This window comes from Monodon monoceros, unplaced genomic scaffold, assembly GCF_005190385.1.
Source record: "Monodon monoceros isolate NGI ecotype Baffin Bay Population unplaced genomic scaffold, NGI_Narwhal_1 Super_Scaffold_9, whole genome shotgun sequence".
NCBI lineage: Eukaryota > Metazoa > Chordata > Mammalia > Artiodactyla > Monodontidae > Monodon > Monodon monoceros.
The window spans coordinates 48,319,958-48,599,592 of record NW_021703786.1 but is presented as its reverse complement, the minus strand read 5'-3'; the positions used below and the strand labels follow the sequence as shown (position 1 = coordinate 48,599,592).

At 47.7% G+C, this 279,635-nt stretch overlaps 9 protein-coding genes and 3 pseudogenes across 34 annotated transcripts; 5 read left to right on the top strand and 7 right to left on the bottom strand.

The window, feature by feature from the left end:
• Positions 1 to 9,700: 9,700 nt before the first annotated feature.
• TEKT1 (tektin 1) lies at positions 9,701 to 26,810 on the bottom strand. 2 transcript variants are annotated; one of them, XM_029210678.1, is made up of 8 exons: positions 26,477 to 26,810; positions 24,742 to 24,948; positions 21,345 to 21,510; positions 19,098 to 19,226; positions 18,424 to 18,567; positions 16,069 to 16,291; positions 10,927 to 11,123; positions 9,701 to 10,489 (listed from the first exon to the last, which is right to left on the bottom strand). In XM_029210678.1, exons 2-8 carry the CDS (start codon positions 24,929 to 24,931, stop codon positions 10,282 to 10,284), a joined length of 1,257 nt encoding a protein of 418 aa, XP_029066511.1. In that variant the 5' UTR covers positions 24,932 to 24,948; positions 26,477 to 26,810; the 3' UTR covers positions 9,701 to 10,281. The 2 variants fall into 2 exon arrangements, with proteins under 2 accessions (XP_029066511.1, XP_029066512.1); XM_029210679.1 differs by lacking the exon at positions 26,477 to 26,810 and having other exon boundaries at positions 24,742 to 25,018.
• Positions 26,811 to 49,311: 22,501 nt separating this feature from the next.
• Positions 49,312 to 69,677, bottom strand: SMTNL2 (smoothelin like 2). Of its 2 annotated transcripts, none has more exons than XM_029210758.1 (8): positions 68,607 to 69,077; positions 61,245 to 61,335; positions 60,489 to 60,725; positions 59,744 to 59,819; positions 58,648 to 58,827; positions 57,544 to 57,661; positions 57,084 to 57,235; positions 49,312 to 50,274 (listed from the first exon to the last, which is right to left on the bottom strand). In XM_029210758.1, exons 1-8 carry the CDS (start codon positions 68,994 to 68,996, stop codon positions 50,148 to 50,150), a joined length of 1,371 nt encoding a protein of 456 aa, XP_029066591.1. In that variant the 5' UTR covers positions 68,997 to 69,077; the 3' UTR covers positions 49,312 to 50,147. The 2 variants fall into 2 exon arrangements, with proteins under 2 accessions (XP_029066591.1, XP_029066592.1); XM_029210759.1 differs by lacking the exon at positions 68,607 to 69,077 and adding an exon at positions 69,643 to 69,677 and having other exon boundaries at positions 49,322 to 50,274.
• A 20,486-nt stretch (positions 69,678 to 90,163) lies between these two features.
• On the top strand, positions 90,164 to 90,569 carry LOC114889759 (annotated as a pseudogene).
• Positions 90,570 to 97,283: 6,714 nt separating this feature from the next.
• Positions 97,284 to 106,061, bottom strand: FBXO39 (F-box protein 39). 6 transcript variants are annotated; one of them, XR_003791848.1, is made up of 4 exons: positions 104,956 to 106,023; positions 103,890 to 104,066; positions 103,051 to 103,134; positions 97,284 to 101,933 (listed from the first exon to the last, which is right to left on the bottom strand). XR_003791848.1 is itself a non-coding variant. In XM_029210951.1 (3 exons), exons 1-3 carry the CDS (start codon positions 105,979 to 105,981, stop codon positions 103,507 to 103,509), a joined length of 1,209 nt encoding a protein of 402 aa, XP_029066784.1. In that variant the 5' UTR covers positions 105,982 to 106,023; the 3' UTR covers positions 97,284 to 103,506. The 6 variants fall into 6 exon arrangements, 5 of the variants coding, with proteins under 5 accessions (XP_029066784.1, XP_029066783.1, XP_029066782.1 ...); XM_029210951.1 differs by having other exon boundaries at positions 97,284 to 103,512; XM_029210950.1 differs by having other exon boundaries at positions 97,284 to 103,134.
• Positions 105,856 to 120,813, bottom strand: XAF1 (XIAP associated factor 1). 3 transcript variants are annotated; one of them, XM_029210955.1, is made up of 9 exons: positions 120,514 to 120,813; positions 117,812 to 117,947; positions 117,489 to 117,617; positions 117,216 to 117,272; positions 116,664 to 116,859; positions 115,411 to 115,496; positions 112,204 to 112,545; positions 110,384 to 110,456; positions 109,532 to 110,270 (listed from the first exon to the last, which is right to left on the bottom strand). In XM_029210955.1, exons 1-8 carry the CDS (start codon positions 120,543 to 120,545, stop codon positions 110,400 to 110,402), a joined length of 1,035 nt encoding a protein of 344 aa, XP_029066788.1. In that variant the 5' UTR covers positions 120,546 to 120,813; the 3' UTR covers positions 109,532 to 110,270; positions 110,384 to 110,399. The 3 variants fall into 3 exon arrangements, with proteins under 3 accessions (XP_029066786.1, XP_029066788.1, XP_029066785.1); XM_029210953.1 differs by lacking the exons at positions 109,532 to 110,270; positions 117,489 to 117,617 and adding an exon at positions 105,856 to 106,061; XM_029210952.1 differs by lacking the exon at positions 117,489 to 117,617 and having other exon boundaries at positions 109,537 to 110,270.
• Positions 120,814 to 120,923: 110 nt separating this feature from the next.
• On the bottom strand, positions 120,924 to 190,580 carry CUNH17orf100 (chromosome unknown C17orf100 homolog). 7 transcript variants are annotated; one of them, XM_029210959.1, is made up of 6 exons: positions 189,601 to 190,580; positions 183,346 to 183,509; positions 126,494 to 126,641; positions 126,041 to 126,101; positions 124,895 to 125,029; positions 121,640 to 124,231 (listed from the first exon to the last, which is right to left on the bottom strand). In XM_029210959.1, the coding sequence occupies exon 1, from the start codon at positions 190,296 to 190,298 to the stop codon at positions 189,921 to 189,923; it is 378 nt and encodes a 125-aa protein (XP_029066792.1). In that variant the 5' UTR covers positions 190,299 to 190,580; the 3' UTR covers positions 121,640 to 124,231; positions 124,895 to 125,029; positions 126,041 to 126,101; positions 126,494 to 126,641; positions 183,346 to 183,509; positions 189,601 to 189,920. The 7 variants fall into 7 exon arrangements, with proteins under 7 accessions (XP_029066789.1, XP_029066792.1, XP_029066793.1 ...); XM_029210960.1 differs by lacking the exon at positions 126,041 to 126,101 and having other exon boundaries at positions 126,490 to 126,641; XM_029210958.1 differs by lacking the exon at positions 121,640 to 124,231 and having other exon boundaries at positions 124,419 to 125,029.
• SLC13A5 (solute carrier family 13 member 5) lies at positions 138,189 to 164,330 on the top strand. Of its 3 annotated transcripts, XM_029210946.1 has the most exons (12): positions 138,190 to 138,369; positions 144,422 to 144,550; positions 144,831 to 144,967; positions 147,289 to 147,476; positions 148,454 to 148,619; positions 150,128 to 150,250; positions 153,502 to 153,717; positions 154,545 to 154,645; positions 155,707 to 155,825; positions 157,702 to 157,863; positions 160,837 to 160,974; positions 162,160 to 164,330. In XM_029210946.1, exons 1-12 carry the CDS (start codon positions 138,268 to 138,270, stop codon positions 162,283 to 162,285), a joined length of 1,707 nt encoding a protein of 568 aa, XP_029066779.1. In that variant the 5' UTR covers positions 138,190 to 138,267; the 3' UTR covers positions 162,286 to 164,330. The 3 variants fall into 3 exon arrangements, with proteins under 3 accessions (XP_029066777.1, XP_029066779.1, XP_029066778.1); XM_029210944.1 differs by lacking the exon at positions 162,160 to 164,330 and having other exon boundaries at positions 138,189 to 138,369; positions 160,837 to 161,522; XM_029210945.1 differs by lacking the exons at positions 144,422 to 144,550; positions 162,160 to 164,330 and having other exon boundaries at positions 160,837 to 161,522.
• Positions 190,581 to 190,700: 120 nt separating the features above from the next.
• MED31 (mediator complex subunit 31) lies at positions 190,701 to 197,474 on the top strand. The gene is made up of 4 exons (XM_029213288.1): positions 190,701 to 190,783; positions 191,683 to 191,760; positions 192,231 to 192,327; positions 197,095 to 197,474. Exons 1-4 carry the CDS (start codon positions 190,756 to 190,758, stop codon positions 197,285 to 197,287), a joined length of 396 nt encoding a protein of 131 aa, XP_029069121.1. The 5' UTR covers positions 190,701 to 190,755; the 3' UTR covers positions 197,288 to 197,474.
• Positions 197,475 to 198,607: 1,133 nt separating this feature from the next.
• On the bottom strand, positions 198,608 to 201,315 carry TXNDC17 (thioredoxin domain containing 17). The gene is made up of 4 exons (XM_029213287.1): positions 201,114 to 201,315; positions 200,462 to 200,543; positions 199,959 to 200,034; positions 198,608 to 198,791 (listed from the first exon to the last, which is right to left on the bottom strand). Exons 1-4 carry the CDS (start codon positions 201,313 to 201,315, stop codon positions 198,723 to 198,725), a joined length of 429 nt encoding a protein of 142 aa, XP_029069120.1. The 3' UTR covers positions 198,608 to 198,722.
• A 321-nt stretch (positions 201,316 to 201,636) lies between these two features.
• Positions 201,637 to 262,293, top strand: KIAA0753 (KIAA0753 ortholog). Of its 9 annotated transcripts, XM_029211722.1 has the most exons (18): positions 203,450 to 205,874; positions 206,561 to 206,723; positions 213,881 to 214,505; positions 216,513 to 216,619; positions 218,685 to 218,747; positions 219,152 to 219,367; positions 221,276 to 221,486; positions 230,858 to 231,093; positions 232,329 to 232,495; positions 234,586 to 234,705; positions 239,417 to 239,495; positions 240,549 to 240,632; positions 243,706 to 243,891; positions 245,020 to 245,101; positions 250,236 to 250,356; positions 250,857 to 251,081; positions 260,595 to 260,745; positions 262,182 to 262,293. In XM_029211722.1, exons 2-17 carry the CDS (start codon positions 206,628 to 206,630, stop codon positions 260,710 to 260,712), a joined length of 2,736 nt encoding a protein of 911 aa, XP_029067555.1. In that variant the 5' UTR covers positions 203,450 to 205,874; positions 206,561 to 206,627; the 3' UTR covers positions 260,713 to 260,745; positions 262,182 to 262,293. The 9 variants fall into 9 exon arrangements, 8 of the variants coding, with proteins under 8 accessions (XP_029067553.1, XP_029067554.1, XP_029067552.1 ...); XM_029211720.1 differs by lacking the exons at positions 203,450 to 205,874; positions 262,182 to 262,293 and adding an exon at positions 201,637 to 201,700 and having other exon boundaries at positions 260,595 to 261,750; XM_029211721.1 differs by lacking the exons at positions 203,450 to 205,874; positions 262,182 to 262,293 and adding an exon at positions 201,935 to 202,344 and having other exon boundaries at positions 260,595 to 261,750.
• Positions 209,387 to 210,989, bottom strand: LOC114889008 (annotated as a pseudogene).
• LOC114889007 lies at positions 254,243 to 257,278 on the top strand (annotated as a pseudogene).
• Positions 262,294 to 279,635: the final 17,342 nt, after the last annotated feature.

Sequence of the window (279,635 nt, the reverse complement as noted above, 5' to 3'; positions counted from 1 at the left end):
TGAGCCCTATGATTAAGAGGATTGGGTAGTCATGTGAATAGTGTGTAAGTTAAGCAGGGACTGGTCAAGCAGGGCATGTACAGAGAGCAAGAGAAGCCATCTTGAGTGGCCTGACCACAGAGCCTCAATCTACAATGCTAAGATGATAATGGATAAGCCTCATCCCTGCAACTATACACACACACACGCACAGGTGTCTCTGAGTGTGAGGTGTAGGACTATAGGTTGATTCATGCCTTCATCATTTATTTTTTAATTATTATTTATTTTGGCCACACTATGCGGCTTGCGGGATCTTAGTTCCCCAACTGGGGATTGAACCCGGGCCCTAACCACTGGACTGCCAGGGAATTCCATATTTTTAAAGTTTTTTATTAAAGTATAGATGATTTCCAATATTATACTAGTTTCAGGTGTACAACATAGTGATTCAATATTTTTATAGGTTATACTCCATTTAAAGTTATTACAAAACAATGACTATATTGATGATTTCATTCTCTTAAAAGTTCTCAACTTTATCCTAATGGTTCTGCACATTAGAATCACCTGTAAGCTTTAAACGCTCCTAATACCCAGGCAGACCAATTAAAAAATTAAATCAAACTCTTTAGGTTGGAGATTCATCAGTTTTTAAAAATTAATTAATTTTTTATTTTTGGTTGCCTTGGGGTCTTTCTTGCTGTGCGTGGGCTTTCTCTAGTTGCGGCGAGCACGGGCTACTCTTTGATGTGGTGCGTGGGCTTCTCATTGCGGTGGCTTCTCTTGTTGTGGAGCACAGGTTCTAGGTGCACAGGCTTCAGTAGCTGTGGCATGCGGGCTTCAGTAGTTGTGGCTCACAGACTGTAGAGTGCAGGCTCAGTAGCTGTGGTGCGTGGCCTTAGTTGCTCCGCGGCATGTGGGATCTTCCCGGACCAGGGCTCGAACCCGTGTCCCCTGCATTGGCAAGCGGGTTCTTAACCACTGCGCCACCAGGGAAGGCCCTCATCAGTTTTTTAAAAAGCTTTCCAGGTGTTTTCAACGTGCAGCCAAGGTTGAGAACCACTGCCTTATCTAGCCCGCTAGTTCAGTGATTTCTGCAACTGGAGTCATTTCCAGGGACTTAAAAATAATACCAATGTGCTAATCCCTCCCCCTATCCAGTCTCACACCAATGGAGTCAGTATCTCTGGAAGTGAGCCTCAGTTATCAGGAGAGTTTTTAAAGCTCCTCAGGTGATTCTAATGTGTAGCCAGAATTGAGAATTGCTGCTTCTATTAATACCCTCCTAGGTGCATTTACCAGGCATTCACTGGGTATCTCTTCTGTGCTGGGGGAGGGTGGTGAGGAGCCTGGGAACAGCCAGAGGTTGGTTGTCCTCCAGCAGCCCTGGCCGCTCCTACAAAAAGAGGCAAGGAAGGATATGGGCCCAGCAGTCAGCTTTTCTCCAGTCCCCTCAAGCTGACTTTCCTGCTCATCATCTCTGGCTCAGACCTGCCGGTGCGTGCATGCACATGTGCACATGACTTTATAATTGGACCCTGGGACATGCTGAGATTTGACTCTGATTATAAATTTGGAGGCAGTGAAGTGTGGTAGGGGTGGAAGAATTGGCTTTTCCTTGCAAGGTGATTCTGTGATGTGACCAGAATATTGGTATTAAAAAAAAAATTACGAAAATCAGCACCAGTGATTATAGTTGCAGATATCACCAAAAAGGGTTTCTGAGCAAGCCAGGAACAGCCTCAACAGACAGAGGAGGCAGTGTTAGAGTGGGTGTATTTGCTGAGCCATTTGCTAAGACAATTGTACACTCGGGAAAGACAAATACCTTTATCTTTCAGGGATTATTAGATGCTGGCTCTGAGCTAATAATACCTAAATCGTTATTGCTGTGGTCTACCTGTTAAAATGAGGACTTATGACAGTTAAAGGGAAATTTGACCAAGATAGAGCTGGTGGAATTCTTCACTCATTCTGTAGCTATTTCCACACTTTCTGAGTACACAGTTGGGATAATATACTCTGCAGCTACCATAATCTTTACATTATTTCTCAGATTCATGGAGTAAGAGCCTTTATTGTGGTAAGAGCCAAGTGGAAGCCTCCCTCTTCAATGCTCCCTCTATAAGCAGAATACTCAAATCAATACTGGAAGAATTGCAAAGATGAGTGCTACCATTAAAGACTTGAAAAATGGAGGGGTACGGATTCCTATTTCAACTTAATTTAGTGGTCTGTATAATGCAGAAGACAGATGGGTCTTGGGAAATTATAGTAGGTGTAGTAACAAGAGTTAAGTCAAATTGCAGCTGCTATTCCAGGTATTTCTTTATTGAGGAAAATGAACACAGCCTCTGGCAAATGCTCTATTCTCTACCCCAATAAGCAGAGAATCCAGAAGTCTTTTGTTTTTACCTGGTAGGGATAGCAGTACACCTTCACCTTCTAGCCTCAAAATGATGGCAGCACAGCTTCTAATGTTCAGGGTCAGGGATACAAGCTGGGGCATCTGGTGCCCAGATGAGATGGAAACAGTGGTGCCTTCACCAGACATTTCTGCCCCATGATTTTGAGCATTAGCCTTTGAGGCGGTTCTTGAACAGCTCCCCACGTCACCCAACCACTTTCTGTGCCCACAGAACTTTCATAAATTTATTTTCTATTTAATGCAGGCAGAAGTATGTCTTTTGCTTACAACTAGTAACACTGACTGAGGCACATACCTCTAGAAGTCCCTGGAGGGCAGCAAACATCCTACACGGCTTGAAGTGGGGACCAGGGACGTGTCTCTTGATAGAACCAGGATTCTCATCTCCAAATACTGAAGTCACTCACGCAGATGAACAGACGTGAGGTCAGTTATCTCACTGGCTGAGCTTAGGCCACATGTGTGCCCCTTGCCAGTAGAGGAAGAGTATGTCTTAGAGCCAGACCTAGAACTGGGGAAGTTCAGCTCCAGTAAGAGGTCATTACTTGGTCAATTTCTTTTCTGAATATTTCTCAAGCAAGAAAGCCTGGGGGCTTCCCTGGTGGCGCAGTGGTTGAGAGTCCGCCTGCCGATGCAGCGGACGCGGGTTCATGTCCCGGTCTGGGAAGATCCCACATGCCGCGGAGCGGCTGGGCCCGTGAGCCATGGCCGCTGAGCCTGCGCGTCCGGAGTCTGTGCTCCGCAACGGGAGAGGCCACGTCAGTGAGAGGCCCGCGTACCGCAAAAAAAAAAAAAAAAAAAAAAAAGCCTGAATCAGGAAGCACCTCCGTTGCCCCTTTCCTGGCAGCATCTAGTATTCACTGTTAATCTCTGTCAAAAGTGTTCCAGTTGCCTCTGGGTACCGGTCTTCTCCTGGTGCTGAGAGCCTCCTACATCTTTGACGATACTTCCTGTAGTGGGTCTGTCATGTTTTCGAATGCCTCCTCTCTCCACTCCTTCCTAATAGCATCCAGATTTTCTACTGGGGAATTATTCCTCCCCGCCCCTCATCGCGTGGAGTCCTAGTGAGAAGTGGTGGTAAGTTCAAATATTTGGGACTGATCAAGCAAAACAAAACAAAACAAAAAAAACTCATGACCACTAGATGGTAGTGGCACACAAGGAGCTGTATGAGCGTGGCTCTGGGACAGGACTGCGGTCACGGGAAGTCCCCCATAGCGGGAGATGTTCTAGGGATAGCAGTGCTGGGCCACCCCCTGGAAGGGAAGAGGGCAAGGGACCTCCCGGGGGAGAAGGGACTCCAAGAGGGGGTTTTTGTGTCTAGGTAGGTCTCTGGGTCAGACAGCTCCAAAGCGCAGCAGTGGCTTGGGGTCTTTTATAGCTCTGGGGTTTGTCTTATCTATGGCCAGCAGATGTTGGGTGAAGTTTTGCAGGGTGTGTAAAGCGGGCAGGTGCTGAGGGGCTGAAAATATGCTTATTGGGGCTATATTTAAAGCAACTGGATGTGTACAAATTTGAGTTTGGCCCCCGGAGGGGGGGCTTTTGAGCTAATGGATCCCAGCCTGCTATGAAGTAAACACCATAGGGGTCAACGCACAACACAGGGGTTATCTATAGCCCTTTTATTGATATATGACAGGCTAATAATAACGAGTGCCTGTCTCCTGCCTCTCTCTTCCACTACAGAAGGGGAGGGAGCAGATCTTTCCTCAACCCACCCTGCTGGTATAGACAAGGGGCACTGTTTTCTGGGGCTGACAGTTGAGAGAGACAGAGAGAGATACAGAGAGAGAGAGAGACAGAAACAGAAACTAAAACCCTGTACTAGCTGACAGGTCTCTGGGTCCACACTCTAGCTCTGAGATGGGGTTATCAGTCAGGCTACATTCTGGTCTAAGCGACAGTGCATCCAACAATGGTTTGAACAAATAAGGGCTTATTTTTCTCACTAGTTTAGAGTTAACCGGCTGCTGCTTTTGCTTTGGGGCTCCCCAGCGTTGGGACTAGTTATCTATGTGCCCTTCTTGGTCTTTCCCCATGGTATCCAGGGGCTGTTTGAAACACCTCAGCCATTGCCCTGGCAGGGAGGAGGGGAGGAAGGGACAGCACCAGTGGTGGAATTTCCTGCTGGATGCCCCCGGCCGATTTCTGCTTTTGCCTCTGTGGCCAGAACTGAGTCACACAGCCACCCCCGCCAGCTGCAAGGGAGGCTGGAAACGTAGTTCATGGATCCTCTGTAAGGGAGGAGAGTGAGGGAGAGGCTGGGGGCTGGGCACGGCTGTTGGGTTAGGCAGCCTGTGTGCCCCGCCTCGGGGCACTGTGTGTAGCTGATCATCTTGGAGCACGAAGTCCAGGGGCTGTACAGGGGCCCCAGCCCTTTACTGACAGGATGTATCCCCAAAGTCTAAATCAGGTTCAACAAGTATTCTCAGATGCAGGTGGTTAGGAGATCTAGAAGGCAATGATTGATTTCATGATTTCCCTAGCTCTTCCACATTTGGGAAACTGAGTCCCTGGCTGTGGTTCCTCAACACGGAAGACCACTTTGGGCATTATTCACCTTGGACCTGAGGTCACCAACCCCCTTCCAAACTTAGAGGCAAAGAGTAGAGTTTAGGTCATCACAGGAAACAGACTTCCCAAGATCAATGAAGGTATTGATCTCTCAGGTCTGATTTGGGAAACTTGAGCTCAGTCTCTAAATCTGGGACTGAATCACTCTGAACAAGTTATTAAGTCTGTGCCCAGGTTTTTCCATCTAAAAAATCTCTCCTTGCTACTAAATGATGGGGCATAATTGTTTCAGGAGCGCGTGTGCTAGAGTTAACCTGCTTGGGTGTGAATTCTGTGTGACCGCCTCCAAGCCTCAGTTTCCCCACCTATAAATTGAGGATAGTAACAGTTTGCATAAGTAACTCATTATAAGCACTCAACACGTTAACAGTTGTCATAATTGTTGGCATTACCAATGGTATACCTGTCTTGCAAGGCTATATAATAAGTCCTTTTGGTTTTGCGATCGTAGCATCCTTTATAGAGACCTACACACAATTCCTCGGGAAATATATTCAGCTCTGAGATCCCTTGCGTTTGTGTGTGCTGTGCCACTGCCTGGAATCCACCCCTGCCCCACCTTTCCGCCCAGCAAACATCTATTCCTTCATCAAGATCCCACTCAAGGGTAACTCCCTTAATTACCCAGCCTTCTCCGCCCACTTGTCCAGCTGAGTGGCATGGCCTGTGAGAGTTCCAGCTCTCCTGGGTGGCAGCCACAGAAAAACCACTGGGCATCATTGAGCAGTGTAAGGATGCTTGAGTGTCTCATAGAACCTGAGGGCCTCAGAAATTGCCTGGAGCCCAGAGAAGCAGGGCTGCAGGAAGCACTTTCTTCTCTCTTGGTGCATCAGCTTCTACTTTTTCTCTAGTCGCAAACTGGCTGTTTCCCGTCCACATGATAGACAGCAGCTGTCACCCACCCTCCAAAGCCTACATCTAGAGAGCAGCCGGATGGAACTGAAATCTCCTAGTCCTAAATCCAAATTCCTCAGGAGAGGAGCTCATTGGCCCACCTTCCGTTAGCTGCTCACTGACCCAGCCAACCGGGGCAGGGTGTGGGGAGGAGCAGGGCTAGATGGTGCAAATACGGTGGTTCCTGCTGAATTGAGTTGAGGGGGGCAGTCTCTGAGAAGGGAAATTTGTGCAGGAATTTGAATACAAGCAAGAAGCCACCCTGTTGCCTACTTAGAGCCCTCTGCACATTCAAAAGGTGTGTCGCCTGCATGCTCTGATCCCAGCAGGGCCACTCACGCTTTCCTTCAAGGTATGTATATATATATATATATATATATATATATATATAATTTTTTTTTTTTTTTTTGCGTTACTGTTGTGTGTGGCCTCTCCCGTTGCGGAGCAACAGGCTCCGGATGTGCAGGCTCAGCGGCCATGGCTCACGGGCCCAGCCGCTCCGCAGCATGTGGGATCTTCCCGGACCAGGGCACGAACCCGTGTCCCCTGCATTGGCAGGCGGACTCTCAACCACTGTGCCACCTGGGAAGCCCTCCTTCAAGGAATATTAGTTAAGGTTCTTAACTGAGCAAACTTAGCAAAAAACTTCTGAGAGCTAAAGCCAAGAGTGGGACTATATTGGGGCATCTCATAGAAAGAGTTGGTTGTTCAACTCTTTGCTTGAGAGGACCCAGGGGAGCATCTGGGGATGCGGCCACAGGAGTTAGTGACCCTCCTCTCTAGATCTCTAGATCCTCTAGTTATTTCCTGCCTCTATACGTTTCTGTTTCAAAATCCCGATTCCCAGGAGGCCGAATCTGACCAGCCCTGATGGGTTGCTGAGCAGTTTGGCCGGGGAGGGCAGGGTATATCTATCATATGGACATGGTTGTGGAGCCCTCCCTGTGTATGTTGGCGTGCAGTTCTCAGAGAAGAAGGTTTTGGGAGCTGGGGAGTTAGTTCAGGCCATAGTGAGAAGAGCCCTGAGTTTGGGGCCAGGAGTTCAGCCTTGCCTGAACCTTTACAGGGACCTTGGGCAAGTAGCTTGCTTTCCCCCAGTTCCCTGTGAACCTGTTTCCTCATCTATAAAACTGGGGAGTTGGGCTGAAAGACCACAGGGATCCCATGACATTCTGTCCATTCACACGTTCTCTTTTTCTGGAACTCACCACCCAGTAGCTAAACTTCTGAGACGTCCCCAGAAGCGTCTGAGAAATGTAAGCAGATCCTTAGAGTGATCAACTCCTGCCAAAGACTCAGCCCTCAGGGACCCAGCACATTTCACTCCATGCTGCTCACAGATGACACTTATCCACGAATAGACCTCAAGGGCTCAAATACTAAGGATTTTCCTGTGGTATCAGGAGATTGTGAGAGAACAGGGTGCGTACCAGCTTGAGAAACAGGCGCTCTTTGTTTTGTCTTACTGACAGGTTAATCTCTGTTAACATAAAGGCATCCTTTCCTTAATTTTAACTGTCTCAAATTTGAGGGATGCTAACTCCCCCCATTAAAGAGTCTTCCTACCTAATTGAGATCGTCCACTTAAGTGCCAATTATGACCTAAGGAATGCAATGGGAAATAGTTCATAAAGAAATTGTCTTCTTCCAGGACTTCCAGAACATACCAAGGGCCACAATTCTTCAACGAGGCTCAAACCAAGCCAGCATCTGGTTCTCTGTGATAACTTCATTACGTAATTCATGTGTAAAGGTAAACACAACAATAGGTGTGAATGTCGCAGGACAGCTGAGTCTAGCGCTCTGCTACTTCCTTTCTGGGCTTCAGTTTTCCCAAATGTACAACGATTGAGCTGGACTAGATACTTTCAAAGTCTGCACTCACAGCTTCAATGTTTACGACTTCCAAGACACGCTGATTTTTCAAGGACACAGGCCAAGTTGAGAGAAATTCACATGGCCTCTTACTGCCGGCTCATGTGTGATAAAAAAGGAAATGTTTCCCTATTTTTGCTCCCACCTCTCGGCTTCTTGGTCCTTGGGGCAGAATGCGTACCAGCAGAGAGCAGAGGTTACCAATTTTCTTTCCAAAGACATCCTGAGATAAGATAAGCATCTTTCAAAAATCAGCATTTGCACTTCTTGACTTCCTCCAATACTCTATTGAAATTGCCTTTGGCAAAGTGTCATTGGCGATTGCCCAGCTGCCAGATCTAGAGGATGTTTTCCTTTCTTGGCCTACGGTGCCTCCAAACATTCTCCTACTGTGGCACCTGTGATGCTACGCTTTTCTGGCTTCCTTCAGCCCCTCGGAGGTTCTTTCTTAGCCTGCTTGTTGGTCCGGTTCTTCACTCAACCGGGAAGTACTGGTGTCTTCCGGGGCTCAGGCCCAGACCCCTCCTCTGAGCTCTTCAAACTCTCACGCGTTGCTTGGCTTCTAATGCCGCCTGTCTGCAAATGTCTCCCAGCCCTCTGGCTGCAGCTGGACCTTCCTCCCCATCACAGGGTCCTCGCCCTCAACGTGTGAGCTCATCACCTTCATTCCCCGACCCCCACCGTCACTGCCCAGCCCTCTGCCTCCCAAGTTCCCTCTCAGCAAACAAGACGCCCCGATTCACTCTGATACCCAAGCCAGAAACCAGGGAGCCGTCCTTGGCCCCTCTCCCTCCCTCACCCTGTATATCCGAGCGGTCCCCAAGCCCCGGAACCCCTAGACTGTCTGGACTCTGTCCCTTCTCTGCTTGCTGCCCCCCACCCCCGGATGGGCTCTGTGTGAAGCTGTGAAGCGCTTCTCGTGGGTTATCTCACCCACAGGCGCCCTAGGCGGCGGGTGTGACTGGAGAACTTGAACTAAGCTATGTGTGACTCCAGAACCCACACTCTTAGCCACTGACTTGAATCTGTGGCGAGAACGGGAGGAATTCTTTTTTCTTTTCTGTTACTGTCACTTGAGTATTAAAAACAACCACTACGAATGATTACTAACTGGTCAGAAAACCGACGCCAAATGGTTTACATTCAGCAAAGAAAACAAAAGCCAGAAATCCTTTTCACGCGGTGGTGCAACAGGACGGCCCGCTGGAAAGGCTTACCTACTGAGCCCAGGAACCTCGCCTTCCTCTTTCCCAGGCTGGCAATCCCGAGACTAAGGTCTGAATGGACCTGAATGCCCGCCCCCCCTCAAGCAAGGGCACCTGTGACTTGTTTTCGCTCCCTCAGTGCTGCAGCATGAGGCCCGATAAAGCCTTTGCCTGAATTTCTCGTCTGGCCTTTTATCGACTTCTAGTGATTAAAGAGTCCAGGGCCCCGAGTCAGTAACCATGACCCCAGAAAACAGCAACCTGGCTCACCCGCTCCCCAATCCCTAACTTCCTAAGAGCTGGAGGTCCCTTGGGTCCTATCCCTCCTCTTTCCTTTTGTTACCCACACAGGTTCTTGGACTCTTTAATCAACGGAAATCAAGAAGAAGCCAGATAAGAGATTCAGGCGAGGCTTTACTGGGATTAGCGCTGCAGCGCGAGGGAGTGAAAGCAAGTAACAAGTGCCTTTGCTCTCCCCGAGGGGGCTCAAGCTGCTTCCTTAAATGGGTAACAACGGGGGTGGGACAGACGGCTGGCTTAGGTGGTCTGCCCAGCCCCCTTGGTGGTGCCCTGAGCAGGGATCATGCTCAGTACCCTGTTTTTGTTCCCGGCACCTCAGAAATAGCAGCTGGTTTGTGGCCTTTTTGTGCATAGTTATTTTTAGTCCCTTATAGTTTCTTTGTATTCTGTTGCTCGGGGAGATGTTTGCTCAGGTGCAATCACTCCACTAGAGGGTCTCAGGTCCCAGCCTGTCTCAATTTCACCCGAGAGAAAGAGGCCCAGAGAGACGCCCACAGGTGTTGGGAAGGCTTACGGGGTGGGGGCGGGGGACTCCTGACCCAGGGCTGCTCCTCTCTCATCTAAGCTCCGTATGAACTGAACATGCATCCCGTGGACCAGCCAGGGGTCTAAGTCAGCAACCCCCACATTGTTTTCTAGGGAAAAGGAATCTTGAGGGCCAGGAGAAGCGTTCGCCGGTCCTCTCCTGAGTAAGATGGGCATGGTCTGAGTAGGGGATCCAGCCCAACTTCTGAATTGAAATAAATCTGAACTAAAATGTCTTGGACCCCTCCCCCAGGCCTGAAGTCCTGTGATAAGAATGGCCTGTGCTAACTCATGGAACTTAACCCTTAAACAACCACAGCACCACTAGCAGTAGCAGAATAGAGCTTTGCACCCAAATCTCAGGCCCCGAGCAGGCCTGGAACCCCAGCCAAGACTTTCTGGTGGGCTGACTGGAAGTTCTGCCCACCTGAAATGAGAGCTCTGTTCTACGGTTTTATGACTCTGTTTAATGAGAATGGCTTAATGAGAATCCTACTTTCAGCAGACAGTGTCCGGATGGAGGCCCCTGGCCCACTTCCCGTGGTCATCCCCGCCCCTTGGAGGGATGGACTTCCTCATACGCATACACAGCACTTCATCGATGTAGATGGTATTCTCCTTGACTTGGATCTCCTCCTGCAGGGCGAGCTGCCTGCCATTCAGGCCTTGCAGCTCTACTTGAGCTTGGGCTAATGTTTCCTTTAATCTAGGAGAAGAGGAAGAACACTAGGGAATAACTTATGGCTCTACATCACTATTTCAGGGGGAAAAATGTATTCATATATTCAGCGCAGGATCCAAATTGATGTGTCTTCCTCCTTTCTCCTCCTTAAGACAGAGATTTCAAATTGGCGGCCCTGGGCCATGTTCACAAGGCAGATAAACCCATGAACTGCCAACATTTAAAACTGTAGATTTTACCTAAACATCTGGAGTTGGACTTCAGAAAAATGTAAACATTGGGATGCATTCCCTGCATGGCAGCAACTGGTGGGAGTTAGGAGAGACTGCCCTCTAGAAAAGAACCCCTCAAACGCGAAAGATGCAAAGGTCTTTAGGCCCGCCCGGCATCACCCACGATGACATTGCCTAACCCTGCTCACAGGCCAGGTTTAAATGGAGCCCCAGTAGCCCTGTGCCTACCTTGCGACGTTGTGGGTGATCTCATCGACTTCCTTGATCAGCCTGTACTGTGCACCATCGTGACACAGCTCCACATTAGGCCGATGTGTCCTGGTCTCCAGACGTGTATGAGCCACCTTGGCAGGTCCTTCTTGGTCAAGGATGGCTTTTTCAAGAACTGTGATATTTTTCTCCTGGGAGGCAATCTCTTCCATGACCTTACAAAAAGGATTAGAGGAGGTGAGGCCAGGGTGCGTTCCTCAAAACTCAACAGCAGACGCTCTTAGGAGGTTAGGAAGAGGGGACCTCCGATACCTACCCGAGCAGGACCCCGGAAAGAGTCTGATCCCTCTTCACTACAGCAGTGATTGCTCATGGGCAAGGTAACTCACCCAACCCTAGAACCTCACAGATGGAACGGACACAGGTGGCCACTGTTGCCTCTTCTCCTTCCCAAATATGTGGATTCCCTCAGCAAAGGCTGAAGGCTGCCCATTTACCTCGGTATAAAGTACCTTTGTATCATGAGCGGAATGCTGCCTATTTCCTTACCAATCCACCCACTAGTACTGTAACTGAAGGTGGGGTCCGGCTGCTCGCCGCTCAAAAACCATTAAAGAGGCCGGGTTGGTGGAAAGGAAAGTTTGCTTTATTTTGAATGCCGGCAACCAGGGGGGCGGGCAGGGAGGGCAGACGCCTGTCCAAAGGCCAACTCCCCAGCACAACCGGACAATCAGTGGGCAAGAGCTTTTATAGACGGAGGGAGGGCGCGACAGTCACCTCTGACAGTCACCTTGGTATTGGTCATCAGTGGTCTGACCGGCATCATCTTGACTGTTTTGAGTACAATTCATCTTCAGTTCCGGGGTCGGTTTGCTCCCATTTCCTTGAGACCAATTCTCAGAATTGCGGCAGCTTATGTCATGGCTACAGTCTGGTCATCATGTCGTTAACTTCTTCCATCTGCTGGGGGTTTCAGTACCTACAAGACAGCTCACAGGCTACGGCTCAGAATATTATCTACAGCCCTTGAGGAGGAACTAAAGGTCTTTGACTTTGCTTAATGACTAAACTATTATTATTTGGTCTCCTTTGACTGTTTTCCTTTGTTTCTGTATTTTCTCACTTCTCTGATTAAACTTATTCTTTGGCTGAAGTTTTTCCACAGACAGATGGCAGGCTGAGGACACAGGGGGAGGGGAGCAAGGACCATAGGGTCCTGCTCTGCTTCAGTACCAGTTCTGCCCCCTAGAAGCCTGAAGAAAGGGTGAGCAGTTTAATCCGAGTTTTGTTGGTTTCTTTGATGGTGGCTTTGTGCAAAGAAAAGATTCCTTTGAAGCTACTTGGGTTTTTAGATTAATATTTCACTAGTTTAAAATTTTATTTCTTCCTTGTTTTTCTTTTTAAACTTCTCATCATGGGAATTTCCAAACATACATGAAGGTAGGTAGTATAATGAACCTCATGGACCCAACATCAATTTAAGCAATGATCAATACATGGCCAATCTCGTTTCATCTATAATGCCCTCTATGCACCCCTGCCATCAGCTTATTTATTTTAAAGGAACTCCCAGATATTATATCATTTCAGTCTAAAATACTTGAGTATGTGTTTCTAAGTTATAAGGACTCTTTTTTTTTCTTTTAACATAACGACAATACTTTTTATCACACACAGACGAAAGAAGGATTCTTTATTATTATCTAAAATCTAGTGTTCAAATTTCCCTCAGTGTCCTTTTTTTTTTCCGGTAAGAGTTGGTATGTTTAAATTAGAATTCGAATGAGGTCCACACATTACATCTGGTTTTCTTAATGTTTCTTTTTTCTTTATAAATTTATTTATTTTTCTTTTTGGCTGTGTTGGGTCTTCACTGCTGTGCGCGGGCTTTCTCTAGTTGTGGCGAGTGGGGGCTACTCTTCGTTGCAGTGCGTGGACTTCTCATTGTTGTGACTTCCCTTGTTGCAGAGCACAGGCTCTAGGCGCGTGGGCTTCAGTAGTTGTGGCACGCGGGCTCAGTAGTTGTGGCTCGCGGGATCAGTAGTTGTGGCGCATGGGCTTAGTTGCTCTGCGGCATGTGGGATCTTCCCGGGCCAGGGCTCGAACCCGTGTCCCCTGCATTGGCAGGCGGATTCTTAACCACTGTGCCACCAGGGAAGCCCGTCCCTATCTTTTAATTTGGAGGCTGTCGCCTCCGTTTGCCGAGCCTCTTCATGACCACGGAGGCTTCTGACCAGGTGATACCCAGCTGGAGCCTTTCCTCATAGAGCCTAGGTTGGTATCTCCAGGTGGGGGCAGGGAGTCTCACCTGATTTGTTTCAGTCCATCATTTGAGCCTGTCCAGACCATTTTGGATGCTCATTTTATTTTACTTTTAAAAAACATTTATTTATTTGTTTATTTATTTTTGGCTGTGGCACGTGGGATCTTCGTTGCGGCATGTGGGCTCATAGTTGCGGGATCTTAGTTGCGGCACGCGTGTGGGATCTAGTTCCCCGAGCAGGGATCGAACCCGGGCCTCCTCATCGGGAGTGCGGAGTCGCACCCACTGGACCACCGGGGAAGTCCCTGGATGCTCGTTTTAGATGTTGCTGCCAAGGCCTCAGCCACACAGCTCCCAGCTCCTGCAGGATCTCCTCCGGCAGGACGGGGCTTCTCACAGGCCTCTGCCAAGCCCAGCTTCTTGCCTCTTCTCTTATGGTGGGGACCCTCCTCCCCGCTGCCTTCCTAGCTCAGATCCATCTTTCAAGGCCTGGACTAAGTTCTTACTCCACCAGGAAGCCTCTTGACTAGTCTTTGGCTACGTTTACCATTATTACTATCGTTGTTGTTGTTCCTATTATTAGCTGCTACAGCGGCCAATTCTTATTGATTATCTATTATATTGATTATATGTATAAGCTATGTAAATGTACGTATATATATGTGTGTGTGTATAAAATCGGTATGTGCCAGGCATTGTTCTAAATATTTTATTTGGGTTGTCTAATTTTACCCTAACCAACTCTGGGAGGTGAGTACTGTTGCTGTCCCTATTTTATCAATGAGGAAATCAAGGAACAGGGAGCTTTTTTCTTGTTTTGGCCGCGCAGCGTGGCATGTGCATGCAGGATCTTAGTTCCCCGACCAGGGATGGAACCTGTGCCCCCTGCAGTGGAAGTGTGGAGTCTTAACCACTGGACCACCAGGGAAGTCCCAGGAACAGGCAGCTTAAGTGTATTATAAATGTTTTAAATTTTCTATACATTATGATGTTCTGACATCATAAAAAACCTTTCTGGCTGGGAGAAACTGCCCCTCCCTGGGCTCTTCGATACTTAGAGACGGCGAAGGACCAGCCTGAGCAGGCCTTGCATCTGCAAGCCCAGAGCCCTCCCTCCTCTCTCTGCCCTTTCAGCCCAGGAGGCCATCTTGCTCTGCCTCAGTCATCCCAGGGCCGGGTGCCAGGCACCTGGGGACCATTCCATAGCCCAGAGCCCACTGAGGTTATTCACACTAGCTGATCCTGAAGTGCTACCCTTGCCCTGCCTTGGGGGTCCTGAGGAAACCCCAATAAAGGCCGTGGCCTCCACCTTCCCCTTGCTCCTGTCATCTGCCGCCTGACCACCCTAGTGTGTTCTCCACGTGGCCCTGCGTGGGGAGCCCTGCCTCCTGTCTCTAGGACCTGTGAATACGATATAAACTTTGTTTTTTCCTGAGCCCCCTGTCTCCTTATGGCTACACTTGACTGACCATCTCATAAAAGAACACAAAACATTAAGTAGCCTCCCCAAGATCACACAGCAAGTGTTGAAGCCCCATTTCGAACCCAGGCTGTCTGGCTCCAGGCTCTACACGCTTACCCACAAGGCTCTTCTACCTGTCGTTTTGCGGACTATTGCAGTATAATTTTTGATGACGTTCTGGTTTGCCCTGCTCATCACAGAGATAAATCTTTTCTTACAATTAGACTCTGGGCTCATGGAAGGCAAGGGAGGAATCCAGCAGAAGGACAAGGTTGTGGTAGTTGAGCAGGCCTGGGGCTAGAGCAGTGATGCACCTGCGACCTGGGGTCCCTTCCGCTCTCCATGGCTGCTTCACCATCAGTGAAAAGCAAGGAGTGGGCCAGCAGTGGCCACATCGGGTAGCTGTAGCTGTCCCAGTGTTACAGGTGAGGCGGAAGGCTCAGAGAGCTCGAGGCGTCTGCTTAAGTCACTCAGCTGGTCTGTCGCAGGACTGGAATGTGGGCCCTCAGATCCTCAGTCCAAATTCAGCCCTTGTTCCACTGGACTCTACCCAGTGTCCCTGAGCTTAGCCTGCGGACGGTCCCATATGCTCAGGATCCAGCGGTCCTTGCTGGTGAGGGACATGGGCTACAGCCGGCTTCCTGGGCTCCAATTGTTAAGCATTCAGGAATTCTGCCAGACCTGTGTTAAATGGGTAACTTGAAACTGACCATGGTGGAAGGATTTACACCACAGAAATCTGCAAATTCTATACATCAGGGGCTTTTTTCTCCTCTGGGAGCCGGTTACCAGCAAACGGCTGGATAACCAGACAACAAGCCAGAATCCCAAAGTTGCATCTGGGTTTGGAGAAATCGGTTGCACTCAACTCACGGAACTTCAGAGTCATAAAGGACGTATAAGGGACTTCCCTGGTGGTCCAGGGGGTAAGAATCTGCACTCCCAATGCAGGGGGCCCGGGTTCGATCCCTGGTCGGGGAACTAGATCCCGCATGCCTGCTGCAACCAAGAATCCGCGTGCTGCAACTAAGTCCGCATGCTGCGACTGAAAGATCCTGCACACCGCAACAAAGATCCCGTCTGACGCAACTAAGACCTGGCGCAGCCAAAATAAATAAATAAAAATAAATCTTTTTTTTTTTTTTTTAAAAAGAACGTATAAGAGCATACGGTGCATCTCTATGCTCCACAGAAGGACGAACTAAGGCCCAGAGAGGGGAGACAGCCTGTTCTTTGCAGCAATGAGTACGAGAGGCCCAGAGCGGGGCCAAGGCCCGCTCCAGTCCCCCAAAGCCCAAAGCCTGCTGCTAAGATGGAGAGAGCGGAGTGACCTCTACTCCTTAGTACACAGGATCACAAGCCCTGAAGGCCATTCTAGGTTTACAGGGTAAAACCTTCTGAAGGTGCTCTTCCATGGCCCCCCCAGGGAGCTCACCTTGGCCAGATGAGCAGCCAGCTTGTCCCTGGCGTCCTTGGTCTCCTTCAGCCCATTCTTGAATGCAGTGTCCACCACGTCACATTGCCTGCTTAGGTCGTTGGCCGTCTGGGACAAGGTTCGGTCCACGAGGGCCTTCAGCGTCAGAGAGCTGTTCCTCTGCTTGTCGGCCTTCTCCACGTTGGTGTTGGAGAAGTCCAACCAGTCTTCCAGACTCACAGAGCTGAAACAGGACCCATGCATTCATTCATAGCATGTTTGGGCTGGGTGTGTGGGTATGGCGGTAGGACAAGCTACTGGAAACCCACAGGAAGTTAAGCCTCCCTCCACCATCAGAAGCACCTAGAACGTTTCCCCATCTCTAGGCAGAGCGAACGGTGGTCTGTCAGTGGCAATAACTGTCACTTTGGGGAAACCTACTTACTCTGTGCCAGGCTCTGGGCTGGTACTTTACAGACATCCTCTCATTTAATCCTCACGATGGCCTAGTGAGCTAACTTTCATACCCCCATTTGACAGATGAGGAAAACTGAGGCTCAGAAAGATGGAGTAACTTCGACAAGATCACATAGGTAGAGACAATTTAAGTATAAAAGTAAATTATAATAGTAACAGATTATAACACACTGAATAAAATAGGAGAACATGAGTCCATACTGGAATGCTATAAAGAAATGAATAGATTCCTAGTTTGACAAGGAACTGCTTTATATAACACTTGAGGAATCTCAAAATAATGTTGACTGGAAGGAAAGGGACACACGAGATACATAGTACATGATGCTATTTAATAAATGCAAAGTAGGCACAAGAAACCTATTAGAAATCAGGAATGTGGTTCTCTTTGGGGAGCAGAGAGGAGGTATTCATTAAGAGGGGACAGGGTGGAGGTTTTGGTATTGGTGGTAATGTTTTATTTCTTGGCCTGGTTGGTGGTTACATGGAGACTGTTTGCTGTGTGACTAGAGGCAGCCTCTGAGATGGTCCCCAGTGACCCCCTGTGTCTCCTGGTGTTCACAACTGTGTATAGTCCCCTCCCCTTGAGATGTGTGATGAACTCATTGACTCATCTCTCCTGAATAGACATAATGAGAGGTTATTTCTAGGATTAGGTTGAAAGAAAATTGTGGCTTCTGTCTCGGCTGCCCTCTCTCTCTTGCTTCCTTTTGGATCACTCGCTGTGGGAGAAGCCAGCTGCCACGTCCTGGGACAGCTCCGTGGAGCAGCTCGGGTGGCAAGGCCTGTCATAACCACACGAGCCAGGTCAGAAGTGGGTCCCCCTCACGGTTGTGCCTTTGGATGAGACTGCAGCCCCAGCAGACCCCTTGACTACAACCTCATAAGATGTGAGCCAGAGGCGCCCAGCTGAGCCATGCCTGTGCTCCTGACCCACAGAAGCTGGGAGGTAACACACGTTTATTGTTTTTAAGCTGCTAAGTTTTGGGGTAACTTGTTATACAGCAAAAGAGAACTAAAACCATGATAATTCATTAAACTGTTTACTATTATATGTGCATTTTTCTTTTCTTTCTTTTTTTTTGGCTGCACCGCATGGCTTGTGGGATCTTAGTTCCCCGACCAGGGATTGAACCCGGGCACCGGCAGTGAAAGTGCCAAGTCCTAACCACTGGACCGCCAGGGAACTCTTGTGCAGTTTTCTATATGTATGTTTACTTCAAAAAGAATGTTTTAAAAATTAGAATGAGTTAGGTCTGTGATGTAATGTTACTTGAAAAATGTAAGTTAGATGTTACAGAAAAGGTACATGGTACAATCCCATTTTTGTAAAGAAACAAAATTTATTTGTGTAGGTGAGTGTATACATATGTTTGTAAGAACATACAGATAACACTGGTTATCTCAGGGGGTGTAATGACAGAAAGGAGTAGATATGGGGAAATTATTAACTTGCCCTTTCTACATTTTTAAATTCTTTTACTTGTTAAAAATGCAAATAGGTAAATGAATAAATTTGAAAGGTTTAAAGATTTTATATCAGGGACTTCCCTGGCGGTCCAGTGGTTAAGACTCTGTGCTTCCACCGCAGGGGGTGTGGGTTCAAACTCTGGTCGGGGAACTAAGATCCCGCATGCTGCACCCACCCCCAAACCCCAAAGTTTTCTTTATATCAGACTTTCTTAAAGTGGGGGCAACCCGGAGGACCGAGGCGCCTGTGGGTCCTGTGTCAGGGTACTCACTGCTCAGCGCCCGCCTTTGCCCCAAGCCTGCCTCTTCCCAGCTCTCAGCCTGCATTCAGGATGATGTGCTAGGTCCTGCCTGCCTCTCTGAGAAGCACTATGATGACACACAGCAGGGAGGAGGACAGCAGGGCCAGGCCAGCAGGGACCCACTCACTTTGCTTCAACCCTCACGATGTTCTCAGAATATTTGATGTTTGGCGAGTTGTTGTTGAGTGAGAAGCAGATATCATCAATGGTCAGGGCTGTAAACTTGTCCCTCAAGTCCTTTTCAAGACTGTACTTGGCAGAGCGGTTCAGCCTGAAGGGAGAAGGTAAACTGGGTTTCTCCCTCTGGAATGCCTAGGTGGCACCTATACCAGGTTCTTGGGACACCATGGAAAATGAAGCCAGTCTAGTGCAATATGGTGACACTTCCTCCCACCTTCCCATCCGCTCAACACACACACACACACACACACACACCCCATTAGACACTTGGTGACAAATTAACATATCCAAGCCAGGACTTCAAGATCTTCCCTCCAAATGTGACATTTTCTGATGTCACCACTGTGGCATCTTTGTGAGAGGTCAGCTCCAGTGTCCTCCAGTTTACAATCAGGGGTGAAATCTGGCCGCACCCCAACCCTCCACCAGAGGGTGACTGTCACGCATGAGAGGTTGTCTTGGTCTCATTCTGAGTGTTCCCGGGCCACCTTGGGGCATGGAAAGTGCTTGTAGGGTATTAAATCCCATTCTTTCTGGGCCATGGAGCATGGCCTTGGTGGGCACCACCTTTTCTAGATAGCGCCCAGTGGAGATGTGAGGGCAGGTCCCACATGGCCATACCTGATCTGCTCGGACGTCTCCTCCAGGGTGCGGGTCAGCAGGGCCATCACCCCCCGGATGATCTCCGCCTCCTTGATCAGCTCCTGCTCTACCTCATCGTGGACCAAGTCAATGCCAACTCGCTTCTCCCTGACCGAGAGAGAGGTGGATGGTCACCCCACGCGCGGAGGAAGGCAACTCAAAAGCTGCTGACTTTTAAAACTGTCTGGACAACTGGACCAAATCCATCCGGATGATGTGATGGGGGATGTACATTAGTTGGTGTCTATGCGACTTCAAAATATCCAAAACATAATGAGGAAAAATTAATCGGTGACTGGTTACTTGCTCTGAAATATCCCAGCTGGACTTTGGGCCTCAATTTGGCCATCGGTTCTGAAGCCTTTTACTTTTTACCTGTTTATTGGAAACACTGTCTTCTGACTTAGAATTTTAAAGACATATGTTTCCTTCCTTGATCCTCTGACAAGGATTGAATCCAAAAAGATGCTCTATAGTAACAATAGTAATAGTCATAATGATGCCAAAATTAATAGTACCCCCGCCACTGAGCACTTACTATGAGACAAGCATTGTGCTGAGCTTTTCATGCGGATATTCCTTCTCACGTAACCTCTCAAGTACAGGTGAGGAAACTGAGTTTCAGAGAGATTACGTAACTCACCCCCTGTCACAGAACTAACTGGGCATCACTCATGTTTTTAACCACTTACTCCCAAAATTGATCAGTCACTGTCTGGTAGTTTATTCTTTTCCACCTGCATGATAGTACTAGGGAGGAAGTCTCCACTCACCAGCTGTGTGACCCTCAGGCACACTGTATAACTTATCTGTACTTGGTTTCCTCATCTGTGAAATGGGCATAACTATTAGTACTTCCTAGGGTTGTGGCAAGGGACAAAGGAGATAAGAAAGCAGATGGCACTGTAGCTTCCACAGAGGAGCATGTACTCAATCCATGTATGTCCTCTACATCCTAGTTACCCTTAGGTGTAGACTTGAGCCAACTGGATGTTGGCCTCTTTGATCACCTGCTACTTCCCTGTGCCTCACAAACTCTCTAAATCTGGCTGGGAGGTTGCTGCCTGGTTGCTGCAGAGGGGGTCCTGGCTAAGCTCACTGAGGTAACAGGGTTTTCTGGGAAGGAGGAAGAGTATGGACAGAGTCACAGTGCATTTGGGAAGCTGCAAGCAGCTCAGCACCCCTAAGTACATCCCACTGTTGGGGATGAGATATGGCCCTGGAGGGATCACTGGGGCCCCAACCATGATGGACCTTGTTTTTGAAGCTAAGAAGTTTGAATTTTATTTTGAAGGTACTAGGGAAAAGCATTGTAATGAAAGGATTTTAAGCATGGAGTGACCTGGAAAGATCTGCATTTGGGAGGCTTCGTTCAATAGCTAGTGTGGAGGATGCACTCGATTGGAGGGGGCTGTGCTGGCAGAAGGGTGCCCCACCTAGGGCTGTGACAGGCATCAGGTCTGCAAATCAGCATCACCCCCGAGTAGAAAGGATCGTCCTACTCATAGGACTTACAGGAGGGAAATTATAGTAAAAAGGTATGTTTGCACAGCGCTCTCTGGATTACAAAGTGCTTCCATGTGGCTCTGTGTATAGGAGCAGACTTGCCCTCTAGTAACTGTACCTGCTCTGCCTGCCCAAAATAAAGACCACCATTTCCCAGTTTCTATTGGTGTGGCCATGTGACTAAGCTCTGGTCAACGGGATACAAGTAGAAATGGTGAATGCCAAACCCTTATTATTACTACTTGTTGGCATGTAGATGTAATGGCTGGAGCTCCAGCTGCCATCGTGAGTCACGAGGTAACCTTGGGAGTAAAAGCCACGCACATGGAGCAGCAAGATAGTGGAGCAACATGACAGAAAAGGCCTGGAAGCCTGACACTGTGGCACACCATGCCAACCCTGAACTATCTCCAGACTCCTTAAATGTGAGAGAGAAAGAAATTATCTAAGTTCAATGTTATTTTGCCCTTTTCTGATTACCCACTGCCAAACCTAGTCCTAACTTATATTTAAGTTAGTCAAGAGCAGAGTTTAGACATGAGCCAAGTCCAGTGCTCCTCCCACTGCCCATCACCCTGGGCATGCGAGATAATTTCAGGCTCTAAAAGAACACTTGCTCATTTGTCTCATTCTAACCCATCACCTAGCACAGTCAGCTTTTACCTCTTCGCAATTCATTGCTTACAACAGATGATTCATTAGAGGAACCTTCCCTCCTACCTGTATTCCAGACACTTCTCAGTGATGTGCAAGGGTTCTTTAAAGCTCTCCAGGGCTTTCTCCAATCTGGTCTGATAGATGAGTAGATTTTCGGTCGCGTGCACCAGCTGCTCAAGTTTATCATCTAACTCCTTCTTCCAGAACCTGACTTCCTCAAGCCTCTGCTCTGAAGCACACAGAGAAGTCACACCAGGATTAATCTATTTCCAATGTAGCCAACTCTTAGATTAGAAACTTGAAGACTATTGTAAACCTACCCGAGATACTTTCTTTTCTTCTTAGAGCTGTGCTACTTGGGGCATCTTTACATCTCTGAGTTAGGAAGGAAGGAAGGAAGGAAGGAAGGAGGGAGGGAGGGAGGGAGGGAAATAAGAATATATTTCTTCTTACATTCAACATCAAATTAATCCAAAGACCATTCTACACCCATTGACTCTAATTCTTCAAAGCCCACTGTTTTTAATAATTTTTAGTTTTGTCAAAGACACAAATATATATTGTTTGAAAAGTCAAACAGTTTGACAAGTATTACAATTCTCTGACCCATCCCTACCCACCCCCACTTTCTGGAAGCAACCTCTTTTTAAACACTTTTAGTATTTCTTCTGGCATTTGCTTACATGGCTATTTATTCATTATCCGTTTTAAGATTACCTATTGATTTCCTATGATGAAAGATAAGAGTTTGCTCTTACACGACTTATACAACACACTTCTGACCTTTCAATCTTCCCAATATAGCTGTGTCACCGTGTTGTTAAATAATAATTTAATGTTTGTTTATATTATTGTAGGTATGTAAATATTATTTACACCCAAACCATGATACCATGATACTATGATAAATTTACTTTCTTATACAACTTTTTAAAAATTTTTTATTGGAGTAGAGCTGATTTACAATGTTGTGTTAGTTTCAGGTGTCCAGCAAAGTGAATCAGTTATACATATACATATATCCACTCCTTTTTTAGATTCTTTTCCCATATAGGCCATTACAGAGTACTGAGTAGAGTTCCCTGTGCTACACAGCAGGTTCTTATTAGTTATCTATTTTATGTAAAGTAGTGTGTATATGTCAGTTCCAATCTCCCAATTTATCCCTCCCCCCGCTTATCCTCTGGTAGCCATAAGTTTGTTTTCTACGTCTGTGACTCTACTTCTGTTTTGTAACTAAGTTCATTTGTTAGATTCCACATATAAGTGACATCATATGATAATTTGTCTTTCTGTGTCTGACTTACTTCACTCAATATGACAATCTCTAGGCACCCATGTTGCTGCAAATGGCATTATTTCGCTCTATTTTGTGGCTGAGTAATATTCAATTGTATATATGTACCACATCTTCTTTATCCATTCATCTGTCAATGGACATTTAGGTTGCTTCCATGTCCTGGCTATTGTAAATAGTGCTGCAATGAACATTGGGATGCATATATCCTTTCAGATTATGGTTTTCTCCAGATATGTCCCCAAGAGTGGGATTGCTGGATCATATGGTAGTTCTATTTTTAGTTTTTTGAGGAACTTCCATATTGTTCTCCATAGTGGCTGTACCAATTTACATTCCTGCCAACAGTGTAGGAGGGTTTGGAACGCCTATAGGTATTGAGCCTCCCAGATGGATCCTCTAATTTTGTCTTTTCTCTCTTGTTTTCTATCTAGCTCTTTGTCTTTTTTTTTTAACTTTCTGGAGATACTTCAACTCTATCTTTCAACCCTTCTTTTGACTTAAAAGAATATTCTGCTCTCATATTTTTAATTTCCAAGAACACTTTCTTGTTCTCTGAATGTTCTCTTTTTTAAGAGTCTTCTTGTTCCATAGATGCAATGTCTTTTCTAAATTCCCTGAGGATCTTATAGTGTTATTTTTTCTTTTGCTCTGTGTACTTTCTTTAGTTTTGTTTGTTTCAGTGTTTGCCATTTTAGAACCTTCCCTCACATGTTTGGTGATCTTCATCTGGTCATATTTGAGAATAAAATGCTAAAATACTAACTGGGAGCTCTGTCTGCAGGGACACGGCTTGTCAACCAGAATGCTTTATTGTCTAGTGTGATCAGGCCTACCTATAGGCTGGTATCAGGAGTAAGCATCAACCCATCAGGAGAAGCCTAACATTTAACCCTGCAGGCCTGAATGAAGTTTTGGTTTACTGGAGGTTGAAAACTAGCAGCCCTTAGACCAGGTTTTGTTTATAGATGTGTTTGTTCATCCTGCCCAGTGTTATAAATATATCAAATCAATGGCTAGCATTTAAAAAGTGGGTAAAATTCCAGCTTTCCAGATTTTCTAAAAAAAAAAAATCAGGGAACTCGGCAACACTGGGCCCATATTCTTTCTTGGGAAAAAATGGGTTGAAATTGATGGAGCACATGTTCTCCAGGAACCCTCAGTCCCCACCACTCCCTATTGTCTTAGGGGTCTTATTCAAACCCTTATGTTACCTGCCCAACTCTGATAGACTGTTGAGTTTGTGACCTCTGGTTTATCACTTTTTGGCATTTGGGACTTTTGTTGTTTCATCTTATTTTTATTCTTGTTTTGCTTATTTAAGGGCACCACCTTTTACATTGTGTTCGTAGGAATGGGATTGTCAAGAGAGCATTACTCTTTCTTTAAGATTCAGCTCAGGGCTTCCCTAGTGGCGCAGTGGTTGAGAATCTGCCTGCCAATGCAGGGGACATGGGTTCGAGCCCTGGTCTGGGAAGATCCCACATGCCGCGGAGCAACTAGGCCCGTGAGCCACAACTACTGAGCCTGCGCGTCTGGAGCCTGTGCTCCGCAACAAGAGAGGCCGCGACAGTGAGAGGCCCGCGCGCCGTGATGAAGAGTGGCCCCCACTCGCCGCAACTAGAGAAAGCCCTCGCACAGAAACGAAGACCCAACACAGCCAAAAATAAATAAATAAATTAAAAAAAAAAAAAAAAGACTCAGCTCAAGTGTTCCTCTCTAGGAGGTCTTCCCCAATTCTCCAGGGCAGACTCTGCCCTCACTTCTGTATCCTTTCCCCCAGCTCCTATCTAGTTATATTTTGATTATTCACTTTTCTATCTTTCTCCTCCTCAATCCAGGAGCCCCTCAAAAACGGAGGCTCTGATCATCCTCTGTGATATTCCCAGGGCTTAGTCCATAGATGCTCTTAGACGCTCAACAGATATGTATCGAATCAGTCAAAGAATGGCTGATGAATGGCTGAAAATCAGACTGGGTTACCATGTCTCTACCTTAGGGCAGTGAACTTAAAGACAGAGCCCGGAGAATACACATGTTTCTCCCTAATATTTCAAGATAATACGTTGTCATTCCTGAACATGAACTGCAAATGACAGTATCACCATACCTCAACAGTATCCTCCAAACATGTTCCCAAATATACCAAATATGTTATCTTACCTAGTTTCTTGTTCACATCGCTTTGAGATTTTCTTGTGGTCTTTTCAATTTCATTCACAAGCCTCTGGCTTTCTGCCACCAGGCGTTCGGACCGGGACCTTTGGGCCTCTGCTCTGTGGTATTGGTTCTTGTTAGCAATGTGCCACTCTGAGGGCAAGAACTTGGGTGGATGTTGTAGTAGTTTGGCCATTTGAGGTTTCTAAAGTCCTGATCAAAAGCAGAATTTTTTTTTTTTTTTAGATTCATTGAAAGCAAGTTGTCCTTTTTTTAATGTCAGTTTTTATTAAAGTGTGACATTCATACCAAAAGGTACATAAATCATAATCTGTACACAAAATGAAAACCTCTGTACAGCCAGCACCCAGATCAAGAAATAAGCATTACCAGCACCTCACGTCTCTTTCTGATCACTATTCTTCACCCCCTCCCCGCAACAGTAACCACTATTCCAACTTTTAACACCATAAATTAGTTTTGGTATTTTTGAACTTAATATAAATGGAATCACTATGTACTCTTTCATATCTGACTTCTTTTTGCTCAGCCTTATGCTTGTAAGACTTATCAGTATTGTTCATATACTTGTAGTTTGTTCATTCTCATTCCTGTGTAGTATACCATTGTGTGATTATACCAAAATTTGTCTCTCTTTTCTACTGTTTATGGATATTTGGGTTTCCAGTTTGGTGCTATTATGAGAATGCTATGAATATTCTCATTTAGAGACAATGTGTTTTTTGGTGAACATATGCTCGCATTTTTATAATGCATTAGAATTGCTGGGTCATAAGGCAGTGTTCAGTTTTAGTAGGTATTGCCAAACAGATGAACCCAGACATGTTTTCTTAAAAAAAAAAAAAGAACAACTGTGACATCTGTAAACTGACAACTGGGTATTGAGCCTGTTCAGCAGATGAAAGAAACAAAACCTTCCCAGGACAAAGAAAAGGAGAGAACAAGAAGAGGAACACATGAGGAGGCAGCAGGCAGAGACCAGCAGCAGCAGAAAGACCAACATTTCCCCACCTCATCTGCACACAGCTCTGACTGTGAGAACTGCCGTCCTCAGACAGGGCTGAAAACTGCCCCCACCAACATCTCACCCAAAATATATAGCTGACCGCCTGCTCTTAAAGGCTTCTGGATCTCTGAAGTCCTTCAAACATACAAGGAGCGACCTGGAGACAGATCTTGACCAGGCTGAGCCCCAGGCCACCCGGCTCCCTCTGACAACATGGGGTCTCCTAGTCCAGTCCCTCCTATGGCTTCGGCCAAGTGTGAGTGTGGGGCTCAAAACTTAACCCAAGATTTCTGGATAAGTCTGAGTAGCTCTCAGAGAAATCTAAATTAGGGCTGAGGTCGAAATTAAACCTAAATTCGGGCTGATACCACTGGGCACAAGGCATTGGGTAGGTCTGTGCGCTGCAGTTAAGGGTTGGTGGTGTGGGGCCGGGGCTTACCCTCAGCGCCACAAAAAACTACTACACAACTCCGGGATGGGAGCCTCCTTACGCCAACCGGAGCTCCAGGTTCTTGCAGAACTGGGCTGTAAACAGCGCGGTCTCCATGGCAACCGGAGACGCGTCACCAGGGCAAAAGGGGCGGGGTCTTCCGCGAAGCTGCTGTTTCCCCAGAAGGCTCTGCGCAGGCGCGAGTTGTGTTTTCCCCCAGCGCCGGGGACAAGGGGATGTGGCCTGGGAGCGCTCAGGCCAGATGCTCGGCCATCTCAACCTACCACGAAGACGCGGGACACCAAGCTGGGAGTCAGGAGACCTGCGACTGGCCTTGGTCCTGCTGCGGGCTGGGCCACCTCGGGCCGCACTGCTCTCACTGGGTCTCGGACTCCCCAGGTGTACAGCGATGTTGGGCTGGACGATGGCTTCAGGTCCTCGCAGCCGCAGGCCGTCCCGGGACCACTAAGCCACAAGCCCGGCGCTGCACGGAGTTAGCCACGAGACATTCCTGGGGTTGCCCCGGCCGCGAGGAATTAATAGGAGGAGATAGGAGGAGGGGCCGGGTCTCGCATCCTGGGCCCGCCCCTCAGCTTCCGGCCGGGGGCGGTGGCCGAACCCAGGCTAGGAGTCAGGAGTAATTTCTCCATCTAGAAAATGAGTGGGTTGGAGCTCTCAAACTGAGAGTACAGTGCTCGGAATATGTTCTTTATGGTTGTAGTGCTGGTAAAAAAAAAAAAAAAAGCACTTCCGCACAGCCTGGAACACAGAAAATGGGTATTCAAATCTCCCGCCCTATGCCAAACTTGCAGCTCCACCTTTCACACCCCACAATCGAAGGCAACCTCCAAGAACAACCAATCAGTGGAGGCTTTGCCTCGTGGAGCCCGCCCCCCTAACATCTCTTGATTCTTTTGTTAGCGTCCTGAAGGCCCACGAGGCGTCATGAATATTAAACAGGCCGCCTGTCCAGTGGCGTCTGGAGGAGCTCGTGTTGCATATTCATATTCCCCATCCCTCAGAGAAGGGGCTATTTAAGGAGCGAAGTGGCCTCGCCCGCCACCCGCACACCAGCGTGAGAGTCGCCAGTCTTGACTACCAATGGGTATTCAGGGCGTGGAGCCTGGGTTTCCCACTAAGGGAAGGCGAGCCGGCGGGAATAGGCCAGAGTCCCAGCCCCAGCAATGCATTCCAAGGACACCTGAAGAAGATGGTCTGGCTCCTGAGCGTGCGGGGCAGCTGGGCCTCAGGGGAGGTGCTCGTTGGTGGGCGTCCTCTCCTACTTAGGCGAGAAGAAGGGGCGGCGTCCTGATGGAGCAAGCCAACCCTGAATGACCCCTGTGGTTACCTTTGGAGGCCCCGACCCTGGCGTCCCCGCACCTCAGGTTACAGAAGGGGAAATTTCTTGGACCTGTTGGGAACATGATACAATTGGCCAAAGTACATGAAATTAGCTATATGAATTATGATCATAGGTCACCATTGTATTTTGCATCTGTATACAAATTTAATCCTCTCCCCCTTCCCCACGGCATGGAGAGGGATAGAAAAGCCTTGAGACCCTCACCGAAGAACTAATGCTTGTAGTTGAGTCCAGCCAGCTGGACTCTCTTCTGCTGGTTTTGCTCTCTGAAAGGCCTAAACTTGGATGCTGTTGCATCTCTTGATATACTTAAAAAAAAAAAAGAAAAAAAAAAGCACTCTGCAACTATTTATTCTGGCGTTTAAGTGTAATTGCAAGTATTTGAAAATATTTTCAAAAGTAAAATCTTATCTTGCACCCACACAGGCCAGCAAAGGAATGAATCCAATAGAGGAAGTATCGAACAGCTTATTATCAATAATAACTCAGTGTGTATCTGGCATCAGTATATAGGTAGAGAATAATATTAGAATGTAAAGCAGATATGCAGGGCAAAGCTTAGAATTTGCTAAATTAAGAAGTGTACAACCAAAGCTTATATTCAAAGTAGGAATACTCAGGCAAAGTGCATTGAAGTTTTAAGTGGTTTTGAGATTTTTGGTGGTTGGAACAAAACTATGTTTCCCAAACTGCGTTGTTTCCTGCAGAGGTGGTGTAGGTCTGTTTCCCCAGCCCGCCTCCTACTGGGTGAGAGGCCTGAGTGGGCAACCCTGAGTGCAGGTGTGGGAAAGAGGCCTTCGGCAAAACACTCCAGGTCACTGTGTCCACTGGGAGATGGAAAATACAGGAGGAAAATTAAGCCCGAGAGGATAGACTCAGGAGATTTAATATTTGTCAAGTGGAACTTCCGGAGGGGGAAAAATAGAGAATAGAAGATGAAGGAAAGAGAGAGAGAGAAAATGTCCTTGAGTTAAAGACTCAAGTCTTTATTTATTTACCTTAATTAATTAAAAATTTACACAATTTTGATGGGCTTCCCTGGTGGCGCAGTGGTTGAGAGTCCGCCTGCTGATGCAGGGGACAAGGGTTCGTGCCCCGGTCCGGGAAGATCCCACATGCCGAGGAGCGGCTGGGCCCGTGAGCCATGGACGCTGAGCCTGCGCGTCCGGAGCCGCAAAAAAAAAAAAAAAAAAAAAAAAATTTACACAATTTTGAAAGGTTACCTTCCATTTACATTTTGTTGTTACAAAATATTGGCTATATTGCCTCTGTTGTGCAATACATCCTTGAGCCCATTTTACACCGAATAGTTTGTGCCTTCCACTCCTCCACCCCTATATTGCACCCCCCTCCCCACTGGTAACCACTAGTTAGTTCTCTGTATCTGTGAGTCTGTTTCCTTTTTGCTATATTCACTAGTTTGTTGTATTATTTTAGATTCTACATGTAAGTGATGCCATACAGAATTTAAGACTCAAGTCTTTAGATTGAAAGACTCACCTGAAATAATTATTTCTCTCTCACACACACATACAAACACATTATATGTGCGTCTATCCTGTATGTATATACATTCTATTCTGGTGAAATTTCTTTATTCAAAGAGTAAGGAAGAAAGGAATGAATAAGTATACAGCTTTTTGTCTATAACACGGGTTGCTAGAAACGATGCTAGAATAACGTCTTCAGAATTCTAGAGGAAATGATTTTAAATCTGAAATTCTATAACCAGTCAAAACACCTCATGTATGAGAGCAAACTAAAGATATATTTGGACAGCTCTAAGAGTTGAATTTACACTCTTTTGGAAAAAAAAAATGATGAGAGCAAAAGTGAAAAATCCAGAAAGAGGAAGATACTGACCATAACAAATAGAGGAACCATAAAGAAAAGAAACCTCAGTATAATGGCTGTGTAACTGGAAAGCGATCCGTTCAAACTATACCTTAAAGTCAGAAGAGTGCTTGAAGAACTAAGAAGAATCACACAAAGTGTGTGATTCATAATCCAGAAGTATGATTGCGTGCTCTTGATGAGTTGAAATTATATGTCTCTTCTAATCGAGAAAGACAAATAGAAATTCTGAGAAAATTGAAAAGTTGTATGAGAAAGTTGTAACTATGAAGAAACTTAAAATTTGATGTGCTTTTTTTCCGAGTAATATATGAAATGTAAGAGACGGTTACAAGTGTCATTACCCACTTCATGAAGGCATGACTGATCCCCGCAGCTGAACTCATTCACTTTCTGATCCAATAGAGATTTATTGATCATTCTCTGATCTCATTCCTGAATTCACTAACTCACTGATTTGTTCAAATATTTACTGAACATCTACTAAGTACTGGGCCTGTGCTAGGCACTGAGGATAAAAGATGACGAGAGGGCTTCCCTGGTGGCGCAGTGGTTGAGGGTCCGCCTGCCGATGCAGGGGACACGGGTTCGTGCCCCGGTCCGGGAAGATCCCACATGCTGCGGAGCGGCTGGGCCCGTGAGCCATGGCCGCTGAGCCTGCGCGTCCGGAGCCTGTGCTCTGCAACGGGAGAGGCCACAGCAGTGAGAGGCCCGCGTACCGCAAAAAAAAAAAAAAAAACATCAGATATTATTAACTTCTTGTTTAACTTTCCTACAGTGCTACCATGACCCTTGAACTGACCCATGACCCTAGCTGGAGGACTAGGACTAAATCTTACTCTGCCCAGAGTGCCTAGCCTCACTGCACATATAGTGTGTGCCCAATAAATGCATACTGAATGAATATGCTCTAGTAAGTTGAGCTGTCCAGCCATTATGAGAGTGAGCAGCATTGACATAAGAATGCAGCTCTCCTAAGTGGAAGGGAGATGTCTGAGAACACCCTGTTGCCGAAATTAATATCAGGAAACAAGCTACTCAGTAAAAGAACTCAATGTGCTAGCTCTGATTTATGTTACCCAATCACTGCTTGCTTACTTCTTATTAAGTACCATTTTATTCTATATAGGAAAAGCTATGGAAAACAGATTCTCTTTTTATGCTTGCTTTTGTTCTCCTACCAAGAGTCAATTTAATTATAAAGATTTGAAAAAGATTATTATACATTTATGGATCCCAATAATCAAAAAGCTAAAATACTTCAAGACCTTAGAAAGCATACAATTTGAGTGTAATTTAAAGAAATTGCCCCTCATGATTACCTATCTGGGGCTTGTGAAAATCAGCAAAGGATGCTATTGCATTGTTCTTTGTCCCATACTCCTGTTATTTTGATGTACGTTTCAGATAGCTTAGATACATCTTAAGAGTTCTATTCCTTCAAACTTTTAAAGTATTCAGTGTATACAGTACTAGAGTTTCTACTCACCTTGATTCCATTTTGCATGAAAGAACTTTGGAAAGCAACTTTGGTAGTTTTTAAGCCTATAGGTTTACTTTTGAATTTTTGAGTTATCCTTTAAGAGAATCTGATTCTTGGAATTGCAAGGAACTTGAACAATTATCTGGTCCAATCTGATGCTGAAATATCCTATATAGCAGATATAGAGGATGCCAAATCGTTGTCCAGTGCTTGAACTCTCCCAGTGATGGGGAACTCATCACCTTTCAAGGCAGTCCTTCTTTGGATGCAGCTGTTCAATTTTCCCAACACCATTTATTGAAGAGACTGCTCTTTCCCCATTGTATATTCTTGGCTCCTTTGTCATATGTGCGAGTTTACTTCTTGGCTCTCTTCTTTCCACTGATCCATGTCTCTGTTTTTATTCCAATACCACATACTGTTTGATTACTATAGCTTTGTAATATAGTTTGAAATCAGGGAATGTGATACCTCCAGCTTTATTCTTCTTTCTCAAGATTGCTTTAGCTATTTAGGAGCTTTTATGGTTCCATAAAAGTTTTTGGATTGTTTGTTGTATTTCTGTGAAAAAATGCCTTTGGAATTTTGATAGGGATTGCACTGAATCTGTATATTGCTTTGGGTAGCACAGACATTTTAACAATATTAATTCTTCCAACCCATGAGCATGGAATATCTTTCCATTTATTTGTGTCTTCTTCAATTTCTTTCATTAATGTCTTGTAGTTTTCAATATACACATCTTTCACCTCCTTGGTTAAATTTATTTCTAGGTATTTTATTCTTTTTGATGCAATTGTAAATGGGACTATTTTCTTAATTTCTCTTTCTGATAGTTCATTATTAGTGTATAATAATATAAGGAACACAACAGGTTTTTGTGTATTGATTTTGTATACTACAACTTAATAATGTTCTGTAATGACTATTTCTTTTTTCAGTTTTAATATCTTTTATCAAAGTATAGTTGATTTATAGTGTGTTAATTTCTGCTGTACAGCAAAGTGACTCAGTTATACATATATATATACATTCTTTTCTAATATTCTTTTCCATTATGGTTTGTCATAGAATATTGAATATAGTTCTCTGTGCTGTACAGTAGGACCTCGTTGTTCATTCTATATATAAAAGCTTCCATCTGCTAACCCCAAACTCCCCCTCCATCCCTCCCTCAAACCCTTCCTCCTTGGCAACCACCAGTCTGTTCTCTATGTATAATGACTATTTCCTAATGTTCTATTTAAAAGTACAGTTCAGGACGTGAAACATATGTTTATTGTTTATAAATACCTATCTACTAGCATTTATGTGGGCCAAGCAAAATCTGATTGAGCCAAACCCTGGAAAATGTAATTATACTTATCCTTTTACTATATTGTCATGGCTTCATGCTCCTGATAATTTTAATGGTATCTGCTATTGAATCTTGGCAGACACCATTGAGTATTTCTCAGAATGTGGGCAACTCTCCAATAATCTGCATCAGAACCCCCCAGGAATGCTTGTTAAAGTATGGATTCTCAGTCCCCAGCACAGACCTGCTAGATCAGAACTTAAGTTTAAGAAATGCTGCACCTTTGTGGGGCCTGCTGTGTCCTACCAGTGGTCTTCCCTTGGGTTTCACTTTTCCACAGGAAACAGAACATAAACCTCAAATTGTCTTTGCACTTGGACCAGTTCCCTCTGTTGATCTGATACAAGAATAGCTTTCTGTGCTGCAACAGTGAGCTTGTTGAATAGATCCCTTGTATTTTAGGAGAGGAAATTTAGTGCTTCATTGCTCACCATCTCTACTGGCCCGGGTAACTCTAAGGATAAACTAGCTTGGGTTTCACCCTGGAGGATTAACATTTCATAGAGCACACAAAGCCCCATGAAAGTCAAGATGAGGCAGAGCAAAGTGTGCGCTGGGTTCTTTGTGTGGTTGGTTTCTTGTCTTTAGCCATTTGTCAGGCACAGCAGCTGAAGGTGCTGAATTGGATGAGGTAGTAAATTCAAGAGTCAAACCAGCTGCCAGATGCTCCCTGGAGGCTTCCTGGAGGGTGCAGCAAAGGCTGCTAACCCACCTCCTGCCCTTTTCGCAATTATCTCCACACCTGGGATTGCAGGAAAGAAAAAAATGTTTCCCCTACTCTCTTATATTCCGTATCTGGGTACGTGCAAACTAAACTGACAAAGTTTAGCAGAAGAAAAGGCATACGATTTTTTATTGATGTTAATATTTTTGTGTGCACAGGAGCTTCACAATAAAAGAAGTGAAAGCTCAAAGAAGCAGCTAGACTTGAGGCTTATACCATTTTAACAAAGGGCAATAAATTGTGAAGAAGTGACTAGACAAAAGTAAGGAAATGTGAGCTTCTAAGGGTGATAAATTCTGGGAAAGTGACTAGGGAACATATGGGGAAACTAACGGAAAATAAGGGTTATTTAAGTAAGGTCTGTTTATGCGGGTTCATCTCGGTGTGACCCCAGTCTTTGGTGAAAAGAGTTAGTTTCTTCTTCCTGGTACAGAGGGACACCTTCCTCCAAGGAAAATTTATGCCCTACTTTTAGGCAGATAAAGGGAGGGCAGAGAACTTTTCCTGCATCTGTTGTTTCTCAGTTACCTCCAGCTCCGAATAACCCTTATGCCAATGTGGCATATTTTAGGGTGGCATATTCTGATCCCCTTCAAGATCATCAGCACATCCAGCTGGGGAGAAGTCGGACAGAAACTGGCACAAAAGGATGATTTCAGGCAGTTTCTTTGAGCTCTAACTGCATCCCCTGTGCAGAACAATTGGCCTGGGCCCTGTGAGGCCTGCTCTCCCTGCTCCATCAGAATTGCTGTGGACTAATTTGAGAGCAGCCCTCTGAACCCAGAGGAACCATAAGAGCGAGATTGATGTGCCCACCAGTAGAACAGCTCTGCAGGAAGGTAGAATCTTAGATGGAGAAAACCAAGCCTCCTAGTTCAAAGGATTGAGAATTAAATCATAAGTAATTTTTTTTAAAGTTTTGTAAAATATGTGGATAAGCCATATCTTCAAATGAGCCTAATACTATTAATAATAAATAATAAATGGGATATACACTACTGTATATAAAATAGATAAACAACAGGACCTACTGTATAGCACAGGCAACTATATTCAATATCTTGTAATAACCTATAGTGGAAAAAAACCTTAAAAAGAATACATATATATGTGTGTGTATATATATATATATATATATATATATATATATATAAAACTGAATCACTTTGCTGTGCACCTGAAACATTGTAAATCAACTATATTTCAACAAAAAAAAAAGAAAAAAAAATCTGCAACCTAAGACAAGGAAATCATCATGTTCCACTAGAGGGCAGTGTGGCAACAATCTAGAAACGTTTATAAAATAGGCTCGTGCGAACAGAGGGAGCTTGTTCGTTTATAAATTTATGATGAGCACAAAAATCAAATACCGCCTTCAGCACAGGGTTTTGTCTAGATGACACGAAACCTACTCAAGTAGTTTTTTTTTAAAAGTCAGAATGACATTAAAAAAAACGCAAGTTGACTGACTTGAGCAAAACGGGATTGCTTTCATTAGTTGCTATGTTGTTCTGTTGCTGTGTGGTTTAGTAGAAGCTATAAACAAAATCAAGGAGATCACATTTCCTCTGCCTCAGCCATTTGAAAAGCTTCAAACCCCTAAGAGTCCTCATCTCCAGTTGTGCTTGAAGTAACAAAGTTTGCCCGAGGGTTTAAATTGGGCATGATAATAAGAGTTATATCTAGCTTTTATTGAACGCTGAGTTCAGGCTGGGAGATCCACATGGATTATGGCTTTAATCCCCAGAGCAGTTCTATGAGTTTATTACCATCTCCACTGGAGAGATGAGGAGACTAAGCCCATGGAAGATTGAGTGCTTGCCCATGGGACACTGGCATCTAGATTCAACCTGCCTAAGTTTGAAGCCCAGCTCTGGGCTTCAAACTTAGGCAGGTTGAATCTAGATGCCTTGTTTGAGCTACTTCTAAGCCATTAATGGCAAAGACAGAACTAGAACCCAGGTCTCTTTGTTACAAATTAAAGGCTGACTTTCATGTTGAAAAAGATGTATATGAGCAGGAATAGGAAGAAGAAAACTTTAAAAGAGGGCTGAGAAGAAAGACAAAGTGTCTGTGTTTGCAAAGAGATGGGTTCATGCCAAAAAACAAGACCATTTTGGGCTGAGCTGGGATGCCCCATATATGCCGATTACGCACAGCCAGAGTGGCCAAGACCAGAGGGATTTCCCCACTGCCTCCTCAAAATCCAGAGCCCCGAGACCCATGGGCTGGTGGATCTCCCAGGAGAAGCTCACAGAAGAACGCTCTTGCTTCAGGGCACAGAAGAGGAGAGTTGGAAGTTCACCTAAATCCTCAGAGCCCTTAGTCAAGTACATTCCAAATTATAAGAATAATTATACTTTAGTACTCAAATGCCAGGCACTGTACATTTTACTTGTCTTAGTTCACTGAACCTTCATAACCGCTCTAGAAGGTGAGTCCACCACCTGGGAATTTGATGAGTTGGCCCCTCGTGGAAGGCACGTGTGGATTATGAGCGAGAATGCACATCCCGCACATAAATTGAGTATTTCAACCGCCCTCTCTTATCTTTGAGCAATACAGCCAATTCTGTTATTAGAATGCAACCCGCTTCTTAGGAAGCATGGCAGATGGCTTACTTCCCACTTCCCAAACCTCCCTAAAATGGCAGCAAAGGAATAAAAATATATACACATAAGCCTGTAAGGGAGAAAATGGGAGAAGAGACAACATGGATAAGACAGTTCCACAAACAGTTGGAAAGATGGGGAGGATGGTAGCTGATTTGGTGGAACTGGGGATCACTACCTGGGCCTCTGCAGAGAAGGAGACCAACAAGCAGAAGGGGTTGGCCTTGTGCAACTCTACGTTCTGGGGACTTGGAGGCACAGGATCTACAGAAGGTAGGAACGAGGAATGGCACTAAAATCTGGGGGGCTAAAGGGCCTGTATAGGGGGTGGTTAGACCTCCTTCCCCCTTCTGCTTTTGAAAATAAGCAGGCATCACAGGCAGGCTTACCCCAGCCCTCTCCACACCCCCATCGTGCCCCCCTCACCCTCACTGCTAGAAGATTTGATGAAAGTTCTCTCTGGATAACTCAATGGCTCCAGAGAAAAGAACTCTCTTGTCTGACATTTTAGAGTCCCGCCCCCATTAAAAAGCCAGTTTGAGGCCCAATCACCTTGTAGTAAGTCTTTCCCATTGACAAGCCCACCCACTCCCTCACAGCCTCTGTTCATCTTTTTAGCGAATCAGGCTTAGACAGAATGAGCAGTCCAGGACCACCCAATATTTAAGGAAAGCTTCCAACTTGAAAGATAGAGACACAAACAAACAGGAAGAAGGAATCTGGAGGAAAGAAAGCTGATGGGAGCAGGAAAAAAATGTGAAAATAAAAGTCCTTTCAATAATTCTTTCAGAGAAGTAAAATAAGATGTTATAGACATTAAATGAGTTGGATGTTATTTTTAAAAGGATTAATGAGAAAACAAGAATGAGATTTTGGGGAATTCCCTGGCAGTCCAGTGGTTAGGACTCCATGCTCTCACTGCTGAGGGCCCAGGTTCAATCCCTGGTCACGGAACTAAGATACCATAAGCTGTGCAACAAGGCCAAAAAAAAAAAAAAGAGAGAGATTTTGGGAATATTTTAAAAGGAGAGTAAGAATAAAATACTTAAAAGAGGGACTTCCCTGGTGGTGCAGTGGTTAAGAATCCACCTGCCATTGCAGAGGATACAGGTTCGAGCCCTCGCCTGGGAAGATCCCACATGCCCCAGGGCACCTAAGCCCATGCACCACAACTACTGAGCCTGCGTGCCACAACGGCTGAAGCCCGCGTGCCTAGAGCTCGTGCTCCTCAACAAGAGAAGCCACCGCAATGAGAATACGGTGCACCACAACGAAGAGTAGCCCCCACTCGCCGCAACTAGAGAAAGCCCGCACGCAGCAACGAAGACCCCATGCAGCCAAAAATAAATAAATAAATAAATTTATTTTAAAAAATACTTAAAAGAAAGTTCAGGAGATAAAGTAGAACAAAAAGACAAAGAGATTTAAGAATAATAATAATAACTGAGGAAAGATAAGAATGAGGACCATTCCATGAAGTCCAGTTTCCAACTAACAGGAAGGAATTCAAGAGAGAACAGGGGAAAAGAGAAATGGAAGGAAGGAAATTCTAGCAAAAGCAATACAATTTCCCAGAACTGAAGGACATGAGTCTGCAGATTGAAAGGCCCCACTAAGTGTCTGACACAATGAATACAGACGCACCAAGATTCATCAGCACAAATTTCAGCAGACCCTGAACAGAGAAAAGATTTTCAAAGCTTCCAGAAAGGAAAAGGAAAAACATACAGAAGATCCAGAAGGGCATTAGACTTCTAAATAGCCAAAAGAAGTTAGAAAATAATGGAGCAAAGCCTTCGAACTTCTGCATGAGAATCAACTTCAGCCTCGAATACTTGTAACCAGATGATCAGTGAAATATGAAAGTGGAATAAAACATTTCAAACATGAAAGGACTTAACTTTTACCTCACATGTATATCTTCTCTGAAACAGCTACTGCAGGATATACACCAACAAAATGAGAACGGAAACTAAGAAAGAAGATGTGGAACTAGGATTCGTGGGATTCAATACAGGGGGACAGTGAAAGGAGATGCCAGGATGACAGTGGCTAGAGAGCAGCCAGTCCAGCGGGGACCAGGAGGGAGGCACTCAAGGAATAAAAGAAAATGACATGTTTGAGGACATAGGAAATAATATCCAGAAATACTGAAGCGCTTGGGGGAAAAATAAGCAATTGGTATAGAGAATGCTAAGCAAATAGAAAACAAAAAGTAACTACTAGTTCCAGGAAATAAATGAAAAGAATGACTTGTGTAAAGGGCCTAAGGTAGAAGTGAGCATTTGAAGACTAGCGAAAAGAATGGGGCCGGGGCTTCCCTGGTGGCGCAGTGGCTGAGAGTCTGCCTGCCGATGCAGGGGACATGGGTTCGTGTCCCGGTCTGGGAAGTTCCCACATGCCACGGAGCAGCTAGGCCTGTGAGCCATGGCCGCTGAGCCTGTGCATCCGGAGCCTGTGCTCCACAACGGGAGAGGCCACAACAGTGAGAGGCCCGCATATCGCAAAAAAAAAAAAAAAAAAAAAAAAGAATAAACTGTAGCAGGCAGAAAGGTAGAAGCAAGATGCTACTGCAGTTAGAAGGCTATTGCCATGATCCAGGTAAAAGACAACCACGATGACCCAAGAGGATGATGGTGGCTTGGACCAGGGTGTCAGCATTGGAGGTGGTAAGAAGTGAGTGGACTCTGGGTTGACTTTGAAGGCAGAGCCAGAATATTTCTTGACATAATAGATGTGAGGGGTGAAAGAAAGAGAGAAGTCAAAAGTGCCTCCAAGATTTTTGGTCTGAGCAACTGGAAAGATGAAGTTGCAGTCAAATGAGACGGGGAGACTGAAGTTGGAACAATGATCCTGTTATCCATTGCCGAACCAACCCAGACTTAGTGGCATAAAACAACAACCATCATTTATTATCATTAGCTGGGCTCAGCTGGGCATGTCTCACTTGCTGGTTGGGGCTAGGGTTACTAGAAGATTAGAGTAGCTGGAAGATGGACCAATTGGGGCTCCTCAGACATCCATCTCTCTCTCTCTGTCTCTCTCTCCATGGTCTCTCCATATAATCTCTCCAGCATGGTGGCCTCAGAAGAGCCAGACTTCTTACACGGTCGCCCAGAGCTCCACAGGGTATGTCCCAAGACAGAGAGGGAAGCCACATCACCTTTAATGACCCAGCATCAGAGGCAACACAGCATCCCTTCAGCCACCTGCTATTCCTTAGAATCAAGTCACATATCAAGTAGGCAGGGGATCCGTTTCCCCTCTTGGTAGAAGGAAAGTCAAAGGGTTTGTGAACATGTTTTAAAACCACCACAGCAGGTTTGGGGAAGAAGATAATTCAGTTAGGGGACATTCTGAGATGAACACTATTTGCATAGTTGTGACAAAATAAACACCGACCATCGCTTTAGCCAAAAATTATGATGTGATCACACTGGGGGGGGATTGATGGGGAGAAAGTGATGGGGTCGCAGTGTGGGAGGGGCACCTTACCATCCCCCGTTGTGGGAAGTCAATGGATGTATACAAAGGGAAAATCGAGAGAGAGGAGTGAAACAATGTCCATTAGAAATACAGGGACAGGGGAGTTCCCTGGTGGCCTTGTGATTAGCATTCTGGACTTTCACTGCCACGGCCTGGATTTGATCCCTGGTCAGGGAACTTAGATCGTGCAAGCTGCGTGGCATGGCAAAAAAAAACAAACAAAAAAAAAACCAGGGATAAATACAAAGGGAAATATATAGAAGAAGGAACCCCAAGAGGGGGTGAGGCTGTGGGAAGGGAAGGGGGTTAGTGTTTTTCAGTATGTCTTTTAGTACCATTTGACTTTTTAACCTATGAACACGTACTACTTTGATAAAACAGTTTTTTAAAGGATGTAAATTTTGTTTCACTAAAATTGATTTTTTTTTTTTTTGGCCGCTCTGCACATGCAGAACTTCCCCGACCAGGGATCGAACCCATGCCCCCTTCAGTGGGAGCACAGAGGCTTAACCACTGGACCACCAGGGAAGTCCTAAAATTGATTTTTTATTTTATTTTTTTGATTTTTTAAATGTATAGGAAAAATACCCAATCCATAATGCAAGGGCAGTTTTAGAAACTATCCCAACCCAGCCACCTTTTCACTCTGCCTTCTCCTTCACGTCTCTGGCCTGAAAGAGCGCTGAGACCAACCCGGGGCTCCATTCCTGTCCACACTGCCCCAACAAGGACCACCGCAGCTTCCCAGGTCTTAGATCATCTCACTAATCCCCCTCCCCACCCCTTCCATGCCAGTAGGGCAGGGCTGATGCCCATTTGAAAGAAGAGAAAAGTATGGCTTGGTGAGTTCACCTAGTCATTAAAAGACAGAGCAGAGACTTGAAGCCAGGTCTTCTGGTGTTACTGTCCTTCAGGTGTTATGGTCTCTCCACGCTAAACATGGTGGTTGCCATCACCGAGGGTTCTCCTGGCAGCGTGAGATGGGGGTAAGGGAGAGAGAGAGGGAGCGTTCTTGGAAGGAAAGTGCATTATTTTTCCGGAATAAAAACACACCTGTCATGAAATCCACCTCTCCAAGAGATATTTGATACAGTGGCTGTGATGGCCCCTGACTGAAAATACTCCATTTCCCCTTAGTCACGCTCCTTGGGTCAGCGTAAGCCTGCTGGATAAAGTAACAGAAAGAAACAAACAGATCTCCTTTGGGATGAAATTCCTATGCCCAGAGGAAGACTGTGGCGAGGGTGCAGGGGACACAGTTCGGGGCAGAACCTTGGGTTTTCCTCTGTGGAATTGGTCCCTCTCGGGGGGCGGGCCTGGTGTGCTGGAGCCCATCCCTGGCCTGGGGAGCAGAGGGAAAGTCACCAGTGGGAGGCAAGACCGTTGTAAATCAGTTACTCCTTTAAAGACTGAGGACTGCCAGCAGGGCTGACTAATTAACCCCTGATCTGTGGTTAGTTCTGCACAGAACCTGCTCTAGTTACGTCAAAGCCTTTACTAGCGGGATAAAGTGGCCTGGCGTCCCCCAAACTTGCCAATGTGCAATGCGATGGTAACCATGACAGTGGAGTGGTGTCAATAGTGGGCAGGTGACCTGTCCCAGTCAGGTCAACAGAGCCTGCTGAGCACCTACTATGTGCAAACTCTGTCTGAGGCCAGGATGGCAGTGGGAACGGATGGGCACACAGCTCTGCCTCTGTCCCCGGGGGCTCAGTGGACCAATTGAGTGGCTCAGGATACTTCAGTGTCATCGGTAGGAGTTTGCTCTGTGATTCTGCCATGTGCCATGTGGTTAATGCCATTTGCTTAACTACGCTAGGACAGATCTGATTCTGCACTCTGTTGTGGGCGGCGTTTTAGTCATTGGAAGGACCCTTTAGTCATTGGAAGGACCCTGTGGGTCCTTCTGGGGGTCCCAGAGCCAGGGGAGGGGCTGTGGTCTGCTTTCCCCTCCCCGGCTTTGCTTTCTCATCGAGCACAGCAGATACCCCGAAGTGTTCTCAACCCTTCTCTGTTCTAACCAAACTGGATTTTCTTTCTTTCCAGTCTCGTGATAACGACTGAAGGGAAGGTGGCCTTCGTAGTGGAAAACCCGTGACACTAATCACCATCCCTCATCCAAGGCAGTGACGCTGAACTCTGGGGGCCGAAATCTGAACCTCTGAACCGATGGTGGTTCCAGTCAAGCTTGGAGAAGCTCAGTTACAGCTTGTTACCTTCGGCTTCACGTATCAGTATCAGCTCAATAAACAAATGCCTAACTCTGCTCCTCCCGTGGGCGCTTGAGAGTCTCTGGCGATTGGAACTGAAGCAACATTGGATTAGAATGTCCCACTGGAAGGAGAGGCAGCGGCACCAGATTCATTCTGAAAGGAGGCACTTAACCTTCAGAAACTTGGGCGGGGTCCCGGGGGCCCAGAACAACTGATTCATTTGGCCTGTTACTCCTGTGCTCGCCCAGCTCAGAATAACCTGCCCACCTGGCAGCACTGCCCATCCGTTCAGAAAGTACTCGTGGAGCACCTACTGTGTGTCAGGCTCTTGTTAGACCATGCGCACCCAGTAGGGAGCCGGGCCCACTCTCTGCCCTCCTGGCACTTACGGTCTAGTGATAAAACAAGAGTGGTGGGTGATAGGACAAAGTGAGTTTATGGTGCTCTGGGGACAGAGGTGGCGGAGGGCTGTCAATGAAGGCCTCCCGAAGGAAGTGATATTTAGACTGAGCTCTGAGCATGAAGTAGGAGAGATTCAGGTGAACAGGGCAGAGGGAACGGTGAGGGACAAAGATAAAGGTGAGAGTTGGAGCCAGGTTGGTGGTCTTCAATGCCCTGTTAAGGAATTGCTTATCCTAGGGATGACGGGAATCCATTCAATGGAGGTGGTGATGCAATCAGATTTGCATTGGAAGATCACTCTGGTGGCTGAGGGTAGAGAATGGGTTAGAGAAGGCCAAGAATGGAGGCCTGGAGGCCAGTTCTAGGAGGTAATTGTTCTAATCCAAGTGAGAAGTGATATGCATTACATAAGGTTACCAGGCAGAGTGGATGGAGGAAACTGGGATCAAGAGATAAGAACCCCAATGTTCACAGCACCACTATTTACAATAGCCAAGATATGGAAGCAACCTAAAGGTCCATCGACAGATGAATGGATCAAGCAGATGTGGTATCGGGCTTCCCTGGTGGCACAGTGGTTAAGAATCTGCCTGCCAATGCAGGGGACACATGTTCGAGCCCTGGTCTGGGAAGATCCCACATGCCTTGGAGCAACTAAGCCCGTACGCCACAACTACTGAGCCTGCGCTCTAGAGCCCACAAGCCACAACTACTGAGCCCATGTGCCACAACTACTGAAGCCCGCGCACCTAGAGCCTGTGCTCTGCAACAAGAGAAGGCACCGCGATGAGAAGCCCACGTACCGCAATGAAGAGTAGCCCCTGCTCACTGCAACTAGAGAAAGCCCACGTACAGCAATGAAGACCCAATGCAGCCAAAAATAAATAAAATTTTAAAAATTAAAAAAAAAGAAAAAAGAATCTGCCTGCCAATGCAGGGGACACAGGTTCGAGCCCTGGTCCGGGAAGATCCCGCACGCCCTGGAGCAACTAAGCCCGTGTGCCACAACTACTGAGCCTGCACTCTAGAGCCCACAAGCCACAACTACTGAAGCCCGTGCGCCTAGAGCCCGTGCTCTGCAACAAGAGAAGCCACCGCAATGAGAAGCCGCGCACTGCAACCGAGAGTAGCCGCCACTCACCACAACTAGAGAAAGCCTGCGCACAGCAATGAAGACCCAACGCAGCCATAAGCAAGTAAATAAATAAATAAATTTTAAAACATGAAAAGAAGATGTGGTATCTATATATAAGGGAATACTGCTCAGCTGTAAAAAGAACGAAATTTTGCCATCTGCTATAACATGGATGGACTTGGAGGGCGTTATGTTAAGTGAAATAAGTCAGAGAAAGACAAATACTGTTCAATATCACTTATATGTGGAATCTAAAACATACAACAAACTAGTGAATATAACAAAAAAGAAGCAGACTCACAGACGTAGAGAACAAACTAGTGGTTACCAGTGGGGAGAGGGAAGGGGGGAGGGGCCATTTAGGGGTAGGGGGTTAAGAGGTACAAACTATTAGATGTACAACAAGCTGCAAGGGCATATTACATCATATGGGGAATAGAGCCAATATTTTGTAATACCTGTAAATGGAAAGTAACCTTTCAAAATTGTATTAAAAATATAACATTTTAAAACATTTTTTTTCAAACTTTTTTTTTTTTTTTTTTTTTTTTTGCGATACGCGGGCCTCTCACTGTTGTGGCCTCTCCGGTTGCGGAGCACAGGCTCCAGACGCACAGGCTCAGCGGCCGTGGCTCACGGGCCCAGCCGCTCCCCGGCATGGTGGGATCTTCCCGGACCAGGGCACGAACCCGTGTCCCCTGCATCGGCAGGTGGACTCTCAACCACTGCGCCACCAGGGAAGCCCTAAAAACATTTTTAATAAAATAAAAATTTAAAGAAAGAGATACAGAAATCTTCCTCATATAAAGAGTTCTTAAAAAATCAAGGGGGGGAAAAGAAAAGGGACAAAAGACACGAACAGAGAGTTCATGGAAAAAGATATACAAATAGCCTATAAGTATAAAAATATTCTCATCTTCACTCTTAAGCGAAATACAAATTGAAATTATACTGATACCATCCGTCACCCGTGAGACTGACAGAAGTTCCAAAGTCTGAGAGCACTCACTTGGGGAAAAAGTGAGCTGGGGAAGAAGCAGGTACTCGTGGTGGGAGTGCAAAATCCACCCATAGGGAGGGGAATTTGACAATATCTAACAAAGTAGGCATTTACCCGTTAACCCAGCAACCTCATTTCTGGGATTTAACCCTGAAGACACACCGCCACAAATATAAAGCAGCACATACACAAGGCTGCTCACTGCTCATAACAGCTAAACATCAGAAGGACCTAGATGCCCTTACACAGGAGACTGGCTAAAGAAACTGCCCACTACCCACACAGTAGAGGACCATGCAGCCACCTTTTAAAGATGAGGACGAGCTCTATGAAACGATTTCACTTGCTAATGAAAATAAAAAAGCAAGGTACATAGCAAGTATTGGCTACGCTATCCTTTATGTAAGGAAGAAAGGAAAATAAAAACATAGCTATGTATTTGCTTATTATTGTGGATGGAAGGGAGGGAGGGAAGGGGAAAAAAAGGAGAGAAAGACACAAAGGGAGGATGAACCAGAGTGTAAAGGAGTGAACAGGAATGGATGGGGGAACGTGAATGGGAGGATACCTTTTCATACAGTTTTAATTTTTAAACTAGGGAAAGAATTTGCACATTTAAAAAATAAACTAAACTCATGGAAACAAACCCTCAATTGAATGCAAACAGAAACAGATGAACCTAACTATATATCAAATTCATAACATGACTTCAAAGAGAAAACAAATACTGCAAGCAGCTTTTGAGGGAAGGATCTGTGCACCCTAAGAGGATTTATTCGGGGGGGAGGGGGGGAGAGCTGCCAAGAAATCCTGAACGTTACTTAGCGGATTCGTTATTGGCCTTGGCATCAGTTTTTAAATTCTGGAATTCTTGTCTGTGTATTACAGTATAGAAGACAGTTGTAATACATCGCAATTGTCGGGAATCAGGATTGTTGGAGAAAAAGAAATGTAAGTATGGAATAGAGGAGGGTACAGATGAATCCTGTGGTCTCGGATTTGCTGGTATGCTTGGAGGCATTTATACATAAAATTTCTTAGCTCTGTTCACTGAAAGGGCTTAGAAGCAAGACACCCAGTAGCAATGAACATACCTAGTTCCCGGATCCTGACTGATAAATACGACTCCCCACTAAAAGAGACCAGGATCCCTTGCTGCTGATTCCAGGATTACGGCAAAGAAAATAAAAGGTCAGCCTGGAACACCTTGTGCCACAAGGCAAGGAAGTGCTCAGAGGCTGATGGGGACACATCAAAAGGACACAAGAGCTGTCTTCTCCCCCTGGACAAACTGGACAGTTTGAGTATCAAAAATAATAATGACAGGGATTTCAACACATTGCATTTTTAAAAAAGAATCGTAAGTCCATAGTAATACTCAAAAAAATGAGATATGAAGAGAGAATGGCCTTCTTTACGGAGGAGTGTCAGTTACTAAATATAGAAGAGATGATGGAACTTAAAAATCACCCCTTTCAAGAAACTTACGGTTACCAAAGGGGAAAGCAGGGTGGCGGGGCTGGGCAGGATAAATTAGGAGTTTGTGATTAACAGAGACACACTGCTATATATAAAATAGACAACCTACAAGGACAGGGAACTATATTTAATATCTTATAATAACCTATAATGGAAAAGAATCTGAAAAATATGTATGCATAACTGAATCACTTTGGTGTACACCTGAAACTAGCACAACATTGTAAATCAACTATACTTCAGTTAAAAAAAAAATCACCCTTTTCAACGCCCAGTCTAATCACAGACTCAGGCAAAAATCCTCAGCTGATAATTCTAAAGGTGCTGGGGAGAAGGATACTCACATGGTCTCAAGAGCATCACCCACAGATTTCTAACTAGTTACAGGCGGAGAGAGTGCAATGGAGAGGTCTGGTGGACACCCTTCCCCACACCATCAACCCTCCCAGGGCCAAAAGGGGGCTAACCCGCACCACGTGCTCCTCATGTGATGCTATGGAAACATCCATCACCTGGGCTGTGTTCGTGCCAAACACGTTTCACGTGAATCTACTCAGGAGGAAACAAACGACAGCAGAGTGGGGAACAGTCTACAAGGCAACCGGTCTGGGCTCTTCAAAAGAGTTAAGTGAAAAATACGCAGTAAAAAGTGGAGGGACTGTTTTAGATTAAAAGCAATTAAAGAGACACAACCACCATGTGCAGTGTGTGAACTCTGATTGGATCCTGGATTGTTAACAATTTTTAACAGCCTAACAGGCATGTGGAAACAATTAGGGAAATTTGAATGTACACTGTATACAAGTAAATGTTCTGTTTCTTAGGTGTGCTGGTATATCGTGCTCATGTAGGAGAATGTTCTTATTCTCAGGAGACATCTGCTAAAAAAGTATTCAGGGCCGAGGGTCATAATGCACCTTACCTCCAAATGGCTCAGAAAAATGGAGACAGGACACAAACGTGGCAGAAGGTTATCAAGACAAAAGAATACACGATGTTCACTGAACTCTTCTTTCAACATTTCTGTAAATTTGAGGATTATCAGAATAAAACCTTGGGGTTTTATTGCGTCAGGACACTCAGTAGAAATCATGAGGCTCTGCTAGCAAGAGTTTTGCAAATGCCTGAAAGGAAACAGGTGAACTGCTTTGGCAGCCGGTCCATGATGCCCAGGGACAAGGTGGCTTTCAGGTCTCTGGCATAGACAATGGGTAGTGATCATGCTGCCGTTTTCTGATGCAGTAAACACCGGAGAAGGAGCCAGTTGTGGAGGGAAAAGGAAGGGAAAACATTCTATCTGGACATTCAGGCTCCCAAAGCCCACACCAGTCCTGGGTTATGAACCCCTGATGTAGAAGACAGGGCACAGAGCAGAAGACACAGCACAGGGGAGTGACGGATGGAGGGAGAGGAGGCCATGGTGGAGACTGGGAAGAAACAGCCAGACAGGTGGGGGGAACCTGAGAGTGTGGGTGAGGTCACGGATGCCAGGAAGAGGGGTCTAATAACGCACATATCACCGAGATATCAAACACGCTAAGGACACTTGTAACTGTGAGTGATGAAAAATTTGGTTTGTAAAAAATATAGATTTTTGCCCCTTGCCTATGTGACAGCATTGGATCAACTCAAGGGACCAGGGTGGAGTCAAGATGCACCCAAACACTGGCATGTCTTGGGTGTCACCACCCATATCGTCTTGCCCTACTGATTCGGGGCCTCCATCAGCTCTTTATTACACCCAGTCGGACAGTCTCCCTCCTGCAGAGGCTGCCTGGATACCCCAGAGAGCGCAGCATTCTTGGTTCATCCTCCCCAGGTATTTTTTGGTTTGTTTGGTGCTTTCTAGGGAAGAGGCAGGCCTATGCATTTTTAAGGTGCTCTTTCAAAGGACGATGAGGGCTGTTTGATGTCAAATCAAGTCCAAAAACCAAGAGATAAGAGATCAAAGGCTTTAAAAGCAAGCCCAAACCAAATCTCAAAAGTGAGACAGATAAGACGGATAATAATCCCACCGAGAACATTCGTCATTCAGCAGAAGGGGATGATGGGTGGATGTGAGAGCGTAGCTCAGAGAGGGGAACAAAGGCAAATCAAGTTGGCCGTCTCAACAGGCATAATCGATTCATCAGGATGAGTTGGTCACCTGTCACTAAGTCCGAGAAACCCAATTCAGAGTCGGTTCTTCTGGGTTGCACAGATGTCCCACCTAAAACTGACCAACTTACTCAGCATTTTCAGCGTGCCATCCAATTGCCTGGAGTCACATAGACCTAGGATGGTAGAAAAGAAAATATCCTCTCACACATGTCTCCTCCAGTTACAGAGCACTGACCACTGCAGCAGGGAAAACTGAGAACTTTTCGTCATCGAACACATTTGCGAAATGTGTTGGCCTTCACAGACTGTTCCCCGAACACCTGGCCTGAACGTTCTCCTCTAACCAGCATGTACAAGATCATATTCAGAAAGTGCTTATGAGCTCTCCCTTGGCTAGAAAAATCTCCATCAGCTGTCAGAGAAGCTAAAACCCATCTTGGCTCTGGAGAAACATTCCCTTCAGGGAAAAACACACAAGCCAATCTGGTCACTTAATAAGTTTTAACAAAATCCAGGTGAAGGGATCTGGGAAAGCAGAAGAATCTTATGGAATACAGGCAGCTCTGAGAAATCATTCCTCTCGGGAGGTGTCGTGGGGATGGGAAATAAACATGTGAGGCCATCTGTGCCATGGTAGAAGGCGACTCGACGTCCAATTTCACAAATGGGAACTTTCCGTGCAAGACTGATCTAAAACGATGGCTTCCAAATGTCTTGAGACTGGGCGGCTTGCTCGCGTTCCGCCCACCCCCCTACTTGCCCCACACCTTGGAACCCTCAGGCTTTGTCTTGGAGATAATCAAGTTTCAAACCCCTTAACGCTTATGAGCCCTCATTTGCCCCTCCCCCCAAACCACAGACGAGAACATTACAGGACCTACTTTAAAGATATCTAGCCGGTATTACTCTGAATGTGAGACATGAGGGACACCATGCCTCAGTTTAAGAGAAATTGTTCATTACGCCAGCAGGATCTGCTCTATTTTATGTGCAGAGGTGCAAGACCAAGTCTGCAATTCAGGAGAGCTCCGCTTAACACGTGCAAGGACTCAGGAATGTATAGGCATGCTTTTTATAGAGCCCCTGTGTGCCTGGATTGGCTTTAGGTTTGAAACCCTAAACTTCAGTAAGAAAAAAAAAACCAGGTGCAGTGTCTTTGCTAAGAATAGGGCTCACCTTCCCAAGCCTCCACGAGACAAGAGCTGGAAAGGGAGTGGCTCCCACTGTGGAAGAATCCAAAGGATGGGACAAGGCTGCAGCCCGAACAAACAAACCTGCTGAGACCTACCAGTCACCCACTTGGCAAGCTCTGCCGTGGTCCTCCCGACACCCCCGAAGAGCTCTGTCCCCCAACACAGGGGACCACAGGTGACTCTGAGAAGGCACAGATGCTGGTGGTTAGAACCCACTGCATGAGCTGAAGACGTATATTAACTCCTTAAAGGGAAGTCCTCCAAGTTCATGGCTAAAATCCAACCCAATTAGAAAATGCTTCTTGAATAAGAATAAGCTAATGGCTGCGGCTTTATAGAATCTAAAGATGTTCTAAGAAAACCCTAACAGCTTTTTTTGTACCACCGAACAGCTGTGAAAATAAACCAGTGCCCCTCGATGGGCTCCCCCACGTGCGGGACCACCCCACTGCTGATCACAGATCTGTCAGTCAACTTCCAGGGGACAGAACTGCAAGGGGGGACTTTCTGTCCGTGCTCCTTCCATGACACGGAGACGGGTGACTGACAGGCAAACGCAAGAAAAGCAAATGTGATTTTCAACTTTCTGAGCGGTGATTTTGGTACAGAAACGGTTAAGGGTGGGGGGCGGGCGGGATGTAAGCAGATTTTCATTTGAAATGGATGAGAAATCTCTTATTCCCAGGCACCCCATCTCCCAAACAGAAATAACAAATCCCAAGCGAAGTGCGACACATCTTTTTATGTACAAACGGTCAGTGGTACAGATGGAGTTACTTTTTATAAATATATGCGTCAAATCCCTTAAAAGAAGCTGTGACTAAAAACCACCTCGTGGCACCAAATGCCCGTCCTTCCCTAAAAGCGTTAACTTCCCGGGGGCCTATTCTCAGCCAAACACGTGTGGAGCCCTCCTGGGAAGGACAGGACCGCTTTGGGACCCGGCGAGAGCCCTCCCATTTCCCCAGAGAGCCGAGGTGACTTGCAGGTCAGCTGCTGCCCAGGACCTGGGAGTGATTAAACAGTTTCTTCCCAAGACTTCAGTCTTCTTTGTCAAGCTGCTGACTAAGCGTCTCTATATTTCCTGGCAGTGGCCCAGAGCGAGGGAGGAAAGGAACCTACAATAGTGTGAGGAAGTAGAAAACTCTGGGTGTTTGGATTAAAAAACACTTGGTAGTCAATGCAACCCTGTAAAGCCAATGGATCCAGTTCAGCAGAGGGAACACTGATTCAGGCTTCCAGAATCTACAGACAAGCATTATTATTATTATTATTTTTAAGGAAGGTAATTATTTAGCACCAATTTCTCTCTCTCTGGTAATACTTCCTTTTCCTTGGAGCCCTTGGCTGTGATCAGTGCAGTCAGTGCACGCAGCTCAGCGGTACTTTCCCATCAGTAACGCAGCCGGGCAGGTTGGGGAGCGCGGTTACGAGGCACAGAACAAACAGCTCTCTCACACCAGAATGCAACTCTGCTCGGGGGGCATCCTGACTCCGGGACACAGGCGGCCCCACCGACTCCTTCGGGGCTTGGCTCTCCAGCCCCGAGGGGCTTCACTCAAAGCGACGCAGGTGGTTGTACAGAGACTGGACGTAAGTGAAGACGCACATGGGGTCTGGCTTGCGGCCCATCACCATCATATCCTCCACCTCAATGAGGCGCTCACAGTTGGCCAGATTCCTGAAACACAGAAGCCGCATCAGAACGCCGGCCCCAGCCATCAGCCCCAGAACAGAGCTTGGCCCGGAGCTGGAGGCTCCCAAGTGCTCTCCAACTGTGAATTCACATCACCCCAGAAGAGCCTTTGCGGTTACTTTCTCTAATGCAGTGTTTCCCAGACTCCCACATCCAGGAACTGCCCTTACGACTCGTGTTTTTACATAACTAGACTTACTTTAAAATTTCAGTGAAATTCAGCTTCACTTTAAGGTTTCACTAAATTAAGTTCTGCTAAAAAATTCAATTTTATTAATTTAGACAAACTTATATTAATCGAAAAGGTTAGTTTTATTAATAAAAATTTAGCTCCAAAATTAAATTTCACTAAAAAAATTCAACGTGTATCAGCAGTATATGGAGAATCAGCACGGACTATAACAATAAATGTAAAATGAATAAAGTAAAAAATAAATTCACCCATATGCTTCCTAAAACAGTGTCTTTGGGCTTCCCTGGTGGCACAGTGGTTGAGGGTCCGCCTGCCGATGCAGGGGACACGGGTTCGTGCCCCGGTCCGGGAAGATCCCACATGCCGTGGAGCGGCTGGGCCCATGAGCCATGGCCGCTGAGCATGCGCGTCCGGAGCCTGTGCTCCGCAACGGGAGAGGCCACAACAGTGAGAGGCCCGCGTACAGCAAAACAAAAAACAAAAAACAAAACAAACAAAAAAAAACAGTGTCTTTAACCTTTTTTTTTAACCATAACCCATAGTTAGAGGTGTTTCATCGTGATTCATTCAGCACGTGCATACATTTATGTGGAAATAAAGTTTCACAAAGATACTGACCTTTTCTACTACTCATATTTTCTCTAGATTTCGTCTTTATTTCTCTCCCCACCTCCTTTTTTTGTTTGTTTTTCTGTTTTGTTTGTTTTAATGCTGGTTGTGAGCCACTAAATTGATTTTATTATCTACTCAAGGGTTACAACAACTCAAAGTTTTTTTTTTTGTTTTTTTTTTGTTTTTTTGTGGTACGCGGGCCTCTCACTGTTGTGGCCTCTCCCGTTGCGGAGCACAGGCTCCGGACGCGCAGGCTCAGCGGCCATGGCTCACGGGCCCAGCCGCTCCACGGCATGTGGGATCCTCCCGGACCAGGGCACGAACCTGTGTCCCCTGCATCGGCAGGCGGACTCCCAACCACTGCACCACCAGGGAAGCCCCCAACTCAAAGTTTTACAAGTTGCTTCAAATCATCTTGTGAGCCTCCCCTCAACCTCGCCCTGGGCCCACCTCATGCTCTGGGAAATACTGGTTTAACTTCTGGCCCACTGGTGTAGATGCATGTGGAAACTGGGGCCTTTCACTGGGCTGCAAAAAAAAGCTGTTCCCTCTGCCGTTCCCAGCTTGGAGGGGTACTGAAGGTCCCGGCTTCAAGGTCTCATGGAGGTGGGAAGACGAGCATCCACCTGGGAGGTAACAGCAGGGACCCTCGCCGAGCCCAGCAAAGCCCCGCCCTGTGCCGAGCCAGACGCGTTATCAGGCTGAACCCAAAAGGCCCAAAGCAACTGCACTCGGTCCAATCAGCTTCAACAGCTGTGTGCACTCTTGTAGTTCCAGGGTCTCCGGTCTTTTTGCCCCCATATCCATAAGTCCATGAGTGACACTGTTCACATCCCAGCTGTATCCTTCCTAGCGATATGATTTGAGGACGACACTTAACTTCTCAGGGCCTCAGTTTCCCCGACTGGATAACAGCCACTTCACAGGGAGGTGGGAGGATTCATGAGCTAATCACACAACCAGCAGGAACGGTGTCTGGCACATCAGAAGAGCTCAATAAACGTTAGGAATGATCACTGTTGCTGTCTGTATTATCATGGTTCGCTCCAAGCAGCAGAGTGGGTCATCAGGGAAAAGAGGCCTGAACTGGAACTCTAAAGAGCTGGGTTCAGATCCTGGCTCTGCCCATAGCTTCACCCTTCCGTGCCATTTCCTCGGTGGAAAGTCAGCCCCCGACCTCCGCTCCCCCTCCCGGTGGGCTTGTTCTTGTTGGGAGGTGGTGCCTTGTACCCCAAGCACTTTCTCCCAGTCCCTGCCGGCTCCTGGGCCTGCGTGCTCCAAAGACAAGCACTGTAATATTAGCACGGGGCCCATCCTGTGGTGCTGGCCTGACGCTGGGCCTCCTATCAGAAACCGAAAGTCAGGGCGAAACGGAGACACCGGTCCTGGATCCCGTCGGCGGGCTCCCCCTCGGTTTGGAGCGGGCAGCTTGCAAGGGAAGCCGAGGGCTTCGTGGGGTGGCGAGTGGCTCTGGCCCGATAAGCGGGCACCCTGGCTGCCCAGGATGGGCCGGGGCAGGGCTCGGTGTCAGGGGAGTGGACGCTGTGACGAGGATATGCACGCAGAGGTGCTTTGTTGATAGTCAAGGGCTGAAAACCTGAGTTCCTGGGGAGGCCGTGGACCTGAGTTCACCTCCTTGAGCTATCAGGTGGCGTCTGATGCCCTTCTCCCTACCTGCAGCGCAGGGAGAGCTCCTCCTACCCTCCCAGGGCTGCAGACGGAGAATGCCAGGTGTGTGCCCAGGTATCACCACTGACAGCAGTGGCCTCGGTACTCAGTCCCCCAGGAAACGTGGGCACCATTAGAACCCTAAACCTCAGAAGAGAACTGAAATCCCACCCTCCAAACACACCCCACCAGGCACCAACCACCTGGTGAAGGCCCTGCCTCGGCCATGCTCCCCTCCAGGTTCAGGGAAGGGGCCCTAATTTCCTCCAAGCACCGTTCCTATCCCTCTGCGGGTGGCCCTGGCCAGGAGGAAGTTTTCCCTCACGTTTCTTACGCTATTTTGCCTCTTGGTACTTTCTACCTATTGGCCTCACAAGGCTATTCTCAGTCTAATTGCTTTTCCCCCCACAAAAGAGCCCTTCATGTGTTGGAAGAGAATCTTAATGTCCATGTCTTTCCCTGAAACTAACCATGTCTGGTTCCTTCGCTGTGCCCCCAGTGGGTACCTGGGGGCCCTCCTCTGAGCAGGTTCTGGTTTCTCTCTAGAATTGCTGGCACGTCCCAAGTGTTGTCCAACTTGGGCTGGCCCCCGTTCTTCATTCTAGAGGCTGCACTGACCCTCCCACTAATGACATCCCTGCCCCTGCCCAGGGTGGCAGTCAGGACGGGCGCTAAGGCCTGACCCTGGTATCACCCTCTACCCCGCAGACAGGAAGCTATGGGCAAGGTGCTGGCTTCCCCAGAAACCAGAGGACTGAGCCCCTAACCATCTGGTCCCCACCCCACCCCAACCAGCCGTGACAGTAATGATAAGATTTCTAGAAGCTATGGACACAACTCCTGAGACAGGATGTGAGTAAAGGAAAATGATGATGAACACTGACTTTTATAAAAACATTTCAGTCTCAAAATATTACAGGCCCCAACTGCCTTTTAAATGAAAACAAAACTGCTTTTGTGAAAACACAAACTTGTTTTAAATAGTTCAAACAGCATGGAATAATCAGCCAAAGAAGAAAGTACAGGTCATTTCAAATGTCGCTGCGCAGCAAGAACCAGAGCTATCGTTTGCCTACTACCAATTTTAGATGAATTAGCCCCATCTTGTTTGGGGTTAAAAAAGCGTTAGAGGATTTTCTCCTACTGCTCTCCTATTGTGATCTTCGTCACTACAGGGCTAGCCTGTCAGGCAGGCAGGTGGAGGAGGTGCCTGAGGGGTTATTTTTATTTGTCTAAGCCTTCTCTAAATGCAGCCTGGGATGCCAGGGCTCGGACTACAGCCTCCTATCTGGTTTTAGAGACACATGGGCACTACAAATAGCCTGGAAGCTCCTTCAGCTGGGCTGTAACCTGAGAGTAGGACACATTCCCCGCAGGGCAAGCGGGATCCTCAGCTACACTGGCCGGCCCCGGGCCTACACCGCACTCTCCATCTCGGCGGGGAACCACCTACCACAGGAGCTGGTCCTCCCGCTTTCCAAGCCCCCAACACCTGTCCCACGAGGGGAGCTCACTGTGTTGTCGACACCGCATCACTCACACAGATTAGGCCCCGGGGAATCTTTGGGGAGGTAAATTATCAGGGGGAGGGGCATCACAAACCCCTCTTACTCCCCAAGTTCTAGATGCGTCTCTGTGCTTTTAAGGCCCCTTGCTCGCCGAAGGGTCTGGAAGCTTCTCCTTCCTGATGTGCAGGGGCCCTGTCCACGGCTGCCTTTCCTTTCCAAAGGCTGTTCCTTCATCAGAGCCCAGGCTCCCGTCACCCTACACCGCCCACCGCAAACTGCCTTTCTGCTGCCTGCGTGGCCCTTGATGGCTTTCCCCCAGCCCCGCGTGTCTGCTTGGCTTTTGCTGGCAAAACTAAGGAGTGTCTGTTAAGACACTGGTAGCCAGTATCCTCAAGTAGGTGTCCCTGTGCCTTCTTTCCAGCTGTTCTAACCAGCTTATTGTCCAAGAAACTAGGTGAGCCCAGTTGCCATCCTCCCAGGAGGCCTCGGGCAGGCAGGCCCACCCTCCCAGCCCTGTCCCCCACACCTGTAAGCTGAGTTCCCGGATGACTCAGGAGGGGAGGCACCTTCCTCCCCCTCAGGCCGGCTGTGGGCGCCCCTCCCGGCCCTCTCTCGAGTCAGCAGATAAGCCAGAACTCATCTCAGGGGCCCGAAGCCCACCCTCCCCTCCCCTCCCCTCCCCTCCCCTCCCCAGCTAGCCGGGAGCCGGCTCAGGCGGCAGGAAGGCGGGGCCCCGTTTTTACCACGTCCTTTGCTCTGGGTGGGAGGGAGGTACAGCCTGAAGCAGGCTCCCACGCCCCAACCCCAATGTGGGAGTAGAAGAAACATCTGGCTGGAGTCTGGAGGCTCTCTGAGCTCACACCTCGTGCTGGGAAAGCACAGCCACGAATGGCTCTGGCTCCGGTCGCCAAGGGAAGTTACGTTCCCTGCGAGCTGGGGTGCAGGGCCACCATCCTGGGGCCCGGGGCACCCCTCTCCTGCCACAGCCCAGCCTGGTCCAGGGCTGAGGGTGACCAAGGTGGCCGGGGCTTGAGCGGGCACCGCCAGGCCCACTGGACTCGATGAAGAAAAACTGTCAGGCAAGCGTGGCCTCACCCAGCGGTGGCGGGGGGGGGGGGGTCTTGGGTGCCCACATCAGAGCCTGGGCCCTGTACACTCTGACCATCTGCTTTTCGACAGTCGCCCTTTCTGGGCTTCCAAGCAGCTGGGGAGGCGCCCCCTCCTCAACATCGAGCCGTTACACTTGGCGCTACTTCAGCATCGTCTGGATTCGGTTGTGTAACACGCTCTGCCCAAAGCTGTTTCCGCAATTAGGACGACAGCTAATCCTAAACAGCCAGGGAAGAGACGGCTTCCAAAGTACACAAGGAGTTCTTACGACCCCACGGGGGCGAGAGGCCACGCAGGTCATCCGAGACAACGCCGCAGGGGCAACGCCGGCACGCCAACAAGTCAGGGTCTCCGTTCTGCCCCTAGAGCGAGACCCGCAGTCCCGGGCACGGGGCTGTAACCTGTGAGCTCCAACTCCTTCCCCGGCCGGGCTTGGGGCCAGGTGTGGGGTGGAACAGACTCGGGGTGGGGGGGGGGGGGGCAGGCTAGGCTTCAGGGAGGGCTCTTCCAGCTCCGCCAGCACGTGAGAGCACCTCCCGGACGTGGGCACCGGGGTCGCGGACAAGACACGAGGGGGGTCAGGCACACACGGGTGGCCAGAGGCTCACTCCACCAGGCACAAAGGTGGGCGGCCAGGAGAGAATGAAAAATGTTCCCTCCAGGAAACTCAGCTCTGGGGAGGTCCTCCTGCCCTCTGACCTTCCTCCCCCTAATTCCACAAAGCCCAGCAACAGGCAGCCCTCAACACCCTCATCTCTGCCCCGTGCCTGCCCTGGACCGGGGGCACGGACTCGATGGACCGCAGCAATAGCTCCCCTGCCCTCTGCCTTCCGTGTCCAGCCCACGTGAGGCCCTGGCATGAGGGCAGGAGGTGGGGGAGGGCAGAGGGTTTACTCCCTCAGCTCCCTTCCTGCCGGGTCACTGTGAGCTGGTCGCACCCACTGCCCCAAAGTACAGCTCCTATCAGCCAGCCCTCTCCGCACAGCTGTTCTCCCCAGCCCGAGGGTACCCCACGGCGCCTGGCTCATCGCTCACTCCTGCCCACGTTTGCAAGGAAGCCCTTTGTTAAACCCTCCTGCCTACTCGGTTTGAAGGCACCTTCACCAGAACACTCTTTGACACTCCCCTGAGGCACTGGGGGTAGCCCTCAGCCTATGACCAAATGCCAAGCTCCCCGAGCACCTCCTGAACCCAGAATCACCCCTCACCCAATCTTCTCCCTATGAACAGGTCTTAAGAAGGTAGGCAATTTCATATCAAACGCTTTTACTACTGGAGAAGTCAGATATTATCCAGTTTCCTGCTGATCAGCTGCTGGGCTCTCCCAAGCAACTGTATCTCTCACCAGCCTGGAGAGGACAGGCTCAGCGCTCCGGCGGACCCTGTCCTACTGCCCCTTGCACTTTGTCTGTGGCTGGTCTGGCAGACCGCACACCAGAGGCTGGGTACCAGCCAAGAGGGCAGGTGCACGAGAAGAGGAGAGAGCCTGGCTCTACTACTGAGTGCCGGGTGGCCCAGGGAAAATCCCCCCTTCCTGGCCATAGTCTCTCCATCTATACGGGAGGCGACAGACTGGGTGGCCTCAAGGCTCTCAGGTCTGTGGACAGCTGCCCCCGTCCTGCCAGCCCCTGTGCTGGACGCAGGGCAGAACTCGGGCTTGGGGACTGGGAGGGGCTGGCAGCCAGGGGACCCGCCATACTCACTCGGCCATGGTGAAGGCCAGCTCAAAGTTCTGCCGCCGCTGCGCGGGGCTCAGGGCACTGTAGTCGAAGGCATCGGGGAAGAAGGAGTGCACCAGGGCGCAGAAGGCCATCCCGTCGCTCCAGCTGGAGGAGAAGTTCTGCAGGTCCACGTGCTACGAGGCCAACGCAGGGAGGTAAGGGGGAGCACAGCGCTGGCCTCAGCTCCTCCACCTGATTCGATCCCACAAGCAGGTCCTCCCAGCCGCTCCCCAGGCCCACCATCTACCCAGCTCAGGAACAAGCCGTGCCTGCTGGACTCCACCTGCAGCGGCTGGGGACCGATCGGGAGGGTACAGTTTCTCCAGCTCCTACCCCTCCGCCCCAGACTGGGGCTCCCGTCCCGGCCAGGGGAACAAGAGTGGGGGGGGGCGGTGCCCACTCCCACCTCTGGCTGGGGTCCCGGCGGCCAGGCCAGGCTCACCTGGTAGCCGAGCGTCTTGTTGCGGCACCACTCGAGCAGAATCTGCTTGATGCTGCTGGCGCTGGCCACGCCGAAGCTCTGCGAGCGCTTCAGCTTCGCCCGGGTCTCACCCTTCCCCCTGCAGAGAGAGGGCAGGCCTGCTGGGTGGCTGGGGGGCTGCCCCTCGGCTGCCATCTACTCCGAGAACGTGCCGCACCTGCTCACCCAGGTAGCACGCAACCCTCCCAGCCCCACACCCACGTCTAGGCATGAGCCCCCTATCCCAGGGCACAGCCTCCCTTGATGGAGTCTGGCACGACCAGATCCCTTCCAGCCTCCATGTCCCCTGTTTACTTCCCACATGGGCAATCCTGGGGCAGAGGACCTGAGGCCGCATGTGCCACTGCCGTCTGCCTGGAGCACACTCCCCGCTTCCCTTCATCCCACCCCTCCTCTGAGCCTCCCTCTGGGGCCGCCCTCTTTCCTAGCCTGGAGCAACGGTTTCTTCCTCTGGGCCCCAAGGACACTCCTTAATGGCCAAGAACAGGTTGTCTGGGTCAGCGGGACACTTCCTGGGTGTCCCTTCTGACTCACTAGAGTCAGAGCCTTGGGAGCGGGACTGGGGGTGGTCATCATCAAATATGCCTGGGCCGCACCCCACAAGCAACAGGCATCAATACCACCAGCGGACAGGAGCGCTGGATAAATTGCGTGCAGAGGTGGATCCCATCTGGGAGCGGGGGTGGGGCGTGATAGGGGGCTGGTCTCGCTGTGTCACCTCCAGCTACTGCTGGGCATCCCAGTGACTGCCCTCTGGCCTCTCCAGTCACGCCCTGAAACCAACTTCTCCAGTTGGGTGAGGAATGTGGGTGTGAGGGCAGCCGGGGTCCCTCCAGGACTCGGGGAAGGGGGCCTAGGCTCTCCCCAGGCCTTGCCTGGCCCCCTGCCCCCTCCTCTCCTTCCCTCAGCCTGCTCCGTAGCTGGCCCTGACCTTGTGTCTTGTCCAAGAGGTCACATCTTGGGGAACTGCCCCCGCACTGTGCCTGCCTGACCCTAGTCTGGGCCCAGGCCTACTCTGGGGGCCCAGGCTGGTCTGGGGGGCGGGGGGGGTGAGAGCATCCGTACTTGCCAGCTGTATCCTGCTCCCATTTCTCAAATAACGCCTTCCGGGCCTGCGCCCCCGAGGTGCGGGGCAGCGTCTGCGACCTCACCAGCTCCCGGCGACGCTCCCCCTGCCGATGGGCCTGGGTCGTGGCTGGCGGCTGCGGGGATGGGAGAGACTCGGGTGGCATCACCAGAGGTGGGCTGAGGAGAGAAGCACGGAGTCAGGAACACCGACCCGCCCATCACTAGCTCACCTGGGCCCCGGGTCCCCCACCCCACTTAGTGTAGAAAGAGGCAGCAACCGGGCTACAGGCAGGGAGGAAGCACCACTTGCTCTAGTCCCCAACCGGTTCTGCAGCTTTTCCAAACTGAGCTGCTGTCCGAGGCAGGCCTGGCCGGCAGCGGGCCCCTCTCTGAGCATCGTCACCCCTCGCAGGTGTCCGTGCCTGGGCTGAGCGGGGTGGGGGTGGGGGCATCCTCCTCGCGGGAGGTGTAGGCAGAACCGGCCTCACCAGGACCAGGCCCCCTCCTCACCACCAGGAAAAAGACCCCCTTTGTTTCTCCCCTGCAACAGTTTTCCAGAAAGCCACAATTCTCCTTTTATTACTGAAAGGGGGGACAAAAGCCAAGCCAGCCTCTATCCCCAGCTCCGATCACAATCCAGTGGGCCTGGGGGAGCATGGGGACAACCACAGGCCAGGAGGCAGCAGACCTGCCCCAGCCTAGAGACGTCCTCAGCCGCGGGCGGAAAGCAGGATGGGTGGAGAGGAAAGTGGGAGATTGCCCCACGCTCCATCCTCCTGTGGGGACTGAGACACCCCCTCCAATCTTTGCACAGACTTCCTTTCAAGGGTCCTAAAAGAAACCAGCCCGAGGCCCTATATATATATATTCTCCAAACAAAACCCTCCACCTAGCCCCGAGGCCTCATGTCCTCTGCTCAAACCCCACCCATCGACGCTGCTCTCCCTTGGAACCAAGCCCAGGAGGGTGCCTCATCCTGGGTCAGCAAGGGAGCTCCCTGCAGGGGCCCGGGCAGCCCGAGTTCAAGGCAAAGTCCAGACGCTGCCTGGGGAGGGCTGACCTCCCCCGACCGGGGACTGGGGCCCCGACTCACCTGCCGTTGTTCCTGCTGGCCGTCACTGCCCCGTAGCCAGAGCTGGATAAAGACCGTGGGAGAGAAGAATTCTTCTCTTCGGGACAAAGCAAGGGAGAGAAATAACAAACCCTGGCCTCGGGGAGGGTCACCACTGCCAGCCTCCCTTCCTCTGACCTGGCCCTGTGCCGTTTACCCAGCGTCACTCAGGGCAGGGGCAGGACCCCTGGGCTAAGCTGGCCCTGCCTCGGCCAACAGTTGAGGAGAAAGGATGCTGGGAACATACAGCAATGACATAAAAGAGGCCTTTTAAAGCGTCCCCCGCCCCCAGCCCCGCTTTTGAGAGCACAGAGCCCAGGGCCTCTTGTGCTATGTATCCAGCAAACACTTTGTTCCCGAGCCCTCATTCTGGAAATCCACACAGCCTAACCCCAGGACACACCACTGAGGCCTGACCCCAGGCCCAAGACAGGCCCCGGGGACCACGCCAAAGTGTGCAGGGTAAGAGGCCACCTTCTAACCACAGCCTCGACCTGCAGTAAAAGCCACAGTCGTCTCCCGTGGGGGACGAGGCTACTTTACAGCATCTCTGGGGGGAGGAGTCGGGAAAGATGAGCCCCATCTGATGGAGCAGATGAGCTAGGGAAGGGGGTCGCAGTGACAGCAGAGGGGGGCTGGGGCTTGCCCAGGTTTCCTGAGTCTCTTGCCAACTGCCGCCAGCCCCTGCCCTCCCCCCCAGTTTGAGGCCATGCCCTCCTGCTCCTACCAGTGGGACTGGGAGTCCAGGGTGTGGTGGCCTCGCTGGGGCTGAGGCCCCCCAGGACGGTGGCAGACGTGGGCGAGAGAGTTGCGGCTGACGTCTCCCCAGAGAACCTCTCGGAGACTCGTGTGATAGCCGTGACTGGCTGGTGAGGCAGCCGCAAGGAGAGGCTCGCAGGGCGAGGCTTGGGGGGTTCTGGTGCCGGGACAGTTTGGGAGGTCTCAGGGGGTCCATCACCTGGACCTGGAACATGGGACCAGCAGGGTTGGGGGTGTCAGCCGTGGCATCCACAGGGGCCTCAGACCCTCCCAGGAGGACTCCAGTCTCTGTGAACCTTCTTCCCACCTCCTGCAGGAAGGCCTCGCTGACCACTCCAGCCTCCCTGACCTCCCCCTGCTGCGGACGTCTCGCTGCTCCAACCAGAGCTGGCGTCTGCTCCAACTTTCCCTCATAGACAGTTCAATAAATAGTCGTCTATCAGTCCACTTTCTACCCTGTTCAGTGCTTGGACGATTCCTCAGCCCCTGCTTGCATTCCTCCAGAAACAGGGGAGCTCACCACCTTCCGAGATCTCTCATTTTCTTCTGTGTTTACACGGTTCTACTTCACACTGAATGAGGCTGCTCTCCTGGCAGCCTCCCCACCCGCTGGAGTTTAGGCTCAAGCCCTCCATCCCTGACAAGGGGTGGCCTGGCCCAGAGGCATGGCCGAAGCCCTGACCCCAAAGCTACCCAGCCCGCTCTCCTCTGCCGCCAGCCCTACCTGCCCCAGGCTGGTGCCCGTTCTCGACGATGCACGAGTTTGAGGTCCTTCTCATCTCCGACTCTCCGGCCTCGTCATGGTGATCCACGCTCTACAGAGAGACAAACACCACCGAGGCCTAGTCAGCCGGGGCCAGCTGCCCGCACCCCCTGCGACCCCCCTGGTTCTGACAGGGCAAACAGCACTCAATTTTGAGAGAGACAGCCCCAGGAAGGTACAGTGATGGGCCAAGGTCACACAGGACTCAGTCTCACCAGCTGAGCCCCCAGGATCCTGGAGGCAAACACCTCCACGGGGCTCATCCCAGACCCCCAAAATGCTAGGGACAAATGTCAAGGCTGGGAGTTCTGAAAGCATGTGCAAGGCGCCCTACCCCTTCCCCCAGGCTGGACCAGATGCCTGGGGTCCAGAGAGCCTGGCCCTTGCTTGTCCCGGGGGCTGCCTGTGTGGGAGCAGCCTAAACCCAGCGACATAAGGTCCTTCCGGGCCAACGATGGGCCCAGGAGCCCTCACGATGCCGGGTCACAAGATTTGCCTGGATGTCCAGAGCACAGAGGCCTGATTGGCTCCATGGGGCCCCTCCATCTCCTCTGGGCTACAGCACTGGGGGGTGTCATGCAGAGAGAGAGCCAAGACCAAGAGCCAGCAGGCAACCTGGCATCCTGGCTGTGTTGCCAGCCACCAGGTGACCCAGGTCAGGTCGTGCCCACTCTGGGTCGGTTTCCCTGTTGGAGATGAGGGAGTAGGTTATGCAAAGCCTCTGCCATTCCAGCATCTGCCAAGCGTCAGGTCCTTTTTCTGGGCATGCCACTTAAACCAACTTGCTTCTGTCCCCCCAGGAAGATGCCACCACACCCATTTTACAGATGGGACCTGAGGGCTGAGAGAGGGGATGTGAGCAGTCCAGGTTACACAGTGAGAAACAGCTGAGATTTGTGGCCAGGAGGGATGTTGTCCTCAACCTTGGCTCTGCCCTGGTCACAGTGAGGAAGGCTGGAGGGCTCGGAGCATCTGTGAGGCTGGTAGGGTCTGCCCTGCAAGAGGAGAACACAGGCAGACCCCGATCCGGGGCTCTACTAAGAGCCCAGGATGAGTGGCTTGAGAGGTGGCCGTACTTCTCCTTAGACGACTCCAGACTACCTAGCCCCCTTGTCTACCAGGTTCCCAGAATGACAAAGGCCCATCCTTGGCCCCCGATGGCTCAGCTATCACTGCAACCAGTGTAAGAGGTGTCCACCCTGCCATGGGGGGGATCAGTCTGATGGGGGAGCCAGGGCTGTGAGCGGATGACAACAAGCCAGCATGAGGGTGTGTGCCTAAGACAGACTTCATCCAGCCCCGTGGGCCAGGAAGGGCCTCCCAGAGGCAGGGGTAGCTGAGAGCCAGTCTAGAGTAAGCCAGGTGGGACCAGGAGTGGAAGCGACCAGTATCTGCCAAAGCAGATAGACAGCAAGGCACAAAGCATTCTGATCTGGTGGCTGGAGAAGCACCATGCAGCCCAAGGTGCCAGCCTGGAGAACTTGGACTTGACTCCTTGGACAAGAAGGAACTGAAGGTTGTCAGCTGTGTTTTAGGAACATCCTTCAGAAGCCAGTGACATAGTGCCATGGAAGGGGGCGACCAGATGGCCAGTTACCTCACTAGTCCCACATGGGGACCTGGGGAGGAGAGATGGGGCAGTGAAAAAGGACTCAAAGGTTTGGGGAGAGTAAGTGGATATGGAGGGATGGGGGAGTCACACCTCTTTCAAGCCTGGGCTTTGGGCCCAGCTGACTTGACTATGGCGGTGGCGGGGGGGGGATCGGTGGGAAAATAAGAACTTCAATTTGAGACATGATGAGTGTAAGGTGTCCTTGGGGCATCAAGGGGTTGAGGTCAGGAGGCAGCTGGATATTTGAGTCTGAAGTTTAAGAGGAAGGACGGACAAACGATGGAGAAACAGGGCTCTCCCATCTGGAGCCCAGCAGAGGAAGAGCAGGCTCGGGGCCGATGGGGCCTGCGATGGGCACCACACCTGGGGGCAAAAGAGGCACCTGCAGAAGAGAATAAGAAGCAGCGGCCAGAGCGGGGAGGAAGAAAACCAGAAGAACGTGGAGAAAGGCAGGTGGAAGTGTGTGGAGAAGGCTGGCGTGTCAGCGGCTCCAGAGGTAGCCTCAGGTCAAGAAAAAGAAGGTCAAGACAAGATCTAAAAAGGTCCTTTGGGTTTAGCAAAAAAAATAGGTTCTTGGTGACAGTTCAGGAGCTGAATCAGAGGTGGGGGTGGGTGCAGGAGACAGCCTCGGGGAGAGATGGAGACACGGAACCTGCAGCCATGAGGGGCGGGGGGAGGGGCTCCTCCAGGTGGACGAGGTAGAACAATGTTTATAGGCTGAGAGAAAGGCTCCAGCCGGGTGATGGGACCCTCTGTGCGGTGGGGACCCTGGGGAAGTGGGAGAGGACAGGACTCGAGCCTGGGGTGAGCCTGGGCTTGGAGGGGAGGTGACTCCTCCAACTTCCGATTCAGGAGGATGGAGCGGGACAGGCCGGCCCCACTCGTGGGAACACTGGAGAAGAGGGGGCAACTCCTGACACCTCAGAGTGGGGAGGGCACCCCTAGAGCCTAAACTGAAGCCAGCTCGGCAGAGGAAGGAGAAACAGCCAGTCCATCCTGAACCCAGCCCCCACCCGTCACCAGGGCGCTCAGCTCTGGGGGCTTTACATCCTGCCCGCCCACTCTACTCTGGTCCAACAGGTTCTGCAGGTCTAGGCGGAGGTCTGGAGGGCCCGGCCACTGGTGAAACCATTTTCCCAGGAATGTGGGTCTCTCTGGGCCCCCTGCCGCCACCGCAGACGCCTAGCCCCCACACATTGCAGGCCCCGTACCCACCCCATGATGCCCCAGGGGGACCAGACGCCACAATCAGGCAGGAAGAAGGTCCTGGACCAGCTGGATTCCTGCCAAGGGGTCTCCGGCAAAGCAGGAGGGAAAGGGGATGGGGCTGACTCACGCCGGCAGGCCGGACTCCCCTCACTACGCCATCCCCGAGACTGGGACCCACTGCTCGCTCAACCCATCCAGAGATCCCCCTCCAGCCCCTCATACGAGCCTGGTGGGTGGGGGTCATCCCTAACCTCACCCCGTGACCAAAGGCAGCAGCAGAGTCAAGGTTTGGGTCTCCTACCCCAACCCAGGGCTCTATCCACAAAGCGCTCATGCTTTCCAGGAGCAGGAAAGACAACTCAAGACAAATTTGTGAGGCCGGGCCCTGGAGGGGGAGGGGAGGAGGAGAGCGGGGTAAGTGCTCCAGCAGGATCTGAGTCCCTGAGCCCACCCACAGGGCTCCCAGCATGCATGCTCCCCCAGTGGTCTTCCTTTGGTGGGGGCAGCCTGATTCAGCCACAGGGAAGGGAAGGGGGTGGGTTCTGTGTGCTGGGGTCAGAGTAGAAGTCACTGGAGAGCCCTGGGGATGAGACAGGTCCTGGGGAGCTGGCTCTCGCACTCCCAAGATCTGGGCTTTGTTTGAAGAAGGGGGAGGCTCCCTGTGAGGAAGCCCAGGCCTGGGAATGTTCGGGGGAGAGGCGGGGGGTGGTGAGTCTTATTTCAGGGACCCTCTCCCTGGGGAAGTGTTTAAACACTGTTGTGAGGCCAGGAATAATAGTTCAGGCACTCTTGGGGCTGCCTGACCCCACGTGGGCTCATGCGCCCGGGCAGGGGAGCACGTCTGCGTGCCTAGCACAGCCCACAAGCCGCCAGAACCCCCATCCTGAGCCCCTAACACGGCTGCTCCGTCCTCCTCCTCCCTCACACCACAGTTTTAAAGACTCAATTCAAACTTCTACCCAAAGCATTTCACTCTCTTATCACACAGTGTGTCTGGGAAAGGAAGGCAGATAAGGCAAGTCTGGTTTCTTTCACGCCGGACCTCGATGCTGCTCCTGGCTGTCTCACGTGGGGACCCGGTGGCTCCAGCTCAGCTGAGGACATTTCCAGGGACCAACTCTGGCACAGCCTCCTGGGCCAGGCCTGGCCTCAGGCTACCCTCCACTAGCCAGACCACAGCTGTGGCTCCGTGGACACTCTTACGAACCGATCAGGTTGATGTCACTGTTATAACTACGCAGCCCACTCGGCACAGGGGCCAAACAGGGATGGGCCAATCCCCCTTGGATGCAAGGAGACTGAGGTCCAGCTGGGAGATGTCCCTAAGGCCTCACAGCAAATGTGCCCAAAGCAGCTCCTATTTGCTGCAGGGTCTCAGGCTTCCTACAGGGAGTCCTCCTGATTATTCCCACCCTACTGCCCTGCCCTCTCCCTCCTCCCAGAGCCTCCCTGGCTACTCACTACCTAGCAAGGTCAAGGTTTGTGCACTCAGAATTGGATTACTAGATCAACCCTGCATTGAGTTCAGGGCATAAGTATATGCTGAATATGACCCACCTCCCACCCCTGCAGTCCCTGGTTTGAAACTGCAGGAAGCAAAAGGGTCTCAACCAAGGGTCTCTACATTTCATTGCCTGTTACAGAGGGGCAGTGGAACACCGGCCTCCACACTGCCTGACGACTGCCACCACTGGCTCTTGTGCGCGGATGAGACCCTCCTACCCAGACCACCCTGCCCCCCCGACCCCCAGCAACACACACGTGGGAATATGGGAGTATGAGAGGCCAGACAGCCCCAGCGCCCAGCTGACACTTTCCAGTCTCACCCTGGAGCCCCGATTCCTTGTTCACGACCAAGTGTCCGCTCACAAGCTGCCAGTAACAGCCCATGAACAAGAATGTGTGGATGACTCTGCACAGCACCCTCCCTGCCAGAAACTGGCTCGGAGCCCGGGTGGGCGAGAGAGAGGTGGGCTGCAAGAGAAGTGGGGACCAGCGCCTCTGGTAGGGCAGGGAGAAGCTGCCTCAGGCCCAGGGAGCCTCTGATCCCACTGGAGGCCTCGACCATCCTCTACCCGCAGCGCTCAACTCTGCTGGCTGTTCCACCTCCCTTCGCTTTTTTTTTTTTTTTTTTTTTTGCGGTACGCGGGCCTCTCACTGTTGTGACCTCTCCCGTTGCGGAGCACAGGCTCCGGACGCGCAGGCTCGGAGGCCATGGCTCACGGGCCCAGCCGCTCCGCGGCACATGGGATCCTCCTGGACCGGGGCACGAACCCGTGTGCCCTGCATCGGCAGGCGGACTCTCAACAACTGCGCCACCAGGGAAGCCCCTTTCAGGCTTTTTTGAAGTCCAGAACCTACTCCTCAACTGTGTCTCCATCCTCATCCCTCAACGAGGGGCAGCGTCCCTGCTGACCCCCAACCTCTTCTTCCAGAAGGACTTCCCTCTCTCCATGTCTAAGAATGGGCTTTCCAGGGCCTCCCAGCCCCCTGGCAGCTTCCTGGACTCTGCCCAGGGCTCTGGCCTCACCCTCTCCTTCTGCATGGCTGCCCTGAAGACCTCACCCATTCTAGGGCTTCAACCACCAGTTCTGCCCCGATGTCCCCCTGACCTCCGACCTCGACCGGATCTGTGACTCCGCCTGCTCTGGGACACCTTCGCCTGGATGTCCCACAGCCTCACACCCTCAGCACAACCCAAATGGAACCCAGCATCTCCACCAGATGTGTGATTCAGGAGTCCCCCAGCAGGGCTCCCCAAGCTCTGGCTGTCCTCTCCTTGGACCACCACATTTAAGTTATCCTGTCTCCAGCCACCCTCCAACCTGCCATCCATCCATGAGGGACCTTGCTGGATACAAGGAGGACCCTGTCCTTCCCCTGCCCGGTGCCCCGTGCCTACCAGCTCTATAGCCAAGAGGACTAGCCCACCCCACGTGACTAATTCCCCACTGAGAAAACTTAGATGACTGGAGAGATTCCTCTCACATATTTGCGTGAATTCATGTACCTATTTACATGACTCTGAAAGCATTTTTCGAAAACTTGGACAGCTGCTTTCACGAGCAGACAAGTAGCAAATGTGTGTTAAAATAAAATCTCAGAAACAGCCGATGACACAGTTTATTAGGTACGTGTGAGCTCACAGTGGTGATCTTATACCATGGTCAAACAGTGGTCATGCTTATAGGACAGAATTAAGTGTATCCATTTCTAGGCACTTCACACGGAGCACCGGGACACCCAGGAGCTCTGCCACCAGCATGTTTAAGAACCTCTCACCCCACCCCCCAAGGCAGAGCCCAACTCCCCGGCCCAGCATCCAGGGGCCTTCACAACTCCTCCCTCTGCTCTCATACCCACCAGGCTCCCCTCCGGCTGGTGAGTCCTTCCAGCCTCTCTGAGGCGGCAGGCACAGCCCCACACACCGCCCCCTGAACGAGCAGCAGCAGGTCCTTGGCCTCCAGCACAAAGCCAGCCTGAGACATCCACCGGGACGGGACAATCGTGTTTGGAGCAGAACATCTGCTCTGGCTGCCCGCGATGTTGGTACTGCTCGGTCTGGGGCCATCGCCCACCCTGGCTGGGACCTCCAGGGGCAGGGGCTAATCTGATCCCCCTCCTCCTGGCCCCTGGAGGTGCAGCCCAACCCACACAAGAGATTTGAAGGTGTGATGGATTGAACCAAGGAGGGACTGCAGGTGCACACTACCCAGACCCTGGCACCCCAACCCCGGAGCACACGCCTGGCAGGGTGGGAAATCCCACCTAAGGGCCACTGCACACACCACAGGAACCTTCTTACCCGCCGCTCCAGGAGGCCCCAGGCTCAGGGGAGAGACCTCCACCCCACACCCACGCCGTGTGGGCCTCTGGCAGGTCATTGACCCCGGAAATCTAGACTGCTCACGACTGGTTCCCCCTGGCCCCCACCGCCACCCCGTTTCTCCCTTCAAGGTAAGGATTTACCCCCTGCGAGTTCCCAAACGCCGCTGCCCCGGCTGCGCCCCAGCAGACGGCGTCCTCCTGCCCCCAACACACACCCGGGCTTGAGTTCTCAATCTGGGTTAATCAATAACCTGAACCGTCAGGCCTCAGTGAAGCGGCATCGCAGGGGGCGCGTCAATGGAGGTGTGGGAGTGGGGAGTGGGGAGTGGGGTGGGTTGCTGACCACCCCAACACGCCGGCCGGGCCCCGGGCGGTGTTAAACAGCGCCCAAGCCCTTAGTGCCACGGGACAGCAGAGAGAGGGGGACAGAACTCGGGGCGAACAGGGCCCGGCTGCAAAGAAGGGAGGGGGCCCAAGACAGGTGCAGCAGGCAGGCTAAGCCGGTGCTTCGCCGGATGGTGGCCGGACCCCCACGACGGAGTCGCAGCGGCGGGTGGCAGGGCAGCGCCCAGTCCCGCAGGCGCACGCACTCGGGACCTATAGGCGCGGCGGGGGTCGCGGAGCCCTCCTCCCCCGGCGCACGCGCACAGGCGCCGGCGCTCCCCGAGGCTCACCTGGCCTCGGCCGGACAGCGAGAAGGTGGCGTGGCTGGCAAAGCGCGCGGTGCCCAGACGGGGCGCGCGGTCCGGGACGCCAGGCGCGGGCGGAGGGCTGGGCGTGCCGGGCGCGGGGGCCAGCCCGGTCGTCAAGCCCAGCGCCTCCACCTGGCGCGTCAAGCGCTCGAGCTGCGCCTGCAGCCGCTGGTTGTCGCGCTGCAGCTCGGTCACCGTGCGCGCCAGCGGTCCGGCCAGGTGCAGCGCCTCGGCCACGCGCTGCTCCACGCCGCGCTGCAGCCCCTGCATGTCCTCGTGCAGCGCGCGCACCGCGCCCTCCAGCGCCGCCTCGTAGCGGCCCAGCGCCTCGCGCACCGTGCGCGCCTCCTCGGCGTCGGGGGCCGGCTCCATGATGGGGCAGAGCGCTTACGTGTGAGGGATATCGGGCCTAGCCGGGCGAGCAGTCGACCTCCGCAGCTCCGGGCAGCAACTGGACGCCCGCAGCCGGGTTCTCCCGAGGGTTGGTGGGAGGGGCGGGCAGGGGGCGGGGCGGGCCCCGCGAGCCGGGGGACTGGGCGCCGCGCGGGGGCGGGGCCTCGGGGGCGGGGCCAGGCGGCTCGGAGGGGGGGGACAGCCCCTGTCCAGTCGACCCGAGGGATGCAGTGAAGTGGGGGAGGGGAGGTTCCCCGGTGGCGCCGGAGGAGAAGAGCTCACTCCGCCTCTCCTCTTCCGCGGTGCGGAGCTGCACAGGGAGTGCGGAGGCCGAGCCCCCCTTGACCCTGGAGGAGCGGCGTGCGGCCTGGGGGAGGGGCTGCGGGCCACCTGAAGAAGGCCTCGATTCCCAAGTGGACTTGACCTCGGAGACCGCGGACGTGGGTTATGCTTTCCATCGGGGCTCTCACTCGCAGGGCCCAGGTCCTACTGGGGGTAGGGACCCCCTCACTGCTCAGGGAGACCTGAGAGCCACAGCAGTAATTCCCAGAATCCCGACCGTCACCCTGTGCCCGTCACTGCCCACTCTACACCGTGCACACGGCCCTCACAAGCACATACTCACCTGTGGGATCTTTGCCTGGAATTTCTTGCACCTGTTATAAGACCTAAGGGAGGAGACAGGTGGTGAGGTCCCTCCCTGACTCTGCAATTATGTGCTCTCCCCTCCCAGACCCACTCTGTGTAGCAAGATCTTTGCATCCTTATTGCTGGTGGTCATAGGGGCTCAGGGCTCACTGAGGGGCCCCTGCTAGGGGATCCATGAGTGACTGGGGTTAGAGACAGAGGAGAGAGCGTGCTTAGGGCCCAATCTCCAAATCCTAGGATCGGCGACCTTGGAATTAATCACCCCCTCCCTCCATCAGAGCCTTGGTCCCTGGCCTCTATCCACAGGCCGGGGCTCCCACCTCGACTCCCTCTCAACACTCCTTTCATGCCTGAACCCAGATATTCCTCCCTTCCATACCCCCCATCCCCCAACCGTCCCAAGAAAGGGAGGAGTGAAAACAGCTGTTGCTTCAGAATGATAGGCAAAGATGCTGTACGTTCCCAAATATATTGTAAAATTGATTTAAAATAAACATGGGAACATCCCATCCTTCTTTGTGCAAAAAAAATCTTTCCTGATTAGCCTTCTCCTTCCCAGGCACGGCCCACCCGGAGGAGGCCCGGTGGCTGGGCAGGCACAGCCAGGTGACTGGGGAACGAGACGTCCGAAAGGCTTGTTCCCATCACACTAGGCTTCCAAAGATGTTTGCAGCCACAGACCTCCTGGACTGGCCTGCTCTGCCCCAAAGGAACTGGATCAGCCTAACAGATGCTGAACGCTGGTTCCCCCTTTCCCCCCTCCACCGTGGGGACAGGAAGGAACGCTGGGTTACCTAATCCAAGGAGCCTTCCAGCAATTATTTCATGAGAAAGTCAAGTGCCAAAAGGCGTTCATGTTGTGTGTGTGTGTGTGTGTGTGTGTGTGTGTGTGTGTGTGTTCCAAGTAGCTGTGTGGACAGGGTGAGCCAGATTGCTCCCTGCATTCTTTCTTGGGGTAGAATCTTTGATAGAGACTAGGAGAGAGGCTGTTGCTGCAGCTTCTGCCCCGAGTAACACTCAGAGCCCCTCCAGGTCTGAGCCCAGGAGACTGGAGTTCAGAGACCCAGCTCTCAGCCAGAAAAGCCCAGCCTCTTCTTTTGCAGGACCTGAGGAAGGACCAGGTGGGGAAGTCTGGGAGGGGCTGGACAGCTTGGTCCCTGGCCCTACAGTGGATGTGCATCTGGGCCGGTGCCTGGACGGGCAGCATAGGTGAGGGTGGTGGTGGAGGGGGGGCAGGGGTCCAGCCTTCTCTCCCAGCCTCCAGGAGAAGGAAGGCTGGCCAGGTCTCTAGAGTGGGACCCCTAATGTGTGATAGAATCTAGAGACTGGCTGCCCAGGATCCATCCACACTCTCCCACCTCAGCTGGGTTGTCTCCTGATCCACTGTGACAACATCTGGGTAGGGCTGCTTGGGGGCTGGGCAGGGCTCCATCTGCGGCTGCAGTAGGAACTCTGTCAAGGGCAGAGATGGGGCTCACGGTGGGTTCTGGGCAGACAGTACAAGAAGCAAACCATCTCCCTTGGCCCCTCTCCCTCGGCAGTAAGACCACTGAGTCAGTAGCTGGAGATGAGCCTAGGAGAGGAGAGATGAACCAGGAGTGGGAGGAAGAGGGGCAGAGGGTCAGGGAGAGGAGGAGGGAGGGAGGAGGCACCGATTCTGGGGCGGGGAGGGGGGCACTGAAGACCAGCGCCACCCAAGGACTGGCTCCCCGCCAGTTCGGCTGAGGCTGATGCTCATCCCAGGCCCCAGGGGCTCCTCTCTGCTGCCCTCTCAAGGCACCTCCTCTCACCCTCCCCCGGCTCAGCTCCTGCCCAGTACCAGACCGGGGCGGCGGGGGGGAGGTGAGGGCTGATGGACCCAGTTGACCTCCCTCCACATTCACCAGCCCTGATGTCAGCAGGCTAGCAAGGACGACCTCCTGCCAAGTCCTGGGGTCTCTGGCACCTGCCCTTCCAGCTCCCCCTCCCCTGGTTCCGACCCGTCCACTGTCTGCTGGTCCCTTGATCTGCTCTGGTGCTGGGCTGGGGGCAGGATTTGGGACAAGCCTTCCTGTGTCCCCTGCCAGTTACCTCCTGAAATCAAATCCCAGCCAAGCCAAAACCATGAAGCCAGGGACCTAAGTGGGGAAATTGAGGCCCACAGGGACAGGCCCCAGGTCACACAGCAAGGGATACAAAGACAGGACTGGAACCCAGGGCCCTGGCTCTGCTCCCAGCACCCCTTGGAGGTAACAGTCAAATCCAGCCAAGTCTGGGCAGTGCCTCCTGTTCCCAGGTTGCCCAGAGGCTCCAATCCCCTGGAATGGCTCCTCGGAGCTCTCCAGAACCACCCTCATGGCCCTCTGGCAGGAGCCCCTGAGGACCATCCCTCCTGCCTCCCCTCCTGCCTCCTCTGCTTCTCCTCCCCGGTGACCTTCCTGAGTGACTGTGCTTTCATTCATCCCTTAACTGTGGTCCCCGGGGCTCTGAGCTGGGCCTGTCCCCCTTTCACCCGCAGACCCTTTCTGGGTGGTGTCACCCCCCCACACACACCCATACTGATGACTTCCCCTCCTCCACCTCCAGTCCAGCCCCTCTCCATATACCCACCCGCCTCCAGCCCTCAGCCCTGAAGGTCCCATCCGCTCCCCAGACTCCTGACGTTCTGAGAACACACATAGGGCTTACGGGGAGGGGAAAGGACTTAAGAAGTGGGCTGGTGCAGTCCTCTGCCGTCCTGGGCCCACCTACCTGGGACCGCTCCTCACCCTCTGCACCCTGGTCCCCGTACATGGGTGAGGTACGTACACACACTTGCGTGCACGTGTTGGAGCCCATCCTCAGAGAGCAGGGTCTGTCTCTGCTGTGCCTCCATTCCCACAACTGGAGAGGCAACTGGCTTCAGAAAGTACTCCATAAACACTGTGTGATTGAATGCCTGGGAAAGGGGACTCATTGGAGAGCCAGTGGAACCAACAGGACTAGTGAATGGATGGACTCAGTGAGATGGGTCACAGAGAGGATGCATTAGAGGGGGCTCACATGTACTACACAGGGCCTGTCTCCAAGGTCACATCAGCCTTTGCACTGAGTCAAAGGCAGCTGCCGACCTCACTGGTCACCTCACCCCTCCAAGCCCCTCTGCCAGGAAGGGCTCAGGTTGCAAAGTCATGGGGCGGGCCAGACCCATTATCTGTCAGACCCCGATTGGCCCTGCCATGGCCTCCATGTAGCCCTCAGCCTGCTGGGACGGGCTAATGGGCCTGGCAGTCTGGCTTTGTAACTGGGAAGGTGTGTGAAGGGAGCCACACCACACTCCTCAGGGTCCCCAGCTGCAGGCACCCACAGGGAGTAGGCTAACAATGACCCAACGGAGAACTACACTCCAGGACTGGACCCCTCCCTCCCGGCAAGCATACCATCCCCGGCTCCTCCTCCCAAATCCTGAAATCCAGCCTCTGCCCTGGAAACCATTGCCTTGTTATGAGACCCATAGGGGTGTGGACACAGGGCCTGCGTTTATCTTTTCCTGACGGGTTGCTGGGTTCAGGAGCCAAGGGGAGTGCTAAGCAGGGAAGCAGGAGCGTGGTACAGGCTGTGCAGGAGCCCAGGGTGGGCCAGTCTTGGGGCCCCCGGGCCTCATCTCCAGCCAGGACCCAGGAGAGGAGCACAGAGGCTCTGCGCCCTGCCCTGCAGCTCTGCCTGCCTGAATCGGAGCCACTGGGGCTGATCCTGGAAACTGAGGCCCCCGGGAGGGAGGACAGAAGAGACCTCTGCCCCCTGGGTCACTCCAACTCCCCACTACCGAACCCTCCTTTAAACTCCATCCCAGGGACACGCTGCCGGACACACGTGTAAATTTGTAATGTTCCTCTTTCTCCCGTGTATCTGAGGATGCGTCTGTGCACGTTATCAGGCTTGCGTGTACAATACCTGTGTGGGTGTGTCGGTGTAGAGGGAAGACGTGGAAGGTACAGAGTCTACAGTACCTGCACGTGTATGTGGTGTGGGCACATTTTCAAGCACCCGTGGTTCTAGGAGGGATTTTTATGCATTTGCTCATAAGTGGTGAATGTGTTTCTAGACACACGTGTATGCGTGCTTGCGGTACATGTGTCAACACAGGATGGGCACATGCCTGTATGTGTAGTTCGAGTGCCTACATATGCTCACGTATATCAGATGTTTGTGTGTACATCGTGTGAGTTTGATCACACATGTCACGTGCCCTATTTCTCGCTGCTTCTTTAACCAGACCTGGAAGTCTGTCTCTAGAAGGTATGGATCCTGGGTGCTCTGCAGAGACTTGCATATAAGATTCTAAGGGTGGTCTTGATGGGGGAAGGGGGTAAAAGGGTGGAGCTTCCCGCCCTCCCGGACCAATACGGGGCCCTCTTGGTCCCAGCGGAGGAGCATCTCCCACGGGTCTCTGTTGAAAGCCAGGCTACACAGAGAGAAAAGGAAAAACAGCACACAAGCCTGGGTGGAGGCGCCTGCCTCTTCCGGGCAAAGGCAGGGGCTGCAGAGGGTGTGGGGTGGAGACAGCTGCTTCCAGCCCAGATAAGGCTGTGGGCTCACATTTTCCATTTCCAGGAACCTCCCCCTCAGGGCCCGGAAAGGTCTCCGCTGACTCACCCCAGCTCCCTGCCCCCACCCTGGGATCTGCAGCGCCAAGAGGGGAAAACGAGGTGCTGGAAGAGCCGGCACCTCACCATAGCTTGTCCTGCGCCACCGGGGACTGGGGAAGTGGTCCCTGGGGCAGGACAGGCCCAGCCTGGGGCCCCTCACAGCTAATATCCTGCCCCTTGTGCCTCTGAAAAGCCACCCAGGAAGGAGGAGGGGTCTCTCCTGTCCTCTTAGAACAACAGTCCCTGCCTGTGCGCGCTCTGTGCTCTGCCAGCCTGGCTGCCCCGGCCCAGAGGACCCTGAGACCCAGAGGGGCGAGCCGTCGTTGTCAGGGACAGGACCGGGCCTCGAACTCTGGGCTTTTTCTCCCTTCTCCCCGCACCTCCACGACTGCCCACCCAAAGCCTGCCCCCTCCAGCCCTGCCTGGCCTGCTCCCCTCCCCCTCCCCCTCCCCCTCCCCCTCCCCGGGCTATTTATAGGGCCTGGCTCAGTGGCCTCCAGGAGAAGGGGAGCCAGAGCTCCAGGGCTAGAGCTCACTGGGCCTTCCCCAGGCTGGGCAGGGTCCGCTTTCAGCCCAGCAAAAGGCCATGTCACTCAGAGTGAGCAGGGGGGCTGGGGAGGCCAGGCCACGGCAGGAGGCTGGGCTAGGACCTGGGCCAGGGCCCCTCTGGAGTCCTTTGCAGTCCACAGACAAGCTGGGCTTCCTCAGAAGTGTCCTGCAGGCTCCTTGGGGCTGGGGCGGATAAGGGAGGTGTACAAGGGCACGAGCCATCCTTGGGAAGGCCTGGAGCGCGGAGGCCAACACGAGGGCCCGCCAGGCTGCCGCCTCCCTTGGAAGCCCCCAGAGTCTCCTTTCTCTAACAAAACGGTCCCTCTGGCCCATGGATCTGCTCCGCCAACAAGTGAATGGCTTAGGGTGCCTTTCAAGGCCCTTCCAGCAAAATGCACAAACTCTCACATTTCTGCCATTGTGGCTGCACTGGTCCCGCTGTCTGAAGCATCCTTTCCACTTGTCATCCTGTCTGACAACCTCCCCACTCCTTCTTTAGACCTTCAGAGCCCAGTTTAAACGCCACCTCCTCTGGGAAGCCAAACCTGATGAAGCCTGCAGCACTCCCCGTCTCTCCTCCCTGCCCCACACTGCCCACTGGAATACATCCCTCCTCTCCCGCCCTGGCTCCCTCCTCCAATGTGTGGCTTGTGTCTCTCTTGAGCAGTGATCTCAGTTTGGGGCTCCTGAAAGGTCAGGGCCCCACCTCACTCAGCCCTCTGCCCCATCGCCCAGCCCGCAGCTCCACAGCCAAGGCCTGTTGAATGAGTGAGTGACGGCGAGGGGCACTGGATGCATGAGCGCAGGAACTAGTGATTGAACAGCAAATGGAGATGGAGAGAACCAGCGGGGAAAGCAAGCAGGAAAGATCCCTTCTGTGTCTCCTGAGCCCTGGAGGGACTGCCCGGTGTCCCAGTGGGCAGGAAGGTGACAGGGACAGCCCAGGCCATGTCTCAGTGACACTGCTCGGCCCTGGGCAGCAGCCAGCTCGGTCACTCTCATTCTTTCCAGATCAAAGTTCCCCCAGGGAACAGCCCGGAACCTGACACTGGCCCGGGGTGGGGGGTTGGACCAGCTGGTGCCGTTGAGGAGGGCACTGAGAGGCAGGGCATTTGTCCCCAGCTCCACAGACACCAGGTCAGCAGCCCAGGGAGGAGGCTGGAAACGCTTCCATACACCTACTCCAGCCCCAGCCCCACTCTCGGATGAAGGGCCGCACCGGTAGGTCGGGAACCCCTGGCTCTAGGCCCTTCTGTTCCAGAATCCCCAAGGACCCCAAGCCCCTCAGGGCCTCAGGGGCTCGGCTCCCTGTACTGCCACCCCTCCACACACATCAGTTCTGACTCATCCCCACCCCATCTCCCAGCAGCTCCCATCTCAGACACCCTCCAGGTGTCTGAAACATACGTTTCTCTGTCTCCCAGCACTTGCGTCTGTTTCTGTCTTTGCACCTTTCTGTCTAGACTCTCCGTATTTCTGCGTTTCTCTGTAGTTTTTGTTCTCCCCTCAGTCCTTACTCCTGTGTCTTTTTCCATCTCTCTGTTCCCTGGACATGAAGTGGAACTATGGAGTGGTGTGTTAGCCCTTCGGTCTGCAGTGAACAGAGTTTTCCCGTTGCTGGGACTGGGCTGGGAGAGGATGGGAGAGAACAGAACCCAGTGCCCCTGCTGCAGCTAGGCCTCCCTGGTACCCTCAGCTGCTGTGTCTGAGCCAGACCTAGGTCAGCCCCACGGCCACATGAGCAGACAGAGAAGAAGTGGGCAGAGCTGGCCTGGGGTGGGAGGCTGTGTCAGTGGGCCGGATCCCTGAGTCTGCCACTCCTCTGTCCCTCTTCCTCATTCCACGCCTAGTTGTGGAAAGTCATACCACAGTCAGAGTTTGACTTCCTAGTCCCCATTCCCATGTGCAAGCTGGTGTTACACACACACACAGCATAGGGGAGTGGCTCAGAGCATAGGACTCTGCATCTCAGTCATGGCTCACTCATCTTTGGACCTCAGTTTTCTTATCTGTAAAATGGGGATTATATTAATAGTATCTGTGTTCTGGGATTGTTAAGAAGCATTAAATTAGTTCATGTCTGTAAGGCCCTTACAAACAAACGTCCTATGTCTGGCACATAGTAAGCACCCTATCTATCTGTCTGTCTACCTATCTGTTACATAAAATTAATAAATAGGCATGCATGCTTCAAACTTGACTCTCAATAAAAATTACATGTTGCTTTCACCTTTATCCTGTTGCCCCAGGCTGAGCCAGACCCTGGTCACCAGCAGGTCCAAACAATTTTGATGTGAGTAGTTGTTAATTCAAGTACAGGAAAAACATATAGCTCTGGGTGTGTGCATTTCTACAGATCTGCTTGTGGAACCACATGTCATTAATAGCAGCTGTATGACATGTGGAGAAGTCGCCATTGCTTCTGGTTGAAGACGGTTGAAACCATCTCCTTCTGCTCCAGACACGTAGACGTGAGATTGTTAAAAATTAATGAGGGGGACGTGTCTGTAGACAAGAAATGGAGACTACTCCGTAAAAGAAAGAAGACAGGAGGCCGCAGGGAGAGAAGGGGCTGAAGCTGGCAGTCCCCAGGGGCTGGGAAGAGAGCAGGGCTGAACTTGTAGGGTGTGGGCCATGGTGTAAACGCTAAGCCAGGCTGGGACCTGAGCCTGGCTGGTGTCAGGATCTGTGGTGCCAGTTGTGATGATAAACCAGAGCAGCTCTGTCCACCCTTCAAGGTCGTGGCAAAAACCAAAGCCACATACCTGTGGTTGGGCCCTCAGCAGAGCCACTAGGCTTAAAGGGACTGTCCCAGAAATGTGTCATCCACATGAGGTTGGAGGCCCACAGTGGACACTTCTGAGAAAACCCTGGTCTGGAGCCCAGCCAGATACAGACCAAGCTGAGGCCACTAGCAGATGGCCTTGGGTTTTGCAGAACCTCCAGATAACCTCACAACCAAGAATCACAGAGCACTGAGGAAGCCAACAAACTTGGCAAATGGAAGAACTGATAGCTGAGAAAACAAAGTTTTAGAGCAATTTGAAAAGCCTTTAAAGCAGGTATCGTTAAGGTCCTCAAAGAAACCGCAACCACAAAACAACAAAAGGAGGTTGTGAAATAAGAGTAGGACAGATGACAGAATCCATTACAAACACGGGAAATTAAAATTACAGATAATAAAAAACTGAAAAGGTGAGCTGAATATCTTAACTGAATAGAGCTGGAGAGAGACATAATGAATTAGAAGTTTCGAGTTGAGGAAATCTCCAAGAACTTATGACTAAGAGATCGAGAGATGGAAAATATGAAGGAAAAAAATTAGACATGAGGAGAATAGAAACAGATGTATCCGGAACAGATATATAGAAAGAGTGATGGAGAGAATTGCTAAAGAGGTCATGGTTGAGGATTTTCCAGAAATAAAAAAAAAATCCATAAATCCTTAGACTGGGAAAACTCTTAGCACATCCTAAGCACAGTGAACAAAAAACAAAAAAATCTATACTAGTTTCACATTTTAGTAAAACTTCAGAACATCAAGGATCAAGACAAAAAAATCCTAGTACCAGAAAACAAGGAATAAGAATATGACACCAGAGTCTTCATCCACAGTACTAGAAGCCAGAAGACGATAAAATATTTTCAAAGGAGTAAAGGACAACAAAGCTGAACCTAGAGTTGTGAACATGGCAATACTATCGTTTAAGAGTAATGGCAGATTAAGTACATTTTCAGACATCACTTAAAAGGAAAAATGAGCTTGGAAAGAAGCAGTGGGTTGGAATAAGAAAGAGTGAGCAAATAAATCAGCTAAATATATTGGCAAATCTAAATAACTATCATTAATGTTATTATGTTTAGTTCCTGGTCCTAAAACTTCAGATCACAAGAACATGGGAGTTGGCAGGGAAGAGTATGGAGAGCAGTCATGAGTATCATGTATCCCAAATGAACTTATTTACAAAACAGAAATAGACCCACAGACACAGAAAGCAAACTTATGGTTACCAAAGGGGAAAGGTGGGGGAGGGATAAATTAGGAGGTTGGGATTAACATATACATGCTACTATACATAAAATAGACAACCAACAAGGACCTACTATATAGCACAGGGAACCATACTTAATATTTTGTAATAACCTATAAGGGAAACTAATGTGAAAATTTATATATATACACAACTGAATCATTTTGCTGTGCGCCTGAAACACAGCATTGTAAATAAACAATACTTGAGTTAAAAAAAAAAAAAAGGATTTCCATGTATCAGATGCTACTGACGTCCTAACTCACATCCTCCCTGCCTCTCCTGATTTCAGCTAAAGCTGCAACCAACTCTTCCTGGGGGGCTCTGGATGACAGGCTCAGTTTTTGCTCCAGGGCTTCTGGAGTTAACGCCTCCAGAGGCGGCCCTCAACCAGGGGGCATGGGAGCTGACGGATAAATGCTTCTCCCACTAGCTCTTCATGTGGACAATTTTGAGAGGCTTTCTACAGGCTCCTCAGAAGGTCCCCACTGGAACTGAGCCCAAATTGCCCACGGCAGAGACCTCAGTATCACACTCATAGTGGTGCTTTCTCCATCCCTCACTCTCCCGGTCTCTCTCTCCAGCTTCCTGCCGTGATTTCCAGATCAACCTTCTAACGCAAGAGTCCTTATCACAGGTTTTGCTTTCAGTAGGACTCTGAGCTAAGACACTAAGGTTCTTGTCTTCTTCAGAAGGATCATAGAGATGCAGATTGCTTTTTTACTGAGATAGTTTACATCCATTAAGTAAATTCTGCAGATGTAAAGTCAGTGGTTTTTCATATATCCACAAAGGTGTGCAACCATGACTGCTATCTAGTTCCAAAATATTTTCATCACTCCAAGCAGAAATCCTGTACCCACTAGCAACCATTCCCCAATTCCACCACTAACCTACTTTCTGTCTCTATGGATTTGCCCATTCTGTATATTTCATATACATGGCATCATATAACATGTGGTCTTATGTGATTGGCTTCTTCCATTTGGCATGTTTCCAAGGTTCAACCATGCAACATGCATTGTGGTCCTTCATTCCTTTTCATGGCTGAATGATATTCCATTGTATAGCAGAGCAAAATATGGAGGACAGGATGAAGCTGCAAGATAGTTTAATAATCAGGAAGTAGTAACACAAACATGTCATTTAGAAATACAGAAGTAAATATTTTGCTTTATTTTTTACACCAAATTCACTCAAATTCATTTACAGACATTTAAAATGCAAAACTATCAGAATTATAGAGATAAACATAGAAAATCTACATGACCTTGGGTTTGGTCTGTAGATCATGAGCTTTGAGTTTTAATACACAGCACAAAAAGCCAATCCACAAAAGAAAAAAGTAATATTGTGGACTTTATAAAATGAAAGATTTCTACTGTGTAGGAGTAAATATTTCAAAAATCAGCTCCAGAGGAAATAAGAAAGTGATTGCCAAAAAAAAAACCCGTAACCCAACAAACATCTTTTTCTAAACAAACATTGAAGGAAATTACCTCATTCTTTATGTGCATGTATAACTAATGGAAATAAAAACTAAAATTAGAAAAAGAAAAGGAAAAAAACATGGTAAATAGAAGATACAAAATAAGATGTCAAAGTAAGTCCAAATATACCCATCACAATGCATTTAAGTGACTTAAATTTACCTATTAAGAAAACGAAGCCTTTCAGAATGGATAAAATCCAATCATATTCTACTAACAAGAGCAAACTTGTTGCTAAAAAGCAACTATAATATGGAAATACTGACATAGGAAGGATGGACAAAAATATCCTTCTCAGGCAAGAACAAAAGAAAGAGGAAAGCTGTTGTGGCAATAGTGAGGTCAGACAACATAGAATTCAGAACAAAAGGCATTAAGATTAAGGTGGCTATTTCATACTAATAAAATGAACAACCCGCTAACAGGATTCAGCAGTCATGAGTGCATCAATCATGTTCTTGTTTTATTGTGGTACAAAACACATAACAAAATTTACCACCTCGGGGCTTCCCTGGTGGCGCAGTGGTTGAGAGTCCGCCTGCCGCTGCAGGGGACACGGGTTTGTGTCCCGGTCCGGGAAGATCCCACATGCCGTGGAGCGGCTGGGCCCGTGAGCCACGGCCACTGAGCCTGCGTGTCCGGAGCCTGTGCTCCGCAACGGGAGAGACCACAACAGTGAGAGGTCCGCGTACCGCAAAAAAAAAAAAAAAAAAAAATTACCGCCTTAACCATTTCTAAGTGTACAGTTCAGTGGTGTTAAGGACATTCACATTGTTGCACAATCACCACCACCATCCATCTTCAAACTCTTTCCTCTTGCAAAACCGAAACTCTGTACCCGTTAAACAATAGATCCCCATGTCCCCCTCCCTCTAGCCTCTGGAAACCACCATTCTATTTTCTGTCTCAGAATCTGATTGCTCTAAGTACCTTATGAAAGTGGAATCGTACAGTATTTGTCTTATTGTGACTGGCATATTTCACTTAGCATAATGTCCTCAAGGTTCATCCGAATTCTGACAGTGTATGTCAGAATTTCCTTGCTTTTTAAGGCCAAATAATATTCCATTGTATGTATGTACCACATTTTGTTTATCCATTCTCCATCCATGGACACGGGCTGCTTCTGCCCCATGGCTATTGTGAATAACGCTGCTATGAACATGAGTGTGAACGCATGTGTCCATCAGTAGTCAACCAATGGTCACTTATTGAAACCTCACTGTCTTCTAGGTATGGCTCCAGGCGTGGGGAATACAGCCGTGAACAAGACAGCAGTCTGCCCTCCAGAGGCTTATATTCTGGTGGAGGGACTCAATATGAACACAAATGGTGCAGTCACGTGACAGCAGGTGCTGGTCAGTGCCATGAGGAAGATGAACCCTGTGGTCCATGAGTGACTGTAGGGAGCTGGGGGCTGTTTTATCCAGGAGGGTGTGAAAAGGTCTGTCCAAAGAAGGTGAAATTTGTGTTGAGACCTGAAAAGTAAGATGGTAGCTAAGACCTGTATAGGAAAGAACATTCCAGGCAGAAGCAGCAGCAGGAGCAAAGAAGCCTGAGCCTGGATCCAGTCTGGAGCGTTAAAATGCTTTGAGGACGGTGAGGCTGGTGGGCAGCAGAAAGATGGGCAGAGGCTTGAGGACAGAGAGGGAGGCAGTGGTGAGGGGGTGGGTCCATATGAGGGGTGGCCTTGAGGGCAGTGGTGCAGGAGAGGGAGCTCTGGAAGGTGTCAAGTAAGGGGAGGACCTGGTCTCCTTTACTGCCACGTGGAAGGTGGATTTCAACAGGGCCAGCGTGAAGGAGGGGATTGCAGTGAGGCATGTACCTAACTCAGCCCTGAAGTGGGGAATGCCAGAACTGGTAGCTCTACAAGGAGAAGTTGAGAAATCTATTAACCACAGCGGGCAGTTTTAACCTCTGGGTGAAGGAGAGTCTCTCAGCCCCGCCCGTGTTGCCCTGTAGCCCCCACTTTCTCCCCCGCCCCCTGCGGCCATCCCTCCCATGCCTCACCCACGTCTTCATATCACCTCTCTCTTCTTCCCAGAGCCTCTAGCGCCTCCCAGCCCCTGAACGTCACTGACGGTTCTTCCAGGCCCTAACATCCTTCCAGTGAGCCCCCAGCCTTCCTGGCCTCTCCCAGGCTCTCCCAATTCACCTCTTCCCTCCTACGCCCCCTATTACCCCTTTTGGAATCTCACCTCCTCTTACCTCCTTAGTTCCTTCCATTCCCAGTCTCTCCCTAGCAACTCAAATCCCCAAATCATCACCAGTTCTATTTCATAGCTCCCCTAGTCCTTGCCTAACCCTCCCAGACACTCAGTCTTTTTATACCCCCAGCCCTGAACCCCACCAACTTCCTCCCATTTCCCAGAGTCCCTCCAGAACCCCCCGCTCCCCGTTTGGTCCGTCTGCTTAGAGACTCATTTTCTAGTTCCTCATGTGGGACCAGAGCATCTTTATTTATTTTCCATTATTTCCCACTTGCCAGAAGGGCCCTTACACTGAGACCCTTGGTTGGCCAGATATGAGTAAAACACAAACACGGTTTTAATGTCACCTCCAGCCACCCCCGGACCCAGTGAGGAGGAAAGGCAGGGTCCCCCAGGCTCCCTTTCATTTCCTACCCCAAGCAGGATGAGAGCATGCTGATCACAGGGTGGGGGCAGGGCCCATCCTGGCAGCCAGGGAGCTCCAGGTCCAGCCAGCATAGGGTCCTAGCGGCTGCCACCACACAGACCCAGCCAGAGCATGGGGCCTGCTGCAGCAGTTGGTCACGGAGCGGGGGACCAGAGCGGTCTGTTTTTGGAAGGGCTGTGATTTATTAAGATGGCCAGCCCTGGTTGCCTCCCTTCCCATCTGTCCTATCACCACGCAATTCCTCCAAATTCCTCCCAGCTCCCCCATCCCTTCCCAGACCCCTGGTCCCTCAACCTCACCCACCCTCCCAGTCTCTCCAACCCTCCACAGGGCTTCCTAGTGTCTGTCCCACCCCCCCATTTCCCCTCCGGTCCCTGCCATTTCCCCCAGGGCCCCAGACCTCCACCTGGGTTAAGGCTAGGGGACTGGGATCCCCAGAGGATTGGGCTAAGAACTGATGTGCTTGTGTGTGAGAGGAAACTACCCAAGGCAAGGGAAAGAACCATCATAGAGGAGCAGACCAAACGTTTCTGGGGCTCACACAGGAGTAGGAATAGTCCCTGTTTCCACCAGTCAGAATGGAGAGGCCTCGTAATATACCAAGCATTGGGTAGAGTCTTCAGATGGGTCATGCATTTCAACAAAATGAAAAGGCAACCCGTGGAATGGGAGAAAATATTTGCAAACCACATATCCGATAAGGGGTTGATATCCAAAAAGGATAAGGAATGCATACAACGCAACAGCAAAAAATCCCAATTATAAAATGGGCAAAGGACCTGAATAGATATTTTTCCAAAGAAGATGTGCAAATGGCCAATATGAAAAGATGATTGACATCACTAATTATCAGAGAAATGCAAGTCGAAACCACAATAAGATATCATTTCACACCTGTTAGGATGTTTATTATCAAAAAGACACGAGGGACTTCCCTGGTGGCGCAGTGGTTAAGAATCCGCCTGCCAATGCAGGGGACACGGGTTCGAGCCCTGGTCCAGGAAGATCCCACATGCCATGGAGCAACTAAGCCTGTGCGCCGCAACTACTGAGCCTGCTCTCTAGAGCCCAAGAGCCACAACTATTGAAGCCCACGCGCCTAAAGCCCATGCTCCACAACAAGAGAAGCCACCGCAATGAGAAGCCCATGCACCGCAACAAAGAGTAGCCCCTGCTCGCCGCAACTAGAGGAAAGCCCAGGCACAGCAACAAAGACCCAATGCAGCCATTAAAAAAAAAAAAAAAGACATGAGATAACCAATGTTGATGAGGATGTTGAGAAAAGTCAATTCCAGCACTCTGTTGGTGGGAACGTAAACTGGTACAGTCACTATGGAAAACAGTACAGGGGTTCCTCAAAAAATTAAAAATAGAACTACTATAAGATCCAGCAATCTCACTTCTGGGAGATTCACATCCAAAGGAAATGAAAGCACTGTCTCTAAGAGATAACTGTACTCCCATGTTCGCTGCAGCATTATTCATGATAGCAAAGATATAGAAAGAACCTAGGTGTCTGCTGACAGATGAATGGATAAAGAAAATTACACACACACACACACACACACATGTGCGTGTACACACGCACACGATGGAATATTATTCAGTACCTAGAGGGGTGGGATAGGGAGGATGGGAGGGAGGCTCAAGAGGGAGGGGATATGGGGACATGTGTACGCATGTGGCTGATTTGCTTTGTTGTGCAACAGAAACTAACACAGTATAGTGAAGCAATGACACTCCAATAAAGATCTATTTAAAAAAAAGAAAGGAAGTAAATCCTGTCATTTGCAGATTCATGGATGAACCCGGAGGGCATTAAGCTAAGTGAAATAAGCCAGACAGAGAGAGACAAGTACTGCATAATATCACTTACACGTTAAAAAAAAAAAAAGTCAAACTCATAGAAACAGAATACAGTGGTGGTTGCCAGGGGCTGGAGAGAGGGGGGAATGGGGAGAGGTTGGTAAAAGGGTACAAACTCTCCGTTGTAAGATGGATGAGTTCTGAGGATCTAATGCACAGCATGGTGACTACAGCCGATAACACACTATTGTATAGTTACTCTCTCAGCAGACCTTAAGCTTCCCCCACACACCCAACAAAGGTAACTATGTGCGGTGATGGATGTGTTAATTCACTTGACTGTGGGAATCCTGTCACAATGTCTATGTATATCAAATAATGTTGTACACTTTAAATATATTACAATTTAATTCATCAACTATACGTCAGTAAAGCTGGTGGGGAGGGGAATGAGGATGATGCATTAGTAGTAGGGCTAATTAGTCCCAAAATAAAGGCTTCCTGCCATAACAAAGTATAAAAAGAAGCCTGAAAGGACAAACTGAGTCACAGGTGAGTTAACCGTATACCAGAACAACACCCAGCACTCTTTAAAGGAATACAGTAAAACACAGCACATAAGACTCAACAAGATAAAATTCAGCACCCATTAGAAAATTACAAGACATATGTAATGAAACAGAAAAATCTGACCCATACCTAGGAGAAAAACAAATAAGAAACAGACCCAGAAATGACAGAGATTATGGAATTAGTAGATAAAGACTTTAAAACAGCTATTTTATTTTATTTATTTATATATTTTTTAAACAGCTTTATTAGAGTATAATTGCTTTACAATGTATGTTAGTTTCTGCTAAAACAGCTATTTTAAATCTTAAAATATAATCAAGGAAAATCTGGCCATGATAGGGACAGAAGTAAAAGATATATAAAAGAGACCAGGGCTTCCCTGGTAGCGCGGTGGTTGAGAGGCCGCCTGCCGATGCAGGGGACGTGGGTTCGTGCCCCGGTCCGGGAAGATCCCACATGCCGCAGAGCGGCTGGGCCCGTGAGCCATGGCCGCTGAGCCTGCGAGTCCGGAACCTGTTCTCTTGCAACGGGAGAGGCCACAACAGTGAGAGGCCCACGTACAGCAAAAAAAAAAAAAAAAAAGACCAAAATGGAACTTCTAAAGCTTAAATACACAATATCCAAAATGAAATATACACTGGATGGGCTTAAGAGCAGATGAAATATTACAGAAGAGAAGATCAGTTTTCTGGAAGAGATTGCAATATAAGCTACCCAAGATAAAGCACTACGAGAAAAGACACTGAAAAAGAAGTAAGCAGAGTAGTGGTGGGCTGTAGGACAATATCAAGCAATCTAACATGTTCCAATTACAAATTGGAATCCCAGAAGAAGAGGAGAAAATGGGGGAACAGAACAAGTATTTGTTTGTTTATTTATTTATTTGGCCGCGCCAGGTCTTAGTTGCGGCATGCGGGATCTTTTAGTTGTGGCAGGTGGGATCTTTAGTTGTGGTATGTGAATTCTTAGTTGCGGCATGTGGGAACTAGTTCCCTGACCAGGGATTGAACCCAGGCCCCCTGCATTGGGAGTGCGGAGTCTTAGCCACTGGACCACCAGGGAAGTCCCCAGAACAAATATTTGAAGAAATCGTGGCTTAAAATTTTCCAAATTAGATGAAGACTATAAACCCATAGATCCAATAATCTCAAAGAAACCCAAGCAAAGAAACAAAGAAAACCACACCAAGGCACATCGCAGTCAGATTGCTAATACCAATGATAAAAAGAAAATCTTAAAAGTTGCCGAAAAGATTCAACTTCTAACCAAGAAGGAATAATGAGGATTGGATTTACCCTCTTACTGAAACAATCTAAGAACAGACAAAATATATGAAATAACAATTTTCAAGACACTTGATTTCAGGCAACGAAGGACAGTGATCTCTGAAAGATGGGGAAAAATTAGGTGAACTCTACAATTGCTTCAGTTCACGGATTTGGATGTACTATTGTAAGGTTCTTATGCTACACATGAGATGGTATAACATCACCGTAACCTATAAACCTGAAACCAACCAGTAACAACAAGCTATAGCCAATAAACTAACAAACGGGACAAAATGGAATCATAAGTAATATCTGATTGATCCAAAGAAATCACAAAAGGACGATAAATGGGAACAAGTAAAGTGTGAAATAAGCAGAAGAAAATAATATAACAAGCAGAATTTAAGTAGAAAACAGAACAACAATAAAGTCAGTTATGCCAGAAATGAATTCAAAAGCTGATAAAATGGGGTGGAGGTGGGGGAATATAGGCAGATTGATCAGGAAAAAGAAAAGGAGGGAAGACACAAATGATCAGGAATGAAAAGAGGACATTTCTACAGATACTACAGACATCAAAAGGATAATAAGGGAATATCATGAAATACTGCATGCCAATAAACTTGTATAAATTGTATAAATTCCTTGAAAGACACATGCTATCAAAGTGCACTCAAAAAGAATAACTAAAAAAAAAAAAAAAAAAAAAAAAGAATAGCTAAGGGCTTCCCTGTTGGCGCAGTGGTTGAGAGTCCGCCTGCCGATGCAGGGGACACAGGTTCGTGCCCCGGTCCAGGAAGATCCCACATGCTGCAGAATGGCTGGGCCCGTGAGCCATGGCCACTGAGCCTGCGCGTCCGCAGCCTGTGCTCCGCAACGGGAGAGGCCACGACAGTGAGAGGCCCGCATACCGCAAAAAAAGAAAAAAAAAAAAAAAAAAAAAAGAATAGCTAACCTTTCCAAAAAAAAACAGAAACAAAAAACTCAAGGCACAAATGACTTCACAGATGAATTCTACCAAACAGTTAAGAAAGAAATACTAAAAATTGTGCACAGACTCTTCCAGAAATCTGTAGAGAAGGAAATACTTCCCAACTCATTCTATGAGGCCAGCTCCTGGCCTGGTTTTTCCTGGTACCAAAACCAGCTAAGAACATTACAACAAAACTACAGAACAATATCCCTTATGCACATAGATACAAAATCCTTAACAGGATTTTAGCAAATCAAATTCAGTAATATATAACAAAATAAGGCATCATGACCATAAGGGGTTTATCCCAGGAGTGCAAGCTTGGTTTAACATTTGAAAATTAATCAATATAATCCAAATTACCAGTGCAAATAAGAACTACAGGATTCTCTCAAAAGACGCAGAAAGAGCATTTGATGATATGCAACATCCACTAACGATTTAGGGGGAAAAAAAAACCACCTCAGCAAACTAGGAACAGAAAGGAACTTCCTCAGCCTTACAGAGGACAGTCAAGATAAGCCTACAACTAACATTATACTTTAATATAAAAGGCTGAATGCTTTTCCCCTAAGAGGAGAAAAAAATCAGGATATCAGATTTTTTCCTCCCTTAATATCAGATATCTGATATCTGTCTCACCTCTTCTATTCAAAATTGTACTGGAAGTCTTAGCCAGTGCAATGAGGCAAGGGAAAGAAAAGGCATACAGATTGGATAAGAAGCAGTAAAAGTCTTTATTTACAAAACATGATTGTCCAGGTAGAAAATCTTGAGCAATCTACCAAAATACTACTGGAACAACTAAATGAATTTAGCAAAGTCTCAGGATCAAAGGATCAAGGTTAATATACAGAACGCAACTGTATTTCTTTATATTAGTGAGACATTAGTCGGACATTGAATTTTTAAAATATCATTTACATAGTATTTACAATAGCAGACAATGCAATACCATACACAATAGAGGAAAACTCAAAACACTTAAGAATATATTTAACAAAATATATACCAAACATAGAAAATTACAAAATATTGCTGAGATAAATTAAAGACGTTCTAAATAAACAGGGAGATATACCAAGTTGATGAATCGTAAGACAGTATTATTGTTGATTCACCCCAAATGGATCTGTAGAGTATAACTATCCCAGTCAAAATTCCTGCATGCTTTCTTTCTTGAAAACTGCTGAGATAATTCTAAAATTTAGCCAAAAAATGTTTTAAAAAGAAGAAATATATTAGAGGACTCAAACTACCCAATTTTGAGAGCTACCGTTATCAAGATAGCTCAGTCTAAGGGTACAGAGACATCAATGGCACAGAATAGAAAGTCCATAAATAGGTTCACACACACAGAGTCAAGGCTGGGACATGGGACCTGGGACCCTTTACTGGAGTGCTTGCACTTGCAGCTGGACAAGTCTCTCCTCCTCTCCTGGAGCAACCGAATCCAAAGAAACTATAAGGGACTAAAAATAAGTTCATGCATGTGCAGTAACGGGGCGAATTATGAACAATAAGATACAAAGAGGCCACAAACCAACTGCCACTTCTGAGGTGCTGGGAGAAAAGCTGGGTACTACGCATGATCCCTGCATACAGCACCACAAAGGGGCTGGTGGACCACCTAAGCTACACCTCCTGCCCAACCCACGGACCCACCCCTATTGTTACCCAATTTAAGGAGCCAGCTCGAGGCTCCTCCAGGAGTGAGCAAGGCACCTGTTACGTGTTTTCGCTCCCTCCTGATGAAGCCTGAATTTCTCATCTGGCCTCTTTTCAATTTCTGTTGATTAAAGAGTCCAAGGACCCGAGGCTGAGTCCGTAGCAAATTGATTTTCAACAAAGGCTGGAAAGTGTGAAAGGGATTGTCTTTGCTACAAATGGTGCCGGAATAACTGGATACCTATATGCAAAAATAAAATGAACCTTGATCTGTACCTCACACCATACCCCCAAATTAATTCAAAATTAATCATAGACCTAATTATAAGAGCTAAAACTATAACACTTCTAGAAAAAAACATAGGACAAAAATCTTTGTGATCCTTTTTTTTTTTTTTTTTTGGCCGTGCTGCATGGCTTGCAGGATCTCAGTTCCCCAACCAGGGATTGAACCTGGGACACAGCAGTGAAAGCCTGGAATCCTAACCACCAGGCCACCACCTTGGCAAGTACTACTTAGATAGGAAACAAAAGCAAAATGATAAATAGAACTTTATCAAAAATAAAAAATTCTGATCTTCAAAAGATATCATTAAGAAAAATGAAAAAGCAAGCCATATTTGCAAAATACATTTATCCAGTAAAGGACCTGTACTAGAATGTACGAGGAATTCTTAAAACTCAATAAAAACAGCTTACTTCTTTTAATGGGCAAAAGATGTGAACAGACACTTCACCAAAGGAGATATATGAATGGAAAATAAACAAATAAAATGATGTTCAGCATTATTAGACCTTAGGGAAATGCAAATTAAAACCACATGAAATGGAAGTGAGCAGCAGGGCCGGCTGACAGTAATGGTGCTGAGAGGCTGTGTGCAGGGTGACTTGGGCTTGGATCTCAGCTAAAGGACTGTATTCCAGTTACTGAACTTTCAGCAAGTGGACATTTTGAAAGCCATGATCTTCTTTGAAAAGGTGTTTTTCTTGTGTGAAAAATGAACGTTTTCCCAGTCATCCTCTTAAACTGTCAGAAATAAAATTTCCAGCTCAACCAAGACAAAATGAATTTTTCTACACTGAGAAACTCTGGGGTCTATTTGCTCCACTAAATTTACAAATGGAATTCAAAGCAATGCAGCATGTTCTGCATCTTCCATTTCTTCCAAGCTCAAACCTTTCACTGGATATTTGAGGAGTAATGACGAGCCTACTGGATTTGAAGATATTTTTAATGACACATCACAAAGTGAACTAATGGGAGAACCACACTTGGTGGAATATAAACTCAATTTCCTATAAACGCAGTGTGCTATTCATGAAAACAGAGGGACTGCTTCTTGTTTATAGTCATCTATTTACTATAATTTGGTGCACACAACATTAAAAGTACTGATACATTAGAAAAAAAAACCCCAACAAACCCACATACACATACCCTAGAGTGGCTAAAATTTTTTAAAACTGATGATACTAAGTGTTGTCAAGAATATAGAGCAACTGGAGCTTTCATCCATTGCTGGTGGGAATGCAAAGTGGTGCAGTCACTCTGGAAAGTAATTTGGTAGTTTTTTTTTTTTTTTTTTAAATCAAGTTAACCATACACTTACCATATGAACCAGAAATCCCACTCTTAGATATTTACTTAAGAGGAATAAAAATATGTATTCACACAAAGACTTGTACACAAATGTTTATAGCAGCTATATTTGTAACGATAAAAATTTGGAAACAACTCCATCAATGGGTGAATAAATAAATTGTAGTGTATAGATACAACAAACACTACTCAGCAAAAAAAGAAAAATCTAGTAATACATGCAACAATATGAATGTTTCTCAACGTTAATGCTAAGTGAAAGAAACCAAATCTGAGTGATTATTTGTTGTATGATTCCATTTATAATCTGTAAATCCTCAAAACATGATTCCTTTGGTGAAGGCAAATGTATAAGGATAGAAATCAGATTGGTGGTTGCTAAAGGCCAGAGGTGAGAGGTGAGGCAAAGGGCACAATGAACCTTTTTAGTCGAGGGAAATGTTCTTTATGCTGATTGTGGTGTTGGTCAACGGTGGTATATAGCTAAAATTGGTGAATTTTACTTTAAGTAAATTATACCTCAATTCATCCGATTTTTAAAACAGAATGCATGACAGACTTGCTGGCTACCACTGGTTTTTGTTTGTTTGTTTGTTTTTTAACATCTTGATTGGAGTATAATTGCTTTACAATGTTGTGTTAGTTCTACCACTGGTTTTGATAGTAAAGTGAAGACAGTTTGCTGCACTGGAAACTGGTTCCCCTAAAATCTGTAGGAAGGAAAGTATGTGTGACTGTTTCCCTTGGACCAGATGTGAGCCATTGGAGAGGGAAGACCTGCATAGAGCAATAATAAAACCTGTCCAAGGGCGCCACCAGGAGGGCATCTGAGACTTAGCAAGAAGCTGAAGCCTAGGCCTGCCCGTGGGCCTAGGAGAGGTCAGCTGCCAGTCCAGACCAAGGATGAGAATTATGGGTGACAGACCCAGGTAATGGTGTGGGCTAGAGGGTTGGGAAGAACTTACAAAAGAGCCCCGCTAGATGAACAGTCAGCTTTATATACATGCCAGGCCCGGGGAGATTATGTGGCAGCTCACACAGTACTAGTCAGAATAAGACCTTTCTTGCCCCTTTCTTCCTCCCTCTCCCTCCCTCATTTCAACTCCAGAGAAAGCAAAAGCAGCCTAGTGAGTGAGTGAGGAAGAGGATCTCAGGGTGTAAGAGCAGTGGGGGAATGGAAACAGGCATTTGTCAGACGCACACATTTCCCCTCCCCCCGCCACCACTTATGCACACTTTTTCCGGCTGCGTGCTGTCTACCCAAAACACATCGGGAAGGTGCAAGGGAGACATTTTTAACCTTAAACTTTTAATTTTTTTGACTTGTACTTTTTTTGCATTTTTTATTGTGGTAAAATATACATAACATAAAATTTACCATTTTAACCATTTTAAGATGTATAATTCAGTGGCAGCAAGTACACTTACATTGTTATGCAACCATCTCCAGAAGCTTTTCTTCATCCCCGACTGAAACTAAAAATAGAACTACCATATGATCCAGCAATTCCACTTCTGGGTATTTACCAGAGGAAAACAAAAGCACTAATTCAGAAAGATACATGCACCCCTACATTCATTGCAGCATTATTTACAATAGCCAAGACATAGAAAAAACCCAAGTGCCCATCAACAGACAACTGGTTTAAGAAGATGTGGTATAAATATATACAATGGAATATTATTCAGCCATAAAAAAGAATGAAATCTTGCCACTTGCGACAACATGGATGGACCTAGAGGGTATTACGCTAAGTGAAATAAGTCAGACAGAGAAAACAAATACTACATGATTCCACTTATATGTGGAATCTAAAAAACAAAACAGACGAACAAAACAGAAACAGACTCATAAATACAGAGAATAAATGGGTGATTGCCAGAGAGGAGGAGAGTGGGGGAATGGACAAAATAGGTGAAGGGGATTAAGAGGTACAACTTTCCAGCTATAGATAAATAATTCAGGGGTTTCCCTGGTGGCGCAGTGGTTAAGAATCTGCCTGCCAATGCAGGGGACACGGGTTCGAGCACTGGTCCGGGAAGATCCCACATGCCTCAGAGCAACTAAGCCCGTGCGCCACAACTACTGAGCCTGCGCTCTAGAGCCCGCGAGCCACAACTACTGAAGCCTGTGCGCCTAGAACCTGTGCTCCGCAACAAGAGAAGCCACTGCAATGAGAAGCCCGCGCACCGCAACGAAAAGTAGCCCCCACTCGCCGCAACTAGAGAAAGCCTGCGTGCAGCAACGAAGACCCAACGCAGCCAAATAAATAAATAAATAATTCACTGGGATGTAATGCACAGTATAGGGAATATAGTCAATAATATTGTAACAACTCTGTATGTTGACATATGGTAACCAGACTTACGGTGATCATTTCATAAAACATAAAAATATTGAATCACTATGTTGTACACCTGAAACAAATATTGTATGTAAATTATAATTCCATTTAAAAAATAAAGATATACAGTCCGGGGCTAATACAACAGGTTGAAAAGTCCTCAAAGCACAGGCTCCTTACCATACCATCCTAGTGTAGCTCCACCATCCCCATGGTCTAGGTCTAGAGTCTGGGTCCAGGCAGGAAGAAAGAGGAAAGGCAAAAGCTTTTGGAAAGATGGGGGAAATTGTCACTCAATCATTTTCTGTGTTCTGTGGTTCAGAAGAGTGTCCTGGTTGACAAAACCTGTTCTAAAAGACCAAGAAGCCAGAAGCATGGCAATGTCTCTTGGAAGGGCCAAACTGGTCCATGATCCTCATCTCCAAATACTGAAGTCACTCACACAAATGAAACGACCTGAGATCAATTATCTAACTGGCTGAGCTTAGGCCACATGTGTGCTTTGTCAAACACAATCTTATGGGATAATTGTGGTTAAGCAAAAATTGGAGGGAGAGCTCCTTTGCCCAAAGCAGGATGTCTGAGAACACAGCTTCACCAACAGTCTCTCTCTGTAGCGTTCCCCAGGGGAGCCCAGGGAGCACAGTTTGAAAACAACGTATCCATCATCCTCATTGTACAGATGGGAAAACTGAGGCCTGGGAAGAGGCAGGGGTGTGCACCAGGTGATCTGGGGCAGAGGTGGCAAGGGATCACAGGCTCCAGCTCTTACGAAGAGCTCTCCCATCCAGCAAAAGAGCTTTACAATTTGTAACGCGTTTTCACTGACAGGATCTCAAATGATGAAATGAGGGCACAGAAGCAGGAATTGACTCGCCAGAGGGCACATGGTTAATGAGTGACCGAGGCTTACTTGGACCTCGGGCTTCCAGATCCTGAAACCAGGATCTGTTGCCTAAAAGTATTTTTTACTTCAAAATTCATCTATAAATTTTTGCAAGCCTTTAAAAAATGTAAAAATTAGGAAGAATCTCACCTACTCCCTTGAAGCGGGAGGATTCGCTTGTTCATCTAACTGTAGCTGGGTTGTCACATTCTCCATAGAGAAGCTACTATAGACCTCGATGCCTCCAGCAATGCCCCCTGCACAGGGAAACCCACTGAATCTTCGGCCAGTCAGCACAGGTATACTCATATCTTTTGCACATAATTGGTGTGTGTGTGTCGGGTGGGGTACGGTTATTTGTTTGTTCAGTAACATCAAATACTTGCTGGGCTCCAATTTACAGTGTCAGGGACTGTGTTAGGCACTGAGATTAGAGATGAATTAGACAGAGCTTCCTGTCCTCGTGGAGCTCAATCCAGAGGCAGACGGTACAGTTAAACCACAAAGTCATTTTAGATAGTGGAAAGTGTGGTGATGGAAATACGATGATGAGATACCAGTGACAGGACGGGCTGCCACTTTAGATTGAGTGATGGGAGAAGGCCTTTCGGATGAGCTGAGATAAAGGTGAACAACAAGAAGGTGGCAGTCATGTGAGTATCTGGGGAAAACAATCTCATCTGGCCTTTTTAGTGAACAGAGAAAAGGGGAAGGTGGTAGAAGAGCCCAGGGAGGTGGACTGGGGTAACATCATGTAAGACCCTGTAGACCACGGTCAAGTTCAAGTTCTGGAGAAAGGCAGGTAATTAGGCACGGGCGACCTAGGTGGGGCTTCCCAGGAGGCAGCTGAAGAGCGGTCCAGGTCCATTCATTGAAATGCTCCCGCGAGTGGGGGCGCGGCCCGAAGCTTTGGCTTTAGCCAATCAGAGCCTGGGGGCGGGGCCAGAGCCAGCAGCTAGCCAGCGACCCCTGCGGCCTACCTGTTCCTCGTCGCTTCTAACTCTCACCTCCTCAAATGAGACTGGTTGTTCTCCGGTTTCCTCGACCACCACGAAAGGAAACCCTGGTCTTCAGCGTCCGGGCCCCTGAAGGAAGCAGGCGGACGCTGGCTCCCACCCTCCGGGATCGCTTTCCCCGGTGTCTGGTCTTGTCTGCGGTGGGGGGTCGAGGCGGCGGCCGGGGTCGTAGCAGGGAGCTTGATGAGCCCCAGAGCCAGAGGGGTCGCAGAAGCCCGAGGTGGGAGGCCACGGGACAGCCCTGTGGCCTGACCCTCGCAGGAGAGACCTGCAGCTTGCTTTTTTCGCTTAGTACGTCTTGAAGGGTGTCCACGTGGAGACATGACGACCCACCTCCGTCTTTAAATTGCTGCATGATGCAGAATTACCAGTGCTTAAGTCACCCACTCCCAAGCTAATGGACTCTTTAGTTGATTTTACTTTTCTGCTATAACTAATGGTCCTTCAGGAAACATCTTTGTCATTCTTCTTGTACCTGTATTTCTCTAAAGTTGTCTAGCTCCTCAGTCACAGGCAGGCCATCAGTTACATAGGTGAGTGACAAAGTTAGGCTGTGACTTACAAGGTTTCCCCTGGGGAAGAGGGGAAGGGGGTTGGATAAATTCCCTAGGAATGGTTGTGGCCGACAAAGCACAAAGGCCTTGGGGTTAGACATGCTTTTGCTTCCAGTTTTGGTAGTTATGTATTGAAGACTGGTAGGCGAGACCCCCAGCCCCCCGAGGCCTTATTTTCCTCATCTGTGAAGAGGGGACACTGGGGTGGTGGTGAGAGGGGCTGGTAAAGTGATTTGTAAGGTCTGTTGCACTGAGAAGGCCTTATATTACCAGCCTGTGGTCTAAAAGTACACGAGAGAGTTGACTAAAATAATTGCACAGTTGTATCGGTGCCATAAATGTGTGTTCTTATTGATGGCTTAAAAAAGAAAAAAGACATATTTGCCTTATTACTCAGTAAGGTGGGCAAAACAAAACATTTTACTTTGGAGTTTGGGCAGAGAGCGTGGTGAGAAGCGGATCATGGCCTTCTCCCGTGGGGCCCTCCATCCAGGTCCTCGGGCCTTCGGCCAGCAGGTAACCTGAGGGCCAGGGACAGGCTGCCCACGGCTGGGCCCAGACCTCTCCCCTGCCCCCATCTCCTAGCCAGACCCTGCTGACTGCCTGATCTCTCAGCCCAAAGCTGGGGGCTCAGGTGAAGCCCCCACCCAGCTGCGGCACTTCTGGGAGTTGGGTGGGGCAGGGCGAGAACAGTGGCCACTCGAACCCCACAGGGGCTGTCAGAACTCTGAGGGCCCGAGAAGGTGGGTCTACCTGGACAACAGCTTGGCCACCCTCAGGCCTTGGAGCTGTGTAGATCCTGGACCTGGGGTGACCACTCTGTCCCAACTGGACGAGACCTCCCCTCGTCTGGACACCTTAATGGGCCTGTCAGGTGAGTGGAGCCCTGGTCGACAATGGGTGCCTCACCTGGACCAGACAACATCTGACAAAGGCCTTAATGGGTGAGCAGAGCCCCGGGTGAGGAGGGGTTGAAGGGCAGTGGTTGTCATTTCTACCAGACCTTGATCTCAGGAGATAGAAATGGTAGAATAACAGACCATATTTGGCCAATGGGAAGTGCGCACCACCTTTTGGTTAGAGTTACTGGCTGTTTATAGAAGGCCTGTCTATATAATACGAAAAAGATACTCGCAACTCACCACCCTCCACCCGCACCACTTTTCAAAAGAAAACTTGCCCCATCTAGGCCTTCTAGATGTAAAGAGGTTGCCCACGGATAACAGTAAGAAAATTGCACACCTTGTAAATGCCCATTTGTTTTTTTAAAAAGTCATAGGAAAGAAATGTCTTCTGGAAATGACATTTTGAAATGGAACAGTTAAATCACCTCTAGAGGTGACCTCTAGAGGTGACATCGGGGTGATCCAGGTCCACGTACGTCCCACACATACGTGGGTTAGAGGACATGGAGTGGCAGACCTTGAGGAGGAAGGAAAGAAGCTTCTGTGCCAGACTGGTCACACTTGGGAGACATTTCCATGTCATAACCATTGTTCTGTGTGTGCAATTTATCCCTCACTGCTGTATAAATAGTTGACAATGCTAAGTACTTTTCTGAAGTATCTAGTGGATGTTCTGAAGTGCCTGATATATGTTAAAAGTAGAGGTAGTAAAAAGACATTTTGAAAGTATCTTTTTGTTAAGATTCATATGAAATATTGTTATTTTAGGGGGGAAGGGATTGGCCAAACCACCTTTCTGAACAGTACGCACTGTGGCTGTGCGCTGGCTCGAGAGGGAGGGATGTGTGTGGATGTGTTCATATTTACATTTTGAGGCTGACCACTGATGTGTGTGTATCTCTTTCGGCTGTACTATAGAGATACATTGCTGAGTAATTCAATGGAAACACATCTCCTTGCTAATATTTTAATAGTATACATTGGATAATGAATTCTCTTAGAAGCATTATACTTTGTGTACTCTGTTACTTTATCTCTCATTTTTTTTGGTGGGGGGAGGGTCGCCAAGCCACGTGGCACGCAGAGATCTTAGTTCCCCACCTAGGGATTGAACCTGTGCCCCCGGCAGGAGAAGCATGGAGTCTTAACCACAGCACCACCAGGGAAGTCCCTATATCTCATTTTTAATTGAACATTAAGGGAATGCAGTATTTTAATCATAACTCTGACAATATCTTTAGCTAGAGGCCTGTTGCCAATTTTGTCTTTTATGAAATGTTTGTCGCCAAGAGAGGCAGGATTACATTTTTTTCTTCTTGATTGAGTTGGTATAGTGTATTCTTGGTTATCAAAATACTCATATATTGAATAGCTTTGGGTCTTTGAAACAGTGAATCTTCATGATGTGTGAAAAAGCATGATACATAACTATACAATCTTAATTACATAAAAATGGATGTTTAGTTGTGTAGATACATACATGGGACCTAGAAGGACACGTCAAACTGTAAACTGTGATTATGGGTGACTATTTTTGCTTCTTGTGTTTTTCAGTTTCCCATTATGCACATTAAGTTTTAAGAAATATTTTTAAAATCTGTAAACATTTTACTTTGAAACAATTATTTAGGGACTTCCCTGGTGGTGCAGGGGACTCCATGCTCCCAATGCAGGGGGCCGGGGCTCGATCCCTGGTCAGGGAACTAGATCCCACATGCATGCCACAACTAAGAGTTTGCATACCACAACTAAGGAGCTGGCAAGCCGCAACTAAGGAGCTTGCCTGCCGCAACTAAGACCGGTGCAACCAAATAAATAAATATTTTAAAAAGCAATTATTTACTGTAAACAAAGGTGGACTCACACCTCGACAAGATCTTATTTTAAATCATTCAATGGTGACTGCCTCTGCTGTGCCTGGCACAGTTCTACGCACGCAGGATACACAATGAACAAAGCAAAAATGTATGCTCTCAAGGGGCTTACACACCACCTGAGCATTTGAGATTTTCTGTGTGGCTGTCTAGACTGTTTTTTAAAATCTGTACTTTTGCAAATGTAGAGGAATAGGAATCAGATTAATTTTCTAAACACCCAGGGAAGGCAGGCAATCTCTGTGTGTGATAGATCTCTGTGTGTGATATTCATCCAGTGAACTAATACAATTCTGTGGCCTCCAACTGCAAATCAAATTTTCTGTAGGTCCCCTCTCTGGAATAGCTGTTTGGGTCACTTGTATAAAGGGGTAAGTATCCATCAAAGAAGCGGACTATTTTGTGTTAATAAAAGATTGTTTCTATCAAGTTACCGCTGGTGACGTTTTTTTCTGAAACAATGACACCATCCTAAAAACCTCATAACGATGAATTCATATTGTTCTGTTTTACTCAAATACTTGGTTCTTAAGAGATCTGTTGGACCCGGCAGCATTTCTAAGCTAAACACAGTAAAACAAAAGTTTTCATTGATCCTCTCCTCCACACGCTCCTGTGCTAAATGGAATTACAGTATGATTGACACCAAATCTTTTTGCTGTGGGAGGCGATACGTGGTAAGTAAGAGAATGGCTTTGGAGTTGGGTTGGGTTTGAGGCTCACTTCCAAAGCTTCCTAAGCGTGTGACCTTGGGCAGGTTCACCTTGCTAAGCCTCAGTTTTCTTCTCTCTCTAAAAGAGGGATATAACAGTCTCTACCTTCAAGAGCTGTAGTGAGGATGAAATGAAACTGTGAATTAATACCTATCACATAGTACATACTCAACCAGTGATCACGTTAATTATCTGTCTGGCATGGGCTGAGTAGGGACGGGGAGGGGAACTGGGCTCTTTCCGTTTTATCCTTAGGGTTGGGAGAAAGAGTTCTGGGTTCTGAATCAGAAAACCATAGTATTGGTTCTGCCACGAAATGGCTGTATGACTTTGGGCAAGTGACCTTCCTTTGCCGAGTCTGTTTCCTCATTTATTAAACAAGATAAAAGCCAACATTTGTTGAACGTCCAAGGGATAGGCTTATGTGTGGTATTATATGTATTAAATCATTGATCCCTCACAGCAGACCCGGGTGGGAGGCGCTATTATTTTTCCATGCACAAACAGAGCTGTTAACACTCGGAGGGACAGGGAATACTTGCCAAAGGGCACACAGCAAGTGAGGGGCAGCTCAGGACTCAAACCCAGGCAGCCTGGCTTGGAAGCCCAGGCTGAGGAATGTGGCCATTCACACCAGGTTCAGTGTCACACACCCCATCCCAGCATTATTAGTCTTTCAGGGACCTTAGTGATACACTGTTCAGCTTTTCCCATTTGACAGATAGCAGAAACTAAGACCTGAGCAGGATAAAGAACTTATGCAGGGTCACACAAATTAGAAGCCTAAGTGGACCAAGAACCCAAGTCTCAGAACGCTTCCAGCCCAGAGAGTCAGAGGTCCGCCCCTGAGAGTCTTTTCAAAAACGAAAAACTGCACTTTCATTGTCAGTTTGCCTGGGGTAACTGTTTACACTTAGTCTGATCACAGCCCTACTTTCCTCCTATTTTCGTAAATTCTGAGGAGCTGACCCCAGTCACTTGGTGGCTGGGGCTTCATCAGCCCCGCCAACAGCTGAGAGGAGGCACTGGGGAGTCAGAATGTGTTTCCTGCTCATCCATACAAGACAGGACGTGCCAGTTTCTTCTGCGCGTTTCTGCAAAGAACCGCGTGCTCTCTGTGGACTCCCAGCAGGGGGAGGCGTGTGGGAGCAGCCCTCCGGCCTCTTGCCCTGCACTGGAGGACAGGCGCGGATAAGCTGTCACCCAGCCAGGCCACAGGTCTGTGTCTCCACCTACCACTGCGCCTCTGAATGCGGTAAATTAAAAAGTGGATACCTGTTAAAAATCCGTGGGTTCGGAAACCTCGTGTGCTCTGCACGTTCCCACTAGGACTCTCCCGGGCTTGTTGCTGTTTCGATTCTTCGGGGAACAGGAAGGTCTGTGCGGTAGCTCTCTGTGTGGTCAGGGGAATCTTTGAGGGTCCTTGAGACATTTTTTCAAGAGATCCACTAATAGCAAGACGTTACGTGCCTTTTTCACTTTAATTCTCTCTGGAGTTTTGCGGAGGCTCCCCGCACGGCGTCTGACGTTATGACAGACCACAGAAACCCGGATGAGAACCCAGCTGTCTGCTATTAAGCGGGATGTGCAAGAGATTTGCAAAACTGGAAAACAAATCCACTCTTTTATGGAAAACTGTTCATAAAAATGTTACTTCTGTTAACACGTTTTCCATAAAAGAGTCCTCTATGCTTAGATCCTGTGTTTGGGGACGAAAGGAAACTAACCAGAACTGGTCCACAGCATGAATAAATCATTACACCAATCAATCAATCAGTCAGTCTCCCAGGTGGTCTGCACTCCAGCTGAGCCTTCCCTCTCCCCTAAAGCAAGCTGCCTCATCTCTGGTCCACAGGCACTAGATGGCTCCCAAGGGCCCTTCTGGTTTCAGCAACTAAGACCTGGGAGCTCTCCTTAGATTATAACCAAGCAGGACTCTATGGGGCCTTTCTGGGACAGATACCCCTTACCCTCTGCCACCTCTTGTCTGTAGAAAAACTTTAGCCAAAGAATAAATTTAATCAGACAAGAAAATGCAGAAAGAAATGCAAACAGTCAAAGAAGACAAAATAATCATAGTTTAACCATTAAGGAAAGTCAAGGACATTTAGCTCCTCCTCAAGGGCTACAGATAATATTCTGAGCCATATCCTTTGAGCTGTTTTACAGATACTGAAACCTCCACCAGGTGGAAGAAGTTACCTACATGATGACCAGACTGTGGCCGTGACATGAGCTGCTCCATCTTGCACAATTCCAAGACCTGGCCTCAAGGAAATGGGAACAAAGCGACCCTGGAACTGAAGATTAACTGCACTTAAAACAATCAAGATGAGGCTGATCAGACCACCAATGACCAAGTTCAAGGTGACTGTTGGAGCTGGCTGTGCTCTTCTGCACATAGCCCCCCACCCACCTGTGCACCCCTAAAACTCCCCTTTAAAAGCTCTTGCCCCCGATCAACAGTGGGGAGTTGGTTCTCCACTGACATTGGTTGGTTCTCCACATGTCCAGTGGTTCTCCACTGGACATGAGTCCACCTTCTCCCCAGGATTGCTGGCTTCCTCAACAAAGCTATCTTTCCTTTTACCCAACACTTGTCTCTCAGTATTGGATTCTTGAGTGACAAGCAGCAGAACCCGAGTTTGGTAACAAGGTAGGGACTCCACACCACTTGCCGGTGTTGATCTTTTCTGAATGTTCATGAAACAGGAACCATAGGCACCCAACAGCATTGCAGGGACATTCAGATATGACAGTGAATGTGGAAATCCTGTGAAAATTGAAAAGCACTGGATAAATATGAACTTGAACAAAGACCTGAAAAGCTAAGCATAAATATGGACACAATATACAAAAGATAAGATAAAATCGCAAGTGAGACACTTGTCAAAATGTTCTGAGATATATTCATTTTTATCTATTGGAAACCCCCCCATAAGCAACTATATGCACAAAAATCTCAAAAGACCAAAAGCAATCTATGTCAATGGCATGGGCTCAGGAATTTACCCTTATTCCCCGTTTAAAACCCATCAGATTTCCCTGTGACTATAAAAATAACACATGGTCTTTGTAGAAAATTTGAGAGATAGGGGAAAGCATGAAAAGGGAAATAAAAATCACCCATAATCCCACCACCCAGAGATAACTATTAAGATTTTTGGTATATCTCTTCTATGCTTAAAAAAAACCCTGTAGGGCTTCCCTGGTGGCCCAGTGGTTGAGAGTCCGCCTGCCGATGCAAGGGACGCGGGTTCGTGCCCCGGTCCGGGAAGATCCCACATGCCGCGGAGCGGCTGGGCCCGTGAGCCATGGCCGCTGGGTCTGCGCGTCCGGAGCCTGTGCTCCGCAATGGGAGAGGCCACAACAGTGGGAGGCCCGCGTACTGCAAAAAACCCCACAAACCTGTGTTTGTGTTTTTACATGATCGGTATCACGCTAAACACAGTTCCACTTAACATCACATTAGGAATAGTTCTCCAGGACATTACAGATTCTTTGTGAATATGAGTGTAAAGGCCACTTCTGGTTCAGCCCCACATGAGAACTGAACGTTTGTAGCAGGCTGGGTGCCATGCTGCCTGGATGGGGAATAAAGGAGACCCCAGAAAAGCAGATGCGGGAGACCCGAGTCCACAACACTGATAAATTAGGGGCTGATCTCCTGTGGGAGGGAGTTCCCGCTCTGAGCAGGCTCCTTCTAAACGAGGGAATTTCCCTGCTTCACTCTAGGATGTGCTGGTGAATTTCTTTCATCTGAGATCAGGCCTGGCCAGCGTCAGTGGCAGAAGGCTCTCATGTGAAGGTCAGCCAGGATAGAAAGTGTTTCTGAACTGACACTGACAGTCAGTGGAAAATGCAGCTCCATTTGCTTGCTGACTACTTACACCTTTTCCGGAGGGAGATTAGCAAAAGTCAGGGTCCCCGAGTAAGACACTGCTCCAAGCGACTTTGGGCTTTCAGTTCTGTGGCTGAGTGAGGGTCAAAAAGCAAAACCAAATGACAAAAAAAAGAAATCACACCCAGATAGTTGGTAAAGATAGCACTTTAAAGTCACCTGGGGTCTTCACATGACCAGAAGTCCCAGCCGTTGCTGGGGTGTCATGTTGGTGTGAAACTAGCAAAGAGGAGAGAGAGGAGAAAGAAGGCTGGGGGTAAGGGATGCCCAAAGTGTCATTCTGTGAGGCTCGGATTGTCAAGTTCAAAGTGCTCTTGGCTTTCTTCCTCTGGAGAGCGCTCCTTACGTCATGCAGTAAGCGACGGAAAAATAGTTAAACTCTGAATCGATCAGCTTTCTGTACTTCCTGTAAATATGCCGCAGTGTCCTGTCCTCTTCAGGCGTCTCATATCTGTTTGTATAAATTCTCACCTGTGCCGATAGACAAACACCCCCGCGTGTGCGCATGCACACACACACACACACACACACACACACACACAGTGGCTACATCACCCAGACCCCAAAGACAATCTGAATGATGTACACGTACAATTGTTGGCAGAACCAGGAAAAGCCCAAGCCCAACTAAGGATGAAAGCTCCAGATTCCCTTCCGTGAAATTGTTAACTTCCAATGGACGGACTTGTGAGACATCCACCCCCCATGCCCTGCCTCACTCCTGACCTTCATCCCAGAGCAGAAACGCTGGGGCTGGACGCCTACCCGCCCAGGGGCCTGGATGCCCTTGCCCGATCCCCGTGGAACCCACCCCGGGCGGGCTCTTACCTTGAGTGTGCGCAGGGCACACCGCCCTTCTTCCTGACTCTTCAGGATCTGCTCCACAAAGTTAACATCAAGGAAAGCCCAGATGTTGAAGTAAAACAACTCCCTGCAGGATAAGATGAGGAGGTGCAGCTCCTCCTCCAGAGACTCATGGTTGTTGTTGAACTCAAAACTTAGTTTCTGGAAAAGCACCAAAGGGGAAGACGGATGTGGACAGAGATGCTGGGACTGGTTGGATCATTTCATAACACTTTCATGACCTGGCTTTGGCCTGGTAGCCCATGGTGGTTCAAGTGCTTTAGATAAGGGGCACTGGACAAGCAGTTGTCGGAAGAAGGGATTTGGGAATGAAAGTGATCTCATCCAAATTTATGAGACTTGGAGTTTCAAGGCAACGTATCTGGAGTCTGGAGACTAAAGTGGTGGTCCTGGCCCTGCGATGGACTAGCCAGGTGGCCATGGGCAGCACCGAATGGCTATGATGTCTGCCTGCCCACTTCAGGGCTGTGTGAGCGTAAATGAGCTCTTAGCACTTTGTCATCCCTCACTGTTAGTAGTGGTACTTATACGCTTGAGTATCAATCCTCACAGCCTTCTGAGAGAGGTCTTCGGTGAGGGGGGACAAAATGATCCCGATTTTATAGATGGGGAGCTGCCCACACCTCTGAGCTCTTCTGTAACTTGGGTCAAATTTGGCTTTTTGTCTGGTTTGGAGACACACCGGGTCCTGTGTGCTGCTGTGACTGGGTGGAGAAGTAGAAGAAGCTGCTGACCTGCTTCTCACCTGTAGAGGCACCTGCGTGCTCAGGCCCCACAGCTCTGAGCCAGGGATATAGGAGCTCTCCTTGGTTGACAGACAATCAGGAATTGGTTCCACGTCTAGGAAGTGAGCAGTAGCTTTTGTCCTCTGCCGCGGTCTTGGGGACCGGGGGAGACTTAGTTTGGTGACGTTTCCCGGAACCTCAATTTGACCTTGAGTGAGTGTGTGCAAGCCCAGCCAAGAGCAGGTAGCAGGAACCTGAGGGGCAGCCACTCCTCACAAGCCTCCCAGCCCTCAGCTCATACCTACCTGCAGAGTGTGTCGGAAGGTGGGCAGGAGATCCGTCAGAGTGGGCTTCATGGACCAGTCGGGGTTGCTGAAAGAGCAGTTTCTCAGACTGATGCTCCTGATCGGGATCTCCTGTAGGAGGATCCGGGCCAAGCGCTCATACTTCACGACTTTCTCAAAGACGAAGTTGACTTTCAGCTTGGTGGCGTACCTGGCCAGCTTGGCCCAGGACATGCCCCAGACGACCTGCCCGTGGGGGTCATGAGCGTGGCACTTGATGTTCATGCTCCAGAGGGTGCCGGCATTGTTCTCACCCAAGTTCTCCAGCAGCTCATCGGAGATGCAGTTGTAGTTGAGGGTCAGGGACACCAGGTTGCGGAACGTGGCCATGGTCTGGTTGAACTGGGGGCTGCTGTAGACAGCGAGGCGGTGGCTGAAGTAGTCCTCGATGTTGAGCTCTGACACCGCACTCTCTGTCCTTAAGTAGCTCAGGGAGTTGAGGATGTGGCAGCCCTGCTCCACGGTGAGCCTAGCCCCTTTTAGGTTGAGATGATCCAGGTGTTTGCCCATTTTCTTCAAGAAGGAGCTCAAGCTTTTCAAGAACAAGCTTCTGATGCTGTTCCTCCAGACCAGGCGGTCCAGTTCCAGGTACTGGATGGAGAGGGATTTCAGACGGTTGTTTCTCTTGCCCAGACACAAGAGAAGGCCTTGCATGGTGACCTGGAACTTCCTGGTCAGGACAACGCTGTAAGGAGTCAGGAATTTGATCTCCAGGTGCTCCAGATAACGACCAAATTTCTTAACATACCAAACAGCCGACTCAAATTCGTACGCGTGTACCCTGGAATGTCTCCCACTAAACGTGATGGCCCTGTATCGCCAGAGGTCGGCCGAATACATCATCTGGTTCCACCTTCTGCAGACAAGGGCTGCTCTGGACCTGTCCTTGTCTCCCAGCCACCAGAAAATACGATGTAGGCACACATCGGGCAGGGTGGCCCAGCAGCTTTGGTCTTGAGGCTGGATCAGTTGGCCTTCTTCGTCCATCAAGGAACCGGGATGTCCACTGCAGCTGTGTGGTAGGCAGGGCTTCCAAAAATGAGGAAAGAAAAGCAATCACTTGTTTTCTGTGGGGAGTAAAAAGGAAGAACCATTACCTGCCAAACACATATTAAACCCAATGGAACAAACTTGCACTATGGCCCCATGTGTAGGTACTGGGCTGGTGCAGTGGGTGCAATGATAAATCCACCACACTGTGCGCACCTGCAAGGAGTCACAGCCTATCAGGGGTCTATCAGGGACATAGACCAGGACTCAATGACAGCACTGTGGGAGACATGAAAATCCTCAGGCATATTCATGGTGCAGGGTGGCACAAACGGGGGTATTAGTTCTGTCTGTGTAAGAAGTAGTAGAGAGGGCTGCTCAGAGGAGGTGGCATCTGAGCTGGGTTTTGCAGGGTGAGTACGATTTGCAAGGCAGACAGGTTGGTGGTGGAGGAACTGGTATATTCCAGGCAGAGGGAACAAGATGGGCAAAGCCACAGAACTGTGAGTATGCGTGATGTGTTCACATTCACGGAACTAAAAATTGCTTGGAGCTTAACTTGTGAGGGTCAGGGAGTGACGGAACTGGAGCTGGAGCAGGGGGAAGTGCTGGTTCAAGGGCATCATTCAAGATGTTCTGAATGATGTGATAAAGGCTGTGTCCTACAGCCAGGGATTCTCACTGTCCCCTCTCCCTAAGACTTTGGAATTTTGACATCTTCTCTGGATGAGAATCAGTGTCTGTGTTGAGCAACATTGCTGATGGCTGTGTTTATATTCAAAAGGTGCAGCAGCAGAACAAAGGTGGAGAACCTCAGCTGAGGTCAGGGCAGGTCGAAGGATCACACGCCCAGAAGTGACGTGGTCAGTCTTGAGGTAAAGAAAGAATACTCTGGGGGAATGGAGGAAGGATGGTCCATAGTAGAGGCCAGGCTTGAAGCCTGGGACTAGGGTGGCATTATAGTGGGAATCGGGGTGGGTAGTGAGTTCTTTGGCAGACATGATTTGGTAACTGGTGAACACCTGAACTGGGAGGACTGAAAGGTCTCTGACTTGGCTGTTGGATTGCAGGTGGTATCCCCAGCCAGGCTAGGGGGTCCCAGGGGAAGAACTGGGCTAAGGCCCCACCAGATACACTGAGCCCTCGGTCAGACTTTTCATAGCCATCTGCTGTAATCTTCATGGCTTTGCTTTCAATGTTTCCCCTGCCTGAGAACTACCCTCCTTTTCTTTATGTCTCCCAAACCCCCCATTTTAAAAGTTCAAGCCCTACCACTCCATAAAGCTTTTATTGGCTTCTTTACCAGGTAACCCAAGATCATTCATTGTGGTTCACAAAAACTCAGAGCTGGAAGAGATCTGAGAATTGATTTTTTTTTTTTTTTTAACCCGTGGAAACTAGGCACAGAGAGGTGAAGGGGCTTGCCTAAGGTCACACAGCAAGTTAGTAACAAGACTCAGGCTAGACCTGGGCTTTCTTACTCTTTCTCTTACACTTTTTTCCTACGTCCACTTTTCAGGCCTTGGGTTCAGAGGGACAAGTTAATCATAATTTTCAGTTCAGGACAGACACTTGTCTGTGCAAGACCTCTCTTTGATTCTATTTATTCATTTATTCCCTTTTAATTCTATGTCCCACTCCGTTGCTCCCCACCACAGGCAACTATTCCAGCGTGTTTGATGCGCTGCTTTTTGGTTGTGTGCACGCTTGCCAAATGTGTGTTCAGCGTCCGTAAGCATCATTCACGTTGCCCTGTGTACGTCTCACACGGCATCTGTCATCTGAATAGACCCAGCGGTGGGTATCCCCTTCTCTCTCTTACCCACTCTCCCTGTGATGGACCCCCAGGCCTCTTCCAGCTCCCCCCAACAGCACAGTGGCGATGAGCATCCTCAAGCAAGCTCCCGTAGGGGACCTATTTGGGGGTCTTCCCCCGTGCCTCTGTCCTCCCTACCCCATGATCACCTACAGAACAGTTTGGCCCCTGCCTCCAGCCGGCCCTCCCATCTCCCACCCAGACAGACTTCCACACGGGAACTGGTAGCAGCCTGCCCCCACCCAGGACACAGGGCTCCAGTGGGGTCAGCCGGCTCCCCTTCTCTTTCCCCTCTCTCTCTGTGTCCATCCTTAGTATAATCTTAGTATAATCTAAGCCTTTCTCTCCCAGAAGCCCACACACTCCTTGAGACTAGGGACAGCCTCATTCTTCTTTTGAGGAAGTTCTTAAACATTTAACTAATGAAGAAATAAGATTGTGTCTTCAATCACATATAAACTGCCTGGGGCTAGGGGACTCCACGGCACTTAGTAAGGAGCAAGGCACCTAAGAGATGCTCAAGAGAAGCTAAACCAGGGAATTCCCTGGCGGTCCAGTGGTTAGGACTCCTCACTTCCACTGCAGGGGGCACCAGTTAGATCCCTGTTCAGGGAACTAAGATCCCACAAGCCTCCCAGAGTGGTCAAGGGAAAAGAAAAGAAAAGAAAAGAAAAGAAAAAAGAAAAAAGCTAAACCAGTTAGAAAGCTAATCGAAGCCCTTTGACCCAGCAAGGTCACAGGGTCTGAAGAATTATACAACACTTTAAGCCATGGGGGGCAGGGGGATTGGAAGAACATCTTTGGTGGGCTGGAAAAGGTGTTGCAAGTGGTCCAAAAGTCATGTCACCGCCTGGAACCTCCCCTCTTGTAGCTTAGTGGGTTGGATCCTGGTTCTGTCAACTGCGGTATGTGACCTTAGGCAAGTTAATTAATTTATTTATGCCTCAGTCTCCACATCTGTAAATATGGGTAATAATAGTACCTTTCTCCTAGCGTTGGGGGGATTAAACGGGCTGATATACGGAAAGCACCAGAACAGTGCCTGGCACACAGTAAATGTTATACAAGTGCTTGCTGCCATCAGAAAGTGGGTGGCAGGGTGCTTCCAAAACATCCCTGTAGGGAAGGTATTTACAAATGGGAGGTTAGGAAAGTGTCCCGGTGAGATGGCGTACTAGGTGGTGAGCGGGATTCCAATCCAGCCTAAGGACGCTGGAACATAGGCTGGGTTTACCACGTCACACAGCTGCCAAGCCTGGGAGGAAACCTGGGTGTCCGATCACCCGGGGAGGGGAGGTGGCCCAGGAGCCTCGCGGGGGCGGCAGGTGAGGAGGGCAGCCCCGCACGCCCGCGCTGGCCTCAGGGCGTCCCCGGCCTGCGCCCGTTCGCGTCGCCTTACCCGCCGCTCGCTGCTCGGGCTGCTGGGACCGCGAGCGCCGGCCTGCTGCGCCCGCGCCGCCTTGGCTCCGCCGCCACCGGCGGTGGGCTCCGCGCCCGGCCCCGTAGAGGCTAGAGGCCGAGGGGCCGGCCGCCTTTGTGACGCGCCCCCACTTGCCGGGCTCTGCTCAAGCCCGCGGCCGCGGGGCCCAAACCTGGGGCTGCCAGCTCAACCGATCGTGCGCGTGCGGGCAAGACGGGTCCCCGCGCAGGTGGCCCGGGAAGGCGCCCTGGCCGGGGGGCCAGAGGCGGGAGGCTGGGCCCCGCGACCCCTGCCCGACCCTCCTCATGCGAAGAAGAGGTTCTGCCCCCAGACCTGGGGCGCAGGCCCGCGCAGTCGCCACCTTTCCTGTCCTGACCCATCCTCAGGGTCCTGTCCAGTCCAGGGGACCCAGCGTGCGGGGCCTCTCTTCGGGAAACCACTGTCGCTGCCGACCCAAGGAAAGTCTTAAGCAAACCTGACTTTGACAACTTGACAAAGCTTGAGAAATGCCCCACTTTTCCAGTTTCGGTAGGGTGGGGTGTCCTGGGCCCTCCCTTCCCTGGTGGGGTCTGGGGTCTCCCCACGGGCCAGGCAGAAAGGTAGGGTGTGCTGTTTGCTGGGAGGTGGGCTGCATCTCTAGGTGTCTCCCAGCTGGTCTCCCTGCCAACAGCCCTCACTAGCACGTCTTTGTGCTTTCTGGCTCTCCCCTGCCACCCAGCCTCATTTTTCTCTTCCTTTCTCCCTTTCTTCTTTGCTGCCACTCCCCTTTCCTTGCCGTGCTAGCCGCTGCCATCCGTGGCCCTGGAAAACCAATGAAAAATCTACAAAAAGGTGGAGGACAAGTTTTCAGGGAGGGCTTTTTTATTCTTCGGGGACAAGAATAAAACACCTGGGTTCCCTAAGGTGTCCAGGCTGTGTGGAGCCTAGATGCTTGATCAGAATTCTCAGGCAGAAGAGTCAGAGCCCTTTTTTCTTCTGGTTTATCTGTAGCTCTCGGGGAAACCAACATCTCGGCTCAAAAGGAGGAAAACAGAATCCAAACCTTTTCTTCTACAAGAAAGAAACCCAGTGAATAAAGCCCATCTCTTTTCACGAGTAAAGACTAGCACAGAAAGCAAGCAGAAAAACCAGTGTAAAAACAAAATCTTCTAAATCTGTTGTACCTTTTCTTTTCCAAAGCTAGCTGGAACTTCTCACTTGTTTTCCTTTTGATGAAGCTAACCACCAGCATTTCTCCTAAAGAAATGGATATTAAAAAAGTTCAGTGTGTTTAAAGTGGGGAGTGTTAGTTCCTAGGATATCTCTGGGCAATCCTATCCCCAGTTCCCGGAGCAGGAACCCTGAGCTACAGATGGCATAGAAATTGTATGGAGCTCAGTGAGCCATGAGGGGTCTATGGGAGGCTTGGGACAATGTTTAATAGAGGCCTATCACCATGAGGGGGGTGGATGAACAGTTTAGAGGATACCCACACCATGGACTCTTATGCCATTAAAAAGGGGGGGGCAACATCCTTTGACTTGGAGGGATGTCCTTGGGTATTGATGAATCATAACATTAACATGTAAAGAAATGTGTATAATTGGACTCCAAATGTGTATGTGTGTGAGCGGTTATACAACAGAGTTGCCAGATAAAATACAAGATGTCCAGTTAAATTTTCATTTCAGAGAAACAAAGAATTTTTTTTGTATGTCTCATGCAATTATTTTGTAGTTATTTTTGTCCCAAGTAATGAATTTTTATTTGCTAAATTCGGCGACCCTATTATGTAAGGATGGAGGGAAGTATGGAAGGAAATTTCAAATTGTGGGAGGCAAGGAAATATGGCACTAATAACACCCCCAGCAAGTATGAAATTCACTGAGTTTTGTAAAATCATGTGCTGTGTGCATATAGAGAAGAAGTTAGAAAAAACAAGATCTAGGTCTACTTTTTTGTAAGGAGCGTGCATCATATATTCAGTGAAAAAGGCAAATGGCAGAGTAATGAATATAGGAAGATGACATATAGGGGAAAAGAAAAAACAATTCAAACCCCATAGAGGCTTGTTCATGTTTGTGTGAACAGAGTTAAAGCTTTGGAAGGACACCCACCAGGATACTGAAACTAGTATCTTGGGGTGTGGGACTGGGGAAGTGGGGTGGGTGTGGGGGAGGATGAGCTTTATCTTTATATTTGTTTGTATGGTATCATGTCAACTGGTTACAACAAAATATAGTATTTAGTAGTATCTAGTACTTTTGTATTTTGAAAAACATCAAATAATGAAAGCTTTTTTTTTTTTTTTTTGAGTGAGGCATCCTGTTTGGGGCTTAAAAGCATAAGCTTTGGAACTATACACACATGTATTTTAGGCTGGATTCTGCCACTCTCTAGCTGTATAATCCTGGGGAAGCTACTCGACCTTTCTGTCTGGTTTCCTTATCTGTAAGATAGGGATAAACTACCTGCATGTTTTTTATAATGATTAACCATTTGTAAAGAGCTTTGTATTGTAACTGGTGCATAATGGTTAACGACCTCATACTAATTCTTGTTACTATTGGAAAATAATCTAGGATGTAAAAAATCAGGCTTTTGAGGCTGCAAGTCCTGATCTGCTGGAGGTAAGATACCAACTGACTTAGTATCTTGACCAAGGCTCTCATCTCTGGGCCTGGATTGCCTTATCTACGCTATGAGCTAGACAGCTAGATTGGGTATGCTCTGTTCGTTTGTTTGCTCCACAGTTTGGGGGCATTTGCTGTGGTTATTCCCTGGGCTGGGAACTGGAGATACAGAGATGAAAGATCTAGCTCTGCCTTCAGAGGTGGGAGATGATGCACATATATAACCAGGTGACAGGTGCTATGAGAATGGATTTGGACACACAGAGAAAGGGGAGATAAAGATGTCTGAGAATATCCTGCAGGTCTTGGATTTCTTTAAGCACTGTCCAGATGGCTCCCAGCCAGATGAGGAGAGAATGGAGGCTGGGTACCTGATGTTGGGTTAGGGTTGGCAGGGGAAGTAGGATGCCACACTGAGAACACCTCCTCAGAATGTCATAGGCTGTCTCGTCTTCTACAGGAGAGGAGGCCCTGAGCTTGCCATCAGACTTCAAAGGCAGATCCGTGGTTTTGTTTGTGCCTCTTGGTGCTTGCCGCGTTGACTTTTCAGAAAGAAGGGGAAATCTGCTTGTATTTTTCGTCTTTGGACGGACGTCTTTCTCTGCTGTGGAAGTTTGATCTTTAGCAGCCTGACTTGAAAGGGATGAAGGAGGAATATCTGGTTTCCCAACTGGAGAATATGTCACAGAGTCTGAGACTGGACGGCATCTGTCCTGCAATTATGAGTCATACTTCAAATTTTAAAATGACCTCAGCTTTAATGGTGGACAATACAATAGGCAAGATAACCTGAAATATTCCCACTCTGAAATGCTGGATAAAATATGACATTCACTGAGCTGACTTTGCAAGAAAGCAAGCAAGCTCCATGTTCCAGGAATGAAGACCTGACCTGTTAAGCACATGAGCTGACACTTTAGGAGGAGATGTGGGGTCAATCTCGTATCTAAGAGCTTGGATAAGAGAAGAGTCCCATCCACACAAGATGTGGAATTGGAAGTAAGATTCCCCTTTCCCTGCGTAAAGCTGGGAACCTTGAAGGCTAACCTGTGGTGGCTAAGAGAAAAGAATCGGCTAATTGGAAAAGGAAAGTGGCAAGAGAGCTTGTCTACCTTGGACTAGAAATTGAGGGTGCGGAAGCAAAACTGACACTCCTGAAAACTCAAAATCCAAGGCTCATGCCATTCTTGTATTTGGGGTTCAGATTTACAAAATCCTCATGCTCTGGGAATACCCAAGCAGAAGAATTAATGTAAAATTTGGGAGGTATGGCAGAGGCAATCACAAAATCCCTCTGGAGGTTACATAATCCCAAACTAGGTCATACAGGATTCTCACAGATAGAGTCTCACCAAATAGAAGCTCATGATTCAAATTTACACACAAGGAAACACTCTACCTTGGGTAAGAGTCACAGACACAACCATTAGCAGGATTAGTCTCCAACGAGTTCAGATAACAGAACTATAGGAGAGAGACTGTAAAATAAATTAATTAAAAATGATTCAAACAAGAGAAAAGAATACGACCCTATGAAAAAAAGAGTAGGTGAATTTGAAAGAGAGATAAACAGAACTTCTCGAAATGAAAAATACAGACACTGGACCTCAATGGATAGGCTTAAAAATAGCAAGTTAGATTTGGCCAAGAAAGAATGAACTTGAAAATAGGATTTGAGGAAATTATTCAGAATATAGGAGAGAGGAATAGAAAATGTGAAAGGTTAAGGGACACGAGGATAGAATGAGAAGGCCTGATGTACATCTAATATGTTCCACAGAAAGAGTTGGGAGAACATGGAGGGGTTAGGGAATATTGGGGATTCCAAGAGATTATAGCTGAGGCTTTTCAGAACTGATTAAGGCAGAACTAAATCTTTAGATTTGGGCGGGAGCAATTCTGAAGAAGAAAGAAAAAAATAAACACACTTGAGCATATTGTTTTAAGCAGGATGAATAAAAATAAGTCTTCTCTTGGACGCATTGCAGTGAAACCAGGAAGATCAAAGGCAAAGAGGATCTTGAAATCAACCGAAGAAAAAGGGTTACCCACAAAGGAATGGCAGTTACACTGAGAGCAGGCTTATCAACAGCAATCATGGAGGTGGGAAGACGGTGGAATAAACTTCAAAACGCTAAGAGAAAATTATGGTTAACGTAGAATCGGATACCCAGTTAAACTACCATTCAATAATGCAGGAAAAAAGTACCTGTGCAGGCAACTAAAAATTTACTCCTCACAACTTCTTGCTGAGGGAACTACCTAGACGTGTATTTCAGGAAGGGAGAAATCCTACCCAGACGGAAAGCTTGGGATTTAAGAAAGAACGTAAGCAAAGAGAAACGTGAATGTGTGAGTATATCCAAGCAGGCATGAATTGCATAAAATGACAGCGATAATAATGACTAAAGAGGGATAGTATGAAAACAAGGTGAGGGGCTTCCCTGGTGGCGCAGTGGTTGAGAGTCCGCCTGCCGATGCAGGGGACACGGGTTCGTGCCCCGGTCCGGGAGGGTTCCACATGCCACGGAGCGGCTGGGCCTGTGGGCCATGGCTGCTGGGCCTGCATGTCCGGAGCCTGTGCTCTGCAGCGGGAGAGGCCACAGCAGTGAGAGGCCCGCGTACCGCAAAAAAAAAAAAAAAAAAAAAAAGGTGAAACTAAATTCCATAGCATTTACATATAAGGTGGGAATAGAGAATCGGAGTCAACATGTTCTCAAATCCATATATTGTTTGTAAGGAGGGTAGGGAATATGATTAATTTAGACTTTATTAAGTCAAGTATTCCTATTAAAATGCACTAAATGTCACTAATGGTAAATTTTATATGTATTGTCCCACAATAAACAAAAAGGTCTAGATCATCCCTAGGGTCTCTTAAGTTCTGATATTCATATTTCTCTGAATTGAAGGGTAAAGAAAGGACAAACAGCGCTCCATCGAAGCAGAAGGAAATGAGTTCTTTGGAGAGAAGCCTTAGGAAGTTTCCCCAGAAATAAAATGCTCCATCCTGCAAAAGAAGGGAGCAGCTTGGCACAGGCTAATGCACTAAAACGTGCTCAGAGTGGTGGAGGGAGGAGTCTGTGAATGTTCCCAGGCAAAAGCAATCAATCAATCAATCACATCGTGACATCTTTACAGAGTCCCCCTTTTGGTACCTAGCCCTGATACCGGTTTCACTGTGGGAAGATGGAGAAAGTTGTTAACTTTTTCGAGGGAGCTCACAGTCTAATTGAGAAGACTCCCGCATGGGACAGAAAATAATAAGGCAGGTCCTATTAAGGACCAAATTGCCATGGCCAGGCCCTGAAGGCTGAAGATGTTTGGAGGTGATCAACGATAGCTGGACTGGTCAGGGAGGCTCCTTGAAGGGCTGGCACAATGGGAGACCAATTATGTGTGCTAAATTAGCCTACACCAATTCACAACATCCCTTTTTGAACAAAGCAAAACTAAATATGGGAACCTCTGTTATCCATGCTGTGTAAAATTGGACCCAGAATCTACCTTTCATATCACTCTTTTTGGAATATGGACTAGCTATTGGCACCATTAGAAAATAACTAATTTCTACTCACCACATGGTGGAAATACTTATTTCCTGGGATCATTTGGTTGCAATAATGACAGCCGATGTTGCTTTCAGGAGCTGGAATTCTCTTCCCTGAAAAAGCATGGAAACAACAGCACAAATGATTGCCCTTGACAATGGCTAGCCCGACTGTCCCACAACCGCGTACATGGCCTGCAGTCCTTATGATGAACTGTCCCTGGTCTGCCGTGAGTGTCCTGCACTGCCAGGGTCCTTGGCCACACAGGCCACCCACAGCAGGAATCACCCACATCATTTCCTTTAAGCTGCAAAAGTACACTCGGGGCAGCACACAGCCCTGATGAAGAGACATTTTCCTGGCGCAGGACTGGTTTCTAAGGAGACAGAAGGAGCCGTTACCACAGATGCCAGCCCCGTCCAGTCTGACTGCTCTTTCATTTCACCGGTCTCTGAGCTCTGTGATCAAACGAGGAGTTATTGCACACATCTTTGTTGACTGTGTTGAAGCTGTGCTGTGTTGTCTTGTTGAAGTTGTGTTGTGTTGGTGAAGTTGTGCTGAAGAGTCGTTTGTGGGCTGTGTTGAAGCCCAGCCATGCTGGAAATGTGCACACATCTCAAGCACTCCAGTTTCTCATGTGCCGATTTTAATAAAATCGTTTACCAGGAGAGACTTACCATCCAAAGGATTTTAGGCTCTCTCTACGTGTTACTGTGTTACTAAAACAACCAGTGAACACAAGATCTGTCACATTGCTGTCCTCCGTAAACGCATCTCATGAAGAGGTAACCAGGTCAAGACAACACACAGTGCTACCAGGCGGCCAACACATAGGCTCAAAGGTCAGGAGTTAACTAGATCCCTTCTGTCCGCTGCTGATGGTGGTGAAATCTCCTGATTTGGTGTCAGGGAACTTGGATGTCCTGTCTGGTTTCTGCCTCTAGCAAGCCCCTGTTTCATTCTATGCATAGGTTTCTCATCTGTAAAAGGATGCAGGTGGGTCTCTGCCAGGCTGGAATTGTGCTTGAGGGGTTCCAAGGAAGCCTCCCATTTTGTTGGACCCCCATTGCCTCTGCACTCATCTGTGTAGCTCCCAGGCCCGCAGCTCCTGGCGTCTTGGTGTCCCTGGACCAGTCATTTAGAGACCACAGCAGACACACAAGAAGGCCACTCTAAGTACGTGGTCCAGAGTAGCCATATGAATTTGAGATACGTGTATCTGTCATCACACATGTCACCTGTCCTGCTGAGAGCTTACATTCCTTGCCACCCCTGCTCACCTTTCTGGAGCCGGGTCTGCTCACCGCAGCACTCGTCTCTGTGCCGGGCCAGCATGTGGAGCACGATGCGCTGGCCGCAGTCTGGGCAGACCTCCGTCCGCCTGCCGCAGGGGTGCTCGTGGATGTCCACCTTGTTGAGGCGTACAGCCAGCTCACAGAACTGGCACTCAACGGGGCGCTCCTGGCATTCCTTGGCCTGCGGGGAAGCAGGGGGGACGGGCATGGTCACTGGCCTGCAGTGACTGCAGTTGCGTTGGGGATATGAGCTTATTTCCCTGGGGGACTGAAGCCAGTAAGAGAAAGCAGGTGGGAAAGGCCAGGGGGTGGGGGGACTCTCCTTGGCAAACACGAGCTCTCTTGGGCTTGCGGACCATGGCAGGCCCTTCTGACGGGCATCTGGGGGCAGGAGGCCCTGTGATGAGCTAGTTCCCCATTGTGCCCCAGGCCTCCTTGGGTGAGAAGAGAGAGCTGGGGGAGGGGGCGGGGAATCTTTATTACTGGCCCCTTCCCCTCCTCCTGGGCTTGGGAGAAGAAATCACAGCTGACTCTCACCTCGTGAATCTCCAGCAAGTGCTTCGGCAGGCTCTGCTGACACACTGCGCACCCCACCTAAACACGGAGGGAGACGCTGGAGTCCAACCCAGCTCAGCGGCCCCGGTTGTGTGTGTCAGGTGCGGGTCTGTGAGCGCCTGGGGGCAGGAGTCAGGTTCCCTCGTCTCCCTGCAGCACCAGCCCTGTGCTCAAGGAGCATCTGTGGGACCCGCTGAGTTGAAATGAATGCCTGAGCTTGAGGATCTCCAGAAACAGCAGGAGAGAAAGGTTAACCTTTGACCAGCCTTGGCCATGAGTGCCTTCTAGAGCTGTCCTTTCCTGTCTCTTCTCTTGACACATCTCGAAAGAACATTTTACCTTTCCTGAAACAGGGACTCCCTTGCCTTGGCTGAACCCATTCGCCTGTAGGGAAAGGATAGGGGATGGGAAAACCAGGGTTGACTCAGTGCAGTATAAGAAAGGCAGATTTAACTACCCTTTCCACTTCACAGGGGGTGCTGGGCGCGGGGTGCCCACCTGAGACGGGCTGCAGTGCGGGCAGGGCTCTGGCTGGCCACCTGGTGCCCCCACCCCCATCCCTGCTTCCGCCTCCCCACCTGCTGGTGCCCGCCCCCGCTGTGTTCTTCCATCGTATCCTGTAGGACGGGTTCCTTGCACTCCGGACAGAGGACCTTGAAGGGCAGACAGTGGGCCCCATGGAGGGCCAAGTGGCCAGGGGCCCCGCTTCTTTTGCTGCAGGATCAAGAGGGAGGAAAAACAGGCTTATTTCATGGTATAAAGCATGGAGCCGTATTTCGTCTCCACGGCTGCTGGATTAAGACCTTTCAAGGCCTCAAGCACTGAAAATATGATGACGATAGCACCTGCCCCCCTTCCCCATGTTGGTCCTAGATCAGAACAATGCAAAATCATAAAATAAGTGTAAGGATGCTCTGTAAACTCTTCTACTGCCTGGGGTGAGAGGGGGCGGGCAAGGAGGGGCGGGAGGCAGACATTACAAAGTGGCCGGAGGAAACTTTTGGGGGGAATGGATACGTTCATCATCTTGATTGTGATTTGATGAAATATAATTTATATTTTAAGGCAGGACAAGAAAAAATTAAACATAAAATTCTCTCTGTGTTTGTTTGGGCCTTCTCCCTCCCTAATGTACGGTGTGCATCTGTATTACACATTAACCAGAGCTCCTCAAAGATGGGAGTGCCTGCTCGATGGTAAAGATCAATTTTTTCTTTCTTTCTCCTGAAGCTAGCAATGTAACTTCATAAAAGAATAGGGCTCTTCCACAGCTCTGTAGGGGGTCCTAGTGACAGTGACTCGCTGTTTGCTTGGTACACTTTGTACGTGCTTACTTGGACTATGTATCCTTGGTGAATTTTTTTGTGAAATATCAGTATGTCTTTTTTTTTTTTTTTTTTTTTGCAGTACGCGGGCCTCTCACTGCTGTGGCCTCTCCCGTTGCGGAGCACAGGCTCCGGACGCGCAGGCTCAGCAGCCATGGCTCACGGGCCCAGCCGCTCCGCGGCATGTGGGATCTTCCCGGACCGGGGCACGAACCCGTGTCCCCTGCGTCGGCAGGCGGACTCTCAACCACTGCGCCACCAGGGAAGCCCCAGTATGTCATTTTGATGTATGATCCTTTGTCTCAAAAATGTATATGACTGTGCCTTCGACTTTTAACTGGTGGGACAGTTCTCAGAGCTTTCTGAGAATCTGCTTCCTGGGTCATCATTCTCAGTGTGGCTTGAATAAAATTCCCTTTTGTTCTTCCTAACTTGATAGTTTATTGAATTTTAGTAGCCATGGTGATGGTTTCATGGGTATATATCTATGTCAAACATGTCAAATGGCACACTTTAAAAGTGTACCACAGGGAGTTCCTTGGTGGCGCAGTGGTTAAGACTCGGCACTCTCAATGCAGAAGGCCCTGGTTCAACCCCTGGTCAGGGAACTAGATCTCACATGCATGCCACAACTAAGAGTTCACATGCCACAACTAAGGAGCCGGTGAGCGGCAACTAAGGAGGCCACCTGCCTCGACTAAGACCTGGTGCAACCAAATAAATAAATAAAATAAATATTTTTTAAAATGTACCATAAATGCAGTTTATGTCAATTATACCTTGGTAAAGCTGTTTTTAAAATGAAATAACAAACATCAAATTCTTTCAAATATTTTGTCTATTTTCAAGCACTCCCCTGCTTGGCCCACAGCCAGTTGGAAATCCAGGCCTGCATGCCCACTCAGAGCCTTGCAAGGGCAATGCCAACTTTCAGAATCCCCATAGGGAGAGCTTCCCAGGTCTCCCAGACGAGAAGCCATCTACCTTTCCCTGCCTTAAGGCTCACCTGTGCAACCCACAGAGAGGTTGAGACCCTTCTTGGAGACCCCAAAAAACACAAGCTTCTGACCCTCCCAGTCCCCAGGCAGGGTGTTTCTTAATACTCCTCCTTTCATTTCAACCAGCTCTTGCTTGTGGCAGCTTGGGAGAGAGGACACGTAGTGGCCATAGCTCTAAAGGCCTAAACGATGATGAGAGTTGCCCGCCCATGTCCTGGGCACATGGGATGTGGCCAGAGGGGAGTAGCCAGAGGCTCACTCTGCTTGGTCTGAACAAGGGCTGGCTTCTGCACAGCCCAAGCAGGTGGCACAAAAGCTGCTTCCCACACCCTTCCTCTATTCTTGCCCCTCTGCCCGGCCTGGCCCCTTTCTCCTTCTGTCCGGCCTGGCCCTTCAGCTCTTCTTCCTGAGCTGGTTCAGCCAGGAGGGTCTGCCTGGAGAAAGCTCTCTGGGAGGGATACCCCTGGTTCCCACCACAGGTAGGGAGCTTCGAGAGTGAGGTACTTCAAGGGGCCAGGTCTCCCTGAGTTAGAGGTGTGGTCTGGGACCCCTGCTCTATCCCCTCACCCTGCTCCACAGCGCCCTCTCAAGGTGAGGGCGGGTGTGGTCCCGGACAACCTCCGTGGGCCCCTTTCTGTCTAAGACTGGTGTGAAGAGCATATGATCAGAACTCCAAGTTAGGACCCAAGCTCTGAAAAATATGAATAGCCCAGCAGGGACAGTTAGCCTGGCTGTTTGGCTTTAGAACTGTCCCAGAAAGACTGAAATATCTGGGGTGGGATGTTAGCCAACCCCGACCATCTCTCATCATCTCCCTACATCTCCTGAGTTTAAATCTTCCACCCTAGCCCTCCTGGGTACAAGGGCCCTTTCCTCTTAACTTCAGAAACAGCCTTATCCTGTCTGCCCCTCTCACTAGCCAGCCTCAGGTCGGCCGCCGGGAAAGCAACTTCTTACCAGTTCCTGCACGCCTGGAAGTTTCCCTCCATGTTCTGGTCTGCGGAGTCTTTCTGTTTCGAGGAGTTTCGGTTCTTGCGGGCAGAGAAACAAAACTGAAAGTGTTCCAACAACCCAGCCCACAGCCCAGGAAGGGAGGGGTTTTCAGATTTCTCAGCCCAGGGCTGCTCCAAGGTACCTGTGGCTGGACACTCCAGGAAGCCCCTCTGTAGCTCGGCCAGCCCAGCCAGCCCCTGCCGCCTCCCTCGGCCTGTGCTGCTGCCACCAGCTGTTTCTACGACCCCTGGGGTGGGAGCCAGAGGCCAGGCCTCCCCCTGGGCAGCAGCCCCTCCCCTCACCCAGGCTGGCCTCACTCATGCATGTCTCTCCATCCCCTTGCGTAAAACACTGACCTCCCTCTCCTTCCTGGTCCTCTTGCTGGTCCTTTCTCTGCCGGGGAGAGAGCTGGCGTGCCCTGTTGAACGTGAAGGTTGTTCCCTGAGAGTGGCTCCTGGACTTCCTGCATCCTACTCCGGTCCCGGTCAGGGCCGGGAGAAATTGGGGATGCAGCGTGGTATGTGCCAAGACTGCAGGCTTTGGAGCCACATCGCTTAGCAGCTTGGTGACCTAGGGCAACTGCCTATCCCCCGAGCGCCTCTTTTCTCGCTTGTAAATAATTACAGCAAACACAACAAGCGGGCAGGCAAATGAGGAAGTCTTCAGACACAGAAACCACTGCACTGAGGGGTGATATAACTTGCACACATCGCCAGCCAACAGGCAGAAGAATCAGGCTTTGAACCCAGGCAAGGAGGCCCTAGGCTTGTCTCTCCCAGAATGGCCAGAGGGTCGCGAGATGGGAGTTCCAATCCTGAGAGTGGAACTGACTGGCGGCTTGAGTCACTTTAGCCTCTGGGCTTGTTTCCTCATTTTTCTGGACTCAGCTGGGGACCTGGGGGACTTTGGGAGTCCAGGTGCTCCCAGAAACTGTGTGAAAAATTGCTTTCATCAGAGTACGTGGACTCAAAAGGAGTCCAGGACCCAGACAGTTATAAATGACTGGACTAATTGACCCCAAAATTTGAGATTCAAAGAAATCAAACTCTGCTAAAGGCAACACATGTCCAAAATTATACACATAATTGGATCAAGTGAATATAGAACAGTTGTTTGTCTACTTGTGTTCTTTTCACAGGGAGAAGCAGGATGTAATTAGTTAGATAAATAAAAATGATAAAACAGTGTATCTAATCGCTCAGTGGGAACTGAAAAATTTGCAAATAATTGCAACCCCGTCAGAGACATTTGGATTTTATACACTTCACCTTGGCATTTTTAAGGAGATTTAATTAGCTTCAATATTCACCTTTATTTTTTATAAACACGATTAAGATATTAGTGAATAATTGGAGAATTTTGATTGTGGCTTTGCACATTTGTCTAAGCATATTAATTTATTTAAACTTTAGTGAGCATGCCGACTACATAACTCTACAGTACTGGCTCAGTGTGTAGCAGCTTCTCACTAATACATGAGTACGTCCCTCCTTCTGACCTATCTCAGAAGGTCAGCAATCGAAATGGGACCGCTGAGGTAATGGGTAATCCTAACTCAGGGCACTTAGCCTGACGTGTGGCCATTTATCGGGATTCTTGGGGCTGCAAGGACAGTAGCTCCAAAACTTGTCCACATATTGGAATCACTTGGGAAACTTACCTGCCCAACTCCAGAGAGCGTGATTTCCCTAGTCTGGCATGTGGCTGTGACTTTGGAGTTTTTGAAAGGTCCCAGGTGATTCTAACGTGGAAAGAAGTTGGGAGCCACTGATGCAGGGGGAAAGGGCTGGTTCTCAGTTCTAGCCTTGGCCCTTTGCCTTCTCATATGAACAATAAGAGGATGGGGCACATGAGCTTCACTCAAGATTCCAGAAGTGTGGGACCCACCAAGGAAGAAAGACGGGGCTGGGTTTCTGCAGGAGGAGAGCTGGGATCTGTGGGTGGAAGTCCCAGGAGGCCCCGAACTTCCTCCTGGTTACGACCCAGTCCCTGGATGAACCTGTCAGGGATGGAGGGGACCTGGCCGTAGCAGTGAGGCCGGGAGGGTCTAGGATTCAGTGAGCATGCAGCTCTCATGTTCCCCTGCGGGTGAGCTTGCAAGAAAGCCCATCTAAGCCAAGGTGCAGACAAGCTCTTCGTCTGGGCCAGCCCTGGGTAGCACACAGGAAGAGAAGGGGTGCCGGCCTGCCAGACAGAGTGCTCTTCTGGGATGTGGGAACAGGATGGGAGGCTGCTTACATACCCCCCACCTCCACTTGCTCGAGAGACCCTCTCTCATGTGCATCTCCCACCCCCGGGGTCCTCAGAGCTTTCCCAGACCCCAGACACAGCTGTGCTAACAGAAGGATTCCAAAGCACCATATTGAGTGATGGCACAAGCGGGCTGAGAGAATTCTTGTGAAGTCTGCAAATGGAGTGAGAGCAGCTTTTCTGAGGAGGGCAGTGGGATTAAGGAAAAGGTTCAGACGTGGTCTCCAGCCAACTACTAGCCTCCAAAATTCAGGTACCGAATGAGAGACAGGGGGTGGGGACAACAACTATCAGTGATAGGAGATCACAGCGGCGAATGAATGCGAAACATTTTACAGGCAGGATCCATTTTAATCTGCCCGATGGCTCTGGTGTAAGCATTATTACCCCATTTTGTACCTATGGAAATGGAGGCACAGAGAGGTTAAGTACTTTGCTCAAGGTCACACAGTGATGTCAGAACTGGGATTGAAACCAGGGTGATCTCACTTAGGGGTCTATAAACCCAAGCCAGACACCATCTACCTTATTTGACAGCTGGTGGGGATGGGGGTGACCTGGGTTAGCTTCCTGATTCCCTTCCTCACCAGCTGGGCAAATTCTTTTTTTTTTTTTTTTTTGCGTTACGCGGGCCTCTCACTGTTGTGGCCTCTCCCGTTGCGGAGCACAGGCTCTGGACGCGCAGGCTCAGCGGCCATGGGTCACGGGCCCAGCTGCTCCGCGGCATGTGGGATCTTCCCGGACCGGGGCACAAACCCGCGTCCCCTGCATCGGCAGGCGGACTCTCAACCACTGCGCCACCAGGGAAGCCCTGGGCAAATTCTTTAATCCCTCTGACCTTTGCTTCCCACTTCTGTCTATCTCCAGGCAGTTTTATGAATAGCAACAACAGTGGAAAAAACTGTGCTTTCACACACATTGTCTCCTGCTGAGATCCCCCAGAATGGAGGCGGTGGTAGAGATGTCAAAGAGGGCTGCACAGGTGAGATGTTCCAGGGGCACAAGGATCAGTGATGGGGGCTATGGCGGTGGAATTGGAAATGACCATGAGTTTTTTCATCTACATCCTAATTGTCTTCCAAGATGTTTCCTCTTCCTGGGCTGGCCCACCCCTGCACCATCCCTTCCTTACATCTCAAAATTCCACAAGTTCTTCAAGGCCAACTCTGACATTATGACTGATACAGGACCTCCCTCCTCTGTCTCTGGTTATGGTTGGCTGCTTGTCTGTCTGTTGCCCCAACTTGCCCTCAGCCAGCCACGGGTGTAGGTGATTTGAGATTCATCACCTCTTTCATCAGACTCTTTCTGATTCATCACCTTCTTCCAGAGGGTCCCATGTGCTTGTGCCTGGTAGGCCGTGAAGCCCTGGGCTGTGCAGTAGTGGGCAGGTAAACGCTGGCTGAGCTGAACGGGTGTGCACAGTGCGGGTCTGAGATAATCAGAGCAGAAGTTAGAAATCTCCCTGCACCCTCACCTCCACCCCACCCCACCCCAGAACCCGAGGGCCCTCCAAACAGCAGCGGAGGTCATTTCCTTCTGAATTTTAAAGATAACTTATATTCTGTAACTAATGCAGAAATATGTTTGCTTTGAAAGCAGTTAGAATATTACAGACGAAGGAAAATTTCTTTTGGACCACCATGGCCGATCCTGAGCCATCACTATTTTTAACTGGAGTGTGTAACCAAGGCACATTCTGGTTGGCACAAAAGCCTGTCCCCGTTCCCACCGTGACATGAATCAGTGCTGCGGGCTTGCCTGATTTCATCATTCTGCCACCCATCTTTGGCTGGTCACCAACCCCTCCCCAACCCCAAACCCATAAAAAAACTAGATGAGAAATGCTCTGTTGTGAGCTGAGAATTCCTCTCCAGGGCACTGCGGCTACCGGCTTGGCAGCGGTCAGGAGTTTCCGGCAGCCTCTTTTGTGTCCGGCCTGTGGGTCAGGGGAGTGGGGGAAGGGGTGTCACAGGGAACTAATCCCTCCGACGTGACTTGGCTGAGTTGCCCAGTGTGACCTTCCAACGGGAGGACGGAAAGGGGGAAGCAGAAATTCTAGGCTGGCCCAGGAAGCAGGAGTAATAGTACATACCTCGATGCGTTGTTTTGAGGATAAAATGAGAAATTGTGTGTGAAAGCTGTACGAGGCCACGGAAGACAGGAGAGAATATTAAAAGGTTATTTCCATGGTTGACTTTGAGAAGGGATCTTGGTCAGGCTTTCTTCTCTTAAGGGATCGCTACGCTAAGGAAAATGATGTAACGACACACGTATTTTACCTCCCAGACAAAAATTACATGGTGGAATTGTGCACACTGCTGTCGGTCATGCCTTTAGAAAGATCCTGTGGTCAGAGTGGGCCTGAGTCCTGGGAGACATGATCATTGAGATTGCAGTCTCCCCAGGTACAATATGTTTGGGTGGGAGTTTGTTTTTCAGACCACAGACAATTGCATCAAATGACTAGTCTCTGGATGGACTTCAAGCCTTGGGAATATCTGTGATTGTGTTTGGGGCAGATTCCAGGCCTGGCTGGGCTGCAAAGTCAGGGGATGCCCGGCCGGCTCCTGCTTAGTTGGCATCCAAAGGGGGGGAACCTTGTCATTAAACTCATGGGCAAGAAACAGCAACTTCATCGCATTCTGTCTGCAATTGTGGTCCCAAGTATTTTTCCCTTCCATTCCTTCGGAGGTCTGTTTCCACACATTCTCAGCTCTTTTCCTGGTCAAAGCACCTCCTCACCTTCTCCCCCTACCCATCCCCATGCAATCGGCAATCCCAGCTCTCCTCTTTGTCTCCAGATGGTCACTGCTTCAGTGCCCCAAAGGCACATCTCAGGGTCAGTGTTCTGGGGCTTTCTGCCTCTTGCTGGTGATTTTCTAAATCTCAATCATGGAATGGCCACCTTAGTTGCTGCCAAATCTCATGTGACCCAGGACAAATGACCATGTACATTAAATCTTTTATTGTCACTTTTCTGGGGGGGCAGGCGGGGAAATGAAAGAGAAAAAATTTAGACCCTGAGCATCTTTCTGCTATCAGAAAAGCTTACTTCGTATAAGTCATGCTGACGAACAGCCACTCGTTTTAGAGAATAATTAGTGTCTTTTAGTTTTTAAAAATGGACCACCACCACCCCTTACGACCTCATTTAACATTAATTATCTCCTAAGAATCTTATCTCCAAATGCAGACACTTTGGGGGTTAGAGCTACAAAATATGAATTTGAGAGGATACAATTCAGTCCTGACACCATCTGACAATGTTGTAAATTGTGCATTAAAAAGCCATAGGAATTCTAAAGAAATCAAGAGGGAGAAGAATGGTCTTTTGTATTTATCCACGCACAATACAATTCTAAGCCTAACTACCAGAGTTAGATCAAATTTCACCAGATAAAGGCACATTCCCCTTGAGCCCGACCTCGCTTCAGTCACTAGTTGCAAGTTCAGGGACTCCAAACCCTCCCACACTCCTGACTGGCTACAAATCCTGGGGTTCCCACTAGCTACTAAGGATACCAGCCACAAGCTTGGGGGTCCCCAGGTTACCCTCACTTCTGATCAGCTGGCTACAAGTCTGGGAGTTCCCACGACTCCCTCAAGTACGAGAATCCACTAGAATGAATCACAGAACTCAGGAAAGTGCTATACTTACGATTAATTACAGTGGATCATAAAGGATACAAACCAGGCCCAGCCAAATGAAGAGACGCACAGGAGGAGGTCTGGAGGCTCCCAGACGAAGAGCTTTCATGTCCTTAGGGATGATCCACCCACCCAGCGGGTCGATGTATGATCACCAGTTAGAACGTTGATATGTAAAATGTTGAGAAGACCTGGGGAGGGAAAGGAGAAATGGCTGGCAGTGATGTGGTAGGATTTGTGTAAGAGGGCTGCATGCTCATCTTTTATGATAGGAAGTCAAGACATATTTTATAAACTTGGGAAGTCGCAAAATCGCAGTTTATTTTACTTAGAAATATGGGGAATTCCCTGGTGGTCCAGTGGTTAGGACTCCACCCTTCCACTGCAGGGGGCACGCGTTCCACCCCTGGTCGGGGAACTAAGATCCCACGTGCTGCATGGCGCAGGCCAAAGAAAAGAAAAGAAAAGAAATATAGAGGTAAATACTGGAATAAAGTGCTAGAAGTAGTGTTGCAAGTGTGTACCTCTGGGGGATGGGAAGAGGTGGGGTAGGTAGGGTGATTAATTGGTTGTTGAAATATCTGTTTAGTGCTGTTGAACATCTTGCTTTAGTTCCTTCTTTTTATTTTATTTATTTTTGGCTGTGTTGGGTCTTCGTTGCTGCGCGCGGGCTTTCTCTAGTTGCAGCGAGAGGGGGCTACTCTTCGTTGTGGTGCGCGGGCTTCTCATTGCAGTGGCTTCCCTTGTTGTGCAGCATGGGCTCTAGGCACACAGGCTTCAGTAGTTGTGGCATGCAGGCTCAGTAGTTGTGGCTCATGGGCTCCAGAGCACAGGCTCAGTAGTTGTGGTGCACGGGCCTAGCTGCTCCGCGTCATGTGGGATCTTCTCGGACCAGGGAACCAACCCACGTCCGCTGCATTGGCAGGCGGATTCCCAACCACTGCGCCACCAAGGGAAGCCCCTTTAGTTCCTTCTTGTCGCCATCTCGGCCCTTTCTAGTGGTACGAGGATGCTGGGAGAGCCAAAGAGATAACAGGTTGCCACAATGATGACCGTCAACAGCCAGATGGAAATGTCATTAGGAAAATGAACTCTGTTATCCTTCATTCCAGGGCCACTTCCATGTATGGCCGCTGATGGGAAGAGCAAGTAAGGCAATGCAGATCAGACCACACTGGCTGATTTGACCTCAACAGTAGCCTGCTTGGCAGGAAGAAACACCAGATATTCAGGGTAATCAAGAAATTCTAGGACACACAGTTGGGAAAACACTCACATTTATATACAATCCAAAGCTCCACCTCTGTCTCCCTCCTCCTCCGCCCATACTTGGAGGGACGTCTGTACCATCCTCAGGGCAGATGAAAAGAACCACACATACAGACTTCCAGATTAGGTCCATATAACCACCTTTTGCAATTATAGTAAGGGAAGTCGTTTAGGCATACTGGGAAACTTTCCCTTCTGCTTGCACAATTTCCCTTCTGTTGCATTCCTCTTGATTTCTTTTTTTTAACAGTTATATTACAGTCTCTGTCCCTTTTTGGTTGGAGTTAAGCAACACTAGATTATTCACTTACATATTGTAAATGACAGCTGGGGTTCTGTTGATATCTTCTCTGCTATCCCTCTATTTTTTTCTTTTTTTCTGAAATTTCTAAGCAAAGACCTGACCTTCCATTTTCCTATTTCTACTTTAAATAAAATTTGATCTTTCTATAAATTTTGTTTATTTTTTGAAATAATCCCCTCACTTATTTTATAAAAGTAAAAGCATTATTATTAATATTTTAAAATGTCAAAATAAAAAAAAATCTGTTCAGCCACTACTCAGCTTAAGAAAATATTAGAAATAATAGTTGAAGTCCCCTGTGTCCTCCAGGTCTGTTGCCCTGCATTCCCATATCTAACTACTCTCCTAAATTTGGAGCTTATTATTCCTTGGCACGGCCTTTAGACATCTACTACGTATGTTTGGACCCATAAACAACATATAATATTGTTTTTGCATACTTGTGAAACCTTGTATAAATGGAGTTAAAATGTATATAATACTACAAATAAACAAATTAAAAACTCCTTTGACCCTCTAGCCCTTTCAAGTAAATCTCTCTCTTTTTTTTTTTTAACAGTTGAACTTCTGTAAAGAGAAGTCTCATCTTGCTTGTTTCCATGCGTCATCTCCCGTCCTCTCCTTACCCTACTGCAGTCTGGCTTCTGCCTCTGCTGAACCCCATTCCATCTACAGTTACCTTATTGTCCACTTGACAATCTGCACTGTGGGGATTCTGAACAACTTTATATAAAAAGAATTATACAACTTAATTCAGAGGGATAGAACTCTATACGGCATCTTTTTTTTTTTTTTTTTCGGTACGCAGGCCTCCCACTTCTGTGGCCTCTCCCGTTGCGGAGCACAGGCTCCGGACGCGCAGGCTCAGCGGCCACGGCTCACAGGCCCAGCCGCTCCGCGGCACGTGGGATCCTCCCGGGCCGGGGCACGAACCCGCGTCCCCTGCATCGGCAGGCAGACCCCCGACCACTGCGCCACCAGGGAAGCCCTCTATACGGCATCTTTAACAACGAAATGCAATGTGCTATAAAAGGGGCACATTTTACTAAAGGGAAGACCCTCCCAACAAATATTTTAATCTTTTCTATTGATGGATGTATCTGAAAGAGAGAGAGGGGGGGCAAAAAAGGACTTGCCATTCAGCAAGAAAGGAACTGAATAATTAGAGCAAAGGGGAAATTTTGAATCCTCACTCAGCAAATCTGTGTTTTCAGATTTGCCAATCAAGGCCACATTACTATTTCACGGCACAAAACTTTGGACCCAGCATCAATTTGGAAAAGGGATCAAAGTTCACATTTTCATTCAGACCTCACTTGTATACACAGTGATAAAAAGATCCCTAACTTAAAAACACCCAGTTCTTTTTCATCCCTATGCTGCTTTAACTATCCCTCTATACCCCTACCCCCAAAGATGACCTTTGGAGACTAAATATTCAATAAGTGGGACATTAGCTATTCTTCTTTGTCTGAAATATTTTTTTTTCCTTTATCTTATACCTGGAGCCTCACGAATGTTTTTCTAGTGTTAAATATATGCAGGCCCCTTTAAAAACATTATGAACGTTTATTTTGCAATATTTAAAATATGTTAAAAACTATAAAGGAAAATATGATAAACATCTCTGTATTCACACCCAGTTAAAATGATAAAACATTTCAGATATAGTTGGAGCTCTCCTCTCTAATCACAGGCCTCCTCCCTACCAGGTTAAAACCAGACTGAATATGGTGTTTATTTATCCCTCTAGTCTTTATACTTTTACTATTTCTGTTTGCATCCTTAAGTAAAATATAGTATTATATTGCATATTTAAAATGTTATAAGCATCATCACTCTGTAAGTCTCCTTCTGTAACTTACTTCTTTCACCAAATATTATAAATCTTTCACCAAATACTTATAAGCTTCATTTATATTTATGTGTATACCTCTAATTCCTTCATTTTTCCTGCTATATAAAAATCTGGCATGAAAATATCCCAATTTATTTATTTATTCTCTTGTTATTGGATTTTTCAAATTTTTTGTTCTTGCAAACACTATTACCATAACTTTCTTTTATATGTCTCCTGTACATATGTGCAGATTTTTTTTCCTAGGACAATGATCTTTGAACTTCTTGTGCATTCATGTGTTCCCTAAGGTAATTTTGAAAAACTTATGTATCTCTTTCCACATTTTAAGTTGTCATCTAAATTTTTTATCATAAGTTTATTAAAAAAATTTATGTATATATATATTTTATTTATTTAAAAAAATTTTATTTTATATTGGAATATAGTTGATTAACAATGTTTTGTTAGTTTCAGGTGTACAGCAAAGTGATTCAGTTATACGTATACATGTATCTATTCTTTTTCAAGTTCTTTTCTCATTTAGGTTATTATAGCATAAGTTTAAATACTAATTTGAGCCATATGAATCTGCCATATTTGTAGGTTGAAAACGGTTGAATATTAACAATTTCATATAGTTCAAACTGATACTTGCAAAGAATTTCATGTCTGGTTATTATAAATATCGTTTAAAAATAAAATTGTTACTTCACTTTTCAACATGTATCCAATGGAATCTAAATATCATAGTAATTTGATACATGCTATTATCCACTTTATTTATTTATTTTTTTAAAATTATTTTTGGCTGCGTTGGGTCTTCGTTGCTGTGTTCGGGCTTTCCCTACTTGCGGCGAGCGGGGGCTGCTCTTTGTTGCGGTGCACGTGGGGTTCTCAGTGGCTTCTCTTGTTGTGGAGCACAGGCTCCAGGCGCGCGGGCTTCAGTAGTTGTGGCGCACGGGCGTAGTTGCTCCACGGCACATGGGATCTTCCCGGACCAGGGCAAGAACCCGTGTCCCCTGCATTGGCAGGCGGATTCTTAACCACTGAGCCACTAGGGAAGCCCTCCAGTTTAAAATTACTCAAATAAACTCTTCCTTGACAGACCAAAATTTTATCTAGTTATGTTTCTCATTTATCTTATATTTCCATTCCATTTAGTTAATAAAATCTCTGTTAACATATTTTTTATTTGAAGTCTTCTACTGCTCTCCCAACCATATTTTTCCACAATAAAAATATGTGTACAAATTGAAATACTCATGTTTCAAAATTTTTTATGAAAGTAAGGCTCTAAGAGTTAAAATTTTCTTCTGCTTTAAGTTATGACAGCAATTATTAGTATATACTTAACCAAAGCAACATAAATATAAGAGATTTTTATAAATAATTATTATATATAAAAAGTGAAATTTGATTGCAAAGGCAGTTCAATAAGGTCGATGGGGCTTAATTTGTTATCAGTTAGCCATGGATGAATGTTACTTATTACCTGGTGGAGGCAAGATTCAGCATCAATTCTATCCTTATTTTCTGTTATAGATGTAGGCTCTGAGCAACTTTGCTGAGGTAAATAGATAGGAATAGAAGATTTTTAAGAGCAGAGTTTCTTACTTCTATGAACTTTCCCAAGTTGCACCAAATTCACCAAAAATCGCATAATGATCTATCATAGAAAATTGTTTTGGATGTTGTATCATTTGGCAGCCTGATTTGGTTCTCACTCAATTTCACTGACAGCAAAGAACTGGAAAGCACCTGGCTCAGAAAAGCATTTGCTGCTCAGACTTTTAGGGTCATTTTCCTGTTCAACTTTCAAGAATTCCACCAAAAAGTCTTTATTAGGATTTTCAAATGATAATTAAATACCTCTTTCACCATAGAAGCATCTCTTAAGACTCAATATACTCAGAAAGACTTGGGAAAATGAAAATATTGTTAATTGTAATACATCTTACAATTTCAATACATCTGTTACAATGGACAGTTATTTTCTGTTATCATGAGATTCAACTATACATGTGTCAAAATATTGAAGCTACAAATTTAGCACAGTTGGCTTATGGGAAGCATCCTCTATATAGCCTAATTGGCAAAGTCAGTATTTATTGTCAGAGTAATCATCCAAATAAGACTTATTTTGTATGAAAAAAAGTCTGATTTCACTTTCCAGTTTGAAGAGCTATGTTAATTTATATCCCTGTAACAACCATCTCACTTCTGAATTCTTGTAACTCAAGTAACCAAGCTCATATAACTCAAATAAGTTGATCCCATTTCCACACACACCACTTCTAAAAGATGTTAAGTGTAATGCCCTGGACTTAATATTTATCACGTGTGGTAGGTCAGATTATTTGTGCACAATTATTAATTCCCTTCCCATCTTTGCAATCCTTCCCTGCAGACAGTACAATTCCCACCCTGTTGACTTTGGACTTGGCCACGGGACTTGCTTTGGCTAGTGGAAGCGGGGAGATGAGGTACGCTGTACCTGAGCAGAAGCTCTAGAGGTGCTGCGAGGTCCCACCAGCACTCTTGCTCCTGCTCTCCGCCTTGGGAACAGCGTGTCCTGAGAGCGTCCTCTTCCTCAGTCTGGGTCTCGGAATGAGAAAGCAAGTGAAGCAGACCCACAGTTCAGAAATGAGAAGAGTGTGGAGCTGCCCACAGTCTACCCATAGCCGGGAGCAGAGTTGGAAAACCGCAGACTCCCAGCCGACTTGCAGCTCTGGAGTAAATATTTGCTGCTGCAAGCTGAACCTAGCGAAAGCTGACCAACGCTCTCTTCTAATGGCAACATCCTATACTCTGAGCGAATCAAGCTGAATTTTGGTTGCTGAATTTTTAGCAACCAAAACTTGTTTACAAATAAAACAGTGTTCCCAAGTTAAAGCCTGGAGACAAGCGATGCCTGCTTTTAGTAGCAGTGACCAGTCCTTGTAGCTGCTCTATCCATAGAAATACTTACACACCCTGCCCAAATAGACACAAACAGACTCGAATAAAAGTATCTAAAGTTTAAGTAAAACTATTCACCAATTGCATTCCTAGGCATGTTTTATGCATGTCAGCCTCTCAACAGTAATACCATTCTCTTTGCTACAATATCAGCCATAAAAATATGAATTGGGAGGGATGGGATTCATTAGTCTAAAGTTTATTTTTTACCTACTGCAATTTTAAAAGGGGTTTTAAATTTTAACATAGTTTAATTTATAAGGAGTTGCAAAAAGAGTACAGAGAGTTCCCATTCTGCAGACTGCCCCACCACAGCATTCCATACAGACATAGCATGCTAGTAAAAGCAGGAAACTGACATTGGTACAATCCTGACAACTCAACTACAGACTTTATTTGGTTCTAATGATTTTTACGTGCAGTGTGTGTGTGTATGCGGGTGTGGGTGTAGTTCCATGAAACGTTATCACGTGGATAGATTAGTATGTCCATCACTACAGTTAGGATATAAAACTGCTCAGTCACCTTTTTATAGTCACATTCTCCCCCAACCCTGACCCCTGGCATCTACTGGTCTGTTCCACCTCCCTCTAGTTTTTTTCACTTGCAGAATGTTATATGAATGGAATGCCGTAAGTAACACTTTGTGATTGGCTTTTTACTCTCCGCATAATGCCCTTAAGATCCATCCAAGTAGGTTCTTTTTCTTTCTTTCTTCTTTCTTGTTTTATACTGCTGAGCAGTATTCCAACTGCGTGGATAAAGTGCAGCTTCTTTACCACTCACCCGCTGAAGGGCACGTGGATTGTTTCTAGTTTGGGGCTATTGTAAATAAAATTCCTCTGAACATTCACATATAGGTTTTTGTGTGAACATGAGTTTTCATTTCTCTAGCATAAATTCCCAGGTGTGTGATGCTGGGTTTTATGGTAAATGTATGTTTGACTCTATAAGAAACCGCCAAACTATTTTTCAGAGTGTTTGCACTATTTTATATTCCCACCAGCAATGAATGAGAGACGCGGTTGCTACACGTCCTCATCAGTACTTTGTCAGTATTTGCTGGTAAATAAATTTGCACGTATCAATTGAATTCCCATTTCAATTGATGAGAATCGGGAAAAACTGAATGACTCGTGGATTAAAAAATCAGAAATAACTTTATTAATTTGTTACATATTATGATCAAACTTTTGTTATGTGTTTAACATATTTAGTGAAAGAAAAATGCCTCTACTGCTTAAAACTAATTAGTTTAGCAGCTGCCAGTAGGCACTGGCTAGTCCATGTAATCTTTCTTGCATAGCAAGTTTCCATCTAAGCCTGCGTCTACTTCTAGGCTCTTCATTTTATGCTACTCATCTATTTTTCTATCTTCATGCCAATAGCTAACAGTTACATCAGTTACTATCACTTAGTGAGTCTTATTCTGATAAGACTAATTTCCCCCCTCTCCTCAGAAGTGTCTTATCTATTCTTGGCTCCTTGCAAAAGTTTGAAATTTAGATTTAGCTTGTCAAATAAAAATTCTGTTGGGATTTTCACTGGAACTGAAATGAATTTATAGATTAATTTGAGAGGAATGCATACCTTTACAGTGTTTAGTCTTCCTACCCATGAACTTGGTATAATCTTTCCATTTATTAGCTTATTTTTGTTGTCGCTGCACTTTAGTCTCCAGTATTCCTGAATTATCTCAGGATTTTTCTCAACGATTTGAACACTTTATCATTCATTGGTGATTTTGACTACCTTCCACTGCTGCCTGGCAAATTTTTACCCAGCCTTGAAGTCTCAGCTCAAATGCCACCTCCTGGGTGAAGCCTTCCCCATTGTTCCTGACACTAAGAGTATTTTGCACATAATTGCAAAAGCAAATATTTACTGATTGTTGATGATATGCCAGGGCACTGGTAAGCATTTTCTGAGCATTAACTCATATAATCTTCAAAGCAACCTTCTCAAATCAAAGTTGGTGTTATTTGTGAAAAAATAAGCTCAGAGAGGGCAACTTGATAAGGCACACAGCCAGGATGAGATTAGGGGTAGGACATGCATCCAGGCGGTCCAGCTCTAGAGTCCACACTCTAACCACGTATACCCCCTTTAAAGTGAAATCGAGTCCCCTTAAAACCGAGTTCCCATGCTGAGTTTATGATTAACCTCTCTATCCAAAACTTTTTTCTCTTTCTTGTCCTGCCCCTGTTCCCCTTAGGATTGAGGAGGATCAAAGAAAAGGGGGATTGAAACTGAGCAGGACCCTGTGGGGTCCTCCCGGGTAAAAAAGCCCCTCCGTATCCATTTCTTTTTTTTGTAGAAAAAGGCTTTGGTCTCCCAGGTCTTCCCTGAATTCCAAAGAGCAGACTCAAGCAGTTATTAATTAGGGAAGTGAGGGAACGCAGGAACAGAGGAAAAGCAGTCAAGAAACAATAGGTCAGCAATAAAACAGGGTACTAGCTCCTCCTTGAGGGATATATATACAATCTGACACACATCTTTGAATTGTTCTGCAAGAACTAAGACCCGCCCCCGCCCCCACCCAGGTGGAGGATGGGGTACATGTTGACCACAAGCACATAGACCCCAGACTAGTTGGAACCAGAAGGTTGACGATCAAGAGTCGCGAGACACCACCTTGTTACCCCACCACCAACAACCAATCAGAAGAAAGTCAGGTCCCCTGCAACCCTTTAAAAACTCAAATGTTGCCTTTAAAAACTCTTCCCCAGGCTTCCCTGGTGGCACAGTGGTTGAGAGTCCGCCTGCCGATGCAGGGGACACGGGTTCGTGCCCCGGTCCGGGAGGATCCCACATGCCGTGGAGCGGCTGGGCCCATGAGCCATGGCCGCTGAGCCTGCGCGTCCGGAGCCTGTGCTCTGCAACGGGAGAGGCCACAACAGTGAGAGGCCTGCATACCGCAAAGAAGAAAAAAAAAAACCTCTTCCTTGAAAGCCATTGGGGAGTCTGGGTCTTTTTGAGCATGAGCTGCCTATTCTCCTTGCTTGGCACCTGCAATAAACACCACACTTCACCACAACCTAGTGTCAGTAGACTGGCTTTGCTGAGTGTTTGGCTAACGGACCCAAGTGCGGTTGGGTAATAAAAGCAGTTGTATTACTGTAAGGAACTGGTTTACTTAGAGGAAATACAATTATTTTTAAGGCAGGACAAGAAAAATTTTAAACATAAAATTCTCTCTCTGCCTGTTTGAGCCACTACTTTCGTCCCTTTAATGTGCATTGTGTATCTGCATTATACATTAACTAGACCCCCTTAGAAGACACAGGAATGCCTACTCGCCAAAAAAAAAAGGGGGGGGGTATTTTCTCCTGGCGCCAGCAAGGTAACTCCTCAGGAGATAACATTCCTCTTTCAATCCTGTAAGGGGTCACAGTAACCCACTACTTGCCTTGTTGGACTACATAAACCGTCAACATGTTACTTTGATGTATAAACCCTTTGTCTCAAAAACTTAAGTGCCTGGACCTCTAACAGGAAAAGCAGTCCTCAGAGCTTTCTGAAAGACTATTTCCTGGGTTTTAATCCTCAGGTTGGCTGTAATAAAAATTTCCATTTCTTTCTTAGATTGACTATTGATTGATTTTTTTCATTGACAACTTGCATTCACTCACACATCCCAGAGAAAAAGTTTTGAGTGCACATATCAGATCAGGCACTGTAAAAGGTGCTGGTTGGACATATGGTGATGAATAAAACAAACGTTAAATAAAAATCACACCAATGGGGCTTCCCTGGTGGCGCACTGGTTGAGAATCTGCCTGCCAGTGCAGGGAACATGGGTTCAAGCCCTGGTCCGGGAAGATCCCACATGCCGCGGAGCAACTGGGCCCGTGAGCCACAACTACTGAGCCTGCGCGTCTGGAGCCTGTGCTCCGCAACAAGAGAGGCCACGATAGTGAGAGGCCTGCACACCGCGATGAAGAGTGGCCCCCATTCGCCGCAACTAGAGAAAGCCCTCGCACAGAAACGAAGACCCAACACAGCCATAAATAAATAAATAAAAATGTAAAAATCACACCAATAATTAAATAGGTACAAACAGTGCTCAGTGCCCTGGGATGGGGGGAGGCAGGGAAACCCAGGTCTAGATGAATGAGAATTACAAAGGGGGAGGACAGAAGAAAGATACAGGAAGGGTTTGGGGGAATACCTGTCCTTAGGTGGAGGTCACAGGAGGAGACTCGTGAATTTGATTTAGGATGTGTTGAGTTTCAGGGCCTGAGGCACATCCAGGCTGGAAAAAGTTGGAAATATGGAGAATCTGCGACTCTGGCACCAGGGCTAGGTTGAAGACAGAGGATACTAATCACTAAGGAACAGGCTGTGGTTAAACCACAAACTGGGGTAGGCCTCCCCCAAAGAAAGCTACAGAACGTGAAGCCCGGCAGGCAGAGGAGAAGGGAGGAAAGAAGAAAGTGACAGGGGTGGTGGTATCTGCAACCTTGTACCTCCAGCGCACAAAACAGGGCTTAGCACAGAATAGGTGCTCAGTACTTGTCCGCAGGAGGCGGGCCGAGTGAACGAACGACCCTCTCAGGGCAGCCTTGGTTAAGTCCCTTCCTCTTGGGACCCTCGTTTCCCCTGTAGAATGGCAGTAGCTGCCGCTGTCAGGCGGGCTCAGTCCGCCTTCCGCGCACGCAGTGCCAGCAGGGCGTCGGCGGGCTGCGCCAGTGTCCGCTGGAGGGCGAAAGCACGCCGGGCTGCGGAGGACGGTGGCCTCACCTCCTCCGCGATCGCTGGAGAGTGCCCGGGATGCGCTGGGTGGGAGAGGGCGCGCTGGGGACGAGTCCTGTGCCCAGAGCAGCGCGGACACTGCAGGGAAGCTGAGGGTGGGGGGGGGGCGGGAGGGGAGGCCCGCGGAGCAGACGGCGCTGGGCGCGCGGTGGGTCGCTGCGGGAGACCCCTCCGGGGTGAGAGTGGGAGGGGCAGGAGTAACCAGGTGAAAAGGAGGGAGAGGTTGGGGAGACGGATCCGAAAGACTCAGAAACCGCTAGGGACTTTCACCTGGGACCCCGGCAGGGCCCAGGAGGGGCAGGTGCGGATTTAGAGGGGGCGCCGTACGCCTAAGCCAGCAGACTGAATGACCAATCACTCCCGCTTGGCCGTCCGCGGGAGCCTGTCTAGGGCACCGCAGAAAAGTCTCGGAGAGCCAGGAGGTGCCAGGGCCCAGACCACTCCTGGAGGGCCCGCCAGAAGCGCTGGAGTCCGTGGGCGCCGCCCGCCTCCGCCCAGAGGCAGAGTTGGGGGCAGGCTTGTCCCACCGACCCCGCGGGATTGGCCCCGCCCCGGGGCCGCGGGGAGGCCCCACCACGAGAGGCGGAGTTCCCGCCGCCCCCTCCAACCCCCTGGACTGCGGCCCCTTCTTAAGCCCGTGAAGCTACTGGCTGCCCCTCTCTCGCCTCTCCCGCCAGACTCCCTCTCCGCGATGGCCTCCGCACTGAGCTATGTCTCCAAGTTCAAGTCCTTCGTGATCTTGTTCGTCACCCCGATTCTGCTGCTGCCACTCATCATTCTGATGCCCGCCAAGGTCAGTTGCGTCTCTGGGCAGCCCCTTGGATTCTGGGCGCCGGGTGCCCAGCAGCAGGCACCGAACCCGGGAGCATTAGGTGGAGCGCACGGATTCCCGGGGGCGGGCACGGCTCCCCTGGGGCACGGAGGCTCAGGCGCTCCGGGTGCTATGGGAGGTGCCCTGCAAAGAATTCTGACAGGCATGGATCTTGGGGTTCACAGATCCCAGGGCGCAAGAACTGTTTTGGCAAGCACAGAAACCCAGAAGTTAGCACCGATCTTGGCCACACAGCCCCTCTATAGGCTCAGAATCCCCCCAGAGTGCATAGCCCAGGCCCCAGGCCCCCCAAATGCCACCTGTACCAAGAGGGAGCCTGGGGGCTTGTCTTTCCCTTCTTTCTCCTGTCTCTTCCCTTGGGGAATGGGGACTTCCCAGCTGTAGGTGGCTTCCGAGGCCAGTCGGGGACCTACACGGAAAGATCATCACCTAAGTGAACCCTGAGTGCCATCTTTGTCCCTCTCTGGCCCTCCTTTGAGCCTCGGTTTCCCTGTCTAGGATCCACATTTCTTTCCAGCTCTGAAACCTGGGCAGCCACAGCTGAGCCAGAAACCTGCTCCCAGCTGAAATGCAGGTCAGGTCGGCCTGCTTTTGCTCACTGCCCGCTGTGGAGGCGGCAGGAGGTGGGACATGGTCCCAGAGCTCACGCCTTGGGTGGCACGACGCAGGGTCTCTGGGAAGCCGTGTCCCAAGCCCTGGCCTCCTGGTGCTCCCAGGAGGGAAGCGGAGAACGAATGGCCTTGGCCACAGGGTGGGGGCGGTGCGGGGAGCCCGGGCCCAGGCCCTGCTGGGCAGTGTGCGAGGCCTGTTTGGCAGAGGCCCGAGCCCTTTGAAGGCTTTTGGCTGCTGGCTGCTCCTTCCTCATTCCCTCTTTCCACCTTTCACTCTCAGCCCAGACAGGAAACCTCAGCTCCCCCCAGCCCAAGCAGGTTTGGGAAACGGAGGAGCTCTTTAGGGGATGTTCTGAGGGCAGTCCTAGAGGAATGGGGTTGTACTGGGGTATCGGGAAGCCAATCTTTGAGAGAACTGGACTTCCACATTTCACCCATCCTTGTGATTTTATTATTTATTTATTTTACTTTTGGCTTTGTTGGGTCTTTGTTGCTGCACGCGGGCTTTCTCTAGTTGCGGCGGGCGGGGGCTACTCTTTGTTGCTGTGGCGGGCTTCTCACTGCGGTGGCTTCTCTTGTTGAGGAGCACGGGCTCTAGGCACGCGGGCTTCAGTAGTTGTGGTTTGTGGGCTCTAGGGCGCAGGTTCAGTAGTTGTGGCGCATGGGCTTAGTTGCTCCGCGGCATGTGGGATCTTCCCGGACCAGGGCTCGAACCCGTGTCCCCTGCACTGGCAGATGGATTCTTAACCACTGCGCCACCAGGGAAGCCCCATCCTTGTGATTTTAGCCAAGCCCCTGCGTTCTCTGGGCCTTGGTGTTCTTGTCTGTACGATGGGGAAAGGTGGTTTGGTTGTTGACATTTTATGGCTTTTGGTGCCAAAAGAGATTATGCTGGTTCCTAGGATGGGGGAGGGGGAGGCTGGGAGGAGCCCTTGGGTGGGCTGAACACAGACCCTGGATGGGCCAAGGACAGCAGATCCAACTAGAGTGGTTCTTTAGTTTCCACACCAACTGTGATCGGCCATATTTCCTCTGTAGAAAAAGATTTGGGGCTGTTATCATCTGTGGGAGGGAGCCAGGCAGGAGAGCTGTGATTTTAGTTCTGCTGGTGGGGAGTGAGGTTCCCTGGACATCAATTATGGCGGCTTTGCTGACCTTCCTGCTCCGGAAGAGTATGGCCGAGACCCCACCACCACTCCTGCCCATCCCATCCCCCCACACACAGGTGGCCCTGAGCTGGGACCCCCAATTCAGGCTGTGAATGCATGTCATTGACCTGCCCTGGGAGTGAGAATCAGGTGAGGGAAGAGGAGGTATCAGTAAAGGTCGTTCCAGGGGCTGACTTCATGTGCTTTCTCTCCCAGTGGTGCAGGTGACTGGGAGCCAGAACCCTGTCTGCTTGTTTTCTCCCTGTGTGCTTCTGTTTTGGTCACCCTGAAGGGCTCCCCGTCCCCACCCACGGCCACAAAGTTTGTAGGGAAACCCAGGGCAGGGGGCAGAGCAGCGGGGAAGCTGGCGAGAACCTGGCAGCCTGGGCGGCACTGTCCAAGCGGGGCGGCGACTCCCAGGGCATGTCACCCTCTGCCAGTGCCCGGGCCCCTCTCCTGCAGGCTTTCTTCTTTTCCTCTTCTCCTGCACCTTGCTTCCTTCCTGTCTTCATCTCTGCTCCACTTTTCTGCCTGTTCTCTGGGTTCTTTCTTTAAAAAAAATAGCTTTTTATTAAATAAAAAAGTAGATTCATTGTGTTATTAAAGTTATGTATTATTATTATTTTTTTTTTGCGGTACGGGGGCCTCTCACTGTTGTGGCCTCTCCCGTTGCGGAGCACAGGCTCCAGACGCGCAGGCTCAGCGGCCATGGCTCACGGGCCTAGCCGCTCCGCGGCATGTGGGATCTTCCCGGACCGGGGCACGAACCTGTGTCCCCTGCATCGGCAGGCGGACTCTCAACCACTGTGCCACCAGGGAAGCCCTATATATTATTTTTAAAGTCTGTGAAGTATAAAGTAAAAATGAAAAGACTTTCAAATCCCATAAGACACATACACAGTATGTTCTCTTAGCTACAATTTTCCATTAAGCACTATGTCATGGACGCCCTTATTTGTTAATAATTAGGTAAAAAATGAGCCATGGTTTTCTTCAGTTGTTCACTTAACGTATTTTTTGAGCCCCACTATGTGCTCTCCACTGTGCTGGGTGTGGACTTTTAAATCCCACTGTCCACTGTGAGCTCAGCTTGCAGTGCTCCTCCGGCCACATTCTCAGCTGCAGGGAAGGCTCTGAACTGACCAAGAACTGGGCTCCCATCTGCAGGTAGAATCCATCTCATTCTGCACGGTGACCAACCGCTCCTCAGGCTTCCCCAAGGTCACCTGTCCTATTCTGCTCTCTCCACAACACTCTGGAAGCATTCTAGACGAGGGAGGGTCAAGTTTGCTGACTGGTAGTATTCAGGGATGGGGCACCCTCCTGGGTCTCCTGATAGGAGCACGGAAGTGAGAGGGCAGTTAGCCTGTGTCTTTTCTGTTGGTTACTTCTGGCGCCTCTAGGAACTGTCCCGGGAAAACTGGTTACACGTGTCACCTGCCGCTTCTAAGTTCAGATAATAAAAAAATCACTTTCTGTGTGCCATATGTTAAGAATAGGTACTTTTAAATCCTCAATTTACAGGTAAGGACATGAAACAAGCAGGGGGAGGGGCCAGGGTTGGGAGTGGGAGGAATATTTTATCAAAGACGTTGTTGGGAATTGTTCTCACATGATGATAAGGAGAGAGGGCTTCCCTGGTGGCACAGTGGTTGAGAGTCCGCCTGCCGATGCAGGGGACGCCGGTTCATGCCCCGGTCCGGGAAGATCCCACATGCCGCGGAGCGGCTGGGTCCATGAGCCATGGCCGCTGAGCCTGCGCGTCCGGAGCCTGTGCTCCGCAACAGGAGAGGCCACAACAGTGAGAGGCCTGCGTACCACAAAAAAAAAAAAAAAAAAAAAAAAAAGACATTGTTGGGAATTGTTCTCACATGATGATAAGAAGAAGGAGAGTGAGTTTTAGACAGTATTACCGTTTTAAAATTCTCTACAGCACACCCTCTTATTGCCCCACCCTGCAGCGGACCATTCCTACCTCTCTCTCCCTTGACACCAAGGCCCAGAGAAGGCATAACTGAAGGCCACACAATGGCAGACAGCAGACGCTGATCAGGCCTGCCCGGTGTCAAAGCCTGGTCTTCTAACCACGTTGCTATCCTGCCTTGAGCCCAGAGGCTTCAACCAGCATTGATTCTCCCCTCCTTCCCAACAAAGGCACATCTGACAAAGTTTGGAGACATTTTTTGTTGTCACAACTGGAGAGTGCCACTGGCATCTAGCAGGGTGGAGGCCAGAGAGACTGCCAAACATCCTACCATGCACAAGACAGGCCCCCAACCCCCACCAACACAGAACCATCCAACCCAAAATGTCAGTAGTGCCGAGGCTGAGAAACCCTGCATTAGACAGTAGAGAGGTGTCCTGGGGTTCTCATGGGCTACCGAAGAAAGATTTATTTTTATCACTGACAACACAATCCAGACAAAGAACGTCTCAGCCTTCGTGTGATGTTCCATGCGTATAATATGTGTTATCTCGGGTGGTGATAAACAGTGATCGTGTGCAGGTACGTTTTCCCAGCAGTGTTGTCACAGCCCGTGCTGTGCTGGTCCGTTTCTCTAATCAGCGTTTGCAGTGTCCCTGGGGTTTCAGGCCTGTGCTGGATGCCGAGTGACACGGATTCTGCCCTCCACTGCTCACTCCACTGTTCAGTGTTCAATGGTGGGTGAAATATAATGCCAACCCAGTGTGCTAATTGCTGCGGGTGGGGGCGTGCATAGAGGAAGGACACAGACCCAGACTAGGGGCAGCAGTGAACTGAGCCCCAAGCACTCACTCCAGGCCAAAGGAATGATGTCATGTGTGAGAGCAGCTGTGGGAGGCGGAGCATCTGCCTCCGTTCCCACCAGTGCCCTGGGGTCTCAGGAGCTCGGGGTGGGAATGGGCATGGGAGATGTGGCTGGAGGGCCCTGCAGGGCCTGCTCCATCACAGAGGGTCTCCCAAGACATGCTAAGGCATTTGGCTTTTGTCCTGAAGGCAAAGGAAGGCTCCTAAACAAGGGAGTGATAAGATCCGGTTTGTAAAAAGAGAAAGAGGGAGCAGCAGTGTGGAGCGATGCAAGTAGAAAGATCGTATTAGAAGATAGCTGTGCTGTACACCTGAAATTAACATGATATTGTAAATCAACTATACTTCAATTACAAAAAAAACAACTACAGTGAATAAAACAGCAAATAAAAAAAAAGATACCCGCAGTGATGCAGGCAGAAGATGTGGCCTGAGCAAAGGCAGGGCCACAGGGTGAAGGAAGAAGGGAAAGAGGAAGATTCTGGGGCAGAAGCTATAGGTTTTGGAGGCTAATTAAACTGGAGGGGGCTGGAATAAGGGAGAAGCAGAGGCTGGTCGGTTAATAATGATTATAGTAAAAATGCTGATGAAACAAAAAACAACACAGGGAGGTGGGCATTATTATCCCTATTTTATTAGGCGATGAGATGGAGAATTAAAGTCCTACAGTGAGTAAGGGGCCGGGGCCGCGAGCGCTTGAACCAAACCCAGGTCTGTCTCACTCCAAAGCCAAGATCCCAGGAGCTAAGTAGCTAAAGGGTGTGAACAGGCAGTTCACACAAGATTAAATACGAACAGTAAAGCTTGAGACCCTTGTAACTAGAGAAGCTAATAGACGCCAAGACCATCTTCTCAGTTATAATAAAAAACAGCCCTGCAAATCCTCAGTGCTGGCCATTTTCTGAATGAGCTGGCTTAGAACACACATTTCTGGGAGCCGAGGAAGTTGGAGCAGCCTTTTGAGAAGGAAATTAGATAGAGCTACCAGGAGTTTGAGGATGTGCTTTGGGGAGCCTTCCCTAAGAATTGCACTTACTTTGTAAAATGATTTAATTTTTAGAGCAGGTCATCAAAAACAGTATTTTCTTTTTTCTCCTCTTCTTCCTCTTTCCTCCTTCTTCCTCCTCCCCCCTTCCCCCCACTTGCACTCCTCCTCCTTTTCCTCCTCCTCCTTTCTCCCCTCTTCTTCCCTGTGAAGACGTGAGGACAGATGCAAGGCTTGGAGGGGTGAGAGACCTGCCCAGGACCGCACAGCTGGGGGACAGGGAGCAGAAGCCTCTTGACGACGGGTCCTGTGCCCTCCTCACTGTCCTGAACCTGGAAGGCTGTGGTGACGGGGGCAGGGAAGCAGCGCTCCCCACTGACATGCCACCCTGTTTGGACAGTCCATGCCCTGCTGTCCCGAGCGTTCTGGGGTGGGGAGCAGGGCGGCAGCAGTTCGCCAGGCCTCAGTGCCGTCTCTTCAGTTTGTCAGGTGTGCCTATGTCATCATCCTCATGGCGATTTACTGGTGCACAGAAGTCATCCCTCTGGCTGTCACTGCCCTCATGCCTGCCTTGTTTTTCCCACTCTTCAAAATTCTGGACTCCAAACAGGTGAGCAGCCGCAGGGCATCCGAGCGGCTTCCTGCTTCTCTCCCAGTGGCTCCTTCTCCGAGCCCTTCTCTGAGCTGCCTAGGACCCGGGGGACCAGATAATACCCTGTTTGTGGGCTCTCTCTGGCATAGAGACATACCCTTGACCCTCCATCCCCATTCCAAGCTGCCCTGAAGTCAGCATGCTCTGCTCGCCTATCTCTGGGGACTTGGGTGACCCTGAGCCCAAGTAGTGTGTGGTCAGGGGGCAGGCCTGATGGGGCCTCCATGCTGTCCTGCAGGTGTGCATCCAGTACATGAAGGACACCAACATGCTGTTCCTGGGTGGCCTCATTGTGGCTGTGGCCGTGGAGCACTGGAACCTGCATAAGAGGATCGCCCTGCGCACACTCCTCTGGGTGGGGGCCAAGCCTGCCCAGTAATTACGCCTTCTCTCTCTTACCGCAGGGCTCTGCAGTAGGCCCCAGGGCCAGGGAGGGGCATGTGGCACAGGCCAGATCACCCACAGGCAAGGACTGGCCATGGCCTTACCTGGGCTTTGCAGCCAGGCAGACCTCTGGGCGGGTGGAGGCTGGATCAAGCCATGCCTGATACCCCTAGGGGCTTTGTGGGGAAAGCGGGAAAGAGATGGCTCAACTACGCAGCTCAGGGGGGAGCAGAAAGGTCATCCCTCCAAGGCTGGCACATCTATTCCCTCTGCAAAGCTGCTGCTTACCCCACCCTTCCCCCATTACTCAGTCGTCTCACCCCTCTCCAGGATCTCCCCTGACAGTCACAGGCCATTCCGACCAAGCCGTGGAGTTGATATAGCAGAAACACGTGGGTGTACCGAGCGCCCACAGGGCCCCGGCCATGATACCGGGGGCTTATTTACCACCTCATCTGACTCTCACCGCACCTCTGAGGGTTGGGGATTATTCCCATCACCCACGTTCTGTTCTGAGGCAGAGAGGGGTTAAATGGTTTGCTGACGTCACATGGGGATTAGACCGGGCCTGTCTGATGGGGCCTTGCCCCCTCTAATTGGGAACTCAGCATGCACCATTTTTTGAGGCAACGTGCTCCCTAAATGATGGCGTGACCCAGCCCAGCCCTGGGAAGGCAGGTTGGTAGCTCACAGTAAATCCCTCCTGCTACGTCCTCATGTCAAGGGCCATGCTGGGCTCTGAGCACACAGAGGCCCCGGCCCGCCCGAGCACCCTTGGCGCCTCAGCTGCCTTGAGTGAGGGCTTTGTGACTCTCCGACCTGTCACCCGAGCCCCTACAGTGATTGGCTTACAGTGTCAAATCAGAAGCCATTGCATTTTCTAGAAATGTGAGGCCTCAGAGTTCCTGTTTTCAGGATCCTCTGAGTGGTTGGCTTTTCTCCATCAGTGGGGGGGGGGGGGCTCATTCTGGAGTGTGCTGGAGCGCCTTTGCTCCCAAACCCAGGGTGCCCAAACCCACACGCTTCTCTGCTCCTTCCTGTCACCTGGCTCCTCCTCCGAGCCTGGCTTCCAGCTGTCCAGGGCACTGCCTGTGCTGGGGGCGAACTGTATGTTGAGGCCACCCTTGAAGCCTCGGAGCATCATGTTGAAGCCTCATTCATGTGAACTCTGACCCTCATCCTAGCCTGGATCCCAGCCTTTGTACTTATGGGTCCATGAGGTCTACCTGCATGGATACCAGCTAAAGCCCAGTGCAGTGCAGCCCCGAGACCCTTCTTCAGGCAAACAAATTAGTGGCCCTGGGGAGGAGCCTGACTGCAGAGGGGCATGGAGACCAAGAGGTTGAGTTCCATTTAGCCAACCACCCCTCCCAAGCTTCTCTGCTCCTGGCCTTGTGCCAAGTGTGTGGGACCCATGGAGAGGAATCAGACCTTCCCTGCTCATGTGCTAAGGAGAGAGCAGACATGGAAACAGTTTCAAATCCAGCCAGCGAGAAGTGTCCTAGAGAAGACTGAGGAGGGTGTGGTCAGCCCTACCTGGTACGCACTGGGAAGGAGGTGACAGAGAAGGGATGCTGCCTGAAGGCTTTGAGAGACCGTGAGGAGTTTTCTAGGCAGATGACACAGGTGGCACAGAGGTGGAAGGTGGGGTGTTACACGGAAAGGGAACGTTTTCTGAATACTGTTTGGGGATCTGGTCCACTGCAGAGTGGAGGGCGGCAAAGAGTGTGAATGGAGGGAGGTGGGGCAGGGGATCAGCCGTGAAGGAGGTCCCACTTCCCAGGGCCCTCCCCGGCTCATCCTACCCTTGAAGGCTGACTCCACGCAGCCCTTCTGAACTCATGAGGGGAGAGGTGGGGTCAGGGTGGGTGGCAATCTTCTAGATAGAAGTGGGAAGTTTGGTCTGCCTGCACACAGGGCTGCTCCAGCGCACCCCTAAGTCATATTAGGGCCAACTCTCCACACTGGGTCTGCACAAACTGGATGCTGGCGCTTCCCTGGCTAGATGGTGAGCGCCTTAGGACCACGACTGAGGCTCAGGCTGCCTGGTGACCCGGTAGCCAGCACAGTAGATGTCAGTAATGTTTGTGGGAGAGAGGGGCAGAGGGAGGAAGGGAAGGGAGGGAGGCAGGCACTAAAACTGCAATCCCCTCCTGGATAGCCAACCTTGAACTGGCCTCAGCACCTTGGCCCTGACCCCTGGCTTCCCTGCAGGGGGCGCCTAGCCCCCCCCCACCCCCGGCTGCTCCTTAGGGGCTGTGAGAGGTGGGGGCAGGGATTCTCCGGCTTTCCTCCCTGCCCCTCCTCTGCAGGCTGATGCTGGGCTTCATGGGCGTCACGGCCTTTCTCTCCATGTGGATCAGCAACACGGCCACCACGGCCATGATGGTGCCCCTTGTGGAGGCCGTGCTGCGGCAGATGGAGGCCATGAGCGCAGCCACCGAGGCCAGCCTCGGGGCTCTGGAGCTGGCAGACAAGGGCAAGGCCGGCGAGCTGCCAGGTGAGGCCCTGGCCAGGGCAGCCTTCCCCTCTGTTGCCAACAGCTTTAGCCACCTCCCTGCTTCCTGGAGCCCTCCTTTTAGCAGGCATGTAGAGAAATACTTAGAAGACGCTGTTTTCCTAAGTTTTAGGAATGTGATTAGTGCATAAAAGTTAGATCCTTGAGTAGAGCTTATAGCAAGCTCCTGCCCTCCGTTCCCGCCATACTGAAATGAATACGTGTGGATTTGATCATTCATTTGGGTATCTTTTGAGCACCTACTGGATGCCCCTCAACCCCTTCTACCCCTACTCATCCTCAGGGAGGCCTCCTCTGAACAGGCCAAATCCCTCCACACTCTGTTCCCGCAGGTACTGGGGTTGGTCGTCCCACCTTTGCTTCCCCGCTAGGCACCGAGCTCAGGAGAGTCAGAGAGTGCCTGTGTTTTTCTCTGTCATGTTCGCTACCCCATCCCCAGGGCCCGGCGTGGGGCCACTCAGGGCCTGTGCTGACAGCCTGATTGCCGGACCCTGGGCCAGGTCCTGGGGCTGCAGAGATGAAGCAGACACACTCCTATCGTGCAGCCCGGTGGGACGGAGTCAAGAGGCCCCTCGGAGAGTTCGTCTGACTTGGGGGAGGCCAAGGGTTGCCATTAGCCAGACACTGAGGGAGCGCAGAGAAGGGAGAGGCCTTGCTAGGAGGAGAGGACATCTGGGATGGATTTGGGCCCCTCCCTCCAGATGAAGGGAACAGCTTGAGTAAGAGCAAGGAGGCAGGAAAGAAAGGAGTGTGTCTGACGTCGCTGACTGGGCTCGCCGAGGGACGTAGCTGGGGGTCACGTGGGGCCGGATAAGAGCACTGGGCTGGAGGCAGGGGACAGAACCTGGGCGGGGAGCCGGCAGACCTGGCACGCCTGGGTCCTCAGGTCAGCGGCAGGGTCAGGAGCTGAGGCTGGGCAGGTGGTCCCCAGTGCGCCCACGGCAGTGTGCCCACCACAGGGAGCCAAGAGAATTTTGAAGGTCCCTCCATGAGGCAGCGGGAGGTCGACAGGAAGAACATATGCAAGGCCATGACCCTGTGCGTGTGCTACGCAGCCAGCATCGGAGGCACTGCCACCCTGACCGGCACGGGACCCAACGTGGTGCTCCTGGGACAGATGCAAGAGTGAGTCGCTGGCCATGCCTTTTGGGGACAATAGTGGGGGGAGGATGGGGCTGGAGGGGCCCACCCACCTCTCCCTCCTCTTCAGCTGGGCTCTGGAGCCTGGATGGGGGTGGGGGCCGCCTGGCAGGGGTGAGAGGGTGGGCCGCCATCAGCCTCTGTGGCCCAACCTCCTTGCACATGCTCAGGACCCCACAGCACAGGAGCTGATGTCCACAGACCGGGTTGCTTTCTGCTCAGGACAAGTCCTGCCTTTCTTTCCTGGGCTCAGGATTCTCGCTCAGACAGGGAATGTGGATTGAACGTGGAGCTAGTCATGGAAATTGACAGTGTAATCCAAGAAGCGGGGTCCTTGGTTAAAACTTGTAGAAAATAGATGCCCCTAAAGATGCTCCCCTCAAAGCTGGCTCACGACCTCGGTTGTTAATGGCGATGGTCCTATGACACCTGGAAAGGTTAGAGGTTAGGTCACCTGGTGCCTCACCGGCTCTTTCACTATGGCCCCTCTAATTGCCCTTGAGAGGGACGTGTGCCCCTGTGAGGCTCCAGGTGGACCATGGGGTGGTTTAGAACTTTCCAGCCTTGGCCACAAAGGGACCCAGGCTTTGAGGACCCAGTTCTGTTCTTGGTCTTGTGCCGGGTGGGGCTTGGGTCACAGAAGTGAGAGGAACCTGGGTCCTGCCCATGGGATACTCGTGGGCAGCTGAGGGTAGCAGACACCCAGAGAGTTCTGGTGGGTTGTGTAAATGAAAATAAGTACAAATTGCAGTGGGCGCAGAGGGAAGGAACAGAAGTACGACGGTGCCCGTCCTGTGCAGACAAACACCCTGGACGGGTCGGGAGGGCAGCTGGGAGGTGGGAAGGGCGGGCCTGCAGACACTCGAGATCCAACAAGCAGAGTGTTTTGCTCCTGCGAGTGTTTTCTGTAATGACAGTCTTATGGTTTCCCCTGAAGTTCCTCTGGGCTGAATGGGAAAAGCTCTGTGGCTAGTTTGACACCCCTGGGCTAAAGGGAGCAGTGCCTGAGGTTGGGGGCGGAAGTGACCCTCCTCCAGCCCCCAGGAAACATCTTCTGGTCCCACCCTGGGAAGCTTTTGAGATTTGATTTCCTAAGGGGGGGCCTTCCCTTGCAGAAGCCCACGGGGTGAGGTTCTGAGGCATCTGTGGACCCCCTGAAGCTGTTGGCCAAAATCTGTGTGTACAAAGGGGTATTTTTCTGGACTGAAGGGCCATGCCTTTCGTGAGCTTCTCAGCGGGGTGTGGACCTCCAGGAGGGGCAGTTGGTCGCTCCTCAGGCTTGCCTTGTGTGTGGCTGTGTTCTGGGGCCCCTGCTTGACTGGGGTAATGCTGAGGGACGGGTGTGGGTGGCTGGACTTCAGGAGGAGGGGGCCCCGCTCCAGACCACCTCTCGGGGCCCGGCAGCTGCTCAGCCTCCGCCCGCAGGGTACGGCCCGCCCGCTCTCCGCAGCTCAGTGTCTGGTAGAGATGTGGACCAGCATTTTCCCCTTCAGATTGTTTCCTGACAGCAAAGACGTCGTGAACTTCGCCTCTTGGTTTGGATTTGCCTTCCCTAATATGCTGATCATGCTGCTGCTCTCCTGGCTGTGGCTCCGGTTTATTTATATGAGATTCAAGTAAGTTTGAGATGCTTATGGCACAGAGGATCTAACCGTGCCTCGGCTCAGTAGGGGAGTCTACAGAGTCCCTCCTGTCTGGCCCTGAGCATTTCTGCAGCCCCATCTCCTGCTAGTTTGCCCTCCAGTTCGCGCTACCCCTGCTGCTCACCGTGCCTTTGCACATGCTGTTCCCTCTTCCTGGAATGCCACTCCCTGCCTTCCTACCTTCCAACCTCCTCAGTCCTCAAGGCCAGTTCAAATGCTCCTTCCTCAGCGACACCTTTCCCAACTCCCCCTACCCCCATTCTGATTCTGACGGATTGCCTGCTCGCTGTTCCGGACTTCCCTGGGCACACCACGCCTTGCCCCTTGGCACCTGTAGTCATGCTCCAGTGCCATCCCTCCCCTGACCTGAGCTCCTCTGTGGCCTGCGGTAAGGCCTCTCTGACCCCTACACCCGGCCGGGCTCCCAGCCCAGGGAGAAAGAGTAGGTGTATCGTTGTCAAAGCAATTAACAAGAAACTTTGTTCTTGGTGCCAGTCAACACTGCTGGACAGACTTCCACTTGGCTGCCAGTGTCTGTCAGGCCAGGTCACAGCAGACCTCCTGATAATATCCACATCAGTCCAAACCCAGATTTACTGAATGCTTACAATGTTCCCAGCAGCGCACAGCTTCTGCAAAGTTTACCTTCCAGTTCCCAGCACACAGTTGACCAAGAGTCAACCTTGTCAGCAGCCAGACTTTGGACAGAAACCATGATGTGTGGCTGACAAATACCTCAAAATGTTGTTGTCATTTTTAAATGCACAAACTTCTCTATGGCATGAAGGTGGCCCTCTCACACTGGAGTATAAAGTACCTAGCTGTGAGCCATGTGCTCTGTGCCTTAATTCACATGGCGCTTGAGCCCAGCAAAAAAACAGAGGCCTATGCGACCAAGAGATCTCAGAGCTGAAAGGTAAAAGCGCCCACGAAGACCTGTGAGTTAATGGGAAAAAGGGGCACTCTGGTTAAGTTTTCTCCTGAAGGAGGAACTGTTTTGAAGACTGCCATTAAAAAAATCTCTGTCCATAATCAAAGCAGCCATAATGACGACATAACGGTAGCTGTAGGCATTCGTCGCACACCCCACCCTGCCCGGTGTCCGGGCCCCCATGTGAAAGGGAAGCTGCTCCTACGGGTACTTGGCTGCACAGTTTGAATCCCTCATCTGGTTGGTCGTGGACAGCAATGTCAGGGTCATTCCCTCCAGCCTAATTCTGAAAAACTCTATCTTCCTGAGTCTATGGGCAGCTTCCTAGGCCACATCCAGCCAAGGGAGCCACAGACCCTCCCAAGAGCACCCAGGACTCTTGGGATATTCCTGCTGGCTTACACCCAACTTTCCTCACCAGGCTAAGCCCTGAGTTAGGCATGACGGTTCTTCTGGCCCCTGCCACGGGGCTCGGGGTCCCTTTGCCTCTCCTGCAGCGCACTGACCCAGTTCATCATGCACCCACCCAGCTCCCGGGGCCCCCACAGGAAAGCTGGATCCATCTGCCTGCATCTCGTGCCAGCCCAGGGGTCACCAGACGGATAAACCCAAAGATGAATGTGAAACCACTTAGTGTGAGAGGGACCTGAAGGCCTGGGGGCACCACTGCAGGGGGCCGGCACTGGACAACTGCATATATGATGCAGCCCCCAGAGTCTGCAGCCAGTGTGGTGTCGGGATGTGTCTCCAGCATCAGACAGGGGCTGGGCAGCTACCAAAGTCACCCCTTATCCTGGAAGCCTGAAGCCTCTGGTCCAGCCCCCGAGTCTCGAGAACGACAGGTGGCAGCAGATCGCTAGTGGGTGGAACACAGACGCTCTCATGCCAAGGGGGCGAGGACAAAGAGGCCAGCTCCCACGCCAGCAGAGCCATCCCCATGCTGGATGATCTGGAGGGTGTCCCTAGCGGGTGACCCTGAGGACAAACGTCCTTGCCCCTTGTCCAGAACGGAGATCTTGGCCAGCTGTGCAGACCTGAGTCCCCATCACTGCCACTTCCTTTCCTAACCCCTGAGCACCGCGGGAAGCTGTGTCCCAACCTCGAGTCCCTGCTCTAGGCCGTGCCCCATGCCCCGCATGGCCCTCACCCTCTCAAGGGTGGTTCCCGTCCAGCCCTGGCTTCAGCATTCGGCACCTCAGCATGTATTCCATTAACCCCTGTGCTCCTAAGAAGTCTGTTTTAGGGTCCCAGGAAGGACTCCCACAAGGGAAGCCTCTCTAGGGATAATCCTCTTGGCCTTGCCCCCCACCTTCAGGCTGACGGGGGCTGGAACGTGTGATTGGAATCCTCAGCGGACCCCTCGGGGTTGGCATCCTGTGTGCCAGTGGCCCCAGTCAGCCCCTCCCCAAGGCTAGGTACCCTCTATAACTCCTCCGAGATCCCTCCTCCTTCCTGCCCCCTCCTGCCAACACTCCCCAGGGAAGTCCTGCAGGGTGCCCTGGGCAGGCGTGTTGGCCAATGGGCACTGGTTCCTAGGGAGCCCATCCAAGAGCAGGACCTGGCTGGCTTCCCTCCTGCCTTAGCCACAGCTACTACGAGCCCCAGAGTCTTCTGGGTCCTTAATCCTACATGTCAGCTCCTTGCAATGCAAGTACCCACCCTGTTCCTGCCTGACCCAGTCTGCTGGGACCTGTCCTTGTTCCTTGTGTCCTCTTGAGCCACCTGCTGATGGGGACTGGCATCCTGGCACCATCGAAGGTAGCTCCAGGCCGCAGTGGGAGAAGGAAGACAGAGCACGTGAAGGAGCCTCGGCCCCACCTTGTGCCGGTTCCAGATTTCTCACGGCCACCCCCAGATGTCGGCAGCCACCGGTCCCTAGGCGACTGGCACCTGCCGGGACCCCCTTGCCAGCAGTGGCCTTGGCTCTGCTTCCGATGCTCCTGTCCATCCCCTGTTCCCTGTTTTGCTCAGCCTCCCACCCTCCTGACCGTCCTCTCCTCCTACCTCCACTGTCCCTGACACCCCACCTGTGCCATCTCAGGCTTCTTCTGGGGGCACCCTGGGGGCATATGCTGGGCCCATAAAACAGAGACTTTGCCCCACTATGTCCTTGAGGTAGGGTAGGCAGATGACAGAATTGGGGAGTGGGAAGGGACTTGCTCAAGGGCCCCCGGGGGACAGGCAGCCCTGTGTGGCTTCCTATCACGTTCTGCTGCCCAGTGTTCACGCTTCCATCAACCAGCCCTGAGTCAGCCAGAGCGCCCCGCCATCCTCTTGTCTTTGCACTCTCTAGTATTAAAGAGTCCTGGGGCTGCGGGCTGGAGAAGAAGAGTGAGGAGAAGGCTGCCCACGAGGTGCTGTGGGCGGAGTACAGGAAGCTGGGGCCCCTCTCCTTCGCTGAGGTCAACGTCCTTCTCTGCTTCTTCCTGCTGGTCGGCCTGTGGTTCTCCCGGGACCCCGGCTTCATGCCCGGCTGGCTGTCAATCACCTGGGTGGAGGGCAAGACAAAGTAAGTGACTCCTCCGACAGCGCGCCCCCATGGCTCTCCTCCTTTTCTGCTGTCCAGTTCTGGAGCACTCTGTTGGTTTCTGGACTCATTTATGTCTCACCAGTCTTCCTGACAAGCTCACAGATGTGTTCTTGTGGCCCCTCTTGCCCCAACAGGCTGGCAGGGTAGCCAGGCTGTGATAGAGAGAGGTCGGTTGGGCTGGGACTGGGGCTCTCAGCGCTCTGGTTTCCAAGTCTCTGTTCTGCCATCTTTCCTTTCTCATCTTTCTTCAGGTCCGGGCGAGTCCCTCTGAAGACACACATCCTTGGGTCCAGAAGCTTCTTTAGACAGAGACTTGGCAAAAGGGGGGATATGAAGTTTCTCTCCTGGCTAAGATGTTATGTGGTCGGAATGGAAGAAAGGTTGAGAAACATGCATATCCTAGAAAGGGCAGGAGATGTGGACAGGGAGATTGCTGCCTGTTACTGCTCATTCCATTTTGAAGGTCTGCTTGGGGTAGCCCCAAAGTCCTTGTGGCCACCCTGGTGAACCCAGAATCCCAGAGAATCTGGTTGGGAAGAGCTCATGAAGTTCACCTATGGAGCAACACAGACAGAGAGGGAAGTGAGCCGCTCAGAGCCACTCGAAGTTGGTGGCAGAGCTAGGCCAAGAACGCGGGAGTCTCAGTGTCCAGCCAGGATTCAGTCTACCTCACCCCTCCTGATCTTGGCCTTTGGGGTTCCAGTTTTCTTACTCAGATGAGCCTGTTTCCTCACGTGGGAGCAGGCTTGCTGCATGACTGTCGTGTAGCCAAGATGGGCTAATCCCATGTGCTCCTCCCTGCCCAGGTATGCCTCCGATGCCACAGTGGCCATCTTTGTGGCCATCTTGCTATTCATTGTGCCTTCGCAGAAGCCCAAGTTCAACTTCTGCAGCCAGACTGAGGAAGGTAAGGCTCCTGTCCTGGCCTCGCATTCATCAGGGTTGGGGCCCGGCAGCAAGGGATCTCCATGGTGTTCCCTGGGCCCGGGAGGGAGAACATCTCACCCTGCTGAAAAGGACTGTGGCTAGATTACAAAGTCTGGGCACAGCGTATTTTCCAAGGCTTCTCTGCATATTGTTTAGTGCAAAATTTCCTCTTTTGCTTTTTAAACATTTGAAATCGTATTTATTTGACAACAGGAACAGAAAGAGATTTCACATTTCCCATAATGCCATCAGTATTTTGGGGGTTTCTCTCTCCCTCTCAGTCTTTGTTAATATGCATATATATTATATGGCTATAATCAAAACACACATAATTTCAATCCTGTTTCTTTACTGGTTTTTGTTTTCATGCTTTTGCTCGTGGTTATGCTAGAAACATTTCCTGCTATTGCCACAGTCTTCCAATTCATTTTCTCTAATAACGGCATTATATTGTATCGGGGGCTGTAACCATTCCCCTGTCATGGAGCATTCTGGCTGTTTTGAATTCTTCATTATTATAAATAAATGTTTTCGTGAATATAGCTTTTTCTTTGAGGGTGTTTCTTCTTTAGGATAAATTTCTAGCAGTGATTGCAGCTGGGGTAAAAGAGTATATATGTCTTCAAGGCTTTTAAAATGTATTGGTAAATTGCTTTTCAAAAAGACTGCACCAATTTATAACACTAACAGGAGTGTATAACAGCGTTACCATACCATGTCTTTACCAGCAGCGGGTGTTGTAGTGATTACCGTAAATTTTAGCTAATTTACAGATATAAGACGGCACTCATTGTCCTTGCAGGCTTTTATTCCCCTGCATTAGATCTGTTTTATCTCTTTTGCTTGCTAATGCTGCTCTGGGCTATGTATGGGTTTTTGTTTTGTTTTTTTTCCTGGCCACGCTACGTGGCTTGTGGGATCTTAGGTCTCCAACCAGGGACTGAACCTGGGCCCTCAGCAGTGAAAGCACGGAGTCCTAACCACTAGGACTGCCAGGGAATTCCCAATGTATGTGTGTGTGTTTTTATCATCTCTTCTCAGAAATGAAAACACCATTTTATCCACCTCCGCTGCTGAATTGGAAGGTGGCCCAGGAGAAAGTACCCTGGGGCATCGTGCTGCTCCTGGGGGGTGGCTTTGCTCTGGCTAAAGGATGCGAGGTAACTTCTCCACTGTGGGCTGCCTAGGGCCCCTTCCTTCACCAAGAGGGCAGCTGAGAACTGCTGCACCCCTCCTTCTTGGCACCCCAGGCCTGTGCCTGTGTGTTTCTGTGTCTGTCTTCTCCATGTAACTGTTCATTTCTTGAAGACAGGGCCTCTGCCTTGTCATCTAGGTACCCTGCACCATGAATAGTGCCTGGAATAGAGAAAGTACTCTCTGAGTGATTTTCAGAAATGAGTGAATGAGTGACCCTGGTTAGCCAAAAGGGATGGGGGATGCTGGGAGGTCTCCTGTGGGGTTTGGTAATAACAATCTCTGCTTTGATTTATTCTAGGCAGATCTTTCTTTCAAGTCTTTGTTGATATGGTTGCCATTAAAAATTTTTTTTCTCTAGCTAGGTATGTAGTGACATAGGAGGAGAGGAAGAGTTTTTGGGGGAAAACACCCAAAAATGCAACTTTCTTACCTCCCCCCTTCCCTGATAGGGAAGAAATGAGCCAGAGGGAGGGATGCTTGGTGCTGCTCTCCTCTGTCCAACCGTTCATCCATCTATCCAGGAATAGAGCGTAATACATAGACTTGGTCTATCTTATTATTGCTGTTTCCTCAGCATCTAGGACAGAGCCTGGCACATAGTGGGTACACAACTATTATTTGGATGAACAGATCCATCCATTTAGTCACCTCTCCATCCATTTCTCATTCGCTCATTCATTCATCATCAAACCTTCCTATCATGTCTGTGTTAGGTCAGGCACAGGAATTACAGAGGAGATTGATATATGGTCCCTGTTCTTGAGGATTTCACAGCCTAGAGAGGGGGGCATGTTTGGAAGAGCATTTCAGAAAGAAGTGACACATGAGTAAAGAAATCAGCGTGTTGTATCCAGCTGAGGAACAGCAGACGATAAGGCTGGTGAGGCTCACAGAAGCCACTTCACTGAGGGTCAAGATAGGGAGTGTGGACCTTATTCTGAAGGTGGTGGGTAGCTACTAAAGGGTTGAGGCCAGAGAGTAACTTGGTCAGATCTGCACTTGGGAAAAATCTCCTGGATGTCTGAAGTGGAGGCCTAGGCCGGACAGGGGTTGGGGAAGACCCAGTAGATGCTCCATAGCCTTCATCTAACACAGGCTCAGAACACTGGACTCCATGGACCATTGTCTCCTTCTTGAAACTCCTTCTTCCTTTGGTCCCCAAGACATCATTTTCTCCTGTCTACTTCTAACTCTGACCATTCCTGCCCTGCCTCCTTGGTTGACTTTTCCTCTGTTCTCCCTTAAATATGAGTGTTCCTGAAGGTTCTGTCCTTGGCTGCTTCTTTGTTCAGGTTTCATTCTCGCCCTGGACAATCCATTCTTAGCCTAAAGCCCCAAATCTAAATTCCCAATTTCTGGCTCAAATCACTCTCTTGAGCTTTAAGAACTGTGGGAGACAGAGAGGAGATGATGGACATGAGATGTTTTGGGTGACATGGTGACTGGGCATAAGAAATAAGGGGGACAGAGGCCCCAGGATGACCCCCTAGCCTTCTAGGTTGGACACTAGGTGAGTCTGGTCACTGGGCTGGGGAGCCCGGGGGAGCAGAAGATGAATTCAGGTTGGGGCCTGTTGGGTCTGACACGCTCATGGGATATCTGGGCGGGAATCCAGACAGCAGACCAGCTGGGCTGGAAGTGAGGATTTAGGAGGCCGCAGAGTGAGGGTGGAGACTGAAACTGTGGGTATGAATTAGATCACCTGGTAATGTATGCGGAGAGAGAGAATCAGCAGTGAAGGTGGGCTGAGCTCTTTGGGGACAGATGAAGGTCCCTCCAGGCTCCGGAGGAACTGTGAGCCACGAGCCCTGTGGTGACTGCCCTCCCTGTATTTCCCAGGCCTCGGGGCTGTCAGAATGGATGGGGAAGCAGATGGAGCCCTTGCATGCTGTGTCCCCAGCAGCCATCACCTTGATCTTGTCCACACTCATTGCTGTGCTCACCGAATGCACAAGCAACGTGGCTACCACCACCCTGTTCCTGCCCATCTTTGCCTCCATGGTAAGTAACCCTGCTGGGGGTGATGACCCTTAGTCGTCATTTCATAGGAAGCTGACCATATCCTGGGTCCCTAGAGAGGCAGTGACATCAGGGGCCCAAGCCTGGCCAGGCTCTGGAGACCTGGGTCCTGAGCCCTGCTCCAACACAGACTTGTGTGCCCTTGATGGCCCTGGGCCTGCGCTCAATGCTTTGCTGGTTCTTCTTTGTATCCTCCACGCTGACCAAAAGTGCTAAGCAACAACCAGGTGCCCTAAATTTATTTATAAATGTAACAGATTATTTCTCAAGCTGGGGAGACAGGGCTTACACCAAGGATGCCATGGGGGAATGATAGAGGGTCTCTCAGAATACAGCACAGGAGAGCAGAGGGCCTGCAAGACAGGGGGACACCATTGGCTGGAACCCACCAGGAAGAATCTTGGGGGAAATGGAGCCTGGGAATGGTGAGAGGGGAGAGGACGTTCTGGGAAGATGGAGTAGCCCACATAAAGGAAATGAAGTGCATGACTGAAAACTCCCAGAAGCCTTGCTTGGCAAGCTCAGGGATTGGGGATCAGTGGGCACTGAGCCCAGAGAGGCTGTGGGTGGTGGTGGATGGGGATGCTGAGTGCCAGGCTAAAGAGTTGTGTTCCGTGGGCAAGCATGTTTTTGAACTGGGACTAAGAAGAAAGCAGAGCTTACAGGAAGCTCGACTGTGACCTTCTCTTGCATTTCCTTTCGTCACTCATCACTTGGCAGTACCAACCTCAAGGTGGTACAGAAAAAGCCCTAGGTTCGGAGTCAGAAGACCTGAGTTCAAGTTGTGGGATCCTCAAACCCGTCACTCGAGTTCTTTCTCCTACTCTTGTGCTGAGGGTCAAGTAGGATGAGGCCTATGAAAACCTGCTATAGATGTAAAATGAGCTGGGGAGAGGCTGGGGCTGTCATTCTGGAGTTGGGAGGACAGACTTACAAAGGCCTCAACACAGGATTTTGAAGTTGGTAAATTTTCATTCAGTTGCCAGGGTGTCCACGTGTATAAAAAGCAAACCCAAGTGATTTTCTCCTTTTATTCCAAGAGAAGATGGAAGTATTAGAAAGAGCAAGGTGGCCCATCTCCCCCTCCCCTAAGCAGGCTGCCCAGGGCGAAAAGATGCCGAGGAATGTCTTCTGATGCTGGTCGTGCCATAGTGAGGACTCCTTCCCCTAGTAGAGGCCTGGCTTTGTCACCTCCAGACACTAGTCAAATGGGGGTCTTCACCTGAGAGGGTGGCCAGGCCCTTCGAAAACAAGCTTTTCTAGAATCCTAAGTCCTGACTTAGATTCCACACAGACCTCACACTCCTGCCTCAGCACCCACCTGCAGGCAAAGGGAAGGTGGTGACCCCCCAGCTGGGTCACAGAGGCACATGGGGTGCATACCCCATGGGGAAACCAGGAAGCAGACTGGTTCCTCTCAGTTACTCCTAGGAGTGTAACTGGCGCAGCCTTTTCAGAGACCTGTTTACCCATGGGAACCATAACCTGAAACCCGCTCATACCCTTTGACTCTGGGAATTTAAAATTTTTTTTCCAATAAAAAAAAGTATTTATTTTTTCCTATGGTTTAGAATATATCAATACAGTGATACATGTATATATGTTATAATAAAACCCCCTATATTAAAAGTATATGCTAAAATACTTTCCTGATAGTGGTGAAAATAAAGAAAATTGGAGGCCACTGGTAAAAAAAAATTATGTACATATTTATATTTTGTGCATAGAAAGGTTTAAGATATAAGGTTTGTGAAAATAAAATGACAAGGATTTAAAAAAACCCTACTGCTAAGAGATTATACCAGACTCTGGGAATTTTATGTCCAGGAATCTGTCTTAGGAAAATCATCAGAGATGCCTACAAGCTTAAATTATAAAGATGCACATCAAAGAATTATTTGTTATAAAAATACTTCCATAATAGCAGAGATTGGTGAAATAAGTTATCATATATTCATACAATGTAATACTATCAAGCCATTAAAAAAAAAAATCACAGTCCTGAAGGGTATTTCATAAAATGGGAACACATAATTTTTCAAAGCTGAAAATGTGATACATACACATAGCCAGAAAATGTCTAATAATACCAAAGAGTATACAGACCCTTACGCTCTAGCTTCCTCCCTAGAGACAACTCCTGTTAAATGGCACTATTCCATGGTCCTGTTCTGCACCTTATTAAATCTAATCATATATCTTGGAGATCCTTCCATTGTTAGCACATAAGACCTACTCAATTCTTCTTTTCAGCTGCAAACTATTCCATTGTTTGTATATATGTATTTTATTTGACCGTCCTGCTATTGATGGCCGTCGAGTCTGTTTCCTGTGTGTTTTGCTGTTACAATATTGCACTGAACATCTCTGCATATGTGTCTGCTCTCATGTGCAAGTAGATCTGCATGATAGATTATTAATTTTGATATTGACAGACATTACAAATTATTATATCATTCATTCATTCAACAAATATTTATGAGCATCTGTCTACTCTGTGCTAGATGTGGCTGAATTTTAAGCTTTGAACAGATGGATACCAAATTTCATACACAAAATGATCCCAAATGTGTACAAAAACACATCCATCCAGAGGCACACACACAGGTGAGAGATGTGGTCCCTGCCCTCTAGGCTCTCTCTGTGTCAGGACAGACCTACATGTGCACACATGGGCTGCAGGAGTGCCCAGCATGGTCTCTGGCACATAGTAGGTGCCCAAGAAGTATATGCTGAGTGAATTGAGGGGGTTCAGAAAGGCTTTCCGGTAAGTTTAGCCTTCAGGGTCCAGCAGAGTTATCATCCAGCTGTGGCAAAGGGTAGAGGAGCCAGCAGGACAAAGGCACAGAGATGGGAATGTACACAGTACATCAGGGAAAAGCTTTTTAGAGTGATGGTCCCCAGGAGCTTTTGTTTTCTGCATCTGTGACGTTGTAGTGCTGTGTTTTTCCCCAGTCACGTTCCATTGGCCTCAACCCGCTGTACATCATGATCCCCTGTACCCTGACTTCATCCTTTGCCTTCATGTTGCCCGTGGCCACCCCACCTAATGCCATCGTGTTTTCCTATGGACACCTCAAGGTTTCCGACATGGTAACGCAGCCGCTTTTATTCACTCCTATCAGCTATGATGCTTTTGTCATGAGGGATGCCCCATTTATTAATGACTTGTGGTGTCAAACAGTTTGGGACCAAATGTCCAGACCTAACTCATTATTTGCATTTATATGCAGCTTTTTTCTTCTTTTTTGACATGATCTCTTATTTCATAGACTGTTCTGTCTCCCAAAGCTGAGAGGTGGGTTACAGAATCTCCCACCTGGAAGTGCCCGAGCAGCCACCAGGGGAGCCTTCACTGAGCACTTGGAAGGGGTGAGGGTGGGAGTCCCACATGGACAAGATGGACTTCACAATCTAGTAAGAACCCGTGAGGACAGTCAGGAGGGGCAAGGCTGAGATGAGGGGAAATGTTAATGACAGCCAGAGAGATTGACAGAGGTGTCTACAGACATGGAAGCAGGCAGGAGGAGAGACACCACTGCCTGGGAGCAGATGCTGCCTTGGAAACAAATGCTGCCAAAGGAGGAACTCTTCAGTTCTGCTTTGGCTTTATCCCAGCCTCCGGTGGGAGGAGGGCGGCTCTGCAGCTCCGGAATGGGGAGAGGCAAGTGGGCAAACAGGGGAGGCCAGGAAGGCGGGTCCCTCCCTCGGCCCAATCGGGTGTTAGTTAACTCAGAGCCTCCGCTGGGTATCTTTGGGACTCCCTGGAGCATTCTCACACAGAGGGTGGGTCCCAGAAACCAGGAATTGCAAACTCAATTCCAATCCCCAGTGAAAACTCTGCCACAGGGCTCGAAAGCAATGGTTAGTGAGCACCCAAAGAACGCAGAGCATGCCCTAGAAAGGCCAGCACGTGCCTGTGGGACGGTGAAGGCGCTGGGGTGAGCGCTGGACCTGCAGTCAGACCCGGGCCCCTCCAGTCACTCCCTCGCCTCCCTGAGGCCCAGTTTTCCAAACGTCCCAATGGGCCTGAAGAGCCCACCTGTCCTGCCTGTTTCCCAGGCTGCTTTAGCAGTGGTGCTTCTTACTGGACACCAAGTTGCTCTGCCTGGGGGGTGGGGTGAGCACAGGGCCTGGCCCAGGGACGGGAGGCCCAGCAAACAGTCTGTCTGTCCTTTGTTCCCTTCTCCCAGAGTGCTGGTTCCCAAGGCCCATTCACCTTTGTTCTGACAGCCTGGCAGACCCGAGGGTGCTGACTCTGACCCTGTTTTTTTCCAGATGAAAACAGGACTAATAATGAACGTCATTGGAATCACCTGTGTATTTTTGGCCGTCAACACCTGGGGACGGGTCATATTTGACTTGGACAGTTTCCCTGACTGGGCTAATGTGACAGCACATTGAGACTTAGGAAGAGCCGCAAGACCACGCCCAAGGACCCTGCCCTCCTGAGGACACCCGAACCTTCCAGTACAACTTGTAGCAGAGCTTTGGGGTTCATGCCCCAAGGTGACCCCATGATGCCCACACCCCACGGAGACCCAGCCAACGGGCCACCTCTTCCTCCAAGCCTGGGGTCTCAGCTGGGGATGGGTGTCTGGAGGGCAGGCTCGGAAGTGAAGGGAGCCTCCCATAAGGCTGCTGGCGTCCATCTTTCCTGGGGGCCTGCCATCATCTCTGGGACAGGCAGGGTCCCACCCCCACTAACCCTCGAGCTGGCCCCATGGCTGGGCTCTGGTGTTCTCTCGTCATCCAAATGGCAACCAGATCCCAGCTCTGGAGGTGAGAAAACAACCTTCCAGAGCCTGTGTCTCTCCCAGCTTACCTCGGGCTGCCTCAGATCCCTCCCGTCACTCGGAAGGGACAACCCAGCCTGGGGACAAAATGTCCGGTCCTGGGAAGCTTTCCACTGCTGGAGCGAGTGGGAATCAGAGCCTCCTGGGACCACCAGGAGTATGGTGCCACCGCCAAAGGATGAGGAATTTGAGTCGATAACTTCCGGACGACACCACCTGCAGCACCCCACTGACAGTTCACTGCTCCATTTGAACTGACAGGTTGGACCCCCTTCCCAGCTCTGTGGGGCACCTCCTTCAGCTCCTAGGCCCCTCTATTGTCTGGCCGACATTTGCTGGAATCCGCCCCTTTTCTCCCAGGCAGGTCAGTTTGGCTCTTCCGGGAGATGCTTTTCCTGCCCCATGACAGCTGGGATCACACTCCAAGTATGGGCAGTGATGGCCTCCTTTGGGGCCACAGGCGGAGGTCTAGGTCCTCCCTCACCTGCAGACCCAGAGCGAATACCTGTTAACCGCCAAAAGCAGGGTTCCTTTAGGGTTTGTCTGTCACGCCAGAGTTTGGGCACCTCTGGGGAAAGCCTCCCTCTGCTGACTGGTCTTGACAGTCTAGCCTGCTGCTGACAGAGCATCGTTGAGAACAAGCAGTGCCCGGCGGTCCCTGAGCAGACAGCCCCTGCCCATGAGTGAATCTCCCTGAAGTTGCTGGACAGACTCCAGAGTGGTCTGGGAACCCTCAGAACAACCTGTGAGAGACACATGAGAGAATCCTATCCTCCTACCACCAACCCAATTTCCCTTCCTTCTTGTGCTGCTCCATTGATGGTATTTTTCAGAGCAGGAGAAAGTATGGGAACCCAAGGAACCCCCATGCCCCACCCGAGGACCAAGCATACGCCACCGGGTTCCTGGGTGGGACGATGTCTGAGCGCCCAGTCTGTCTCCCACGGAAGGTGCACGGCGCTGTCTCTGGCTTTCTGCTGTGTGTAGGGTGGGGGCGGGCAGGCAGGTGGATGAATGAACACTTACTGCCCACCTCCAGTGTGCCAGGCCTCCCCGGCCCTGGTGCATCGGACAGTTATCTCATTCAGTCTTTGCAGCAGCCTGCGAGATAGGCAGGCATTATTAACCTCCTCTGTCTTTCATTACTACTGGGGCTCAGAGAGGCCAGGCCATGTCCAAAGTCACACATCAAGTTAGTGGTGGCTAAGGTTCCAATATGGATCTTCTGCTGCCATGTCCACTGCTGCTTCCTTAGCCATTAAGGGCCTTGGCCTTACAGGGACGGTAGGGAAAGGTGGGTGGCCAAGAGCACATCTACCCCAAGGCCCTGCCTGCTCAGGGATCATTCACAAGAGCCCTTTCTGCTGCCTCCTCTGCGATGGGCTTAGGTCAGTCCTGGAACAGACAGGGCTGGTCTTTGCCCAGAGAAATAAAGCCTTTGGTTGGAGAGAGCAGTATGGAAATGGCTACCTGCTCCCCTGCCAAGATAAAACCGACCCACCCCTCTATCACTACTCCCTACACTGCCGCTGTTGATGTGTCTGCCCCACCAGTGAGGGCTCCCAAGGACTTGCACTCCCTGCTGGGTCCAGTGCTAGCCCTATGGCTAATCCACAGCAGACCACCACAAGTGTGATTGGTAAATAAATGATTGATCAGTGTTGTCAATCAGAAGTATGCCTGGTGGTAGTGAGCAAGGTCAGGGAAGGTCATCCAACGTGGGCAATGAAGGATGAGTAGGACTGGCCAGGCTGATGGGGGAGGATGTGGTGGGGTGGGTGGAAGGGTGGGGGGATTCCATCTGGTTGAGGAATGACAAGAAAGCTGGGTGGGGGTTCCGGAGAACAGATCCCAAGGTTGAGGAGGCTGACCAAAGGCTGTTTCTAAACAGCGTCTCTTGAAGTTGGCTGGAGCTGCACTAACATTTACGGCCAGTGCAGATCAGGATTGCTTTCGGCTGCAAATAGGAGAAAACCTAGCTAACAGCGGCCTAAATCATAAGGGCATTTAATATCTACTTAACAAGAAGTCTGGAGGTAGACAGTTGCTGGCACTGGTCCAGCAGCTATCTCGGGCCACCAAAGACTTGGGATTGATCGTCCACTTTGCTATCTTAAGGGTGCTACGCCTTCGCTGTCATGCTTGACCCTCACACTATATACACATCTGCATTGAAGGCAGGAAGGAAGGTGTGCGAGATGGGGGCATGATGGCGCCTACTGCATCTTTCCCTTTCATTAGAAAAGCAAAAGCTCTCTCAGAAGGCCCTACAATCTTCCCTTTATGTCTTGTTGGCCAGAACTAGATCATATGCCCACCCTTAGGCCAATCACTGACAAAGGGGAATTGGAATACCATGAGACCAATTAGGACTCATTTCTTGGGCTTGGGAAATTGGCCTATGTTTCCTGAAATCAAGAGGTTTTCACCTACTACAAAATATGGCTTCCGGCAGGGGAAGAAAAGGGGGAGCGGCTGGGTAGGTGATGAACCAGGGTCTGCTATTATGACCCTTTCAGAGGGCTGCCCTCACTCCAGGCTACTTGAGTGGCTCCCTTTCCATGGAATTCAGTAGAAACACATTCCTAGGTAGGAAGAGAGTATGTGTTTGGTCAAGGGCTTCACCTCTGCCTCCACTTCCAGGAGAACCACTGGATTGGGAGGCTAGAGTCTGAGTCATGGACCAAGCTCAGTCCTGACATTGGATACTGAACAAGTCAGTCCACCCTCTGGGCCTCAGTTTCCATTAGGAAGGGGCCGGACTAGAGCATCTGTAAGGGCCCTTCCCCAGAGTCATGAACACCCTTACCCCACTGACTCTTCATCTGCTTGGGCCAGATGCAGCCCCTGCCACATCCCCATGATGTCTTGGTTTAAAGTCTATTACATGGCCCACTCCCTGCTCCCATCTGGGTCTTAGCCATTTGCCGAAAGCCCTCTGAGACCTTTTCCCCATTGATATTTTTGCCTCTTATATTTTGTAAAGAGGTTCTACCCAAGACCCTTGATTTCCTTCTTCTTTGCATACATCAAACATTTGGGCCCAAGGTTAGCTGAACACATAATCCTGACCAGGATTGCTCTCTGAACTGTTTTGCCAGGGACTTATGACTCCACAAGGATCCCATGCATTCCAGGGTTCCTTATCCTTTGATCTGGAATTGGGATCCTTCCCTGTCCCTCTGAGCTGAGGACTTCCTTAGGGAAAGACCTGGACTGCCTCTTCTGGCAAAGCCAGTGAGCAGGGCATCTCCCTGGGACAGGAAAAGTCTTCCTTCCTCCCCACCGTCCCTTACACACAAGAATAATGGATAATGAAACTTTTGCTCTGGACTTCAAGCAGGGAGTCAGCTCACTAGCACAGAGTCCAATTCTCAAAATGAATATGGACATTCCCTGGTGGGACCCTTGATGGCATGTTCTTGTTTGTGGAAATAAAGACCAAATGCTGGACTGTCTGGTTAAAAATTACACCTGGAAGTCCTATTCTTAGCTCAGAACTCCTTTTTCTGGGGTACTCTCTCCCCTGGTCCCACATCCTCTTAAAAGCCTTGTCTTCCAACCCACCAAAGAAGCTTCTTTTCACATTAAAAAAAAAATTCCATCATGATAAATCTTCCACATCATGGGATGGCTTTTGACATTCTCCGACAGAAAGCTTATCATTTCCTGCCCAAACCCTTGTGCTCCGACAGATATTCAGTTTACTTCCTGTGGTGTCCTGAGCCAGGACTCAGGTTCTCCCTTCCCTGCCCCAGAAACGCCTTCCAGGTGCTTCCCTGACATGCTCGTGCAAATGCCCACTTCTACTCTCAGAGACATAGGCCCCCCCACTGCTGGAAGTGTTAGAGTAGCATTTATGTCCCTGCTTCCAGCTATCAAGGGTAGAGAAATATGACAATTCAACCTCAGAACACCCTGTTATCCAATCAAGAAATTTTAACTAGTTTTTATATCTAAAAAGTTACCATGAACACAGTGAAAAAATTCCAACAGTACAAAAAAGTATTGAGACATGTCCCTCCACTTTAGACCTTGAGGCCTCCAGGCCCTTCCAGAAAGGCAACCATTGCCCAACAGTTTCTTACATGTCCTTCCAGACATGTTACATATACAGTCAGCCCGCAGGGGTTGGCTCCAGGACCCCTGAGGGTACCAAAATCTGCAGATGCGCAAGTCCCTTGTATAAAATGGCCTAGTACAGCTGGCACCCCCGTACCTGGGATCCTGCATGGTGGTTGGTTGAATATGCAGATGCAGAACTCGAGGATACAGAGGGCCAACTGTATACAAGCTTATGTAATAGGTATGTGTCCTCTTATTACATCTGGGAGCATACTATACACATTTTCTGTCCTTGTTTCCACCCCTCCCCCTTAATTTATTTGGAGATCATTCCATTTCAGGACATATTAAGTTCGACTTTATTTCCCCATTCAACAGTTAATTTTGTTTTTATTTTTTCATTTTTTATTTTTGGCTGCTCCGCCAAAAGCGGAGGGATTGAACCCAGGGCCCAGAAGTGAGAGCACCAAGTTCTAACCACTGGACCACCAGGGAATTCCCAATTTTGTTTATAAACTGAGGTAAAATTAAATTCAGTGAATTGCACAGATCTTAAGTGTACAATTCAGTGATTTAGACAACTGTATAAAAGGTGTAAGCAACACCTCATTTCCATCTCCTTAACCCCTGACGGTTCTCTTGCCCCTTCCAGGAATCTGCACCTTCTTGAGGCAACCACTGTACTGATTTCTGTCAGCATGGGTTGGTTTTGCCTGTTGAAATTCATGTAAATGGAATCATACAGTACCTACTCTTGTGTCTGATTTATTTTGTGCAACAAAATGCTTTAGAAATTCATTCCGGTTGTGTGTATCCATTCATTCTTTTCATCGTTGTTGCTAAGTAGTGTTCCATTGTATGAATATGCCACGGTTTGTTTATTCTCCTTTGATGGATGTTAGGCTTGCTCCAATTGAGGGCTATCTGAATAAAGCTGTTATAAAACTCTCTGCATAAGTCTTTCTGTGGACATGTGTTTTCACTTCTCTTGGCTGTGTGCCTAGGAGTAAGCCTCGGTCTTTTTAAAAGCTGCATAGTATTCTATTGTAAGTGTATACCGTATAATAAACAAGACCCCTGTTGATGGGCATTTGGGTCATTTCCAATCTTTTGCTAAGACTGTAATAAACATGTCTGTACTTAAATCTTTGTAAATGTACCTGAGTAGAATACTTGCCTAGAATGGCATGCTGGATGAAAACATATATGTATTTAAATCTGGGACAGAGGGGAATTCCCTGGCAGTCCAGTGATTAAGGTTCTGCACTTTCACTGCTGAGGGCCCGGGTTCCACCCCTGGTTGGGGAGCTAAGATCCCGCAAGCTGTGTGGCACCTGGGCCCCCCCACCCCCCCAAAAAAATCTGGGACAGATATTGCCAACTTGCTTTCCAAAAAGGCTATGCCAATATATATTCTCAAGAACTGTGCATGAGGAATCCCTGGTGGTGCAGTGGTTAAGAATCCGCCTGCCAATGCAGGGGTTCGAGCCCTGGTCCGGGAAGATCCCACATGCTGCGGAGCAACTAAGCCCATGCACTGCAACTACTGAGCCTGCGCTCCAGAGCCCGTGAGCCACAACTACTGAGCCCGTGTGCCACAACTACTGAAGCCCGTGCGCCTAGAGCCTGTGCTCCACAACAAGAGAAGCCACCGCAATGAGAAGCCCACGCACTGCAATGAAGAGCAGCCCCCAGTCGCCGCAACTAGAGAAAGCCAGCAACGAAGACCCAGTGCAGCCAAAAAAAAAAAAAAAAAAAAAGAACTGTGCATGAGGCCATATTCTCACATATCCTGAATAACTCTGTATATAATCAAATTTCTCAATCATTGCTACTCTGATAGTTGCAAAATGCTCTCATGATTTTCATTTCTTTAAACTGCAAGTAACATTTATAATTTTTTCACATATTTATAATCCATTTGTGTATCCTTATTGGGGGGGTAAACTCCTTTTTTCCTATTTTTAAGAGTTTTTTAAAAAGGCCTTTTCTTATTCACTTATAAGAACTCTTTATATATTAAGGAAATTAGTCATTTGTCGTAAGAATATTTATAGTGTATGCTAAAATATGGTAAAACTCTGTTTATTCTTCTTTTTAATCCTCCCCACCTCCTGCCCCCAGCTATTATCACATATTTTTCCATAAGAATTTCTGAATCAGCTTCTCTAGTTCCAAAAAAAACCTGGTTGGCAGTTTACCTCTCTGACTATCTCTTTGCTACTCTGCCTCACTCTCCAGGGTTTCCTGACCTCAGCACACCTGGCATTTCAGACCAAATAAATCTTTGTTGTAGGAAGCTGTCTGTGCACTGCAGGATGTTCAGCAGCATCCCGGCATCTATTCACCGGAGACCAGCAGCAACCCTGCACTTCCCACCCCGCGTTGTGACAATGAAAAATGTCTCCAGGCATCCCCAAATGTCTAAGAACCACTGACTCACTCTGATCTAACTACACAGGCCTCTTTGCTGCTCCTAGAGCACACCAAGTACACTCCTGCCCCATCACCTCCTTTAAATCTCTGCTCAAATGTTACTACTAGTCAACCTGTTTTAAATTATAACTCCCCACCCACCCCACACTCTCTATAATGCCTTTGATTTTTCTCTATTGCATTTTTCATCTAGCGTACTATATAGTTTACTTCTTTAGTTCTTTATCTTGTTTGTCTATCTCTCTCCTATCTTTAAGACTGTAAGCCCCACGAAGGCAGGGATTTTTGCCTGTTTCGTTCAATCCTGTATTCCCTGTGCCTAGAACACACCTGGTACACAGTAATGGCTCAATACATATTATGAATCTAAATGAATCAGAATAGGTTTATAGGTTAGGTTAGATGAGAAATGACATCTTTATAATATTGATCCATGCTACACAACAAAATGTCATTTTTTCATATATTAAACTTTTATGTCCTCCTGTAAAGTTTTCAAGTTTCTTACAAATAAGATATACTAAATGTTTTTTGCAGTAAACATTTGCCCAGCCTGTTTTTCCCCATTTGTGGACTTGGGAAGCCAAAATACCTGACTCAAAAGGGATGAGGACAGGCTGCCAGCTGCTTCCCTGTCATGTCTAGAAGCCCTCGCTGTCTCTCTTGTCCATCACCCAGCCCAGAGTGCTTCCTCTTGGCAGGGCCTCCACTGTGGCTGATGGCACTCCCTAGGTATCCATCTCTGTCCACCTCCCTGAGGGGCGCCAGCTAAGGGATATTGAAGTGATATCGCTCAAGACAATCCCACTGTGTGGGGACTCCCCAGAGACCCAAGGGCTCACCTCTGAGCTCTCGTGTGGGGCAGGTGACAGACACATTGAGGGTGACTTCACCTTTCCTGGCCAGCTCCCTAGCCTAACAGGAGGGGCCTGTGCTAGGGGACAGATTGTCCAGCAGAGTAGGGGTGTTGGAGAAGAGGCCTGTCCTTGACAGGCTCTGAGAGGAGAGAAAGAGGGGGCTTCCTTCCTGTTCTCTGTTTCCCCAGACCCTTCCAGATGGGCCCCTGCTCCCCACCTTGCACTGCACTCCCGCCCAGGTCTGAAGTATAGGAGTGGTGGTGAGACCTGAGGCACAGCCGAGCTCTGGACTTCCTCCCTGGGTGTGGTCTCTCACCTGTGAAACAATGACCCTTCTATGGTCTGAGAGCTCTGGGCTGGGCACAGGGTGGGCACTTGGTGAAGGGGCTGCTCTTATTTTATCAGGCATCACTGCCGCTCCTGGGGTCTCCTTTTTGGCAGGGCCTATGAGGATGCCCATCAAGACCACATGAGCCCCAGGTCCACCCCAAGGTCACCCTGACTGTGCCCAAGGTAGCCTCCAGATGGATCTGCAGCTGTGACTCAGTACCACCCGGGGGGAGGAGTGAGACCTTGAGAAGCAATAAGCTTCATAACGATTACGGGCCCCCCTCCTTTTGCATAAGTCAACATAAAATAAGATGATGCTTGTGAGGTAAGACCAGAGGCCCTGACCGCTGGTGTACAAAGTGCTGTGTGGTGTCCTGCCTGCCCTGCCCCCAGCTGGGCCTTACACTGTGCCTGGGACCTCCCGGGGGTGGGAGTGGGGCAGCAGCCTTGCTCAGAGCCCAGAGCGGAGCCGGTGGACAGGCCTGGGCTGTCTCAGAGGGCTGGCGGGGCCTGAAGCTTGCTGGGAGGCAGGGAGGCTGGCGGGGGTGGGGTGGGGTGGGTGGGCTCCTGCCCACTGTGGGGCTGCGGCAGTGTCCCATGGTTCACCACTTCACATTTATAGCTCCAGTGCTTCTCAGCTTACTGTCCCTGCGGTGGGAGGCCCGGTTCTCTGGAAACCGCAGCCGTGGGTAGTTGGATGCCTGCCTGAGTGCTGAGCTGTGAGGGAGGCTCACAAGTTTCCCAGGACGGTGGGCCTCAGCCCCAGCCCCCACCTCAGGCTTGCCCTGGTCTCTTCCTAGAATCTGGCTGGAGGCTGGGGGGAGCTGCCAAGGTATTGAGGGTCCATCACCCTGCTGGCCCTCCATGAGAAGCAGGAACCTTGCCAAAGAGTGGGGTGCTCCCTAAGGCTCCAGTGGGACTCTGGGACAAAGGAGCTAATGGAGGAGGTGAGGATGAGCCAGAATGAGGCTCACAGAACAGGGCTGGGGTGCCTGGAGCTTCTTTTTTAAAAATAATTAATTAATTAATTTTTGGCTGCGTTGGGTCTTCGTTGCTGCGCGGGCTTTCTCTAGTTGCGGTGCGCGGGCTTCTCATCGCGGTGGTTTCTCTTGTTGCGGAGCACGGGCTCTAGGCACGTGGGCTTCAGTAGTTGTGGCTCACAGGCTTAGCTGCTCCGAGGCATGTGGGATCTTCCCGAACCAGGGCTCGAACCCGTGTCTGCTGCATTGACAGGTGGATCCTTAACCGCTGCGCCACCAGGGAAGTCCCCAGAGCTTGATTCTTGATGAGCACACAGGAAGCATGGAGTTGCTGCTCTCCAATCCAAACTTCTCACCCTGCGAGAAATTCATCGTGGCGTGGCCCTCAGCAGACCCGTGCAGCAGGTCCGGTTCTGTTTGGAAAGGGAGGGGTCTGAAGCTGGGAGAGGGTGGGAGGTAGGTGACCTGCCTAGATGCTGGCAGCCGAGGAGGAGGAGCCAGGCCCAGGCCCAGCACCGCGACAGTGACACCAAAGCCCCGTTCTCTTCACTGCGCCATGCAGACCTCGAGTTTTGTCTGAACCAGGGAGTGGGGCCCTGCTGGCTTGACAGAGACCTGGGAGGAGCACGGCCTGGCTCCTGTACCCCTAGCTGTGAAGCTGCCCTGCTCTGGCTCAGTTAAGGGGCTGACTCCCTGCCCTGCCCCTCCTCCACCCCCCCAAGGCCTGGGCCCTGACAAGGGTAGGTCAGGGAGGGAGGGAGGGAGGGAGGGAGACTGGGGCTGGCATGAAACAGGCCTCTGGGGCGTCTGGAAGCTCTCACCCTGCAATCGAGGGAAACCCCAGAGAGCAAACAGGGGAGGGGATGGGGGCAGGTAAGGCCATGATTACCGGGTGCGGTGTAGAGGGGCCCTGTGGGAAGGCAGGGCCCACCTTGGGGAGGTGAGGCAGGATGGCAGTTACCTAAAAACAGAGCTGATTTTCATAGAAATAGAACACCTATTGGGTGTGTTTCTTTTTTAAAGTTAGGCTTTATTTCGGTGTTCCCTTCCTCAGCAAACATCCCTAGCACGCCAGCCCTCGGTGGTTTCAGCCAGGTGACTTGGGCAGCTGGCTGGTTCAGGTCATGGTGCCCTTTATCTGGGACTCTGAAGCAAAGAGCAATTCAGTTCTACATTTACTGACCCCTGCTAGATGCCTGCTCTGTGCTGAGAGACAGGGTCACAGGGAAGAATCAGGTTCTGTCCCTGCCCCCAAAGGTGTACCCAAGTAAACAATCCTCCTACTGATTGTATAGGAGCAGATGGGGTTAACACAGCTTGTGTGAATCAGGAAAGCCTTCCCAGGATCTATCCTAGGCATAGTTTTGAAGGATGAATAGTTTTTCAGACTCTCCTTTTTTCTTGCAACAAACAGCAAGCAGGGACTTCCCTGGTGGCATAGTGGTTAAGAATCTGCCTGTCAATGCAGGGGACACAGGTTTGATCCCTGGTCCGGGAAGATCCCACATGCTGCGGAGCAACTAAGCCCATGCGCCACAACTACTGAGCCTGCGCTCTACAGCCCACGAGCCACAACTACTGAAGCCCACGCGCCTAGAGCCCGTGCTCCGCAACAAGAGAAGCCACCGCAATGAGAAGCCCGCGCACTGCAACGAAGAGTAGCCCCCGCTCGCCGCAACTAGAGAAAGCCCGCGTGCAGCAACGAAGACCCAACACAGCCAAAAATAAATAAATTAAAAAACAAACAGCAAGCAGCCACTACGTGCCAGGTGTCAAACTAGTAACAAAGAGACAGGACACAGGCCCTGCCCCCAAGAAGTCTAGTAGGAGAGTCATGTGAATGGTGACAATAATGTCTTAAATGTCAAAATAGAAGTACAAGATGCATCAAAGGCCTGAGGAAGGAACTGTCCGTTCTTCCCATGGGACACGAGAGCAAGGGTCTGTGCAAGGAGCCGGCTGAGGCAAGGAGCCGCGTGCCGCAGAAAGTTGTGCTAAGACAGGTACTGGGACTGGGCTTTCTTGGGCTCAAGTGCTTAGCAAGTTGCCGGGGGTGTGAAACCACCAAGCAGCAGCTGGGAGCAGGCCTGGTGGTTTCAGGCAAGCTGCCTATGGACGAGCTGTGTGATCTGGGGGAGTCTGACAAGTGGGTTCCAGGTCCCACTCCTTCACATATGGACTGGGTGGCCTGGAGCCCCACACTTTACCTCTCCGCGCTCCATTTCCTCATGTCTAAAGTGATGATTACGAGATGTGAGTAAATGGGATGGTACGTGTGAAGGACCTCCGACAGAGCCCAGGCCTGCCTGCAGTTTATGGATAAACGGGAGCTAGCCTATCTCCCCCACAGGGTTCCCTGGAGGCAGGACTGGGTGTGTGTGGCCACGTGGAGGAAGGGGCAGTGGGGCTCCAGGTCTGTGAGGAGGGACCCAACCCCACTCTTGCTCTGTTAGGGGCGTCTTCGTGGGGCTGAGAGGTGGTGTTCTTTGGTGGATCCCAAGATGGGGAGGCAGCCTTAATTAGCCTAGGCCTGGTTAGTCACAGGGGCTGCCTGTGTAAGCCCAGCTGGCTTGTGCTCCCTTGGTTTCCTTTTTCTCGTCTTTTCTAAATTAGGCCCCTTTGGGCAATGGCAATGCCAGCTTATCTGTGACAACTGTGCCCAATAGCCAGGGCTTGGCCTATCTGACCCTGGGACCCCGGGCAGGGTCTGGGGGAGAGCAGCATTCAGGAATCTTCTAGAGTGCAGAGGCTCTGAGATGGGCCTGACCAAGGGAGGCTGGCCTGCTCCAAGGGTGGTGCTCCCTCAGCTCTCCAGGCCCCTGGCTCAGGCCTGAGGCTCAGGATGGGCAAAGCATCACAAGTATCGGGGGTCTTTTCAAGAGCCCAGTGTTGACCTGGCCTTCGTGCAGGCTGCCCCGAGAGGGGCTCCACCAAGACGAGCCTTGTGAAAGGCCGGTTACCTGCCAGTGCTTGGTGTCTAAAATAGAATCTGGAGAAGCAGCAAAGCCTTTAATCCAATGTGTCTCAACAGCGGGTCGGTGTGGGGATAACTATGATCTGACTGGTCTTGAGTTATAATTGCGGAGTCAGAATAAAAAATTACAGGCATTGTGTGGGCTTGTTTTAAATATAACGTAATCCATACCATCCTCTCTCTTATTTGCTAGATTTGAGGTGGAGTCTTTGGCCGTTGGCACAGGTTCTGCCTGACATGTAGCAGATAAAAATGGCCCTTGCCCAGTGAAAAGGGCACAGGAGGAGGCCTCCCCAGACGCCTAATGTTCCCAACTGCCCACAGCCCATAACCCACAAGCCCATGTGCGCATGGGTCTGTGCAGGCCTCTTTGTTGTTCACATTATCTGTGTGCTGCACCTCCACAACCAACCTCCCTGTCACCAGCCTCCCCCAGCCAGTCTACCAGAAACATCTTTGTAAAACACAGTCTTGAGGCTTAAGAACCCATTAATGGTACCCCTCTGTCTATAGGGTAAATCCAAACTCCAAGTCCTTTCAGGTCTTGGCCCCAAACCACCTTTCAGCATCATATCTGGGAACGAAGAACAGCCAAAGAACAGAGGTGAAGGGCCCTGGGTTCCAACTGTGGAGGATTAAACTCAGGCTCCACGTCTCATGCGCTGAGTGAGAGACTGGGCAGGTAACCCCATCTGTGTGCTTTAGCTCCCCACTATCATAGGTTGTGAGGATGGAATGAGATAACACACTCCTGGGGTGACCCCAGGCAGGTCCCTTTTCTCACTGAGTCTCAGTTTATCTATTAAAAGGAAGCAACAGACACACTGCCTTTCAAATAAGTAAATTTTTTAAAAAATGGTATTTTTTCATGTAGCTGTGTGTAATGAGATAAGCATGTGTTTTTTTTGTTTGTTTGTTTTAGGCATGTGTTATTGGTTCAACCTTTCTGGAAAGCAAAATAGAAAGACTAAAAACATGTTTATACCCCTATGAGTATGAATTTAATCTAAGGGAAAATTCAAATTGTGGACAAAGATTTATACTTAAAAGATGTTTACCTCAGCGGTTTTTTTTTTTTTCAGTGTGTTTTTACATCCTTGAAAAATGAAAAAACATAAATGCCCAACATTTGGATAATAGTAGGTATTTATGGTGTGTCCACTCAAAACTCTTATTCAGGAATTAAAAGTGTTTATGAGGAATATTTTGGGACTTCCCTGGTGGCACAGTGGTTAAGAATCTGCCTGCCAATGCAGGGGACACGGGTTCAAGCCCTGGTCCGGGATGATCTCACATGCTGCGGAGCAACTAAGCCTGTGCGCCACAACTACTGAGCCTGCGCTCTAGAGCCCGTGAGCCACAACTACTGAGCCCATGTGCTGCAACTACTGAAGCCTGCATGCCTAGAGCCCGTGCTCTGCAACAAGAGAAGCCACCGTGATGAGAAGCCCATGCACCGCCACAAAGAGTAGCTCCTGCTCGCCACAACTAGAGAAAGCCTGCACGCAGCAACGAAGAGCCAATGCAGCCAAAAAAAAAAAAAGAAGACTATTTCATTATGTTGAAAATACTTATATCTAATTTAAAGTGAATAAAGCAGATACAAAATTGTATATACTATATGATCTCGGTGATAATAAAAATATACACAACCATAGGAAAAAATGTTGAGATGGAAATATAACAGCAGTTATCTTTGATGAATCTGTAGTATTGCATTTCCTTCTTTACTGTTTTCTGTATTTTTCAAATATTTAAGAATGGGCATATGCACTTCTTATATAATAAGAGTTTTTAAAACAGCTGAGCGTTGGACTTCCTTGGTGGCGCAGTGGTTAAGAATCCACCTGCCAGCTCAATATCAAAAAAACAAACAACCCAATCCCAAAATGGGCAGAAGACCTAAATAGACATTTCTCCAAAGAAGACATACAGATGGGCAACAAACACATGAAAGAATGCTCAACATCACTAATCATTAGAGAAACGCAAATCAAAACTACAGTGAGGTGGTGGGATGAATTGGGAGATTGGGATTGACATACATACACTAATATGTATAAAATGGATAACTAATAAGAACCTGCTGTATAAAAAGTAAATAAAATAAAATTCAAAAAAAAAACCAAACAAAACTACAATGAGGTATCATCTCACACCGGTCAGAATGGCCATCACCAAAAAATCTACAAACAATAAATGCTGGAGAGGGTGTGGAGAAAAGGGAACCCTCTTGCACCGTTGGTGGGAATGTAAATCGATACAGTCACTGTGGAGAACAGTATGGAGGTTCCTTAAAAAACTAAAAATACAATTACCATATGACCCAGCAATCCCACTACTGGGCATATACCCTGAGAAAACCATAATTCAAAAAGAGTCATGTACCACAATGTTCATTGCAGCTCTATTCACAATAGCCAGGACATGGAAGCAACCTAAGTGTCCATCAAAAGATGAATGGATAAAGAAGATGTGGCACATACATACAATGGAATATTACTCAGCTCATAAAAAGAAATGCAATTGAGTTATTTGTAGTGAGGTGGATGGACCTAGAGTCTGTCTTACAGAGTGAAGTAAGCCAGAAAGAGAAAAACAAATACTGTATGCTAACACATCTATATGGAATCTAAAAATAAAAAAGGTTCTGAAGAACCTAGGGGCAGGACAGGAATAAAGACGCAGATGTAGAGAATGGACTTGAGGACACGGGGAGGGGGATGGGTAAACTGGGACGAAGTGAGAGAGTAGCATGGACTTATATATACTACCAAATGTAAAATAGATAGCTAGTGGGAAGCAGCCACATAGCACAGGGAGATCAGCTCCATGCTTTGTGACCACCTAGAGGGGTGGGATAGGGAGAGTGGGAAGGAGATGCAAGAGGGGATATGGAGATATATGTATACGTATAGCTGATTCACTTGGTTATATAGCAGAAAATAACACAACAATGTAAAACAATTATACTCTAATAAAGATGGTAAAAAAAAAAAAAAAGCAAACAAAAAAGAATCTGCCTGCCAATGCAGGGGACATGGGTTTGAGCCCTGGTCCGGGAAGATCTCACACGCTAAGGAGCAACTAAGCCTGTGCACCGTGACTACTGAAGCCCGCGTGCCTAGAGCCCGTGCTCCACAAGAGAAGCCACCTCAATGAGAAGCCTTCGCACTACAACGAAAAGCAGCCCCTGCTCGTTGCAACTAGAGAAAGCCTGCGTGCAGGCCCTGCTCGTTGCAACTAGAGAAAGCCCGCGTGCAGCAAGGAAGACCCAACACAGCCAAAAATTAATTAATTAATTAAAAAAAAGAGAAACAGCTGTTAAGAATATTAGATGAAAGGGTAGAAAACTTGATGTTTGAGTTCCTGTCTGGCTTTTAACAATCTCTTGGATTCTAATGTGCTAGGACCATCCATGGAGTCTGAGAGGTGACTGCAGGAGCCCAAACTCTCAAGGCCTGTCTGCCTCTGTGACAAGTGGCAGCAGGCAGGTCCGGAGCCTGGATTCAGCAACCCACCAATCACGGGGGTTCATCAAGGGCACCTGCACAGCTTCCCTTGAGGTCAGCTGCCTTTCTGAAATCTTCCCAAGTGCCCATGAACCTTCAAGGCCATTGGAAGTGGAGCAGTGTGCCAGCCCCCTGTCCCTGCCACACTATGGAGTGCTAGGGGCTCCCTATCCACTTGGGGCCAAGTGGGTTTTGTGCCTGAGAGGTGAGCTCTTTCTGCCACTTCAGGCAAGGGGCTCACTGGAGCAGGAAGGCAGGTCAAGCTGCTGTCACCGCTGTGGGCCCCTCTGCTGTCCACATGTCTGGACTCTGGGGGCCCCACTCACTGGCTCTGTCACACCACACATTCCCAACTGCCAGGACGTGCACGTCTGTTTGGCGAGTTGTCCTGAGGCTGGAGAGCCTGGAACACATCATTGGAGGAGATCGCTGAGGGACAGCCTGGTCATTACCAGCCGTTCCTCGGGAGGTCAGCCCAGATGAGCCCCCGCTGGAAGGAAGGGCTTTGTCTGAGTTCACTGGGGATGGTGGGAGGCCTTAGAGGCCAGGGGCCAGTGTCCAGGTCCAGCCAGCAGCTTGTCAGGGCTCGTCTAGGACCGTCACAAATCAGCCACATGTCTGCCCAGTTAGAAACCAGAGAAAGACAGGATTCAGAGGCTGAAAGACCGAGACAGACAGGCTTAGAGAATGAGGCCGACACTCAGTCAGTGAGAGGCAGGGAGGTGGAGAGAGACAGACACACAGGGCCGGTGACGCAGCAGGAAGGCCATCGCAAGAGTGGACAGTACCTACAACAGGCTCATCCTCAATGCAGTCAGGGAAACGCACACTGGAGTAGCAATGTGCCACCCCACACCTCCTAAATTAGCACACATTAAGGAAATGGTAACATCTCATGCTCCCGTGGCTGTGGAAAAAGCTGCTTAAACACAGTCAGTGGCCCCATAAATTAGCACAGCCTTTTAAGGAAGGAATTGGGCAATACGGCTCTAGAGCTATTTTAAACGTTCATCCCATTTCCCGTGGTAATTCCACTCCTGGGAATGGGTTGCAAGGAAATAATAAACAGAAAAATAACAGCTTTGTACATAAAAGATGATGACTGCAGTGCTATCCATATGTCCAACATGCTATAGTACGGCCGCTGTATTTTTGCAAATAGGGAATACGAAAACCATGGTATGTGCAAATAAACAAAAACAAAACTATCTGTACATAAAAAGTAATAATAACATAAAACAGCCACCTGGATGCTTGGGCGGCCCACCGTACCTGGTGAAAGGTGCTCCTTGACTCCTGACACACTCCTGTCTTCCCAAGGGACCTACCCTGTCGCTCCCTGTCTGGAGCTCTCCGACCGTGAAGCCTAATCCACAGACCTCAGACTGCTTGGGAGAGTCTCAGCTGAGGCTGCCCACCTGGCCAGCTCACTCTGGTGGCCCCAGGGAGTCTGGGTGATGCCCGCTGAGTCACTCCAAGGTTATGATCAAGAAGCCAAACCAGAACAGACATGGTAGAGTTGGATCTTCATTTAAGAAAAGGGATAAAGTGATTTTGCAGGCTCTGAAGTGCCTTGCTATTTGTAAGCACAGCAACCTGTTTAAGCAGCTGAAGTCCGGACTCCCAGCAGAAGCATCACGGGGTGAAGGCAATTTATAACAGACTGAAGGCAAAGGGAGGGAGGGATCGTGGGGTCACCCTTCCTGGCCTGCCCCAACGGTAGGCACAGGTCTGATTCTGAGCTTGAATCTTCCCGTTTACATCTTCCCCTAGCTCCTGGAAGCCATCTCAGAATCACTGGGCGGGATTTCAGTAAATCATGGGTGAATAAAAAGAAGGGGAAACGACCATGTAGTATATGAGTGAGCGTCTGTCTTTATTCAAAGTCTGTATGGCTTTCCAAATGTGCCCTTAATTGTGCTCTAGAGAAGCTACACCCCCTGCTTACTGCCAGGGGATGCCTTGCCTTACAGGGGCTGAGAACATTCAGTGATCATGCCTGTGTCCAGACAAACCTAACCTTGTTCATTCGGTCTAGGCATAGCTACTGAACACACAGAGGCTTTGTGATAGTCCCTGTCCTTGATGTGCTTTCAATCTCATGGGAGACACAGGAGTAAACAATGAGGGGTAATTTAAAGAGCAATCACATGGGTGCCGTAAAAAGAGGGAGCTGCAGTGGGGAGGGACAACACTTAGGAAGTGGGCTCAGGGTGGGATGGAGGGAGGTGGAAATGGAGCAGGGCCTTGAGGACAGGCAGGATTTTACCTGGCAGAAGGATCATCAGAGGGCCAAGGGTAAATGTGAGAGTTCACCTGGCCTCCCCCAGTTCCTCACCCTTGAACCTGCCAAAGACCTGGGCTCACCACCAGCCAATCCTGCCCAGACTGACAGACGGCAGTGGCAGTCTCAGTCTGAGTCCAAACTGCTGAGGGTCCTGAAATTCATCCTGACCATTCATTCATTCTCTCACTCATGTTTACCACAAACACTTATTACACACCTGATCTGTGCTAGGTGTCATTACAGGCTTTTGGGGATATAGTGACAAACAAGTCAGGGTCCTTGCCTTTCCAGTGGGGAACACAGACAGTAAACCGGCAACAAATAAAATAAATTCGCATTGTGGAAAGTGCTACGGAAAAATGTGAAATAAGGGTTGGGGGTATTTAATCAGTAAAATCAATATTTTATGTAATACCTAAATGATGTGAAGAGGCAAATCATTAAAAAATCTGGGGAAGAGCATTCTAGGCAGCATACATGGAAAGTGCAAAGGCCCTGAGGCAGGAATAAACTTGGCATATTTAAGGATTAACACGAAGGCAAATGAAGTGAAAAGGAATTGGAGGTAAGGGGAGTGATAGGGGGTGAGCTCAGAGAAGCAATGGGGAGCCCGGCCTGGTCATGATGCTGGTTCCTGGGAATCACAGCATCTCTTGCATCACAGCCAGGCTCCTGCCTTGAGTTAAAGAGGTCTCAGGGTTGGACGCAGGCCCTGCACACGAATGTGCTTGGCAGGGTGTTGGTACATGACACACCCTCATCCCGAAGTGCCCACGCGGTCACACAAGGACAGTGGATAAGCCACACCTGGTGTATCGTCCTCACAGAACACCAGGGCCTGCAGCTGCTTTGGCTTCACCTTCTCCCATTCCTCTGTTCCTCCTCTTGCTCCTTCAGGGAGTGGCGCTGGAGTTCCAGCGTAAGTTGGAAAGAGGTCACAGAAAGTGTGCTTTTAGGAGTGAGCACAAGCACAAAGCGGCCGTAGCACAGAGCGCCTAGAGGGACCTGGTGGCAGAGATGCCAGAGAACTGAAGGCCAGGCCAGGCGTAGCACAGGAGGTGCAGAAGCACTGAAAGTGTCTGAGGGAGAGGGGAACGAAGAGTGAAACGTGTTTCACAAAACATAATTTTGGTCGCATGCTGGAGATGGATCAGAAGAGAGAAAAGGAAAACCAGGCAGAGAGATGACGAAACTCTGAACTAAGGCAATGGCTGGTGTCAAGAGACAAAACAGACAGATCCACTGGACTGACTTGTATGAGGGTGTAATAGTGAGAAGTCAGAGGTAACAGATTTCTGCCCAGCAGCTGGGCAGATGACGTTATTCACCGAGGAAACGCAGGCAGAGGTGTGTGGGAATATGCCCGAAATTATGGGGTGGAGTTGGGACAGGAGGCAGATGGGCCAGTTTTGGACATTTTGAGTAGAAGATGAATCTAGGCCGTCAAGAGCAAGATGTCCAGGCCAGTTGCTCAGGAGAGACGTCTGGGTGGGAAGGCCGTCAGCTCTCAGGCAGCAGCTGGCACCATGAGTGCTGGGGTGAGGTATGCACAGTGAGAAAAGAAGGCTGAGGAAAGAACTCTGGGTTTCAGGGGCAGGGAGAGGACTCAGTGAAAGAAGACGGGGCCAGAGTGCAGCTCATGGAAGCCAATGGGGGAGAAAATTTCCAGAAGGGGATGGTCCTTGGGGTCAAATGCTACAGAAGGGTCAGGGAAGATGTGGACCAAAGAGGCCACTGGATATGACACTGGGAAGAGCAGGCAGAGACTTTGGGAAGGCTCTCTAGCCCTCTCTTAGCCAGCAAACGCTAGTGGCGAAGAGCACAGCAGAGGAGCCGGCCTGGGTTTGGGGCTTGGCTCCTTCTCCTCCTAGCTGGTAACCTGGGGTAAATCACTTAACCTTTCTATGCCCCAGTGTTCCGATCTACCGCATGCAGATGTGAGGAAAGCAGGAGTGCTTTGAACGGTGCCTGGGGGAGAGTGAGTGCTCAACGCGTGTTGGGTGCTCTCCAATAATCAAGGCGAAGGGAATGGGAAACATGAGAGTGTCCCCTTAAATCAGTGTGGGTGTTTTGAAAGTCCAGAGATGAGAATGCAATCTGGGGATGGAAGACGGGAAGTGGCTGCGGCAGTGCCACCTGGAGTGTCCCGCTGCAGGGGAGGACCAGGGTGCTCGTGGAGCTCTGGTCGCTCTCAGTAGTGGTCACCCCTGAAGGCCAATGAGCTGGATTTTCTGTTAACAACTGTCACCTCAGGCCTGGCGTCAGGCCTCTGTGCCGCTTGGCATTCCCTTGAGGTTTCTGCTGGGCTAAGGATCAGCCTTTGCTGCCGTGCGGGGATTGCCTGACCTCTGCTGTCCACTGTCTGTCATGGCACAAACTCAAAGATGGCCACGGACTCACAGGATGCACTTTTCTCCAACTTGCTGGACAGTGACTCTCAATATTAACATATTTTACACTGTGACAATACAGAAAAGTTTCACAAAGAAATTCTTACCTTTACTATGTGTGAACACTCTGATATATTCTATATTTTTCTATTTTTATTTCATTAATAAGAAAAATGCTGATTACAATCCACTAAATTGATGTCACAGCCCCAGGCTTTCTCATGGAGTTCAAAAAACATTCCCTTAAGGAACTAAATTAGTGCCTCGTTTCCCAAACATCAGTCAGTGTATTCCATATTACTTTCAAACTTCTGGCCACACCCAAGGCCGATTGTTTATGGAATCTGATTATTTTTTCTTTAAATCAATTCATTTAAACATTTAAAAATGCCTACTACAGGGCTTCAATGGTGGCGCAGTGGTTGAGAATCTGCCTGCTAATGCAGGGGACACGGGTTTGAGCCCTGGTCTGGGAGGATCCCACATGCCGCGGAGCAACTGGACCCGTGAGCCACAACTTCTGAGCCTGAGCGTCTGGAGCCTGTGCTCCGCAACGAGAGAGGCCGCGATAGTGAGAGGCCCGCGCACCGCGATGTGGAGTGGCCCCCGCTCGCCACAACTAGAGAAAGCCCTCGCACAGAAACGAAGACCCAACACAGCCAAAATAAATTAATTAATAAACTCCTACCCCCAACATCTTCTTTAAAAAAAAAAAAAGCCTACTATAGCTGAAGTAAAATATAGGTGAAATAACAAGTTTGAGGGCTAGTTATATTTTTTAATCTAATACACACTGAAATAAATATTTAATTATCAAAATAAAAAATGTTTCCATACCTCCTAAAATCCTCTTGCACACCAGCAACCTTTGCATTCCTCACTTTGGGAATCACAGATCTAAAGATTAGTCCAAACATCTCATTTTCAGTGGGGGCAGTGAGGCCCAGAGGGGTGAATTCACTTATCCAAGGTCTAGTTTTTCAGTCAGTGGGAAGGTCAGTCTGGTCAAAGGAGGGAAGAAAGAAAATAAAGGAAACTTGAGATCTCTAGGCTGCCCCGGCCAAAGTCTTATCAGTCTTATCATTTTTGGAGAGAGGCCCTACCTTGTCATCTCACCAGAGTCCAGATATCAGTTTATAGTTACCTTGGCAGAGCCATTTTAAGACCTGGGTCTTAGATATTCTTATTTTTGGAGGTCCTGACCCGTATCCTATCACATATATTACAATGTGTGCACATTGGCACTTACTAATTTTAATTTTGCTATTTTCTTCTTCTTGTATTTTGAAGCCAATGAAGTTTTCAAGCTTCAACCATTGTGGCAGGCCCTTACAAAGTTCACAACCCGTAGGGTTAGAGCCTGCCACGCCTAATGGATGAAGTGGCTCTGGATGTGGTAAAGGAATCTGATCAACGGAGACACACTAAAGAGCAATTTATTCACTTTAGCCCTTTCTCCTGGTATATTTAAAGGGTAATGTGGACAGGCCACTGACAACTAAATGAATGAGTTTCCAGTGGCAAAATCTTTGCTATTCTGACAGAGCGGTTGGGGCAGTGCCTACTGCAGGTAGGCTAAGTGCCATGTGACTGGCAAGATGTTCTCATTCTGTGCCTCAGTTTCCTTATTAAGTAAAACAAACAGATTAGACTACATTGATGATTTTCAAAATATATTTCAAAAATGAGGGCAAAATCAAGACTTTATTGGACATATAAAAACTGAAAGAATTCATCACCAGCAAACCTGCACTAGAAGCAATGATTAAGAAAGTCCTTTAAGCAGAAGGAACATGCTACCAGATGGAAATCTGGATCTATACAAAGGAGTGGAGAGCATCAAAACTGCTAACTATGTGAGCAGAGCTTTTAAAAGTTATCACTTAAAATTCTTTAAAAGACAATCAACTGAATATTTAAAATAGATAACCAACAAGGACCTACTGTAAAAAAATTAAAAAAAAAAGACAATCGGGGCTTCCCTGGTGGCGCAGTGGTTGAGAGTCCGCCTGCCAATGCAGGGCACACGGGTTCGTGCCCCGGTCCGGGAGGATCCCACGTGCCGCGGAGCGGCTGGGCCCGTGAGCCATGGCCGCTGAGCCTGCGCGTCCGGAGCCTGTGCTCCGCAACGGGAGAGGCCGCAACAGTGAGAGGTCCGCATACCGCAAAAAAAAAAAAAAGAAAAAAAAGACAATCGACTGTTTAAAGCTAATATGCTAACAATGTACTGTGGGATTTGTAACATGTATAAGTAAAATGTATGACAACAATAGCAAAAAAAGTCAAGAAAAACAGAAGTATACTCTTGTAAGATTCTTATACTATGGGTCAAGGAGTATAATATCATGTTAAGGTAGAATATGAAAAATCAAAAAATGTACATTAAACCCTCATGAAACTACTAAAATGAAAAAGAGTAAATATGCCAACAAAGGAGATGAAATGGAATAATTAAAAGTACTAAATTAGTCTTAAAAAAAAAAAAGGAGAAAAGGCAACAAAGACCAGAGGGAATAAATATAAAACAAACAGCTAGATGGTAGATTTAAACCCAGCCAGGTCAGTAATTACAGAAAATATAAATTGTCTAAATATCCCAAGTAAAAGGCAGAAATTATTAGGATAAAAAAGAAAAACCAACCAAGATCCAACTATAATACTAACAACAAATCTACTTTAAATAAAGACACAAATAGGTTGGAAAAAGATGCACCATCTTAACAATAATCAAAAGAAAGCCAGAGCAGCTCTATCGATATCAGATAGATTTCAGAGCAAAGGGCATTACCAGAGGTCAGGTTATTTCATAATGATAAAGGGGCCAATTTATCAAGAAGCCATGATGATGCTAAATGTTTCTGCACTTAATAACAGAGCTTCAAAATAATAATGTTTTTGGAGTCTCACATGAATGAGAGTGTTCTGTAGAATTCAGTATAAATGTTACTTCTGTCTCTCTTCCTTTTCTATTTTTAGTATGATCCACTATGCTCATTGTAAATTAAATTTAAGGACACTAGACCTACCTTCATTTGGTTATCAAAAGAAACCATCCTAGGAGGCAGTCAAAAGTGGTTGCTAGCACCTCTGCTCCTGGCCAAATTACTTTTGGCTTCTATGGACTTCAGTTTTTCCATCTGTACCATGAAGATCAACCGTTCGGAAAAAAAGTCTTTAAACGGTGAACTGTTTCTCCAGCCTAACAGTTTGTGGAACCCCCTACAGGCTGGGTCAAGTACCAGCTATGGTGGGATGGGAGCAGCGGTAAGAATGGAGGAACTGGAATCCTGGGAGATCTAGATGGGCCCTTGACCCAAATATCTTGCTGGTTGGGCTCCTGATTCTTTCCATGGCTCATGTGATCTGGGGAAAGAGTGTTGTAGTAATAGAATTCTTTCAAGTATTTTCAACACAGCTGACAGAAAATACATATGCTGAACTTTGTAAGCTGCCTTCAGTTTATATATAAATGAATGGATTATGAGAATGACAGGTGCTGACAGGTACTTCGTTTTTCCAAACTAACCTGGTTGGCAACAACTGAAGGCAGGTCACGGCTACTACCTAGATCAGTAAGTCTAACGGATTAGTAGATGGAGCCATGCGACGCCTTCTTGGCTGGGAATAGAGGGACAGCACTGCTCTTCTTCATTGCACGCACGTTGGGCTAGCGATTGTATACCATGTCACAGATACAAAAGCACCCGCACTCCTTTGGAGCTTCCAAGACAAAGTGGGAAGGATGATGACACACAGTATGGGTAGCACACACTTAGCAATATGCAGCAGGTACCTTAAAAATCATGACAGATATAAGCTCCTTTAACATACAGGATCATTTTAAAGCTGTGGAATCTGATATACAGTACATATGACAAGTGTCTTGTCACATCCTTTTTTTTCATGTCTCTTGTCTTTTTTGACACTTTCTTGTTCTGTGTATATCTCTTTGGATTTCAGTTTGGAAATACGAGTAAATGAAACTGGGAGGAAGAAACCTAGGTAAAAACCCTTCTTATGAAACAAGTGTAACAACAAAAAGAAAGAGCTACCAGAAGCCTATATCCTTCCAAGAGAATCAATCATCTAGAAACCAAGTCTTTGGCTTTTTCACAGTAACCTTCCAACCATTTTTCCAGGTATGACTAAGAAGGGGGTTAGGAGCACTTAATGCAGAAAGGTCTAGAAGGATATACACCAAGTTGCTGACATGAATTATTTCCAGAGGATGGAAATGGAAAGGGACACACTACTAAATTTTTCTTTACACATCTTGAATTATTTAATTTGTTACATTAAGCACCTATCGCTTTTGTAATAAAAACAATGATAAGGAACATTGTTAAAGAAAAGTAACTACTTTGTTCACTTAAAAAAACACTTAAGAGAGTGTATATAATGCATGTGGTCTGTCACATTAAAAAGAATGAGTAAGCTCACCAAAGACTAAAATTCCGAAGTCTAATTGTTACTCTACAGCAGAAGTTTTATGAGGCAGAAGTATTACGGTAGCCTCTGGGGTTTTCTAACGTTCCCCTGGCCTGAGCCCCTATCCGCCAGGGAGGCCCAGTGCACTCCCCCGTAATAAAATGAGGTAACGTGGTAATGACTGAGCACAGTGCCTGCCAACAGAGAGTACTCTACCTCACAAGGAGGTCCCACAAAATCAAGGTCTTTACATCTTGCTAGATGGGACGGCCTTTCCTCCTGCGATAAATATCAAACATTGTTGAAAGCAGGGATATAAGTTCTCCTCAAAAAGCCACATATCTCTCCCCTCTGACAGTTCCTGCCCTGACATTTGACAGAGACCACTACCTCTAAACCTTTTCCCATAGCAAATCTGTCATGAAGTGGGGTGCTTCCCCCAATGGACCATGCTCTAGCTTTCCAAACTGCTAGAATCTTCAGGGTTTTTCAATGTTGGTACTATTGGCACTTTGGGCCAAGTGATTCTTTGTCGTCGGGGATGGGGTGGCGGATGACCCTGCGCACTGTAGGATGTGTAGTATCATCCCTGGTCTCCACCCACTAGATGCCAGTAGCATCCAACCCCCACAGTTGTGACAACAATGCCTCCAGACATTGCTAAGTGTCCCCTGCGGGGAAAACTGCCACCAGTTGAGAACCACTGTTATATATCAGTTCAGTTGTTCAGCCATCCCACGAGAACCTGGGACACTGATATCCATATAACAACACCCCCCCCACACAAAACCCCCCAAAAAGTTGAACTTCTGAACCTTTAAGAACCCTCTTCCCAGAAGCAGTGTAATGTTGTCAGTGAAAGTCAAGCTTTCAGAAGCATTTGTCTCACATTTTAGTGCAAACTTTCTCCCTTATTGGTGGCTACCAAAGGGCTACAGGCAAGGACGAGTTAGGTAGGTCAAGCCAGACCCTGCGGGGGTGAGAGGGGGGAAGAGGTGTTTAGCCAGCTGGTGTTCCCTGATGAACAGGAGTTCTAATCCATTCACGGGCATAAAATGAGCGAGACAAACTGGCAGGTGATTGTCACTCAGTTCCCTGGCTTTAAATACCTTCTATGGACTGATGACCCTACATTTTATATTTCCAATCCTCACCTTTCTCATGGCAGCCAACCTCTTACAGTCAACTCCACTTGGGTATTTGATAGGCATCTGAAACTCAATACGGCCAAAATGGAACTGATTTCTCCTCCTAAACCGATCGTCCCCTAGTATTTCTCAGCCTAGTAAATGGCATCACCATACACCAAACTGCTCAAGCCAAAACTTAGAAGTCATCCTCGATTCTTCTATTCCTTTTTTTTTTTTTTTTTGCGGCACGCGGGCCTCTCACTGTTGTGGCCTCTCCCGTTGCGGAGCTCCACTTCTGCCACCCTAGTATAAGCCACTATCATCTCTTACTGGACCACGTTATTAGCTTCCTAACTAGTTCCTGTTTCCTCTCTGGTCCCCTACACATCACGGTTTCTCAACCTCACACTATTGACATTTTGGACTAAGTGTGTTAGTCCAAACGTAGTTCCCTTTGCTTGGGGGAGGGGGGCTGTCTTGGGCACTGTAGGATGCCTAGCAGCATCCCTGGTCTCCACTCACTAGATACCAGTAGCAACTGCCCCCCCCCCCATCGTGACAAACAAAAGAAAAGTCTCTAGACATTGCCAAATGTCTCTTGGTGGATAAAAATCACCCCTGAGAACCACTGTCCTACATCCTACACACAGGAACCAGGATATTTTTTAAATGCAAAATGCATCATGTCACTCCCCTGCTGAAAACCCTCCAGCGTCTTCCCACTGACCTTAGAATAAAACCCAAGCTCCTTATTGTGGCTTTCAAGACCCTCTATGAACTGGCCACTGCCTGCTTCTCTAACATCCTCTCTTCCATACAACACTCCCTCCCTAAGCTCCAGCCACACTGGTCTTTTTTCTGCTCCTTGAACAGTCCAAGCTTGCTCCCCTTCACCCCTTGGACTTGGCTGATTTCCTCTACCTAGAATGCACTCTCCCCAGACCTTTGCATGGCTCACTGTTCACTAAACAAGTCCCAGATCAAATGCTGCCTGACCATCCCATCTAAACAACCCCCTTACATTCTCTATCACATTACCTGTTTTATTTCCTTCATAGTGCTAATCACAATACAAAACTCTTGTTTTGCCATTTGTTGTCTGCCTTTTCACTAGAGTGTAAGCTCCCCAAGAGCCAGGACCCTATTCGCCTTGTTCACTGTTATAGCCCAAATGCTAAAATAACACCTGGTACAGAGTAGGTGCTCAATAAATATTCCTCCCCTGTACCTCCTCAAATCACAGGTCAGGTTTCCTTTCTAAGATTATGCTTGACTGGTGATGTAGTTTCACTTTGAGCTACATTTGGCCTATGTTAAAATGTGTGTGGCTCGGGCTACCATGCACAAGGGCTTGGCATAAAGAAAATAACAATTTTGAAACATAAACACAGGCCAACTAATTAAGGAAAGTCTGCTCCTTGCCCCTCAGGTTTGCTGCAGGCATATAATCATTCCACTGGTCACTTCAGTTTGCTCCTTGTCCCTAAATTTGAAGCAGCAAAGGTCGTTCAGGGGCTAAGAATCCAAAACTCACCTGCCTCAGAGGTTCAAACAGCCTCTTTGTCCATCATCTCAATATATACAATATATACGGCCCGAAAACTTTTTGTGCTGCCTTCAAGTTAAAGCAGTTCACTGGGTCAAAGGCAGGAAAGGATGGTCCAGGGTGCAGCAGGGTCAATGAATGTTGGCTGAGTCCTGAAACCGCAGCTTGGCTCTTAAATTGATTTGTGGTCTGCTTCCAGGAAACCAAAGATGATCGGTCCACCTGGCAGCAGGCTGGCTGTGAACTGGAGGCAATTCTGCCCTGGCCAAGGGCCATGGCCCTCTCGTGGCCCCGAGGAAGGAAGCATTTCATCGGGCCTTTTGTACATTTTGGCGAGCGGCCGGCTGCTCCCGCCGCGGCGGGCTCTCCACGCGGTGCAGAGACGTCTCCACTCGCAGAGACAAGGCCCTGACGCGGCGGGAGGCCGTCTCCGTGCGCTGCGAGGCGGTTTCCACGTGCTGGTAGGACACCTCGAAGACGCGAGGGGCCCGTTTCCCAGAGGGGGAGACGGAGCACCCCTCGCTGCGGCACTGGGTAGTCTCCACCTGCCGGGAAGACCTCCGCACCTCACGGGAGGTCGTCTCCACGCGGTGGGACGACGTCTCCACGCGGACCGTTGCCGTCTCCTCGGAGCGGGTGGCCTCAGCCCGGGGCGGAGAGGGCTTTCCCCCAAGCGGTGAGGCCATCTTACAGGGGTAACGGAACCAAGCGGGCCTCGCGAGGCCCCACTGCCCCACGCTCCTCGACGGGTTACGTCAGACGGTGAGGAGTGACATCACATGGCACTGTGACGCAGGCACAGCGGTAGCCGAGGATCCCATGACACAGCCACGTGCAGGAACAGTGGTCCTGGCGGGGGCTGGTGACGGCCCCTCTGAAACCCTGGGTTAGGCCCCGCGCTAGGTCAGCCCCCGAATCGCCCCCTAGCTTGTCAGGAGCCCGCGCGGGCGGAGGCGGGAACGGGCCGAGCCGGGGCGGGCCTGGAATGAGAGAAGCCGCCCGCCCCCGCGCGAGGCTCTGCCCGCCCCCCGCATCCCACACTGCACCGCGGCAGGAAGGGGGAGCCGCGGCTTCCGGCACCTCCCCCGCCACTCCCGGCGTTCGCGGTGTCGGGCTGCTGGCTGCTTAGTTCCTTTGCTGGTGATGGCAGCAGCTGTCGCTATGGAGACAGGTGAGTGGCGGTTCGAGCCGTGCGTTTTGGCAAGTAGAACTATCCTGGGCCCAGACACCTGCTCCCGCTTCCCCAGGTTCTCCTTCCAGGCCTAACTCCCCGCAAGGTGATTGTTCGGACCGGGAGGGGCGAGGGCTCTTCTAGCGTCTGCAAGGGCGACGGTAGTTTGGCCTTTTCAGAGTTTGTTTTGTTGGTGTATCCTTTCTCCTCACTTGTTATTCAGACACCGACCCCGGCGAGGGGTCGGCTTCCGGCGAGGCTAAAGGAGAGATTTCGGATCATAAACCGCTTCCTCGATTTGTTTTCTGCGTCTTAAATGAGCTTGCATAAGTTTAAAACATCGTCGACAAACTCGTGTATTATTTTGCAACTGACGCGTCTCACCGAAGCAAGCGTTCCCTGATCTTGCGTTCTCACCATGGTCTCTTTCAGCTTGCATTCTGAACTTTTCTTGATAGGTTTAGCGTTTGCTTTGTTTTTGCTTAGCTTAATCACTTAACAACTTGTAACACATTAAAATAAGGCGAGGCACAGTTACCGCAACTTACCACAACAGTGGTCAATGTTAAAATGTTAAAATCTCAACATAGTGGCTCACTAGTGATAAATGTTCTGCCCGGTGTGTGATCCTGTTTTCTTTGATAACTTGTCTTTAACGTTAGAGAATTCATTCATTCCTGATTAAACATTCCTTTTAATCAGGGCTTTGCTTTCCTTACACTTCTAAGGAAGGTTTTTCTCCTCCCTCGCCCAGTTTAGGAAAACCTTCACATGCCCTTCTTTATGTAGAAACGTATCTCATCATTAGTCAGGTTTCTTTACTGCTGTTTTCTTTCTACAAATCAGTATTGTATATGGTGACGTTTATTTTGGATGATTTTTGCTATCTTCTCTCCTAGATGATGCTGGAAATCGACTTCGGTTTCAGTTGGAGTTGGAATTTGTGCAGTGTTTAGCCAACCCAAATTACCTTAATTGTAAGTTGTTGAACACCTCATTGAATTGAGTAGCTATTTATAATTTCTGATAGAAGAGTTCCAATTCATAGTTGGCCCTTTGTATCCTCGGATTCAACTGCAGTTGGTTGAATCTTCCCATACAGAGGATGACAATACTGTCATTGTCATTGCACTATGTTATTTTATGTGAGACTTGAGCATCTGTGGGTTTTGGTGTCTGTGGGGTCTCTTAGAACCAGTCCCCTGTGGATTTGAGGGATGACTTTAGTATCTGCTTTTGTACATTCTCAATTGAACAGAATTATTGCTACACTTATATTGGTATATATATAATTGAGCAAACTGGGACTTCTGTTGTGAATTCAATGAGTGTCGGTGGTGGGGATGTTATGTAAGTAAATTCTTTATTTGTATGTTAGGAGTCACAAATCAGTAGTCCAAGGATTGATTTGCTCTACAGGTGTATTTTTTTTTTTTATGCCTTTCAGTTCTTGCCCAAAGAGGTTACTTCAAAGACAAAGCTTTTGTTAATTATCTTAAGTACTTGCTTTACTGGAAAGAACCAGAATATGCCAAGTATCTAAAGTAAGTTTAATTTTTATAGTCCTAAATATGTGTGTACTTTATTATACTCCAAAGCACTGATATTTAATAGACTTCTTAGTTTCACATTGGAAAAAATACAGTTTGAATCTCTGCACTTCTTTTAGTTGTCTCCATTTTAATACGAGACACACTGATCTCTAACTTAACTTGGATTATTTCAGTGATATACTCACCAGTATCCCTGCTTTCTCCCTGCCATCCCCCGCCCCCAAGCCAAACAAAGAAGAACCATTTTCTACACAGAAGCCGACTTGGTATCTTAAAAATAGAAATCACAACATTCCATTAGAACTCTTCAGTTGCTTCTCATTGCATGCAGAGGAAAATCTAGTCTCTTTTCTCGAGCTAAAGACCTGTATGATCTGGCCCTGTCTTGTCTGACCTTACCTTGTACCACTCACTCCGTCTCACCGGGTTTCTGACCCAAAGGAACCCACAGTCTATATATGCAATGACATAGCCATAGCCTGAACATGAAAGACCATAGAAGGGGGTACTTACTTGTAAGGAAGGTTTTCTGGAGGAGGTAGCCTTACCTGAGTCTTAGTAGCTGCTTATTTTATTTTATATATTTTACATAATAAATATATGTATTATTCAAGTTGTGCAATAGATGCTTTCTTTTTAAGGCTTATGAATTGCAAGGAGCATACTATAATCATGAACTTATTCCTTTTTTTTTCTGCTAATTTGCAGTAGTGCTATAGCTTACTTTTTTTTTTTTTTTAATATTTATTGATTCATTTGGCTGCACCAGGTCTTAGTTGTGGCATGCGGGATCTAGTTCTCTGACCAGGGATCGAACCCTGCATTGGGAGCGTGGAGTCTTAACCACTGGACTGCCAGGGAAGTCCCCGAACTTATTCCTTTTTAATGGTAAAAAAGAAACCGTGAATTCCCACCTGTGCTTTGTCTTAACTAGGTAGTCAAAAAGCAATGGTGAAACTTTTAGTCTTTTTTTTTCCTAAACAAACACAAGTTTGAGAGGAAAACGTTTCAAACTTGTACTCCCACTTTTCTGATCTGTGTCTCATAACAAGGAGGATGTATGAAGCCCACATCCTCCTGTAGCTTGCAGGACCCTTGGCACCCTTACTGGCCCTTTATAAAGAACAATTATTCATTTAATAATCCAGAGAAAAGACTTTTTTTTTATTAGATTGCAACATGTTATATGTATGTAGACTTAGAGACTCAGTGTTGGACACTGAGCCCTAGACACCATCAAGTTCAGTTTCACCCACAACATTGCTGAGATGGTCATCTACATGCTGGCTGGAGGTTTCCGGTGAGCCCATACTACTCCATTCAGGGGCAACCAATTCCATTGTTAGCTAGATGCTAGAAAGTTCTTCCTTGTATAATAATATGATATACCTCCATGTAACTTCAACCCATGTTGAGTTTTATCCCTGAATTAATCCAGAACCAATCTATGCCCTCTTGAGGAACAGCCATTCATATTTAAATTCAAGAGAGGTTGCAAATTAACCCCCATTTCATTTCTGCACAAGGTTTTCATTTAATAGTTGCCAACATTTGAAGATTAGAAAGTTTCATATTTTAATCCAGATTTCTAGCTACTCTCTAAAATTCTGGAGGATCTGGTAACCCCAGGTCTTTGTTCTCCCAGGTCAGCCACTTGCCAGAGCAGAGGAGCAGTTGCCTCTTCTAGACAGTTTCCACCATTTCACTAATAGCCACGACTTGCAACTATAATTTATCTCTTACACCTTTTTTTCTCACCTACCTTCAGCCATTTCTCATGTGCCTACCTTTGGATATTTTGCACTTATGCCTTATGTTTTTCAGCCAAGAGCTAAACACAGGCCTTCAGATGTCAAGGTACAGTGGACCAAATAGCTTTTTATTCTTCATATGGACATTATACTTCTATTTGTTCAGCTTAAGTTTACATTACCTTTTGCGGGGGCAGGGAATGAGGGGGCAAGGATTCATATTGTTGACTTGCTGGGAGCTTTATGTCAACTAAAATCTTTCAGTTCTTATTTTCATCAATGCTGTTAGTTTAGTTCTCCATTTATTTCTTATTTATTTTTAAAAAATCTAATTGCAGAACTTTCCTTTTGTACCTCTTCTATTTCATCTTGTTGGTTAATGCTATAATTGTAGCCTATTAACATATTTATAATTCCTTATTTTGTCATGTAATGTATTCTGAGCATTGACTCTACAAGTCCGATAAATGATCACTGTGTGTCTAAGTGCCAGTTACTAAATGCTACTTGAGGACCATTCTCTTGGTCGTCACATTAACTTATTTTACAGTTGAAGAAACTAAACCTTAAGGGAGTTTAAGTACCTTGTTTGAGGCCACTCAGCTGGAGAATGGCAGAGCTGGTTTCAAACCTAGGTCTTTTTAACTACCAACAATGTCCTCATGAAAAGGAAATAGCCAGGGTAGGTGTGAGTAGGGCTTTCCAGGCTTAGCTGCTGACAATTACAAGCAACTGTGAATCTTTGGAGTATAGGAAGCAAATCTGTAATAAGGACAACATGGTGTAGGGCCCTGCTACTCAATGTGGTTCTCAGACCAGCAACATTGGTATCACTTGGGAGCTTGTTAGGAATGCAGTCCTCAGGCTCCACCCCAGACTTCCTGAATCAGAGTCTGCATTTTAAGAAGTGATTCACGTGGGCTTCCCTGGTGGCGCAGTGGTTGCGAGTCCGCCTGCCGATGTAGGGGATGCGGGTTCGTGCCCCGGTCCATGGAGGATCCCACATGCCGCGGAACAGCTGGGCGCATGAGCCATGGCCGCTCAGGCTGCGTGTCCGGAGCCTGTGCGCCGCAACGGGCGAGGCCACAACAGTGAGAGGCCCGCGAACCCCCCCCTCAAAAAAAAGTGATTCATGTGTGCATTAAAATTTGAGAAGCACTGCTGTAGTGTACTGTCCCCAAACTTTAGTCATTTGAATACCACTTGTACAATTTTGGCTCTATCTGTGTACTCCCTATAAGACTCACTGTTTTTTAATTGACTCATTTAAATTTTATGTCTTTTCTATTTGAAATAATTTTACTTAAAAACAAATGGAAAAACAGTAAGAAGAATTCCTGTATATTCTTCCCCCAGATATTCTAAGTGCAAACTTCTTATATAATCATAGTACAGTGATCAGAATCAGAACATTAACATTGATGTATCATCTGATCTTGTTATCTAACCAGCAGACCTCACTCACGTTTTGCCAGCTGTCTCACTAATGTCCTGTGTCTGGGGCAGTGTCCAGTCTAGGCTCAGATGCTGCATTTTGTTGTCATGTCTTAGTCTCCATTAATCTGAGTTCATCAGTCTTCTTTTTTTTTCCCCCCATAAGTGTGACACGGAAGTGATGTTACATCCTTCTTGGTATATCAGGAGTCATAGGATGTCAATTTGTCCCTCTACTGGTGATATTAATTTTGGTCACTTGGTTGAGGTGGTGGCTGCCAGTTTTCTCTGTATCAAGTTACTATTTTTCCTTTTGTATTTAATACATATTTTGTGAGGGAATACTTTGAGACTATGTAAATATCTTGTTTCATATTTCATTCTTTTACCTAACTTTAGCATCTAAGGAAGATACTTGCTTGAAACAATTTTTACTGTGGAGATTTTCTAATTCCATCATTCTTTATTCATTTATTAGTTGGCATTCAGTTGTAAGGAAGGAACATTTCCTTGTTCCTGATTTATTTATTCATTTAAAAAAGTTACATCAATATGGACTCTTGGATTCTTTATCTTGTGGGTTATAACTATGTATCTTCTTGATCCCAGATATAGCCAGTGGGAGCCCCTTCACATTGGCTCCTCAGTACTTTTGACGTATCCCTATAATTTTCTGAGCATTTTTCTTTCTGGCACTACATAATATTCCAGGCTCATCTTGTACTTTCCCTCTGTTAGCCTTAGAATCAGCCATGTCTCCAACCAGCCTTGGATAATTCTATATAAAACCCATGATCTGGGCACTCAGTGTGCTCATTGGTGTCACTGCTTGTAGGCCCTCTCAACACACAAAGCTAGAAATTGTGTGTGTGTATATAAATATCTATTTCTATATCTGTGTGTGTGTGTATATATATATGTATATATATATATATTAAAAGCCATGAGTTCATACTGATGTTTTCAATTCCAACTCAGTAACAAGATTCATTCTAGCCTTCCCCTTCCTTATCTGAAACTCTTTTTCTGAGAGCCAGAAATTTGGCTTTCTATATACAGCATATTTACTTACGTATTTGCTCAACCTTAGAGTATATGTACTTAATTTCAGAATTGTTATATCCCTATGGAAAACTAGAATACAATATTTGTGCTTAGTTCTTTCTGAGATTGACTCAGTTTTAAAATAAAAGTTGTCTTATTGTTTATGGAAAACCAGTAGGTATTAATTAAACACATAATTAATTTCTAAAATAAAAAGTGTTCGTGTTCCTCACCTTGGAAACCACCAGAAGAGAATAGCATGATTTGTCCCCCAATGTTGACTCCGTTTACCAGTTACTGTGTGGTCTTAGGCAAGTTATTTAATCTTTCTGAACTTAAGTTTTCTCACTTTTGAAAATTTTGCTGACTTTTGATGCATAAGCAGGAAAAAAAAGAACTGTACTACCAAAGTATACTAAATTAATGTTACAGAAATGGTAGGCTGCAAGATCGTGTTTAGGTGAGTAACTGAACTAGAGCGTGGTATTATTACATTATGTCGCTCATTAACTTATAAACTTAACTCCAGGTACCCTCAGTGTTTACACATGTTAGAACTGCTCCAATACGAACACTTCCGTAAGGAGCTGGTGAATGCTCAGTGTGCGAAATTTATTGATGAGCAGCAAATTCTGCACTGGCAGCACTATTCTCGGAAGCGGATGCGCCTTCAGCAAGCCCTGGTGGAGCAGCAACAGCAAAATAACACAGCGGGAAAATGAACAGTTGGATCCAGACCAGGCTCTTAAGACATGTATATATTGCTTTTGTACAGTGAAGACAAAAAAAGACTCTTCCTATGTACCTTTACTGTGGTTAGCACCTAAAACCGTTAGTGTGCTATTTAATTGAACTAACTTTTTCTTGTTAATAGATTATTTCTGTTAAACCAGAATTGTTTTACTTTGATTTCCCTGTGGCTTTGTAAGCTTTTATTAGTATTTAACACAGTCAGCTGAGTAAAAATAGAAATGTTAGGTGTTTCAGACCAGTTTAAGGCAGCCGGGGGCGAGGTAAGGGGAGGGCCACTGAATATCCCAAACTCTAAGCCGAGCTCTGTTTTCATGTACAGTGGGGCCTGGGACAAGTCTGTCTCCTGGAACCTTGCTGTCCCTCAGATCAGCTATCCTGCCCTTCATCTACAGAGTGAGAGGTGTGGAGTAAGTGACCTCTTTACGTCAGGCAGCAGGAACCGCATAAAGGTTCTTAAATTCTGCAGGGCAGGAGACATACCTGTATCGCCAGTTGCTTTGCAAGAGAGCTTTAAGGAAGAATCATTGGTATGTCACTGACCTGGTAATGGCAGGGAGAAGATTGGTGGTTAACTACTAATTGGACTCTTGGCCTTAAGACTAGAACAAAGGTGAGGAGCCTCAAATATTTGTGCTCATTTGGGAAAGCCGACCTTTATTTGGCAGATACCACAAACCAGGCACAATGTTAAGTGCTTAGTTGCATTATCCTTGGAACGATCCATGTTCATAAAGGAGGAAACTGAGGTTTAGACAGGTTAATGGTTACACAGCTAGTAAGTGATAATCCATGAGACTGACTCACAGGCTGGAGTCCTTCCCATCACTAGACTGACTCACAGGCTGGAGTCCTTCCCATCACTAGGTTATATGGTCTCTGACCTCTCTGCCACCCGCCTCATCCCAAGTAGTGAAGCATATTCAGACAGCTGTAACAAACCTGCCAGCATTAAGCAGAGGCTGGATTAGATGTGCTGTGCTTCCCTTCAGTGGTTAGGTTAAGTTCTACATTCTAAAGCCAAAGGAGTTTTAGGAATAACAGCTCTTTGTAAATTCGTGGAATTTAAGGTAAAAGATCCTAACTCCTTTAGAGATTTGGAAGCTGTCTACTGCACTATTAGGGGCTTTTAGGTATTTCTGTCATCTCCAATAATAGCTTCCTTTGTGCTATTACTGCCACTCCTGAAGAATTATTTTACCTATGGTAGCTTAAATATACCCATATATTAAAGCAAACTGAGGGTTCATGAGCATTTTAATAGCACTCTCTATTGTTTAGACATGTACCAATTTTTTTACATCATCATTTATTTACTTATTGCTAACATGAATTCAAAGCAAGTATGCACATTCTTTTATACTAGAGCAAATCAGGAAATAAAGACACAATTGCCATCATCAAATCTTAATCTTCAGAGAACAACATCTCCACGAGGTTGGCCTGAAGACACTCAGATTCTACCAGTTTTTGAGGCTGTAAGAGAACAACAGTCATATCTTAACCCACAGCTACAAAAATGTTATTAGGAGGGGAATGAGTTGTTCTACCTTGAATGACACAAGTCTTGGAACAGAGAAATTATGCTATTCAGAAACTATTAACTAGTTATAACAAGCTTTATGAAATAGTTAAGATATTTACCTTAAGGTGAATCATTAAAATACTTGGCTCCGTGGACTAAAACAGGAGACAGGAAGCCCGATGTCACCCCTTCCCTTTAACTCTTTAATTTAGAATCCCAGGGCCATGATTAAACTAGAGGACATGCCCTTTCTTTTCATCCAGAATTATGGATTAAGTCGAAAACAACTATTGATGCCACTGTTTTAAGGAATTGTATGTTAACCAACTTTCTTCAACAGTGCTTACAGAATTTTAAAATAAGGATGGCTTTTAAAAGGCATGAAAAGGGGCTTCCCTGGTGGCGCAGTGGTTAAGAATCCACCTGCCAATGCAGGGGACACAGGTTCGAGCCCTGGCCCGGGAAGATCCCACGTGCCACGGAGCAACTAAGCCTGTGCGCCACAACTACTGGGCCTGTGCGCCACGACTACTGAGCCCGCGTGCCAAGAGCTTGTGCTCCACAACGAGAAGCCACCGCAATGAGAAGCCTGCGCACTGCAACGAAGACTAGCCCCCGCTCACGGCAACTAGAGAAAGCCTGCACACAGCGACGAAGACCCAATGCAGCCAAAAATAAATTTAATTAATTAAAAAATAAATAAAAAAATAAAAGGCATGAAAGGGCTTCCCTGGTGGCGCAGTGGTTGAGAGTCCGCCTGCCGATGCAGGGGACACGGGTTCGTGCCCTGGTCTGGGAAGATCCCACATGCCGCGGAGCAGCTGGGCCCGTGAGCTATGGCCCCTGAGCCTGTGCGTCTGGACCCTGTGCTCCGCAACGGGAGAGGCCACAACAAAAAGAAAAAAGGCATGATAAAAACCCTAATATTTGCATTATTAATAACTTATTGGGATAGGCCATAGGGATGGACAGCCATGTGTATTTTGAATACATTCTGAAGAGCAATGTGATATTTGGGATGAAATGTCAAGATCTTTTCAAATTTGAATCCAGAACAAGTTAAAAGAGTTTTGATAGGGTGAACTGTATCCCCAACACAGTTAAAGAAAGATACTCACTGTTCCATATTTAAGTAGTGTAGGCACTGCAGTTAATTTCAACTTTTTCCTGAAGTCATTATTTGGCTCTTTCCAACTATTTCAGAAGGAGAAAGTGATCATGAAAAACATTTACTTGGTTTCTTACATTCTGCTTTGTATTTGATATATTCCCACTTTCAGTCTTTCAGTAATCATTGTTTTTGTTGTAAACATTTTAAAAACCTTGACGTCTACAACATATATTCTCCTGTGCAAAGTTTTCATTTAAGTGAATATATACTAAGATATAAAATAAATGTAAAGACAAGTTCTGAACTAACATCAGGCCAAATTATTGAATTACCCTTACCTAATACAAATGGCTGAACATTCGAATTTTTAATTCGTATTTAATATATTCTAATTGCTTGACTTATCCGACTGTATCTTAGAACTCAGAACCTGAATCACAAGACCCTTCCCGCCTAAATTTGCAAGAGTCTAGTGCATGTCTGGGAAATAGAGTACGCATTGCCACTTACTAAGGTTTTTCTCCTACTTGGCAGTAGATGAACACACATCCTTCACCAACATGCTTCAGCCCCTCTCGTACGACCGGTTCAGCTTTTTAAAAAGTTGATAGAAATAATTACCAACTTTACAATCAGGCACTGATGAACAGCGTCCCTCTCCCCTCCCCTCCCCTCCCCTCCGTCTTGGTAAGTACTCAGACTTTATCCTGCAGTTAACTGAGGAGATAAACGGAAGTCACGTGTTTTTTTCTGATTTTTTTGAGAGCCACTTTAAGGGTAAGGACCCACTTTCAGTCCTGATTTGTCCCCAGGCCACAGCGCCCAGAACAATGAAAGACAAATATTTGCTGACTTACCATAAGGAGACCAATTCACGTCTCCTGTAAGACACTAATCACTAATTGGGGAAGTGAAAAGTTCTAATGGACTAGATTCCAAGATTACCGGGGTCGAATGGTAGAAGAGCACACTTGGCGGGGCGGGAAGGACTTAATAGGAGGAGAGTCGGGAACAGGGTAGGAAAAGGCAAGGTGAGAGCTCAGATCGCCCTGCGGGACTCCGGTAGCAAGACTCCCTCCGCTTCCTCTCCACCCCACTCTGGCCATAGCCTCGGCCTTCCTGCCACTTACTCTGGGCTGCAGCCCCCGAATCCCGGCCTCACCCTGCACGCAGTCGGGGCACCAGCTTTTGCCTTCGGCGTCCTTAGAACCAGAAAAATAGGCGAAAATGGTCTTGCCACTGTGCTGCTCCACCGCCTGCATGAACTCCTCGTAGCCGTACACGCTCACCTCTTCGTAGCGGGCCATCGGGAGAGCGTGCCTCGGGCAGCTGGAGGTGTCTTGGGCCGCTGGGAGGAGCTCCATGCGAGGTGGGGCGAAGCTGTTTCCGGGTGGGCGGGGAGCTGGGCAGGGCCTGAGAAAGCAAGCCCGGCTCTGAGGTGCTACGGGAGCCTCTGACGGCCAAAACCCCTCTGCACCGTCTTTCTATTCTCTTTTCTCAGGTCTCTCAGTGCTGACTGCACCCCGAAACCCCGGCTTTTGCCCCTGTCTGGTCCCGGCCCCAGCCCATGTGCAGTGGCTGCAAAACCTGCCGCCACGCAGCCCCTGGACCCTTAGGTGGCTCCGGAGCCTTAACGGCTCCCAACCCGCCCTGCGCCCGTTGCCATGGCGACTGGGCGAGCGGCCGGAAGGGAGGCCTAGTTGCGGCCCCCAGCCCGCTTTCTGGTAGGCGCGCCGCGCCCCAGACCAGGTGGGCTCTGGCCAGAGCTGGGGGGATTGTGGGAAGCCGCGTTAGGAGTCATGGATCTGCGGGAGAGGAGACTTTGACCCAGCGCAGATCCTGCCGCTCGTCGGGCCTAATTACCTTTTCTCCTGCCGAGGCTTTAGTGGGGCCCCGGGACCGGGGGGCGGGCGTCCGGGACTGGGCGGGGGTAGGGGGCTGGGAGGGAGGAAGGCTCAGAGGGCTAGAGCTGAGTGTGTGAGTGCGTGTGTGGAGCCTCTCTGGGAGCGGGCGCTGAGACAGAAAGTGCCGCGGGGTTGCGTTGGGAAGGCGGGAGTCGCCCTGGAGCGATGAGTGGGGCGGCTGGCCCAGGGGTCTTGCCGGGGCTGCGCAGGGGCGAGCTAGCGGCGAAGACGCCGGGCCGCTGCGTGGGGCCCAGCAGGTCCGGGCGCGGAGTCCGGCGGCCGTGGGAGAAGAGACGGGGTGCAGGGACGTCCCGAGGCCGTGGAGGGAGGCGCCGGGCGAGGTCCTCGGTGCGGGAGACGCGCTGTGTGAGTGCGGAAAGGCTGCAGGACTGTCGGCGGCCATGGGGGAGGAGACCTGCAGCGGGGACAGCCCAGGCCGCCGGGGCGAACAAGCCTGCGGGGACACCTGGCACGGCAGTCTCGATGGAGGTAGCAAGGGACCTTGGGACTGTGTGGGTGAACGGGGCAGTGGGGGAACCCCAGGTGGTGGGGCCTGTCGGCTCTGTGTGGGTGACTGGCACTGGGGAGGAGGAGGAGACGGCTTATAGGAGCCCCCGAGGCTGTGAGAGAAAAGGTCGTCCGGGATCTACGGGGCATGAGAGCATTCTGGAACTGTGGTTGAAGGTGCAAGCTATGAGGGCAGCTTCAGGATGTGGGGAAGGAAGCAGAGTCGAGCTCCATCCCGTGTCTGCAGGAGAAGGGCCGGTTGAAAGGGGGGTTCCTGGCCGGGCTTCGTGGGTAGAGACCAGCTGTGGTGGTCTCACCGGACCATGGGTGAAAGGACAGGACAGGCCAGTCCCCCGGGCCGCAGGAGTAGCCATAGCTCCGGACCTAGGGGCAGGCTGTGAGAGGGCCTCAGATTTGTGTGGACAAGGCCAGGCTGTGAGGATGCCACCTGTGGCTGTGTCTGGGACTCTGGAGGCAAGTTCTGGGATTGCCCCACACCCGCGGGGGAGAAGACAAGCCGTGGCGGTGCCTGGGCCCGTGGAGGGGATAGGCTATGGGGTTGCCCCGGGCTCTTGGGGAAAAGGGTCGACTGGGGGGGTTCCCGGGGCCACTGTGGGGTGGCCTGAGGCTGTGGAGGTACCCAGAGCTGTGGAGGGAGAGCCAGGCGGCAGGGCTGCTCCAGGTCTGCGGGGGAGGGAGCAGGCAGCGCAGGCGCCTGTGTGTGGGGATACCCCAGGCTTAGGGGGAAGGGGGCGGACCGCAGGGGTGCCCAGAGCTGCGCGGGAGGAAACTCCCTCTGTGGGTGCCCCAGCCGCGTGGCGGAGGAGACAAGCCGTGGAGGAGACAGACGCCGGGCGTCTCCCTGGCCTGTGGGGCACGGGACAGCCCATAGGGGTGCCTTGTGCGACTGGAGCAGGAACGAGATGTCGGGGTGAGCCAGGATTCGGGGAGAGGGGGCAGACTGTGTGGGTGGAGACAGGCTCTGGGGGCGACTTCGGGTCCCGGGAAGCTGCACAGCCTGCAGAGGTGTCTGGTCCTGATGAGCAGGAGGCAGGTCCTGGGGGCGCTCCAGGCCTGTGGGACATAGGACAGGCTATGGGAGTACCTAGGGCTCTGGGGCCAGAGACAGGCTGTGGGAGTGTCTGGGGTCTGTGGGGAACGGAACAGCCTGTGAGGGTGTCCCAGGCTCCGATGGTAGCGGGAGCTGTGGGAGAATGGACCATCGGCGGTGGTGTCCCAGGCCTGTGGGCTAGGCAGCAGGCTCTGGGGGCGCCCCCGGCTGATGCAGTGACGGGGGCTGTTGGGGAGGAGACCTGCGGTGGGAATGTCTTGAGTTTGTGGGAGAGGAGGCGGGCTCTGGGGGGGCAAGAGGCTCCGGTGCCTTCAGCTTTAGGGGGACCCGGGTCTGTGGATCAGGAGGCTGGCTGTGGGGATGCCTCATGTTTCTGCATGAGAAGACAGGCCGCGGGGCTGTCTGAGGCAGTGGGGTCGCCAGAGGCAGCAGGTGTGTCCAAGCACAGGAGTGCCCCAGCAGGGGCGCCCACAGCTGTGTGTACGTCTGGGTCTGGAAGCGTACCTGCCAGGGTGCCTGCCGCTGTGTGGGTGTCTGGCTCCGTGTGTCAGGAAGGCGGCTCCAGGGATGACTTGAACCTGTGGGGAGAGGTTCGTACTACCAGGATACCCTTGGCTTCAGGGGTACCTATGGCTCCCCAGGAGCTGTGGTCTGTGGGAGAGGATACTGGTTGTAAGGCTTCCCCAGGATCATGGGGAAGGAGACAGAGTGCTAGGGTTCCTGTGGCTGCTGAGGTGCCCATGGCTTCTCGGGTACCTGGTCCCCTGGGGGTGGAGACTGGCCCTGGGGGTTTCTCACGCTTGCCAGGGAGGGGACAGACTGCAGGAGTACTTCTGACCGCAGGGGTGTCCACAGCTGCTGGGGCCCCTGGACCGCTGGTGGGTGATGCCAGCTCTGGAGGTGGCTCAGGGGTGTGGAGAAGGAGACAGGCGACTGAGGTGCCCACTGCTGCCAGGGCTTCAGGACCTGGGAACGGGGAGACTGACTCTGAAGGCGTTGCAGGCCTATGGAGAAGGAGAGCCGATGGAGCTGTCCCTGGGGCTGTGAGGGTACCTCTGTCTTTGGGGGTGCTTGCAGCTGTAGGAGTTCCCACGGCGGGGCGCCGGCCTGCCGCAGTGTGGGTGACTGGGTCTGCAGGAGAAGATCCCAGTATGGCTGTCTCCAGCTTCACGGCGGGGGGGAGGCCGTCCACAGAGGGCCCCGGGGCTCCAGGGTGGGAGACAGGAGGTAGAAGTGTCCTGGGGCTGCCAGGGGGGGTGTCTTACACCTGTGGGCGTGGGACCAGGTTATGGAGCTGCCCAAGGTCTGCAGGGGAAGAGCCGGACTCTGAGAACGTGCCAGGGGTGTCCAGGACAGGCACGGCTTGGGAGGTGAATGAAGCCGAGGAAGTGCCCCCGGTTTCAAGGGAGGAGACAGGCATTGGCCACTTGAGAGATCATGCACAGCAGGGTGGGAGGAGACAGGCTGCAGGAGGGTCTAGAATCAGAGGGAAGGGGAACAATTTGGGAGGAAATTGTGAGGGGGAGGACAGATTGAGGGGTGCATTCCAGTAGTATATATAGGGAACAAGTTGGGGGACCCTGGGGCTCTTTGGGAGGGAACAGGTTGGGGGGAGATTTGTCCTGGGTTATGGATGAAGGCACAGGCCGTAAGGCTGTCTCAGGATGGGGGAGAGAGATACTTCCTGGAGATGCCTCACCGTATATGGGATAGCACATTGGGAGGTTTTCTGGCACAATGGGAAAGGGACAGGTTGCAAGGAGAGGGGTGTCCCAGGACTTTGTATAGGGGAACGGTTCGGGGTGGGTGTCCCTGGACTTTGTGTGTGTATGTGCTTGTGTGTGTGTGTAGCATCACTCGAGGTATCCTGGAATTGTGGGGATCACCTAGTTTCTTCCTGTTGGAGAATGGACTGTTAGGCCTTTGGCATCCAGGGGGAAAGTACTGACCACGTACAAGCCACAGATGCCCAGGCCCCAATTCTGCAGGCTCCTTCATTCTGCGGCTCCGGCCCCTGGACTGTGGTGATGTCAAGCCAGTTGGGATTGCCTCACTCGGGTGCTTCCTCCCATCTCCGCTTTTGATCATGTCTCTACAGCCTTAGAAATAAGGAATCTTTATATTTCTACAGATGTGTCAGTCTTTAAGCAAATCCAGTCTGCAATCCTTGAGTTTATTCAAAAGCTTAAATTAGGGATCTTTAAAAAAACCTGAATTTCCCAGTTGAGTTCCTATGGGATTCTTTGAGAGGGCAAGCTCCCCCATGCAGTTAACACTAGTCAGTTTATGGAAAATCTGCTTAATTCGACAAATGTTGAGTTAAATTGTCCACTATGCTCAAAGCACTGTTGTGGGGAATCTCAGAGAAGAGCAAGACAAGGCCCTAACCCTCCAGGAACCTTGTCTAGCTGGGAAGATGAGACAGATACCTGTGAAATAGGTAAATAACGACATGAGCAAGTGTGTGAGTGCAGGGGCAGTAGTGTCTATAAGGAGGCATTCAGAATAGGGAGAGGCACTGATGCCTGTGTAGTTTACAAAACGGTCTTATCTGTTAGACACTGTATGTGAATATAGGGTGGGGGGAGTTTGGGGGAAATTGAAGATGTACGGAGGTCATTCAGCTAGTTAATGGCAGTTCCTGGCGTCAGTCTAGGTACTCCGATGCCACAGGTTTACTTAGAGTCATTCAGAGTTATGTCCTTTTGAGCTACCTAGAAGAGTGAAGTGTACTGCTTTTTGGTTAGTAGTTAGGATTTATTAACGTAGGCTGTATATCCGTAAAACTTCCTTGCGGGAAAGTGCTTGTTTACCATAGCAGAGCTCTGTTTTTGGAATAACGTTTTATCGGTGACCTTTGAGATGTGAAATTTGGAATGAAAAGGGCTCAAGAGATAGTCATTAAGCTAGTGTGTCCCCTATTTGCTTGGAAGGTAGAATTTCAAAAGTGTAGTTGCTTTAGCAAGTGGAAGATACTGTTGTATACCTGTCCTTAAGCATTCACTCTGTAGTATGAGGTGGCTGGGGGCTACTACTATATTGTTATATGAGCATGGCACTGTGTTTTACTTACTCTTTCCTTTCGTTTGAATGCAGTTGGTCTGAAAGTACTTTCTTTTATTTTAGGCAATGATTTTAGGAGAGAACTGTTGGCTGATGACTGAGCTTTCACTATTGTACTACACTTTCTGACATGATGGGATCAGGCAGACCAGCCTCAACCTGTGTTCATCTAGCATCTAGTGTCCAACTGGATGGGAGGAGTGGCCCCAGGAAACTTCAGACCCAGGTAGTTTCGTTTTATTTTTCTCTTCAGAGTTTTGTTATGAAACATTTCAGACAAAGAAAAGGGCAATGAACACGTTTTAAATCACCTTTTAGATTTAACCATTATCACACCTAAGAAAATGGACAAAAAATAATTCCCTAATATTATCTAAGAACCAGTCTTTATTCAGCTTCACCCAGTTGTCCCCAAAATGTCTTTTCCCCCAGCATTGTATTTACACAAATCTTCAAACATAAAACAAACAGAATTTTACAGTGAACCTGTAGATTCCATTACTATTTCACGTGTTTGTTCCATTGCATATCTATCCTTCAGTCTATCCCTCTAGAATCCATTCATCAATCCCTCATACTTTTGGACTCAGATCAAAATAAATTTCAGGGGCTTCTCTGGTGGCACAGTGGATAAGAATCTGCCTGCCAAGGCAGAGGACATGGGTTCAGCCCTGGTCCAGGAAGATCCCGCATGCCACGGAGCAACTAAGCCTGTGCGCCACAACTACTGAGCCTGCACTCTAGAGCCCGTGAGCCACAACTACTGAGCCCGTGTGCCACAACTGCTGAAGCCCACATGCCTAGAGCTCGTGCTTCTCAACAAGAGAAGCCACCGCAACGAGAAGCCTGCGCACTGCAACGAAGAGTAGCCCCCGCTCGCCACAACTAGAGAAAGCCCGCGCGCAGCAACGAACACCCAACACAGCCAAAAATAAATAAATAAGATAAAAATAAAATAAATAAATAAATTGCAGACTCTGAGTACCCTGAGTACTTGAGCATGCGTATCATACACTAGAATTCATTCTTTTTTAAAGATTTTTTTTTTTTTTGATGTGGATCATTTTTAAATGGTCTGTATTGAATTTGTTACAATATTGCTTCTGTGCTGTGCTTTAGTTTTTCGGCCCGAGGCATGTGGGATCTTAGCTCCCCGACCAGGGATTGAACCTATACCCCCTGCATTGGAAGGCAAAGTCTTAATCACTGGACCGCCAGGGAAGTCCCCTAGAATTCATCCTTTGTTTACCATTTTTTTCTTTTGATGTACATTTTACGTCTGCAACAAATACACTGAAATGTATACATCTTGTCACATTTGCTGAGTTTTGACAAGTGTATACACAGGTATAACCCATGTATAATACCACTATCAAGATACAGATCATTTACATTACCCCAGAAAGTTCTCTCATGCCCCTTCCTTGTCAGTCCCACCCCGGCCCTCCACAGGCAACCACTATTCTGATTTTTTTTCAACATAGATTAGTTTTGTTTGTTCTAGAGCTTCATGTAAGCAGAGTCATATAGTGTGTACTCTTTTGTGTGAGGCTTCTTTCACTGGGTATGATGTTTCTGAGATTTGGTGTAATATTTCTGAGATTCATTCACCTTGCTGCATGTATCAGTAGTTCGTTACTTTTGAATACTGAGTAGTGTTCCATAGTAAATGTGTACCACTGTTTATTCATTCTCCAATTGATGGATACCTGGGCTGTTTGGGTCACTATGAATGAAGCTGCTATGAACATTCTTGTACAGATCTTTTTGTAAACATGTTTTCATTTCTCTTGGGCAAATACCTGGAAGTAAAATTGCTGGGTCATAGGGTAGGTGTATGTTTAGTTTTTTAACAAACCAACAGACCTTTTTCCGAAGTGGTTGTACCATTTTATTTTCCTACCAGTAATGAATGAGAGCTCCAGTTGCTCCACATCTTTGCCAGCATTTGCTGGTGTTTTTTAATTCTATATATTTTTTAATTACACCATTTTGGTGGGTGTATAGTAATATCTCAAAGAAAAACTTTTTTAAAATTTTGACATAATTTCAGACTGACAGAAAAGCTGCAAGAATAGTACGCAGAATTCCTGGATACTCTTCTCCCAGATTCCCCAAATGTTAACATTTTATTACATTTTCCCTCCCTCTCTCTCTCCCTCCTTCCTTTTTTTTCTCTCTCTCTGTCTCACTACACACACACACACACACACACACACACACACACACACACAATTCTAAACTGGTTAAGAGTAAGTTACAAACATGATGCCCTTTTGCCCCTAAGTACTTTTGCTTGTATAGTCATGGTACAGTGATCAAAATCAGGAAATTAACATCAAATGATGCTATCATGTAATCTACAGACCTCACTGAGATTTTGTTAGTTGTTCCAATAATGTCCTTCATAGTGAAAGAAAATCTAAGATCATGAGTTTCATTGTCATGTTTCTTTAGTTTCCTTTAATCTGAACGATTTTTGAGTCTTTGTATTTCATAACATTGACATTTTTGAAAACTACAGGCTTGTTATTTGAGGATTTCCTCTCATTTTGGGTTTGTCTGAAATTTTCTTATAATCACGTTCAGGTTATGCACTTGTGGTGGGAAAACCACCGAGGTGATGCTGAGTTCTTCTCAGTGCATCATATCAGGAGGTACACGCTGTCGATTTAGTCCCATTACTGACAATGTTAACTTTAATTATTTGATTAAGGTGGTGTCTGCCAAGTTTTCCATTGTGAAGTTACTCTTTTGCCTTTTGTAATTGGAAGTATCTGTCCTTGAGACTATGTTAATATCCTTTTATTCCCCAAACTTCATTTGCTAGTTTAGCATTCACTGATGATTTTTTTTTTTTTTTAATGGTGGGAGTATGGTTTATTAAGCTGTGCCTTAGTACAGGCGCTGGGGCTTGCTCATGGTGCTCTGAATGTACAAAGCCCGAACGTTCTGCCAGTTCTTCTTGAGCAGTGACACCAGGAAGCTGACAGCTAAGCGGGTGTTGTGCGCAGGCTCATCATCTATCATCTTCACGTGGCCAGCAGCCGCCGCCAGACGGGAACTTGACTGCGGACTGCACTTCATCAGCTTTGGCTACCACGTTCTCATTGTGGGTCAGCAAGGAAGGGAACTTGCCAGCCTTATTCAGGCCTGGGCCCAGGATTCGTGGGATCTGCTTGATCATAGATTCTGAAGCCAAAAAGGCATCATACTTCTTGGCCAGCTTCTTGACCAGTTTCTTATTCTTGCTGAGTTTCTTCAGGGCCTGGGTGTCCACGCGGGGGATATCCACAGCCTTGGCCTCATCACAGTGCTGCTGGTCCCCCAGAACACATACGGAAAACTTGGGGCGGGGAGTGGACTTAAGCCTGACGGTGCCTGAGAAGCGTTTGTCCTGAGAGTCATAGTTCTTCAGGCTGATCTGAAGCTCCACCGTCTCCAAAAACTTCCGGCGTCTGTGCTGGTTCTCGTGCAGGACTTCCTGCACCACCTCGTAGAGGGAGTCTCGGGAGACTTTGCTGCTTATGGCCCCTCGCGCCGCGATAACCGGAAAAGAGCTCATGGATGATTTTTGCCTGAATCAATTTTTTATTATGATGTGGTGGTGACTTTTTTATTTATTTGTATCAGAGCAGACTTTGAGAGTGTTACTGAATTCAGTATGATATTCAAATGGTCTCTGGGGCCTCCCTGGTGGCGCAGTGGTTGAGAGTCGGCCTGCCGATGCAGGGGACATGGGTTCATGACCCGGTCTGGGAAGATCCCACATGCCGCAGAGCGGTTGGGCCCGTGAGCCATGGCCGCTGAGTCTGCGTGTCCGGAACCTGTGCTCCGCAGCGGGAGAGGCCACAACAGAGAGAGGCCCGCGTGCCGAAAAAAAAAAAAAAAAGAAAGGGTTTCTGATTTGGCCAGTGAAATGAGAGTCACTTCAAGCTGATTCTAGTGTCCCTTTCACGTTTCCATCAATCTTCGACCACTTTTTGCTATAAAAAGATATTCCAGGCTCAGCATAATTTTTCCCTGTCCCAGCCCTAGAATCAGCCATTTATCAAAGGAGACTTCATCCCTTTGGTGGAGAATGGATTTTAGGAATCAGTATCCAGGTACTAGATGTGCTCATTGGTTCTCGGATGTCAGTGTTTCTCTTATATGCCCTCCCAGAGGACATAATTGGGAAATAGATATATATACTTGTGTGCCTGTACACACATTTGTATGCAGATCTGCACTTCTTCCTTCCTTCTCCCCTCCTCTGTCTTACTCCATTCTTTCCTCCCTTTCCGTGTGTCTGTTTGTCTATCTGCCTATCAGTCTATATTAAACCCATGAGTTCACACAGGTATCTCCAGTCCAATCCAACACTTCCCATTTGTAACTCCCGTATTCAACAGTGTGAAACCAGTCTCCAGTTATCCACAGTATGCGTATTCATTTGCTCAATCCTAGAATGTACAGAACTGTTTGAGAATTGCAATCCATGCCTCTGCAAAAAAAGAACCCTACAAATTAGAGTTCAGTATTTGTTTAGAGAACTTTTTGTCTTTAGCCTGAGGGCATATAGTCCAAATGCTATGTTCAAAAGTTAATTGGGTTGATTTTTTTCTTTTTAAACCTCCACTTTTCAGTGTGGTTATGTTAGTCATTTGAACTTCATTTTGGTTCATTGGTTTCTGTTAGTATTTATTTTTAGGGTTTTCCTTCATCCGTATGAATTTTATTTATTATCTTCTTCCCTTTCTCCCTCCCTTCTTCTTTTCCTTCCTGTCTCTCTAGTATATGGGAAACATTAATGTGGTTCCAAACAAACGTGTGCAAAAAGGAACATTCAGTGAAGTATTACCGCCCCCCCCGTTCCCTCTATCCTTTCCACCCAATTTCTACCCACACCCTGTAGATACCTAATCTTATTATTCTCTGATTTTTCTTCCCTTTGTTTCTTTCTGCACAAATGATCAGATGTGTGTGTGCTTTCTCATGAAGTACTTCTCCCCTTTTTTGAAGGGTGGAGTATTACAGATACTCTTTTTTGCACTTTGCTCTTTTCACTGAACAGCATATCTGAGAAATCCCTCTGCATGGGTTCATACATATCTTCCTCATTCTTCTTAACATCTTCATAGTACTCCTCTGTGTGAATGTAGCATAGTTTCTTTTGTTTTCTTTTCTTTCTTTCTTTCTTTATTCATGGCTGCATTGGGTCTTCGTTGCTGAGTGTGGGCTTTTAGTTGCAGTGAGTGGGAGCTACTCTTCGTTGCAGTGCACAGGCTTCTCATTGCGGTGGCTTCTCTTGTTGGGGAGCACGGGCTCTAGGCACGTGGGCTTCAGTAGTTGTGGCACACGGACTCAGTAGTTGTGGCTTGAGGGCTCTAGAGCACAGGCTCAGTAGTTGTGGCACACAGGCCTAGTTGCTCTGCGACATGTGGGATCTTCCTGGACCAGGGCTCGGACCCGTGTCCCCTGCAATGGCAGGCGGATTCTTAACCACTGCGCCACCAAGGAAATCCAGGATATAGCACAGTTTGAGACATGCTTCTACATAGGCATTTAGGTCAATTCCAATACTTGGCAGTTACAGTAGAGCAGTGAGTAACCCTGTGCGTATGTGTTGTTGGGGGTGTATCTTCAGGATAAATTCCTGGAAGTGAGACTGCTGGGTCAAAGGCAAACGCATGTGTGGTTTTGTTTGCTCTTGCTGGAGTCCCGTCTCTGAGGGTTGCGCTCCCACCAGCATCCTGTGAGAAGGCCTGTTTTCCCAAGTCTTGCCAACAGCATGTGTTGTTATATCTCTTAATTTTTGATGATCTGTTGCTGTCTCAGTGTATTTTTAATTTGTGTTTTTATGAACTTGACGAACTTTCCATATATTTAAGGGCCGTGTTTCTTTTTTTGTTGTTGTTAGTTGTCTGTTGTGTGTTTTCACCATTTTCTACTGAGTTTTGGTCTTTTTTCATCTCAATTTACAAATATTTTTCTTCCAGCTTTTCAGTTCTTTGACTTTGTTTATGGTGTTTTTAAACCATAAAAAACAGAAATTGTTTTAAATTTTTTTATTTTAATGTAGTAAAAATTATCACTTTTATTGCAAATGGATTTTGAGTCACAGTTAGAAAGCCTTTCCCTATACCCAGGTTAAAGAGGAATTCATTCATTCATTTTTTTTTTTTTTTCTAGTACTTATATGAAATCCCCTAGGTATTTTAGGTTATTTTTACTTTTGGGGAAGATTTCTCCAATAAGGCCATAAGTTCCAAGTATTGTTCCTCATTCTGTGTACCTTTCAGATGGTAATTCTTTTTTTTCTCTCTCATCTCTACTTTTTTTTCCTAAAATACTTTCCTGAAGTTTTATCACACTGGGTTAGTTTAAACTAACTCTTCATACACGTGATTGTATAAACACATGTTCTTGTGTGTGCTGTGAGAGTTGGGGAGGCCGTCTCAAGAATAAGGCATCATAGCACAGGCTGCACTGGGTTTGCATGCACGGATTCTCCTAGTGCTATTTACCTGCCATGGACAGGTCCAAAGCCACAGAATTGTTTGCTCCCTTTGACATAGTAATTGCAGAACAGATCATTTATCCTAAGGAAATAATTTAAAAAGAGAAAAAAACTAAATGCATGGGAATATTAATTGAAGTAATACTTCTATCAGTGGAAAAGCTGAAACAATCTAGCTGTTTAATAATAAGGTTATAGTTAGGTTAAGCATGAAAAGGCCATTCATTGGATTTTGGAAAGTGCAACTGTGAAAAATAATGAAAACTGTGAGAGTATGGAAACATGCCTATGTTTGTTAAGTGAAGAACAAAACCTGTGTCTATCATGATTATAACTAACAAACACTTAAACTTGCCTAAGAAGGTGAAGTGGACTGTTTAGAGCAAGATGCACTGAGGTGTAGGATAAGAGATGTGGTCTAACCACCAGATGAAAAATCTCAGGAAGGGTATTGTCAGTGGCTTAGGTTCTGTGTGGTGCATCTGTGGAGCAATTTTCAGGAACACTCATAATGAATTGTACTGATCACTTGCTGGAAACTGACATTTTGATACAGGGCAGAAGTCCATCACTGAGGAGTTGAGGAACTTACTGGTTCTGTTTGAAGCTTTCTGAGTTGACTTTGTGAGGAGGATTCTAGTATGCTACTAGTAAACCAGAAGGATAATACTGGGGACTGGGTGATGGTAGGATAGAACCAGGGGTGTGTGGTTAACTCAAGGGTGTGTGAGAGTAGCTGATTCTATCAGTACAACAGGAAAATACCTCTTAGCACTAATAATCGTGTGGGTGAAATGTTAGAAACTTGATTATAGACATATACTAACTATGCAATATGTTATTTTTCTAATGTGCGCTTGCTTTTATTTTTTTTTTTGAAGAACCAGCTGCAGTTTAATAGGAATGTTCCTACACATTCAAGCAACTTGGCAGTCCGATATTCTTGCCCACATGGAATTAGAATTGAAAAACTGAAGCACTCATACAATGAGTCATACCATTGTAGAGATTCAGGTTTTAGAAACGGTCCTGACGTAGGCAGTTCTGTTTCATTTTCTGTCATATCAGAAGAGAGACTTAGCTACGCCGTCCATCTAGCCAAAAGAGATGTAAAACGAAGACAACTTGAAGAACATATAAAAGAACACCATCTCAGAAGTCAGCCCCAAATCCTTCAGAAATGTGGACAGTCTAACCATAAAATATCTGACCATAGAGTGGAAAGGAAGGAATCAAAGAGTCAGGAAGTCTGTCACGGCAGCAACCAGCCATCCAAAGTAGAAATTTCCAGCTCAGGTGCCAAGGTATACCTGTACACATCTCATCCGGGACAGTCAGACCTCACCATGCCAAAGTCGCCACCCACTCGTGATCCAGGACTTCAGCCACATGCCAGGATAGGTGACCACAAAAGCCTATGTGGACACAAAAGCCTGCTGGAAGTTCAGCGACTCCAGAAAGAATTGAGCAGTTGTATCCATAAAATTGAAGAATTAACTAAAAAAGGTGAGAAAAATTGGACTCTTGACTTTGAAAAGATGCTATGAGAGGGTATAGTCCAAATGCATTCTTCGGGATCCCCGCCCCCTGTCACATTCCATTCTCTCCTGTCACTAGAGTGAGCACTCATGACAAGACAGGTGGACTTTGAGTTTGACCAGTGTCTTTTTTTCTGACGAGTTTGTCCTGCCCTAGCCCCTCTTTCCAGCAGAGGCACCTGAAAGAGCCTCTTTTCCTTAGGCTGTACTTGGTAAGTCGACTGACTGAGGGCCCCCCCTAGTAATTGCGGTACCTGTTGTCTGAAGCTTAGGTCTTCTAGCACCTGAGTGCAAATTATCCTGTAATGTTTTGCTTCTGTATCCAGAAGTCCTTCTGGAAAAATTAATTTGTTCAGAAAAGAGCATAATACCTGTATATTATAGCTAAAACCAGCTCTAACTTAGGCAATGGTTAGATGAGTACACAGCAGTGATGGGGAGTTATGGATATACATATAAAATATCTGACCACAGGGTAGAAAGGAAGGTGTGTAACCCTCATATACTGTTCTCTACAGTTTTTCAGTGTTCCCTATGCCCTTGCATTTCCCTGGGGAGTAGAAGATTGATTGCACATGGAAAATTTGGGGTTACCATAGCTAACAAGTAGGGGGATCAAGCCTAGCTTTCAGACTGCAAGGAATAGGGAGTTAACATCAAAAGGAGCTACTGTGCTAAGATAACACATAGTCTATAATGATCTTTTGCACTATAAAGTCAAGTAATGTATGCATATGTGTGCGTATGCATGTTACGTAAGGAATTTAAGGTGCCTTACAAAAACAGATTGAATAAAATAGAACAAAAATATGTAAATGAGGATATTTTGGCACAGGAAAAAATAAGGAAAGGAAAAATAAGATTTATTAGGAACGGGTTACAGATTTGTTTCTGAGCTTCCTCACAGTCAGCTCACCAGGAAAATGTGATCAATTGCAGAATTTACAAAGAAAAAAACAGTTGTATGAGGAAAAAAATTATACCACGTATTGAGGCTGGAAAAAAATTTGTCTCTGGTGGGTCTTTATAAAGAGTATGTTGTGTAATATGAACAATTTGAAAACATTCCTACATCAGAATAGCAGCAGTGTTGTGGCTTGTTTCTCCTAACATCGCTCAGTGGCGGTCTGTGGCATGACCCCACAGTATAGTTTGGTAGAAACCATGATACCAGGGGAGCAAAGCCACGAGGCCCGCTGCTCTGGTGATGGGGCCTCATACAGGGGACCTTTAAAGCTGAGCTGCTCAGGCAGTCTTCCAGAAACAGTTTCTTTGAATGAATCTTTTGAAAATGTGGAGCAGCAGTGTGTACGAGGGTGTGCTTCCTGACAAATAAATGAAGACTTTGGACATGCAAATAATTTTAGCCCTTGGTGTCTTAATATTGGAGAAAGGACTTCTCATCTGGGTTCAAGATAAGAGAATGCAAAAGAAATCTTGCTAAACATAAAAATAGGTCAATAAATGGTTTTTTTAAAAAATAGAAAGCACGTGACTTCCCTGGTGGTCCAGTGGTTAAGACCCTGCACTTCCACTGCAGGGGGCGTGGGTTCCATCCCTGGTCGGGGAACTAAGATCTTGCATGCCACGTGACGCGACCAAGAAATTTAATTTAAAAAAAAATAGAAAGCATTATAGATTTGGGTTCAATAGAAAGAATTTAAGAATAGTAAGAGATGCTTCACTGTGGTATAGGCTGTCCAGTGGGATTTGGTTCAGGGAATTCCTGCCTGGAGGGGAGCTTGATCTAGTTAGTCTTCATGCCTCTTCCATCTCTGAGTCAGGACACAGGCCCACTTGCTGGTTCCTAGTTTTATGGCTGAGGAAAACTGAAATTTTTTGGTTATGACAGCTTCATTTTTTTTCTTAATAAAACTAGAGATTGTCAACCTCATTATCTCTTTGAGTAATTGAAGTTTTTATAAGTTTTTAATGTGTGGTTTATAATCCACTTTTGGGGGAAAAATATTTTCAGATCGCATGGAAGAAGCTTTGGATCCAGATGAAGAGCAGAGAATCCGTGTCAGGAGGAAGGAGCAGGCCGTCCGTTCTGCCCGAATGCTCTACGTCCTCCAGCAGCAGGTGAGGAGGCTCAGGGACCGGGGACCTTCTCAGGGAATTCCTGTTTTCCTTTTGTCCCAGGAATATCAGCACCAGGTATCCTACATGAATTCTGATGTGTTTGTGAGGCCGAATTTCCTGAACACGTGGACAAATAATTCTGCTTCTCGTCCTCAGCCTTTATGTGTGTTTGTGTATTATGTGTATATGGCCAAACTCTTTATTTTATTTTTATCTTTTTAAAAAATTTTTATAATTTATTTTTGGCTGCCTTGGGTCTTTGTTGCTGCGCACAGGCTTACTCTACTTGCCGCGAGCAGGGGCTACTCTTTGTTGCGGTGCGCGGGCTTCTCATTGTGATGCCTTCTCTCTTTTTTTTTTATAAATTTATTTGTTTTATTTATTTACTTTTTAAAAATTTTTGGCTGTGTTGGGTCTTCGTTGCTGTGCACGGGCTTTCTTTAGTCGTGGTGAGTGCGGGCTACTCTTCGTTGTGGTGCGCGGGCTTCTCATTGCAGTGGCTTCTCTTCTTGCAGAGCGCCGGCTCTAGGCACACGGGCTTCACTAGTTGTGGTGCGCGGGCTCAGTAGTTGTGGCTTGTGGGCTCTAGAGTGCAGGTTCAGTAGTTGTGGCGCATGGGCTTAGTTGCTCCAAGGCATGTGGGATCTTCCCGGACCAGGGATCAAACCCGTGTCCCCTGCAATGGCAGGCGGATTCTTAACCACCATGCCACCAGGGAAGTCCCTGGCCAAACTCTTTAAATACTGGGGGATTTTTTGTTTTTGTTTTTGTTTTTTTCTTTACTTTTTGAGGTCATAGACTCTTGAGAATCTATTAAGAGCTATGTGTCCTTTCCCCAGAAAAAAATGCTTATACAGCCCATATTTTTGCAGATAAATTTAAGTGGATCAGTTACCCTGAAACCTGAGATCCCCAGTAATGCACCTTATAGTCTTAGAGGATAGGGACCTTGTTAGTTTCCCATCTGTCTCATGTTTATTGTGTATTAGAAGCTTAGTAGATAGTAAATAGTTTAATTGTCTTTACTAAATAGTAAAGAGTGAAGAATGTGTTAAGTGTCTTTCAGGACACATGGAGTGGCCAATAAGCAGGCATTTACATTTTTTACATTGTGGATAGAATTTTTAAATGTTTGTTTTAAATTTAACGCCTTACTCATTAGTAAGCCTTGAACTCATTTCTGGCCACTTAGCTCACGTGTTAGCCTTATTGCTGAACCCAAAACTGGACTGTTTCATTTAAAAGATAATGCCTGAGTTAGATTTTGTTTTGTATTCTTGTTGGGTTCATTTTGTTTTTTACTTTGCGCTGCTGCCATAAAGATTGTTCTGAAACATGAATCAGAGCTGTGCTTGAAAGGTTTGATTGGCTCGCTGTTACTTAGAGGGTGGAGGCTGAATTCTTTAGCCACAGCACTGAAGACATCCTGATCTGGCCCTCCTACCTTTCCAGAGTCACCTTCACCTTCACTCCTTCATGTTAAATTCCTCTTACATTGGGGACCAAGGGATGGAAGGTGAACCCTGTGCTCTAGTCACCATCTCGAACTGGAAACCAATAGCTACTTTGGGGGTGAATGAATGAAGAGCCTTGTTTCATTTTCAAGTGACTTGAATTAATAAGGGTTATATTTGGGACTTCCCTGGTGGCGCAGTGGTTAAGAATCCGTCTGCCAATGCAGGGGACACGGGTTCGAGCCCTGGTCCGGGAAGATCCCACATGCCGTGGAGCAACTAGGCCCGTGCACCACAACTACTGAGCCTGCGCTCTAGAGCACGCAAGCCACAACTACTGAACCCCTTGGACCTAGAGCCCATGATCCACAACAAGAGAAGCCACTGCAATGAGAAGCCCACGCACCGCAACGCAGAGTAGCCCCTGCTCGCCACAGCTAGAGAAAGCCCGCAGCAACGAAGACCCAACGCAGCCAAAAAATAAATAAATAAATTTATAAAAAATAATAGTAATAATGGTTATATTTGGACAAGAGAAAATGTATCCTTTTCTACAGAAAAGATCAGTGGAAAGGTACGAAGTTTTCATTTCTCCCCCCTTTACAAAACAGGTTAAAGAAATCCAGGAAGAATTGGATAAATTGAGTCCACATAAAATTAAACATACTAAGAAGGTATGACGCAATTTAATTATGATTCATACTACTTATAAACTACATTTCCAGTATTTTGTTAGTATTATGTGTGGGTTCTCTGCACTAATATTTTCAGTGCTTGTAGAAACCTATTAGGGAGTGAGCATCTTACATATTCTGAATATGGGCTCATCTTCCAAGAAACAGGTTCTGAAAATAGATTTTTGTTGTTGCTCCTGGTATAAGAAACTGAGCATAAAAGGGAAAAGACTTTTTCATTAGAAAACCTTTAAGCTTTACAATTCCCTTTACTATGAAAAAGTTTTTACAGTAGAAGTTGTTCTCACATAGAAAGAAGATTGGCTATAAATGTTCGTAAGGGTTGGGTTAACGTTTAGAAGTTGTGAGTATTGAAATAACTCTCGCATCTCATTTATTGCCAGTCATGGGCAGTGTCCAGGCTGGCAGCTGCCCATCGAGGAGCCATTCGGGCCTTACAGATGTTTGTTACTCAGTTTACTGACCGGGTGGAGCACGCAGTTCCTATTTGGTGCAAGGAATTGGGCCGTCTCATCCGCCAGCTTTCACTCTGTTCTGCCAAGCTGGAGGCCAATGCTTCTGTCCCTGATGTGGTGATAGACATCCTGCAACAAACTGAGGTATGAAATTGACTCCGATTTTTGTTTAAAGTGCATTGTTTCTAAGCAGGGAAGTAATGTTTACCATTGCCTAATTTCATTGAGATTTGTGGAGAATACAAGACAAAGCTGGTGCCTAGTAAATTCAGGCTTTGCAGAGGGCAGAAGAAGCACTTCATTTTAATTTTGTTTTTACAATCTAGTCTATATTGTATTTCACTGCTTTGAGAATTGGTGACTTGAGTCTAGAACACATAACAACTCTTAACCAGGTCCATTAATTAAACAGAATGTTCCATACCGTGACCAAAAGAACTTATTAGCATACAAAAGGAAAACAGTAAAGCACTGTTTAGATTAGTGCTTAGATTAGAATATCAGTGTGCAATCTAGATAGATTTTTGAAAAAAAGAAACACAAAAATATATGGAAACAGAGTCTAAAGTCTTGTGCTATGGCTAGAGACTTCTGGAAATCACAACCGGTATGTACTAGTCAGGAATGGATAGTGTTTTTAGTTTTATTGGTGACAAAGACAGCAAAAACACTGTGTCCTTAAATCTTTATAGTTCTTTGAAGTTTGTGGAGTGCTGTCATTTCATCCTTACTGCGTTGCTGTGATTTGCAATAGGTTTTATTACTTTTATTTTACAGATTAAAAAAAAGGTCAGAGACATGACACAGTTACTTCTCTCGATAGCTGGAAATCCAATGCCTGTTTTCTGACTCCCATGCCACTGTTATTTCCACTGCGCCACACATTTTCATCCACAAATAAAAGGATGGCCTTTCTGTTAGTGTGACACAGTAAGCTGTTGGCTGTAGAGGAAGGATGCTGTAGTGGGAAGAATTCGAGACTAAGTGACAGACCAGTTCTACCATTAACTAGCCCTTGGTGATCTTTAAGTCCCCTTCTGCCTTTACAGTTTCATTATCCAGCAAATATGTTTGTGATTTACGTTGGTTACATTCGTGTGTATAGAACTTACTATCAGGAATGTTATTGTCAAATGGAGACCTTTAGGTAGCATATCAAGTTATGTGGTGCTTTTTAAACTTATCCATAAGAAATATTTATTGGCCAGATGATTTCATTTAGAGGACATATCTTGCTAATCCTAGAAAGGATCTCAAGAGATATAGTCCCTTTCCCAAATTTTGAGCAGAAGTGCCTTAACATAATGTTTCTTAAATATAATGTTTGTCTCCTCTACATTTGAAAATATTCAGTAGCACAAGAAATTTATTCTTTCTTGTTGATGTCTACGACACCAACCCATAGCTTATTATTTTCTTATTGCCTTACTGTCATCTGAACTAAATGTCCCTGGCTGTGTTCAGTTGTCCTTAACTTGTACTGACTGGAGGGAGACTGGGCCCTTGCTGCCTGGTGACGAGTGGGTACTTGTTAGAGGACATACCTCTCTTAGAAGGGGTGGAGGGGCACAGATCTCCCCCGTTGTGGTAGATGAGTGACCAGAGCCACTGGACATGCTAAGTTTCCTTTAGTTTATGAAGATGTGCATTAAATACAGTCTGTGTGCCCACTTAAAGGATAATTTAAGTTTATGAGGTTTTCATTGAGAATTAAACTGCTTATATAGCGTATAGGATTATATTCTGAAGACTGTGGTTAGTTTTTAAAATAGGAATCCTTAATTTTAGAATTTGGATGCCTTTAAGAGTGTTCATATTCTTTATTTTTTTGCTATTGGTTTTAGTGAGCTAAACATGTAAAAGAACATGCAGAATTCTTTCATTAATTGGATTCCTAAATAACCAAGTTTTAAAATTAAGTGACGTTTCATTAACAATTAGAGATAGCCATTTAATAATGAGTTTCTCTGGAGTTCCCATTTTCAGTTTTATAATTGAGAAGTCAGACTTTTGTGAGATAAACTAAGAGAATGATTAACTGTTTCATGGCAGGCTTTGGAATCCCTCCTGGAAAAGACACTGTCACCAAAAAAGGCAAAGAAATGTTTCAGTGAAATTCAGAGCAGATTTCCTATTGGTAGCCAAAGGGCCTTAGAGAGATGGCGAAGTACATCACCAAAGAGTGAGAGGAGGCCCTTCGTAGCAAAGGAGATATTTCCACAGGAAACAAGAGGACCTTCAGTGGCAAAGAAGCTTCTTGCTGGTATGTGTCCTAAAGTGTTTATTACAAGATACTTTATTCTTTGAAATTGTCTGGACTGTAACGGTTGCCCCCCTGGGTCAGAATTTAAAGCCTATTCCACAATAGGTGCACTTGAACTAGGATAAAGGAATAGCAACCAAAATGCTTCCTTAGGCTGGAGGCTGGAGTATTTTTCCTTAGAGGAGGGTGGAGAAAGTAAAATTCCCTTTTCCTGCATCATAGCATTTGGGCTAACCAAAGTAAATCCCTGCAGAGCTGGAAATTAGAACCCTGCTGTTTTTTTTTTAAGTTTCTTTATTTACATTTTAACGATAGATATATACATATCTGCACAAACACACGTTTGGTTGATACATATGATCTTTTTTTACGTAGGTAATAAATTCTCGTTATTCCAATAAGCAGAGTTGCAAGCTTACGTGGTGTGCACATTTAAACAGATACTGCCAGCTTGCCCTTGAAAATGGGCATGCAATTATGTTTTGTTTAGCAGTGACCATCAGTATGTATTTCCCCATATCCTTGCCGAGTACTTTATATAATGAAATATTAAAAATTTCCAGTCTCTTGGTGGAAAATGGTACCTTACTGTTTTATATTGTGTTTCCCTGATTCCTAGTCAGGAAGGTTTTTCTTTCATGTATTCATTAGCCTTGTTTATTTCCTCTTCTGTGATTTATCTGTTTATATCCTTTGCCATCTCCCTGCTGGGTTCTGTCTTTTGCTTATGGGTATATAGAAGTTCTTTATATATTTTGGATCTTAATCCTTTTCTGGTTTACATGTATTGTAAATATTTTCTCTTAGACACTTACTTTTGAATTTTGTTTATGATATCTTTTCTGGCACAGAAAATTTTATTTTTATTATTTATTTTATTTACTTTTTTCAGCTGTGCCACAAGGCTTGCGGGATCTTACTTCTCTGACCAGGGATTGACCCTGGACCCTGGCAGTGAAAGCACCAAGTCCTAACCACTGGGCTGCCAGGGAATTCCCAGAAAATTTTAATTTTGTAGGCAAAAATCATCATTCTTTCCTACATATTTTAATATTTTAAGAGGTAGTTCTTTCCTCTTTGTTGTTGTGCTTTTTCAAAATTTTGCTGATGGTGATTGCTTATCTTCAGAGGAATTTAGAATGAGCTTGTCAAGTTCCATGAAAAGTGCTGCTGGGAGTTCGATTGGTATTACATTGAGTTCATAAATTAATTAGGAGAGGAATGACATCTTTACAATATGATCTATCAATTTATTCATGCCCCTTTTCCATCCCTTCAGTTGAATTTTATAACTTTCTGCATATGATAATCCCTGACGTAGGAATATATAGGAATTCCTAAATTTCTTGTTAGGTTTATTTCCAGTTTTTATTGCTATTGTGAATGGGATCTGTTTTTAAAATTCATTTTGAAATTGGTTATTGCTACTTATAGGAGAGCTGTTGGATTTGTACATTGCTCTTTTATCTGACACCTTGCTGAAATCTTTAATTTGTTATGGTACTATATTTCATTGGTTCTAAGGTATACATTTGAACATTTCTGAAATTGGGGTGCATTCTTAAATTGATGATATCTTACTTGACGATATTTTAAAATTTCGTATTGGTACATAAAATAATGATATGTCTTATACTTGATATTTCAGATTTGATGAAATATGAGGTTTTGTTAACTTTTATGTATTTTTCCAGATAGATGAGCTCACTTAAGTTTTGCCTCTCTCTTTGCAATTTTTATACCTCTCTTTTTTCCTCTTTCTGCTTTATTGAATGGATTTTAATTCAGGGTAATATTGAATAATAGCTGTAATGGTGGACATCAACTCCCTGTGCGTGCCCCCCCCCTTACCAGTTTCAAGGGAATGCTTTTTCATATGTGATGCTGACTATTGATTTTTGGCAAATCTGCATATGAAAGTTAAGGAAATTTTCTTCTGTTCCTGTTTTGCTAAGAGATTTTCTTTTCCTCTTTTTTTTTCCTTCTTAAACTGACATATATACACTAATAGTATTTTAAAATAGTTTTAAGATTTTAATATTGAATTTTTTAATATGCCATTTATATCAGAGTGTGGATGAATCCAGTAAACTAGTTTTCCTTCTTTTAATTGAAGTGGAATGTACAGATAGAAAAGTGCACTATAAATTTACAGCTCAGTTATCAGAAAACAAACATTTGTGTATGACCACCACCCAAGTCAAGAAATGGAACGTTACAAGCACTAAGAAATCCCCCTAGACTCTCCTCTTCCAACCTCCTTCCCCTGCTTCTTCCCCTCTATTAACTATCACTGTGATTTTTAATGCTGTACTTTGGTTTTGCTGTACAATTGGTATTTTCTTGTGACTGGCTTCTTCCACTTAACACTTTGTGAGATACATCTGTTCTGTTTGTGTAGCTGTGATTTGTTTATGTTCATGGCTGTATTCCATTGTACGAATATATGGCCATTTATCTATTCTGTTGTTTTAATCATTGGGTTTTTTCCAGTTTGGGGTGATTATAAGGGAAACTACTGTGATCGTTTTTATATATGTCTCTTGGTACATGTGTGCCTGTGTTTCTGTTGGGTTTATTCCCAGGAGTATAATTGTTAGGTCATCAGGGTATGTATTGGTTCAACTGTAATAAAGATTTTTTTCAAAGTAGTTTTATCCTTTTATATTCCAACCAGCCGTGTATGAGAACAGTTGCTACACATCCTTGCCAGCCCTTGTTATTAGTTTTTAAATTTTTGGCGACCTGGTTGATGTGTAAGGCTGTCATTGTGGTTTTCGTTAACGTTTTCTGGATGTTTAATGGTGAGTACTTCTTCATATATTTATTGGCCATTTACATGTCTTCTTTTGTGAAGTGCCAGTTCAAGTCTCCTGACCAGTCCTCCCTCCCTCTCTCTCTCTCTCTCTCTCTCTCTCTCTCTCTCATTTTCTATTCCCTTTCTCTCTCTCTCTCTTTTTCTTTATTGATTTGTAGGAGTTCTTTGTAGGAGTATTCTACATAGGACCCTTTCTCAGTTACCTGTGTTGTAAATATCCTCATAGAAATAAGATGTAGCTTGCTTTTAAATGTTGCCGAGGTGTCTTTTGATGGACAGAATTCTTAATTTCACTGTATTCCAATGTAGCAATCTTTTCTGTATAGGTTTTTTGTTGTTGTTGTTGTTTGTTTTTTGGTTTGTTTCTGGATCCTGTTTACGAAGCTTTTCCTTATGCCAAAATTAAGAAACTATTTTCCTGTGTTATTTCCTAAAAAAGGTTCATTTTCTTCCAGGTGGATATGTAGTTGAGCTAGCACTCTTTGTTGAAAATATTATTCTTTCCCCACAGTGGCATACAGTGTCACTTTTGTCATAAGTTGTGTCCACATATGTGTGGGTCAGTTTCTGGGTCCTCTTTCCTCTTCCACTGATTTATTTGTTGGTTCTTATGCTAGTGTACACTATCTTACTTAACTATTCTAAGTCTCGATATCTGGTAGAACAGCTTTTGTCACCTGTTCTTCCAGAATGTCTTGGCAAATCTTGACCCTTGGTATTTCCATAGAAATGTTAGGGTCAGAATTTGTTAATTTTCATCCCCTCCCCCTCCAACAACAAACAACCTATTGGAATTTTGGTGAGGAATTGTTATCTTTACAATATTATATTTCCCAATCCACCAGCAGGGTATATATCCCTCCATTCATTTAGGTTGTCTTTAAATACTCTCAGTAACTTATAATGTGTGTGTGCGTTTGTTCATCTTTATTTAGAATTATTCCTTGGTATTGCTATTTTCAGTGCTCTCAATGCTTTCAGTAAATGATATCTTTTTAAAAATTTAATTTTTACTGAATATTGTGGATATACAGACATATAGTCAATTTTATGTGTTGATCTTATATCTAGGAACCTTGATAACCTAATTTATTTCTAATAATTTATGGGCAGATTATTTGTGTTTTGCAATGTATATAGTCATGTCATCTATGAATATAACCATTGGTTTATTTCCTCCTTTCCAGTCTTTATTCCTTTTATTTCTTTTTCTTCTATGGTTTTCTGGTTTTATTTACTTGATCTGTAGATGACTGATATAAAGGTATGTTAAAGTCTCTTGAGACTTTTAAAATTTCTCTTTGTATTTCTATTCATTTTTGTTTTGTACATTTTGAAGTTGTGCTGTTAGATGCATAAGCGTTCCTTACTGATAAATCTTTTGTGTGTGTGTGTGTGTGTGTGTGTGTGTGTGTGTGTGGGTGGGTGTGTGTGGGTGTGTGTGTGATACGCGGGCCTCTCACTGTCGTGGCCTCTCCCGTTGCGGAGCACAGGCTCCGGACGCGCAGGCTCAGCGGCCATGGCTCACGGGCCCGGCCGCTCCGCGGCATGTGGGATCTTCCCGGACCGGGGCACGAACCCGCGTCCCCTGCATCGGCAGGCGGACTCTCAACCACTGCGCCACCAGGGAAGCCCTGATAAATCTTTTTTCTGTGGATTTTGTATGTTATTATTAAATATCTCTCTTGGCCTTTTTAACGTCATTCGCTTTGGATTCTGTTTTGTTTGATATTAATATTGTTTCATCTACCTAACTTGTTTGGCATTTACCTAGAATAACATTTTCCATCCCTTTATGTTCAGTTTTTCTTTGCTGTTTTAAGAATGTCTCTTGTAAATAGTTTATTGTTGGTGTTTTTAACCCTGTTGTAGAGTTCTATATTTAACCTACTTACATTTACTGAGATTAATAGCACATTTGAACTTCTTTCTACCTTATTTTTTGTTTTCCACTTGCCACTTTTTTTTTCTTTGTTGTAATTTATTATGTTAATCAAGTTCTTGTTTCATTTTGTTTCCTCTACTGATTTGAAAGTTATATATCAGTCTGTTTTTCATTTATTTCTCAATCTAAACTAATTCTGTGGAAATCTGTAGCTTAATGCACTGCCTCTATCATGAATGTAACAAAACCTAACTTACTCAGTTACTATTAGATATTTACTCACTGTAATGTGGTATTCTGTTCCCTTCATTGGTAGACAGGTAGAACTAGTATAGCACCTTCCTTCTAACCAGAAGGCTGCCTTTGCCAGCCTTTCCCTCAGGACAGGTGTGATGTCTATTTGCCGCTGTATCCTCTGTGGTAGCCCCAAGGCCGACACATAGTTAGGCATTTAAATGAGTGACTGTGAAGAAGTGAAATAGAACAAGAAAAGGCCTCTGAGCTGCAAATCACAGTAACCTGAGATCTGGGTGCTCATTTATGATACTCTGGAGGGAATGTGGTGAACTTTCCAGGCCTGCACACAGAGATATGTTCCCTAAATGAGTTAAAAGATGAGAGGCGCCCATAACTGAGTTGTGAAAGATTAGGACCAGATTCAGAGAGAGAAGTTGGGAAACCTGCTAATATAAAACTCACTGTAGGCACCAATGTGGGAAAGCAGGAAGACAGACCACAGTGGGAAAAACGGGGACCAGAAAGACCTCACTCTAGTCCCAGCTCCGCCAGTTTGTGATCCTGGGTTGATGACTTAATCTCTCTGAACCTTCATTTTTTCATCTGTGAGTGGGGATAATACAGGCACACCTTATTTTCTTGTGCTTCACAGATACTGTGATTTTACAAATTGAAGGTTTGTGGCAACCCTGCATTGTCAGGTGATGGTTAGCATTTTTTAGTGATACAGTATTTTTTAATTAAGGTGTATACATTTTTTAAAGACATAAGGCTATTGCACACTTCATCGACAACATACTACATAGTGTAAACATAACTTTTATATGCACTGGGAAACCAAAACATTTGTGTGGCTCGCTTTATTGTGATATTTGCTCTATTTTGGTGGTCTGGAACCGAACCTGCAAGATCTCTCAGGTACCCCTGTGGTCCTTATCCGATGTAACTGACTTAGTTGTTGTAAGTAGCAAATTAGATAATTCATCAAGAATTAAGTGAGCTTCAGTTATCTGGAAAATGTGTTTATGTGGAACAGCTCCGTAGTTCCTGACAGGGCAGAATGAATGGGCCTTGCCCTGGACTGAGAGAGTCAGAAGATGTGACTCTGCTGCTTGCTGACCTTGTGACCTTGAGTAAAGCACTTAACTGTTACTTCCTCATCTGAAAAACCGTAGTAATCATTGCCCCACCTGCTCTGTGTGTCATGGTGAGCCTCAAATATGAATGTGAATTATGTTAGATACTGAAAAAATGTGCAGATGTCAGGGCTGATCATAAAATCACTGTCGTTATCATCATTACAAATTGAGGTATTATGGTTAGCTACTTTGCAAATTTAATACAGTTGCTCATGGGGAAGGATATGGTAGCCCTCTTATTTATTTTATTGGTATTTTTTTGGTCTTTATAATCTGAATTTCAGAAGGTTGCAGTTTCTGTTTCTGTTTTAGAGCTCACTCTACCTAATACCTCCATTCTGAGTTCCTAAGGTCCCTTCTTCCCAACGCCCCCCCGCCAAAAGTCATAGGGAGCCACTTGGGTGGAAAACCCCGTCTTTTCAGTTGGGATATATGTGTGAGCCTGATTTGATCTTGTGATTTATATAATTGTTGGCTGGCGCGTTTCTTTAGCAGCTTCTGAAATGTTCTTGCAGTGGTTGATTGCATTAGTATAACTTGTCAGATGTAAGGATGCTGGTTCCCTTCCCATCACCAGCAATGTCCTCAAACTCAGCTGCCCCTGGAACTTGTACTACATTTGCAGTTGATTTATGCAAATCAGAACTGAAAAGGCATCAGGACCTAGAGGTCAGAGTTGCCTTGCTATATGTAAACTTGGGGATTAATAAGTTTTAGACTGAGGATTTAGTCTAAGCATTCTTTCCTTCCAATTTATGTACCCTTGCAGCGTAACTTCCATGACCTTGAAAAGTACCAGATTAAAAAAGTGGTGCAAGGAGAATCTGGCCTTTGGCTGCATTAAGGTAGTCTAAATGTAGTTTTCCTTTTATTATGAAATATTTAAAACATATAGAAAAAGAATGAAAATAATAAATACCTGTATATCTACTAGCCAGATTTAACAAACTTTAACATTTTTGTTTTATTTGCTTCAGAATTTTTTTTGGAAATAAAATATGACAGCTACAGCTGAAGTGCCTTTTATATTTCTCTCCCCATTCTATACCCCTCCCTCCCTCCCTCACCAGAGGTTACTCTTGTTATTATAATATGGACCTGCCCTGTTTTTATACTTGTACTGCTTATGTCTCTATCCATAAACACTATAAAGTATTGTTTCATATGCTATGCGTTTCATGTCAGTGATATCTTACAAATGCAACATTTGCAGTTTGCTTTCCCCTCCACTTAACGTTTGTAAGACTTGTTCATATTTATACATGAATTCTAATTTATTAATTCAACCACTGGATAGGTTTCCCTTGTATGAATATACCATAGTTTATTCTCAGTTCTTATTGATGGACATTTGGGTCGTTTCCACTTTTTTGCTGTTACAAACACGATGAAGTGAATATCTGTGTTCATGTCTTCCTGTGTAAGCGTGAGGGTTCCTCTAGGCTGAGTCTGTGCCCAGGAGTGAAACTGCTGAGTGACAGTGTGGGTGAGTCTTCAAGTAGCTGTGCCAGTTTACTCCTGCACTAGTAGCTTGTGAGAGTACTTGTTTTTCTACATTCTTGTTTATACGTGGTATTGTCACACTAAAAATTCCCCCCAATCCGATGGGTGAAATGGTACCTCATTGTCTTAATTTCAGTTTTTCTGATTAGTGATGATCATCTTTTCATGCTTTTATTGACGGTTCAGATTTTCTCTCTAAATTGCCGTTTTCTATCCTTTGCCTGTTTCTCTGTTGGATTGTTTGTTTTTTTTACAGATTCATAGGCGTTCTTTACATATTATGTATATTAAGCTTATATTAGTTATATGCATTACAGAGATGTACTTCCAGACTCTGGCTTGTCTGTGACTTTATGGTGTCTTTTTGTCAAAAGGAAGTTGTAGTTTCATGTAATTAAGTTTAAATATGTTAACATTATTTGACTTTAAGAAAGCCTTTTCTGCCCTGATGTCATAATCATATTCTCCTATATTTTCTTCTAAAATCTTTAAAGTTTTCCTTTCACATTTAGGTCTTTATTCCATTTATAATATAAGCGTTCAGTTTGAGGCAAGGATCCTCATGCTGAACAGTTAAATTTTTATTTTGTTACCTGTGGATACTAATAATTTCAGCACTATTTATTGAACAATCCAGTTCATATTCACTGATTTGTCATATTGCCTTTGTCATATCCATCCTGCTTCATTGGTTTCTGCCTCTTCCTGTATCACTCCCACACTGCCTTAATTATTACAGCTTTATCACGAACACTTTATCTCTGGGAAAATAAGACTCCCACCCCTGCCCTATTCCCCACTTTTTTGTTCTTCAGAATTATTTGGGCTATCTTGGGATTTTACACTTCATAAGAAATTTTATCATTAACCTGTTTAGATCCCCAGAAAAATCTGTTGGGATTTTAATTGAACTTGCATTTGAAATTGTAGATCACTTTGGGGAGAATTGACAGCTTTACAGTATTTTTTCATTCACGAATACAGTTAATCCAAATTTTCTTTCATGTCCTTTAAAATACCTTTGAATATTTTCTGTAAAAGTCTTGTACATCTTTCATTAGATTTCTTCCTTAGTGCCTTACGGTTTAGTTGCTAATGTTAATGGGGTATTTTTTCTCTTATGTTTTCTCTAATTAGTTATTTTGATGTGTGGGAATGATATTGACTTTTGTATATTTTTCTTCTTTTATCCAGAAACCTTGCTGAACTCTGTTCTTAGTTGTAATTGCTTATCTGTAGATTCTCTTGGATTTTTTTTCTATGTAGGAAATATCTCATCTTCAAATAAAGACAGTTTTACTTTCTTTTCCACTGCAGGTTGTATGTCATGTATGGAGTTCAGACTTTATTCTCTATCAGATTAGGAGCCATTGAAGGTTTTGAGAAGTGATATTTAAATATTTACATTGAAAAAAATAATTATGGTAGCCCGGAGAAGGTGTGGTTGAAGATAAAGAAGGCGTCAGTTAGAAGATGCCATTGTTACAGTCACAGGATATTATTGCAAGCCTGACCTTGGGTGGTGGCAGAAGGGAAGGAAGGATAAGACATACTTAAGAATTGGGATCTGAGAGACCGGGTGGGTAAGTAAATGTGGGAGTCAGCCATGGCACTTAGGTTTCTGCTTGTAGAACTGCAGTAGGAGCCATAGGATTAGGAGCAACTTGGACAGCAAAACACCTCAGTTTTTAACAGGGTATTATTGTGAGCTTATCTGTCTCTAGATAATCACTCTCACTTGATTTGAACAGCATTTCCCTCAATTTGTCCTTCTGAAATCTCCACGTAGATAAGTATCAACCTGATAAGGAGCTTCCAATGACCCAGAGGTTGGAAAACGAGCTTGATGTATTAGATGCGGATATCCTTCCGGAAGAAGCTCCATCTGTTGTAGACCAAAATGCGAACTTCAAAGAAGAGGCATTAGCCCTGGCAAAAACAAGAGCAGGGAAAAAGAAGCTTGTGACTGAGAATGTGCCACCCTTTAGCAAGAAAGATACTCTGGCACCGGCAAGACTACAGCAAGTATGAAATCACTCCTTTCTTCTGGCCCATTTGTATTAATCTGACATTGTCTAAGGTCACACAGGCTGGTAAGAGGTGGAGCTAGGATTTGAGTTCTCAGGCCTTTGAATGCCAGAGCCCTTGAGTCCAACTATCTAAACTAAGCTTAGCTCCAGGTCATTTTTATCTTTTAACAAAAAACAACAAGTTTTAATACTGTTACTAAGGGCAGGGCATTCTTTCTTGTCCTGGTTTAGTAAGAGCCTAACTGTTTTGATACCAAGATCTTCACTGGGTAGGTTTTTTCTGCTTCTGATTTGGAAGTGTGAAATTTGAGGGGATTAAGATTTCCTGCTAAAGATAAATATCGATAAATATTTGATATTGAAAGGCATCTTAGGGTGAGTACTTTCTAATATGGCTTTGGGAGCCAGCTGGCTTGAAAGTACATTATATTTTAAGCTTCTATCTAAAAGTTAACTTAAGGCCCTTCCAGTGGAGAACTGGCCACAAGACCACCTCCTAGTCTAAATACCCTTAATGTAGTTACTCCCATCTGATGGGTTGTCCAGAGGCTTATGTAGCAAACCTGCATATTGTCAGGTGACCCCAGAAAAAGGATATTGGCAATTATCACCTGTTACTGATAGATCATGGATTAAGATCGTCTTTATTCCTTTTCAGACAAACTCTTAAGGGGGGTCGTTGGGAAATCAGGATTCAGCCTGTGTAAATTCAGCCTGGTGCTCTCCTCCGAGGCAGCCTCATCCTCTACAGTGTTTTACAGTAGCCATTCTGTTTAGATGGCGTGTGCCTTTCTGCCTTCACCGTCGTGCTCCTCCTCCATTAGCCCTTTTAATCTTCTAGAAATTCGTGAACACATTAGCTCCCATTTTACAGATGGGAAGCCTAAGACTCAGAGATGCATTTTAACCAAGAATGTTTTACAATTTACCTCTTTTGTTTAGTTAGGAAAAATTATTAAAAAATATAAATATATATTTATATAAATATAAATATAAAGACGGCCAAGCCAGGGATTCCAGTTTTATGCCTCCACCCCTCTCCCCACAACCAAAGTTGTTTCAGTGTAATTTGTACCCTCCCCGAATTTCTGCTACAGTGCTTTCCACTTAGGTTTTTGCTGAATGGGTGCATGAACATCATAGGGCCATTTGAAGCTTCAGTAAGCCAGAGGTTACAGCCAGTTTCTTTGATATCCGTTTGGCTTTATAATTCATAGTTATCTCTTGCAGGGACTCCACAAAGCTGAAAAAAGTAGACCACCCCAATCTTACAGCAAAAGCAGGTTGCAACGGACAACAGTCTCTTCCAGGTTAAAAATGAACCAGCAGCCTGTGAAGGACCATAAGGCTCCTTGGATACCCCCAAACCCCACATCCCCACTGGCATCTCCTAAATGGTATGTAAAAATTCACGGAACCATTTGGGTGTTTGACTTTATTTTCCTCCACAGATCAAAGGTGACCTACTCCTTGGAGCAAATAAAGCAGCATCCTTAGTTCCCATTAAGGGGAAAAGCTTATTTGGATGAGTAATATATACATGAGACATTTTTTGCTAGAAGCCTATCGGTTCCTCTTTCCTACCTGGCTATGGGTAGAGTAACTCCCACGGGTCACCCCAATACCCTGTGGACATGTTCACCGTATGGAGGATCATGGGCTGCCCTTCACTTGTCTCTTCACCCAGTGGATCCTAGTTACTTGAGGCCAGGAACTGTGCCTTCCTTGTATCTGAATGTACAGTGCCTGATGTAGTAAATCTTAGTAGACATCTAGTAAATCTTTGCTGAATGAATGAATATTTAAAAATAATTCCTATTCCAAGTCAAGACAATATGGATTATAAAACCATGCAAATCTCATAGACGCTGTCCTGACCGCAGGGGACAGTTAGGATAATGCTGACATTACTGCCTTGTCACCCTCACTCATAGCACATGGAGAATGAGGACCCGCCACTCCACGGAGCTGGGGAGAAGGCACTGTCCTTCAGGGGCTGCAGAGTCCAGTTAGGTGGAAGTAGTCTTTGGGGAATTGGTTAAAAGTGAAGGGGAGGACTTCCCTGGTGGCGCAGTGGTTAAGAATCCGCCTGCCAATGCAGGGGACACGGGTTCGAGCCCTGGTCCGGGAAGATCCCACATGCCGCGGAACAACTAAGCCTATGCGCCACAACTACTGAAGCCTGCACTCTAGAGCCCGCGAGCCACAACTACTGAGCCCACGCGCCACAACTACTGAAGCCCGCACGCCTAGAGCCCGTGCTCCGCAACAAGAGAAGCCACCTCAACAAGAAGCCTGCGCACTGCAATGAAGAGTAGCCCCCACTTGCCACAACTAGAGCAAGCCCGTGCGCAGCAACGAAGACCCAATGCAGCCAAAAATAAATAAATAAATTTATAGAATATATATATATAGAAAAACAAATTAAAAGTGAAGGGGAGCATGTATACCGTGGGACAGTGGTTCTCAAAAGCACAATGGAAAGGGCCAGGAGGTAGGACAGTAAAAGGAAGGCAGCCAAAAGTAGTAATGGGGGGAGGAGAACAAGTGAGAAGATAGGTGACTTGAAGGGTTCAGCTTTTAAGAGGCGGGCAGGAGACACGGTGAGAAGCCTGGTGGGATGGAGTCCCCGAAGACTCTGAATGACTGTGAATGGATGGTTATGCTTATTCCTCGACTCTCACTTTAAAGCTGAAGAAACAGTGTCCAACGAATCTAATGTCTTGCTTATATAGCAGAGCTGGGACTAAAATCAGGTCTTCTGATTTCACAGTGTATGTGCTTTTTTGCTTTTATTTCTCTGCTCTAAATTCTGTGTTTTTGGGGAATTCCCTGGCAGTCCAGTGGTTAGGACTCCGTGCTTCCACTGCAGGGGGCATGGGTTTGATCCCTGGTTGGGGAACTAGGAGCTCGCATGCCACCCAACGTGGCAAAAAAAAAAAAAAAAAAAAAAAATCTGTATTTTTATATATGTGTTAGTATAGAGATGTGAATTCAGTTGTAAGCTCGTAAAAACAGCAGTTGGTTGGAGTTTATATTGCAAACCAAATATACAGTGGACTGTCTTCTAGAGTGTATGTATGGTCGGTGGGGGAGGGGAGGGCATAAGGCTTACAGGCTCAAAGTGCTGTATTAGGCCTTACAAAGGCACAAAGTTGCTATGTAACATGGAATGTAATCAGTGACCCAAATCTATATGTTAAAACAGGGTTCTGTTGAGGTTCACCCATTATTCTGTAATGGACAGTTGTTTTTTCATTTAAAATAGTGATTGCTTCTATGAAGCAAAGGAGGACTTCTCTCCTTTGACACTGAGCCTGAACCCTGGAGGATCTCACTCTGCTTTACATTCAGTTTCCAATTCAGAGCCCCATCCTGTAGATCACCATTAATTTAACGCTCTTGTCTTCTCTGAGCTGGCACCTTTTATGAGTCATTGGATGTGGAGTGAATGATTACAAAGGCATAGTTTTCCATTTTTTTGCAGCGCTGCCTGGCTAAAGGTGAAATCTAGCCCCAAAGATGCCACAAAAGAACAGTCTCTCCAGAAAGAAGATACTCAAGAGGAAAGTCAGTTGAGAGGTGCTGTTGAGCACGAAGCAGTGAGGTTTGTGCTGGCGTTCGTCAAGTCTTTGAAAAGTAAAGGCCCCCTTTCACGAGGATTCTAAAGCAACCTCTTCTCTTTCCCATGTATAAAGTTGGCTATTTAAAATGGAAATCACTAAACTTTTCTGTCAAAGTATGCAGCTCAGACAGTGAACCCCTTTTTTATTCTTTGTCTAATTCATTCAAAAATTACGTATGTGTCAGTTGTCTACCAATTGCTTGTTTTGTATATGGTACAGTTGTGAGCTTTCTGGAGACTTTTAAAAGGGGGGCAAAAAGGACAGAATCCCAGCTGCTGCTTAGTAGAGAGGACATATCACTGACTATAATTAAGATAGAACATCATATGTCCCCTGAGAACTGAAGAGTTAAGAGCTGAGAGAGTTCAGAAGGGGGACAGGACACCTCTGCAGAGATCTATGCTTTGTGGAGGGAGATGGAAAATCAATTAGGACTTAAAGAATAGGCTTTAAATAGGGGGTGATGAGGTGAGGCCATTCCATGACAAGAGAGCAGTGAAAACAGGTTGCTCTGCATTCATTTGGCTGGAATTGTTCTTGCAATTATAGGGAAGCCAAAGTGAAAGTGGACCATTAGATAATTTGATACTATTCACGTACCCTAAACTGAAAGCATCAAGCCCTAACACATACAATAAGGTTGTTCCGAGTTAGCTTTTCCTTTCTGTTTTTATTTGACTTTGCTCTGCCTTTAGGGCTCTCCTGGGAGCCCATTTCTTTGAGCTGGAAGATACAGGAACAGCTTTGTTTTACAGCTGAGCAAGAAGTCCTAATTGCAGCAATGGCTAGTTTTCTCGAGAATATTCGTGGGTATTTTTCTTGTGGCTCTGCACACTCACCAGGAGTGCTCTTGCGGGTGAATGTCTTTTTACATGAAACGCCACACAGAGAGCTTTACTGGCCCAGAGGCTGCGTTACCTCCTGAGTCTTTAATGGAGCCAGGATTGGTGCTCTGGGGGATCCTGACTCCTGGTCTCTTTATGTGGTAATGATACCTGCAGGTCAAGGCAGAATTGGTCTGAGTCTTTTGTACTGTCTGCTAGACTCACTTGGCTTGATGCTGAAACCTCCAAAAGATTAAAGGAATTAGAAGAATTAAAAGCCGAAGAAATGGACAAAATGCAAAAACAGAGGTAACTGTATGTTTCTGAGGTAGAGAAAAACCAAAGCAGCAGGGCTGTTCTACATCATCTAGTCGTTTTCACAACTAGTTGAGATTGTTTAGTGGTGTAGTCACACCTCTCATGTTTATTGACCATCTGCCTGCTTAAAGTACTTCGAAGTCACCTAAGAAGCCAACAGTGGAGCCCAGACTGGAGCCCCAGGGAGTCCTGGCTGGTTTGAGGAGAGTTAGGGTGACTCTGATACCATCCTCTAGGCTCAATTGGTTTGATGCTGAAACTTCCAGAAGAACAAAGGAATTGAATGAACTCAAAACTGAAGAAATGGATAGACTTCAAAAACTGAGGTATGGGACTTTTCTGGTGGCGCAGTGGTTAAGAATCCTCCTGCCAATGCAGGGGACACGGGTTCGAGCCCTGGTCTGGGAAGATCCCACATGCCGCGGAGCAACTAAGCCTGTGCGCCACAACTACTGAGCCTGTGCTCTAGAGCCCGCGAGCCACAACTACTGAAGCCTGTGCGCCTAGAGCCCGTGCTCTGCAACAAGAGAAGCCACCACAATGAGAAGCCCATCCACCGCAATGAAGAGTAGCCCCTGCTCGCCGCAACTAGAGAAAGCCCACGCGCAGCAACAAAGACCCAACACAGCCATAAATAAATAAATAGATAGATTGATTAATTAATTAATAGGGGGAAAACAACTGAGGTATGTGTTTGCTTCTGAGGAAGGACAGTGAATGCTTGCCTATTCTAATTGGTCTAGGTAGCTTCACCAGCAAGCTGGACCATGTGGGCCTAAGCTCACTAAATGAATGAAGGAATGAATGTCTGCGTGCCTACGTGTATTTTACACAGTATTTTTGCTAGGAATTATTTCCTTTGTGTGGAGTTTGAATGATATGATATCTATAGTTTCGGAGGAGTTTAATCTGAAAGATCAGTATTATATCTATTTGTTTGTACTGCACTCAGAGGTGCTTTTCTCCTGGCTTGGTAGGGTAGGAGGTTGCTATGCAATCTGCTCTTGTGAGTGGCTGTGTGGATACTTTTGCTTCACACGTTAGCTTGAGTGCAGCCTAAGGTTTTTGAATTAGTTTGCTTTTCCCATTTGCCCCCAAGAGTGTTACCACCTAACTACGGGCACGAGGAAGTTCATGAGAAGGTTCAGTTGATACTGCTGCAGTTGGCTCATTGTCCTAGCTCTGATAATGATTCACCCTGAAGTCACACGAACAGAATTCTCGTTGACACAGCTGTGCATGCTGTCACTGGTCATGATAGAACATTCACTCCCAGGCTGGAAGGGCTGTGGCTCTTGCTTTAGAGGGTGAGCACTGTGAACCACCACCCCAAACCAAGAGATAGGTCAGCACCCCTGCTCTCAAACCCTCTGTGAGGCCCTCTTCAGTTGCATCCCCTTCTTTCTCCCCAGAGTTCACCACTGTCCTGATTCCTGTGTTAATCTTTTCATTACCCTTATTCATAAATCTGTTATATAAGTGTGTATCGCTAGCCATATATTGTTCATCCTGACAGCTGAGAAGCAAGCCCAAACCTAGCTAAACAAGGAAAAGGCCATGCTGCTGGTAGTAGATGAAGATTTCCAGGGAAAGTAGGCTGCACAGAGTCCATCCTGCACTTCCCTAGGAGTTTTTAGGTGCCCATCCTGGGAAGTTAATGGGCAAGGTCATGAATGAGTCCTTGCAAATGTAGGGCTTACCCCATTTGGGGCATCTGGAAGTGAACCAAGTGCAGTGGACTTCTGGAAGAAGCCTGGTCAGGGGGACAGCGGGCTGCCTTGCATAGTTTTCTGTTTTATTGCCAAGAAGTATTCTATTGCATGACTGTCCCACAGTCTGTTTATCCATCCTCCTGTGAATTAACCTTTGGGGTATTTTCCATTTTTAGTTAATATGGGAGTTACTTTCTAGTTTTTCCACATCCTAGCTGACATTTGGTAATGTCTGGGGTTTTTTGTTTTATTGTTTTTTAATTTTAGCCATTCTGGTGAGAGTGTGGTGGTATCTTGTTGGGATTTTAATTTGTATTTTCTTGAAGTCTAACGATGATGAGCATCTGTTTTAGTGCTTATTGTCATGTGTCTATTCAAGTCTTTTGCCCGTTTTTTATCATTTTTTTAATTATTGATTTTTAAGAGTTTTAAAATATATTTTCTGGATTTGAGGCCCTTTTCAGAATATGTGCAGCAAATATTTTCTCACGATACTGTGGCTTGCCTATATATTTTCTTAATGGGGTCTTTTGAAGACTAGAAGTTTTAAATTTTGATTAAGATCAGCTTATCAATTTTTTCATTTTACAGTCTCTTTTGTGAAACAAGTAATCATTGCCAATGCTGACATCTCAAAGATAGTCTGTGTTTTCTTCTAAATGCTTTATAGTTTTAGGTTTTATTTTTATGTCTGCAATCCATTTTTTATTAATTTCTGTGCATGAGATGAGATGCTGACCCAAGTTCATTGTTTTCCTTATGGATATCTGGCTATTCTAGCACCGTCTGATGGAAGGATTATTGACCTTGAGCTTTACTCTAGGGTCATCTGGGTGGACTGTTGGCTAAGGACCCTCATGTGGGTCTTTAGGTCTTTCCTTTGGGGTAGGTCAAACTATCCAGAGATGAGTCTTTTGATCTTCTGCCTGGAGGGTGAGGACCTGATGCCAGTGTCCTAGGAGCTGAGCTGGGCAGGAGGGTGGTGAGTCTTACCAGTCGGCATTCAGCTCACGTACATGAACTCCCTCTTTTCAGTAGGGCATCTCCTGTCTCAATGTAATTGGCATCCCCTAGTCAAGAGGCCCCTCCAGAGAATGAGTAACCAGACTTCCCTCAGAGCTGGAGAGAGGCAGTGGTCCAGTTGTGCGAAGGAGGGAAAGGGACCTTGGGATCTAACTTCTCAAACATCATTTGACTCTTGTCTTTTATAGTTAAGCCACCTCCTCCCAGCTCAGCCCCAGGCCTAGGCATACCTGGTGCTACCAGTCTTAGGCCTCTTTAAGTCAGCAGTACAAATTGTGTAAGTTCTCAGGTTTCCCCATTATGACCCTAGAATTCAGCTTTCTCAGGCCAGTAAGTTACTTACCACTTTTGTCCTTCTGCTTCCAGCACCATTTTCCCCCCTTGTCTTTGTGAGTTTATGTCTAATTCTGTTACTGTCGGGCTTGGAAGGGAACAAAATTGGTTTCATTTGTTGAGTCTTCTGCCCTCTTTAGTTGTTTCAAGGCAGCCATTATTCTTTCAAAATGGATTCAGAGCCTAATATACTTCTTCAGATGTTATCTCAGCCCTTGTCCTCAAAGTTAGGTTCACGACCAGCATTATTGCATCACCTGAAAGCTTGTTGGAAATGCAGACTCTCAGGCCTCCCTCAGACCAAGTGAATCAGAATCTGCAGTTAACCAGATCCCCAGGGATTTCATATGGCCGTGACAATTAGAGAGGCCCCACAGTTTTTATAATCATTCGGTTTCCCTTTGCCTGGGGTGGTAAATAAATATGCACAAGAGGATATTTTCTTGCTTTTGATTTTAATTTTCAGTTTTATTTCTAAATAGTGTTTCTGCCACCCAATTAGCGGATAAGGTAGAGAAGGCAGTTCTGGAGCGTTTGAAGCCTCTCCTGGTCAAGGCCCAGGTAATCTAGTTCATCCCGTGTGCTTGCCTTTTGGAAGTTTCAAATAAAAAGAGTTGCTCCAGAGGTCACACTGAGCCTTTGCAGGGCTGAGTGTCTGGCAGCTGGAAGCTGCGGTGCTGCTCCGTGCTTCATAGCGTGCGTGCAGCGCTGCTGGGGCCCCTTTGGGGCACCCACACTGTTGATGTGTCTTCCATTGTGAGGAAGGGAACAAGATGGGGGAAGAGAAAGTACCACTTTTGAGAAAGGTGAGATTTTAGTTTGGGGAATGAGTTTCTATTGCAATTTATGTTCTTAATCAAATAGAGCTATTGGTGGTGTTAGTGTTCCGTTCACTGCTTCCGCTCTAATCCCATCACTGCTCTTTCACCTCAGTGATTTGCAATGATTTGCTCTATTTTTCCCAAGGAGGGAGATGTTAGGACAGCTTTCTGTGCACAAACCGGTACTTTCTTCAAGATGAAATTGCACAGAGCCTCACCAGTAGGTTGTGCCATCCTCCTATGAGCGGTGAGCTGAAGGCTACGGCCAGACCCTCTAGATCCACCCTGTAAATGGAAATAATCTTGTTTGTGTGAATAGATGAGGCCACAGAAGAGCACTAGAATCTTAAATAGAATGAAGGACATTCTGGGACCCTGAACAGACCACTGAACTTCTGTATCCCTTGGTCTAAGAAATGTTAAATCATTTTTAAAATCCATGGAAATCTCAGGACTATAGAACTGGGAGGGTTCTTAGTGGCCAAACCGTCCAACCTCCTTATGTTATCAGTGAGGAAACTGTGGAACAGAGAAGTTGAGTAATTGCACAAAAACACACAGCTACTCTGACAGTGTTTACAAAGTTGAAGGAAGACAAGGGGCAGAAAGCCAGGATCAGCACATGGCATTTATTTTCATGAAGACAGAGTGCTTTGAATTCCCGCAAAAAGCCTGATACAGCTAAAGCTGATGAACAGTTCCACACAGAAGTTATTCTGGGAGCAAAATCCATTTGTACTAATATGGGTTGTAAATGTTCATCATTCATGAGCCTGCTTGTCTGTTTTAATAGAGAGTCAATTCTTCTGTGGAAGCAGATACTCATTTGAAGGATCGACTGTCAGTGATCGCAGCAACAGCCCAGCCTGCGGAGAAGGTGTGTGTTGTGTGGGGCTGGCATTCTGGCCTGACACTGGTATTATTGCATGATAATGTCCTCGGTTGTAAGGAAAACTGATAGGCGGATTACCCTGCAAACACTAGACTATCCCACTCCAGAGGGTGGAGGTTGTTTTTCATATTTGGCATATTCATTCTTACAGTGTATATTTAGCATTATGACTTAGATGAGCCTTGCAGACAGCTCACAGAAATCTCTAGAGCCACAGGTTTTTGTCAGCGGCTTTTTCCTTTCCTCCTGATGACAGAATGTGGGTAGACTGCGTGACCCTGAATGTTGATGGCCTGCGGCAGAAGAATGGCTGCCCTCATTTCCTCTGATTCAGCCTACTTTTGTTCATTACTGGCCTAATTTCCTTTATACTGAGGGCCTAATACTTCTTGTTAGGCAAGCATGTTTTGAGTGCCTAATAATGACCAGTACCTGGCCTGGAAGAGAGAAGAGGTGGCTCAGGAGCAAATGATAACATTTGAGAAGAATGGAAACATATCTTGTGGTTGGCCACCCTTGTGCTCTTCCTCCGGAGGACTTGTGTTCAGCATCTGTGGGAATGTTCCCACCCTGCCTAGGTGTAGGGAGGGGGAGGTGCAGGCTGCCTCTAGTGGGTCTTTGTGGAGGTTGGAAAGAAGTTACTGCTTTACATGCTCAAAGCAAGTAAAGGGCAGAGCAAGGGTGAAGGTCTCAGAGTTAGAAGGAAGTTGGAATGAAGTTCCACCAGCCCAACCTTAGGAACGGGAAGAAAGGAGATTTTGAGACTGTATCCCTGTTCTAATTTATTAAGCAATAGTTTAGTTTCGGTGTATTTTCATAATTTCTGCAATTGTAATTTTATTGTACCAATATTTTGTGACAGAATCTCACACGAGGTGAGGCTTCTGAGACCGGAAGCTGAAAGCCTACCTCTGACTCATACAGACTGGGCGCACTATGGCTGGATGCTTTGTGCATCAGAGCCACCAAATACCTTTTTCCCTAGCAAAAAATGAGACTAGCCACTCATCTAGGGAGGCAGCTCCATAAGGCATATTAATATGACAGAAATATGAAGTGGCCATAAATGCTGTCAGTGAAGTAGACATGTTTGAATATTACTAGAAATGATCATTCTTATATATAAGAATCATTCTGTAGGCATTAAATGGGCTTTAATACAATTTCTTGAAATAGAAAAGTAACTCTATCCAGTATTCGGTATTCTGGGCTGCTGTTACACATCAGCATCACTGCACAGAATTTCCCAGGCAGCGCCGTCAACAGTCAGTTTTTATAAATAACTGAATAAAAACCAACACATTGAAGTTGGCATGATGAAGTAAAAAGAGTTATTTTGCTGTGTTAACTTATAAAAGAGCTGTGGGACCTTGAACACATATTCCCAGAGTTCTCATCTCTCAAATGGAGAAGACGTTTGCTGCGCTTTGCAAGTAAACTGAAGCTCTCGGTAGTTTTACTTGCAGACAAGATGATCCCTGATATCAGGAAAAAGGTTTTGGAAGGGTGCCATCATAACATGTTTGTCTCCTGCTGCTGCTATTGTCATTAACTGAACTTGTATGTGAAATACATTTTTCCAAAGTGTTTTTTTTTAATTAAAAGTTGTATATGCACATGGCTAAAAATGCAAACGATTCAGAAAAAGTTTAATGTAAAAAGTAAAAGCCCCCCACAAACGGATACCATATGCTCTTCTGTATCCAGCTTCTTTCTTTATATTTTGGTGATCTTTCCATACCAGCATATTGGGACCTTATCTCTCATCTCGTAGTATTCTTTTTTTTTTTTTTTTTTTTTTTTTTTTGCGGTACGCGGGCCTCTCACTGGTGCGGCCTCTCCCATTGTGGAGCACAGGCTCCAGACGCGCAGGCTCAGCGGCCATGGCTCACGGGCCCAGCCGCTCCGTGGCATGTGGGATCTTCCCGGACCGGGGCATGAACCTGTGTCCCCTGCATCGGCAGGCGGACTCTCAACCACTGCGCCACCAGGGAAGCCCTCGTAGTATTCTTGATATTCAATTCTTTAAATATTAAGAATGAAAATACAAATAAACACATCTTAACCAGACCTGTATTATTGGTTTAGTTGTCTCTAGATTTTTTTGTTAATTTTATTGTATTGGTTATTCAACTGATATTCATTTCTTTAACTTTGGTTAAGGTTGAGCATTTCTTTATATCTTGATTGGCCATTAATATATTTTCTTCTGTGAACCGTTAATTTAAAAATTACTATGGCGGTAACTGTTCTTCGTGCCAACCACTATTGTAAGTGTTCCAGTGTGCAAATGCTCATGTAATCCTTACAACTCTGGAATATAGGATTATTATTTCTATGTTACAGACCAGAAGGTTGAGGCCCAGAGAGGTTAAGTAAACTTGCCCACACTTGGAGGCATACCAGTAGGCAGAACCAAGATTTAGCCCCAGGAATGTCTCATTCCAGAGCCTGATATGATTATTCCCCCAGCAGACATTCTTTGTAAAAGCCTCTTTCAGAGCAGATTATAGACATATATTAGAATCAAAAGAAATAACAACACATATAAAAATGCTTTGCAAGCTGTAAAGTGAATGTAAAGAATACAAGGTCAAGAAAGGCTGATAAGAGCTCTTCCAGGTTACAGGTAGAAAGTCTCAAGGAAAGACAAGAATCATGAACTTTTGTGATGTCATGAACAGATGTTTTTACAAAGCACTGAACCCAAAAAATACTGTAGGTATGTCCTCTGTAGTATGTGACATGTGAAGTATTGGACGTTCTTCTGAGTATAGCACAAGGAGTATATTTGCTTTACCAACTGGCAAAACAGGTAATAAAGATAATTCCCATGGACAGTAATGGTACTCCTCAGTTGATGTTACTGTTTAAATGACTGTGGTAGAAATTGTACTGATGTCACTGCTCTTGACGTTTACTGACTTAGGAGAGGTTAGATTTCGTGTAGAAACTGCGTGTCGGATCGCTGCGTGGTTGCTTTGTCATGATTAGCATTAATCTCTAAGATCTCTGTTGTTTTTGTATTGCCTTTCCATCCCCTTCCCTTGTTTTGCAGGCTACGGCTACTGATTGTGAATCCAGCAGCATTCATCAGCTGGATGATTTTTTGGAAGATGCCGCTCACGAGCTCTGGGCTGTGACTCACTCTAAGATCTCGGAGCCTGAGGCCTTAGCCACCTGGGGGGACAGCAAGGATAGCCCATGTCTGGAGGCCATGATGCTCCGCATGGAGGAAATGGAGGTAAGGCCGGGACTGCCAGCTCTGGTCAGCGGCTGGCTGCTGACTTCTGCCGAGCGCTGCTTCTCCTCATGGCTCTGTAGCTTAGAACTTCAGAGTCACCTGGTCCTGAGTTTAAATCCCAGCTCGACTGCCAGCCCAGTGTACGGCCTTGGTAAAGTCCTGTACCCTCTCTAATAAGTAGGGTGCTTTTAAGGACAAAATGAGGTATGAAGTATCAGCACCCTGCCTGACACATAACTCATGGTTGGTATGGGATACGAAAGACACTGGACCGGAGCCCAGGCCCACAGATGCGACCAACAACTTAACTTCTTCATCCCTCAGCTTGTAAATGCTGTTCAGTTGCCTATTCTGCTCTGCTAGCATGGGATCCTGGCAAATCACAGTTAACTTTACCTTCTCTAAGTCCCATGATACTACTTTAGAACGCTTTTCTCAGAGAATTTTAGACGTCAGACATTACTCAAGCCAACCCCTGGATTGTTCTGAGCAGGAAATTGAGACCCAATAAGGGAGTAAGTGACATGGCCAAGGTCACACAAAAATTCCCACCAGAGGTGGGCTGAGAATCCAGGTCTCCTGACTCCTAGTTCAGCATTTTCTTTTTAACTCCACCATGATGAAATCTCATTTTGGCTTTGCTGCTAAACAGAAACATTATAGGGAAGGCAACTTTTAGTTGGTTTTTGAAAATTTAAAAATGTGTAGTTTATCCTAGTCTTGTAACTGATTTCCCCTCGTTAACTGTCTAGGCCTGAAGGGTCCAAAATGGTAGTCTGTAGCCACAGATGGCCATTTAATGTAAATTAATTAAGATTAAATACATTACTCACATTTCAAGTGGTCAATAGTTAGTAGCTGGTATATTGGACATGGCAAAAATAGAACATTTCCATCATCACTTCAAGTTCTAGTGGGCAGTGCTGGTCTAGATTAGATTAATTAGATTAATTGCTTCATTTTCTTTTACATTTCATCTCATGAACTAATCACTTCCTGGCCCTGGGAGATGCCTGTTTCTGACAACGTGTCTATAGGAAATGTCTGCTGTACTAGTCTCTGGTTTGTAATGAAACTAATTTTCTTCCTCATAAATTATACTTGTTTGTTTTGGTTTTTTTTTTAAAGAAATACCAGGAGACGGTTCGCCAAAGATATAATAAAATTGTATTTACTGATCCTCATCTTTGGATGCAGGAAGAAAAAAATGGTGAGTGTTTCCCCACTTTTTCCCTCGACATTGTATTCTGAAAAATTTCAAACATACAGAAAAGTTGAAAAAATTCTGCAGTGGACACCCATATACGCATCTTCTAGATTCTACAATTAAAATGTTGCTGTGTTTGCTTTATCATATGTCTACTTATGCTCTGTGCATCCATCAATCCATCTTATTTTTGGATGCATTTCAGAGTAATTTGAAGACATCAGTACATCTTACCTGAAATATTTCAACATTTGTTATCACTAACTAGGGCTTAATATTTATTTATGGCTCTTTTTCCTTTTGAGATAAAATTCACATATAATAAAATGCACAGATCTTAACTTATTAAGTGTTAACTTATTAAGTGTTATTTGATGGGTTTTGACAGACGGGCATACCTTTGTTACCCAACACTTCTCTCAAAACAGAGCCTCTCATCACTGCGGAGAGTTCCCCTATGCTCCTTCCCTGTCAGTTCCCCACCACCCAGGCAACCACTGTGCTTTTTTTTTTTAACTATAGATTAGTTTTGCCTGTTTTAGAATTTTCATATAAATGGAATCATACATGTATTTACTCTTTTGTCTAAGGCTTCTTTCATTTAGCATGATATCTTATAAATTTATCTATGACTTGTTTCCTATTGCCACAGTAACAAGTTTGTAACAAGTTAAAGCACAAATTTAGCAGTTTAAAACAAATTTTTTCTCTTACAGTTCCTGGAGGTCAGAAGTTTGAAGTGAGTCTTAAAGGGCTAAAATCAAGGTGGTGGCAGGGCTGGTTCCTTCTTCCAGCTTCTAAGGCTGCCTGCAGTCCTTGGCTTGCAGCCATATTACTTCACACTGCTTCTGTTGTCACATTGCCTTCTCCTCTTCTGAGTCAAATCTTCCTCTGCCTGCTTGTTATAAGGACATGTTGATTACACTTGGGGCCACCCCAGTGATCCAGGTTACTCTCCCCATCTCAAGATCCTTAAAGTCCCTCTTGCCATAGAGGGGACATTAACAGGTTCCAGGGAATAGAATGTGGAGCCAGTGTGCAGCCTACCACACTTTGTATCAGTGTTGATTCCTTTTTATTGCTGAGCAGTATTCCATTGTACGCATGCACCACATCAGTTTATCCATTTGCCTGTAGATCTGCATTTGGTTATTTCTAGTTTGGGGCTATTAGAAATAAATCTGCTATGGGTGTATTCATGTATAGTCTTTGTATGGACATAAGTTTTCATTTCTCTTGGATAAACACCTGAGTAGACTTGCCAGGTTATGGGATAGGTACATGTTTAACTTTATAAAAAACTGCCAAACCTTTCCCCAAAGTGGCTGTACCGTTTTACACTCCCATCTACATTGAGTTCCTGTTGCTAGAGATCTTTGCCAATATTTGAATTGTCAGTCTTTTTCATTGTAACCATTCTGGTGGGCCTGTAGCAATATCTCTTTATGGCTTTAATTTCATTTCCTTGGTGAATAATGATGTTTAGAACATTTTCAAGTAGTTATTAGTCATTTGTATGTCTTCCTTTGTGAAGTGTCCAAATCTTTTGTACATTTTAAGAAATTGGATTGTCTTTTTATTTTTGAGTTGTAGGAATTCTTTATGCGTTGTGGGTTTGAGTTCTTTGTCATATAGATATATATAGTTTGTTTTCAAAACCGCTTTATTGGATGTAATTCACCTACCATAAAATTTACCCTTTTAAAGAGTTCAGTAATTTTTAGTATATTTACAGAATTGTGCAGACGTCATTGCTAATTCCAGAACATTTTCATCACTGAAAAGAAGCCCTGCATCCAGTAGCATCACCCCTCATTCTCCCTCCTCTCATCCCAGCAGTCACTAATCTCGTCCAGCGAGCATCTGCAAACATTCTTCCCCATCTATAGCTCACCTGTTTATTTTCTCAAATGTATTTTATTATGAGCAGACATTTTAAATTTTGATAAAGTCTAACCTGTCCATTTTTTCTTGTATAGTTTTTGCTTTCTCTGATCTAATAAACCTTTGCCTACTCCCAAGTTGAGAAGAGAGACTTGTTTCCTCTAGAAGCTTCATGGTTTTAGCTTTTATGTGTAGGCCTATGATCCATCTTGAATAAAAGTTTGCCTGTGGTTTGAGGTAGAGGTTCTTTTTTTTTTTTCCACTAATGGATATCCACTTGTTCTTGCTCTGTTTGTTGAAAAGACTTTCACTTTTCTCTTCCACTTTAAAAAATTCATACATATGCGTTTTGGCTGCCGTTGCTAGGCTACTATCACAATTTGGGCTGGGAAGTGTTACTCAAATTCTCTTTGACACATGCTTATCAGTTATTACTTTACTCAGTGAAAGGAGGGAAATAAAATGTGGTTAAACATTACCTCTAAAGGAATTTCAGTACTATGAGTACTAAGAGAAGTAAAGGAAATTGTGGATATAGAAGGTTTACAACAGCAGCTTATGTATATATACTTTTTTTAGAGTATGAGTTTGGGGTATTGTCTTAGGAAAAGTATTCTCCATGTCAAATTTTGACAGAAAGATGAGCCATCTAAACAAAATACAAATTTGTTCCTTTTGTCTTCTGTAATTTTTCCAGCGCTATTCTTTGTTCATGTCATTCTCTCTTTCCCCCAGTCCTACTCCAGCTTCCATTTTCATCCTCACATGACAGTTGAACCATTCTTCGAGGCCCGGCTCACGTGATCCTACTCGGCCGTGCTTTTCCTGGCTTTCCTAGGCTGGAACTTTGCTCCCTTCCTGTGAACTCCCGTAGACTTTTGGCATGTCCTACCCTGTTAGAGCTCTTTATCTCTCCCAAAGAAGCCACAGAATCTTTGAGGCCAGAGAGTTTTGTCATATTCAGTTGTGTCCCAACGGTACCTAGCATGGGCCTGGCACAGGGAGGACCCTTCTAATCATTGCTTAGTGAATCAGTGGGCATCTTTTCGTAAGGAAGCAGAGGAGAGGGAAATGTTGAAGGGCGACTGTTTCACTGATGGTTTGGCCAATGGCCACAGTCAGGTTGCATCATGCAGAAGACAGCCTTACCAAGGACTCGGTGTTCTCTTTTTTAAGGACAATTTAAATTGTTAGTCACTATCTCTGACTCTGCTAGAGTCTAGGTTTGCATTTAAAAGGAGCTCTGAAATGAATTTTTGGACACTTTAAATCCAGAATCATGAAATCCTCATAAGAACTCTCTGTTTCTAATTGTTCTGATTGTATGTTCAGTTGCATCACAAAAACCAAATTTAAAGTGATTTTTGAATTGTGCAGTGTCGAATCTATATCTCTTATCTTCTCTTTTCTGAAATCAATTGAAAATTGATTGTACTCTCAGTAATATTTTCTAATATTCTTTTTTTTTTTTAGATGTTGTGGGTAGGAGTTTATTAATTAATTAATTTATTTTTGCTGTGTTGGGTCTTCGTTTCTGTGCGAGGGCTTTCTCTAGTTGTGGCAAGCGGGGGCCACTCTTCATCGCGGTGCACGGGCCTCTCACAATCGCGGCCTCTGTTGTTGCGGAGCACAGGCTCCAGACGCGCAGGCTCAGTAGCTGTGGCTCACGGGCCTAGTTGCCCTGCAGCATGTGGGATCCTCCCAGACCAGGGCTTGAACCTGTGTCTCCTGCATTAGCAGGCAGATTCTTAACCACTGCACCACCAGCGAAGCCCCTCTCAGTAATATTTTTACAAAAACTGACTTATGCAGTATTTCTGAGCATAAAAAATCATAAGCATATAAATATGTGAGTCAGAGATTCTACATTTTTTAATTAGTTATCTATTTTATACATATTAGTATATATATGTCAGTCCCAATCTCGCAATTCATCCCCCCCACGCTGCTTTCCCCCCTTGGTGTCCCTAGGTTTGTTCTCTACATCTGTGTCTCTATTTCTGCCTTGCAAACCGGTTCGTCTGTACCATTTTTCTAGATTCCACATAAATGCGTTAATATACGATATTTGTTTTTCTCTTTCTGACTTACTTCAGTCTGTATGACAGTCCCTAGGTCCATACACATCTCTACAAATGACCCAATTTCATTCCTTTTTATGGCTGAGTAATATTCCATTGTGTATATGTACCACATCTTCTTTATCCATTCATCTGTCGATGGGCATTTAGGTTGCTTCCATGACCTGGCTATTGTAAATAGTGCTGCAATGAACATTGGGGTGCATGTGTCTTTTTGAATTATGATTTTCTCTGGGTATGTGCCAGTAGTGGGATTCTACATTTGAAATGCATTTAAAATGATAAGTAATCCAAAACTCAAAAGAGCGGTCAAGCCTGCAAGGTATAGTCAATAAGTTAAATGTTTTGACTATCATCATGCAGATTTTTCCAAGAAGCCCAGAGACAAATTAAATCAGCTAATTAAGTGTTCAGGTGTGAGTGGTTTTTTTCCTTCTCCAGTAATCAAATCATTTAAAGGTTAAAAAACAAACCCAACTGCTTAAGACTCCTCGGAATGGGGGCTGGATCCTAATGGAACCTGGCTTTGCACAGACCTCTTCAAAGAGTCTTCCGAAGAGCTGACAGAAGCTTTTAAAGTTCTTTATTTCTTAAAACTGACTCCTCATTGGTTTGTTTCTTGGTAACTTTTATTTTTTTATTTTTTAACGACAGTCCCCTTAATATTATTTATTTATTTATTTATTTTTTGGCTGTATCGGGTCTTAGTTGTGGCGTGCAGGATCTTCTGTTGCAGCACATGGGCTCCTCGCTGCGGTGTGCAAGCTTCTCTCCAGTTGTGGCGCGTGAGCTCCAGAGCGTACAGGCTCAGTAGTTGCGGCGCTCGGGCTCTCCAGTTGTGGTGTGCAGGCTCTGCACTTGTGGCGCACAGGCTGAATTGCCCCGCAGCATGTGGGATCTTAGTTCCCCGACTAGGGATCGAACTGGTGTCCCCTGTACTGCAAGACAGATCCTCAACCACTGGACCACCACGGAAGTCCCTCTTGGGGACTTCTAAATTCCCCTTTTCATTTAAAACAAGGGCACTTTTTTCCCTTTGTACTGCTAATGCAGCCTTTATGCTTAAGAGATGTGCCCATGACTTCCTCACAGGTTATTGGCCACCAAGACAGCTCTGATATATACACCAGCATTTCTTTATATGCAGTCACTTTACGCTTCTCCTTTTCTAGACCAAAAAATCCCAGCAGTAAGTGAAAGGCGTCTTTCTCCTCATCCAATCAGGATCACAAAGACAGCAGCTCGCAAAGACCCAGATGTGAACATCGTGTTAGAAAGGCCCTGCAATGGCACGTAAGTGGTAACGAGACTGTATGATTTCATAGTAGTTGGTTGCCTTTGATGTTGTTAGATTTCACATTCCTTCAATTACCACAAGACAGAGAGAGATACTCCTTTTGACCAAGATCTTGACAAACTCCAAGATGGCCCAGTAAAATAGTAGTGCTTATAAGATGGGCATTGAGTGTGTTGCATCTTAAGGATCCTTTCAGTAACGTTTAGCTGGTTTTTACGATTGAAAGCATCACACTGGCACAGGTGGTTGTGCAGGTAATTACTGCAGGATCTGCTTTAAGAATTCTTTTGTCCGTGGGACACGTGCTCCTCCTGTGTGGAGGGTTGGTCCGGTGTGAAGGAGGAACAATGAGTGGTGATAAGACGTTGCATTTTGCTCAGTGTGAGGGAGGGAAATGGAGGTAGACCTTTGGCTGTCAAGCCATCAGGGCGGGTTAACAGCTCACCCTGGCTTGCAGACGATTTTGAATGCGCTCATCATTTCTATCTGCTCTCAGTTCCCTAGATGAAAGTGTGGGAACGGAGGAGAGACCAGAGAAAAGAGAGAATGCCCTTCTCTCCCTTTCAGAAGATGCTCAGCAGAAGGAAGGCCAAGCTGCTCTCTGTGTCCCGCGGGGCATGCGGCGCAGCATTGGTGACTACTGCCGCCGCTTCGAGCAGTACCTCCGGGTTACTGCACACGAGGCTGTGGGCTCCTTCAACCCGTGGCTGATAGCTGAAAGGTCAGTAGAAGGTTTGTGCTTTGTTGAGGAACTGGGTGCCACGTGTCAGCTTACGGAAAGGCTGGAGAAAGGCCTGGCCAGGGTCTCAGGCCGTGCTTTTGCGCCCTGGAGTTCCAGCGGCTGCTTCAGGGCTAGTGAACAGGCTTTCTCTGCTAAATGCCTCTCTTCAGGGAGAGGAGATGGGAAAACTGCATGGCTGATGGCATCCAAAGGAGCCTTCTGCAGACTCCCGTCCTTAGGTAGAGGCACAATATTCAAGTCAGGACAGGTTTCCTCTTGCTGTTACTGAGGGCTGTGTCATCAGAGAACACAGATTATTACTGGGCAGGAAACAGTTATGATCATGAATTCTTCACGGTCGGGACAAACTTACAGTAGGGGGCTTCCCTGGTGGCGTAGTGGTTGAGAGACCGCCTGTCGATGCAGGGGACACGGGTTCATGCCCCGGTCCGGGAAGATCCCACATGCCGTGGAGCAGCTGGGCCCGTGAGCCATGGCCGCTGAGCCTGCGCGTCCGGAGCCTGTGCTCCGCAACGGGAGAGGCCACAGCAGTGAGAGGCCCGCATACCGCAAAAAAAAAAAAAAAAAAAACTTACAGTAGGAGCAGCAGGCCTACAGACCTTGCTACACTTAACCTCCTCCTTCTGGCTGTCACCTCCCCTGAGAAGGGGAGTTTTATGGAGTCAGAAAACAGTCCCACTGCTACTAAATATTTGAAGAATGGGTAGTCTTCTTTTACATAAATAGTTAATTGAAAGATGTGTGTAAATTCCTTCTTTTAAAATGGAGCAAATTTAAATTCCTCATGAGTATTACCTTATTACATACATGTGGATAATCTTCATCGAGCCAAGCAGTATACCATGATTACATTTCTTTCTTGAACAAGTTTCAAACGTATTCCAGGAGTTAATAATTGCCTCTTTTTAATTTGCCTATTCTTTTATGTATCTGTTATCGTTTCCCACATACTAGCCAACACGTCTGAACATAATTTTCCTCATGATCAGATATGTTGATTAATCTCTGTTTCTCGCCTCCACCCCGACTCTTTCTCCTGAGGCCCTCTTTCCTTCTGTCTCAGTCTGGCCCAGCCGCTTTCTAGGTCTGCATTGTGGTTCTTGTCCTGGGAACCACACTGAGTGTGCGATTCTCCCTCCCATGTTAGGGTCCTTGTTTTCTGTTTGCACGTGTCCTCCTCTTTCTTGGTTTACTCTCTTACTCTGATGGAGCCTATACTGCTTTGTGTATTAGAGGACATTTCTTGAGACTTAACATGTTTGAAGGTGTCTATCTTCATACTTGATCGATGATTTGGCTGGGTTTTAAATTACTGGTTTATTACTTTATTTATTTATTTTTGGCTGTGTTGGGTCTTCGTTGCCGCACGCAGGCTTTCTCTAGTGCAGCCAGCAGGGGCTACTCTTCGTTGTGGTGCGCGGGCTTCTCATTGCGGTGGCTTCTCTTGTTGCAGAGCGCGGACTCTAGGCGCACGGGCTTCAGTAGTTGTGGCTCACGGGCTCAGTAGTTGTGGCTCGCGAGCTCTAGAGCGCAGGCTCAGTAGTTGTGGTGCACGGGCGTAGTTGCTCCGCGGCATGTGGGATCTTCCCAGACCAGGCCTCGAGCCCGTGTCCCCTGCATTGGCAAGCGGATTCTTAACCACTGCACCACCAGGAAAGCCCCAAATTACTGGTTTATTTTTTCCAAAGAATATACCTTCCTTTTATTGTGGGGGCCAAGCAGGGGTCGTCAGGTGGCTGCCAGGAGCAGACATGGAGACCCCTCAGCCTAACTGCTTGTTCTGCAGGTTCTCAGCCAGTCGCTTCATTTCCTACCGGATCCTTCATTCCACTTTCATGGTTCCTGGTTCTCTTACTTCCAGAGTCTTTCTGTGAGACGTGTTTTGTGAGACAGATCAGCTTGCTTTTCCTTGGCGTCTCCCTCCATGTACCCTAAGGTTTCAGCTTCCTCTGTATTTTTCCTCTGTACTGCTGAGTCAATTTTGATTCTTCCATGTGCTTTTTATCTTCCGAAGATCTTGGACGTTTCTCATCTAGTTTTGTCTTTTTCTCCTTGCAGATTTCTGTGTTCATTTATCTCCTTTTATTTTGGTGGGCTTTTGGGTGAGATCAGAGATGATCACTTATGTTCTATCTCTCAGGTTTAGCCTGAAGTCCTGGGACTTCTCTTAATATACATACCCTTCAAAGCATATGAGACCCTTTGTTCTGTTGAGATGCGCATTTATTTTCTGGAGAGGAGAGTAGGTACACTTGACTTGCTTCCGTGTGTTAACACGCAGTCCTGTAGCATACTCACTGGTTTGCACAGAACCTGTCTGGATGGGTTAGGCTAACTGGCATCTTGGGAAGTCCAAAATAAGCTAAGGAGGATAGACTGTTCCTTGTATGTTCTTACCACTTGATTAACAATACATTTTGTTCATAGTTGTTTTGTAGCTGTAGGGAAAAACTCTCTCAGTTTATAAGGACTAATAGGTTAAGACGTTGAGGTCAGATCTATTAAAATACGCCTGAATTTCACAGATGTTCTCTTCTCCTGTCCTTGACCCTCAAGTGACAGCACATCTAAATATTCTAGCTCTGTTTTTGATCTCCCTTGTTTTGTTTCTTATTTGAGTGTTCCAAAGATGAGAAGTATATTGATCAAATCTTGAAAAAGTATCCAAAGACAGTTGACTTCATCTGATAGCCTCTGGGTGAGGGAGAAGTAAGCTGAGTTTTTCTCCTTCTTTTAATGTCTCCACTCCTCCCTCCACGTGGAGAAAAGCACTGTTCCAGTGGTCAAATGGGGCAGGTGATATAAACTGGATGTAAATAAAAGAGTGATTCTGGAAGGGAAGGCTTAAGGTGATAATGCTTTTAATGAAAGCAAACTCTTAAAGGTTCCTTGTTTGAAAAACACATCAGGAGACTTCTGGTTGAAAAGGTCAGATTGAGGGCTTCCCTGGTGGCGCAGTGGTTGGGGGTCTGCCTGCCAATGCAGGGGACGCAGGTTCGTGCCCCGGTCCGGGAAGATCCCACATGCCGCGGAGCGGCAGGGCCCGTGAGCCATGGCCGCTGAGCCTGCGCGGCATCCGGAGCCTGTGCTCCGCAATGGGAGAGGCCACAACAGTGAAAGAGGCCCGCGTATCGCAAAAAAAGAAAAAAAAAAAAAAAAAAAGAAAAGAAAAGGACAGATTGAACATATGATTTATCTCTACTCACTATATCCCTAGCCCACTCTATGCCCCTGAAAGACTAAATAAAAGGCATGAAACCATAGATGACAGCAAATAAGAAATAGCAAGAAAATTTTGGAAGCCATGAAGCAGTTAGAGAAATGGCAAGTGACTTAGCAGACCAGAAAGAGCCAGGTGGCTGATGAGGGTGGAGCCAAGACCCTGGCTGATTTGTGCAGAAGAACCTTGGTGAGACTCAGGAATGAGGAGCACTAGATGCATGGGTCCAGGGGAGTCAGAAAGTAGGAGGCTTAGTTGAAACTCTCAGTCTTGAATATAGCGGATTGCTAAGAGATCCAGACATTTGCTGAAAACCATGAAAGCGACATAGGCTATTATAACAGAGAAAACATCTGCATAACAGGAGTTCCAGAATGTGAAAACAGGGAAAAAGGAGGAATGGAAATTTATTGAGGAAATACTATAAGAAAAATCCCCAGAAGGTTGTTAGTCTCTAGATTGAAAGGGTTCGCCAGTCGCCCACTGTGAGTGAGTGAGTGAGTGAATAAATAAAGAGAACGGAACACATCACGGCATGCTGTTGTGCAAAGGGTAGGTGGGCATCCCAATGTAAGGAGAACATGACGGAAGGTTCCAGAGACTTAAAACTGGGCACATTCAAATAATCAGAAATGAGAAAGGCATATTGTTGTCAGTAGCAACCCTGCTAGAAGATACTAGAGCATGCTTCCCATATTTACCCTAGAATTCTGTGCTCAGCTAAATTACTGATTAAATAAGAGGGTAGAATAAAGACAGTTTAAGGTATGCAAAGTGTCCAAAAATGTAGTTCCCACGCACTGTTTCTCAGTAAGCTACCAGAAGGTGCATGCCACCAGCACAAGGTACACATTGAGAAAGAGGAAGACGGGATTTAGGAAACTTAAGACTCCAACATGGAACTTGCAAGAAAATGGGAAAAGCTATTTCTAAGAGAATTTTTCAGTGAGCATAGAAAGCAGCTAGTCTAGATTGGAGTCAGGAGGACAGAGGGCTCCAGGAGGAGTAGTTTCCAGCAGGGGAAGCCAGCGTGAGGAAGGTTAAAAAAGAAGAAGAAAACAGATACATTACCTCATGTGTTTGAATGTATTGGGAGCACCTTTGTGTTTCTCTCCTAGTTTGAGGATGAATTAGTGATAGGAATATAGAAAGCAAAGCAAGCATAAAAACAAAGTAATCACTTCTGCTTCTAGTAATGACACAGTTGGTAATTTTGGACCGCCTCTCCCACTGAGGATAACTGTTAATAGAAAAGCTAGATTAAAAATAAAACATACATGCTTGAAGGCACCAGGACGTTAACTAGGTAATGAAGAATAACTGGGCCAGGATCCTGAGGAGACAGAGACCCAGGGAAGTTAGTCCTTGTCTGGCACTGGATTGGCGGTTCTGGAGGAAGATGAATGGCACTTTCAGTGGCCTTTTCAGATCAAAGGACAGAGGTGGAAATTAAGGGCTTGCCAAGGGCGGGGAACTGGCCCGATGAACTTTGCTCGTTTCTGATTGGGACCCTGAAGGGTGGCACTCTGGAATAAGGGTGACCTGGATGCCGGCAGGCCCTCTCAGGACTCTACTCAGTTCCACGTCATCTCACTTCCTGAGATTGCGTTGAGGTGATTCTAGATTGTTGCCCCACAGGCACCGAGCAGAAGCAAACTTAACATTTCTCTGAAGATTTATAATATCATCTTAGGATTGAAATTATTTCTGCAATTTTCAAATTCAGTGTCTGGTATATGGTAAAAAAAAAAAAAAAAAAAAAGGCAGGCAACAGAGAGACATGACAATAACAAGAACCAGACCCACAGCAGCTCCACATATTAGAGCCACTGGGCACAGATATTGGAATAACTGTGCCTACTACGTGCATAGAGATAAAGGACACAATTTAGAATTTTGGCAGAGAACTGGGAACTAAACTAAATCCACGTGGATGTTCTAGAACTGAAAAATACAAATTCTGAAGTGAGCAACTCATTGGATGGGCTTAATAGCCAATTAGACACATCAAAAGAAAAGATTAGAGCCTTTTGGCTCTCTGAGCAGCACCATGGCGTCAACAAGAACAGGCGTCTTATGAAAGGCGGCCAAAAGGGAGCCAAGAAGAAAGTGGTTGACCCATTTTCTAAGAAAGATTGCTATGATGTGGAAGCACCAGCTATGTTCAATGTAAGAGATACTGGGAAAACACTAGTCACGAGAACTCAGGGAACCAAAATCACATCTGACGGTCTCAAGTGTTGTGTTTTTGAAGTGAGCCTTGCTGATCTGCAGAATGATGAGTTTGCATTTAGAAAATTCAAGCTAATTACTGAGGATGTTCAGGGCAAAAACTGCCTGACTAATTTCCATGGCATGGATATTACCCATGACAAAATGTGCTCCCATGGTCAAAAAAATGTCAGACCATGATTGAAGCTCACGTTGATGTCAAGACTACCGATGGTTATTTGCTTCATCTATTCTGTGTGGGTTTTACTAAAAAATGCAACAGTCAGATTCGGAAGACCTTTTATGCCCAGCACCAGCAGGTCCGCCAGATCCGCAAGAAGATGAGGGAAATCATGACCTGAGAGGTGCAGACAAATGACTTGAAAGAGGTGGTCAATAAATTGATTCCAGACAGCATTGGAAAAGACATAGAAAAGGCTTGCCAATCTGTTTATCTGCTCCATGATGTCATTGTTAGAAAGGTAAAAATGCTGAAGAAGCCCAAGTTTGAATTGGGAAAACTCATGGAGCTACTTGGTGAAGGTAGTTGTTCTGGAAAAGCTACTGGGGACGAGGCAGGTGCTCGAGTTGAACGAGCTGATGGACATGAGCCAAGGATCTGCTGAAAATTCAGACTTTTAATGGTGACAAATAAAAGATCTTATTTATGAAAAAAAAAATTAGAGACTTGGGACATAGGACAGAAGAAAATATCCAGTGTGATGCACGGAGACACACAAAAAGATGAAAATAAAGAAGAGAGGATGAGGGACGTGGAGGATAAAGGGACAAGGTCTAATATCCATGTGGCTGGAGTCACAGAAGGAGAGGAGAGAGGGAGAATGGGGCAGAAACCACATCCATAGAGAGAACGGCTGATAACTTCCCCAAATAACAAAAGACATCAAGCTGTAGATTCAAGAAGCTCTAAATGCCCCAAGCAAGAAAAATAAAAGAAATCCATATGTAGCATATCATAGTATTGTTGGAAAATGAAAGACAAAGAGAAAATCTTAAAATCAGCCAGAGGAAGGAAAAAGGAGAAACAGAAACAATGGAAGCTGGATGACCTGGTGTATTTTCTAAAGTTCTAAAAGAGAAAGCTACCAATCTGGATCTAAGCCCAGTGAAATGTATTTCAAGAAGGAAGGCAATAAAAGTTCTAAACAAAGCTGAGAAAATTTATTACCAGTAGACCGTCACTATAGGAAACATTAAAAGGGTATTTTTCAGGCAGAGCAAAAACACAGATGAAAAGTCAGAAATACGGGAAGGCATGAATTAAGAAAAAGTCAACATGTAGGTAAGTGAATATTGACTGTATAAAACAAAAAACTGATGTCTTATGGGTGTATGTATGTATGTATATATACATCTGAAATCCACGACAAAAATAGCATATGAATTGGGAAGGGGATAAGTAGAGTTAATATTCTAATAAGGTTCTTGCATTGTCTGGGAAAATGGTAAGAATATCAATTAATGTTAGACTCTAAGTCAAGGATGCTTATTGTAATCTAGAGTGGCCATTAAAAGAATAGTAAGAGTGTTTAAAATCCAAGTTAATAGTGAGGAAAGAATGTAATTTAAACAATCACAAAATCCTAAAAAAGGCAAGAAAGAAGAGAGAACAAATAGACAAATAGAAAGTACGTAGTATTCTAGTAGTAGAAGCTCAAATATATCAGAATTACATTAAGTGAAAAAGAACTATACCCACCAATTAAAAGATGAAAGATTGTCAGATTAGTCAAGATAAAACTGGGACAGGAATTGGGGTAGAAGGGATGAGAGAAGGGGAAGGACACTTATCTTCATTTACCTCTTTTGTATAATTCTGACTTTTGGAACTGTTAATGTTTCCTGTACATCCCTCCAAATCGTCAAGGATGGGGGCGGGCAGTGGAGGTTGACCCTAAATTGGAATACAAAAAGAAATATGACACTAACTGTATTTCCAAGAAATAACCATACTGAAGGGATACATACAGATAAGGCCTTGTCTGAGTTACTTTTTTTTGTTTTTTTTGCGGTATGCGGGCCTCTCACTGTTGTGGCCTCTCCCGTTGTGGAGCACAGGCTCCGACGTGCAGGCTCAGCGGCCATGGCTCACGGGCCTAGCCGCTCCGCGGCATGTGGGATCTTCCCAGACCGGGGCACGAACCCGTGTCCCCTGCATCGGCAGGTAGACTCTCAACCACTGCGCCACCAGGAAAGCCCCTGAGTTACTTTTGAATGCAGTATTTTGACTCTGTACCTTCTGGCTAAAGACAAAAAGACTGTAAACACATATTAGATTCTAATAAGTAGGTTTCTTTTACCCAGCAGCATGGGTTAACAATTCTAAAACTACTTTCTCTATATTTTAGGGTTGATCAAATAAATAAGTATATTGTGAATAATGAGAGCCAGGTTTCTGGGGGAAGGCTAGAATGAATCCCCTGTTTCGAAGTGGAATTGGAGGTATTATGAATTTATGGTTTTTGTTAGATATAGAAATAGACATGGGGTGTGTGTCTATGTGTCTGTTTGTCTGTCCGAGTCTATCTGCTGAGAGGGCCTAGAAGCGATGGCACACTTAGTAGCAATGAGCACACTTAGTACCCAGATTTTGGTTTCTAAATACTCTTCTCCATGAAAAGGTACCAGGGCTCCTTGGAGAAATAGCCGATTCCAAGACTGGGGCTGGGAAAATGTAAGATGAGGCTGAAACATCATCTTGTGGCAGAAAGGAAGTGTTCAAAGAATGATGGGGACATGTCAAGAGGACCTGGGAGCTGGCTTGAAGGGGCTCCTACTGGCCAATCTGGGACACTTTGAGTATCAAAATAAGTAATAATAGAAACAGATTACAAACTGTTGAATAAAATAAGAATGTGTAAGACCAAGCCGATATAAATACATAAATAAGTAACAGAGAAGGGAAAGCTCTTCCATGTAGTTGGGAATGACAGAATTAGAAGATCAGTGTTGGCAACCCTGGAATAATTGATTCAGCAAGTTTGATGAGAAACAGGATATTTACATAGTCTCAAAGTATCTCCCTGCAATATAAGTATTAATTACAAAGGGAAAATAGTGACTTTACAAGGGAGAAACCTGGCAGACATCAGCGTAACTGTGTGATAGAAATTAGCACTCATCATAGTAAGACAAATAGATGTATTGAGGGACACAGTATCCCTTCTGGACATTTGTCCCCAAAATGTAGAACCTGAACCTGACAAACCCAAATTGAGGGACATTCTATAACAACAAAAAAATAGCCTTTACGCTTCAAAAAATGTTAAGGTCATGAAAGACAAAGATTGAAGAACGATTCTAGGTGAAAATTGACTAAAGAGATGTGGCCACTGAATGCAACATGTGATCCTGCATTGAATCCTGGACTAGAAAATGTTTTCTTTTAAAGGACATTTTTTGGACAGTTGGCAAAAATTTGAAAAAGGTCTGTAGGTAAGATTAGATAATAGTATTGTATCTGTGTTAATGTTAAGATTTTTATAATTGTATCAGGGTTATTTAAGAGAATGCCCTTGTTTTTAGGAAATGTACCCAGAAGTACCTGAGGGATATCAAGTCTGCAACTTACTCTCAAACAGTTTGGAGGCGGGAGAGTGTGTGTGTGTATGGGTGTGTGTGTATGTGTGTGTTGAGAGGAGCCTGGAATTTCCTGGCCCCGCCCCCCAGAGAAGGCACACACCCTTTTCCTCTGTTGGGCGGTGGGCAGCTGGAGGATGGAGATCGGGACTGGGGCTGGGTGCTGCTAGTTAGTTTCCAGTCACCTCTGGTTTCAGCCATCTCAAGGGTGAGGTCTGCCCCGTGTGCATTACAGGCCCCTCCCTCTAGCCTGACTTTGGGATCTCAGCACCACCATTTTACTGTCTAGGAAAGCCAGGCTTCTCATCTTGTTTTTCTTCTTTAAAATTATCTTGGCTATTCTTGGCCTCCTGAGTTTCCATTTAAATCTTAGAAGTGACTTGGTAAGTTCCTCAGCTGAGTAACAGAATGGCTCCCATACTTGGCTGTATGTACCTTTAGCTGTGTTGTTTGTCTTCCAGCTTTGCAGAAGAGCTTGTAGATGAAGCTCTGGGGGCCGTGGCTGCTGAGCTTCAGGATGTGTGTGAAGATTATGCAGAAGCCGTGTTCACCTCAGAATTCTTGGAGGCGGCTACATGAAGGCTCTCCAAGGCAGGGCCCCCAGTGTCACTGGTGAGGGGACGGCACCACCCTTTCTACTAGCCACAGGAAATCTTTTTCCTCAGCTGTCCATCCAGGCCCAGAAGGTGCTTCCCACTGAAAGGAAGGAAGTGCCAGTGAGGCCATCCTCACTTTGCATCTTCTCATTGTCAGAGCAATGGTTCTGGTAGTTTATGATGGACTGTGTTATATTTATCAGTGCCCAGGAAACGTGAATCAATTATGACAGTATAATATTTTCTGAATGTATAATTTTCCCATTAAAATACCATGTTCATTACACTGGCTCAGTTTGGTGGCCAGAGCGTTTTGAAAGATAACAGATAAGTCTTCACACAGGGATTCAAGTTGCTGTTGATCTGTGGGTGGCCTTGATGCCAGCACAAGTGCAATTACTCTCTGGTCCCATCACCTGGCTCGTGTTTGCTTCTTTGACAGTTTCCTACCAGGACACCTGTCCTGCCGGGTTACAGACTTGTGTCGAGCACAGGACTTAGTTATGCTGCCAAAACTCTGCTCCATCATTAAAATAGGAACCCAGCAGTTATCTGTGTACAACAATAAACACACATTTCTCTAATTCTCAGTTGCTAGGTGCTTCTTCACATTTTGAGTTCCTCAAGTCTTTTGTCGCTGTGGGTTGACATATTCTGATATACAGAACTCTGAATTCAGAGGAAGTTTGAGGACATCAGGAGAGGCCGGCCTTCTCTGGGGCCTGGTCAGAGGTACAGAGCTCACCCCCCTCTCTGCTGAGGTCACAAGTTGCTATGTTTCCACACCAAAAAGGAGCCTGTGTGGGAGGAGAAAAGAGATCTGGGTAGTGTGAAGACCACAGGGTCTCCCCCAAGAAAGGAAGAAACTTTAAGAACCACAATAGCTTGGTCCTCGAACGTCTTATAAGTCATATTTTACCAAGAGAAAAGCCTCTGTGTTTTCGGAAACTCTGGATTCAGAAAAAGAAAAGGAATGTGTATAAAATAAGGCCACTGAAAAAAAAAAAAAAAATAAGGCCACTGCCTCGAAAAAGTTTCCCTCACTTTTTTGCCCGGGGCTTGGTGAAAGAAATGTGGAGAACGAGTGACGTGAGACATACCCCGCAGAATAATGTGAATCCTTTTATAGCACATATAGTGTTGTCATCTGGGATTTTTCTCTGAAGTACAAGATAATTTAAGCTGCTTGATCACACTTATTTGTGCAAAATTGATTTTTGTTTAATGTTAATGTTTTCCTGCTTAATTTTGTATAAACTCAGAATTTAAAAGGCTTCAAGGGAAATTAAAGGTCCTCTATTTGAGGAGTTATATATGTACACTTGATAGGAGTGTCTGTTATTGATAATTTGTGTGGCAGTTTTTACTGTGCTCATTTTTTAAATAAACTCAATATTTTAAAGTATGTACATGTCGGTTTGAAAAAATTTACATCTCCTTTTTTTTTTCCAGGCAAAGTGAAATGTGATTTACAGAAACCACTGAGAATACTTTTATGTTTAATATGAGCGTACTGGATTATTTGCCACCTCTCACCACCCCCAGAAAGAAATAAATGATAATAAAAGCTAACATTTTATTGAGCACATACTATGTACCAGGCATAGCTCTAAATGCCTTCCCTGTATTAACTTATTTAATCCTCATATCTGTGTGTGATAGATACCATTAATACGCCCATTTTGTAGATGAATCAAATGAGGCACAGAATGGGGAGATAATTTGATCACATAAGCCTATATTCAGCAGCACCGTGGTCATGGATTCACTTACTCCCATAAAGATAGGTGTCAAAGTTTTGAGAGTTCACTCAAGTGCATTCTCCTGCCTCTTCCTGTGTCCGCTCAACGTGTCTTAGACGCTGTTGTCTGGACCAGTCCTTTCCTAAGCACCTCCTGTCCGCTGAAGAGTCAGGTCCAGACTCCTTTGCTTGCAGATCTTTCCAGTATCTCTCCTGTCCCTCCCACCGGCTGGGTCTCCCTGTTTCTGGCTCCTGTGGGTGAGGCTTACACCTACCTCCGTGTCTGCTGTCTACTTTATAGCCCTGGCCCACAGTGAACCTCCTCGGCCAAAGCATTCTCCAAAGATGCAAAAATAAATTGCAAGAAATAAAAACTTTCATTTGAAAATGGAAGTTGAATCCTTAAAATATAAATTTTCCTGTTTATAGCCTTGCAGTTATCCCAGACCTCTAGAATTTTTGTTCTTCATGAGCAAAGGCTGATCCTGTATAGGTTATTATCTAATCCCCTCCAGTTTTCTCCTGACCTATTCATGCGTTATTTTCAGAAACAGAGAAATGCATGAGTGTAGTATTTCTGCGTTACATAAGCTGTCCCAATGGACGGACATGCTGAAATTCCTGATCTGTCCAGCTTCACAGCTCTGGCCCTAGGGGGTCTTACCTGTATACATGCTTGCCTCTAGTCTGTACAGTTCCTTGAGGGCAAGGCCTCTGCCCAGCATGTAGTTAGTGCTCAGTAAATTCTTTTGAGTTAATGAAAGAAGGAAGGCACACTTTTTCCTGGGGTCGGTTTTGCTTTGGGATGGGGGTTCTGTCACATCTCTGCAGAGTCCACAGAAATCTCTGTTACTCTTTTGTGACCTGATGTAGGATGTCACCTGTGAGGAGCTGCAGATCCCATCTCCGAGGTGCCGATGCATCAGGGATGCCAACTCAGAACTTCCAGAACTGCTGCAGAGTGGGCTTGGCGGGGGCCCAGGGCTCGGGCAGAGGGCAGAGGAGTGGATGGGGGACCACAGCAATGACTGCCTTGATGCCGGGGTCCCTTGCCCCTCTGCCTGCTGGTGCTGGGGGCCGGAGGGGAGGCGGTGAGTAGCATCCTTTCTGCCTCTCCTCCCTCCCTTCCTTTGCTCACAGTTCCTGCTTCCCTGAAATTGAGGGGAGTGTGTGTGCAGGGAGTGGGCAGCCAGAGGCAGTGCCTGGAGGAGGCATGAACTGTGCACTGGTGGGTCTGGAAGGCAAGAGTGAGCGTTGTCGGAGCGAAGCCCCCAGGGCCCAGAGGAGAGGAAGGGGCTCTAAGCCCGGTCGGAAAGCTTCCAGTTTTCTCTGTGGTGCCAGGTAGGTTTCCTTAACTCTTTTTTTTTTTTTAGCATCTTTATTGGAGTATAATTGCTTTACAATGGTGTGTTAGTTTCTGCTTTATAACGAAGTGAATCAGTTATACGTATACATATGTTCCCATATCTCTTCCCTCTTGCGTCTCCCTCCCTCCCACCCTCCCTATCCCACCCCTCCAGGCGGTCACAAAGCACCGAGCTGATCTCCCTGTGCTCTGCGGCTGCTTCCCACTAGCTATCTTCCTTACATTTGGTAGTGTATATATGTCCATGCCTCTCTCTCGCTTTGTCACAGCTTACCCTTCCCCCACCCCATATCCTCTGAGGAACTCTGTTTTAGTAACTTGAGGGAGTGATGAGAATTCCCCACAAACCCTGTAAATCAGGGGTGTCTGCTCACCACGCACGGTCACCGCAGGAGCGCCCTTTGGGAGGGCCAGCGGGCTGGAGAGCTCTCGGTTCTGGGGGCTCATGAGAAGCAGCAGGAAGGCAGCGGTGTGACCCCTATCTTCCTAAATAGTGGCCTCTCCCATTCGCCTCTGCTGGTTCAAGAGCAGAGACCTCTCATCTGTTTATTAGTTGGTTGAACCTAATAATGCGGGCTGGCCTGGAAGGGCTTCCACCAGACGTCCTGAGGGCTTCCCTCGGTCAGGGCCCCAGGGAATCCCATGTCGGGGCCCCGGGCTGGCTGTCAGGCCCAAGTGATCTCAGTCAACTCCTCCGTCAGTGCGGGTCCCACCCTGACCAGGCTCGCAGCTCTGATAATGACTCTGGGCTGGCTGTGTGGCCAGGCCTTCTCTTTGCTTTGCGGCTCTGGTTCTAGGTCCCTCTTGCCAGCCTGCCCAGGGCCCTGTTCCTGTGACACTGGGCCTGCTCTGCTCTCACCAGTCTTCCCAGAGCCCCAAGTGTGGCCTCTGACCCTCAGCCTGGAGCAGGGAGCCCCGAAGTTGCCCCCACCCTCTCTGATGAACCCCCTTTATCTGCTGCTCTTCCTAGAGTCCCCTTAGCTGTTTCTGTGCTCCATCTGCCTGGTAACCCTGATCGATTTTTCTTGAACCAAACCTGCTGCCTCTCACCTTTTTTTCTGGCTGACTTTCCATCCACCCAGCGGGACTTTTCCTGTGGCTGAGTCCATCCTTCCCGCCACTGAATCAGACCCCCCACACGCATGCCCCAGCGGGTGTCCGGAGGTTGGGCTACTCCATGTCCCCCGCCACAGAATAAGTAAGACGCCTGCGCCTCCTACCCTTCTCTGAGCTCCAGCTCTCCCGGGGGCTGACTGAGGGGCTGCTCCCCTCCCATTCTGTTCTGGATCCAAGAGAAGTCACCCTCTCCCAGAGCCCCTCTGTCACAGCCTTTGCCTCCCCAGTCTCTGTCTCCCTTTGCTTCCATTGCAACCCTTCCCCGGGCCCCTCGGCACCCCCTCTGGGTGTGTCTTCGCACCTTGTGCCGTTCCTCGCCCTCCCCTCCCCAGCCTCCCTCACTGCCCCCTCCCTGGACCAGAAGCATTTCCCTTCTGCTCTGGTTGTCTCCCTGGAATCTTCCATCCACACACTGTTCCTCTGTCTTCCCTTGGGTGGGGGTGAGGTCAGCCTAAGGCTTCCCACTTGTGGGCGCCGTGCCTGTGTCTAGAAGCTTGCTCTGTCTCTGTCCGTGCCCGTCATCCCATTTGGGAGTGGGAGAATTCCAACAGCGTCCGGCTCTGACACACTGTGATCAGATCCTGGACACTTGGGCTCTGCCATCTACCCCACAGCTCCAGGGTTCCCTAAGCCTGGGCTGAATTACCTAGGAGGCCCCCAGCAGACGATTCCTCGAGATGGCATGGGAGGCTGGGAGTCCAGAGAGCTGGGGAGATGAGGCCGGCCACCAGCACCTGTGCAGCCACTTGCCTTTATGGCCCCTACAGACCGAGCTCCAGGGCCAGGCTCAGGAGGAAACATGGTTCTCCTTAGCCATGATTGTCCAACACACCGTTCTTGGAGAGTTACTGAGAGGCCGAGAGAGGTTAAGTGCATATTTGGGGTTTAACCCCATCCCACATCTACTCAGCACTTTACAATTCACAAAATGCCTTTCAATACATTCCCTTCTCTCTCAGTCACTGTAGCCACCCTGCATTGTGTACCAGCAGTAACACGGACTGCTTAAGAATGTGAGCCACGAGTTAAAATCTCCTGGGACCTCCATGCCTCAGTTTCCTAATCTGTGAAATGGGGATAACAGTAGCATCCACCCGGGGTTACTGTGTGGATTAAGGGAAATAATCCTTTGCAAACATTGAGAAGAGCACCTGGTGGATAGTGAGTGCTCAGCGAGTGTTCACTCTCAGGTTTGTCACTGAGGACTTAGGAGGGGGACGCTTGTGGCTGTTCTCACAGCCTTCTTTCTGAAGCGCTCTCCTTGCCTCTTTGCTCTTGTGTTCTTCCTGCCTACAGCCCTGTGTCTCTTCTTGCCTTGCCCTCAAAGCCAAACACTTGGCAACAGTTAGCCATTCCTTTGGCTGCCCTGAGCCACACATCTGGTTCCCCCTCCAGCTTATCCCGCTGGGCCACCTCAGAGAGATGTCCCTTTTGGCCACGGGACTAACTGCACCGTGGACAGTGGTCCTGTGCGCTTTGCTCTAGGGCTCCCAGTGCCACCAGAACCTTCTGAACTGGACCACATCCTTAAGGGGCAGGCAGATGAAGTATTACTAGCCTTGGTTTTTTTTGTTGTTGTTGTTTTGTTTTTTGGCTGCGTTGGGTCTTCTTTGCTGTGTGCGGGCTTTCTCTAGTTGCGGCGAGCAGGGGCTACTCTTTGTTGTGGTGCACAGGTTTCTCATTGCGGTGGCTTCTCTTGTTGTGGAGCACGGGTTCTAGGCGCGCGGGCTCAGTAGTTGCGGCTTACAGGCTCAGTAGTTGTGGCGCACGGGCTTAGCTGCTCCGCGGCATGCGGGATCTTCCCAGACCAGGGCGCGAACCCGTGTCCCCTGCATTGGCAGGTGGATTCTTAACCACTGCGCCACCAGGGAAGTCCACTAGCCTTGTTTTGCAGATGAAAACAATAAGGTCTACAGAAATGAAGAGGTCATGTGGACACACAATGACAGAACCAAAACTCAATCTGCATCTTTTGACTTCAGACCTAGTAACCTTTCCATTCTGTAACACCATTTGGTCTTTCTCTCAAGCAGATGGTTCTTAGATGGTCTAGAAGGCTTAGTAGATGTAACTGTAAGTGGAATCTGCATTTAAAAATACTTGCTATGGTCCTGCACTCTGCCAGACACTAGGCTTAGTTTGGGGCCTACAAAGATGACTAAGATGCATTTCCCACCTTCCTGACACAGCATCCCCACTGCCCAGAGCTGAGCTGCTGCCTCAGTTTTCATCGTCTGCCTCCCTCATCCCCTGCGCTCCTGCTGGGGCTGAACCCTCCCCGGAACTCAGCCCACAGAGTAATGGTAATTATCCACTGCTTGAGTGCTGACCAGGTAGGTGCTTTATTTACACGATCTCATTTGATTCTCACACTAAACTGAAATAGAGATTATTAACCTGTTTTACAGGTAAAACTGAAGCCAAGTGAGAAGGAGATTTTCCCAATGAGACAGTGGTTCTGGGTCTGCTTACAAATTTGGGCTCTTCCCAGTGTACTGCCGTGGACCCCCCTGGGCCCTGGCATCCTGCCTGCCGCTCAGGCTCCTCCCCCAGAACCTCCGGCCGGCCGGAGGCTGGGCATCCGCTCAGAAGGCAGCCTAAGCCACAGCTGCGGCCTCGCCTCCTGTGCCGGGGGCATGTGCCGAATTGGACATGCTGGTACAACCCTCCCCTGGGCGGTACCTGGGCTTTTGCTCTACCTGCCAAGCACTGTTCACAAAAGGCCTCTGCCCTGTGCAGGACAGCCTCAGTGGCAAAGCCAGTGTCCCCGCCCTCCGGTCTAATTTCCTCCTTTGCCTCCTCAAGGCATCATTCTCAGGCAGCCCCTCCCCACATAGCTTCATGCGGGGCCCCAGCGGCCCCAGCTGGACACTTTTCCCCTTGGCAACCTCAGCAGAGAGAAGCCCTTCCCTCCCAGGAGTGCCACGAAGGCTTCAGGGTCAGGGTCACTGCTCATTGGTCTGATGGGCCCAACCCACGGAACAGACCCATCCCCGACCTAATGCCTGTGCTGTGATTGGTCAGATCTTAGTCACATGTGCATCTGGAGAAGAGGATGGATCAGCAGCATCCCAACCACATGGACTGAACATGGAGAAGCGGCAGCTTCCCAGAGGAAAACAGAGGCCGCATTACCTGAAGCTGGAGAGTCTGCCAGTGCGCACTACAAAAAGTAGCATGTCTTCTTAAGACTAGGTCACAAGACATTTTAATCTTCATTAACAGTCATGCAAAGTTTACTACATCTATGGAAATCCAGAGATAAGTAAGGCACAGACCCTCGTTAAGCGAATGAAAATTAAGGTGAAACAGAGGGAAGCAACAGAGCATGGTTGTGCGTTCAAAGGAGTGACTCATTTTTATTGAGCGAAGGTTGCAATCCTGGTGGTCTTCATGGAGGACGTGGCATTTGAATGAGACCTTGAAAGAAAATTGAAACTCTAGTAATTTTAGAAGTAGGGGAAGGACCCTCCAGGCAGAGGGAACAGCAGGGCAAGGATTGAGCTCTCGAAAGGGGAGGGCATATGCGAATATAATGCGATTAGGCTAAGGTACTAGAGGGGTTTAGCCAGAGCTGAGACGCCTGCACTGGGAGCCTGTGTGCCCGAGACTGAGTGCATCTGAGGCAGTGAGGAGTGGCCTTGGCAGCTCATGACTCCTGCCGACAAAGAATTTTTGTCCGGCTTCGAGAAGATGCCCTTGAACAGAAACAAGCAGTTTCCCTGGGAGAGCGTCCACCCTCGCTGCCCTTGAAAGCAGGATTTGCCCCAGATTGCCCCTTGCTCAAGCTTCCTAATCTTTATTCTGTTTCCAGATGGGGGGAGTCTACTGGGAGCCCCAGGCCCCTGCCAAGTGCTCCATCTGTACTTAATCAGTCCCTCCTCTGAAATCCAATCCGTCATAAATTCCAGCCTCACAATAAATGTGCCGAGAGGTCTGTAGGGACGGGCTTTTATAGTGAATGAGAAACAGAATCGCTGCCCAAACTGTTGAACTGAGAACAATGGGGACCCGAAGGAGGTGCTGCAAGAGGGGCAAATATTGAAGGCTGAGCAGCAGAGCGGGAGCCCACGGAGCCCCACCCGCCCGGGCCCGCTGCACCCTCGGCTTGTCCTCAGCCTGGTCTCCTCGCCTTTATTAGCTCTTGGTAATGGATTTTATATCTGCTCAGTGTGACGGAGGAGTCTTGGCAAGCCTCAAAGACCTGCAGAATTTCCTCCCGGCCCTCCAATGAGAAGCCGGCAGCCTCCGTCAGCCACGTAGGTGGCTCTCCAGCCAACATTTACTTTAGTGTCAAAAAGAAATCCCAGGCATGTTTGGAACAGATGCAGGGCCCGCTGAGCCGTGGGGTCTTTGCGAGGACAATCTAGGCCGGGCCTCAGGGTGTCGGCCTTCCTGTCAGTGTTGATCCTGTCGTCCTTGCCTGGGGAGGGCACGCTGGAGCCTGAGACCCAGGCGTCGGGCACTGCTGCAGCCCTGTGACCTGTGGCAGGCGTGGCAGAAGGCCACCTTGCCGTGGGAGGACACAGGGATGCGGGCTTAGCTCTGCCAACGCTTTTAATTAACTCACATAATCATTCACAGGTTAGACACGAACATGCCCCAGACTCCCCACACTAACTCGGGGGCCTGTATCCCATCCGCACAAAGGGATGGACGAAATAGGAGTTCTTGCTGTTTCAGTAAAAATCCCTTTAAAAATCTGGAAAAAGCTATGGGCCCTTTCCACAGAAAACACACACACACACACAAACACATGTACACACACAAACACATGTACATACATATACATGCGCGCACACATTATATGCACACATACACATATGTGCATGTACACACACACACATACACACACCTGCAGTGCCATGCCAGGGGGCTGGCAATCCCCAGATCCAGGCTGGCCTGGATGCCTGGTTAAGGAACCCTGAACTGAATGATTCTGGGGTCCGGCCTCTTCCCCTGTAATTCTCTCCGAAGCCGTCTAGGTACAAGCCGTGCCCCCATCACAAAGCATTTTCTAACCTCTTACTCTGAGGTAGACAGAGGAGGGTTTATTACCCCCTTTTCTGCAGAGCAGGGACGGGTCTGATAGGAAATCAATAGTGAAAGTGGGGCTTATCAGCTCCACCAGTGTTTCCTCTAACTTTTTTAGGCCATGCTCCCTTTTGATGCACAGAAAAAAACCTCATTTCCCCACCCTAGGAATTTCTAATAACTCATGGTGGGGAGGGGAGCAGAAATCTACTGAATCTCAGGCCAAGTTGTTAAATTTTACTCTCTATAGCTTGAAATATAATTTGAACTCTGAAAACCATAGTTGTGCTTAATTCCCAAGTATGAAATATTGTAACGTTGGAACATTTAAAACCATACAGCCTGCGGCAGCCTGGACTAAAAAGCACTGTGGAAGGACTGACAGCCTCTCCATGTAGTTGTGCAGTTAATCCAGCCCCTTCCCAGAACTTTCCTGCCGGGGACGCACCAGGACCCTCGTGCACGGAGGATGCCCGTGCCAGATGACTCGAAACAGCAGGCAACACTCTCCCGAAGACTTTTGGAACCCTTAACTTTGGCAAGTCTTCAGGGTTGAGTTTTGCGGGGATTGCAGGGGCTATGTCATCCATGAGGTGACTCAGCCCCCAATATCCAAGTGATTTGGAACGCACGATGCAGCCTTTCATGCGGGACACTCCCAGTGCCCTTGGAATGCAGGAGCCCATCTGCCATGGCAGGATTCTCAGAGCTCCCTCTCCCACTGCTGGAACCTGGGACGTGCTGTCACGTCCCAGCCTTGGCCAATCAGACCTGGACTGAATGAGTGGTGCAAAGATGAGGTTCCTCTAGAACCCACTCAGCGGTGGGGCTGTCCAAGGTGCAGGGAGTGACCCTCAGGCCAAATTGTTCTGCCACGAGATGGCTGTTGGGCTTTACAGTTCTCTGCCCTCTGAGCTGCCTTTGTTCCTGTCTGCTCTCCAAGCCTGTCCCTGCAGCCTCAGCCCCGGCAGCCCGCCAATAAATTCCCTTTTGCTTAAGAGAGCCCGAGTCTGTGCCTGCTACAATAGGAAGCATCCGTGTTGCACACACACCGTCTGGACCTCGTGTTACTTCCGCAAGCAAATGCTACCTGGGCACCAGCAACACCCCCACTTCTCCTGGCAGGATGGGATGGAGGGGGTCAAAGAGAGTAGAAAAGACTCCTTTCCACAAGCAAGCAACACTCCCTCCACCTCCACGCAGGAGTGTGAGGAGAGAGCCCTGAGAGATGAACCTGGAGACCCCCTGCCACCAATGCCCTGTTTTTTGTTTTTTCTTTTAATAAATTTATTTATTTTATTTATTTATTTTTGGCTGTGTTGGGTCTCCGTTACTGTGCGTGGGCTTTCTCTAGTTGTGGTGAGCGGGGGCTACTCTGTTGCAGTGCGCGGGCTTCTCATTGCGGTGGCTTCTCCTGTTGCAGAGCACGGGCTCTAGGCGTGTGAGCTCAGTAGTTGTGGCTCACGGACTCTAGAGCACAGGCTCAGCAGTTGTGGCGCACGGGCTTAGTTGCTCTGCGGCATGTGGGATCTTCCCAGACCAGGGCTCGAACCCGTGTCCCTTGCATTGGCAGGCGGATTCTTAACCACTGCGCCACCAGGGAAGCCCAATGCCCTGTTTGTGACTCCCCGCTTCCCACCCCCAGTACCTGGGGCCCAGCTTCCCCATCTGTACAGTGAGGTGCTGGGTCCGCTGAGTTGGAGTTGGATGCGGTGAGTGGGGTCTGGAGGTCCTTCCAATTCCAGCCCTGAGTCCAGATACCCTTCAAACTGTCCAACATCCTCAGAGGCATAGATGAACAACCTCCCAGCCCCCGCCTACCTAGGACTCACTCCCCTAGGACTCTGGGTCTGAAAACAAGCAGTGTCTTGACCCCTACCTGGCATCGGTCCTGTGCGTCACATTCTGGAGCACCAAACACCCTTCATCCCTCTCTCTCCCTTATACATTTCATGACCAAAAGTCAAGTCTTCCCGTGAATACGTTCCTTGTAGTCTTTGCCTTCCTGCCTTTAGAAATGGATTTGCATAAAATAACCAGAGGGGATTTCTACAGCTGCCTCTTTATTCACCTGCAGCCCTTCTAGGCCAGGATGTTTCCTTGATGGACTGCGATCCTTCAGCCGGTAATTTAATTGACACCTGCCCAGTGCAATGTCTCCCCCTGTGGTTTACTGGCAGCGGCTGGGCTTGGAAAGGGATGTTTCTGTCTTCAAGAAAGGCCTGGAGTCCCTGGAGCGTCCTTTCACTCAGCGAGTAATCTAGTACATCTTTAATAAGTGGAGTCAATTCACTTTCAAAACCCGTGTAAAATTCAGCCTTTTAGTCACTCTGACCTGAAGCATTCAAATTCCAATAAGAATAGATAGCCCCAGCAGCACCCACCCACGACCGGCCAGGGGATGAGATCTGGCCAGGGGATGAGATCTGGCCAGGGGATATGGGCTGATAGCCCCAGGAGGCCTCTGCCTGGGCCAAGGCCGCAGCATCTGTGCCCTGGAGACGCTTGCTGACTCAGCTTCTTCACCTGCCAGAGCATCTTGAATGTGGGCTTTGGAAAACCACGGGGTCAGAGCCCAGCGGAAAGGTTCTGGGAAACTTGTGAATCTAGTATAGACAGGGCAGGGCGGTGAGCTGTCTGAGGCTGTACCTGGAGTTAGTGGCAGAGCCTCAGCCTCTCAGTTTCCTGTGTCTTGCTTTTGTCTTATTTATTTCTTGTCTTCTTCTCTCTAGAGGTTAAGGTGAGAATCACAGACATCCTAGGGCTTGTGTTGGAATACTTGGTCCAACCACTTACTAGCTGTGTGACCTAAAGAAAGATACCTAGCCTCTCTGAGCCTCAGTTTCTTATCTGTGAAATGGGGATGGTTAGAATAATGCCTCCCTCATTATGTTGCTGTAAGGATTAAATGAGGTAACACATGAAAAGTACTTAAAACATTTCCAGGTACATAGTAGTCACTCAGCAAATCTATTCCTGTTATTGTTGTTATTGTGTTGTTGTTACAGCTGGAGAGAAATAGAGCAGATGTGAAGAAGAGCTTCCCAGCTAGCCTAACAGAGAGAGCTGAAGGTTGTAGCAAAGTCTGGAGGCAGAAGGATGGACAGAATGACCCTTTCTTAGGGGTTCCCTCCCCCCAGTGACTCTGTCTTGGCTTCTCTCCAGCAGCTGCCTGAGCCCCAGCAGTGTGGGGTCCTCTCTGGGGAGTTAAGACTAATACACTTTGAGATCTGTATCAGCAAGTACAAATGATGCCTCTGTGGAGAGGGCAGGGTGGGGCAGATCTGCAGCGGGAGCTTATATCACACTCGGGCCATGGGGGCTGCCAGGGTTTATTCCTGGTGAATAGGAGGCCTTTCTCTGCTGACTTCAGCTCAGACTGCCCACCTTCTTCTCCATCCCCTCCTGGGGAGGCATGTGGTGGGTACCACTGTGCTCAGACCTGGAGGAGAGAGATGAAATTTGTATCACAGGCCGAGCTGCCTGCTCAATGAGGCTGCAGCTGCCCTGCTCTCTCCGTGGGAGACAGGGAGTGTGGAGTGTTCTGAGCGGATGGAGACTGGGCTGGAAGTCAGAACAGTCAGGTTCTAAACTAGGACAAGGCCCTTCCCTGCTCTGGGCCTCGGTCTTAATATCCATCAAATGAGGGTATTGGCAGAACACTCTCTCGAGTGCAGCTTACTGATGCGGTGATTAGGGAAATCTGCGTGTTCCCAATGGCCCTACAGTTCCAGTGCTGTGTATGTGCCCCAGAGAATCTCTGACACAGAGAAACCCAAGAAATGCGGGGGATGTTTGTTGCAGCAGCATCTGTAGCAGCGAAGGGCTGTGAAAACTAAATGCCCATCAAGAGGGGATGAGGAAATACAAGATGAGGTCTTATCACACTAGGAAACATTATCATCGAAAGGAACCCGCCAAATCCATAAATATCAGTATGAATAGATCTGAAAACAATATTAAAGGGGGGAAAGTAAGAAGCAGAACGGGCTAGCCATGGTGCCATTATGTAATGTTTTAAATACTTTTTTTTTTTTTTTTTTTTTTTGCGGTACGCGGGCCTCTCACTGTTGTGGCCTCTCCCGTTGCGGAGCACAGGCTCCGGATGCGCAGGCTCAGCGGCCATGGCTCACAGGCCCAGCCGCGCCGCGGCATGTGGGATCTTCCCGGACCGGGGCACGAACCCGTGTCCCCTGCATCGGCAGGCGGACTCTCAACCACTGCGCCACCAGGGAAGCCCCATTATGTAATGTTTTAAATGCATCCATGCAGGTGTATAATGTTTAGGCTACACAGACAGGAGAAAGAGCTTCTGAAGTTAGATGGGAAAAGCACACAGCATTTGGAAGAGAGGAATAGACTGGGGGTGAGGACAAAAAGAGACCAAAAAAAAAAAAAAAAGACTCTGCTGAGACTGCTAGGAGATGCCATGAGCTGGTAATACCAAATCCTATTATATCCTATTAGGTGCATCTCGGGTTCAAACACAATAGATAAAGATGGGGTCTAGATGATTCCCTCAGGACCTTCCAGCACCGCCATCCTGGTACGCAGCCAGCATGGCCAGAGCTGGGACCTTGTAGGGGTCCAGAGCAAGGACCATGCCAAGTTGTGGAGCCTGAGCAAAGCCGTATCTGAAGAAAGGTGTACAAGAGCCCTAATAGGTGTAGGTATTCTACTAGGTGCCAATAAAGTCTGATACATAATTTACATAATCTGGTTGTGATTTCCTGCCTCGTCAATACAGTTACATTAGTAATCAGGACGCACGGGCTGATCTATTGTTTCCTTAGTGCCTTATCATCTATACCTGTGTTTGCTTCTCTGTGTTCTGGAATCTGTCATAAACAATGTCGTGTGGGGGGCCAGGGCAGGGGAGCAACGAGTCTGAGGTCGGAGCTTTGGTACATGCTTGTTTGGGGCTGCTGGCACTGATGCATGTTTGCAGGAGTGTAGACTCCAAGGACCACTCTTGCAGTGCGTTTCAGATTTTCAGCCAGTTCCTCGTTTGTATTTGGTCTAAATATAACTTGAAGACAACTGGTCTTGCTTGAGGCCAATCTCAACAGTCTTGACATCAAACAAACACAAAACACAGCTCCAACTGCAAGCGCTGAAGGAGGAGATAAATTGCTAACCCATTGGGCAGCCTCTTAAATCAGCTCGTTCCTTAGAGCCGCGGCCACATCTCTCTGCCTCCACCCAACCCCCTCTTTTCTTAAAAAATCTCCCTTCGGCCTCTCCAGACCCTCTCTCCAAAATCCCATCTACCAGCGCACCCCACTCGGAAGAACAGCGAAGCCGCGTAAACAGCAATCGATGAAATAAAATCTAAACTTGAGCCTCGGGTCATCTCAGCACTCAAGTAAAACCGGGGGAGGTCTTGTTCAACAGGTTCTGCAAGATGTCTCCAAGCATCCTTCAAAAATACTGAGGGTGCAGGAATGTGAATGTCATCTAGATTTTGCGGCCCACCCTTATGGGCATAGAGGGGGGACCATGGTCTATGTAAAGGTAGAGCATTCACCTTGGTCTACTAGGTTGGTGGGTGGGTGGGTGGGGGTCTTTCCTGGCCAGGGGTTCTTACACAGGGGTCTAGGGCTCACCTAAGAGGTCATTTGTGTTGATCTTAAGGGAATCTTCCTGCCTCTGCGTGAGATCACAAATGAGAACCTTGGTGACCCAGTGCCTCCTTCACAGGATCTGCTGTGAACGTGAGGCTGGGGTTATTAGTGTAACTGCTGGGAACGGGCCCTCGCCAGCAGGGAAGGGGACAGGCAGGGTCCTAACCCTTCTTAAGGTTGAAGGTGGAAGCACGGACAAGATAAGCCACAGCTCCCAGCAAGGAGAAGAAGAAGAGCTCTAGATGCGAAGGCACATTCTACCCAGTGTCCCGGATGGTGGGCAGAAGTGGGGGGCAGCCTGGTGCGAGAAGGCGATGGCGAGAACAAACCAGCCACTCCCGGTTGTTCTGGAAGGCTCCAAAGAAAAGCTTCTATTCCTAGGGCTGCTTTCGTGATTGGGGGCGAGCCTCATGGCAGTGGACAACCCCTAAGTTTCTTTAAAGTGTGGGAACCAGCGAGGAGGGGCCCGGACGGCTAGAGCCAGGACAGGAGACACTGCAGGGAGGGAAGGCGTTTCCAGCAGCTCGGGTGAGAGAGACCCACGTGACACTGGCAGAGGCCGAGGGACTCACTGGCGCCTTTGCTGCCGGGCTCGAGCTGGCCCTGGTCCTGCCCCAGGCCTCCTTCTGTTGGAGTCCATCAGCAGTGGACAGGGGTTAAGTCACTTAATCAGACCACTGTCCTGCTCCTGACTTCCGTGCAAGTCACCATCAGAGAGTTGGACAGCGGCCATACCAGGCCCAGCAGGCACTGCAATACCGAACTCCACCGGTTGCGACGTGTCCAAAAAGGAAATGAGTGTAACCTGGCGTGGCTGCCTTTCCACGGGGCCACGATGGCTCTTGATGACCGGTCACTTACCTCTCCAAGTGCCGGGACACCACCTGCCCGGGATGGATACCCAGGCCTTGGGTCTGTCATGTGGAGGGGTCACCCCAGCCATGTTCCTCTCCACACCCGCCTGGACCTCTTCGCTCCATCCACATCTGTGTTCACATTCTCCTGGGGACCAGGTAGCACTGGCCTCTACACTTTTTTCCCAGTTCTCTAGGCTGGAGTGCTTGGCTGGGCCCGGGGGGCAACTGGCTACTCCAGAGGCGGAAGCTCAACAGGCTGTGGGCAGAGGAAAGGGTCTGGGCAGCGGGTTCCAGAGGAAAGATCCTGTCTGGAACCCTGACCCCGTCTCTCAGTCACAGAGCTGGGAGGCCCAGGAAGCACCGGCTGACTCTGGCTTCTCTCTCCTGCAGGCAGCTGAGGTCAGCGTCTCTAAATTGCTAGTTATTCCTTTCTTCAATTAAGGACAATTCTTCTGACGCAGGAAGTTAACTCCCACCAGTTAGTCTAATGGCCTTGAGTCCTGATGTGTTTGCTCTATCTGAAGGCAGGGCCACAAATTCCTTGGTAGCGGGTCACAGCCCATGCATTCAGGAGCTGCCCTGGGGGGCCAGGGCCCCACATTCCCTGTTGGACTCCAGATCCACGCAGCAGCACTGATCTTCAGACAGGGGCTGGGGCTGTGGTGGAGGTCCAAAGTGGAGAAGCCACGGATGGATCCCGGAAGTGGGTTGTCATGTGGCAAGCCTCCTCCATCTCTGGCCCATTGTCTTCCCATCTGAGAAATGGGGGTGTGGAGGAGGGTCTGGCTAGATGATTTCTGTAACTCCCATCAACTCGGTGTCTCCCCTAACCTGCCCCACCCACCCCCTCCCAAGGGATTGTGGTGACTGGACGGAGAGGTGGGAGGGGTCTCAGTGCCCACCTCAGGGAGCATCTTCCCTGAGCAGGATGTGTTTGCCTATGAAATACACACACACACACACACACACACGCACACGCACGCACGCACGCGCGCAGTGCTGCCTGGAAGTAGGGCCCCTGCCAGACTGTTGTCACTGCTGCCGCTGTGAGCCAAGGGCCCCAGGAGGTGCTCAGGCCCGGGTGTGTCCCCTCTGAGGCTGCTTTATGGTTCCTCTGTGACAACTCACACCCACAGACCAGGTGGCCGAGCCTGGACATTATCCAGGCAGTCAGGCCTCTGACTGCCCTGCCTGCAGGGAAGGGTGAGAACCAGGCCCGAGGGATAGAACATAGGCTCTAAATTTATCCTGCATAACCACAAGCACGGAACTTTCTCAGCCTCCCTTTCCTATGTGTAAACTGGGGATAATACAAGACATCCGAGGGTATTACGTACCAACTGCCTGAGGGTTAAAAGACATGATATATGTGAAGCCCCGAGCATACTGCCTGTCCACTCATTGCTGTCCCTGCCTCCACCATGCCCGAGTAATGGCGAAAGGCTGCAGGGATTCACTCACACACTCCCAGCTGGTGATGGATAGCACACACCGGCCAAGAGCTCTGGCTTCAACCTCGAAGCTTCTGAAATTTTGTCTATTGGTCAGCCCTGCTGTCTGGTTCTGGGACCCAGAACTCTGGGGACTGAGGGGTTCCCTGGGATGTGGGACTTTCAGTGCTAAAACCAGGAATCTCTGGCAAACCCGGATGGTTGGTCCCTCTTGGTGAAGCCACACTAGGGAGTTTAGACAGAGGGCCCTTGGTTCTGTTGAGTGAGGCCACAGAAGGACCCACAGGTGGGTCATCTGAGGTGCAGATTTCAGTTCAAATGAGAGGAAACCTTCTCACGGTCAGCAGCATCCAAAGATGGAAGAACTCTTGCTTGAGGTACTGAGCTCCCTGTCCTTGGATGTAATACACCAGGAGCTGAAGGGCCACTTGATGGGGATCCGGTGGATGGAGACAAAGCCCCGGGGGGTGGGGTGCTGGGCTAAATGCCCACTGAGGACCCTTTCAGCACCATATGTGCTCCGTTTCCATAGAGGGGCTAATGGGACCCTGGAGTCGGGACAGTGGCTACCCTAAGGGTGGAATTATCCTTTTCCCTGGAAGGCGGGTGCGGGACAGGGTGTGAGGTGCCTGGCTACAGACGGTAACTGGGCTTTAGCTTCCCAGTTCCTCAGAAGGAAGCAGAGGGCATCTTCTCAAGGGATGGTTTGGTGGGAATTGAAAGGTCATCTGAGAACAGATTCCCCCTAGCCCTTTCCAGCAGCTGAGCCAGGCAGCCGGCTTTGAGGATGTTGGGAGCTGCCAAAGGCTGGGCAGACATCTGCTGGGCCCACCGACCGGGCCCAGCCTTGAGCTAGGGAGAGGACTGCTCTCCCCTGGGGCCTCCCATCTGGCTACCACCCAGGCGCCACCGAAACGGCTGGCCTTCTCCCGCCCCCTGCTGGGGCTGGGCTGTGGATCCCCAGCTGCCACCAGGCAGAAGCCACAACCCCAGCCTCCCCAGCCTCCGCTGGGACTGTTCACCAGGATGTCTGCGTCCCAGGTGTGGGAAGCAAAGGGGGCTACAGCTCACAGCTAGGCTCCTGGCCTCCCCAGACTGCTCCAGCCTGGAATCCCAGGTGGGCTTTACGTGTATTTTACAAGTTCCTTTAGAACTAAGGGCACAGAAATCCCTTCCCCTCTGAGGCTAGTTCAGGTCCAGGTTGTGGATCCTAGAAATGATAGCCTGGAGTTGGGGCTGATGGAGGGGTCCATCTCTTGCCTCGGATCCCTGGAGACACCTCCCTCTTGGCTTCGCGGGAGCCTCCCGGTGCCCGTTCTTCCTTTCTCTCTCTCCTCTCTGCTCTGTCACTCTCCAGGTGCCAGGGTCTCGAATCTCCTCCGAATTTCTCTCCCCCTCTCCCCGTCGGTGTTTCGGCCCCAGGGGTGTCTCTAGCGCCCAGTCTCAGTGGCTCTCGCCCCCGACTCGCGGTCCGCGTGCGCATCTCCGCCTGGACCGCAGCGCCTCAGCGTCTCTGCGCCCGTCCGGGGCTCGGAGCGGAGTGTTTTGGAGCGGCGGCCGCGGCCCCGGGCAGGGGTGCGGGCCCGCGGGGGCGGCGTTGGGCGCCTTCCTCCGTCAGTCCCTCCCCGGCGGCGCGGGGGGGCCGGCGCGGCCGCCGCTCGGCGCCTTTAAGGGAGCGGGAGGGAGCGGCGAGGCGGCGGCGGCTGCGGTGGCGGCG

Coding starts and splice junctions, on each gene's coding strand:
- TEKT1 (XM_029210678.1), bottom strand. CDS start 24,931: ATGGCCAAACTACTACAACATCCACCCAAGTTCTTGCCCTCAGAGTGG. Junction 11,124..16,068: donor TGGCTGCTCATCTGGCCAAG/GTGAGCTCCCTG, acceptor CCTTTTTGTAAG/GTCATGGAAGAGATTGCCTC. Junction 10,490..10,926: donor ATCACCCACAACGTCGCAAG/GTAGGCACAGGG, acceptor CTCTTCTCCTAG/ATTAAAGGAAACATTAGCCC.
- SMTNL2 (XM_029210758.1), bottom strand. CDS start 68,996: ATGGAGCCGGCCCCCGACGCCGAGGAGGCGCGCACGGTGCGCGAGGCG. Junction 60,726..61,244: donor CGGGCACCAGCCTGGGGCAG/GTAGGGCTGGCG, acceptor CCCATGTTCCAG/GTCCAGGTGATGGACCCCCT. Junction 57,662..58,647: donor GAGCAGGATACAGCTGGCAA/GTACGGATGCTC, acceptor CTCTCTCTGCAG/GGGGAAGGGTGAGACCCGGG.
- FBXO39 (XM_029210947.1), bottom strand. CDS start 105,981: ATGGACGAAGAAGGCCAACTGATCCAGCCTCAAGACCAAAGCTGCTGG. Junction 104,067..104,955: donor CCTTCCGACACACTCTGCAG/GTAGGTATGAGC, acceptor GTGCTTTTCCAG/AAACTAAGTTTTGAGTTCAA.
- XAF1 (XM_029210955.1), bottom strand. CDS start 120,545: ATGGAGGGAAACTTCCAGGCGTGCAGGAACTG. Junction 116,860..117,215: donor ACTTGCTGGAGATTCACGAG/GTGAGAGTCAGC, acceptor GCTTCCCCGCAG/GCCAAGGAATGCCAGGAGCG. Junction 112,546..115,410: donor ATAAGTATTTCCACCATGTG/GTGAGTAGAAAT, acceptor TCATAATTGCAG/GACAGATGCCGTCCAGTCTC.
- SLC13A5 (XM_029210944.1), top strand. CDS start 138,268: ATGGCCTCCGCACTGAGCTATGTCTCCAAGTTCAAGTCCTTCGTGATC. Junction 147,477..148,453: donor CAAGGCCGGCGAGCTGCCAG/GTGAGGCCCTGG, acceptor TGCCCACCACAG/GGAGCCAAGAGAATTTTGAA. Junction 155,826..157,701: donor CTCTGGCTAAAGGATGCGAG/GTAACTTCTCCA, acceptor TGTATTTCCCAG/GCCTCGGGGCTGTCAGAATG.
- CUNH17orf100 (XM_029210956.1), bottom strand. CDS start 190,298: ATGGCCTCACCGCTTGGGGGAAAGCCCTCTCCGCCCCGGGCTGAGGCC.
- MED31 (XM_029213288.1), top strand. CDS start 190,756: ATGGCAGCAGCTGTCGCTATGGAGACAG. Junction 191,761..192,230: donor CAACCCAAATTACCTTAATT/GTAAGTTGTTGA, acceptor TATGCCTTTCAG/TTCTTGCCCAAAGAGGTTAC. Junction 192,328..197,094: donor GAATATGCCAAGTATCTAAA/GTAAGTTTAATT, acceptor ACTTAACTCCAG/GTACCCTCAGTGTTTACACA.
- TXNDC17 (XM_029213287.1), bottom strand. CDS start 201,315: ATGGAGCTCCTCCCAGCGGCCCAAGACACCTCCAGCTGCCCGAGGCAC. Junction 200,035..200,461: donor CAAGTAGGAGAAAAACCTTA/GTAAGTGGCAAT, acceptor CTTCTGAAATAG/TTGGAAAGAGCCAAATAATG. Junction 198,792..199,958: donor CACTACTTAAATATGGAACA/GTGAGTATCTTT, acceptor GTTCTCTTACAG/CCTCAAAAACTGGTAGAATC.
- KIAA0753 (XM_029211722.1), top strand. CDS start 206,628: ATGATGGGATCAGGCAGACCAGCCTCAACCTGTGTTCATCTAGCATCT. Junction 239,496..240,548: donor CTCTCCTGGTCAAGGCCCAG/GTAATCTAGTTC, acceptor CTGTTTTAATAG/AGAGTCAATTCTTCTGTGGA. Junction 251,082..260,594: donor CCGTGGCTGATAGCTGAAAG/GTCAGTAGAAGG, acceptor TTTGTCTTCCAG/CTTTGCAGAAGAGCTTGTAG.